Here is a 277,805-nt window from a genome sequence, read left to right as displayed (position 1 = left end):
TTAACTAAGGTGGATTAAACCACACAAGAAACTCCATGACTAGAGAGAGAGAGAGAGAGAGAGAGAGAGAGAGAGAGAGAGATTGCACACTCCAACAATAGCTCTATTGCAATATCATAAGATACAATGTGTGAGAGGCTTCTTTCTTGTAGATAGCCTCCACTCACCCAACTTTATATGTGGCACTCCGCACTCCACATGAGTGGCCACAACTCACACCACACAAATTATGCACCTTTGATGTGCATTCCCACACACATATACACCATGATTACATCTCTCAACATATAGGTTACTGCCATACCATACCACCACTAGTCACACCACCATAACCACCTAGATCTAAGCTAACACTGGTCAATTAGGTTTTGATCAGAAGAAAGTGATTATCCTCGTCGGCGAGTCAAAGTTGAACAATGACTACTATGAGGAGCTATGAGATATTGTGCCCAACTTCTACATCATGCAAGGAGCTCTCCACCGGTACTAATGTTTTGAACCAATGTTGTTAATTTTAGGAGGGCTCCATTGCAATGTTTCCATTGCTACCAAGGCCCCATAAATAGCAAAATGCCTACTTAAAGTGGTTATGCCAATCCAACTGTAAGCTCCTATGCAAGTAATAATAGTTCCAACTTATACGTGTTCTTGCATTTGATAAAATATTGTTCGTAAAAATCAAGCAGAGAGGCATGAACTTCTACCAAGCTTACCATAAACCTTGTGTACCACCTGGATGGATAGTGATCCCATTAAACATTTTAAGCATTTTAACTCATGTGAAAGCTCAACAAATATAGCAAAGATAAGGTAAATGTTCAGTTATTATCGATTTCAACCTCTAAACTAGGCTAACGAGGCGAGTTAAGAAAGTAAACAAGGGTGAAACTATGGTTTGAAATCAGCCCTGATTTAGTACTAGTAAAAATGATGGGCAAGTCATAACAAAAAGGATCAACGTGCCAATGCCATTTCTACAAACTGCTTGAGGAGTCGGCAAATACCTAAATGCCAAGAAGAATATTCAAAATCTTGAAACTACCACCACCCTAGCTAAAAAATGTCAAGAGAAACATGAGGAAGGACTAAGGGCTAACAAGGTACGGATACACTGTATAAAAGAAGTTGTGAAAATGTGAAGGGAAGGGGATTAAATTTCAAGATTCAATCCTTTACAATGCCTGCAAACAACCGTGTTAAGAGAAAACATAAGGAAAGGCCAAGGGTAATGGATACACTATATACAAGCAGAGTGAAAATGTGAAGGGAAGGGAATTGAATGTTCAAGATCCAATCCTCGACAATGACTCAAGGGATGATCTCATGCATAAATGTTTGCAAATGAAGATGAAGCCCCTTCCCCAAGTCACTTCCCCAAGATCCTTTACATTGAAAATCCTACCACCACCACATTGAATAAGAAATGACTAAGAGACAATGCGATGTTGCCAATTTTATGTCATTCCTTTAATCATAGATAGAAATGCTAATAGGGGCATTGCTATGCAAATCTCCCCTATGCTGTGGAAAGATGTTAAGGAGTGTGTAGTAGATGATGGTAGCGTCAAGAGCTAAGGGATGTTATAGCTTGTTTTTCTACCCTTTCAAGAACTCTCTCATTCAAGTAAGTATTAAAACAAATAACAACCATCATGGGATTCTTACCTTGATCCTAAGCCTAGGATCTTCTTGATTGCTAGCTCCAAATTCCAAGTCTCCCTTTTATTATCAACCAGAATTTTGTTGCACCTCCTTGATTCATCACCCCTCACTCTCTCCACTCTCTCACACCAAGCATAGAAAGGCACATGTGGAGAAGTATCTCTCTCTCTCTCTCTCTCTCTCTCTCTCTCTCTCTCTCTCTCTCTCTCTCTCTCACACACACACACACACACACACAAGAGAAAGAGCAAGGAGATAACAAGAGCTCACTTAGCACAAAGGGGGATTGTGTCATTTCATTTTATGAGAAAGTATCTTATATTTTGCAAGAGGCCATGGGAAGGATTGATAATGCCACCAAGATCTGCTCATTTAGGCTTTACCTTTAGGTATCTAAACCCACTCGAAGAGGTCTGGTACAAGGTCTTAAGACACACTTTCATAGTGGGATTCTTAAATAGTGGAGCTAGAGGAATTCCAATTACATAGATCTATAGCCTCAAGCAGGAGGAGGGAGAAACCTTGTGGGACTACATTGCTAGAACTCAAGTATCTACACATGAGATATAGCACCCACAAAAGGCTGGGTGATCCTATCACTCATTCATCGTTTTATTATTGGTCTTAAGAGCAAGAGGCTTCATGACCATCACTCAAGTCTATGCACTACATTTTTATGAGTTTTGTTTGGCAGCAAAAATTGACCTAGTAGATAACTTACAAGGATGTGGAAGTCCACCCGAACCAAGAGATAGGGGATACATCATCCAAAGCCTTGAGTTAGCCAAGAATGCCCAACCAGCACACCAGCTAGAGTCCTAGTCAAGGACATGAGCATGGGCGAGTTGGCAAAGAATCTGCTAAATCGTTCAAGCCACTAACATTAGCAAGGCCAATCCTAGCACCTCAAGCATGCCACCCACATGTATTCCCAACAACGAAGAGATATGGTTTGATGCACAATTTGCCATAGAAATCATATCAGCATGAAGTGTTCAATGCTAAGGCCTAGACAACAATAGTTTTGTGCTCACTGCCAGTGCCACAAGAACCATGACACATCTCATTGTTGGTACCAAGGAAACCCAACAGGGTGGAGTCTAGTACTAGGACAGATTCTCCTCGTGGTGCAAAGGCAACCATTGGCCCCTTACTAACCCCATCAATAACTCCTAAATAGACACAAACTCCAGTGCCTACATATCAAAACCCTTTACCCCATGAGGTATGTAAAAACCACCCTAATTGCCACCTCCAATATGCTACCACCCTAGTCGGTTCCTCCAAGAACTGCACCAGTACAACAGTATTCAATGACCCTACCCACAACAACAAAAACCCACAAAAAAGAGAGCTATGAGTTTTATGACTAACAAGACCCATAATGAGCAGCAAATAGCATGATCCCTATGGGTGTCTTACCAGACTACATCTCTATGTTTGAAGCCATGGTGCAACAAAGAGCGAGAGACCTCAACAATATGGTACATAGCCCCCAATGTAAATTCCCACACTGTATTGTGGAGTTCCCTCATAGAGACCATGCACCAAATTCCCCAAGTGCTCCAAGCACTCTGAATCCCATGCCTAACCCTAATGTAATTTTTTTTGGAGGCACATGCTATAAGTACATATTTGACCATGCTTAAGGATTATCCCAACAAAGTGACAATTGCCCCTCTGGTGGTAGAATCATCTGCTTCCACTTCAACAAGCCTTAACCCTATTAATCATACAAGGAGGACTCATTCCCTTAATGCCATCACACAACATTCCAAGCCAAGATGAGGAAAATTGCCAAATGAACATCTAAGGCTGCCAATAAGCAAAAAACCCAAAAATTGAAGCAAGTAGCTAAAGAGCCAGAGGTCCAAGCCCCAAAAGATACAATAGCCCCTTAAAAAATCCAATGATCCAAAAACAAATGTCCAAAAGAAGAAGATCTCAAAGAGCATGCACAAATGTAATACACGATCAGTTTGTCAAGGGCAATAATATTGTGACCATTAAAAGGGGTTCAGACGAGAGCTCCAAAGCTTCCTCCCTTAGAGAGACAGCCAACAATCTCCCACTTAAACTTGGCTCAAACCCACTCTTCCCAAGAAAAGAAACCCATATATGATGAGAACCTTTCAAAAAAAGTCAATGAGTATCCCAACTCCTAGATTATGAGAACCTTTCAAAGAAACTCAAGGAGTACCCCAACCCCATGTTGGAGAAAGAGAGAATAAAGCAAGCCTAAGAGCTTGTGAGGAAGGTACAGAGACTAAACTAGAGCTAGTGTTAGAGCAAGTGCTACAAACCACTAAACTCACATGAGCGTATCATCCTAGAGCTAGTTTATAGAACCATTGAGGGAACCTCGTAGTTTACCCAAGGCCTGAAACAAAGTCATGTTGGAGGTGAAAGTTAGCCTTCCACGGGTCACCATAGCCAATGCAACATTTTCTCTGAGGTGATCGACGACAATTTTATCTCATCCCCTTCAAAATAACTACCTCCTAGTAGGGAAAGATCAGTGCACATACCTTACACCTTAGCATGCCCTAGCCCACCTCAGAGAGAGTATGAGCCCAATGAGAGTGCAAATATTGCTTGAGCGACATAATAGGCCTCATAGTCTTCTTATCCTCAAATGTCTAAGTTTTAATAAGTTATCTTCTGCAAGGAAATTTAAACTTTGGAGAGACTTATTAGACTGCATGAATGGGAATTTAAGAGCCTACACAGCTAAAGCTGAATCAAAGGAGGAAGAGGAAAAACCATGCCCCATTGAGAACCCTCCCTCCATAGCCCAAACTAAAGGACACCAAAAGTTCCCATGAACAAGCTGGGACACTATTTTGAAAGCAACAAAATGAATGCATTATTACCTGTCGTGTGTATAAGGAAATTACCATCTCTGCAATCTTGGATGTTAGTGTTAGCATAATCATTAACATCCAAGGAACCATTGTGTACAAGGAACTTACAGTCTTTGCAATCTTGGATGTTAGTGCTAGATCTTCATATTAAGTTTCCACCACACATTTATGGTGATCGATTTTTAGAGACGAGGATCATACATAATGATCCTCGAAAGGCCTTACATAATAAAGGGAAGCAAGTATGGTTCATGATTGGGAAAAAAACAATCACGTCTATATACACAAAGGCAACGAGTCCGCAAAGATAAACTTAAAATAATAAGGGAGGGAAGACTCATCCCCCATGGGCTAAGGTATTCTCACCAATGCATTTGACACAAATGTTTGAGTTGCTTGACTCAACATGTGTAAATTTTGCAACAAGTTGTTGGATAGTGAAGATGAGAACCAAGATTACGACCTCTCTAAGAGCTTGACAACTTTGAGGATTGAGTCCATGCCTTGGAAACCACGGGCAGTCTTTTCCACAAAATCTTGCAACCAGGCTTGCACAATTGGATGGGACGAAAATCTCTTCCCTATTCATGCTTGGTGTAGCATTCCTCTTGGGAGAGCCAACACCAATTTTGAGCCTGGAGTAGCTAGTAACAAGGTACATAACACACATACCCAAGCTATAGAAACTCTCATCCAGAAACATTGAAACAAGGCCAAGCAAAGAATTTCCTATGAGAAGACATACAACAAATGTACTAATTAGTTATACAAAAGATCATTTACATATATGTGAGCCAAAGGTATCCCGAAAATAAGGTAAGTGTCATTCTCCTCAGTTGTAAGGAGTGGTTAACAAGGTATTATGTAACAATATACATACCAAAGCTATAACATCTCTCGTCTAGAAACACTGAGACAAGGCCAAGTAAATAATGTCCTCTAAGAATACATACAACAAATGTACTAATTAGTTATACGAAAGATCGTTCAACATTTGCTGTAAATTATAGTACGCGAGCCAAAGGTATCGTGAAAATAAGGTAAGGGTCATTCTCCTCAATTATAGGACAAGCAATAAGATTATTCCCTCAATTCAGCTAGGAATCCTCAATTCCAGCTTAAAGCTCTAGCATGAAAGAAAGGCCACCAAACTAGATATCATGGAAGAAGATAGGTTCAAAACCACTCATGAAGAGGAATAATTATTTGCTTAAGCATTTCCTCCCAAAGTTTTACCATCTAAGATCAAGGTATCCTTTTGTACCACTCTCCTCTCCCCAAGCATAACTACCTCTCATGCTCCTAGTCAAGGTTTCCTCAAGGGTACAAGAAATGTAAGGAGAAACACTATCCCACAAATCTCAGAAAAGCGTGTGCTGTTTGGCTTGTATATATACACTCAAACCCTAGCACTGGAAAAAATTCCACAATGGAAAGAGAAATCTATAGGCTAAAATCTACCCTAGTGTACGTCAAATTATCTCAAGAGACCCTTCATAGGGTCCAAAAAGGTTATGTATAATTTTTTTCCAAAACAACACAATGTAGCTTTTTAAAAATTTTATAAACCTTGGTGTGTTTTTTAAAAATACATTTTAATGCCCCCTAAAAAAAGGTTTGTACATAAGGGTTGTAAGCTTTTTTTGAAAATTTTATCTTGCATGTACTTTTTTTCTCTAACCTTACTTCTCTCTTCGCTTTGCAAAATTCAACCTACAAGGCATCTTCCGCGCTAAGGTCTACATGAAAAAAAAAAAGGATCATAGAACACGCACATTTTCTGCATACACCGTCTCTCCCCCTCTACCCTCAAACCACATATGTCAAGCATGCTTGACAAAAAATTGGAAAAAAACACCATTCCTTTTCAACCAAGATCAAAATCCTAGAAAATACCACAAGGAAAATACCACATACTTGCAACCATGCATGAGACATGCAAATCTTGCTTTCCCTGCCTCCATCTTTAGGTTCGCTTTAGTGCCAACTATAAGATGCCCCAAGATCTCCTTAAATACAAGCAACAAGATTAGTACCAAATAGAAGGGGTGCAAGCTAGCTCACGTCCCAACCTTGGGTCTAAATCCATAGACCACCCTCGAGCCCTTGGGCTAAGGCTTCTCTGGACCATGTCCCAAGCCTAGGCACAAGCCTCCCACCTCTGACCACACCAATAGGATACAAAATAGTACAGTCAGTCCACGCAATGGCTCACCTCACTTATATAGCCTCAATTAACCTATACATAGCTACTGATGATAAATGGCTATAACATTTGGGATAACACTTATAAACCTTAACCCAAGTAACCACAACCCACTATATTAATCCTCAAGATCTCCTAACCCATGTGGTTAGCATCAAGTACGTAACACAAAACCTCAGAAAACTCCAGAATGGTCGTTTTGCAAATATAGACGATCGACGTCTCAGTCCCAGTATCGAGATGGCTTCGGATGCAACTTGGATTATCCTAGCTCGGCTTTGTAAAGGGTGGTCGTCAACTATCACACCTTACTCAATCAAGCTAGTTAGTCTCTCTACCTTCCTACTCGCTCCCAAGATAGCCTCCGCAAAACAAGATAGGGACTTGGCTCAAGATCGCAAGGTAGCTTGTAGCTACCGTCTAGGTTGCCAAAGCACACTCTCACTATCTCGCTCGAAACACACAATTCATGATGGAAAGATGTTGTATTAATGTTCAAAAAGTACAATGATTACAATGACAACTCATAACATTAGACACAAGTACAAATACTTGGATACAAGATATGTTTCAATCAAAAGGAACCCCATTACAATGGATCATTTAACTATTTATAGTTGAAATCTTTCCACATGACACTCTTCCAGGGGTCATTCCAATCTTTTTGGATCACCAGTTAATGGGGTTAAAAGCACTGATTCAAGGGCTGAACTATACAAGAAAACCCTAATTTTAGATTGCAAGCCCTGAAACACAAACCCTACTTCAACATGCAAAAAGCTCTACAGAAGGGCTACCCAATGCATGCGAGAGCATCATCTTGATTAACACTAAGCAAGAGATTAACATTAATCCTACCTAACTTACAAACACATAGAAGATGATAGATGTAACCCTAACCTATTGTATATTGATGAATGCCCATTATACCATACTTCTTGGATCTAAAATTAGATCTGGTTCATACATGCTAACCTACTATGCATACAAAAGATGTCTTCCTGAATCCACAGCTTGGTCATGCTCTTCAAATGTTTGCGTTCTTGCCTAGAGTTGCCTCATGCTGCCTCTATGTGGGGTGTTCTTGCCAACACCTAAGAGATGCTTGAGTTAGGGCTGAAGCACTCTTTATATGGCGTACCTGGTTGGCTGCTGGTCATTTTCAGGTCGACTAGTAGTTTTCAAGTCCAAAAATATCATCAAAACAATGTTCATACTCTGCCCCACATTTGTCCTATCCATTGGCACATGTCCTAGGCGCATTTGAACACCATTTGGACCGCCAAAACTGATCCAATCTCCCATATCCGACCTTTTATCTTGCCAAGTTTTGGCTGCAGTGGGAAAGTATGTTCACGTGGTGCCATGCCTCAGCATGTGACATCCCCTCTTGCTATCTTACGTAACTTGCAAACACACAGAAGACAAGATATATAACCCTAATCTACTGTATAATGCTGAATGCTTATATATACAATCATTCTTGGCTCTGGACTTGCATCCAGTTCATGCATGCTAACCTACTATGCACACAAAAGATGTCTTGCTCAATCCTTACCTTGGTCATGCTCTCCAGATGCTTGCAATCTTGCCTAGAGCTGGCTTGGGCTGCCTCTATGCGAGGGTTCTCGCCAAAACCTGAGAGATGCTTGAATGAAAGATGAAGCACTCTTTATATAGGGTACTTGGTTGGTTGATTTCTTACTTTGCCAAGATATTGGCTGCAATAGGAAAGCATGTCCATGTGGTGCCAAGCTTGGGCATGCACGTGACAGAACTATAAAAACGCCATAGACTGCTACATGTCTTGAGCTGAAATGCCTTTGATTAATACTGATAAACCAAGGCTGCCTTGGGACAAAAACTTGTGCACTACCTAACCAACTAATGTTGCTCGAGGGTGATCTGAAGCTGCCAAACCTTTGTGGAAATAAGAGCAGCCTATTCCGAAAACTCCAAAATATTATCCTTGAACCTCTCTGCACACTTTACATTGAAAGATGTCATAATTCTGAACAGTCCAACAATGTGGTTGCCACCACAACTTTAACGGGCTTCCTCCTTCCTTTTTAAAAGGTGCCATGTAGTTCTCAACAAAAGCACAATAAGGCAGCAAAGAGCATGACACTACAAGACTCCTACTTGCATAAGAAACCTTGCAAAAGGAAACATGACTTTATGATGCTTCCTAAAGGAGACTCCGGAAGATCAATATAGTGAATTTGGGATCTTAGAAACATAGTGTCATCTTTTGATAGGAATTCTGCCTTTGAGAACTGCTGAGAATTTGTTCCATTCTTCTTATTTTGAACATTGTATAGCTTTTAGAGTAGAGACGCCTGCACCCACATACAAAACCATCAATGCTCTGCATTCAAACAAAGCAATCCAGCATTTAAAAGGAGTCTTCAACAATGTGAGGTAACCACAACTCTTATAAATAAAACAGCATATTTGAGCTTACTCTTGCCAGGAGGACAATATAACATCCCATGTGTCAACCAAATCTTGTAGATGTACCTTCCAACCAGCAGAGCCAATATGGTAAGTATAGGATCATGGGAGCTCTGAACCATCAAAGAAAGTATCACTTACATCTACCGGAATACGAGTAGTGCTATCGAATTCTATGTTAGGAAAGAATATACAGTAATCTATCTGGAGGATCAACAACACAAATAGCCCATTTTACGAATTGAGCTGTCCCAATGTGAACTGAGCCATCTTCTGAGAGTACCATCTTGCGCACTCCCAATATCCCAGCCATGGTCCCATGAGTGCAATACCTACAATCAGGAATACTGCTACCTAGCAGCCTGTCCCTCTATATAGTTTGGCCAATCATGCTCATTAAGACAGCTTAAGCCATAAACTAAATAGTAAAATGAGAGACACAGATAATTTTGGCAGCATTTACATATTGATCTGTGGGAGTCAATTAACGAAAACTAGGCTGCTTAACCAAAATCACAGTTAGGAATGGAGGCCCATATGCATGGTCTGATCTATGCTGTTTGAGCAAGTGTTTTGCATGGATGTTGTCAGGAGATTAACTCCGATGGCAACCAAACGCCGGTTTGTTCCTGAGAGTAAGTATGTCATAAGGATCTTCATGCCAATGGGACAAGGTCTTTGCAAGTTTCAACCTCAAGTATTGGAGCCACCGACGAGAGTTCCCATGATGTGATCTCAAGTAATAAGGAGACACTTTCCAGCTTGAAGGAAAGGACCTGCAGTGCTCGCAGCCAGACTAAACAGCCCCAAACAGAATCTGGACACCTAAGGCAATCCTGCAATGGAAAGTATTCAGAGCACCTGAGCAAGGCTCTGTGAATTTTCAATGTCCACAAAGATGCATTCAATACCTCTAACTATCCTTTAATAAGCACTTCATGTGATCATCTATTTTTCCCTCAGCATGGACCGGCAACATCTCATGGCGATACCCCTAAACATATAAAATCACAGAGTAGTTCCCCAACAGATCTACACAAAGCTGTACATGTGTTCCATTGCAAAAAATGATTTTCTCTTGTTTTTGCATAGCACACAAGCCACATCAAGCAACATGTTCTCATCCTATGAAAGAAGGCGATGGAAGGGGATTAGTATGGAGGTTGAAAGCCTACAGGGTTTTATGCTTCATTGCTTATGCCAAATTCTTTGAAAAGGGATGAAACCAACCCCATTAAGTAATACAAATTACTGTACCCATGCAAACCTGCAAAATCGCATGCTTGCACAACTACCACCACCACAAGAAAAGATGTAACATGTCGATCTGCTCCTGCGAGCTACGCCCCATCCCCCCCCTCCCGTCTACCCTCCCCCTGCTGCTCCTCGCCGTCACGCGCCCCCCTCTCCCCCCCACCCCTTGTCCCCCGCCTCTCCACCGCCTCTCTCCCCCGCCTCCTTCCTCGCTTCCTCCCCCGCCATCTCCCCCCCGCCTCCTTCCTCGCTTCCTCCCCCGCCATCTCCCCCCCCCCCCCCCCGCCTCCTTCCTCGCTTCCTCCCCCGCCATCTCTCTCCCCCCCCGCCTTCTCCTCCGCTTCGCGGCTCTTCCCCCCGCCTTCTCCCTCACCTCCCCCTCCGTCTCGCCCCTCCTCCCACCGCTAGCTCCCCCGCCTCAGCTCCCCCCCCCCCCCCCCCCCCCCCCCCCCCGCTCCGCCCCCGCTATCCTCTCACCTTCCGCCTCTCCGTTTCCTTGTAGGGCTGTGTCCCTCCCGTTGGTGACCCCGGTCTCTGGCCTTTTCCCTCTGGAGGACTCCATGGAAGCCGCTCCGACTACCCCTGCCGATTCCGGTCTCCGTCTGGAGTTCACAGCTGCAGATCAGCAGTTGTTTGTTTCCACAGTATCCGCTCTTGAGGCCTCCTCCTTGGTCTGCAAGATAGTGGGTAGCCGTCCGATGCGGAGAGAGCTTCGCGACCTTCTGCAAGGCAGCCTCGTTGGCGTGCCTGCCAAGATCGTCAGCGTCGATTTTTTGGGACGTGGCTACTACCAGGTGGATTTCGAGTCCCCCCAGGCAGCTCAGACGGTGCTGGCTCGGAGCCCCATTGCCCTCCGCTCATCCCGGGCGTTCCTGGCGCGATGGACTCACGGTTTCGACCCCGCTTCTGACCCGCTGGCAGGCGCGACAGGTTTCCCCATCACTATCTGCTTTCCTGGACTCCGCAGGGAGTACTTGCCCCTCTTGTCATCCATTGGCAAGGCATTCAGGCAGGTGGTGGAGACGCCTCAGACAACGGCCTCAGTGATAGCTCGGGCAGCAGGACTCCCGGCCATTCGTGTTGTGGTTCCGTCACCGGAGTCCCTCCCGAAGACGATCCTCCTCCCTTGTCTTTCTGGAGGACATCTGATACAGCGCGTGGAGTATTCAGGCCTCCCCGGCCAGTGCTACATCTGTCGGGAGATGGGCCACCTCGCACGCGCCTGTCCCCGCAAGGGGGTTCATCCTTCACGCTCCACCGCCTCTGGACCCCCTTCAGGAGGCCCGAGGGGTGGCCATCCACCTCAGAGACCGGACATCCCTGGCTCGTCTCAACAGGCGCCATCATCTGACGAGCAGGCCCCGGCGGAGGATGCCGCGCAGTCCCAGGAGGCTGGCGGAGGTTCGCCGGCGGAAACACCCGGCCCGCAGGGACCGTCGCAGACGCCAGCAGGCAGTACAGGCTGGCAGACAGGCGACCCCGGCTGGCGTCCAAGCACCTACCCGCACTTATGCTCCAGTCAGGGATAGGCGGCCAGCAGGTCCCACCCCGATGGACGAGGATTCAGTCTCAGTGCCCGTTGAGGCCGCCAGTGGAGCCCCCCACGTGGAGACCCTGCTCCCGCCTCCCCCCGCGGGGGGCCCCGCCCCCTCCATGGAGCAGATTCCTGAGGATCCCGGGCCGCACTCTGCGACCCCCGGCCCCTCTTCCCCTCACTCGGAGAGCACTCCTTCCTCCCCCCCTCTCCCCCCCCAGCCCCCCCCCTCCCGCCTCCCCCGGCGGCCCCCCCTGACACCTCTCCTCTGGCAGATGCCTCTCCATCCTCTCCTCGCTCTCCCCCCTCCTCTCCGCGAGCCACCATCCCTCCCTCGGCCTCTCCAGGATACTCCTCCAGACCACCCACTGCCCCGGGGCAGCGCAGCTGGGTAGGCCAGAGTTCAGTTCAGCGGCTGTTCCACCGCCACTCCGGGCCAGTGGAGATGGCGATCCTAGCTTCGCCCGCCACAGAGTTCTCTCCAGCCTCCCCTGGGGCCCCCCCGCGAGTGATGGGGCTCCCAGTGGATTACGGTTTTTTCAGGTGTCTCCAGCTGGATGCTGGCCCGTTCGAGACACTGGTCGCGCCCTTGCGAGTTTGCGTGGTGTGCCATCCCTCTCGTTCTCCTTCAGTGGTGAGCAGCATGGTGGCCTTCTCCTTTCCTCTCAGTGTTGCCCCAGACACAGCATGGGATTGCAACTCTGTAGAGGAAGTTTTGCGTGATCAGATACTGGAGTTTTCTCACCACTTCAGTGACTTGGGGCTCACGGACCTATTGCAGACCCGATTACACTCAGCCCGCATGAGCTTGTTTGGTATAGGAGATTGGCGGGCGGATCCGGTCCACACCTCAGTTGAGGCGGTGCTACTGATTCTCCTCCACGCCGCCCCGAGGGTGCAGCCGACCTTTAGATACATATATGCAGAGGATTGGTCTCACGCCTATGCCCTGGACAGGGCGAAGGTGGAGTGGGGCTGGACACAGAGACAGGTCACCCTCTTTTTGGAGAGACTCCGCACCCGGACAGACAGTGACTATTCTCCCTCCAAGCCGGCGCCCAAGACTCACAGAGTGGAGGACAGCTCATCCGGGCCGGCTGAGAGGGGTGAGCCAGTGGCGGCTGCTTCACCTGCCATAGCTCATCCATGAGGATCCTCTCATGGAACATCCAGGGTCTTGGTGGACCTCGCTGCTACATTGGTCGGGGCAGACTTCGCCAGGAGATCCAGAGGGCTCTCGTTGGAGGACCCATAGATATCCTTTTTTCATCCAGGAGCACCACCTTTCTGTCGGGCGTACCCGCACCTGCGGGAAGATCTTGCCAGGCAGGAGTCACACTTTTTGGTCACCGGCATATGGCTCCCAGGGGAACCAGGGTGGAGTATGCATCTCAGTCAGCGAGCAGCTTCTATCCGAGGTTGTGGATTCTGGCACTCTGGTCCACGGTCGAGCGCAGTGGATCATCCTTCGGGTTGGGGAAGACCGCATTGGCTTCCTCAACTTCTACGCCCCTAATGGGGCGACCGGGAGAGCTGAGTTCTGGAGCACCATTAGGCAGTCCCTCCCCATGGCAGACCATTGGTGCCTAGGGGGGGATTGCAACATGCTGGAGGATGCAGAGGACAGGATGGGGGGCAGCCAGGAGACCATTCATGGGCCGGAGCTCGCTGCCTGGGAGGAACTAGTGCTGCAGGTGAGAGGCCAGGATCCGTGGACTCTCTCGGAGTTTGGCAGGTTGCAGGGGAGTTTTATCTTTCTCGCGCTTGGATAGACGGGCCACAGGAGTTAACCTTTCCCGCATCGACAGGTTTTACATTGATGAGTGGGCTTGCGATAGAGGTGGCACTGTGGGTATACTTGCAGGCTCCTCGTTTTCAGACCACTTTCCAGTGCTTCTCGAGATCGATGACCCTACGAGAGGAGAGCGAGGCCAGAGCGTCCGGATTCCAAATTGTCTCATAGAGGAGCCCGAGATTGCGACCAGAGTTGAGCAGGTCTGGCAGGAGCTTCAGTTCAGGAGAGGAGACGGGGGTTTGCAGGAGATCAGTAGGATGCTCAGACAAGCTGCCCTGGACCGTCTGGAGGCTTTCAGAGAGCAGGAGAGGAGCCTGCGGAGGAGTCTAGCTTCCCTTCAGAGACTTCAGGAGAGGAAGCCTACGAGCCCTTGGATATCAGAGCAGATGGAGTCAGCTCGCACAGAGATCAGATCCATCGAGGAGAGGAGGGTGGAGTTCCGATTCCATGCTCGGGCTTCTTTTTGGACACAGGCTGGAGACAGAGTGACTCGAGATTTCTTTGAGGCAACAGGGCCTCGCTTCAAACGAGAGGGTCTCAGGCGTCTTCGGCAGGCTGATGGCCAGGTGGTGGTGGATCCCCCCAGGGTTCGGGCGATCGCCACAGATTTTTACAGGGATCTGCTCTCTGCTGAGCCAGCAGATGACAGGGTGAGAGAGGCTCGGGAGGCAGTCTGGAGCTTCACGAGACCGGTTGTGCCGGCCCATTTGCAGCACTCCCTTCTCTCCCCCTTCTCGGATATGGAACTGGAGGAGGCTCTTCAGGCACTTCCTCGGGGCAAATGCCCTGGAGAGGACGGTCTCTCAGTGGCTTTCTTCCAGAGGTACTGGGGTCTCTTGCATAGGGGTTTCAGATTGGCATTCCAGGAGATCATGGAGTCGGGAGACATGCCGGACAGCATGGCAGAGGGGTTGATTCACTTGATCCCCAAAGAGGGAGGAGACAGACTGGAGATTAGACAGTGGAGACCGATCACCTTGCTAGGCACGGCCTACAAGGTCCTAGCTAAGGCGATCAGCAGGCGGCTTCAGCCTCACCTTCCGGACATCATCCACTCCACGCAGACAGGCTTCATCCAGGATAGGAGCATCCTGGATAACATCTTCTCTTTCTGGGAGGCTACGGCTTTGGCTAGATTTCGGCAGGAAGATATGGCAGTGCTCCTTCTCGACTTCGAGAAGGCATATGATCGGGTGGACTGGGCATTCTTGGAAGGCGCTATGGAGAGGATGGGCTTCCCCCCTCAGTGGATCCGTGGGGTCTCTGCACTCTACACATCGGCTCATAGCCAGGTGCTGATACAGGGCGTGCGCGGAGAGAGGTTCCAGCTCTCGCGCTCGGTGCGGCAGGGGTGCCCTTTGGCGCCCTTTCTTTTTCTTTTTGTGGCGGAGGCCATGAGCACTTTCTTGACGGCACAGGATACAGGTTTGCGGGGCCTCCAGCTCCCCATCCGCACCTCGGAGAAGCTCCTAGACTCGGAGTTTGCGGATGACACTGCTGTCTATCTTCAGGGAGGGGAGGAGAACCTCCGCCGCTTCGCCTCAGCCATGGACAGGTTTTGCAGAGCTTCAGGCGCTTTGATCAACTGGCACAAGTCGTGTGGGTTGTGGGTCAGTTCTGTGCCCCCCCCCCCGACTTGGAGGCCAATTGATGGGTTTCAGCGGCTGCCCCCCGGCACTACAGTGCGCTATTTGGGATGCTATGTGGGCATTGACATATCTCCGGAGCAGCAGATAGCCCCCCTTCTTCTGAGCATTCGGAAGAAGCTTCTGTATTGGAGTACCGCTCGTTTATCTCTGGCTAGCCGAGTGGTTGTGGCCAACCAGGTTCGGCTTGCTACCATGTGGTACATCACTTCTTGCTGGGCCTTCTCTCGGGCGTGCATTGGCCAGGTGCAGAGGCTCATCAGGAACTTTCTTTGGTCCGGTGGCGACGGGCGGCCCCCCAGGGCCAAGGTGGCATGGGCTGTGATCACCCAGCCGAGGGAGAGAGGCGGACTGGGCATAGTTGATCCTATTTGTCAGAGCCGAGCTTTGCTTGGCAAGTTGGTGGTTCGTGGCCTCCTACCAGGCGCTGAGCCGTGGAAGGAGTTTCTTGTTTCCAGGATTCTCAGCCGCACTCCTTCTCTTAGCGGCCCTTGGACCCCCAGCATCAGGTGGATCTTTACAGAGCAGCGATCCAGAGGAGTGGGCCTTGGCTTCGAGGAGCGTTTTGCAGCTAGCCTTCTGAGGGCCTGGGAGCATATGAGGCCGTCACTCTTCCAGACTCCCCCGGGCACCGATGAGAGGAGCGCCTGAGGCAGCCATTGATCTGGAACCCCTTGATCCGACTTCCCAGTGGTCATATGGTTGGATCACGATCTCACGTGTCGTGGGGCCCGTTGAGTTCCGGCCCAGCCCAGTCCCTAGACGACTGGATATGTTTTCAGCAGCTGCCTCTAGAGGTTCAGGAGAGGAGACTCAGCGGGATGAGGGGCAGAGAGTTTGATGAGGCAGGACATTGAGGCAGCCATCCCCCGGGAGTGGCGGACTCCAGTCCAGGACCCTCCACCCCCACAGTGGATGGGCGTCTTTACTCGGCATGAGATCCTTCTAGCGGTCTGCGGCTCAGCAGAGAGAGTCGCCCCACTCACCTTTGAGGTGGGAGAGGGAGGCCAGCTTCAGAGGACCCGACTAGATTTGGATGAGTTCCAGGGTTGTATCTTTCAGAGGGTGCGGGTGGTCGGCTTTCATCAGAGACAGTGGCATGTAGACCCCTCACCGGCCTCGATAGGGGAGGACTATTCTTGGAGATTATGGGTTGGGACAGCAGGCCTCTTATTCGCCTTCAATGGGATCCAAGCGAGTGGCTTTGGCGAGATCCCTATTCGGCCCCTACCAGCCCAGGCACCCCCTTTTTTCAGTACACAACGAGGCTGGGGCAGCGGATGCAGAGGCACAGGATAGCGGGCACCCCGGCGGCGGCCGAGCATTGGCGGTGACAGGGGCTCTCCCATGCCTTCCTTAGGGACTTCTGGCAGCGCCTTTGGGCCAGCTTCCGGCCCCGGAAGGTGATGCTTTTTCTCTGGCTTACAGCGCATAGAGGACTGGCTGTGGGGGCTTGGCTAGCTTTTGGCAGACACCCAGCGTCCTGCCCTCGGTGCGGCCATGCACAGGAGTCGCAACGGCACTGCTTATGGGATTGTCCACAGGCACAGCAGGTCTGGCAGCGCGCTCTCAGGATGGTTTTTGCAGGCTCTCCAGGTGAGATGATGGCGACGTGGGGTGCAGTGGCTTGGGCCACGGACAGCGGCCCGGCCCTTGGATACGAGGACGTCCCTGGCAGTGTGACCATCCAGGTCTCTGACAGGGCGATGGCAGTGGTTTCGACGCCAGACTTCTCTTCGGCAGTCTCCCAGGAGGGGGACAGGCACAGATGGGAGATGATCAGCAGCATGACGGCTTGGCACATATGGAGAGCCCGATGCAGGGAGGCCATAGACCGCCAGGCGACTCCACCGGCGGAGGTCATACAGGCCCTCTGGGTGGACATCATTCACACCTTGAGAGGACACTGGGGGAAACTTCAGGGCGACTCGGATCGCATGAGAGGTCGCCGCAAGGCGTTCCTCCGCACTTGGCAGCCTGGCCCTTTCCTCATCGCGAGGGGAGAGGATGTCACTTGGCACTCCAGACCTCCAGTTTGGCTCTTCTCACCTCCCGCATGTACTACTAGGTAGCCCCCCCCAGAGAGCGGCCAGCCACGGGGGTGGAGCTCCGGTGTTCACTATGTTTATTATCCCTCCTTGTGAGGTGAGCTTTGTAGCCTTATGGCGTTTTCTCATTAACTAATAGAAGGATCGTTTTTCCCCCCAAAAAAAAAAAAAAGATGTAACACAAAAACCTTGAACATGAAATCAGGGAAGGAAAGGATCTGACCACTCAGCCATACAAGACAATGTAAGTGTACTCTTTCACCCTGTAGGAGCAATTTCAAACCCCGAGTCACAAGAAGCCAAGCATCAGAAAACATGTACTTACATGCACGCATGCATATGTAAACACATACATATAGTAGCCGAGTTTGCACACAGTCAAAGATACATGATACTTGAACTTACGCAGACAATATTGCATGTGCACATACAGACATCTGTATACACGTATATATTAACAGAAGTGCTTAATGTGAAGAAGTGTCCACCTGAAATGGAAGTACTAAAACAATCAAAAAAATGCCAAGCACCATTGCGCTGCTGTAATAGAAAGGCACCCAGCTGCTCATGGCCGAAGCTACCAGCAGCAGGATCAGACAAAATGAGTCGAAATGGCCAAAATTCTGCATCATCAAGTAGCATAAATAGCAGATGAGAAATTGTCTTTACACATCATAAACTTTACAGACAAAGCCCCTTTGAGAAAAGTTAAAGGCATACCTTCATCAACAGAGATTGTCAAGGGAAAATCTGTGATTGACACTGCTCCCCAAAAAATTCTGCCTGCATGCTGGTGCTGCTGTTGGAAAGCTTGACTGCATGTAATCTGCTCACCTTCTGTAAATATACACCACTGGGGAAGAGTAGCAGCATGACACCTCCAGCAAAATCAACGAAATGCTTGCCCTCATCCATTTTCCCAAATCGGAAGAAGCCACATTGCAATGCAAAAAGTGCTCAGCTTCCATGAATGACCGCTGGACAGGAAATAAATTCCACCTGAAAACACACTGTTCCCTGATTCTTCACAATTCCTACCCACATTCCTATGGCCTGTGCATTTAGGGCACAATGGTTCATCGCACTATCATCATGCAAGAATACCTTAGTGCATACCCAAGCTGACTGCATTATAACGGCCACCATCTTCTCTTTATTTCCAGGGCTCGTATTAGGGCCCATTGAAGCCATCCCTAGACTCAGTATGTGCACATGTATCAATGGAAAAGTGATGGATGTGACAAAAAGGATATCTCTGGTGTTGATTCCAAACAACTAGACAGGTTCCTTTTCCAGCTCTAAAGCTGGCTCCAACACTATTTCGAGTTGAGGCACATAGCCATCCTCCTTAATAAACTTATGTAACATATCCAACTTTTTATAGATGTGATCAGTTTGTGGGTTGATTTTGCCTCCCACTGAAAATTCATGTGCCTTGTTATCAATCTCAATTGAAGACCTCCCAGGCTTCCTCCATGCACCAGCCCTTTTCCTGAGCTCTTGGATCCTGTCTACGTCATCCCACATGTTGGCATCAGCATAGATGTTTGACATGAGCATGTACCCACGTGCTTCAGTGGGTTCTAACTCCATAACCTCATCAAAGCATACTCTTCCTATATACGGATTGTTGTATGTTCTACAGCTAGTAAGCAAAGACAACCATCCAACGATATTTGGTCGGACTGGCATAGTGTCAAGTATAACTTTGGCCTCCTTCAAATGCCCTGCACGGCCAAGAAGATCAATCATGCAGTTGTAATGCTCAATACTCGGTCTGATACCATAGTTCAGAGTCATAGATTGGAAGTGCCAATGGCCTTGCTGCAACAAGCCAGCATGGCTATATGAAGCAAGAATACTAGTAAATATGGCATTATCTGGCTTCACTCCCTGGTTTTTCATGTCCACAAAGCATTGTTCAAGCAAATCGGAACTCCCAAAGGCTGAGTAACCAGCCATAATGGCACCCCAAGCCTTCACATCTTTCTCCGGCAGATCATCAAACACTTTGTGTGCTTCAGCCAAACACCCACATTTAGCATACATGTCAATGAGGGAACTCCCCATCGCCATGTCAATGATTATCTCATTCTCCAAGATAAGGTCGTGCATTAGCCGGCCCTGCTTTATGGCTGCTATGCCACCACATGCTTTTAGAGCAGATAAAAACACAACTTTGTTGGGTTTCACATCATGCATGTGCATCCGCTCAAAGAGTTCCAGGACAACATAGCTATGTCCTTCCTGGGCATATCCTGTCATCAGTGCACCCCACGACACAACATCACGATGTAGCAACTCATCAAATACTTTGCGTCCCTCCTCTAGGTGTCCACATTTGGCATACATGTCAACAAGCATGTTTCCAACACCTATGAGCATCTCAGGGTCACTGGTAACTATCTGAAAATGTGTTAGCCGGCCATGATCGATAGCTCTAATGCTGCCACATGCTTTCAAGACACACAAAAAGGTGACTTTGTCTGGCTTAATGCCACTCAGCTGCATACTTTCATACAAACCAAGACCCTTCTCGGCTCTTCCAAGCTTGGCATGTGCTGAGATTATTGAATTCCAAGTGTACACGCTTGGCTTCAAGACCTTGCAAAAGGCTTGGTCTGCTTCTAGCAGACTTCCACACAAGGTGAACAGCCGAATGAGGTGATCCGCCAACACAGAGATTGTGTCAAATCCACCCTTGACCATAAGAGACTGCACTTGCCTGGCAGCAAGCAGATCTTTCTTTTTAGTGCATCCTTGCAGAAGATCGTAGATGATGTCCCTTGGTATCAAAATTTTCTGTTGGTTCAGCGACTCCGCAATCTGAAGTGCCTCATCTAAGCATTTTTCATAACATATTCTACTCAAATGCGTGATAGACTTGACTGATCGAAAACCCGCAACCCTCACACCGACCGTACAAGGATGAATACTGCCAAAGTAGAGAACATGGCTATTCCAGAAAGGCATAGAGCTATTTCAACACGAGCACAAAAGTGTCCCTAGATGGGTGTCTATCTGAACTCGAGACAAATGAATGGTCATGGACATAAAATTAAGGCTAAAAGCCCTATCAAAACATGCATCTAACAACAAAGACTAGAAGAAAGCTCCACCTGAAAACCTGCACAGTCATCAAGAGAATGCCAACCTTCCTTCGAGCATTGCCCCCTATACGGTGACCTTCATACACTGCGTCCTAGGGTTTCTCGATGGTTTCTCACAAGGGCTCCATACCAATCGCCAGCCACCCTTCCAAGACAGTTTGGATGCGTCTCACCTGTCAGGAGATGAACCGCATTATCCTCCGCCTATATCACCTGGCTTGCACCTTCATAGCTATCGCCACCAAAGATGCAATTTTACCGAGACTTCTTTTTGCGGATCACGGAGGATGATTTCCTTCAGAGAGCCGGCTAATTACTATAGCATAAGTCTCGTGCCATGCCATTGCGATTGGGTAGATCCGAGTCTCATCCCACCGCCCTTAGAGTGGAAACTCGGAAGGTTGAGGGCATTGCTAAGGATTGCAGTCAAGAGATCAAGACGGAGTAGCATTACACCTGCCCCATATACATATTATAAGCTTAGGAGCCAAAGGAGGTCAGCAACATAACAAAGAGCGGTCTTGCCTGGAAATTTTGATGCATGGATCATTGACTTGCTAGACCTAAGCCTTTTATTGATGGAGCTACAGCGACCTCCTACTCAAAGAGCGCAAAGCTTGAACCTATAACCTTCTATTGATGGAGCTACAGAGACCTCCTACTCAAAAGAGGGCAAAGCTTGAACCTATAGATGGTTAAATTTTCTTCTATATTTCTTCTCTTCCTTACAACATAAAGAGATAAGAGTATATATAACTTAAGGGAAAAGAGAAGGTGGATTAGCCTTTCATAATGCCTATTGTTTCAACACGTCATCATCTTGATAGTGACTCAGAATAGAGCTTGATACGAGTTTAGGAGCCTAATTGTTATTACACTAGATGTACAAAGAGCCAAAGCAGTGTTGAATACCTAGCAATGATCTAGGTGTGTGCATGTCTACGAGGATTATATATCCAATGGACAGATTGAGATATGATGGGTATATAACCCATCATTATGCTTACGTGATCAAAGAAATACAACAGAGTGGACTTGCTTTGAGGAGACACTTGGACATAAGCATTGGGCAGATACTATGGATGAAGAGATGGCTGCATTAGATGCAAATGAAACATGGGAGTTGGTGTCTTTGCCTAAGGAGAAGAAAGCAATTCGATGTAAGTGGGTCTATAAGGTAAAGCACAATTCAAATGTGTCTATGAGAAGGTATAAGGCAAGATTGGGGAGGAATCCACATGCTTTGAGGAGGCACTTGGACATAAGTATTGGGCAGATGCTATGGATGAAGAGATTGGGGAGAAGTCCACATGCTTTGAGGAGGCACTTGGACATAAGCATTGGGCATATGCTATAGATGAAGAGATGGCTGTATTGGATGCAAATGAGGAGCCCACATACTTTGAGAAGGCACTTGGACATAAGCATTGGGCAAATGCTATAGATAAAGAGATGACTACATTGGATGTAAATGAGACTTGGGAGTTGGTGCCTTTGCCTAAGGAGAAGAAGGAAATTGGATGCAAGTGGGTTTATAAAGTAAAGCTCAATTCAAATAGGTCAGTGTAAGCAAGTACAAGGTGAGATTGGTAGCCAAGGGGTATGCACAAACCTATGGCATTGATTATAAAGAGACCTTCGATTCGGTTTATAGGATGGCAATTGTGAGAGAAATCATTTTTATGGGTGTAAACTAAGAAATGGTCTTTACATAGGCTGAGTCCAGGAGTACTACCATGGTAGCATGTGTGGTAGCTTGGTTGTAGAAACTACTACATATATGAGTGAGCCTCTGTATAGGGTTGTTGTCATATATTATGACAACATGAGCAATATATAGTTGGCGAGCAACCCAATGTATCATGCTGGAATGAAGCACATTGAGGTGCATTATCACTTGTGAGGAAGAATGTTTTAGCAGGTGATGTGGATTTGGTGTATGTTAGCATAGAGGATTAGACTGTTGTATATCGAGCTTAACTAGAGCGAATATTAGTGACACAGTAGGATGACAACTCCGCACTTACGTCACTGGCATGGTTGGTAAGATTATGGATGATATACCGCTAGTCGTTCTTACAGGTTGTGTGACACTTCAGTGTATTTGAATTATGGCATAATTATAGCACCAGCTCAGGTAGTTAGGTTCACACTTTGGACTGACCTTTGTATGTTATAGCAGGAGAGTACTTTTTCTTATAATATGTACTCTTATCTTTTTATGTTGACATATTCACTTAAGTGACATATTCTATTAATTAGTGCCCATAAGCGGGCACTAATTAATAAAAAGATTAAAGTTGTCACTAAGGTTGTGGACCTTAGGTTTTTACAAACAAAGAAAATTTTTCATTTTTTTTTCATATTTACAACGCATGGATTGGATTTACAAAAATTTCTAATATAGCTAGGGAAGTATTTACAAGTATTTGCAAATTTATAAAACTGCATCACAAGTTGAATCTTCTCTTCCTCGTCCTCCATGTCTGTCGGATCAACAACAGCAAGAGACTAGATTTCTTCAACCTCCACATTGGGGGGATGTGTTCCATGCAAAAAGTAACGTGCATACTCTCCCTCAATGTGGTTATCGTGGAAGAAAACCTTGTGGACATCAGACAGATCAGCACTTTGAGGATCTTTCATGCACTTCCACACGGCTCTAGTCTTAGCTGAGCTCATCCCATTTCCTAGTGCGGGGAACAACCCAGGAGGTAGAGGGGAAGAACTTGCCCGTGCGTATCATCTTGAGGAGAGTGACTCCAAGGGTTGCTGACATTCGGTTTGGAATGAAGTTCTCCATGAAAACGAATGCCCTCTCAAAGATGTTCAGAGAGGTCAAGCAAACTCGATTCTTCAAATCACCCTGACCATACTGTGCATAGATAGTTCTGCCTCGGCATCATCGGCAGAAACATTGTGCACAAAAACCCTAAAATGTAATTTGTGCATATCCTTCATGAAATAGCCCAATATCCCCTCAAAGGTATGCATCTTCACTTGTCAAAGTGCACGACATGTGACAAGCCCACCATCAGGTTTGCATGTGTCCCAATGCATGTAGGACTTGAGTGTTTTCCCCATAGAAATTAGAGACGAGGCTTGCATCTTGACCACCATTTGACAGTGCAGGTGGTTCATAGTCCCGCCCTTCTCCAATGCAGTCAGGCCCTTCGTACACTCATTCTTTATAAAATTACATATGGTTTCCCTAGGTTCACTAAGAACATATGGTTGCTACTTTTCATTTGTTATAGCCACATTGTTGTTTATATCAACCTCTATGGAATCATTTTCACTCATCCAAAACAACATCCCTACTCACTCGCATCTCACGAGTAGTCGGTTATAACATCTATAACTTTTCTACTCAAGGGAGTATCCAATGAAGATACATTTTTCTACTATGGGATCCAGCTTGCTTCTCACTTCATCTGGCACATGTACATAAGCAATGTAGCCAAACACTTTCAAGTGTGCCAAATCTGATGTTTTGGCATTATCCCATGAACTGTTACAATGGGGGTCCTGTGCATGATGTAAACAATTTTCTACTGCTTCAGCTTAAAAGTAATGAGGCATTCCTTTCTCATTCATCAACATAACTTCTACAATGTGCGTGTTCTTCCTTTTTGCAGCCCCATTTTGTTATAGGGTACACCTACATATGAACTACCTCTTTATCCCATGCTCTCTTAGATGATCACTTAACCCATTGGAGAAATGTGCATGTTCTTCCTTTTTTGCAGCCCCATTTTGTTATAGGGTACACCTACATATGAACTACCTCTTTATCCCATGCTCTCTTAGATGATCACTAACTCATTGGAGAAATATTCTCGCACACCATTTGTAATATTTTCTTTATTCCATGCTCTCTTAAATAATCACTAAACTCATTGAAGAAATATTATTCCCCACTATCTGATCATTAGGCATTTTATGTGCATGCCTTTATCTTTCTCAACCATAGCCCTAAAGCTCTGAAAGTGAGAAACACTTCGCGTTTCTCTTTCATTAAGTAAACCCACACCTTCCTAGTGTGGTCATCAATGAGCAATACATAATAGTGGCATCCTTTGATTGATGTCATTTTTGTTGGACCCCAAACATCAAAATGCACCACATCCAATTATCTTTGACTCATATTCCTATCATGTGAATATGCTTACTTAGATTGTTTTCCCAATAGGCATGCTTCACATACCTTGTGCATTCCATCCACTTTAAACTTTGGCAAACCTAAGCTTGCATACTTTTGATCCACTAAATATTGGCATGACCAATAGGTTTATGCCAAATATTAATATTTACAATCATACATGTATCCATGAGCAAACCTATTGGCATGACCAGTAGGTTTATGCCAAATGTTAATATTTACAATCATACATGTATCCATGAGCAAACATTACAACCTTCACAGTGTTGCCCTTTGAAACTATGCAGCACTAGTTATTAAAATCTTCTACATAACAATAGCGAGGTTAAACCTCACTTGCATCTGCCCAATAGAAACTAAGTTTTTTGTAACATTAAGAACATGAAGTACATAAGCTAAGTACTTTATTTTGTTATCTTGCATAAACAATGGCACCCACCATGTGCAATAGAATGCACAATATCATCACCTATTTTTATATACTCTTGTTTTTTCATTTTTTGTTTATCTCCCATGACTAGTCATATGATTAGAGACACCCAAATCAACATATCATACATCTCTAGGGTTTCTTGTATCTATAGTCCCATAGAACTAAGCATATGTTGTATTATAAAAAGCTATTCATTTCTATCTTCATCTTGCTTGCTTGAAGATGCATAAATTCCCTTGTTTATAGCTTCCCACTTTTGATATCATTCTACTATTTATAGCACTCCTTTGATATATGACCTCGTTTGCCACAATAATAACACTCCATATTATTCTCACTCTTGTTTCTTTACTATTCACCTCGGCCACTCTGGCTCCCCTTATCTCTAGAGTAGCTACCTATTTGTACATGAGATTCTTGTTATTATTATTGCCCCCATGATTTCATTTTCAAATCAGATTGCATCTCAGATGATCTACCTCTACCTATGTCCATGTAGATGGTCTGATTTTACATATTTCCAAAATATGATTTAATCTCGACATTCATCTTCTTACTGAGATAAGAAGGGCTATAATATCCTTAAAGTTTGGAAAATTCCCCTAAGTTTAGATAGATGTCTAAAATTAATCATACTCTTTGCTAAGCCCATTCAATGTGAATGCCACCAAGTTGCGGTCATTGTAAGAGCTCCAAAAGACCCAAGGGCATCTACAAGCCCTTTTACTTTCAATGAGTAATCACTTATACTTATCTTATTCCTCTGCACATTATGCAGCTCTTCCTTCAATTACATCTTTCTTGCCTTGTTGATACTTGTGGAATACAAATTTACAAAGGTATCCCATGAATCATTAGGTGTTACATCCTGTATATGACCAATCATAGTATCCAACACACAAACAAATACACTTTACTGGTTCTCTCATGCCATGACTTAAAAGCATGTGCTTGGAGTGACATTTTCTTTTGAAAGCTCTAGCTACTTTTCATCACCTGGAATAAACTCTCAGTATCCTTTTCCCATGAGGAAGTTTCTCATTCTGAACTTCCATGCTTGGAAGTTGTTCTTGTCTAGTTTCTTGCTCACAATCTGGGATAGATTATCCAACATGATTACCAATAGTAACTTACACACAACAGTGCTTGCAAAAACTTATGTACTTACACTAGACCTGCAATTCTAATGCAAAGGTACTATAAACCTATTATATTGTAAACTAATCACATAAACATACATCCATCACCAATAACCTGTAAATCTCATATTCTCTACAACCAAATTTTTGCAATAACTTTTCATCAAACCATAAATTAGGCATACACAGTCAAAATTGACGCTTTTATAGAGTGCCTACGAAAAACATGCAAAGCCAAAACGAGGGTTTGAAATGCATAAAAATTCAGTCAACAATGTTAACTACACATAATAGGGTCTTCTTCCTTCACCCAGGAGGATGTCTCAACCTGAGATGTACTTCTCACAGTTACCCAAAGGTGTTGCTCCAAAATCAAAGAGGAAAAGAGATGGAATTACCCTTACCTGTGTATATCGCTTCCTTTAGTTGCCTCTTTTGCTTGTCTCTTGAGCTCTTCACATGGACCGGCACCCTAATACCATGAGAAGAATGTGGGGGAGAGGGTGAGCTTGAGCTCCTTGCAAGCAAACACACACACACAACAACAACAACAACAAGAGTAGACGAGCACATAAGAGATATGGATAAATGTTCTTCTATATGTCTTCTCTTCTCTACAACCATAACATAAAGAGATAAGAGTACCGACTATAAGGGAAAGTACTTTCCTACTTTAAATACAAAGGTTGGTCCATAGCGTGAACTCGATTACATGAGCTGGTGCTATAATTATGCCATAACTCTAATACACCAAAGTGGTTTCACATATCTCATGGCATATTACCCATAATCTTACCAACCATTCTAGTGGTGTAAGTGTGGAGCTATCATCCTAGCGTGTCACCAATGACAAACAAAAGCTATGTATAGTGCAAGAGCTAGTAGCAAGGATAAAAGCACCATATGATACGAAGCTTAATATCTCAACACAACTCCCCATCTCACAAGTTTCTTGGGCTATACTCTTACTACCGCAAGTTCAATGAACTGGTGTTGAGAGAGGTGTATTCCTTAAATTGAAATATGCAAGTACATATGGTCCAGTGTTTATCATTCCAGATTTGCAAAAGCCATTCATCAGTGTGGAATGTGATGCATTTGGAAACTACGTAGGAGTTGTCCTAAATCAAGAGGGGCATGTTGTGGGTTATGAGAGCTGTAGATTGCATAATGCAGAGCTCTCTCTTAGCATTTATGAGAAAGAGCTCTTGGCTGTATTTCATGCACTAGCCATATGGAAACATTACCTTCTTGGGGCTGATTTCACTGTGAAGACAGATCACTAGATCCCAAAATAAATTATCAGAGAAGCATATGGGGATGGCCAATTTCCTCTCTATGTTCCATTTTTAGATCTTGTACACCACATGAAAGAAGAATGTAGTAGCAAATGCATTGTCATGAAAGTTGTATGTAGTAGTAGTTATCTCAATCTCGCCACTCATGGGTACTTGTCTATCATGCATGATTTGTATCATATAGATGCTGATTTTACCACTACTTAGGTTGATTTGATGGGGCTGGTCATGCACATGCATCATATGTGATCAAAGAGGGTTATGTTATGAAAGATAATTGCCTATGGATGAGTGCCATGCTCCTTCATATGCTGGTCATAGAGGTATACTGCCTACTACAAACATAACTAAGCAATATTTCTTTTGGGCAAAGATGTGAAAGGACATAGTATCACCTATCAAAAGGTGAAATTTGCTAGCAAAAGGTACTAGGGTTGCTTCAGCCATTGCCTATTTCCATGCAACCATGGGAAAGTATTACAATGGATTTCATTATGGACTTGCCATGGACCCAACTGGGTAACAATGCTATTTGGAAAATTGTGGACAAGTTTAGCAAGCAAGCTCACTTCTTGCCGGTCAAGAAGAACATCAAATCTGAGCATATGGTTAAGATATATTTTGCACAAGTGTTCAAGCATCATGGAATGCCAAATTCCATTGTAGGATATAGAGATGATAGGACTAAAAGTCTTTTTTGTGAACCTTGTTTGATAATATGGGCACCAAATTGGACTTCTCCATTAGCTTATCACCCTCAAATGGATGGGCAAAGTGAGGCTACAAATTTAGGCATTTTGGACATCTTGAAATGTTATGTGGTGGATCAGAAGTCTTCTTGGGAGACGTACTTACCAAATTTGCATACAACAACACGGTACATGCACCTATGAGAAAGGCCTCGTTTTTTTGAGATTGTTTTTGGTAAGGTGGTTTTGCCACCCATCCTTTACATGAAGGATGAGATATTTGTAGCAGCTGATAAACATGTAAGAGACTTGGATATTGTCTTTGATCAGGTGTAGATAGTCATTTCAAGGTCATAAGACAAACATAAAAAGGCTACCGACAACGATAAGCATAGAATGTAATTTGATGTCAAAGAGAATGATTGGGTATTGTTGAAATTTAAGAAAGGAAGACTTAATAAGAGGTCTGGCAAAGAGGGTGCATACCCTAAACTTGCAACCAGGTACTATGGGCCTTTTTAAGTGATCAAGAAGATCAATGAAGTGGCTTTCAAGTTGGCATTGCCTAGTCATTGACATATACACATTTCTTTTCATGTAAGTCTCCTTTGTAAGTATGTAGGGCCCGTTGTGAGTGGATACGGCATGACATTCATGTCACTCTCAAAATAGAGTCCCAACTTATTCAAGTGCATTTTTGGGTAGTCCTTGTTTGGTCTACGGTTTTAAATGGGAGCTAATGGTGGGACATAGTCTCAGCTAGCTCCTCCACTTGGTCTCTTAGGTTCATGTTCATCCAACAAGTAACCCCATAGTTTTGAATTTCTTTGTAAGAGAGATTCTCTGACTTCAAAACAGAGGAATGTAGTTAGACTTGCAAGATACCTAGGGTGATAATTGCATTCACTTGGTTGCAAGGTTCAACCTACAATCATATATGGTATGCACATAGGTTTCTCCCTTAGGGGTTGTTCCTTTGGTAGGGAAGCAATAAATCTTTTCTTCCTAAATCCCAGGGGACAAAATACTTATTAAAGGTATGATTTGATATTTTCCAGCCTGGACCAATCTTGATTCATATGGTTTGATTCAATATGATTTCTCCAACTACTTCAGGTAACTGTAGTTATCTTAAGCTAAGCAAGGGCCATCTTACTATGGGCGTTATACCTTGCAATATCAAAGTTCTCATCCATAGAATCAATCTAATTTAAAATTACTTTGTCGAGGTTATTTCCTTCTCCTTTTTGTGACCTATAGAGCGCTTCTTTAACATCATTATACAATGTTGCGTGCAACATTCTAAGCTTGAACGACCACGTCTCATGATTTCTTTCTCTCAAAGAAAAACTATTTTTTGCATCAAAATTTTCGAACGATTAACAAAATTTCTTTGAAGATAAGAAAACACATCTTTTATTTCTTTAAAGCTTAAATATTGTGCATGCCTAGGGGAAATCCCAACCCTTTGATCTAAAAAGTTAAAAACGTCGGTAGTACTAGCTTGTGATTATAAAATTTAGATAGAGACTAAGATGGCTAAGTCTGGTTAGGTATTTGTCTAAGGTAAATAAATTTCTTCCACAAATTTTATATCCTTTTTACAAAATCTAGTTTTCCATATCTTAGCTAGACTCAAATTTAAAGCATAGTATGGAAGAAAGTTATATTTATCTCCACAATACATTTCTCTTCATCTTCATCCCATTGGTGTGTCGCCATATGTACAAGGGCTCTAAGCCTTTTTATAGCTCAATAAAACGATGAACTGGGCAGCACTAATGTATGTAGCCCATAAAATCTAGTGCAACTAGACCTTATGCATGCATGCAACCAAATTTCATGCAACCAACCACTTCCTCACACAACTAGACCTTACATGGAGATTAGAATATTCCACAAATTAAAAAATAGAAGAAATAAACCATCAACACCATAGCATAAATCAAGAGCATAAAAATTAAAGAACACAAGATTGGGTACAATCTCCGCCCAACGTGTGTGGCTCCATTCCCACACGCAGTATTTAAATCATATTATCATAAATTTAGCCCTTGGAGCCATAAATAGTATAGCTTTTCCAAAATTGAGCTTTTACAAAATTGAACCCATAGTCTAATGCTTTTAAAGTATCTCATAAAAAATAAACCTTGCTCAACATATGTACAATGGTCCAAACCATACAAAATCAAATATTTAGCACACATGCTTGGCTAGATAATCTCGTCCAATGTTCACCTTGGTTGTTCCAAACTCATGATCTAAGCTCAACATAGTCCACAATGTTAGATCAAAATTACTTTGGAATTACTCACAAAAATAATTCTAACAAATGGAAATCATTTACTACCATGCTTCACACATAAACCATGCATCACACATAATTAATTGGATTCACTCCCATGATAATTTTTTTTGAAAAATCTCACTCCCGTGATAGTCCTCTCATTTGAGAAGACAACCGTCCTTGGTTGTAACTATTAGCACACACGAGTAATCAAACACATTAATCATTCCCACATTGGATTCACTCCCAATGTCTTTACACGCATCACACGTGTCTTAGAGTTGATCGGATTCACTCACAATCAAACTCCTACATTGGATTCACTCACAATGTTTTCATACGCGTCACACATATTCATAGAGTATACCACACGTTTCACATGTGTCACAACTAGTTGGATTCACTCACAACAACTGGTTGGATTCACTCACAACTAACTAGGGTCACAAAAACATATGTGCATCATTGTTAGTTCACTCGTCCTAATAGTGAATGGTCTAATATGTATTTTCTTTCGCACGTAAAAAGTACATATCAATCATTGAACTATCTTGACCAATATATTTGAATTTAATTATAGTTTTTTTTCCTCTTGCTTGGTAAGAAAGTCACCTAAATTAAATAATGCATGAGTATGAGTTTTAGGCTTACCGTAGAAATCATGATTGGGAGTACCCTCTTGTTTAGGTTGGTCGCCTTTATCTTCGTCCTTTTTTGGACACTCGTATACATAATGTCCTTCTTTGTTGCATTTGTAGCATGTAATCACACGGGGTTTTCGATCTCCATTGTTGGTCTTCTTTGTAGTTTTAGTTTTCTTCCCATTCACTTGAGAACCATTATCCTTCCCTACGTCATCTTTGTGCTGAAACTTCTCAAAATGTTTAAATCGAGAAAACTGAGGAATATGAGAATTTGTCACTGTAGTGCCCCTTGAAAATCCAATTTTCTTCTTGTAGTTTGTTGCTAGGGAGATGGCATTGCTAAGAGAACGCAGATGAAACATGTTCACTTCTGCTCTAATTATTGACTTCAGACCTGCATGAACTTCCTCCTTTGCTCTTTTTCACACACTTTCTCTATAGCATGAAGTTTAACGTTTGCCAAAATCTATCAACATAGGCTGATATGTTCTCCTTTTTGAGCTGTCTAAAAATATCCCATTGCTGTTTGGTTTTACTCTTATTTGACAGAGGCAAGAAATCCTTCTTGATCAGCTTCTGGAATTCTTTCCATGACTTTGGTTTGTGTTTGCCTTGTCTAATAACATTCCACCAAAGAGTTGCACTACCTATAGTAGCACATTTTAACCTTATCCTTCTCAAAAAATGTCTCTCCGAAAAAATAATCGTCAAGCTGGCTTAACCATACAAGTATGACGTGTGTATCCTTTTTGCCATCATAATCCTGAAAAGTAAAAGCCTTTCTGTTGATCTTGTGTCCCTACCGAGACTCTTGAGATTTGAGAGTAGCTTGCATAGTCCTTTGGATAGGATCCTCCTCAGAATCCAGAGACTCAAATTCGAAATATGCACGTCTTCACTTCTTGCGAGTAAATTTTCCCTTAAGATCTTCTCTTTGCCTCTTCTCACTCAACAACTGAGCTTAAAGGACATCTACTTGATCTTGGATAATAGGTGGTTGTGGATAGATTGCCATTGTAGAAGAAGCAAGTAAAATATATATGGAAATGCAGAAATAAAATAGAAACGGTAGCAAGCTTATGAGACTGCCGTGTATTTCGAAAGAAGGCTTGTTGAAGTGCTTGAAGTCGATGGCGTCCAATGAAGAATAAAAATAATAATCCAATTATCACCTTGATGTCGACAACGAACTTAAAAAATAACTCGTTGGAAGAGTCTTCAAAAGAGTCGAAAGAAATGTCGAAGAAGAAAAGCTAGTTGATCACTTGCTGAATTTCTTTTGTAGAAGGAGTAATTTTGTAAGCTTCTCTCTTCTTCTTCTTTTTTGTCTCTCTGAAAGCCCTTTTTTTTAATGCCCAAACACTGAGATTTTTATTGAAATATAAAAGCATTTCTTTAAGCTTTTAAAATGATTAAAGCTTTAAGGATTTTAAAAAAAAGCTTTTTGATGAAGAGGGTAGTTTCTTGCAGATCCACTTGTGGATTTCCACCTTCTTTCCTTGCCCTTGATCTTCAAACACATCCAAGGGTGTACAAAATTCACATAACCATGTCTTTTTTTGCCCGAAGGTCTATCACACTCTCTCTTTCTTTATCTCTTGGATTTTTGAATGAATTTTATCTTTGTCCAAAGCCTTTGTACCCTTGCTGCAGTTTCTTCTTCTCATGCAAGTATTTTGAATTTGCTTCAAATTTGCTCCAAGCCTCTAACCTTTGAGAAAAAACTAATTTCTTCAGATTCACTCTTAATTCTTATACCACACTAGGTCTCTCTCATCAAGAATTAATTCAAAAGAGTGGTTTGGATTCATTCACAATCAAGCTCACACATTTCTTACATGCGTCATACATGTCACAGTTGGTTGGGTTTACTCACAACCAAATAATTCTTTAATCACACTTGGGTCATCCACACATTTCTTGCATGCGTCATACATGTCACAGTTGGTTGGGTTTACTCACAACCAAATAATTCTTTAATCACACTTGGGTCATCCAAGATATTCTTTTCACTTATTGGGTCACCCAATAATAAATTAATTATCGTAACATTACACCAAGTTAACTCCCTCTCTAATGCATGGTTTGAGTTTACAATGAGTTTCAAAGCTTATCTCATATTTTTGCATTTTTTATTTCACACCCAACTTAGGCTAATTAATATGCACTTTTCCATTTATAAGTGCCAAGGCTAATGCTTTCACACCTAAGCATATGCTTAATTTTAATTTATATGTGGATTCATTTATTTATTATTTTTCTTTGATTTACTCATTGATTTATTTCACAATATTTTCTAATGGCATTTTTCTCTTTCTAACCCTAGTATGTGTTGGGGGGTGTACATGTGCACATGGGAGGGTCCCAATAAAATTGTGCACTCATCGGCTTGGCCTAATTCACATAAAAATAATCTAAATTATTTATGTGATTTAATTTTCTTAGGACCTCAAGTTTTTCTAATTAAATATACACCTTCTCTCTTAAATTTGTATTCTCTCACTAGAGTTTTTCTCATTAAATATACACGTTCTCTCTTAAATTTGTATTCTCTCACTAGTGTGCCTTATAGACTGTGCACACTAGAAAACACCCTCTCTTTTAAATTTATATTCTCTCACTAGAGTGTGCACTATACAAAACAATACCCCATGTTAATTTATTGCATAAAAAGGGGGATCTTACATACCTTCTAATAAACGGCATTGGAACATATAAAGCATCCTTACCTTGAGTGTGCACTATACAAAACAATACCCCATGTTAATTTATTGCATAAAAAGAGGGATCTTACATATCTTCTAATAAACGGCATTGGAACATATAAAGCATCCTTATCTTGAGCTTAATGTCAAATAGGGAAAGTCTAAGGACTCAATATACATACTTGATTAAGACTTGTAATCCCCTAGTAATAATAGCTTGGTTGACCGGCCTAGTGTGAAAAGTAGTCACTTATATATAAGTCATTTTTGACACTAAGAAAGATACAATCATTAGCATACTTATGAGCTCCCCCTATTTTCTACTCTTGCTTGCTTATATGCTATTGGATTCATGCATGCTATATGGATGCTTGCTTGAATAGGATTATTTTTAGGATTCCCTTTTTCATTAGCTTCTTCTTTGTCCACACCTATTGTGAGAGATAGCCACTACGTCAATTTCTATTTAGCCTCCATATAGGCGAAGAGAGCTCTCCCTTCACGCCATTGACAATGACCATTCTGGTGACAACAGAGTGAGGACATGATGGTGGATGAGCTAGTGCAACGACATCGAGGAGTTACAATTATGGTTCTAAGGCAAGGCCCAATGACACATGATTCATCAGTAAGGCTAAGAGTAAGCTCTAAATTTGAATAAATTTAAACATATTTGGAGCCACTAGTGGGGTCTAGCCGAGGGCTTTTAGCCTTATTCATCCATCCATTCCAAGCTATGGGGCTAATATTATTTTGGATATAGACAATAATTGAGTGGCACATTATGTGTTAATCATCGGTGGAACATGTGTTAGACCACTATGTATTTTGGAAGACATGTGAAAACCTATTATGGTTTCATATTTTAGCATTAATATTTTTGTAAGGCTAAGGCCTCAAACCTTTATATATACCAATTAGTATTTTATATTTGGTAGGCCCAAGACTTTATATTTATAGCTTACTATATTTTTGTAAGAGCTTTTACGCTTGAAAGCTCAAAAGCACTTATGCTTTGTTTTAGGAGTTATCTTTTTGAAAAGAAAGCTTTTAATACATATAAATATTGGTGAGTGGTATGACGGGCCACACTCATCCAGGGGAGGTTCAACCTAATCTTGTGTTGATGGTGATTTCTTTCCTATTTTCTAGCTCTCTTGTTTATTTAATTTTATTTATTAAGGTTTATGCTTTTAATTTGTGCAAGTCTATGCTATGCTCTAATTTTGTGCTTGAGAATTAAAATTTCTTCCAAGTTTTTGGCTTTTCACATCCTTGCTAGTCGCATTCCACCATAATAATGCAGTTTCAACTAAGTGATTTGTAGTACACTTGAACTTATCTTTCATGGAAAATTATTTCCCATAAAAATAATCATCAAGTTAGCTAATCCATGATAACTCCATCTTTACACCCTTTTTGCCATCGAAATTATAAAATGTAAAAGCCTCATGACTTATTTTCTTTCCTTTTTATTACTGTTGTTGTTCACACTACGAGTGTTGTTGTTGGAAATAACACTTTTGGGATCATTGGTGTGCCTATCAAAATTTCAAAAAGTAAGAAATTTTTTAAATTTATTAGTTTGGGAATCCTGTGGTGGTTTATTGTTCCTTTAAACTCCATTCTTTCGCTCGCAATTGTAAGCTAAAGAGAGATCGATGTGGAGAGAGAATAAGGTTGGAACATATTGATCTTCATTCGAGAGTAGGCTTTAATTAATAAATTTATGTTTTTTATCCTTTGATCTCACTCATTTAATGGCTTGGAGTTGGATGAGAACTTGCAAAACTTATCCACATATACCTGTATGATCTTTTTGTCAAGTTGATGAAGCATGTCCCATTGTTGACGTGCTCTTGCTTTATATAGAGGAGTGGCAAGAAATTCTTTTTAATGAGCTTTTAAAATTTTCTTCAGAAATTCTTCTCCTTGAGTGGTCCCATACCACTGTTAGGACCTTAAAGAGATGGAGAAAAATTTTTAATTCTCAAGCATAAAAATTAGAGCATAGCATAGGCTTGCACAAATTAAAAGCACAACCCTTAATAAACAAAATTAAATAAACAAGAGAGCTAGAAAATAGGAAAGAAATCATCATCGAGATAAGATTTGGTTGAATCTCCCCCTCACCCATATTTATATGTATTAAAAGCTTGCTTTTCAAAAAGATGACTCCAAAAACAAAGCATAAGTGTTTTTGAGTTTTTGAGTATAAAATCTCTTACCAAAATATAGCAAGCTACAAATATAAAGTCTTGGGTCTACCAAAAGTATAAAATATTAATTGGTATGTATAAAGGTTTAAAGCCTTAGCTTTACAAAAATATTAATGCCAAAATATAAAACCATAATAGGTGTTCACATGTCTTCCAAAATATCTCATAGTGGTCCAACACATGTTCCACCTGTGATTAATAAATAATCTGCTATCTACATCCAAAATAATATTAGTCAGTACACATAGTCGATAAACACATCAATCTTAACTATATCATACCAGTGCACATAGTTGATTAAACACATTAATCCTAGTAAATGATATAAATTGAAGGCGCATCCAAAATAAAATATCCCAAAATAAATAATGGGCGTCCCCCATAAAGGTTATGACTAACACGCCGGTTTTGCCTTGGGCTTGATATTTGTTCTCTCCTCTTGTGGGCCCATTAGGCACGATGTAGTTGGGTTAGTTTCAATATTTAATTGGATTAGTGTTGGTATTCAATTAAAAATATTGAGGCTAAAATTGTAAGGATTCCCATGGAAAAATAAATTAATAAGGTCTATTTTGTGTAGGTGCACATTAATTTATAAGCTAAAGGATTTAATTTCCTAAGGTTCAAAAAACCATGGTTTACCTAAAACTAGGTGGATTTTGGTTGGTGGGTAATGGTAAAATTACCCTTGATGTTACTTAGTGATATATGTGGTTTAAGACTCATGCAAAACAAGAGTTGTGCACTCTATTTTAGTTCAAAAGGGATAAAGTGTATGCATGAAATTCAAAAGTGGACTTTAGCCCCAAAAATGTGGTTTGCATGAAATCCATTCATATAGACGATGCACATGTAGAGGCTCTCAATCATCCTTTTCCTTAATGTGACGACAAAGGGAAATTTCTCTTGTATTTTTAAGGAAATCCTTGTATAAATCTTTTGGGAAGAAGAGGGACCCCTCATTACAGTAGAGAGAGAAAGGGAACCTTGAGAGAGAGAGAGAGAGAGAGAGAGAGAGAGAGAGAGAGAGAGAGAGAGAGAGAGAAGAAAAAAATTCCTTTTCTTTTAATTAACTTTACCATTGTTCCCTTGACCTTGTGTGTGCACATGTTCACACATGGGTTTTTCTCATTACTTTATGTATATGAACCCTATTGATTTAGCTCAAAAGAACTTTTTCCAATTTATTTATGAGGATTTTATAAAGAATTTACACATTTATAATCTTTTACATATGTAAAGTAACTTATTGTTAGTAAGAGGGGTCTTACATTAGCTGGCTTAATCCAACCTCATCAAGGGTGCTCTAAACTTAACATCATAGTTTTAAAATATCATAGTCTTATGTGGGTATTTTCTTTTGAGTGAGTTTCTATAGCTTCACCATCTTTCTTGTGGTTAGTTTGTCCTTCCAGAATCTTGAAGATAGCACTCTTAAGCTCATAAAATGTTAGGAAGTTATCCAAACCGTGTTGCACATACCAATTAGTCACTTTACCACCCGATGTTATTGTGCAAAGAACTCTATTTTCTGGGCTCTTGGAGCTCTTATAACCAAAAATGTGGTTTTCAATAAGAAGACATGAGCATCCTACCCTTCATCACTTTCCCTTGAACTTTGGGTATTTTAGTGCCATTTCTATTGGTCAAGGTTATCTGGCTTCCCTTTGGTCTTCTTTCCCTCTATTTTGTTACTTTAGATATTCTTGACTATTTCTACCTTGTCCTTCTTGAATTTCTTGTCCATGTTACCATGTTCATAGTTGGATCAGGTCCTCCTGGAACTTCATTTCTTTGTTTTCTCATATCTTATAACTCCTACTAATGTCTATTTTATATAGGATAGTTTGCCCATCTGTGATCAAGCATGTTGCAATAATAGTATGTTAATCCTTCTCCTGTTTGGCCAAACCTTCCACCTCCTGTTCTTCCATATGGGTGATTATTTTGAGGTGTAGTGACTACATGATTGATGTCTAGCAGTTGTATGCCAAGGTTGATGCCTCTCTGACAATCTAGGATTCTTGTTGTTGCAAACGGCACATAGTTGAGCCAGTGACAGAGAGGTAGCAAGGTTAGCAACCACCATTAAAAAAAAAGAATTTTGGTAGTAATTATTAATAGTATGGTTGGTCTTGTTGGCAGATGGAACGCAGCTAAGCAGGGAAAGCTCTCCTTGTTTGTGTAACCCTAATTTTTGCACTTTGTACACCAAACATTGGTTCGAAAATGTTTTTCCCTGCATGGCCTCCAGTAAGCTTGGCTAGGGTGGCCTTCGGTTCTTCATGAACATCCACTGCCTACTTCATACCTTTCTTCTTCTAGGGATTTCACTCTTCTTCTGTATCCAAATCTAAACTGGATCTAAGTCAGAAGCATCTTCTTCAAATTCTGCCACACTGACGACTCTTCTTCTTTCTCTTTTCCTTTCTCAGACTTCTTCTTTTTAGGTTCTTTCTTGCTTTTTCTAAGGATCCTCTCTTCTCTCATTACTCTTGCTACTACTTGTTCTAATGTAAGAGTTTCCATAACAGAGATGATGCCATAACTAGAGCGTCATCTGCAATTATCCCACGAACCATTGACATGTTGAGAAATGTGGTGCCATTGAGCACATGAGTTTGTAGAGAGTGAGTTGAGTAAACCAAAGAAGACATTGTCCAGTAGCCACATGAGCAAAGCTAGATGAAACACGCCTCCTAGCTGTATATAGCATGATTGTAGAAAAGTTAAGGTGTAAACAATAGTTCCATGACCAACTAAAGGATAAGAAAATGAACGAGGGCAACATGGTCCTCCTCTTCAGCACAAAAACCTATAAAAAGAAACTTAAGCTCAGAAACTTAGGACCTTTGTCACTGAGATAATCGTGCAAGGCATTGTGTGCTTAGAGACCCTCAACGGTGTCGAAATGGCGGGATGTTTCAACAGTAGCAAATTAAAATGCTACTATGGCCCATTAACCGAAACCACCCTAAGGGCTATTTATGACAAAATAACAAAGAAAAAACGACTACGAAAAAATGAAACAAGCAGCCCAACAAGAGGCTAAATGAAGGCAAGCCAAACTTAGTCAAAAAAATATAGTGGTAAACATCGCCCAAGTTGTAGACCTGAAAGAAGAAGGTTATGGTTAGGAATGACTACCCTAACGAGCTTCGCCCAAAAATTATCTTTTGTAGATACAAGATACAAGGGCTAATTACAACTTAATGTCTTATATGAGACATGGCTTTCCCTCTGGAAAGCCCTGTCTTATGAGACATAGCTTTCCCTCTGGAAAGCCCCATTGAAAGAGACTCCTACCACGATCATAACAATGGCATGTCAAGAAGTTCACTGTTTAGGCACAGTCACAATTTTGTTCCACACAAGAAATAATCCCTTGGAAAAGAAGTTTTATGTGATGCCTATAGGAACCATATGCAAAGAGATACTTCTCAGAAGAGGTTGGATGGGACACAACCAGTGCAACATAGACTGGGATGCAAGGACAACTACCCTACAGTTGGCCTCAGGCCAAGTTACAGTCCTCATGACAGACGAAGAACCCATACCCGCTGCTCCTTCATGCCAAGGAGTCACCCCTCCACTCACCACCATCATTCCATCCTCAAATCCACAGAGATCCATACCACTCAAAAGAGGCCGCTCACCACTCCGGACACACCACTGCCTCTCCACTACCCCACTTGGCAGTAGCCCCATTCCAACTCTCAAAAGTCACCCAAGCTGCTCACCCCCCACAGAAAACTAACCACACTAACCCTCCTAACAACACTAACCAATGCACACAGGGCAAGCCTTCTGAATAGTGGGTACCTAAAAGGCTTCTAACAGTGCAAGGGTATTATGAAGGTACTTCCACTCTGTGGATCCCCCGCCGATGATCCACCTCTCATCCTCATATAATATCGGCAACCCAAACTCCTCGTCCCTCTCGCAGGCAACCAATTCAACAACCCCAAGTCCACAGGGTACAGGACAAACGTCGACCGAAATGCTCACCAAGTCCAAACTATCCTCACTCACACCCTACGCCTTGCCCAACAACAACCTTCGGATGGATCCCCAAACCTCTACTCTAGGCTCAACATTACTGTGAGGGCAATCACCACATTTGGGTCCCCAAATCACCAAGGCACCAACTCCCTACCCTTGTCACTCCGCAGTTACCAACCCTTCATTGGAAACCCAAAATGGCCTCCGCCCACAAATACTGCACAGGAGAAAGGGAAGCAAAAGCTTCACGAGATGACCCCTTGCCCTCCATCAACCAATAGTCCATACCAAAGATATACCCTCGATGTCGGCTACCTCAAAGTACTCCTAATCAGCCCTTAACCTCTCCATTCTCGAATACTCTCTCGTTTCTAACCTTTGAACCCCCCAAGGAAATCCCAACCGTGCCATCACCTAATTGGAACCGTCTCCTCCATTTGGCGAATTGGGCACGTAGTCAGTACAAAACCTACAATGGAGTGCTAACAACATAGCCCACGAGTACAAAACCTGTTTGCAAGGTGCCCACAAAAAAAAAACTATTTGCCACCACGGCCGTGCCAAACTTGCCACGGCCATACCATTCTCCTCTGATTTTGCCACAGTCGTAACAACCTCCACTTGAAATGTCATGGCCGTTCCATCTTCAACTCCAACGACCACACCCGTTCCAACCTCAAAACTCAAATGCCACGGCCATTCCAAACAAATGGCACACACATACCACAAAGCCACGCCCGTTTCCAAACTCAAATCCAGCTGGTATGCCTGTACCATTCAGAAGCATACGCCCATTTTTTGGGAATGCCATGCCTATACTATTCATTTTCCATGGTCATGGCCTTCTGAAACCTATATATATGGGCCCACCCCTCTCATTTCCTCACTTTCTATTTTCAGCCTACCCGAACTCTTGCCATTTTTTTTCTCAAGCTTTCCCTTTCTGTCCATCATCCCTCACCATGGCCGAAACATCTGATCTCTCCTTGGAAGTCCTGAAGCACCCTACTCTCAGGAAGAAGCGCCCAGCAGGCAAGGGTTACTTCGAGGAGTACGGCCGCCACACCCAACCTAATTGTCACACCTGGGGGAGCAACTTATGAAGCAAGTCAACGGACACAGTCCACTCCTTTATGAAGAACAATCATAAAGTGGAGCATAAGCTATTGTATTTTACTCGACCATGCTACAGGGCTATTTGTTGCTAATCCAACCGTTTGCATCCCGCCCAGAGCAACTTGGGCTCGACGGCCTGCCCACTATGGAGCCTTGGGGACCTGACCTATACAACTTCCTATACTTTACAAAGACATACGATGCCAACCAGGCCACAGGTCAAGTGCTGGATAATGAAGGATAGGTGCAAACAGTACATCTCAATGTCGACTTGATCTAAGAAGCCCTCCACCTCCTAAGACTAGACCAACCGTACGTGCGGCTCACCAATGCCCCACAGTTGACCAAGGGTACTTTCAGGGGCAACACCGCCAAATACTGATGAGTGGAGTGGAGAAATATCACTCAGGAGGAGCTCGTGATGCTAGCCAGGGCACCATCCTTTTTATTGACCACACGGTGGACATGCCGCTCTTTAGCAGATGTAGTCTATCGACATTGGCCCCAGAGTCCACCAGGGAACACCCGTCAACTGGGCTGAATATTTGCATAAGGAGATGCATGTAGTTTTTTCTAACCCCCAAGGCAAGCTCGCAGCCGCCGCCACCCTCCTCACAAAAGTCATCTACCATGCGGCTGAATGGGAGGAACTTCCCAAGGCAGTGCAGCACACCGGACCAGATGCAGTCCCCATCTCTTTGCCTCCCCCCCAATCCTCTCCCCATTCACCACCACCAAAGCGCCATCATGCAGACCCAAAAGGGAAAAAGCCCATCCCCCCCAATCTAGCCAGGGCCTCACCCCCGAAGAGCAAGACGCTGAAGAAGCCAAACGCAAGGCCGCTGAGAGGAGGAGGCACAACGGCATGCATTTTTGGAACAGAACCTTTTTGAAACTCTAGCCCCTGTAGGATCTTGTCCTTACCCCCCTCCTCACTTAGAAGTGGGCCCCTCATCTCCTCAATCATCCCACTTCAATACCGTGGAAACCCTCCGCTAGGCACGCACTGGTAGCTTCAAATCCAGCGAAGCTTGTGCGCAGAGAGTGTCCATGCATCACATAGGGAAGTACCATACTTCACCCAGGCCTTCTCACACATGGCCCGCGAGCTCATCACTCAGATGACAGACTACATCTATCCGCCACAACTGGAGATTGCTTCATTAGCACAGCAAAACAAATGTTGCTTGTGAAGGCTCATGAGCAGCAGAATGCAGAGGACGTTTACACATCGACCCTCAACAACATTCATCTCCAGCAAGTCATCAAAGAAAAGGAGCAGCACTTGATCAACGCCCTCTCCTCCATTTCAAAACTCCACCACCAGCTCCAAGCAGCACAGGAGGCAACACAGCGGGATATCCACAACCTATCTCTCGCCCAAGCTGCAGAGCATAGGACTTCCAGCAAAGAGCCACAACCGCGGAAGAGGCCCTCACTAGAACCTCTCTCGACTTCCAACACTATCGTGAGATTATAGAGGAGACGCTCCATCAAAAAGAGGCACAATTGGAAGCTGCGAAAGCAAGAGCTACACAGCCCCCACCAACACTCTTTGGCCCCTCCTCCAGTGCCATCGAGAAAAAGGTCGACGCCTTGATGGACACCGCAACCAAACTCCCTCTCCTTGCAATCTCTGTCCCTTGTCCCCTGGATGGGAATGTCTCATCTTCTAGCCAAAGATGAGGGAAAAGAAAAATACAAGAGGGCGGTAAATTGGAAACAGGAGGAATGGATGATGATGGAACGGTGATGTATCAGATAAGGTGGACCAACATCCCTCCCCAGAGCCCCTACCAGCTCCTCGACCTCCATTATAGGACCATCCGCCTCAACTTGCTTTAACACGACATCTCGATGAACCCCTCTCCTGTACTACATATGCATATATCCTCACCAAGCTCCCACTCCACAGCATCGCCCTTCTGGCTCAGTTCTTCTTCCAGGGCCTTATTTCCTTCACCCACCCCCACATCTTCTTCAACCTTCCTACCCACCCTCTCCAAGCAAACCTCATGATCTGGTCCCACCTCCTACGCTTGGGATGCCCAGGGACCCAAACGATGTCATTGACATCTTGCGGGCTCTGTCCTTATCCATACCCATCCTAATGGACAGTTGATGCTCTCCGCTACCTCCACCACAAAGGATGGGAAACCGTACATGCAGCTTACCACTCCCTCTGATGAGATGAGCTCCTGCCATACTCTGCAGCTAGCCTCCTCATTCTTTATTGCAAATGTCATATCCGAATGGAGGTCATGCAAGCCACGGGCATCATGCAATTTGATGACTCAAATGTGGGGTTTCTAATGGAGTTTACCCCCGAAGAAGCTACATAGGCCAAAGTCTTCTTCCAAGCCCATGGCCCTGAATACTCAGATGAAGAAGACAATGACGATGACAGTGACCATGACAAAGGAGGCAATGGAGCCCCAGAGCCCAACCCCCTCAACCACCACCAGCCTCATCTCCCCCCCATCAACCTCCGCCCCCCAGCTCCTCTCACCCCAACACTAGCACATAACCACCCCCACCTGGCAACACAACACTCCCACTCTTCCCCTCACAATCCTCTACACCCATTAATTTTCCCACTCCACCTCCCTCACCAACCCCCCCTTCATCTCCAACCTTAACACTCAACTTAGGCCTGCCCAACGCCCTTATATAATTACCCTCATTATCGGCCTCCCCCAGTCCTTACAGCCAGCCTCGCCACCGTTTCCTCTACATCACCCACCCTTATAGAATTACCCTCATTATCGGCCAGGACTCCCCCAGTCCTTACAGCCAGCCTTGCCACCGTTTCCTCTACATCACCCACCCCTCCAACCTCATCACCACCACTAAGAAACCCCTCCCCCCACCCTTAGAAGAAGGCAAGATCACCGCCGCCACCACTAAGAAACCCCTCCCCCCACCCTTAGAAGAAGGCAAGATCACCGCCGCCACCACGTGAGCGCGAACCCTCCACTCAACCCCCTTAACTGGCGTGATCCGCTCAATTGAACGGAGTTCGAGCAGTCAATTTGGATCTTGCTCGGTCGACAACTCTAGACGGAGCCGCTCACCAAGGTCACGGGTCACATGGACATTCACGTCCTACGTCCCTACATTAACACAAAGCATCGCAGCTGGAAGCACGAGCACCCCCTCGACAATGTGGTGGCTACCATTCAACCACCCGTAGCTGCTCATCCCATCACGTTCGATCTTTTGGGGAACAGCTAACTTGGCACTGACCTTTCTTGCTGAAGCCGTACATATGGGAGCAATACTACAAGGCACCGCGCCCACTCCGGATAAACCCTGAATATCTATCGATCCGACGAAGATGGGCCTAGAATCTTTTCCATGAGAAGCAAACAAAGAACCCAAAACTTAATCTTCAACTTCCCATGGTTCACTCCTCCGACACCCTAGCAGAGCCGTGCACTCAAGCAACATGTTAAAGCGCATCCATGAATTCATCAGAAGATATGATTAGGTGCCAGATCATATGCGGCGGTCTTGCCACTATCGGATTCCTCAATCAGATCATCACGCTACTAGAGACATTCCCAGAATGGAACCATTATCATGAAGGCACTCAAGGCTTGGCCTTCGACATCAATAAAGGGCCAACATTGAAGCAGATCTTTGGCTACTACGAGCGCGTCCAGTGGATGCTGCCTGGTGCCTCTAAACATTTGAGGACATGATGGAGATAACTTTCTAAACAAGCTATCGTGTCTTCCATCGTCGAGACACCCCCCCCCCCGCATCCTACCTCACGATGCAACTTTGTCCGAACCTATTAGATCTACTACCGTTAGATCCGTGCTAGCTCCGAGGACAGACCTGAATTAGGGAGGGAGGGATGTTAACCAGTCTAGTTAACATCATTTTTCAAGCGTGGTCACGCTTCTTGTAACTTATCTTTTTGTTGTAACCACGCACAAAGCGTTGAATGATAAAAGAGATATGGGATGACCAAGCTTACGGCCTGTGTAATGCCGGTCATAGGAATAAGACGTACATAGAGCTAGGAAGCTAGTTTTGGTCCCCCAATTGTAAATGGGCAGCCGGCCATTGTAAAATGAGAGCTCTTGTATATAAGAGATTTTATGGAATATGAAAAGGGACAATCCCATTAGTCTCAATTAAGTTTCTCTCTCTCTCTCTCTCTCTCTCTCTCTCTCTCTCTCTCTCTCTCTCTCTCTCTCTCTCTCGCGGATGCTCGCTTGTGTATAGATTCTTTCATGTTTGATTGTTGTTGTGTGTGCATGTTAGGGATGGTGTTGATCTAGCTTCTCCTCTCCTCTTCCCTCTCTTGTCTCTCTACCAAGATCCCTCTTGCATGCATGTTGCCATGGAGTGTGAAGGTTGAGCTTTCCATAGCTCCCTCCTTCTTTGCTCTTCACCTAGCTTGTGAGTCTCCACTTGGGTGACACAAGTGGTGGTGGAGTGAGCCCCTAGTGACCTCACAAAGGGGACTTAACCCTCATTAGGTTTGGCTAAATTCTAGTCTCTGACTCAACCCTTGCATGGTTGTTTCTCTTCTTCTTTCCCTCTCTTGTGTGCAAGGTTGTATGTTTAGCTTAACAGTTGTGCCATGTAACTCTTTTCTTTCAAACCACGTAATGCACATATAAATGTGAAAATATGCTCAAAAATATTAGTTGTGAGTTATCTTTACAAGTACATATATAAGGGGCATGATAGAGCAGCAATAACATTAAGGACTACACAACGTGGTGACGGTAACATTAATGGGGTAGTCATTGATGAAATAGAGAGGTACTTCAATGCACGGTATGTCTTTGCACCAGAGGCATGTTGGAGACTCTTTGAATATGATTTGCATAATGACAAGCCATATGTGCACAACAGTTGCAAGTATAGTTACTTGGGGGTCCAAATGTTATCTTTAGAGACGATGATGATAATATTGCAAAGGTTGTTCATAAGGAAAATGAGGGAAAGACATCCTTGACTAAATGGTTTGCATGTAATGAACAACATTCTAAAGCAAATGATATATTGTATATCGATTTTCCTCAACAATGGGTTTGGAAATCCACCTTGAAGAGATGGACCAAAAGAAAGATTGGGAACACTATAGGGTGCATGTACTTTGTAGCAACTTCTGCAGGTGAGCAATACTATGTTCGCCTACTTCTTACTATATGCAAAGGATGTAAATCGTTTGAAGATTTGCATTCCTTCAATGGTTTTCTTTCCTTCCTTCAACGCAGCTTGCATTGCAAGAGGGATATTATAAGATGATTGTGAATGGGTTGCATGTATGGAGGAAGCATCATCCATACAAGATTTCTTGCAGTGAGATGCCTTTTTGTTACTATGTTAATGTTTTGTGAGCCTTCCTTTGAACATTGTGGGAGAGATTTTGAGAGGCAATGATAGAAGATTTTCTATACAATTTATCAAGTTAGTTTCTTGGTATTGAACAGTTGGTGAGATGCCTTTTTGTTACTATGTTACTGTTTTGTGAGTCTTCCTCTGAACATTGTGGGAGAGATTTCGAGAGGCAATGATAGAAGATTTTCTATACAATTTATCAAGTTAGTTTCTTGGTATTAAACAGTTGGCTGAAACTCATGCACTCTTGCATCTGGAGGAAGAAATTCTTTATGATAAAGGACAAACATTACTGGACTTTGATGGAATGCCTCAGCTTAACAAAATTGATTTGGAGGTCTTGGGTGGAAACAGATTGCTTTTGGAAGAGAGAGATTTTGGTATGGTTGAACAATCCAACCTATATGTGCTATGGAATCGATGTTAATAGATTCCCAATGCATTGCTTTTGAAACTGTGTTGCATGCGATTGGTGACAAATGCAGGTGACAATTTTTTTCTGGATGTGGGCCAGGGGGATCAAGGAAGACGTATTTGTATAATTGCTTGCTTGCACGATTACATGCGTAAGGCATGTTACTCTAGCCACTGCATTGTCGTATTTCTTCTCTACTCTTGGCAAATACCCCTTTAGCTTCTTCAACTACATTTGGTTGTCTTGGATTCTTTCTAGTTGAAGTCTTTTGCTCTCCTCAGCTCAATAATTTCACTTTAAGAGTACTAGGTGGTGACCTCATGGTTTGGTCACTGCCCTCAATATCATCAGCACCCCTCTCCTTGCCACCATTGTCCTTTCCACCAACTAGCTTATTATTGCAGTCACCACCATCTTTGTCAAATTTCACTTCATCGCCCTCAACCTCATAGTCCTCTTTGTCTTTCTCCTTATCCTTGTCGTCTTCATCCTCTACAAGGAAGCTTGAACTTCAATAAGCAAGAGGAAGATGACCAAGAAGATGAGGATGATGATGAAGATGAAGAGGAGGAAAACAAGTGGAAATAAAGATGAAAATGCCGAGGAAACATGCAACATCTTATGATGTGCACATCAATACCTTATTTTTCTACACCTATCCTGATTTCCAAAAAAAAGGTCAAAGAGAGAGAATCATCTCACATGCAAATACATCTAATACTTTTTGCAAATCCTTGGCAACATCAAAGCAAAAAAACATGTTCAATGCTGCCTTTAATGTAAGCTATAGAGAAACCCTTAACCCTCGAACATAGAAGAACCTCCCTGTATGTATGATCATATTTTGTAAGATCAAGAAGAGCTATGCTCTTTTAGGGAGCCCTCTAGCTTCATTTATACCCCTTTCTAGCTGAAAATGAGATGTACCGTGCCCTTGACTCCATTTTTATGCAAACATAATTTTGTATGACACTGACAAGGTCTAACGGATCAAAACAACCAACTCCACAACCTTGGTTTGTGTTAAGATTGATTCAACCATGTCAACTAGGTGCTAGATCAACGTTCCTTGTTGACGGCTGGGTAGAGCTATCGACTTTAAAGCGATGATTTGGAAGAACAAGTCGTCTCCCACCTCCCTTCATCGGCACTGCCAACATCTCTTAGTGGAATCCTCTATTCTAAGAGGCTAGAACCTTACATGAAGTGCACTGGTCACGATCAGTCAATCATACAAGAAATAGATCCTGCCCTAAGACACGATCTCTACTTGAGCCACCTCCATCTGAGCCATATGCAGCCATGCTTCTATTTTTTTCCCTCATGACAAACACCAAAAACACAGGATACAAAATCAACTGCATCCCCCGCTGCCTAAATTGTCCAAGAGATAGTGATTGCCTTGGGACTAAGTCACTGAGGGGGAACTCTCTTAAACATAGATTCCATCAAGCCATAGCACATGATCAGTGTCTGGAGCCTCTCCCAACTTGAATAATTGCTTCATGAGGATAAGGACTAGGCGGGTGTGGCGAGATCTGGGTCAACAGCAGCAGAAAACACTAAAGACTTTTTGAAACAAGTAAATTGAAAACACAAGCAGCTTTGCTAGGGCACCTACACGTAGACCGAAACAAACCGCAGATGCTGCCTCAAAGAAAAAGCCACACACTGCTTCCCCCTTGGATTGGCTTATTATAGTATGTGTGAATGTGGTTTTTTTCCAAGGAGTCTCTCTCTCTCTCTCAATCTCTCGTCTTTTTCCTAAGACTCTCTCTCTCACACACACACGGGCAGTGGACGTGATGCAGCCACTGATGCCAAGGATCCACATTGATCTCATGACATTATATCACTGTATCAGTTCTAGTTGGTTTTATTATGTTTATCCATGATTTAGACACTTCATGAACATTTTTGTTCTCGTAGACCTTTGGTCTTTTGCAGACATTAATAGAACTCTCTCTCTCTCTCTCACGTGTGCAAGTAGTTTAAGCTGCCCCTTGTTCCTTTACTAACCTAGTGTACTATTGTCTGACAGGAAAATCTGAAAATGTCCTGTGACAACTAATGCAAACTGGCAACATATGCTTCCTCTCTCAGTTTACAGGAAAGAACTTCTGACTTTGCATTGATTTATTTGCTTTGAGAATGTCTGTTATCCCCAACCAAATAAGAATGTACAATTCCGGCGATGTCCTCAATCCGCCAGCAATGTCCTGGCTTCTTCCATGCTTGTTTTAACACTTCCATTGCCTCAACCTTGTTCAATTGCTCATGCGTGTAGGCACCTGCATGGATGTGAGACATTAAGACATACGCTGCAGCATCCTTTTCATCCAAACACACTGCATGATCAAAGGCCTGTTTTCCAATCTCCACATTTCCCCAATTTCTACAAGCCCCCAACACAGTATGCCACACCACAAGATTAGGGCAGACCGGCAATTTCTTGATCATTGCTACTGCCTTGTCTATTTGACCTACGCGGCCAAGGAGATCGACCATGCAAGTGTGGTGCTCAAGAGTTGGAACAATGCCATAGTCCTTGCTCATTGCCTCAAAATACGTCTGGCTCATATCAAATAGACCTGTGCGACTGCATGCATTGAGAACAATAACAAAGGTGACTGGATCTGGCTTTATACCATGTCCTAACATTCTGTCAAAAATATGGAAAACATCTTCACTTTCTCCAAACTGGGCGTATCCTGCAAGTAGTGAATTCCAGGAGACTACATCTTGAATTGGAAGATTGTCAAACACTTGCTGTGCTATGGCAAGTGAGCCACATTTGGCATACATATCAACCAAGGTGTTGCCAACAACAAGGTCTCTTCCCAATAACCCCTTTCTGGCAATGTCAGCATGTATTTCTAGACCCTTGTCTGTGGCTCCTATGCTGCCACAAGCTTTCAAACTGCAAACAAACGTGGATGCATCTGGAGAGACACCCTCGAGTTGCATCTGTTGAAAACACTTGAGTGCTTCCTCACCAGGCCCATGTTCAGCATATCCTGCAATTAGTGCATTCCACAACACTACGTCTCGAGCTGGAAGCTTGTCAAACACTTGCTGTGCTTTGGCAAGCCAGCCACATTTTGCATACATATCAACCAAGGTGCTGCCAATAACAAGGTCTCTTTCCAACAACCCCTTTCTTGCAATCTCGACATGTATTTCTTGACCCTTGTCTCTGGCTCCTATGCTGCCACAAGCTTTCAAGCTGCAAACAAACGTGACAGCATCTGGAGAGACACCCTCGAGTTGCATCTGTTCAAAACACTTAAGTGCTTCCTCGCCATCCCCATGGTTGGCGTATCCTGCTATTAATGCATTCCATGAGACTACCTTTCGAGCTGGAAGTTTGTCAAACACTTCCTGTGCTTTTGCAAGCAAGCCACATTTAGCATACATATCAACCAAGGTGCTACCAACAAAATGGTTTCTTTCCAGCAATCCCATTCTTTCAATCTCAGCATGTATTTCTTGGCCCTTGTCTGTAGCTCCTATGCTGCCACAAGCTTTCAAGCTACAAACAAATGTAACAGCATCTGGAGTGACACCCTCAAGTTGCATCTGTTCAAAATAATAGAGTGCTTCGTCACCATGGCCATGTTCAGCATATCCTGCGATTAATGCATTCCATGAGACTATGTCTCGAACTGGAAGCTTGTCAAACACTTGTTGTGCTTTGACGAGCCAGCCACATTTGGCATACATATCAACCAGGGTGTTGCCGACAACAAGATATCTTTCCAACAACCCCTTTCTTTCAATCTCAGCATGTATTTCTCGGCCCTTGTCTGTGGCTCTTATGCTGGTACACGCTTTCAAGCTGCAAACAATCGTGACAGCATTAGGGGAGACACCCTCATGTTGCATTTGTTCAAAACACTTGAGTGCCTCCTCGCCATGCCCATGTTCGGCATATCCTGCAATTAGTGCAGTCCACGAGACAACATTTCGAACTGGAAGTTTATCAAACACTTCTTGTGCTCTGGCAAGCAAGCCACATTTGGCATACATATCGACCAAGGTGTTGCCAACAACAAGGTCTCTTTCCAACAACCCCTTTCTTTCAATCTCAGCATGTATTTCTCGGCCCTTGTCTATGGCTCCTATGCTGCCACAAGCTTTCAAGCTGCAAACAAACGTGACGGCATTTGGAGAGATACCCTCGATTTGCATCTGTTCAAAACGTTTGAGTGCTTCTTTACCATGCCCATGCTCAGCATATCCTGCAATTAGTGCTGTCCAGGAGACCACGTTTCGAACTGGAAGTTTGTCAAACACTTCCTGTGCTTTTGCAAGCGAGCCACATTTAGCATACATATCAACCAAGGTACTGCCAACAAAAAGGTTACTTTCCAGAAACCCCCTTCTTTCAATCTCAGCATGTATTCTTCGGCCCTTGTCTATGGCTCCTACGCTACCACAAGCTTTCAAGCTGCAAATGAATGTGACAGCATCTGGAGAGACACCCTCAAGTTGCATCTGTTCAAAACACTTGAGTGCTTCCTCACCACGCCCATGTTTGGCATATGCTTCCATAAGTGCATTCCACGAGACGACATTTCGAACTTGAAGTTTGTCAAACACTTGCTGTGCTTTGGCAAGCGAGCCACATTTAGCATACATATCAACCAAGGTGCTGCCAACACTGTCGAGCAAACCCAATTTGGCAACCTCCGCATGTATCTCGAGGCCTCTTTCCAGATCTTTCAGCTTTGCACAAGCCTTCAGTAACACCACAAATATATGCCCACTTGGATATACAGAATCATCCTTTTGCAATTTCTGATACAGGGTGAAAGCATGTTGAGGCTTCCCACATTTAATATAACCTGTAATGAGGGAATTCCAAGACCACTCATTCCTATACACCAGCCTGTCAAAAACCTGCTGGGCATCACGCATGCTTCCAACTTCCACCAACATCGAGACCACGTAGTTCCCAAGTGACCTATGAGCTTCCAAGCCATTTTTGCGCAAGTAGGCATGCAAGCGCAGCGCTTGTGCTTGGTCTCTCTCCTTTCTGCATTTGTGCAAGATGCGTGCAAAGTCCTGGACGGTTGGCTGGTGCAGCACCTCTTTATCCAAGGAAAGCAGTGTCTCCTCTAGGCTAAGCATCCTCCAACTACCGCAAGGATTATTCTTTGCTGCTGCTGCTGCTCCTCCTCCTCCTCCTTCTTCTTCTTCTTCTTTGTGTACATTACCTCAATGTCTGTTTCCTCGAACCTTAGCCTGTCAGCCTGTCTTTAAACCACTTGGATTGTACCAGCCGTTTAACCATAGGAATTCTGAGATCTGGAGCTGAGATATGGGGGGCTTGGGTTTGCTTGTAACAAACACACAGAGGACAGAGGCTCGCTTGTGGGCGAGCCTCAAATTAACCAATCAAGAGAAAACTATCACTAAATTAAAGAAGAAAGGGAAGACAACCACTTACTTTGCTTTTTGGGAGAGATCCCTCAAGTGCTGATTCCACAAGCGCTCGATCATCTCCGCGGCATTGTTGAACATGAAAATTGTGGAACGACGGCACCCAAAATAGCACGTGCGGTTACGTTGAGCTGTTGTGCAATTCTCCTCCAGCGGTAGTTAATTTTTGTTTTAGGGTAATTATGGTTCGTTACAAGGTTTTTATGGGTGTATCTTTCATCACATGGCCCGGCCGATGACCAAGAGATTCATACTTGTGTGAACAGGACTATAAGTGGAGGCCACCTCAGATTTGCTTCAAACAGATCGTTATGAATGCATATTTGCCCGGACACTGCAAAAGAATTAAAGTGATATGATCCCGACATATCCAAGCACTTGGCCGTGGCCGTTAGGCTATCCTATTTTCTCTATAGGTACAGTTAAGTATGGTTGTGGGGGTTCCCAACATGTCCAAGCACTTGTTAGGCTATCTTATTTTCTCTGTAAGCTAAGTATGGTTGTGGGTGATAATTCGCCTTGTTTCTCCTACGACTTTTCGAATTAGAAAGTTGTGGCTCAACCTTCTCTGGAGATTGGGGTCTCTCTTGTGTCTTACCACAAGGATAGTGACTTTTTCTTGTTCCTCGCCCCCATTCTCAAGAAACTCTTTATGCACCTTGTAGCCTTGATGTATCTTAGCCTTTGGACATTTATCAGTTTACTCTATAACATGTTCATACGTCTAGCCTGATAATGCTATTCGTCCTTAACCATTTCCTAATACACTTCCCTTTTGGCGATGCTTCACTATTTGAGCTTGTTGATAGCTGTGATTCTAAAAACTAGATGCCCTACTTTGTTAAGCCAAATCATTGTACTTCATACCCTGACTAGGGAGTATATCAATTGTTGACAACGCGTGTATCCAATTTTCACTAAAATTTGGAGGAGGGAGGGGCACATATATCACATCTTCCTCTCCTCCATTGTTAGGAACAATTTCTCGTTTACACACTTGTACAGATGCGGTTGAATCAGTGGGTTACATGCCCATTTCCAAAGAGGTTACCCTTCATCGAATGAGTCTTCTAGGTTTATAGGTCCACCTTTAGAACTTGGGTGTCGTTCTTGGGTGTTTGGCTCTAGAGTTTGCATTCTTCAAGGTTTCTCTGTTCTACTAAGGCTTTCTCTCGTCCTATTCTTGTTTCCTTTAATTTAGGATTTACATTTTCCTCTGAGCTTCTATGAATTTCTACCTCCATCTCCTCACTTGTTGGGAAAATGGTCTCTCCAGTCCCTGTTGTGATGCCTTCTGCATAGCTCTTAATCCTAGGAGTGAAAAAGATTTACTCGTTAGGATGGGTCTATATAGGGTTCCCTCTGTATAAATGTCTGTAAGGGAGGTGGTGTTTCCTTGTGCAACTCCTCTTCCTGTTGGGAACCTTTGAGTATTTCTCAGTGTGTAACTTGATCCATATCCACTTGCAGTCCAAATAGCCCTTTAGCAGTGTTTAACATACCTGTGGGATATTACAACCCTCTCCTCCACTCGCTTATCCATCATTTAAGCTTATTTCATGGATTCTTCACTACTGGTTTCTCTTGAATTCAAACCTTTCCATGTAAGCACACTTTAATGTGTGCTAATTGAAGGACCACATCCAATACTTCTTTGGTGTAGTTAGATGCATAATCCTCTATAGCAATTTTGTCTCTTAAAGAATCTTTCTAGATCTCAAGTGCATGTAAGAATCTTTAGCATGCCAAACCTCAAAGTATGGACCCAATTTTTCTTTGTTTATGAGCCACTGGTCACCCAAGGGCTGAGTTATTCAAGGCATGAATAACTCTAATTTTTCACGTCAAAATATTTCACTCACCCTTCAAATTCAAGGTGATAGCATGGACTAGTATTGTTCCCACAGTTTATTAGACTAAGCAACATCCACAATTGAGTTAATCTAGAAGATAATCATGACATGAATATCTAGGATATAGTGATTCGTGAATAACTCATCCGGCGTGAATAACTCGAGATAGTTGCGCCTAAAAACTCAAGATAGTCACGCTCGTGTGAAAACTCCAGTTTTTCACACCAAAAAATTTTCAAAGATTTCAAGGATAAGAGTTTCTATTTTTGGATGGGCAATCCTTCAAATCACGACGTGATTTTTGAGACTTTTTTGCGTAAATTTCTCTTATTTTTCATAGCATGAAAAACTCAACCGTGAAAAACCAATTTTTATCTTTGATTTGATTTTAGGGGTCCAAAACTTGTTTTCACCTACTCAAAAAGTGCAGTTTTTGAGCCCATTTACCATAGCTAAAGCAACGAAAGCTTCAATAACTCTCAATGTTTTCTATAGTTTTTGTTTTTTATTAAAAAATGAAATAGCACACACCCTAGTTGTGCAATTTTTAAGCCTATTTACCATAGCTAAAGCAATGAAAACTTCAACAACACTCAATATTTTTATAGTTTTTGTAATTTTATAAAAAAAATGAAAAAATACAACACCCTAGTTTCTCACGTGGAAAAGCAAAAAACACAAAAATCAAACAACAAAAATGATTAGTTTTTACTTCCCTCTAGGCTTCCTAAGAACTACAATCCAATCCTTTAACCAAAAACAACAAAAAACCAAGCTTTTACCATACTTTTCACCATTTTGTAGCAACCTTACCCACTTAAGTCTTCACTCAAAACTTGGCCAGAACTTAAAAATGTAGAGTTTTAAGCATGCACAGAAGGAGCTGAGTGCTCTAAGAAGAAGGAAGAAGCAAGAAGCAAGATTATTTCTACAGCACAGTGATGCGAAAAATGTTATGGCCCATTTCTATCCCTTCAATAGACTACAACCATTATGGGGATACTTACCTTATTTTTGAGCCCATGACCTTCAAGCTCCTTCAGTGGTAGCTCCAAGCTTTGAAGCATCCCTCTTGATATCAACAAGAAGTTTACTATGCCTCCTTGCAAGGACACACCTCTCTCACTCTCTACACTCTCTCTCACAAAGCATAAAGAGGCACATGCACTAAGGGTAAGCAAGCACATCCTCTTAACTCTCTTCCTATATTTCTCACACACACATACACAAAGAGCAAGAGCAAGGAGGTATCAAGAACTCAATTAGCACAAAGGGGGATTGTGTCTTTGTGTTATGAGAAAATGTCTTTTATATAGCTGGCCTTTATTCACATCTGGCACAAAAGGGGATTGTGTCTTTGTGTTATGAGAAAATGTCTTTTATATAGCTGGCCTTTATTCACATCTGGCACAAAGGGGGATTTTGTTTGTCTTTTATACATCTGGCCCTTATTTACATTTGGGCACCCAAAACTTAAAAACTAACTAATAAGCTTGGTTATGGCCAGCTTTTCTCATAATATTTACAAATTTTAATGTGCCAAAGAGAGGCTCATTATAGGAGAAATTAGCCTAGCTTATGTCTCTACACCCAATAATGTGGCAGATATGTTCATGAAGGCTCTCTCATGAGAGAAGTTCAAAGCTTTGGGCTTATTACTATTTAGGGATTAATCTTAGCCACATGATCCTTGCACATGATTCTTGTACATATTCACATCATCACTATAGGGAGGATTTGTGGCCCTTTATATTGTAGTGATGTGTGGACGTAAGCTAATAAAGGGCCAGGTCACTTTTTCCCTCCTCAAGAGGCTTTCTTTCCCCTAACATTTGTACACACACTTATATGTGAGTATGTAAGTGACTTGATCCTGTCACTTCACTTGTAGTTCACTCCATTCTTATCAATCCACTTTGAGTGTTGTGCTTCTCTCTATCTTTGCTTGCTTGTTGCATCTGTGTGTGTTGCAACCTTTGCCTCTACTCCAAAAATTAATCTTTTTTGAGTGGTGTGCTTCTCTCTACCTCTACGTCTTGTTATCTGTGTGTGCTACTATCTTTGTCTCTCTCCACTCCGACATGCTTGTCACATCTATGTGTGTGTTACTATCTATGTCTCTCTCCACTCTGACATGCACATGGGGATTTTGACATTTTTAAGAGGTGTGCACATTATGCGACGATTTTATGTATGTACATGAATACATGTGTAAGGGTGTACCGTGTGGATATAGTGTGGATATAGTGTTGATGATCATAGGTACATGTGTGTGTACTAGGGGGACTAGCCTAGGGCTTATTAGCTTTGTTTTTTCATCCATTACAAGCTATTGGAATCACCCAATATTGCTCGGTGTTGATTAGGAGGTCACACTCCAAAAAAACATGCAATTTTGGAGCCTTGGATATGTTTGTTTATTGTATTTGATTTTTATTTAACTTTATTTTACAGTACGGTATTCTATGTTCATCTAGTGGTAGGAAAAAACCCTGATGTTTTGGTGATTTACATGAAATTGGAGCCCAAGAGGCTTAAATTTTATTGCTTTGAATCACAATTAGCTTAGCAATTGTGATTAAGAGTGGAATCCACTCCAAAAACATGAGCATTGAGCTCCATTAGATTGAATTAGAGTGAAGGTTTCAATTTTTATTCATGTATTTCATAAATTTTCAGAATTTATTCATGCATCGTGAAATTGGTAGAGTAGAAGCATGCTAAATCATCTAAAAATAATTTTAAAAAACTTAATTGATTTTATCACAATTTAGGATTAGAAATACTAAATACAATTTCAAAAATCACAAAACCAAGTCAAACTAGCTCTCAAGTAGAGAACATGGCCTCATAAATTTGATCAAGCTTCTCTATGTATTGAATGGGATCTCCTATTCCATCAAATTTGGTCATCATCCTTGAGATGTGGTTTGACTTGGTTTTTCCCAACTTTGAGCCTCTAGGTGTTGTGTTGGTTACAACTCGAATGCCATCCTAGGCATGTCTTCTGCGTATTCACGTAACAGTGGAACACAAGGAGGTGGTTATGAGAGACCCTCTATTTTGGGGTGCTGTATCTCTTGCCCTCCCTATATAGTTGGGTTATGTGGTTTTCCAATGGCACTTGTCCTCTGCTAGCCAACCTTAAGGCTACAAGCTCTAAGAACATGTTCTATGAGTTCCCTTGTAGATCCCTTTGTGATGGGATAGTCCCTAAATTGGCTCTTTACCATTCTAAATGGAGAAGAAATGGAACTTGGTTCCGTGGGGTAAAGGCACTTCTATAGTGGGCTCATGTGGGGAGAGTGGGGCTCCTACTTCTTGCCTTGTGTGGGCTTGTTATTGGGTGTCTTATGGAACACTTGTCCCTAGTGGTACAACAAAAGAGATATGTCTCGTCTGCCATAACTGCGGTTATTGGGCTACTTTTGCTAGTCAAAAAACCTAGCTCGGGATTAATACCAAATGTTTGAAACATTGTGGCATCGGACGTGGTTTGATTACTTCCTTCGTTGAGGTTCCAAAACATGCTCGCTCCTTCACTAGAGCTACATCCAAAAATAGGGTGGTTAAAATGTCTTCTTCATAAAATTTAAGGTGCTATTTATAGACCCAGTTGGTGAATCTAAAGTTTGGAGGACCATATAATGGATCACGTTTAAAGGTGTTCCACTATTCCTCCACTCATGTCTATGTTTCGATGGCTCATTTCTTCCTAAAGCTCCTCACTTGATGTGGATATGAAGGAGTGTTGTTTATTTGTTGGAGCACTCTGTTGAGTGTTGTTTATTTGATGGAACCGAACGCTTGGTGGGTTTGAGGAGGTCTAATTTGATGTGCTGCAATTGACTGTATTATTGTTTTTTTCAATAATTAGTTTAGATCGGGTTTATATATCAAAGGTCCTGGGTGCTTATGGATCAGGTCTGAGAATGGTTTCATACAAGTTTTCTTTTTAGTTGATTTTTTTTTTTTGGCTGGACTCACATGTCCAGGTTCATGCCTCTAGGCTTACTTCTCCCCAGCTTGCAGCTTATGGGTCACGTGCAGGTTCATGTGTCCAAGTTCATGTCTACAAGTTCACATTTGTAGGTCCATCTGTCTGGGCTAATGGCTCATGACTCACATCTCTAGCCTCATATATGAAGGCTCACAACTCACAGCTCATGTGTCCAGGTTCACGTCTATAGCCTCATGCCTTTTTTTGTATAAACTCATCTCATGTACTTCCCTAGTGTGAAATAGGCCTATCTAGGCTAACGACTCACAACTCACATGTCCAGATTCACGTTTGTAACCTCACACCTTTTTTGTATGAACTTGTCTCATGTACTTTCCTAGTGAGAAATAGGCCTATCTAGGGCACAAAAATCTAGGAACATGGCCTATCATAAGGTTGGTGTGCACTTAATAATTGTACTTAAATTCCCCAATAGTGAAGGATAAGAATTCTCCTTAGAATTTGTAGGTATAGATTGTATGAAAAGAATATCTTCCCAAGGACATGGGTAGGTGTGTCCATATAGGTTTTTGTGGCTATAATAATTGGTACGTACTATATTAGGTATACCTACCTCTAGGCTCATGGCCCATGTGTCCAAGATCATGTCTTTTTTTTTTGGCAACACATGATTGAGAAGGGTGGCAAAATCATATGCCTCCACTTCGATGAGCTTTAACTTATTAAGCATAAAAGGAGGACTAATTCACATACTCCCCCTTAATGCAATTACAAGGCTCCTAAGATCGGCATACCTCTTTGTATTTTGCCTTATTAAGGCTATATCCCCTAGGGTTCGATTATCAATGTTATGTTGAAGAAGAGGGAGTGTGTGTGAAGAAAAGAACATGGATATAGTTTGGAGGGGTCCTAGGAGTTATTGGCAATGCAACAAGTGTGGATTCTCTCTTAAAAGGAGCTTATTGATTCTTTCATTGGCATCATTACTTATGGTGGTTTTGTGTTCCTTGCTAGCTAATGCTACAACTATATAACCATTTCTTTTTTTTAATTTCATTAGACCTTAGCAACTAAGTTATAGTTACCTCCCGCACGAGTAGCCCAAGTTATAGTTACCTCTCGCGCGAGTAGCCCAAGTTGCTTGTACTTATGCATGGCTTCTATTTTTTTTATTTCATTAGACCTTAGCAACTAAGTTATAGTTACCTCTCGCGCGAGTAGCCCAAGTTGCTTGTACTTATGCATGGCTTCTATTTTTTGACTCGGCCTACTCTATCCTACAATCTTTCTTTTTCTTTGGCTAGCTCATTCTAGGCCTTAATTGCATCTACATGAGCATCTTGTAAAAGATCCTTTAATAGGTGACCACAACCTGATTGGCTCTTAAGCATTTTTTTCCTTTTCAGCATGAGCTTGTGCCATCTTGTCTTGCAAGTTTATTTAGCAACTTCCAATCTTTTTAGAGATTAGTGACCAGCTGTTTTAGAGTGGCCTCTTGTGCCTTCCATCTTTCGAAATCTTTTCTCATGGAAAGCTAGTGTTTCTTCCACTAGTGTAATCTTGTGGAAGAAAGCTCTTTTGCATGATTTGTTGATTATCTTCAAAATGGAATGCCAATGGGCATATGAAAAATTGATCTAGACATTAGTAAAAGCACACCTATCTTGAGATCCTCTAACTAGGATCTAACTTTCCATGTGTGCATTGATGCTTCATTATTCTCTATTAGATGCATGTTAGCATCGTTGGGGGACCATAACATGGACCCCATAAAGCATTGCTTTTTACTTGGTGAAACAAGCCTTGCACCACGGGTGGCACATCACTAGATGGTTGCTTATTCTTTTAGAATTTTATTTCACCATCATCGTAGACTGTCGTGCATGTCCATGATGTCGATCACCTTTCTAGAATTCTAAATGGAGAACCCCCTCTAGGAGTGAAGATGATCTTCTTGATGCTCTCTTGTTCCACATTAGCCACATACCGGAAAGGACTATAACTTTTTAGCCAATGGATTTCCATGTGGGATTTTTGGCCATAACAAAGAGAAAAATATTTTTTTCCTGGCTCAATACACTCCCACTATGTTATTATCCCATTGACTATCCCATATCAAGAAGGATAGAGCTAGACGCTTCATTAAGAAGGCAGCCCCCTATCAATTTTGAGTGGGAATTGTTCAAGACAACATTATGAGGAAATACATTCATGAAGATGACTTTATTACTATTTCTTAAGCAAGCCCATAGGTGGAGGATACTTTGCCGCCAAGGACACGACTTCCCACAATGTTCTCTAGGCTATTGGACTGTGCCTAGAAAAAAACTTCGATCTTAAAAGGTTAAGTAATCTTCTTCTATCTCATGAGCCATGGCTTGGGGATCCCCCTCTCTGGCTTCAATTGTTTTTTCTTCTCTTCAATGCACTTGGTGAGCTCCATGTATTTTTCTTTGAGAGATTCCATAAGCCTTATGATGATTTGTTGTGCAAGGTTATAGTCTGCGGTTCATAAGGATGTTGATAGGATACGATAATTTTCCACCTAGATCTCATGAGCCTACATATACTACTCATAATACTCCTAAATATCCTCATATTTAAATGAAATACATTATTCAATACCTTAGAGCACTGACGTGAGTACACCCTATGTACACCTTGTCCACTTGGTGCATTAAGAGAAGGGTCTACATCCTTAGTAGTTTTCTTCTTTTGGGTAACATCACGTGCTTAGTTACATGGCTATAGATAAACAAAATTCTAGAGATGAATGGTATGTTGATTCAAGTGCTTCCAACCATATGACCAATCATGGTGAGTGGTTTAGAGATATGTTAAAAATGAAAAAACCAAGGTATGTGAAAAAAAGATATGATATTACACATCCTATTATGCATTTTAGTAAGGTGCCATTGTCTATATAGGATGGAAAAATAAAGTACTTGGTTGATGTCCTTCATATTCTAAATATTACAATTTCTGTTGGATTACCAGTGAGCTTTAACCCTCATGAATGTTATGTAGAGGAATTCAATAACTTGCATGCTACATGGTTGCAAAGGGGAGCAAAATTGGCACAATGTTAACGTGGATGTAAACATGGAGGAATTCAATGACTAGCATGCTACAATGGTTGCAAAGGGCAAAATTGGCACAATGTTTACATTGGATATAAACATGCCTAAGTGAAGGCTAAAATGTTTACACATTGGTACATGTGTGATTGCAAACATTGATATTTGGCATAAACACATTAGTCATGTCAATATTTAGCACGATTGAAAAATATGAAGGCCCAAATCCTAAATTATTTGTTACACGTTTTCTGAAGTTCAAAGTGGATGGAATAATGTAAAAAGTACATGAAGCATGCCAATTGGGAAAACAATCTAAGCATTCACTTCCACATAGTAAAATGTAACGCAAAGGCCTTTGGATGTGGTGCATTTTGATGTTTAGGAACCAAAGATGACATCAATCAAAGGATGCCACTATTATGTATCTTTTATTGATGTTATCACATTAGGAAGGTGTGGGTATACTTAAAGTGAAGTGTTTACACACTTTTAAAGCTTCAAGGCTATGGTTGAGAAAGATAAAGGCATGCACATAAAATGCCTAAGATCAAATAGTGGGAAAGAATATCTCTTTAGTGAACTCAATGATTATCTAAGAGAGCATGGGATGACGAGGGAGTTTATGTAGGTAGTAAAATGACTTTATATAAAGGACAAATATGCATTGTAGAGGTTGCATATGCATTGATGAATGAGAAAGTAATGCCTCACTATTTTTAGGTTGAAGAGTAGTAGCAAATGTATTTTATATTATAAACTGAACCCCCACTACAAGAGTTCATGGCATGATGCTTGAAAAAACAAAATTTGGCACACTTGAAAGTGTTTGGGTGCATTTCCTATGTACATGTACCGAATGAGGTGAGAAGAAAATAAGATCTCAAGGTAGAAAAATGTATCTTTATTAGATGCCCCACTACACGTGAGATGCAAGTATGTTATATTTGATGAGATGTTGTGATTGATGAAATGAGTTCCATAAAGGAAACAATAATGTGGCTACAACGAATGGATATGTTATATTTGATGAGATGTTGTGATTGATGAAATGAGTTCCATAAAGGAAACAATAATGTGGCTACAACGAATGGATATGAGTATAGTTAGTATACGGCAGTGATGCCATGAGTAGCTGGTATACACTACTGAAGGGTTCCATAAATGAAACAATAATGTGCCTTAACAACAAATGGAGAGAGGTGTTGAGATCCTACAACAAATAAGGTATACCACTTGTACGCACAAGTGGGGTGAGCAAAAAACATGCTATAAATGTGTTATGTTGAAAATTTATGTGCATGTCGATAGTCAGTGATAGCAATAAATTTTATGACCAGTCACAAATTCTTATGATTGTCATTGTAAGTGATGACGCACTTTGATGCATGGCCATGTATCACCTTCCCAATATAGGATATACATATCCATCAATGATCGTGATTAACTCTATAATAAGTGATAGATGATTTCAAAGATAGAGTTTCAGTCACTTATCTCATAATCTAATTCAGGTTGTATCAAAGGTACTATATTCCTTGGTTAATTTTAGGTGAATGCTCATGCAACACTATAACAAAGGGAGAAAAGTAAAATAGGCCAAAGGCTTGACCATTAAAGTTACAATGAGTCATAGATACATATAATGAAATATTAAAAAATATAATAAGACAAATGTTTGAAGAAAGTAAAAGAGGATTTGAACACTTATGTGATATCTGATTCAATTTTTACCCTAAGATTTGGTTCCTCATCCTCCCATGCACAACATGACACTATTTTAACCAGCTTATGTTGATGTGAGGCTAACAAGGACATGCTTTATTGGTAATAATTGGAGTGAAATCCATTTTTTTAATAAGAATATCCCTCAAAACATTGCCTCTTTGGTCGTCCCTACATCTCTTTAAGTGCAACATGTAGATAATTTTCTTCTTGAAGCTCTCAAATTATGCCCTTAGTGCATCAATCTCTGCTACACTTGTACCCATGTTTGCAAGTGTAGGTCCTTGGGTAGGTTAATTGCACCATGGTCTCATGGGTGTTAGACATCAAAGTGCAAGAACACTTTTATCTATCTCTTTGTGCTCCCATCGCCCAAGTGTAAATTCGTGCACGTCCTTTTTGTGTGCCAGAGTTGATCGGCTTGTTATTCCAATCAAGCCTTCTTTTCAACACATCATGGCATATACATTTTGTACTAAATACATTGGAAGTTTCTTGTTATTTGACATTGACTTCTCTACTTTAATGAAGCATTGAAGCAATATTTTAGTAAGTCCAACATGTTGACTATCCATAAATTTGATAGGACGTCTCTCCTAATAAATTCCAATTCTATGAAAAAGAGTTTCATGAGTCATCCTTTTTTGGACATAGATCATGACACTCCTTTAGTGTTAAGGGAGGCAAGTCAATGCATTCAGAATTGTCAGAACCACCCAATAAATCGAGGAAACTTTGTCTCCCAAGATTTGTAACTTTCCTCAATGACTTGTTTAGCCTCATCCATAAGCATAATACAATATGTTATAATAATAATATAAACAAAATATGAATCATAATCTCATAAAAACAAGTGTGCTTGGACCTAGCATATCACTATAAATCTTGAATACACAACAAGTGCACTTGGACCTAGCATATCTTGAATGCACAACATCAAACATAATATACGACATCATTTTTAAGGAACTTAGACCTAGCATATTATTTATGAATCTTGTATACACAACACAAACATAGTATACCACATCATTTTTTAATGCGCATCACTTTGGAATAAATATCAATTTCATATAGATTCAAGTCACATGAAAACTTTTATATAAAATTTTTACTCATCATAAAAAGGATTGCCACGAGTTGTATAAATACAAATGTAATATCTAGCTACACATGTAAAAGCATGGAAATACTCATAAGAGTTGGGGCCTTGGCCATGAATAGGTTAGCTATTTTTTCAAGCAAGTTTACAAAATATGTATGTGCTTATTTTTAGATGTAGAGACAAAATGTAGAAGGCTATTGAGTTGATATAGCCAATGGAGTAGAATTTTTGGTGGTAGTGAAATGGAGGGGACATTGTGTTGAGCATTCTTGAGCGACATGTCTTATATATATATATATATATATATATATATATATATATATATATATATATATATATATATATAAGTCTTCTTTATATCCAAGCAATTATTTGTAATATTGGCGGGTATGCCTTCTGTGTCCTCCTATTTGTGCTCATGCCCCAATCAATCACACCAATGTAGACATTTTTAGATTTCCTTGAAAAATGCAATACAAGTGCATGTGGTTATGAAATACACCTTTATTATACACATCATGCATGGTATACTAAGCCATGCATAATTGGAAAATTTTGATTACAAATTTTGGAAGCCATTCGGGATCTTTGGCAAAACTGACAATGTCCATAACTAGTTGAATCCCACCAAGCCATTGTGTGCCAATACTATATATTATAGGCATCTAAATCTTGAAAGATCACCATTGGCTAATGTGCATGCCAAAGAAGTGCAAGCAGACACCCGTTGGAGATAAAAATTAAGACATGTGGACTCAAGAGCTACGATAAAATCCATTGTTTCTACCCTTGAAGATCTTTGTAGCTGTTGTGAATAATTTAAGGTTAATTATGCTATAATATCTTTAATCAAATTAAAGTAATGTAAAATATCAAAAGTAAAAATAAATCTACTTTTATATCATACATGAATAATTGATGCACACATCTTATCTGTAGCTTCAAGAAGCCGTGGATCACTAGTACATATGCATCTTTTGCTTGAACACCAGGCATCAATTTTGCATAGTACCTCAGTAGTATTAGAAGACTATTGGAAAAGCTAAGACTTTGGGTCCCCAATACAAATGCAAGTGTATGTATCTACTTCCAACAAATTTTTGCTCATTGTTATTTCTCTGTTAGTAAAGCATTTCGACTCCTCCACTTTTCAATGGCATGGTGCATCCTCCATATAAACTGCTAATTATAAAATTTTCTCTATCAACCAAGTGTAAGTACATGACAAATGGTTCAATAATAGTTAAAATCGTATCTATGTTTCTTGAAAAAATAAGACTTTGCACCAAGACAATGCATTTATAGGCTGGTCTGAGCAAACTTTCCATTTTTATCCACCCATTACTCTAAATGTCGATCATCCCCACCATCTCAATTAAATAGGCTTTGACTTTTACCAAATGCTCTAAACATAAGAAATGTCACAAGACACAAATTTGAATAGCGATAAATTAAAGAATACATAAACTGATGCTATTCAATAAATTTGACCACAAAGTTTACATTCTATGTTACAAAGTTTTCATACAACTATATCTGTTCTATGAAATTAAACTTTCCAATATCTTTCAACAACAAGTTTAATACCAAGAATTTTTTTTGGGTATTATGCCAGTTGCTACCTTCTACTTTGAAGTATTATCTTATACAATAGCTATTACATTTTTCCATCATGTTCTAGCCTATAAGCTTATAGTTTGAAGCATTACCTAATGTAATAACTATTACATTTTTTTGAAATTGAACGCTCGTATGTTTTTTCAATATATGACGTAGTCTTCTCGCATAGAGAAGTATCACTTTTTTCTACAAACACAATGCCACGAGGATAAATGTACATAAAATTAATCAATGGTTTACATTGATTATTAGTCCAATCATCAATAACGATGGTGCATCCATATGATACACATAATCAAACACTTGTAATCAACCATCAATAGTAATGGTGTATCCATATGATGGTACATAATCAAGCACTTGTAGACATTTCAAAGTTTTCTCCACCTAATCTTTGACTTGGTCTAGTTATTCAGTTTGTATTTAGCAAGGGAGTGTGAACCCTGCTTTGTCTATGGACATTACATCATCTTTGAAAGATGGGATTATGCATCACATTAAAAGGAATTCCATATGCAACAAATGCTTATGTCCACTTTAAATGTAAATATAAATTGCTTTGTTTTTGTCAAAGCCAGCATGCAAATTGCTTTTCCTATGATTCCACTTAACATGGCATGTCACCTTCTATTCACAAGTTGGAGTGAAACATGAGAGCCTGCACTTATATTACCTACATTTTCTTTAATCATAATTGATCATGTGTGATCACGTTGATGTGAGAAGATGAAAAACATAAGTTTCTTTTTTTGAGGGTCAACTTTTATGCTCCAAAAACATTTACACCAATGCCACATAATAAAATTTATAATAATGTTTTAACATCATATCGTGGTGGATGTTGACATTTACCCACATTTACACCAACATCACATAAATGCACCATGGGTTTTTATTTTTTCGTGAGCTTTTTTTTTGGGTAATTTTGTATATTTTATAACCTTTTTATGTATCATGTAGAAACTAATTCTTTCTCTCAATCATGAAGGAAAATCCATTATGCATTCATTTCTCTAAATTACCATTAAGGAATCCTTCTTTTTTTTCAATTTTACTTAGAAAACATGTAATCTACATAACACAAGTTTAATATATAATCTACATAACACAAACATGATAATATTTCCATAAATAATGTGAAAATTATTTATGGTCATTTGAAGTGAGCTATTTGGAGCATGTTTATGATCTTTACGCTACAATTTGAAGCATGTTTATGATCTATGCTCTGGTGGCAGTGTAGATCGTAAACACTCTCTTAATAGTAGAGTGTAGATCATAAACATGCTCCAATCAGCTCAAAATGCAGATTATAAACATGCTCCAATCAGCTCAAAATGTAGATTATAAATAGGCTCCAAACAGGAGAGTGTAGATCATAAACAGGAGAGTGTAGATCATAAACAAGATATACGATGTAACTTAGATTTTTTTTGTAATTCATAAGATTCCACTTGGCTGCTTAGTGAACAAACCTTAATTATTTACAATGTAAACATAAAAAACCCTCAAGAATCTAAAATTTTAATTGTAATTTATACTTCCTTTAAGCTATATCACAAATATTATAAAGATTGAAAATAATATCGAGAAATTATTCTTGTCATATTTATTTTAAGATATATCAAAGATATTATAAAGATTCAAAATAATATTAAATAAGTATTTTAGAAAATAATAATAATAGAGATATCTTTGTAGTAATTCTTTAAAAGTTTGAAGTGCATTCACACTTTATTTCAAATTTATATTTCTATAGGTGAAAAAAGTCAAAGCATACCAATTATTTTGATAATTAGACTACCTATTTTTTATTAAGATATACATTATCATCCTCGTTTTCTTTTCTTTTCTTAAATAAATATTGAGAAAATATTCTTGTCGTATTTATTTTAAGATATATCAAAGATATTATAAAGATTCAAAATAATATTAAGTAAGTATTTTAGATTAAAAAATAATAGAGATATCTTTGTAGTCATTCTTTAAAAGTTTTGAGTCCCTTCACACTTTATTTCAAATTTATATTTCTATAGGTGAAAAAAGTCAAAGCATACCAATTATTTTGATAATTAGACTATCTATTTTTTATTAAGATATACATTATCATCCTCATTTTCTTTATTTTCTTAAATAAATATACTATCATCCTAAATAGATATAGTATGTATTTATTTTAACTTAACTTTATAAGAGCAAATTTTCTTATTCACAAATCAAAGTAATAAGTTAAAAAAATAACTTAGAAAGTTAAAGTCATAGCTTAAAATAGTAAAGTAAGTTAAACATCATTTAAAAACTTAGAAATATTAAAAATAACTAAAAGTAATAAGATTTAAAAATAGTTTTAGATAATTTTAAATTAATTATTTACTTATATTATAAAAAATAGCATCTATAAAATAATATAAATTGTTAATAACTTATATTTATAATAGTAATTTATTCTCACTTAATAAATCATGTGTTGCATATTAAAAATTACTTCATCATGAGAAAAACATATTACTTAAATTAAATGCAACTTTACTTATAAATATAAAATTGCTTCAACATATATAAGAAAGTTTCTTTTTCTTCTTGGGTTTTACTTATCTTCTCAATGCACAGAAAGAAGAATGCACAAAAAAGGACTACAAAACACTACATTCAAGGGGGGGGGGGGGGGGGATTCATTCAAACACGCCATTTTTCTCCCTTCTTTGGAGTGACTACAACTAGAGAAACCCATTATGAATCCTCTACTAGAAAGATAAACCTAGCTTCAAGCAAGTTAGTTACCTCTTTCTTGAGCACCTCTACTTACACTACCCCTAACCACCTTAGCCTCTACACCACTAGCTTACTTTAGGGTTTGAGGTCAAGCTTGTGCTCCAGTAAGGTTACCTCAGAATAGTTGTTTGCAAAAAGATTTGAAAATCTATCCAACATTTGTAATAAGTATTGTTTCTTTTCATTACTTGATATGGAATCATCAAGTAGCTGTTCATTTTGTAAGTGAAGGCTAGTGCGATCCACATATCTATACTTAGAAGTCATTTTGGAGAAGCTTCTCCTTCCAAGGGTTCAACCCTCCTTCAAATCTCCCCTGATCATCCAAGGGTTCACCCCTCCTTCAAATCTCCCCTGATCATCCAAGGCCAAGAACAAATGCAACCCCCTCCACATCTCCTTCTGAGATGAAGTCCTTTAAGTTATCACTTGTTGGCTCATCATCATTGGGCTGTAATTTAAAACTATCAAAAGTTGAAGATTCATCTTGTACCACCTTCTTCCAATGGCTCTTGATGTTGTAGGGCACCTTCTTCTTGCCCCCTGGAAAGTTATAGGCACAAAAATACCACATACGTCCACATCCAAATTCTTTACCACTCCTATGGTTTTCACCCTAGGAGTGTTAGTAGCAAGTTTGATGCGATAAGGAGAGTTAGATGACAACTTCAAATCAACATCTTTCATTGTTTTTACAATTATGACATTGATTTATACACCTCCATCAATATATGCATTAGAAATTGTTTGCCCATCATCAATGATGACATCAATCATAGGTACACCATCTCCCACATCTATATCAACCTTTTGAGCCATAGGGGTCCCACTATCCTTCTCCTTTCTCTTTGATTTCCTTGTGTGATGTCTAACTTACCCCATTCCTTCTTGAGAGCTTTGGAGAGAGTGTGTGGAGCTGACCAAATGTGATTTGTGTAGTTTTCTGCCTAAGGTTTGCAAAGAGGTCATAACTAGGAGTTTCTTGTCCAGAGGAAAATCAGATTGTCTAATTTTCCTCCTAGACGATTTCATCTTCTTCATGCTTTTCCTCTTCTTCAGATTTGTGTTCTACTTCTTCTTCTTCTTCTTGGCTCCTAGTTCTACGACCCCTTTTTGTCATTACCTTAATGACATTAATGTTGTCTCTTCTTTTTCTAAACATGTTTCCTCTAGAAGTGCTAAACTTTTATCCTCTCTTTTTTTCAATTTTAGACACTCAGTGTGATAATGGCCCTTTGCTTGACATTCATAGCATGTGACATTGCTTTTAGCCCTACGTTTATCTTGGAACCCTAAGTGCCCTTGCATTGACTAAGTGTAACTTCAAGTCAGTAAATTCTACCATTAGCTATGCAATGTTGTGATCCAATGACGAAGCCGGTACTTGAGATATTTATACGAGTGGTCTATAAGGTATAATCTTACCTAATGACTTAGTATCCATAACTTTGAGAAAAGAAGAGTATTAGGGTCTTACAATTTCCATAATCCTTTAATCATGACTCTTGATGATAAGAAATTATCTAAATGCTTATTATGATAAACTTTGAAACAAAACATTATATATTGAAAGGAATCTCAAGGTCATGTCCTCTTATAAGATCAAGGTCTTCAAAGCAAGATTGTCCACTTTCTTTATTTATACATATTGTGCTTGTAAGATCAATGCATTAGTCTCTTGTACATAGTATGTTTTGTTAAGTCAATGCTTCATTCTCTAATGCACGATCAACTCTTCACTTATGCATACAAAGGTTACTTTATTTAACATCATTGTCTTAAACAAGACCAGCACCTCGTTCATTAAGCTGACAATATTTTTTTGATGCTTCCTTGGCAATCAATATACAAACATAGTCCCAACTGCTGCAAGTTCCTAGCCTTGGTTCTTGGTGATGTGAGTATGTTTATGGGCTGACAAGACTCTTATTAATAATTAATTAGACCGTAAAAATTTCTTAAAATTCTTGAGAACGTCACCAACTTGCACTCTAAAAACATCTACTTTGACCTTTGTTGTATAGCAGCTTGTCTGCATCATCAACATCTACATGATCAATGGGCTGAAATTCAAGCTGACAATTTTGGGTGTTCGTAAGTAGATTCATATGGCCAGAATCAAGTGCACCACTTTAGAACAAAGGCAACAAAGAATCAAACACATCATGTGGACCCATAATGGGCTACAAATTTGCATTCCAACAAGGGCTACATCATTGAGTATTCAAATACCACATCTCGACTAACTCTGATCTTGCCTGTCATCATAAGTATTCAAATACCACATCTCAACTAACTATGATCTTGCCCGTCATCATAGGCTGATACATCAAAACTATATCCCACAAATATGCATTTCATGGCCTTATCTTGAAGCTTTTGTCGATGTTACGATACAAGAGCATGCATAAATAACCAAACACATGTATATGATTCACCATTGGCTTGCTTCCATTCCAAGCCTCATACAGCATCATGGTGTTTAAAGCTTTGGTGGAGCATCTGTTCAGAACATAAGCTGCACATCTATCCAAAATTTATGAGGTAGGCTCCTAACTTTAACCATATAACATGCCATATCCATAAGAGACCTATTCTTGTGTTCAGCCACACCATTTTGTTGGCAGAATACATTGGTTTATAACACCTCTCTCTTTCAAGAATGCATTGAACTCATGTGACATGTACTCCCCCCACAATCTGTGTGCGAAGTGCCAGAAGCTTATTTACCACTAAAATGTTTAGTCATGGCCAAGAAAACTTTAAAGCATGCAAAAACTTCTAATTTGTTCTTCATTGGATATACCCCAGTGTGGCATGTAACATCATCAATGAAGGTAATAATATAGATAACCTTGATAGATGGGATCCACATAGGACCGCATACATCACTGTGGGCAAGCTGCAATTTGTGAGCACCTCCAACAGCCAATCCATCATTGGGAAATATGGTGCATTGCATTTTTCCAAGTATTGATCCTTCACACACATTTTTGACAAGCACTTTAAGTGATGACAATTCATGCACCATGTCATGCCTTTTGAGGCAAAGTAAACTATTGAAGATTAGATAACCAAGCCGACTCTCTATCAACCATAATTTTAGTATCAACTGCCAAAGCATCTTTCAATGCACTCCTCTCATAGACATCTAGCTTATATAAGCCATGGCATAATGTACCAGTAGTGACAATGATATCCCCTTCATGTGACGATCGTGTAGTGCGCATCTATCACCCATTAAACATCAAATCTTGCTTATGCAATCGCCCCTAAAATCAAAAAATTACCGCGCGATTGAAATTTCTGCAATCGCTGCTGCTAGTGAAAGTTATAAAACAATTCTTCTAGATAAGAGAATTTGAGAAGTGAAGTATAATATACTCTAGGGTACTCAAATACCACCACACCTAAGAGGGTCGTCACATAGGAAGGTAAAAAGTTCCTATGTGTAAGAGCCTATAGGGAAAAAAACCCTTCCCAACAAGAAGGTAAAAAGTTCCTATGTGTAAGAGCATATAGGGAAAAAAACCCTTCCCAACAAGAAGGTAAAAAGTTCCTATGTGTAAGAGCCTGTTCACACTAGAACAACCATGAGGTATACACAACATAAGTAATAAATTCAACTTGCATGGGCTTAGCATACTTTTGACTTCTCACTAGCTTACGCATACATCCTGGTGATATAAAAAATGAGTGCCACCGGGATCAACTAAAACCTTAAATTGCTTATCCTTTGGAATTCAGCCAAAGCTTGGATAACTAAGATTTGTCGATTCTACCTCTGATGATGCTCAATGGTTGTATGAATTCAACCTCTTTCTTCTTTTACTTGGCCACAATGATAGTCTTAGAGGACCTTGGTTGAGTAAAAAAACGTCCACTTGAATTGTCCCAACTTGGCAGAGTTACTTTGGATTGAGACCACTAGTCTTTGAAATCGCAAACCTTGAATATTTTGACCATGAGAAGGAACTCTTGATGGGTTCGGGCAATCTCTGAACATGTGTTGAGGTTGGTGACACTGAAAACACCTATCTTCCTTGTAGGGTCAGTTGTTATGTCCTCTTGCTTAAGGGATGAATGTAGGTATCGGGGGTGACAAGGATAAAATTCTCTCTCAGTCTTGATCCTTGATTCTTTCATCTCTTAGATTTTATTCTGACTTCTACTGCATTTTGATAGAGGAGGCCTAGAAGCATTCCCCTGGGTGAAGCTCCTCTTGGTAGATGGTGGCAAGGTCCTCTAGTGGTCACTCTTAGTGGAGAAAGCCTTGGAAAAGTCTTCACCCCCATTGCTACTGCCTTAGAAATCGCGGGTTTGGCATTCTTGACTAAGTTGTCAAGGTGTTTCTCACGCTTTCAAACAAATATACTCAAAATTCCTACCTCATCCATAGTTGGAGCAAAGAGAAGAAGCTTAGCAAAGTTTGGTGGTATTCTTCAATGGTTCTACCCAGTTGTCCCAATTCTAAGAACTCATTCATTCGATCCTCATGGAATCCATGGAGATAACCTTTGATGCAGGAATTGCTTTCCATCTCCTCTTTCTTAGCTGATTTTAGTCTCCATTGGATTTACACTGATTTCTCCATCCTTTTTAGGCTACACCGACAATCTTGAGGCATGCCAAGGCCATCTGACTTATTTCATTATAATTGACCACATTAAATACTACTCCATTGACTCGGTCTATGCTTCTATTAGTTCACTTAATATCTTTCCTTCACCCTTGAATGAACCTAGTTGAGCCTTGTGAAGACCCTCCTAGACATCATTATCAAGGGGTTCCCTCAACGGGTCTAGGGTGACATCTTGCTCGATTCATGTTTTTTGAAAATTATCCAAAATAATTTATTATTCATCTTAAATAGAAAAAATTTAGTTATCATTAAAAATATATCTTTCTTGGATTTATATTAGAGAGCCAAAAAAAGTTATCCAACTACAAAGTAAATTATACGGATATCCTCCTAGGCTTGGGATCCAAATAGTTTGAGATAGGAGGGTGGGGGGCATGGGGCAATGAGGATATACAAACTTAGTGCGGGGAAGATATGTACTAGGTTAATTTAATTTGGAGAGGAATTCCACCATGAGAATACATGTACACTATCTACTCAAGCCCTCGATGAAGCTTTGTCTCTTTACATATTTTCATTCTCTTTTTGTCAATCTTACCATCATAGAGGCAATTCATCTTTTGATAGATATGTACTAAGCTAATTTAGTTTGGAGAGGAATTCCCCCATGAGAATCCATGCACACTATCTACTCAAGCCCTCTCAGTGAGTCTCTTCAGATATTTAAATTATATTTTTTGTCAATCTTATCATAGGGGCAATTCACCTTTAAATGGAAATTGTCATCTAGGAGGGTGGGGTCATCCTTGATAAGATGGGTCATTTCAATCCCACAAGATTCAAACTTGAGACACAAACAAAGATTTGTGATCCATATATAAGAAAAGGTTTAAGAGAGACTCGAGTTGAGCAAACGCCATGATTGTCACTTTAAAATTTGGCCACATAGAGAGGATATCTCATTCTTAAAATAGCTTTGCAAATATTTGATGATTGCTTTACATCACTCTTCTTCAATGATCTCAATATCTACCTCAAAGAATATTGATTCTACGTCTTCAATGGGGTCATGTTTGTCTAGGGATGGGTGAACCATGATGCAACTAGAAACATTAAAAGAATTTTTGTCACCTTCAAATATACTTTATCTTCCTTAGCACAAAAGAAGTTTATATACAAAATGTTAGTTATTATATCCCAAGATAAGTACATTGTCCGAAAAGGATCTCTTGAGTCATACAAAACTCTACTATGCTTATGTCTTCAGAAGTTAGCAAGGTCTCGGAGAATCTTGACTACTTTAAGGATGACTATCTTGTGAGCCAGGAGTAGCATCCTTAGTTTCGAGATCTTAGCAATGACTATCTTGTGAGCTAGGAGTAGCATCCTTAGCTCCGAGATCTCACAAAAAATTCCTCGTTACCTGAGGTATTGTCAACATCTACCACATAATAATGATTTACCATTCCCAAAATTTCCAACTTATATAGATGATTATATTTTGGTTTAACATTTCAATACTCCCAATTGGGAGTATCGCATAGGCAGTGAATGGATCCTAGTTTTGGACCCTCTATGACCATTCCTAACCCGTGATGAAAAGCTCATTTGCATGCTCATACACTTCTAGAAGAGCCAAGCATTGCTCTATTTCTTTCTCAAGTTCGCATAAGGGACATCCATGGGTTCCATTACTGCTTAGTTCAACCATTATCTGAAGAAGGTGACCATCATGTTGAATGGTGGTCTTAGAGTTAGCATAATCACCAAGAGGGAATCTTGGGGACACCCCACTAGTATTTTAATAGTGAAGTTGGTTGTGGTGGTGGAACAACATGAATGTTGTGCCACCCATTCACAAAGGGAAGAGGGAAGAAGGTGACTATAATCTTGGAAGGTGGTGATAGTGTTAACATAATCACTAAGAGCTACAAGGAATCTTGGGGATCAAAACATGATCCTTGAGAGGATCCTTAAAACACCTTGCATATATAATGCAAGATTGGCAAATGGATTGATGCATAATGAGGACATCGAGCATATCTGCATCCACAAGGGCGACTGGACTTTGAAAGCTAATCTCAAAATGTAATAGAATCACCCAACCTATTCGTTGATAATTCTTTTAAAAGAATGTAAAACAACTGGTTATATAACTTATAAAACAATTGCTTCTTTTAAAACAAGTGCTTATATCACTTATAAAACAATTGCTTCTTTTAAAACAACTGCTTATATCACTTTGGTCAATATTTATCAAGGCATATAAACTTGGAACTAGATTTGCAAGCATGGATGGGACTGAGGGATAGCCTCTTTGTATATGGGACCCCTACCTCTCGATCTATGGTATCTAAATCACACTAAGGGTAGAGTGACTCACTTAGGGCCTCATATCATAATGTCCTGGCGCTTGGCTATTCCTTCAACTCCTCTCAGTCTGACTAGAACAATCCTTATGCAGAAAATGTAAATGACACCTCCAGCTATATTCAGTCACAATGTCCTGTTGCTTGGCTATTTTGTTAGTTCCTCTTAGTGTGATTAGAAAAATCCTTACACAAAAAAGGTAAACAAATCCTCCAGATGTATTCCATTTTATAATTCTCACAAGGATGTCGAGGGGCTCCTCTTTCAGGTGCCCCTTTCATGGGCAATGCACCCATGGCCATGTATCAGAGCATCTCTATCCGTCATTATCACAGGGCTATGAGATACGACCTGGCATGATATAGGTATATTTTTAAAGATCTTGATATATACGTATGAGCAGCCCAATGAACCGGTCATTGAGGATCTACCAGAAGTGGATGAGCTTGAGGAGATTTTGTGGCCATAATAGATTGTATATCACAAGGAACACAACCATGTAGGAGGAAAACTTGTCAAGCGTTACCTTGTGAAGTTCAAGAACTATCTTCCCACATTGGTGCTAAATGGATAGATGAAGAGTTCTTTAGAGATTTCTTGCACGTGTTTCAGACAGATTTGGATGCTTTTCAATTGCGAACAATTGTTAGAAGTCGAGGGGATGTCACCATTTGGCCACCCAATTGGTCCACTCTTGCTTTCTTATTATGTATATACATTGGATTGGCATCCATGCCAGTTATGGAGGGGATTGATGCCAGTTATGGAGGGGATTGATGCCATTCATGTAATAATGTGGATTTGGCTTTTTGTTGGGACTTGTACGTGTGTACATGCCCGAAAATTCTTGGAGGATTGGTGTTCCATCGAGTCTGGTACCTCATGTACTTACCTAGAATACGTCTATTTTGGTATAGTTTTCATGAACGAAAATTGTCCATACAAATGTTACATTGCATAGCATCTTTATGTGCTTGCCTACAAATTGAATTTGCATGCTACTTTCATGCTTGCTTGACCAATGTGTAGTTTCAGGTAAGGGGACGCTTGTTCGTAAACCAATTTGAGAACTTGGGTTTACTTTATAAAGACCCAGTGATTCAATCCATATATACAAATGAATCCAAGAAGAAAAGTCACATAAGCCACTCAAATTAAACGAGTGTTGCTTGAGGAAAAGTCCTAGATTTGTTTGTATATATGGATCAAATCCAGTGATTTGATCCATATATACAAACGAATCCAGGAAAAAAAGTCACATAAGCCACTCAAATTAAATGAGTGTTTTCTTGGAATTGTCTCAGAGGTAGGGAAATCTATTGAAGGGTACCATCAATTATATGCAATTCTTATTCGTTATGCCCCCGCTGGACAATAAGACAATTCTTCATTAATTCATTGGAAAGTTGGATTTGTCCACTCGATAGGCTAGTGAAGAATGTAAAACCCTCATTTATAGTAGAACTGGTAAAGATGGCTAAGGATATCTCCCAAGCCTTCTCCCAAGCCTTTCCAAGGAAACAACTCAATAGAGACCCTTGCCGGCCCCTCCCCTTGTTGAAGTCAAAGAAAACTTTGATTGCTGCAACAAAAAACTTTAGTTTACTCAAGGTAAAGTAGAATTAAGGATAGGATCAGAGTCAAGGCTCTAAGGCCAAAGGACATAGAGGACAAGATTTTTATTTTAATATGCAAGAGATCTTCAAGGAGCATCTAGATAATTTTGTTTTGGTCTTCTTTGGTGACATCCTAGTCCACTCTAAAAATGCTAAGAAGAGTAAGTGTACCTTCTTTACTGATCATTTAATTAGGGTTCACAATGTCAAGGGATGGAATTTCATCTAACCCGGCAAAGATGCAAGCTATTATTGATGAGCCAAAACCAAAGATGATAAAGGAAGTTAGGGCATTTTTAGGCTTAACATGGTGGTATTGGATTTTCATCCCCTATACCAAGATTGCTTCTCCCATATAATTATGCTTCTCAAGAAGGATACTTCATTTCAATGGACCCATATGTGCCAATGTGCCTTTGATAAGCTAAATGTTACGTTGGTAATAAATCATGGTTTGAAGCTACCAAAGTTTGGAAAGCCTTTTGAAGTCTAATGCCAGGATTCGATCATAAGAAATTATTATCTTTTGGGGGAGAAGTTCACCTTAGTAACTGATCATAAGAGCAGGACATACATAAGTAATATGCTAATATGATAAGATCTAACATTGAATTCAATGATGGTGACATGATTTTTTGTCTTGTATGACCTAGGAGAAGTTCTCTCTCCTCGGGTAAGTACAAGAAGTTAACGCCTAGGTATTGTGGACCATATGTGATTACACAAAGGATTAGAGATCAAGCTTATAAACTTTTACTTCCCCATAATTTCAGATCCACAGTCTTCCATGTTAGTCAATTGTGAAGAGGTATGTTCCAAATCCCAACTATATTTTGGATGATGAGCAAATTGCTTTTCTAGCTCAAGGGTAAGCAAAACTTGAACTAGAAGCAATTATAGATGTCCAACAAAAACCCCTTAGAAAAAACAGGATCTTAAAAGAGTATCTTGTCAAGTGGAATTTTTTCCCAAGCAAAGATACCACTTAAGAGAAAGAAGAATAATTGATGAGGAGAAGGATTATCCCATGTTTACGAGATGAGAACATCTCAGTTCTTTAATTGGGGGAGAATGTAAGATCCCCCTTCCTATGTAATATCCCTAGTTTGATCTCTATAAAAATCCTCAAAATAAAGAGCACAAAGGTCTAAATTGATTAGATAGACCCTAGTATAATGTAGGTTTATGACCATAGGACACCATGTAAATATATGCAGAAGAAGAAGCTAATGCAAGAGGGAAACCTACAAACCTATTTAGCATACATCCATTAAAGCAAGAAAGATTTAATAGCATACATGCAAGCAATAATAGAGAAGAAGGGGAGCTCACAAGTATTTTATTGTAAGGAGATGATTGTGTATTGCTTAGTGTAAAAAATGACTTATATACAAGTGACTAGTTTTCACAATATGTCGACTAAACTAAAAAATGGTCTGGTCTCTATTACTAATCTTAAAGCAAGTATGTACACAAAGTCCTTAGACTTTCCCTATTTGACATTAAGCTCAAGGTAAGGCCACTTTATATATTCCAAGTATGTACACAAAGTCCTTAAACTTTCCCTATTTGACATTAAGCTCAAGGTAAGGCCACTTTATATATTCCAATGTCGTCTTACAATACTATGTTGAGAGCACAAAGACAAAAAATCTAGTAGAGCTCTATGTATGTGCAGTTTGCTGTTAGGTATTTTTGTCTAACTGATCATTGAGCAATTAGATAAAAATTCTATTATAGCTACATGTATGTGCGCCTCACATAGTCTAGTGTTAGGAATCTAAAGTCCTCTTATTGCATTGGGTACAGATGTATGGCACAATCCTCTCATTGCATTAGGCACAGACATGTGGCCCAGCTCATATTTGGTATGGAACCACTAAAGTGCCAAGCTTGATTGAGTAGTGACACCTATTGTCGTGGGTTTTAGGAGAGTGAAATAACCTCATGTTCATGCAAGAAGCTTAGCACTCTATGTAGAAATCATCTATGTACCATCTCTAATAGAAAAGATATTATTTGGGGCCATTTTTGTGTTTTTTAGTACCTTCTCTCTCTACATGTGATAACTAAACTTTTTTCACTTATATGCCTATAGTTACAAAGAGTGTGCACTCTAACAACTCATAATTGTTCTAAGTCATTTATTTGAGTGATCAATAGCTTTAATTTCTTTACGATTAGTTACCTCCAGAGAGTACATGTTAATAGTTATAAGCAAAGCAAATTTGTAGCATAATTAAACAAGTTTATAGGGATTAAGTGGTATTAGCAAGTACCCACATGTGTACCAAATGAATGGAAAATGAACTCCATGTAAGGAAAGTGGTTGGAATTAGAGGAATACTTACACTTTAGTTTATGGGAGGCTTGTACCATGGTGGGTTCTTCTTCCACAACTTTAAGGGGAAAATGTTATCAAATTTCTTTCAAAAATTTTGTGTTCAAGCAAGCCAAAAATTGACTTTGACTTTAAGGCTTTACACTCAAGGAAGGCTTAAGCATCAAGACCACAAGGGACCCCAAGTATATAACCTAAAATTTACACAAGCCCAACATGGCACTCAAGATATGAGTGAAAAGATTAAGCAATGGAAATAATGAAAATATAGAGTGCTCAGACACTCTCATAGGCCCTTGATCATAATAGTTAGAGATAGAATTCTAGGTACTCTATGGAATTAACTAGTCAACTCATAAATAGGTATTAATCAAGAAATTAAAGCTATTAAGATCACTTAAATAAATGACTTAGAATAATTATAAGTTGTTAGAGAGCACACTCTTTGTAATTATAGGCATATAAGTGAAAAAAATTTAGAGAAAGAAACTACTACATGTAGAGAGAGAACGTACTAAAAAACACATAGAAATGGTTTTGTTATTTCCATTGCTTAATCTTTTCATTCCAATCTTGAGTGCCATGTTGGACTTGTGCAAATTTTAGGTTATGTGTCTGGGGTCCCTTGTGTTCTTGATGCTTAAGCCTTCCTTGAGTGTCAAGCCTTAAAGTCAGAGTCAATTGTTGGCTTGCTTGAACACAAACTTTTTTAAAGATATTTTTTAACAACATTTTCCCCTTAAGATTGTGGGGAAGAAGAACCCGAAGAACCCCACCATGTAAAAGCCTCCCATTAACTAAAGTGTAAGTATTCCTTTGACTCCAATCACTTTCCTTACATGGAGTTCATTTTCCATCCATTTGGCACACGTGGTTGGGTACTTTTTAATATCACCTAATCCCTATAAACTTCTTTCATTATTTAATCATCCCATGCTAGAAGTAAACTTTTCATATAGCTATTATATTTAGCTTCCAAATTTAGTTATGTTTGTCTCGATGGGAGCTACAAAAATAAGGTACTCTTCCTTTGCTAAAAATCATCTTTTGCTATGTATTCATGCACATGGTAGAAAGTAGACCTTACTTAAACAATCTTTTTGCATAAAGATTTAAGATTTAACTCTCATCTTGTGAGTTTGTAATTTGTACACATTATTCTAATACATATATACCTTTGGCATTGTAATGTCTCAATCACAGATTTAAGATTTAATTCTCATCTTGTGAGTTTGTAATTTTTATACATTAATCACACTATCTAAATTTTATTTATGTATCCTAGATATTAGTTTGTATCTTGAACTCGTAAAAACCAACTATGTAGCCAATCCAAGTAGACTAACCCAATTAGCTGTATGACATAAACTCCCTTGTTAGTAAGAGCTTAGGTCTAGCTAGCTTAAGTAATAGTTGATTGTAAGCTACCTACATTGCCCTCTACTTGATTGAGTAGAGGATGCACCACATACATAACGTGGGTGAATTTTGATAAAGTTTACCATTCTTGGAGTCTTAGAAATTACCTTCACAATTACACTTATGCACTATCCAATGTTTAGTGAATGTTTAGTAACTGTGCCAATAAGGATGAATATTTGTCAATTAACTTTTGAGATGGATTCCTACTAATCACTAAATTACGAGAACTCAAAGCTTTTCTTGCTAAGGTGTGCTACTTTGAGTGTAATATTTTAGGGAGCCAAAAGTCACAGAAATAATCCAACAAGCTATGAGAATCAACTTGATGTGGGAAAAAAGAATCCTATCAATGATAGAAGGTGTTCTAGAAACAATTCAATCAAGAAGGATCTCGAAAAAGAAAGAGCTAAGAGAAATCTCAAGATAGCTAAAGCAAGGGTAAGAGATATCCAAGAATTAAACTAGATAGGGATAGTAAATTAGATGAAGATACAAGAGAATAGTCTTAAGATAAGGAGAAAAAGAATGAGCTAAGAGAAATTAGATGAAGAGGCAAGAGAGTAGTCTCAAGACAAGAATGAGCCAAGAGAAATTAGATGAAAAGGCAAGAGAGTAGTCTCAAGACAAGGACAAAAAGAATGAGAGAAATCTCAAGATAGCTAAAGCAAGGGTAAGAAATATCCAAGAATTAAACTAGATAGGGATAGTACATCAAGATGAAGAGGCAAGAGAGTACTCTCAAGACAAGAAGGACCATTGTGAGGGTCTTTAAACCTAATGCTAAGTTAAATAACACTATAATCAAATCCTTTAAGTTAAATGTATCTCGTTACTTGAAGGGGTGTAAATGTTGAAATATACAAGTGAATAGGGTGTGTGCGGGAACAAGCCCTTAACAAGAGGCTGTAAAAGAGAATCTGTAAATGAGTGAGAAGCTGTGAAAAGATGAGAAGTATCTACTGGGAGAGAATAAAGGGTAGCATGAGAAGATTTAGGATGTGTGGAGATATTATGGGAAGAGGTGGAGAGAATCGAGCAAAAGAGGTGGAGTGAATCAAGGAGAGATCAGTGGGATTAGATGCTTGGATGTAAACTCTATAAATTGAGGCATTGGCCTAATGAGAATTTGCTGGTTTTTTATTATCCATGCCTACATTAAGCTATTAATTAATTGCTCACTAATCACATCTTAATCATCGTCTAATCTCTTTGTTAATGATGTTGATTCTAGCATTTGATCCACCATAGCTCATCATATTGCTGCAAATTTAACAGTAAAGAAAGTAAATGAAGAAGATTTTACAAATTACTTTTCACAACCATGGTACTTTGAGTATCCACATGAGAGAATGCCTGAAGACTCAGAGAAACCCAATGATACACAAATGAAGCGATGTTTCTTTATGGGATTGAAGAGAAACACTTTGCACAACTTAATCATAGTCTCAAATCTAGATTCTTTTGATCAATGTTGCAAAGAAGCAATCCTTTTAAATGACAACGTGATAATGGATGATAATTGTGAAATCGATTCTTCATGTCTAAACTGGTAGAAGCAAGGCATGTCTAAATCGGTAGAAGCAAGGGCTAAAGAGAAATTAATCTCTAAACTGTAATCACATAATTGAAAACTTTGGAAAGAAATTCAATAAGGGGATGAACTCAACCAAACACCACCACTAAAACCCTGTTAACTTCTAAGGACCAAATGTGATGCGTACATTTCCATGCCCTACTACCCAAACTCACATTGTCCATACCCCAATGTAATATTTATATAATTAATCATTGTAAAATTATGGTTCATGACACCTCATAGTGTCTCCAACCACATGCACCCAAGTGTAAGAGGACTAGCTCAAATCTAAGGGACCTCATTGGAAACCGCAATGGAAAATCAAATGCCCTTGGCACAAAAAGAAACTGAAAGGGTAAAAAATGCTAAGGAAGCTACATTATAGTGCTTTTACCATCGTGGACGACACAAGGTGGTAGACTTGCTCTACTTGGAGTACTTCAACACTTTTCATTCTTCTTCACACCTTATAACCCCTATGCGAATGAGTGTAATTGATCTCATGAGATCAATTGCACATCGTTCTCATAAGCTACCTTGAGTTAAACTCAAGCTACTTACCACTCAATATCTTAAGTATGCAAAATGGGTGGTTATCTATGGTACCACTTAATAATGTGCTCACATAGTTGCAAGCAAAGGTCAAAATGAATGCAAATAATAATACTTCACAATGGGTAGAGGAGCATGTCCTTGGAGAGAAGCCACTAAATGACCACTCCTAAACCCAAGAAACATAAAAGCACACAAGGAATTCCTTTTGGAGTTGGTGTCACTAACAAACAACTGACTGACTGGGCTATCAACAGGTTTTTGGAGAAGTTAAGGAAATGGGAGGGTGTTAGAGTTCCATTTCATAATATAATTGACATTTGTAATGCTGTGCTAAATGCCTACATAATGTTTTTATGTGCAGTGTTGGATTTTCGGAAGTGCCATTAGAAAAAAAAATAGGCCCTATTAGAGATTTCCCATTGAGAAATTGCAGAATGTCTAAAAGGGTCCCATCTTGGTTGGCTTGGGACAAATTGTCAGTTCGTAAAGAGGAGGGGGGTATTGGAATCTTACATATGCCTACACTGTTTAGCAAGGAGTGCCTTAATGCTTCCTAAATGCTTGCAATCTTGGACCATAATGGTAAGGGAGATAGTTGAATCATCTGAGGTGTATGCTAAAGGTAAATGGTTGGACTTGGGATGGAAGATGAACTGTTTTCTTATGCTCCTCTTAAAGTAACAAACTCTGCATTCTGCAAGATGCTATGTAAAAGATGGAAAGGCTGCTTGTGCTTGATGACTTGGGAGGGGGGATGCAAAGTAACTGGAAACTCTATGCTCAGCTTGGGGATAAGGTGGTCACATAAATTCAACCCCCCCTGGGGTCACTTGACATTACTTCTGCTAAGAAGCTGAACAATAAAGGGTTAAGGTGTTTGAATGATTGTTGGGACTGGTGGGTGGAAAGATTTGGATCATTTAACTTGGGAGTTCCATTTTTCTCGAAGAGAGAGAGACTTGGTGATTCAGGATTTTGAGCAAATTCAAAGGGGGTGGTGTTCTACTGCTATAAATGAGACTTGCTGGATTAAGGATTGGACTTGGATCAATGGTGTCAAGCTAGTAAATGGCAAAACCAAGGATCTCTACTCTGTGATATGAAGAGGGGAAGGCAATGTTGAATACCACAAAACAGTAAGATTTGGAGAGTGAGTTGGAGCTTCTGATGTTTGGAAGAAGAGATGGAAGCAGATGTGGGAGAGTCAAATCCCAAGAGGTTTCGTGTATTTTTGTGGAGGATAGACATGTGGGCCCTTCCTATTGGTTCTAAATTACTTCAAAAAATTCTCTAGTGGATGCTATCCCAAGTGCAGGTCTGCAATTGAGGATGGTAAGCATGCCTTTTGGGAGTGCCCAGCTATCAGAGGTGCCTGGGTCAGGATTGCCAAATGGGTTGAGCATTGTTTGGGAGTGCAGGCTTATTGGGGAGACTGGATTCTTGGCAAATGGTCTTTCATTGATGAAAATGCAAGATTATTGTTTAACATAATCAGGGCATGGTGTTTGTGGGGAATTTGGAGCACTAGGAATGCTATTGTTTTTCCAGAAGGTCTCCTTTGTTGGTATTGATGCAACAGATGTTATGCATAAATGTGTGTGCATGTGTTGGTCTATATGCAATTTGAATAGGCTGAGGGGAGATGGACTGGATCTACTCCTATTGAATCTGCAAAGGACCATTCCTTGATGTATGTCTTACTCTAGGTGGGACCTCAAGCATATTGGGGGGATTCCTAACCCTTGGTTTATCTTTTGCAAGAGAGGTGTGTGTAGATTGGAAATGCAAACTGCCCAAATTTGGGCCTAAGACTAGAAGATGGTACCTCAAGGAAAAACAGATTGATTATACCTTTGTTGCATTTATTGAGAACCCAGTGGGAACTAGACCCACAGTAAAAATTTGGTCAAAGAAAGGAAGCAATTCGAAAAGCAATCCCCAAGGGGTTGTAGCACAGAAGCAATGTTGGAGGCCTGCATCATGTTGGGCTATCAGATTTCTTGGGAAGCAGTGTAGCTTTTTGTTAGAGGAAGAAAGATGGTCTTTGCTTTGTAAACTCCTTAATGAAGTCAAGAGTGAAAATTAGTGGTCTGTAGTGAAGTTCAGATGTATTTGACTTAAAAGTGTATTGGACCTTTTTTCAGCACTTAAATATAAATATATACTATTGATCTCGGGAAAAAAAAAGCACACAAATTGAAGAGTTCAAGGCTAAACCCATGGACAAGGGTAAGTGGCATGTAGAAAGTTCACCTAAAGAGGTAAAAGTGACACATGATGCAGAAGCATCTGTTAGCTAGTTCGTGTTCTAAAGATTGTGTCTGCGTTCCTCCTGACCCCCAATCTCTTCTCCTCCCCATTGCTAACGAGATCCTTACTAACCTCAAAAACAAATAAAACATTATAACCGTGCTTGTTGTGATCGCCAAAAAAGAAATTAAATAAAAATAAACAAAATACACAAAAATGCACCCGTTTAGGTACTCCAGCCAAATTGCCAATCACTAACAAGCCTTCTCTGTTTTTTCTGGAGCAATAGCAATTCTCAGGAACAGTTCCCACCACTAATGTAGCAAAGAAGGACACACCAAATAGAGGTGTGATCAAGCTATGAAGGTAACGTACAACTTGGACGAACTCCGTAACCTGTGTGACCTGCCCGTGTTGTCCAAATGCAAAGGAAGAGCTCTGATTTATCGATGTAGTTCAATCGATGGGGAGATACACGAGAGAGAGAGAGAGAGATGGGCTGAATCAGACTGATGAGCGGATACTTGATGGATGAGCAGATTCGGGCTCTGTGCGAGCGAGGGCAGCTTGACAGGGCGCTGGATGCCCTAATCCACAAGGAGGACCAGGACCAGCTGCATGATGACGTGTACGTGTCTCTGTTGAAGGCATGCCACAGGAGGAAGGGCCTCGTGCAGGCCAAGCGCCTCCACGCGCATCTCCTACTCTACCGCAGCCTCAACCTCAGCAGCAGGTTGGGTGAGTACCTGGTGTTGACGCTAGCCAAGTGCGGGGGCATCCAAGAGGCCCGCCAGCTCTTCCAGAGACTGCCCCGTCGTACTGTCTACTCTTGGACCGCCCTCATCTCTGCCCTCACGGATTGCGGTCGAGGCCAGGAAGCGCTCAGGATGCATGGGTACATGCAAGAGGAAGGCGTGGAACCGAACAAGTACACATTTGTCAGCCTCTTCAAAGCTTGCGGTAGCCTAGCTTGTCTAGAAGAGGGCCGGAAATTACATGCTGAGGCCTGTCGGAATGGGTTAGCCTCAGATATTTTCATTAGCAGCACCCTTGTAAGCATGTACGGCAAGTGTGGGGCCATTGTGGAAGCGGAGACGGTGTTCAGGACATCACCCAAGCGCGACATTGTATTGTGGAATGCCATGCTCTCAGCTTATGTTGAACAGAAACAGGGAGAGAAGGCTCTGTTGTTGTACAGGCAGATGCAAGAGGAAGGCATGAGTCCAGACCAGCACACCATCTTGATGGCCCTTCAGCCATGTGGCACACTTGTAGAGGAGGAAGAAGCTATTGCTATGCAAGGGACGCGTTCCAAAGTGATCTCCCTTGAAATTGGGCATGCATTACATGCAGATGCTCGGAAGAATGGCTTTGTTTCAGATGTCTTTGTTGGCACCGCACTTGTGACCATGTATGCAAGGTGTGGGGCAATTCTGGAAGCAGAAAACGTCTTTGGTAGTTTATCTGTGCGTGATGTCACATCATGGAACGCAATGTTCTCGGCATATGTTGAACAAGGCCAAGGACAGAAGATTTTACAGTGTTACAAGCACATGCGAAAGCAAAGTGTGATTCTAGATGATGTTACACTCACGTGCATTCTCCAAGCTTGCAGTGACACGGGAAGCTCGGCGATAAGTAAAGAGCTCCACTTCACCATTGTCTCTGCTAGCCTTGAGCTGAATCTTCCCCTCACAGCCACTCTTATTCAAGCATATGGGAGTTGTGCAAGCATGGTGGATGCACAAGCAGTCTTTGATTGGCTGCCCCATCCTGATGTCGTGTCATGGACTGCATGCATTGCTGGTTATGCAAGAGAAGGAAAAAGTGCAGCAAGCCTGGAAATGTTTGTGATATCGCAACAGTATGGTATTAACCCAGATGGGGTAATGTTTGGCTCAGTTATTTCAACTTGCAGTCTCAGTGGCCTTGTTGATGAAGGTCTCAATCACACTAAATGTATGAGGGAGGATTATGGCATTGCTCCAAATTTAAATCATTATAACCTTATTGTTGACCTCCTTGGACGTGCAGGCGACTTCAAACGGATAGAGAACTTACTGGGGAGGATAGTGATGCAAGCTGATTTGACGATTTGGTTATCGTTACTGGGTGCATGTTGTATACATGGCAATATGGAGCTGGGGAAACTTGCATTTCATCATGCAGTAAAATTGCAGCCTGAGGAGGCTATTACATATGTTTTGATGTCAAACATCTATGCTGATGCTGGGATGCAAGAGCGTGTAGGTGGGGCTGAAGTTTGAAGCTGTATGGCGGAGCCTGGCCACACACTAAGTACATTGCAAGTGGTATAGCAGAAGATGCAAAGAATTGGTCAAAGAAGGTGGCCATAGCATTTGGCTGCTTAACATTCCCATATATAACCAGTTGCCATTCAACTCCTATGACCAATTTCAAGCAGAAATTCTCTCGGGCTGGGACATGCTTACTCTGATGGAAACTTTGCTATTTGGCAAAAAGTTGCTTGGTTTTCTCTTTCTTTCAACTCCAACTAATCACTCTGGTATGTTATTTATTTTGACAACTTTGCCTCCAATAGCTGTGTATATAAAAATATGAATGTTGGCTTTCCTTCAAACAAGCTTTCTTGCCAAGCTCCTTGATGAGCGTGAAATGCCATGATTGGTAGGTCTCTTGCCGGCTGGCAGCACATTCACCCTATTTCTGATTCTTGAAGCTATTTGCCATGAGAAAGACACTACCCTTTCATTGTAGTCCCTGCATTTCTCTGTAGTGTGTCGCATGCCCCTGTTTTCCACCTCATTACATGGTGCACTGCACCACCCTTGCAAGGCCCTACACTGATCAAATTGCCAAATAAAATTTTGAAGCAAGCGTGTGTTTGAGTTTTCTTATGCTCCCATTCATCTAAGGTTAATGACATTTTCTTATTGTTTATACAGTTATTTGATGTATGCAACTGATGAAGTTGCCGTTTTGCAGGTTATTTCGAAAACTGTAGAGAGAATATGGATGTGGCAAATTCAAATGATGATGAGTCTTTTTGGAAAAAGTGGAGCAGATGGCCAGTACCAAAGTTGTTTTTGGATAAATGGGAAATGTTGTGAACGAGAAACTCGATACATGATGGTGGAAAGCCAGTGAAGGGTAAGTAGCTTCATTGCACTATTGGCAGCATGGTAGCATGATGCTACTTCTTTTCATCTAGCTAGGGGGCGAGGGGATTATGATGACCTATCTGCCATTTGGGGGCTTGGACATGGCTCTTAACTCAGCTGAACTGGCTGCTGAATCTCAGACAAGCAGCATATAAATTTTCATCCAGCAAATCCTTCCACTCGTAATTCAGGTGCAAGAGGGTGGTCCAATCATATGGGGTCCCTTCCCGGATATCTTGGCCTTGCATGTTATTTCAGTCAGGCTGCAGCGCTGCATGGCTGGTTGTCTGTTGTGAAACCTCCTCTCTGGATGGATAGCGTCTCCTAACCTTTCTATGAAAGAGGGGCAGTGTCCGTAGGATGATTGTGCATCCACCCTAATAAGAATGCAGTCACCTCCTGATGAAATGTGATCTTTCATGGAAAACATGAGAAGAGGTTTTTTATTATCAAAATAATGTTGAAGCATTTTTGTGGAGAATGTTTCCAACTTCCAAGTTAAAGGTTGGATCCACGAGGAATGAGAAGAAAGAGTGGGTACCAAAGGACGCAGGAGTATCTATATCCAATTTCAGTTATGCTGACACAAATCATTTATATCCATGACAGTTTGGTATTTTGATCAATGTCGTAAAATGGGCTTCTAGGTGGATGTTCAGACTTCACACAAAAAGATTTGCAGCATAGTTGCAGAGCCTTTTTTTCTTTTTTTAATAAAGGAACCTACCCTTGTACTGATGTCAAAACGATACTTGTCAAAACGATACTCGTTATCATCCCATATGTCCTTTAAACACTCCATTTTGATAATTGTCAGGAGTCAATGGGCAATGATAAATGGCGATTGGTAATTGTCAATGGTTGAAGGAAGCAATGATTGATCATGTATGCTTGATTCTACACATAATCAATAATAAGCACCCAAATTCTTTTTCCCCATCATCAATTAGTTTTTACACTTAAAGGTTTTTGTCTCGGGAGAATTTTTTTAACTAGAATGCTTGGGTACCCCTATTCTCTTGATTGCTTGCACTTGTACAAGCATGAACATCAAGCCTATGATTATGTTCGACATGAGGAATAGATGGATATCAACAGAGATCAAGGGTTGCATCGCAAGGTAGATAATTTCAAATTCATTACCACATTTGAATCTAAGTTACATGTCATTCATTAAGTCATAGGATTTTCGTGCTCATTTGTGTGAGTGAAGGTTTTTAAAAAAAAAAAACCATATATAAAGTATAGCGAGGAGTTGGCACAATCCTCTCTGAAATTTAATAAACATAGGAGAAAATATTCTCTCGTTTTCTAAATAGCACTTTCGATATTGAAAGTGCACCAAAACACCTTCACTGTTGAAGGCGGCCATTAGTCTTACGTATTGATTCATGATACAAAACTCATTTTCAAATATAGTAATGAATTTGTAATTTTTTAATTTGCGAGATACTTTTGAATCCCCATCGAACATAAGAACAGGCTTCAAGCTCATTGATTACGAATGTTGGTCTAGCCTTGTGCTTTCAAATTCATGTTCATTCAAGCATTTCAAATATGTTCTACACTACACGAAGTATGCTACCCAAGCATTCACACAAAACACAGTAAAAGAATTAAAAAGAAAACAATCTTGTTTTGCAAGCTTTAAAGGAGCATGGAGTGCACTTGGTTTTGATGATGTGTGTGTGTGTGTGTGTGTGACAGAGAGAGAGAGAGAGAGAGAGAGTACTTGCTTGCGTTTATGCACCAAGACATCTTGTGCATAAACATAAGATGTCCAGCTATGGAGTCGACTTAACAACAACCTCCCATTGCAGGTCATAAAAAGCGGCGATGAATACATGTCTCCTACTAGTGTTCACCACAGCCCTGTGCTAAATGCTTTTGTAAATGCCATTACTCACAACCTACGACACACCGAGCATGCACCACTCCATGCAAGCAAAGCAGATTTTGCATTACAAGTTTGTACGAGCGTTACTTTCACTATGTCTGCTACATTGATGATGTACGCCCCAAGGAGAGGCTTCATAGGGTACCACTCTCCATCTTCGAGACTTACAAAGACAATGGCACGGAAGTCCACTATCTCGGATAAATAGGAGAAGGGCCATGATGCGTGGAACTGCACTAGCGTGTGACACGATCCCCCTTGATAGCTCAGCTCAAAAAGCTACGTCAAGCCTTTAGAGATGGTGCCTCTCTCTCCCTCGATTATATGTGTGAGCTTTTTGAGCCATTTTTAGGTAGCTAACTCTTCCGGACCGCGAAGGCGTAGAGGCTGGGAGACCCGTCTTTTACGGCTCCTGGTTTGCTGCTTGCGATTGGAAATCTTATCTTTTAATAAAATAAGATCTTTATTCAAAAGGCGAATCTACACATACATGATGAGGAGTGCCTTCTCTGTCAAGCTCTCGGTCGCACACTTCCAATGGCTCTCTGTCCTCTCTCTACCGGCAGCAGGTCTGCTACATCACCATCTCCCCCCAAACTCCCTTCACTTCCAAGCAAGGACACCCAGACCGGCTCTACAAGAGCCACACTCTACCAGGTGCTGGAGATCTCCCAAACGGCCACCGAGGCAGAAATCAAGGCCTCTTATAGACGATTGGCCCGCCTCTATCAGCGGCCATGGAAAACAAAGAGACCAACACTAAGCTTTTCTTACAGATCCACGCAACCTACACTGCCTTGTCCGACGCCCAGAGTCGGGCTACCTATGATCTCCAGCTCTCCATGCAAGCTCTTCAAGCAGCAGATTGCAGAAGGAGAGCATATTCTCAAGCGTAGGACTATAGTAGATCACCGCAAGCTTGCTCCTCTTCCAAAAGCGGTGCTAGGAGGTGGTGGCGGGCAAGCTGAGACCCTGGGACAAGCAGACTAGCAGCGGCGAGAGCTCTGTGAACGTCTATTTCTCTCTCTATATGTGTGAGCTTTTTGAGCTATTTTTAGAGAGCTATTTTGATGATTTAATTTTATTTACATGGCCGATTGAGCTATTTTTAAAGAGTTATTTTAATAATTTAATTTTATTTACATGCCAAGTGGTTTTTTCTCTTTTCATGCAAGGATGTTAGGCTACCCAAAGTTTAAAAATAATCCTTTAAAAAAAAACAATTATGCCTCCTCCTCTGGCAAGGCACTACAATCAGACTCCCGTCCAGGAGAGATGGACGGTGCTTGACCCACAAGGAAGGGGGCAAAGCAAGCAAGAGAGGACACGCAAAGGATAACTGCGTAGAGAGCAGGGAAACCATGGGTGCTTTCTCTTAGGCGTGTCCTAACTAGTCTCTCCCTCTACTTAGAGAGGAGGGCGGGAGCCCTCTCTCTCTCTCTCTCCCCCATATAGTGTGTGTAATAAAAGAGGACCCTCGCACTTATAAAGGCCGTGATCCACCCGAGTTCAAGTCCCACTGTTGGTCGTATATGCCCTCGTGTTGCATTCTACCGACGTTAATACCTCTCTCTCTCTCTCTCTCTCTCTCTCTCTCTCTCTCTCACAGCAGAGAGGTAGGTGTGTCCTAACTACCTATACTCTCTCTCTCTCTCTCTCTCTCTCACACACACACACACACAGAGCAGAGAGGTAGGGGTGTGTGCCCGGGAGGGTGCACATGCAGGGGAAGCTTGGCTTTGAGGAGGAGGGGATGTTGCAGGCGACAAATCCTTGAAGACAAGCGCAAGGGGCATTCAAAGGCGAGGTGGGTGAAGGGCAAACAATCTAGAGTGTGGAAAGGTCACATCGGCATCTCGAGACAAAAGGGGTTGGATCTATTAATGTTTCAAGTTACAACACATTAGGCTAACCTATGGTTCAAGGCATTAATTAACTAATGCCCAAGATAAAAGATGAATAAATAAATGGAAACCCAAGATTGCATGAAACTGAGTAGTCTAAGAAAAAGTTACAATGATGTGGTGGCAAGCTACCGCGCTATCTTTCCAAATAATAAAATTTTGGAACGGGTCTTTTTTTGAGGATTATTAATGGCCAATTGTAATGAATTTTGGTCAAATAGAATGGTAGATGATCGATTGTCAAGAATCAACGTTAAATGATTAATAATCATGTTTGATGGTCAATGATGCAATCGACCCTCACATGTTCATTCAATTTCAAGTTGCTTTGCTTTTGAAGTCCAAGAATTTGTTTAGAAGTTTTCAAAACCGCACATGTTAATTTGAATTTTCCTTCTTCTTTAGATCTAACAATTTCAAGCTGCTTTGCTTTTGAAGTTTGAGAATTTGTTTAGAAGTTTTCAAAACCTGTAGAAATTTCTCTCTAGATAGCACTCCAAGATCTCCATTTAAGGTTTTTAAAACCCATAGAAATTCCTTCTTGTATAGCATGAAAAGACAAAAATAGCACTAAAATGTGGCATTCTTTAGTGTTTTGAAAACTCGTAGGAACTTCGATTAAGGCTCCTTATTTGCTATTAATAATCACCCTTCCATAAAGATAAGTGGAAGGACCAAGGAGCAACTCCACAATGAAAATCACCTTGGATCTCATGCACAAGCATGAGAGAGAGGCCAAGGAGAGCCACCAAGGGGCAGTCATGGCATGCATTCAAGCCATGTGTCTCCCCACGTAAGAGTATAACTACCTCATTGTTGCCTTCATTTCATGAGGCTAGAATCAATAATCCTTACAAATGTACATCATAACAAATATGAGAATATCATTTAGTGCTTGAAGACGCATATGAGACTATGAATATGTTTATGGAAGATTTTGTGTTTGTGTGTGCACCACAGTAACTTCTTACATGGTACACAACTATGACTTCAAGAAGACTCGTTGGCTAGTAGTGTTGTGTACAAGGAAATTGAAAGGAATGGAATAATTTGCTTCTAAAGCAACATTAAGGGTTTACCCACCAGTATTTGGGTTTAAAGGAAAGTTTCACGACACCAACCACACCCTCTACAAGCTCAAAAAGATGAAGTCAAATTTGTCATCATACAGGGTATGGGACATTACCAGTAGTCAAAATGGTCCCATATGGGGTATGGGACATTACCAGTAGTACTAATAAGACATTAAAGAAGGCGACACTAGATCCAAGTGATCATGCTCTTGTTTTGGACAATGAAGAGGGGAGATCAAGTCAAATTTGTCCCATATAGGGTATGGGACATTACCAGTAGTAGTACTAATAAGACATTAAAGGTGACATTAGATCCAAGTGATCATGCTCTTGTTTTGGACCATAGAAGAAGGGGTGTAGACACACTGTGTTCCATGTCATAGCCGCGAAAAAGCTTTCTAAGGGGGAAGAAAAAGACAAGACCCCTTGTGGACCTTCTTAATTAGATGGCAATGATTAGAATTATATCATTACTAAAGATATAGCATGATGGTGCATCACCGTCCTACTGCAAAAGTACAACAATCTTTGCACTTCCTTAAATACGCGGTTAGGAATCCTCTTCTCACTTTTGAGAAGTTATGTTTAATAATTTAGGAGAACGAGTTGAGACTAAAGGCTACGATGGGGACTTAATCTCTGTGAAGAGCACAAAAGAGAAAAAAAAAATAGGTTTATGTAACCTCTTGGATTCAAAAGAAAAGAGGAGGAGTTAAGACTAAAGACTACAATGGGGACTTAATCTTCTTTGTGAGCACTCCGGAAAAAAAGAAGCATCAAACTAAACAAAAAACTAAGAGACGTCCTAGTGCTCATCTTTTATCTCACTAAGAGATGCAACTGGACAAGATTTTTGGTCATTGGATGTTGGTGGGGAGACTATGTGGTCGGCGTCTAGCATTGGAGAAGCGGATGGTTTTGGGTTTTGAAAACATTGGATGAGGGCTTTTCTATCAAGAGAAACGAGCCATTTGGCTTCTTCACATGCCTCTTGTGAAGCTCCATGGCCTAGGTTAGGGTTTTGGACAGTCCATGGCTATGGTGGTGGGTGAAACTCCATCATGGAACCCCTTGGATTCAAAGGAAAAGAGGGTTGAAATTTTTACTACAAAAAGAAGGATCAGATGCCAAGGATGACACTTTGAATACCAAAGAGAATAGCTAAGCAACATTGTTAAATAGTAGGTTGAAGCGGAGTTGTTTCTGACTATTAAAGATGTTTGTGCCAAAGTAATTCATTCAACAAGGCAATGATTATGGATCCTCAAGAGTGAAGCTCTAGACATACGATCAGCCAAAAACACAAGTATTCCTCCCTCAAGAAAGTGAGAGATAACATTTTGATGCAAAATGCGTTTTAAAGAGACATGTACTATTTCCTTTATGTTCAATATTTTACAAAAATATTTCTAATGTACTCGTCGCGATGCACAAAAAATCAAGATGAACTTTTTGTGTATTGTGTCCCATCATCAAATGCAACTTTCAAGTTCACTTTGATCATGATGTTGTAGTAATATATGTGGTACCATTGTAGAAGTCTACATTAGGGCTTCCTTATCAAGATTAAACTCCCCAAATGAGAGGCTTAACAAGATGTGTGAGAATAAAACCAACTCTAATCCATGGAAACACCCTAAGCCATGATTTATATGATACTAAACAAGATTAAAGGAAGAGACAGAGAGTTTAATCAAATGCTAACAGTGAAGAGCCAAAAGTGAGGGCCGGTCTTTCATTCCCATAATGCCTTTTTATACAAAAACCTAAGGCTAGGAATTTCCCTAACCATTATCCACCAAGGCACACACTTGGGCACCATCCATGACCCCTTTTGTCCACACACAAGGTCCCGAAAGACGATTAGCCCTTCCTAGACATCTACAAGGACTTAAAATGTTTCACCGTCCCGAGTGAAAAGAAAAGTTTCAATGAGTATTACAATAACATTCTGTCCACACACAAGGTCCCACGAGACCATAAGCCCCTCCTAGACATCTACAAGCACTCTGGGACTTAAGATGTATCACCGTCCCCAGTGAAAAGACACAAAGTGCATGTTTCAATGAGCATAACAACAACATTTAATAGTGCCAGGATAACCATCCCATGAGCATGATGAAACTAAGCAATTATGCATATGACGACGAGTATCATAATTGGATCCCCAAATCAAACCTTCTAGTTGAATGGTAGCACCCTCTACTGCACCAAACCACAAGTCTCTCACTTGGCATCTAGCTACTTCAACCAATCTCTACTTATCATCATAAACATCCCAGCTCTGGTGTTATACACACTAAAATCGGGAAAATCAAGAACAACAACAAAATGGATAAAATCATTGAACTAATATCCAATCACGCGATGGCGAAGGATGCCGAAGAAGGCAATTCTCCACCAAAAAATTCTCAAGGTTATAGAGAGGCTTAGGAAGAGGATAGTTTAAAAAATGGATTCTTTTAAATATATATATATATATATATATATATATATAGAGAGAGAGAGAGAGAGAGAGAGAGAGAGAGAGAGCACAAAAGAGGGGGAGTTTTTTTTTAAGGAGAAAGGGGGGAATTTTTCGAAAAGAAAGGGCGGGGGGACAACATTGGTAAGGTCAAGGTTAAGATTTTCTTCTTTTAAAAAAAAATTATTCCAGGTTATTTGCAAGGTTGCTACCCACATCTATGCATCCTCCTTTAGCTACTACATGCAGGGAACATGTCCATTAGAGACTCTAGGGTGGCCTCAAGGATGCTTACGTAGAACCTTCAGAACAGCATGCGGTAGGTGGGACAGCAACAGGGTGGCCTAGCTAGGGGTGGGTTCTTGTTGAAGAAGATGAACACTAGGGAGACGTGTTGACCAATGGCAAGGACTGATGGTTGGTTATGATTCTGAAAGGTTAGAATTGTTAGAAGAGTAGTGGTGCTAGTTGGGTTAGTCTTTGTAGAGGCCACTTGTGTCCAGGGGGTACTCGACCCGGCGAAGGTTGATCTTGCTTAGGTGAGGCTTTTATTTGAGCTTAGTCACACTGACTCTTGCATATAGGATAGGCATCTTTTTAAGTGGCTTGACTAGGGTGTGGGGTACCTTTGGATGTTCGATGGGTTGGAGCACTCTTTTGATAGGAGAATGGTTTTCTGGTGTTAAAGATGGGCTCCTCATCTATCATTAGGTCAGTTACCTATCCATCGATTAGTTACACGGTAGAAGTTTGCAAGTCCCAGTCTATTTGGCATCAGTTATGCCCCATCCATCCTCGTCCGAGGAGTACTTGATGCACAGTACCTATAGTAGGCATAACATAGGATTTCCCTTCCAAAGGGTTATTTCCAATGTAAAACATAGTAGTGAATGATCCTATGCATGAGGTTTGGAATGTTTCTATTCCTTCAACACATGCATTTGTGGGTGTCAACAACGGTTGTTGAGTGCACACCAAGTTGCGTGGGACATTAGGTTATGGCTAGCAATCGTGTTGACAAGTGTGAGCTTGTGTTCTAGGCCAGTCCCAACCAGAGTCTAGTGGGCTTCACCTCTCCCATTCCTCCTCTTCTAGGTCAACAACTCGTGCCATGTTAACCAAAATGTGGTAGTTGTGTAACTTTTCTTGTGTCTATCCTTACCTTATCAATGGGCCTCTCGTTTGAGTGCGGCTTCTTTTATTCTCTTCTTTTTTCTGATGAATGGCCTTAAGAAATTTGTAGTTAAAGGACCTTTAAGGCATTCGCAGTTAAAGGGCCATATCTAAGATTGCTAACATTGAAGAATCCTTGCATTTCAACATTGCTAATTGTTCTCTTACATGCAGATCCTTATGGGGTGAGTTCACACAAGGAACGGTTTCACCCCTTTATCATGTAGCTTGCGCTTATGGATTTTTGTACTGTACATGAGAACCATGTCCCTAACTTTGATATCTTTGTCCTTGAGCTTTTCATTGAACCATTCCTTATGCCTCAACTTTTCAACTATCATTCCGTAGATGGCGTGCAGTATGGCTTCTTCCAAGCATTCAAGTTCAAGCATTTGGTCGATCAGAATATTTCTTGTCAACCTTTCCTTGATGGCAATCTTTAAGCTTGGTACCAAGAATTCCATGGACATGACAACATTTATTCCATATATCAAGTTAAAAGGTGTCATGTGGATGGCTACTTTATAGGCTATTGTGTAAGACCAAAGAGCAGCTGTGGTAATTTCTATTCCCAATCAATGCATGAGGCTTCCACAGTCTTGCGATCAAGATAGCACATATAATTTTATTCGTGCTTTCTACCTGACCATTGGCTTGGGGGTAGTAGGGTGAGGATTTGCAATAATGCATGATCACATGGCAAATAATGTCTCGGTTGGGAGATCTTAGAATTGGTGCACTTGTTGCTAGGGCTTTCTTGAGAGTGTCATAGGTCTTTTGACACTCATCCATCCACTCAAAGATGACAAGGAGCCTATATAAGGATCTTTATATGTCAATGTACAGGAGGGATTATACTATAGTATCCAATGTGTCCCATGAAATGTTGGACACCCTTGAAGTTAGTGGGTGGTGGAAACTCAAGAATTATTCCCTAAGGTATTCCTTATACACATTACAAGGAATACCTAAGGTATTCCTTATACACATTACAAGGAATACCTAAGATATTCCTTGTACATTGTACACATAAGCCTTTGGAAAGTGCTTGGGGCATTGGATAGAACCAATGGCATAACTCTGTATGCATAAGTGCCCCACTTTGTGGCAAATGCTGTCTTATGTTGATCATTCAGGTCTATTTCCACTTAGTTATAACTCGAGAATCCATCAAGGAAGCCATAGGCCTCCTTGCCTGTGCTACTCATTCTAGCACATACTCGATGTGAATGGTAACAGTAAGTAATGGTCCTTTACCATGGCTGCATTAACCTTTTTGAGGTTAACACAAACTCGGATCTTCCAATTTTTCTTACACACTAACTAGTGGTGATAGCCATTTCGTCTCGTAAAAAATGAATCCAACGTTGATGAGTTTGTCAATCTCATCCTTGACCGTTCGGAGTTTTGGATTCATTTGGTAGGCCCTATGCCTTGATGGCTATGCTCCTTTGATAATGGGAATCGTGTGTTTGACCTCCTTTAGGGGTACACCCTTCATGTCAGTGTATTTCCAAGCAAAGCAGACTTGGAATTATGTGAGTAGGTCAATGGGGTCTTTTTCTTCTCCTGTAGATAGGTTTTTCTTCTCCTGTAGATAGGTCTTTTCCAATGTGTATAGGTTTAGGATCCTCATCAGGTTAGATTGACCTCCTTAACTTCAATCGGTCCATCGTAAGATGTTCCAGGCTTCGCATCAAGGGTTATCTTTGCTTTCTCAAAGTGTACAAAAGCGATCACCCACATTGTAGATTTTGAAATACTTAGGCACCTGTCTAAGGTCTTTAGCACATGTGCTCTCTTGCAAGGCGCGCTTAGCTTATTTTTTAGCCTTTGCTAAGGCTTTGTTCCTTGCCCTTCTTGCGGATCAAGAGAGTTTTATACTCATTTGATTTTGTAGATTCACCTCTCTCCGTGACCATTAACCTAATCAAAACTTCAAAAAGAGCTACTTCTACCTTCTGCCCAGTGATGTGGCAGAAGTCTATATGGGAGTCTATGGCTTCGACATATTAAAGCCAGTGGTCCTTTTTTCCTCCCTAGAAAAGATATAGGTCATCCTTTTTTTATCTTTTGTGGCCCCAAGCTATCACCTCTTGGTCGCGAGCGCACATTGTATTGCTACTACGATGCTCAACATATACGTGAAAACGATTTCCTTGCTATTTGTTGTGTCATATCTTGTGCCTATTCTTATTGGGAGAGGATTCCCATAGTTGCAAGAATATGCATCCAATTTTTACAGTCTTCTAGCTCTAGAAGTGAGACAAACTCCGAGCTTTCAACATTTTGTGTTTAGTTCAATGGTGTTTGGTGGTTATGGAGACTTCAGCAAAGTCCAGTACTCATAGGATGATTTTTCCATGTTTGTATGTTTCATTCCTTTTTCAAATGTAGATGTGGTCTGTGTCCCAAGGACCATTCGGGTCTTTCTCATAAAGAAGAGTCAACCTAGGATGTTGTCATAGAAATTAGGATGTTGTGCAAAGTTCATTACCACAAAAGAGTGGAAATCAAAAACTTAGGCTAAAAGTTTTAATTCTCAGATTTCATAATAGCCTCATGGATTTTGTTGTGGCTTCATCAAACGAGCTTGACTATTAAGCTGGTAATGTGGTTGCCCCCACTTTTCCCAACACTGCTTGGTAATGATGTTCACCCTAGCCCCTCTGTCTAAGATGGCAGTGAATTGGCTGTCCTTATATTTTATGGGGAGGACACCATTCATGTCCTTACTTTTTCAAAGTAGTGGCCTAGCTTATTCATTGGCACCTTTGGAAAGGATTGGTGAACTACCTCATCCTTGGCGAGTTCATCACTCATATAAGGATTCTTGAATCGATTGTTCTTCCATTATATCTTCCATCCAAACCTTTAAGTCCTTCCATAGGCTTAGACTTCTATCCCGTCCCGCTTTTAACTTTCCATCCATCCAATCCTTTAAATCATTCTATAGGCTTGGGCTTCCTTGGAGTAAGAAGCCAACATAAATTTTCACTTGGGAGGAAAGGAAAGTGGAGAGTCTAGCTATGTCTCTAAGTGTTTGTCCATTATCACTTACATAGCTTCCAAGGCCAGTAATGGTGTATAGAATTTATATAGGCCCCTTTAAGTGTGGTATTCTTCAATCATCACCCGAGTTTGGAGGCCATGGCCTTAAAAATTGTGTCCTCGTCCCCTAATACCTATTCTGAGTTTTCTTAGGTCATGGGATAAAACAAATCGAGATGAAAAACTCTATTCAGCATTATGGGATGTTTGGACAGCCTACAAGGTGGAAACGAGCCTCACTCCATTCAAATTAGTGTATGGGACCAAGGTGTGGTGCCGATGGAGTTTCTAGTTCTAAGATTAAAGATTATAGTGTCCGAATGGCACAGTCTCTGGAAGGGTCCCTCAAGAGTCAATTGGATCAGTTTTTATGTGGCCGGTATTATTCAGAAAATGGAGGAAGAAGTGGGTGGACCAACATTCAAAATTTTGAATCTTTGAAGAAGAAGATTGAGTCCTATTGTTCCAATCTTGGCTCATACTTCATCCAAGCAAACTTCATTCAATTGGATCACTTTGCTAAAATAGGATAAAGATCGACTCACCGGTTTCTATGTGGCCAGTGTTATTCAAAAAAATCGAGAAGAAGTGGGTGGACTAATATTCAAAATTTTGAATCTTAAGAAGGAAATGTGGTCCTACTGTTCCAATCTTGACTCAAGCTTCATCTAGGCAAACTGTAGCTAAGGGAAGGAGTGGCCCATTCTAGATTCCCCAGAAATTTTATGATGGAACTTTTTTGTTGGGCACATTAGCTAGAGGAAGATTTGCCAAGCCAGTAAATGGATATCGGCTTCAACCGTACTATGGGCCGATGTCGCCCTTTCCCTTTCATCATGAAGATGCTCCAAGTACAACGTTATTGAGGTGGAAGTATTTTTTGAGGCCACGGTTCAAGGGTATTTTTCCAGTCATCCAAATTATGAGGCAATAAATTTCCATTACTTTCTCTCTATATGGTATCATCATGATGCCTCCTTGAACGGGATTTCATGGCATGCATGAAAATCTATTTATTCTCCTTATTTTAAGAGGATTAGCATACCAGTCTCGAAGTGACTACTCTGTGTATTCCTTGTGCAAGCCTTTCACTCTCGCTCATTGAGGGGGTGACCATCATTTTCCTTTTTTTCACTTTTCATGCTTAACTATAACAAAAGACGCATTGCAAGCATGGCTCCATTTGGTAGACCTGGACAGATCTGCAGGGATCCCATGGTAAATCGACACATGTGTGCACCCCTCTATAGAGGACATAGTGGCACAATTGTACAAAGGTGATGTAGTACAACTCATAGGGAAGGAGACTTGTCTAACAATGGACTTGATTCATAACAAGTTGTTTCTTGCTTTGGAGGGTTGATCAGAGGCACCATTGGCTACAGAGACACTCATTTCTTTAGGGAGAATTGAAGGTGGAGATTAATTAGCACAACATGACAATCAAGTAAAAGTGGCATATTATAGGTTTTTCTTGGAGACAATCTAGTTATAGAATAAGACTATGAACATTTCTGTGCAGACAACGGGGTGGATAGTGCAAGCCAAACAGGGGCTCATGGTTTTTTGGTTAGATTTTGCAAGAAAATTCTTCGACTTCTGAAGTTGACTACCCATACTAGATTGGGAAAACTCTTTATTGTTCTTTTTTCCCCTAACTAAATAGCTACACCTAGAAAAATATTTCGATTGGATCTCGACATCTTCACCTTGATTGAATCTCAACATCTTGAACATAGAAGGGTCAGAGAAGCGGGCTAAAATCAAAGAAGATAGTTTCAAAGTCTTTGGCTAAGGCAGGGGAATCAAGCTCTTTGCCGATGGCCTCTCTGCTCAAAAGGAAGTCGTTTATGCTGCCAAACCCTAGGGAGAAGAGAATAAAGGTTTTGGAGAACCCCATCCAGTCAGCCGTACCTAAGTTGATTCCTACTAACTCTCCCTTGGTCACTGCAGCCCTTCCAATTATCACTAGTTCCAACAAAGTCCAGTCTTCAACAATGGTGAAGCTTAACTCTTAGTTTGTGGACCTAGTAAGAGCATGTAAATGTGTGGAATATTTGGCCATGTGCTTCCAAAATGAGGGAGCTTTCCAGGGCTGAGAGCTTGTGGATTGAGTCTCGCCAATTTACAAGTAGAGGTCAGTAGTCTTCATAGGGAGGTTTCCCTAGTGAAAGGAAGGGTGTTACTCAAAGCATAGAGTAGGCCAATGAAAGGAAGGGAGGGAGAGGAGACTCGTTTACATGGATTCTAAGACATGTAGACATCGTTTACATGGATTCTAGAGACATGTAGACATCGTTTACATGGAGTCTAAGACATGGGAGAAGGTCTCCATGAAAGCTTAAAATCTCCAAGGTGGATGTGTAATATCATTAAAACGATAAAAGGGTAAAAGATATCAAAATGTAGAATAGCCTAGACAAGGTCACTTACATAGTGCTTGGCCATTTCACACTAGCTAATAATATGCCCATGCGCCCAAGGAACCTGAGGTCCATGCCTAGGCCCAAAACCCATACATGTGCATGTGCATGTGCATATAAAATTGCTTCATTACAAAGCATCTCCTCCTACAATGATTTCATCCTTGAAATCGAAGGGTGGTAATGCAGAAAAAGAGACATATACAAAGGCTACATACAAAAGACAAAAAACACATCCATGACTAAATGTCAATGTCATCATTCACTAAGGTGTATGATCCCTCCCAAATCAAATGAAAATGAATATATAAAAACACCAATGAGGGGCTAAAAATGCATCCTCCAAGATCAAATGTGAAACCAAGGAGTCGATTGATCATATTTATAGATTTTATGCCACCCGGATCAAAAGGGTAAGTCGTATCACCCCAACTCACCAGTGTGTAGCCACCTAGATCAAATGTGAAATAGCACTACCCCACCGTCGAAAGGTAGTCACCAAGGATCCCCGGATCAAATAAAAATCTGCAAGATATGTTGCCAAGATCATGGCCTAAATATCTGTCATGGTCAAAGACAAATGTGTCATGATGGAGTGCCACGCCAATAAGCACAATGCTCACAAGATAATCTCCAGTGTGTCATGATGGAGTGCCACGCCAATAAGCACAATGCTCACAAGATAATCTCCAGTGTGCCCAAAAGTGAATACCCACTAAACTATATGTATATTAATGCATAGGCATCCATGACCATCACAAAAGAATGCCTCATGATCCAAGCTAATTCCCGAATCAAAAATCAATATATCATCATAGGTATGCTATGTCTCCATCAATGGTGCCTGCATAACCATTGGATCTATAAAAATGCCCAAGTCAAATGCAAAGCTATCAAGATTCATGTGATCCATGTGTATAATTGTGCCTCTCTTACAAGGTCTCACTTCAATGAAGTCATCACTACCCTCATGCACTATGCCGAGTTGCTCAAACACGAGAACTATATCCAAACAGACGTTGTTAGGGCTAGGAGTATGTTGAAATATACAAGTGAATAGGGTGTGTGCGGGAACAAGCCCTTGGCTAGAGGCTGTAAAAGAGAACAGGTGAGAAGAATCTACTGGGAGAGAATAAAGGGTAGCATGAGAAGATTTAGGAAGTGTGAAGATATTTCGGGAGAGGTGGAGAGAATCAAACAAAAGAGGTGGAGTGAATCAAGGAGAAATCAGTGGGATTAGATGCTTGGATGTAAACTCTATAAATTGAGGCATTAGCCTAATGAGAATTTGCTGGTTTTTGATTATCCATGCCTACATTAAGCTATTAGTTAATTACTCACTAATCACATCTTAATTATCATCTAATGACTGTTAATGATGTTGATTCTAGCATTTGATCCACCATAGCTCACCAATTGCTGTAATTTTAACATGGTATCAGAGCAAAGCCTAGAATCCATCAATTTGTGAGCCAATTATCTTTCTAATCACCTGGCTAATTAGGATTAGTAGATAATTAATATTTTTCCCTCTTTTTCAACTAACCCTCTGTACCCCCAGCTGGTGGAGGAGCTCCCTCTCCTTGTAGGCTCAACATTAGCTCAAATGCTTCTAGCCCAACATAGCTAACTCAGTTGTGCTCCAGCCCATTCAAGAAATACCTCAAACCGCCGATGCAAGCTCCCGATTTTCGTTGATTAAGAAGCGTCATTTTTCTGAAGGAGATCTCAGATCTACACTCACTCAAGGTGAATCAGCCTAATTTCTCTTAGCCCCGGGGGTTTTCAAGCATGCTCTACAAGCTAGTGAAGTCAGAATTTGATTTGATCAAGTCTACAGTGAGATCCAAGCTCTTCATCAAATCTGTAGGTGACTTTGGTAAAACAGAGATTAAGCATTCAATGTTTGGTCAAATCTTGTGTTTCTTGGCTTAATCCTCTACTAGACTAATTGCTATTGATGGCCTTGAAAGGATTTGAGCTCATTTGAACTCTAAGGCCTCAGATCTGGGCTCCCCGCATACTCTATTTTTTGCACACAAAATAGAGGATTAATTTGCTAATCAGTGATTAATCAATGCTAATCACTATATTTTGGTACAATTGAGGGTTCAAATTAACCATTAGGTATCTGATACAGATCTTTTTAACTTCAGATTGCAATTCGGAGATGGTTTGATACTCCAACCATTCCGTACAAATTGGTTACCCTTGATTTAATGTAATTTCTGGTGATTTTATGCTGATAAATCTGTTGTAATCATCTCCTAAACACGAGATTGAGTTGTAAAATGGTAGACACTACTCTTAAATCTTGAAATTGGATCAAGAGGTAAGACCCCCTTTACATCATCATGAGTACAGCACAAGAGATAGCCAAATTTAATGGGGAGCAGTTTTACACATGGCAGACAAAAACCATGTATCTGTTGATGAGGAAAAATCTGTGGGGCCTAGTTGAGGGAAGAGATGAATTCACAAAGGTGAGAGGAGAAAATGAGTGGAAGAGCAGGAATGAAAAAGCATTGGGACTTATTGCACTCAGTTTAAATGATGAAATCATTCAGGGATACAATAATGGGCAAAAGATGCATGGGATGAACTCAATAAATTATTTGGCACACAAGCTAAATTCAAAGATAAATCTGTTAATGCAATTCTACAAATTGGATATGAAGGAAAGTGAACCTTTGATCACACACTTGAACAGATATAAAAGCATTAATAAGCAACAACTGGCAGCTACTATTGGCAAAAAAGTAGAACATGATGAGGCACTAGCAGTGCTTTTGAAGAGTGTGGACAAAGGGGAATATGAAAATATTGTAGCAACAACTAAAGAATGTACCTAAATTGAAGCTACACAAGATAGAAGGAGCTCTATTAGAGCAAGAAAGCAGAGGCAAAGAGAAGAAATGGCTTGACTCAATAGAGCAGGAGAAGAAAAAGTATTCTTCACCCGAGGAGGATTCTCTCGAGGACGAGGACGAGGACGAGGACGAGGACGAGGACGAGGAAGAGGCAAAGTAGGAGGAAGGACCTTCACTTGCCACAACTGTGGAAAGCCAGGACACATGGCAAGAGACTGCTACTACAGCAAACCCAGTGGTGGAGAAGGAACGACATCGGCAAACTTCATGGAGGCTCCTAAGGAAGAGGAGTCGGATCATCTTTTCTGAGAGAGAGAGAGAGAGAGAGAGAAACCCCACAACCCAATGTAACCTACCCCAATAGAGTAAAACCACCTCTGAGACACCGATGATGTAGGCCATGTGGTAGATGTATGTGTGAGCACTTTAGTCAAGGTCACGGGCACTTGTAGTAGCCTTGGACACATAGAGAGAGAGAGTGTCAAGGACTATGAGTTTAGGGACTTGAGGCACTGGTTGCGGACTATCAAGAGGGAAACTTGGTATAGGGTCCAGGTGTGCTAGAAGTATTCACTTGAGGGGAGGTGTTGAAATATATAAGTGAATAGGGTGTGTGCGGGAACAAGCCCTTGGCTAGAGGCTGTAAAAGAGAATCTGTAAATGTGAGAGAACCTATGAAAAGGTGAGAAGAATCTACTGGGAGAGAATAAAGGGTAGCATGAGAAGATTTAGGAAGTGTAGAGATATTCTAGAGGTGGAGAGAATCAAGCAAAAGAGGTGGAGTGAATCAAGGAGAAATCAGTGGGATTAGATGCTTGGATGTAAACTCTATAAATTGAGGCATTGGCCTAATGAGAATTTGCTGGTTTTTGATTATCCATGCCTACATTAAGCTATTAGTTAATTACTCACTAATCACATCTTAATTATCATCTAATCACTTTGTTAATGATGTTGATTCTAGCATTTGATCCACCATAGCTCATCACATTGCTATAATTTTAACAGAGTAGTGGTCTAACCATAGATATCCCTATATGAGAAAATTCTATAGAAATAGCCCAACACATCTAACACAAGGACCTCATGCCTATGCTCCTCATGGGTCCATCATATGCTCATGGGAGTAACCTTGTGTACAATGGATACATCACTAATAGAATACTCAAGATCCTCCTCATGGTCCATTGTATGCTCATGGGAGTAACCTTGTGTACAATGGATACATCACTAATAGAATACTCAATATCCTCTAATCATCCCTCACGATCATCTAATACATCACTATGATCTCTAGAGAAGTAGGTAGACATACTAGGCATATCATCATCTATGATACTCGATGCTATGCATGCCCTCGAGATCATGTCCACATGATCTAATGCACACATATCAATACCACATTACATCATCATGATCATATGCATCATGTGCACATGTGTCAACATCATTACCATGTGTACGTGTGACAATATCAGCATGTAGTGTACGTGTGACAATATCAACATCATCACCATGTGTATGTGTGACATGTATCAATATCATCATGTGTGTGTATATGATACATTATCATCATCCACATCATAATATAATGAATGGGTCAATCTAGGCGACTAGAAATCAATGGGACGATGTGGCCAGTAGATGTCGTAGATGAGTCGTAGAAGCTATTGTCGAGACTCATGCAAACTCCACTGCGAGAGCGGTATATGTGTAAGCATGCTGACATGTGTCCTCAAAGGATCCAATCCTCTCGCCCCCATGACTCATGAAATGCCTCCCATCATTACCATCATCTGCCATGTATCCATGTGTATCATCAACACCAAAATCATGACCATACGTCACATCCAACCATCTCGAAACTCCTTACGGGTCATGCCCATGGTGAATGTGTATGACAACATCATCCACATCCTAAGGCAACTCAGGGATGCCTCCACGTCCACTTGTATGGATGCCATAAGGCAACTCCAGGATGCCTCCATGTCTGCACACAAGAGTACCATGTGTAAAGGCATGCAAAACTAAAGCCAAAATCACCCAAGCCACCACAAAACACAACACGTGTGAATCTCACCCAACACATTCAAAGTGTGTGAACACACCTCATTAAAAAAAACACGAGGTGTGTGAACAATCCCCAATAATCCACAAGAATGCACTCACGTGCAAACCAACTCTAAGCATGTGAACATCCTGCACTCACGTGCTTAGAGTTGGTTTACACTCACGTACAAACCAACTCTAAGCATGTGAACATCCTGCACGTGCAAACCAACTCTAAGCATGTGAATATCCTGCACGTGAACACTCGCACATGATCAACTCAAACACCCAAACTACCCATAACGTGAGATGCATGGATGTAAGGCGCATACACCAAAGTGCCCAAAATGTGAATCACAGCAATGTATGTGAACACCCCTATGTACACACAATGTAGCCCAATCATACACTAGAATTGACCAATAAAGTCTACTCACAATGGTCAGATAGTTTGGGATGGCCAAGGAGATAGATGGCTAAGGAAGGGTCAGAGGTATGAAATGGGCTTAGTGTAAAGGGTTAAAGAAAACCCTAAGTGGCAATAAGGGTCTCTTATTGTTTTTCTTCTCTCACTAGCTAGCCATCATGTTTCCTCTCCCTCACGTTGCCACTTCCTCACATTGGCGCTTGGTGATGCCAAGGGACGCTAAGGGCTGAGTGTTCAAAAGACAAGATGAAGTTAGTTTAATTACACTTGTGAGATATGAAAACTTGGTGATCCTTGCACTACTGAGATATTAAACTTTTTCTTTTAAAAAAACTCTACACTAGTGAGAACTAGGCTCGATGAAACTTATTTTTAAAAAAACTCCATGCTACAATAATGAATGTTGAAAGCTCAAGCAAAAGAGCTTAATGATGCTCACTTCTTCTCTCTTCACATTGGTAACAATGGATCTTGGGCAGTTTTTTATGTAGACCCCCTCCAACTACTCTGGCACTCGTGCTTGACATTGGGCTTCCAAGTCTCATAGGAGCATAATGTAAGAAAAGGGGGCTATTTTTGCTATGCGTGCTCTAAGCTACTTGAGTAGCAACTTGGAGTAAAGCAAATGATGTGCCTCACATCTTGGTGCTTTTTTGGGATGATAAAAATAAAGCAACCGATCCAATCATGAGACGACAGAGGGTATTGAGCTTCCCGCATCAAGGGAGCCAGTCTTTCTTGTTTTTTGGAGTAAATTACCATGCGATCTAATGTCGACAAAATGGACGATGATATACAGTAAGAAACAAATAAGCTTCAGAAGATTAATAAGTAGCATGCATCAAAAGGACAAAGAAGATGGTAGATGATAGGAAGAATTCAAAGCTTCCCCTATAAACCAAGGGTGTTGTTCCTATTGTCTAGAAGGGAGGTCTGCCTTTTAGTCTGATGCCAAAAGTAGATGATGAAGACCAAGGTGCTAACAATCTTGGGAAGTCCCTTGATCATCAGAATCTTGCCAAGAGGGCCAAGGATTCTAGTCTGCTTGTGTGCTGATCATAAACTCATATAAGCTCTCCCTCTCTCAACCTCTCCTTGTCAAATAGCCTCAATGTTCAAAAACTTAATCAAGCTGTTTGAACTGTTACAAACTATGGTATATTTGCTCAAACCATAGTGTCACTAATCATCATGATTAATCCAAAGATCATCTTAACCTTTCACAATTACACCAAACATCTTTATACCTATCCTCTACCATCCACCATCATTATCCATATTTTTTCATTTTTTTCATAATTATCATTAATTATTTAAAATGATTAAAGATAATTATTTTTCCATTGAATACTCATCAAAACATCATCCCAATGATTTTTCCATTGATCCTAAACTATTTTCAATCATTTTTCAAATTTAAGTGATTTTCATCATCGATACTAATTTTTATCGTTCTTATTGTCATCACCGCCTAGCCTGTGTCAAGCCTATTCAAATCCAAAGTTAAGTTTACACATCCCTTAACATTTCCTCACACTTGGATAAAACATTTATCCTTGACCAATGATATAAGGTTTAATGTGGTTACATTAGGGATGAGACATGAAGGGTCACTATATGTCATGGGAAGCGCTTTCACATGAAATGATGGTTATGAGTTATGCAAATCATGGTTTTACACATTTATCCTTTACCAATGATACAAGGTTTAATGTGGTGACATTAGGGATGAGACATGAAGGGCCACTATATGTCATGGAACACCCTTTCACATGAAATGATGGTTATGAGTCATGGAGTTATGGCAACACAAATTCTATTGAATCTCATTATTTATTGCATTAAAAATATGTGGGAGGGGTAAACAACAATGAAGAAGATGATGTTCTTGTTGGTAATTGTAATTCATTCTTTGAATCTATCTATCAATAAATTATTATCTTGATTGATTGTTGAATTATAAGATATACTTTCTTGCATAAGTACCCTTAATTAAAATGTTGCAGCAGAGAGTACCATTTTTGGTGCACAACACAGCAGATGGGGAAAACATGCAGTCAACAATCAAGAAGGAGTTGATAGAAAGTTTCCAAAGAAGAATTTGATGACAAGAATAAATTACAATTAGCAATTAAGAAGGGAAAAAGAAAAGAAGAAAGAGGACCCTTCTTTGGTAAGCTTCTTACCCCCTTTAAAAGAAGTCTCCTTCAAGAAAAGAAAAGAAAAGAATGCAAGGAAATGGGAATCCTATTCCTTACCTTACTAGGAACCTTTCTTGCTTGAGTGTTATCTATCTCCCCCTTTCTTGAGAGGATTAGGCTATAGATCCTAGGATAGTCACAATCACCTACGTGCACCACACTGAGCCCTCTTTCGGGTTGGGTAGTGGGAATAGGTCCCCTAGTCACTGTCACTATTCTCACAGAAAGTTTTAAAATATGTTGAATGCAAGATGGGAGATCCTTATTACCCCCATTCAAGGAAAGAATTGATTATATTCTTGAGTAAAGTTAGCTATTACAAAATTTCCATTACAAATTACCATCTCCTAGTGGCTCCCTTGTAAGAAAACTTTGAATTTACTTCATCCTGCCAAGTTGCTTAAGTTTATGTCTTATTGTGATGTTAATCTAGTGAGGCAACTTGTTCAGTGGTGGTGGTACAATAGAATATAAATTAGGTATGAGCAAAAGGTGTTAAAGTCTACTCTTGATGAATCATATGAAGGTCCAAGATATGTTGTTAATGATCACCATTTATAAATCAAGTGACAAATTTGGAGCTCAAGTAGAATCATAAAAACTCACTCTTATGAAACTTATACATCTTAAGGCAATTATATAAATTTTACACACTAGTGGTATGCTGGTAAGAAGATGATGTCCTCTTTCAGTAGCTTCTTTTTCCTTTAAGCTTGCTTGAGGATGTTGATGGCTCTTCAGCAGATGTAAACTCAATCTTGCCTCTAAATCTCAAAAAAAAAAGTTTTATACATCCTACTAGGAGATTTACATCCATCTTATTAGGGTGCTAAAGCATGTATGGTGTAATTTAAAAAATAAGATGATATCATAGCCCAAACCCCAGGTGCATACCCAAAAATCCTATTGGCTTCAAATTTCTCTACAAGTATAACTCTATCAGTATTCTAGGGGATAATAGACCAACCTACATACCTCGTAACCACCTTAAGTGCTAGTAATCCAACCTCAGGGATATCATAGTATTTATAATGAAAAATGGCAAGAACTTCTTTCTTCATTTTACCAATATAATGACCAAGCCTAAAGTCCTTACCAATTCTTCCTCCTTGGTTTGTACCAGGTCATCCAAGAAATCCATCAGCATCTTCAATCTTAGTGTAATAAAAGTAATAATCCATTAGATTGAAATTACGGTGTAAATTTATGGAGGTGACCTATGGTGCCCTAGAGCTTTCTCTTCGCACTGTAGGGAACCTTCCTTTACAAAGGGTGAAAAGACCTTATGTACGACATAAATTGATAACAAGGATAAGATTGGAAAATACCTACTGGTTTTCATCAGTAACTAGAGATGACTCATCTCATAAGTCAATCATATGTTGGCATGTCTGAGATTCTTGTTCTTCGGTAAACTCTAGTATGGTTGATCTTTCATCAAAAAAAATTAGACCAAGCCTCTCTTATATAACAAGAAATTCTTCTTTGTTGGTAATCCATTCCGAGCGTAATTTGAAGCTTCCTTAAATAAGACACCAAGGGCCTTAGATGTACCGACATAATTTTTTGTATCTTTGTCCAAATAAGAGAAGTTGGCCTGATAATCCACCCAATCCTCCTCATCTTCAGTCATATGTGCAATAGCAGCAAGACAATAACCTTCCCTTAAGGAGAACATCATTTATATATCTAATAACAATATAAAGTCCTTGTTATTGATTCTGAATGATGGTAGGCATGGCAAGTTCACTAAATCTTTCTAATTCATCTCCATTGACTTTCTCCTCATTATTGTTCTTGCTTTGAGTTTTACTATGTCAATTTCTTTACTAAACTCTGCCTTGGCTTCAAGCTCTAGAGGCTTCTCTATCTCCTCATCTTCTATTACACCTCCAATGCATACACATTAGTTTATAGCCGGTTGCATGGTGGAGTCTTTTTTATTATCATTGTTGTCATCTCTGTCAACTTTTAAGTATACATAGCACATTAGTGCCACATCCTCCAATAGAAACCTACACTTTCTACTTTTATGTACCATACATGTTTGTGTGTACTTTACATCCTCTCTGTCAGGGAAATATGTATTTTTGTGAGTCTTGACTTCTCATTGGTAGTCTTGATATAATATCACTAACATGCACATATAATCCTTTGACTCAATAATTGATAAATGACCATATGTAATCCTCTGAAACTCTAAAAAGAGGTCATCATAGTAAGTAGAAGTCCTTGTTATTAGGTCGACTAGATTAATCTTGGGATTAAATATTTCTCTGATAGCTGTAAATTTTGTGTATGCACCAACTTTGTAAAGGAAACGGAATAGCTTCTCCCCAAGACTCTCTTCTTCAATTAACTCTTCAACATCCTATGACTGCATCATGTGTGAAGCAAAAACGTAAACCTGCGTTTAAACAAATGTTATATATTTTTAATATGTCTCTATTGTTGAAGGAGGTGTCTAATCCTCCAAAAAGAAAAATACTGAAGAAAGATGATCCACAGTGCAAAGAGGACCTTCTAAGGTTCTCTTTGGCATTCTCTTTGCACGATAGGGTACCAACAAGTAAAGCACATCAAACGCAAGGATTAAATTGCAACATAGGTAAATAATACTTTAGAATTGAAAAAGAAATGATCCAACAAAAAGAATGAATATTTACAATTTTACCTCCCAGAAAGAGTTTATATGCTTGTAGTGAAAGCTATAGTGAAGTGAAATTTAGTCAAAGTAGAGCAGGAGTACTAAAATGCTAGAGCATGTAATGTAAATAAAATCAATATTCTCACAGTCATGTTTATATATTTACATTAATGCAAATCTTTAAAAACTCACACAGGTAAAAAATGTTACACATTTTGTGCCAATTGAAACTCGACTTGCAAAACAAATAAATTTTTTAAAAGTGACACATAATTTCTTGGCTCATTTTCTAAAAGTATTTATCTCAATTTAAATAGCAACGAAGCTAGAGTTTTCTCTTTCTTTTTTGAGATAGATTTTCTTTCTACGAGCAACAAAGCTCGTGAAAACACGTGGGCTCTTTTTCCAAAGTAACTGTCTTTTTTAAAAAGTAAGCATCTTTAACTGTCTTTTCCAAAAAGCACGAGGGTTCGTTTCTCAAGGACATTCATTAGCATTCAACTTTCCTGATTCCAATTATAAATGGCTATTTCCTAATTTTTTGAGACTTTTTTTTTAGCATCGAGACTTATTATGTCTTATTTTTTAGCATCGAATTATCTAACCTATTTAAACCCCACCAGATTTGGCTTTGTGCTTCTTCTTTTTTGCCTTCTCTACATTTTCAACAATATATCACAGGCAACAAACACATCATCTCCGAAATCATTGTAACAAACAAATCATCTCTAGTATCATTGGCAAAACATCTAAGAGCAACAACCTTTCGTCAAGTATTTTTTCCATTTTCTCATGAATATGTCATTAATCTTTTGTTCCTTTCAGTTTTAGAGGTCAAGGTACCCCACCATGTGATAGGAGAGGCTATAAGGGCCCCAAGTGTGTCCTCATCACATGGTGGGGTACCCACATTATAGTTTACTTAAATTTTCACAAACGCTAAAGGTACCACAGACTTATATCCTTTGTTTTGTTGGTAAGGCAAGGCCAAAAAAGCCAGAAAGAAAAGTGGGGGTAGGAAAAAGTCTTGTTGCTAAGATAGTAACTATAAAGGAAGAGCATGCAGCTACAAAGGGGAAATTAATAGGTCTTTTGAAGAAGCATGGGGGCTACATGGTTTTTACAAAAAGTGTTAGTTCTTAGAGATATCAAAAAAGCACAAAAGGCACTTACAAATGTTATCCCCAAGCTTTCTTTCTAGAGATTATGCAAGAGCATATATGAAAAACATTAGACCTTACAAGCTTTCAGGTGTGGCAGAGAGAAACCCTTGATAGTTTACAAGAGACTTTAGAAGATTTTTTGATCGAGTTTTTGTAAGACAGTTACATATTGGCTGCACATGCTCATAGGGTTATGCTCATGGATAAAGATATTATCTCTCTAAGGAGAGTGCGATATAGATTTGATAAATCAATTGAGCCCAACCCATGGATAAATTTAAAAACCTATGAAATACTAAATATCCCTCCAAGTAGGAAATCACATGATGTTGGAATAAAGATTGAAGAAGTAACTCATGATATAAATACAAGGAAGGCATCTGATTTTAAATTTGAAGAGTCTTGCAGGACATATTACTCACGAAACACAACAGACAGTTATCACATTGGATGTAAACAATGAACAATTACTCTTGGGCATGTCTCAAGGGTTTAATATGTAAATCATTTTTGCCTATGGTGAGGGAATTTTGACTGCTGCCAACAGCTAAAGGCATGGCAATTCTAAGAGACAAGAGAAGGGAGATCAATGACACGATCATTCTTCTATCTTTAAGGTATACACTAGGCCCTTCATGATAGTCCAAAATAATATTCCAAATGAATTCTTTATGAAACTAACTTTATTTTTCTTTTAAAGTCTCCTGATGTGGCAGAGAAGTCGGATGACATCCAAAGACAAGTTTTGATACTGGATCCTACGTTCTCAACTTACATTAGAGATTCAAATAGAACAAAAGATTAATTGAGACATTTGTTTGATGGTGTCCCCTTCAATATTGTCAAATTATTTTTGTTTCCTTGTCATGAAAGGTGATTCCTCTCTCTATTTTTCTATGAGAAAGTATTTATTAATGAAAATGTCTCTTATTCAACATCTTTTTTTTCAAGAGCCACTGGAGATTAATCATAATTAATATTAAACATAAAACAACATATTTCATGAACTCAATTCTTGGTCCTCATGGGATGCAAAACTATAAGTATTTGTTTCAAGGTAGCTCATGGTGCGATAATGGAAACCCCAAAGCAAGTGCACCCCCTTCTATTGCACCATGGTCATCTTGATGTCTCTTTGTATAACTTTAATGTTTTCCCTTTTTTTATTTACTATGTATAGATCTATGAAGCATGTGGTTAGAATAATAGAGTGAATGGCTTCAGTAGAAGATTTGTATGGGTTAATGAAATATTTCAACAAACATGTAAGTCTTTATATTAATATTTTTATTTAACTAACTGAGATGATTATGATACTAAATCTTTCGGCATAGAAGGTCCCTTTCTAGATTGATGCCCACACATCAACAAAATTTATTTGTTGATGCCCACACATCAACAAAATTTATTGAGCATCATTTTTTTAATGAAACAAATGATGTGAAGGTGAGCAATTAGATAATGGGAAGACTAAGAATCAAATAATAAGTAGAATATAAAATGTGCTAGTACCATGTAGGGCTATAAAGAAGATGTTGACAAATTAAGCAAATACTTAAACTTGTAGCAACAACCACACAAAGAGAAATATCATGGAAGATTATTGAAAAAGTAGAACCCATAGACCAAAAAAAAACCTAAAGACTGCTATTATCTACTCTTTAAAAAATCCTATAAACATCATGGAAGATTAACCTCTAAATCTAAAGTTTAAACTTAATTAAAAACCTAAAGAGTGATTATTAACTTTTCTTGAAAAATCCTATAAACATCATAAAAGTTTAACCTCCAATCTAAACTGTAAAATTAATTAAAAACCTAAAGAGTGATTATTACCTACTAAAAAAAATAGGAGTACCAAAACTTCAAAATAGAAAGCTTAAACATAACATGCATTATCAATAACTTGGAACCAAAAACTAATCAAATAATGACATAAACATCAATAAGATATAATTAAAAATTAGAATCATAAAGACTTGAAGGCCAGTAGAAAAGCAAAAGCTATGGTAAAGTTGAATAAGGAGTAGAAAAAGGGAGGTGGGGGGGGGAGGGGGGGAGGGGGAGGGGGAGGAGGAGGGGGAGGGGGAACTTAAAAAAAGAGCAAACGAAAGGGGAGAAACAAAAACTAGGAAGGCTCTTCCACCACAAGCACCGTGGGAGCTATCCTAATCCAAATAGCACGAGTACCATAGGAGCTAACGAAAGGGGGGAAACAAAAAGTAGGAAGGCTCTTCCACCACGAGTTGTACCAAAGGAGATATCCCAATCCAAATAGCACAAGTACCATGAGCTATCCCAATCCAAATAACAATTGGAAATGTTACTAATCATCCAATCAATGTGGTCCCCTTACCAATATTCAAAGGAAAATACAGTGAAGACCTTGATCTTCATATAGCTGAGTTCTTAGTAGTAGCAATAGCCAACAATGCTCGAACCCCTAAGCATTGGCTAGCCAGATTCCCCACCACCCTGAAAGGTGCGATGTTTCATTGGTATGAGAGGCAAAATGATGGAAGATTTAGAACTTGGGATGACCTGAAAATGGACCTTTCATGATAGTTGCAAGAGCTCTAGAGCTCAGTGGTGGTTGATGAAGGCTTTAGCCCAAATTGTCAATTGGCCATAAAGCAGCTTGGCTAGGATAGTGAGAGGGACACCGTTTTGTGGTGGTCTTGGGCCTTCTAGTGAGTGAGGAAGGTGAGCACTCAAGCCGGTGGCACCCATTCTGAGACTATGTCATCAAATTTAGCCCCACTGGAATTTAGGCCATTGTTGGGTGCCAAACCTTGATCATGGCTCCTTTCCCACTACTGTGGAATTTGGATGCATGTGCCAGGAGATGTAGGGCTTTGTGCATGAGATCCTTGTTGAATGGGATTCGGCAAAGTGATGCATCTCGCATCTTAACCTCCCCTGAATTATCCGGATTGTGGTAGGACTCAATGTAATATAGCACAAGAGGGAGATCTAAGCCCTATGGGGATTGGTTGTGAAAGGTCGTGAAGCCGACTTTGTTAATAAAAGGCTACTTCATGTAGATGGAATATGGCATGACATTCTACTGACAGGTAAGCGTCCCATAAGAGATTTATGGGGGGGAGGTTGACATGACATTCTATCAATAGGTAAGCGACCCATAAGAGATTTATGTGGAGGGGAGGTTGCCTTAGGCATAAAGTGGGCACAAAGTGGATGGGTAAGCGATTATCCACCCTCGCCCACACACGATAGGCCACACCCTCTCCCACCACTAAATGCATGCACGATAAGCCACAAACCCTAAGCCTATGTGTAAATATGTAATGTAGGCCCCTCGCTCAAGTGTAATGTAGTCACTACCTTCATTATTAGGAATGATTAAAAAAAACCTCAAAACATAACCAGAAACGTCAAAAAATAACTAATAGCACACCCGCGCATGCACCTTTGCACCTTGTGCACATATAGGAGCACACAAATTTACACATATGTACACACTCTTACTCATTGGCACGTTCACACACGTGTACACACCCCATGTGCATACATGCATATACATGTGTACATACAAGCTCCCTCAGTAAAAGCAAATCAAGATGTTGACACACCAATCATGAAGCTGGCACTACCACAAACAAGCAACCACGAGATACATTAAACTTGATGCATGGCAACACTACTGCCCCACCACTGCTGGTAAGAAGCTACCATTGATGTGAAGAAGACTTCATCCAACCACTACCTACATTTCAACAAGCAACAAACCAATGCAATGCCGATAACCATGCTCTTCCTGGCAATATGGGAGGACCAGGTTATAAAGTGGAACACTTGGTACCCTGGGTGTGGATCATGAAATGGTGGTTTTGATGAATTGTGGCAATATGGGAGATTGATATTGTGGAAAGAATACTATGAATTATAACTTGGTATGAATCACAATAAGATTTGGATTGTAAGCTCCTATACTCTACTCTCTTTACATTGCTAGCATTTTCATTGTGCAATCTCAATTCACATAATCTAGCATGTGGAGAGGGTACCCTTGGCGTAGGTGGAGATGCCAAGCGGGAGCATGGCTTAAAATCTCCTTATCGTAAGTGCTTTTGGAAAAGTGGCAAGGAGGGGGATTAAGTACATGGTGATCAAGACATGGTTCCAACCCTTGCCACTATTAGAAATTAAAATCTTGGTAAGGGGGTGGGAAGGCTTAGCCGGGAGATCGGGCAAGCCAGAGCTCTTCATCAACTTGCTACATCGAATCAAATTGGTAATGGTTCCATGCATACAAGTGGCAATGAGTTGAAATGCAATTAACAATCAATGGGATTATGCAAGAAAAATGGATATTGATGCATTGGGGTTACAAGATTTAGTAAGGATGCAAACCACTGCAAGCTTCATTTAAGCCTATGGATCCATGCTATGGGGATGCTAAGAGGGTACCATCTTATCCAAAATCAAATTAGCCTGTCATGGTAGATGAGGAGATGCATTGGGATGATGATGAGACCAATAATGATTGGGAGCACATGCCTTTTGCACAAAGACAAGTGGAAGCTCATGATATTTGGATGAAGTTACTTTCGTTCATCAAGAAGGAGTACAAAGACTTTCCTCAATCCTACATGCAATTGCAAAAGGAAAAGCCACATCATGAGAATTCCTCTTCAAACACTTCCAAGGATATCAAAGACAAGGTTTACCTCTCTAAATTCAAGGGTGATGGTTCCAATTTTTACAGGAGTTAGAGGAGTAGATTACCAAGCTAGATACTTATTTTTAGCTTTACCCCATGAGTGAGCAAGAAAAAGTGTAGTTTGCATCATTACCCATGGAGAATTATGCTCATCAATGGTGGAGACATATGGTTAAACATGGGAATGTACCACACTCATGGGAGGATTTGAAAAGAGAGATGAACTTAACCTTCATCTCGCCTTTGGTCCTTGATAGATACCATGAGCAATGGTATGAGCTTTCTCAAAAGGGCATGGTGGTAAGAGAGTACATCAAAAGTTTTATGAAGCTTTCCATGTATGTGGAAGGGCTAAATGAAGAGATGAAGATGACAAAGTTTATTCATGGGTTGGATTCTTTCATCAAGGTGGATGTGTCAGCTCAAAGGCTACACACTCTCAAAGAGCCTATGAGGTTGGTGGAACTTTATGAGCCTAAATACAAAAAACCACAACCCACTTCACTTAGGAAAGAAGCATACAAGCCACTAAATACTTCTTCTAACATGAAAAAAAAATCTCCCTGCACCGCCCACTTCCATTCCTAGATTTCCAACCATATACAAGGGCGGACATACCAAGAGTGGAGCTCACTTTGATGCAAAGAAAGGGAACAGCTTCAACAAGAAGTCTCTTCAAATGATGGATGACCCAAAGATTGATGAGTTGAGAAGAAAAGGCTTATGATTTAAGTGCAAAGAGAGATGGTCACCCAGGCATACGTGCAAAGCTAAGAAGGTTATGGCCGCTATGATCTTTATGGATGAAGGAGAGGATGCCAAGGAGTCTTATGATATTGAAGAGTTTAAAGATTGCCATGGAGCAACACTAGAGGAGGAGTCAAATGTGGAAAATTTACAAGAGGATGGAGAGTTTCCATTTGACCCCGGTGGTGGAAATAATAAGCAATTGGTGAGTGATATGACACTTCGAAATTTCAAAAATTTTAAATTTTCAGCTTGCGTATGCTCCATAACTCAAGAGCTTATGGTGTATTACAAGTGCCCAAACAACCTCAGGTTGGTAGGATCCATCAATGGGAGAGCTGCTCACATTCTAGTGGATTTGGGGAGCACCCATAGCTTTACCATTTCTAAATCCATCAACTCTCTCAAGCTTACTCCAATGGAGCTACCTATAACCTTCTAAGTACAAGTGGCCAATGGGGAAAATGAGGAGACTAAGATGGCATGCCCTTTTACTAAGGTGATTTTATGCCCTTCATACACTTGGGAAGGTGATTTGGTGGTCTCATATTGATGTAATATTGGGGTGTGATTGGTTGTTTACATTGGGTGACTTTCACATGAACCTTCAATAAGGTGTTATGAGCTTTGAACATCATGGACAGCAAGTAACCCTTGCTAGAAATCACTTAAAAGATCTCTCTTTAATCACCCCAAAGAAACTAAAAAGGGAACTCAAGACTCTTGGCACTATCTATGTATTACATCTTGCTCAAGAAGGGATGGAAAGTAGTGGACAGCACATGGACAAAGATATGGTAGCCCTTCTTAAGGAGTTTGATGATTTTTTTCAACTACCAAAGAGTTTGCCTCCTAAGAGAGAAATTGATCATGCCATTGTACTTGGACCAAATGTAAAGGCCATCAACAAGCCTCCTTATTGGTTGTCCAAGGTGGAAGAGGGAGAAAGTGGCAAAGCAAGTACAAGATTGCTTTGAATTTTTTCAACTGCCAAAGAGTTTGCCTCCTAAGAGAGAAATTGATCATGCTATTGTACTTGGACCAAATGCAAAGGCCATCAACAAGCCTCCTTATTGGTTGTCCAAGGTGGAAGCGAGAGAAAGTGGCAAAGCAAGTGCAAGATTGCTTTGCATGGGTCTTATTCAACTCTCACAATCTCCATTTTCTTCTCCCATTCTATTGATGAAGAAGAAAGATGGGTCCTTCCACATGTGCATTGATTATCATAACTTGAATAAAGTCACAATCAAGAACATGTACCCTATTCCACGCATTGACGATCTCTTGGATGAGATCAAGGGAGTAAGATTATTCACCAAGATTGATTTAAGCTCGACATACCATCAAATAAGGATGATGGAGGGTGATGAAGAGAAGACTGCATGTAGGACCAAAAGAGGGTTGTTTCACTTCATGGTCATATCCTTTGGTCTTACAAATGCATCGGCCACTCTCCAAGCACTGATGAATATGGGTATTGGCTCCCTTTTCTATTCAAGTTTGTGCTAGTGTTCTTCAATGACATATTGATATATAGCAAGAGAAAGGAAAAGCACCTATCTCATGTGAAGCAAGCATTTAAAGTGATGAGGGAGCACAAGTTATATGCAAAAGAGAGCAAATGCAAGTTCATGGTCAATGAAGTGGAATATCTTAGGCATTTGGTGGGGGAGAATGGCATAAGAGTGGATCCAAAGATAAGGTGGTCAACCCATTGGCTAAAGAAGAGTTGGACAAAATGAGGCAACTTCTTTAACTATGTAAGAAAAATATGAAGAAAACCCAAGAGGTTATGAAGGCTAATGTGGATGAGCATAGGCGCAATGCTGTGGGTCTTCTAGCTTATCGTCAAGAATGTTAAAGGAATGAACTCCAATAAAAAATCTTGTGATTCTTACCCTTTCTTACAATCGAGTGGTAGAAATTTTGATTCCATGCATAAAAATCGACTAAATTTTCCTTGGTGATCTTGAACCTGATATCTCAAAGTCCAAGTTCTATGTGAGCCCCTTGGACATTCCATGAGATGACCTTCATGATTTCATTATTTTTTGTCACTTCCTGGTAATCGGCATCCTAGTCTCTAGGACATAGATGATAATATCATCCCTCTTAGGAAATAATGTTTTTATATCTAAATCCAAGATTTGCTTCTCTTTATTTGTATTGTCTTTCACTTGAAAGTGGAGAATTTCTCTAGTGATCCTATACTCAAGAAGGAGATTATGTACTAAGAGCCGTCACAACATTCTACCAATCCTAAGTTTGCCCATAGGTACTATGGTCCATTCCTAGTACTTAAAAGGGTTGGCGATTTGGCCTACAAGCTTGAACTTCCCTCTTTTATGAGAATCCACAATGTGTTTCATGTATCCAATCTCAAGAAGTATGTGGGTTCTATACCTAATGAAGGGGAAGAGCTTCCACCTATGGATGAAGAGGGTGATATCATTTATGAACGGGAGAGGATTGTAGGAGGAAGAAAAAAAAATTGAGGACTAGAAGCAGAGGAGTTCCTCATTAAATGGAAGCATTTATCTACGGATGAGGCTACATGGCAACCACTTTCTTATGTGCAACAACAAGGGTTATCATTGGAGGATGTGGTTTGACCATATTGCATTTATGGGATTTATAACTCCTATGATGGAAGGATTTGCAAAGGTTTTCGATGACTACATGGGTTGTCATAACAATCCAGTATATATCAAGAGCACTTCTTTCATGTTTTGATGATCTAGTTCCACATCGACTATGCTATGGATTCATGAAACCTCTCTATGGTTCATATGACATGGCTACTTTTGGAGATCCTTCCATAGCATTGCGGTTACGAACCTTCACTTCTCATTGTTGTATATGTGAGATACGATGATTGTACACATTTTGAGGAAAAAATCTATGGGAAGGAATGGTTTGTAATAAAGTAGTAACTTTAATAGTTGGGCTTAGGATTATGGCCATTGGGCTCAAGTATAAAAGGGCACATGGACCCTCATTTATACCTTTTGATCACTTGACTTTTGAATGAACCATTGAGCCTTGAGCTACCACACTTTGGCTTATGAAATCGCTAAGGCATTATGTGTGTGATTCTTGCTAATTACATGCTAGTCTACATGATGATTTGTCCCATTTCTTAGCTTGATTGTGGTTGATTACATGTGATTCTCCATTTTAGCCCATAATTGAAACTTCATGATGTGGGTGCTTTGTGCTTCGTCTGTTGCGTCCTCACTCCATTGTCACACCAGAATGCTTCATTGCCAATGGGATGAAGGAATAGTTTTTTATGCTTAGATGGAGGCAAAAAGAGGTACCCTTCACGATGGTTCTCTCTCACAAAATGTGGAGGAAGAAGGAGAAGCTAATGCAAGAGGGAGTCCTACAAGCAAGTATATACATGAACAAGGGGAGCTCACAAGTATCCTATTGCAAGGAAATGATTGTGCTTAGTGTCAAAAATGAATTATATATAACTGACTAGTTTTCACACTAGGCCAACCAAACTTAAAAATGGTCAATTTCTATTACTAGTCTTAAGCAAATATATACACGAAGTCCTTAGACTTTCCTTATTTAACATTAAGCTCAAAGTAAGGCTTCTTTTTAATGTTTCAGTGCCGTCTTACAAAGTATAAGTGCTAGTTGAGAGCACCTTACAGTAGATCACAAAAGTGAAACCATGTTAACCTATGGAGTGGTTAACATCTTGCTTAATGTATCTGCCGAGAGAGAGAGAGAGAGAGAGAGAGAGAGAGAGAGAGAGAGAGAGAGAGAGAGAGAGAGAGAGTTGTTTGCTTTTCCTCTCAAGTTATACCTTTGAGACAGCTGGGCATAAGAAACAGGAGTTTGACAAGTGCATAGCTGGAACATCCTCACCGAGCCTTTTGAGAACGACACGATATTTTAGTAGTTCAGTCAATAACTCGGGCATTCAAAGAAACTTGGAGTTTTACAAGCCTGAGTTAAAAGAATATATAGATTTATTTCACGAGATTTAAGATATGTAATGATGTGAAGCATTAATAGTCTATTTGGGACCATGCAATTTATCTAGCACATAGAAGAACATGTATGAATAACTTACCTTTAAGGATTGCAAGCTCTTTAATAACTTACCTATAGAGATTACACGCCCTTGAATAACTTACCTATAGAGATTACATGCCCTTAAAAGGAAAATTACGAGTAGAACATCTTGGCAACACATCTCAAGGGATGGATCATGCACCTTTGCTAGATTCCCTTATACTTTACAAAGCAATTACTACTTATGCATATTGTTGTTTCCTAGTTTGGTCTTTGCATGTACGCTATGCATCTACATGTTGACACATCATTGTCCTATAGAATTTCCATGTTCCTTGCACATCAACTATATTAAAAAACATCACATCGTTAAAGTTTATAAGTTGATTCTTTTTTATATTGTTGTTTAAAGGCTTACATCTATTTGGTGTGTGTGATGCAAGGAGTGTGAAGTGGTATGCTATCAAGCTGTACGCTATATGATTTTAGTGAGTTGAGAGGGCAATGAAACAATAGAGAAAATGAAATTTAGTAGGGAAATCAACAAATAAAAAGACAACAAACATATACATGGCATTAGTTCAAGAGTCAAGCATTAAAGTTAGGCTTTGGATTGTTTTAACATGTTTTTTTTGTGGTTCTGTCAGATGGATCCTCCTCCTCATGGGTGAGCCCATGAGATAGATCTAGCTATACAATATAAGAAACATTTTCTCGTGTAAGAGGGGGATTTTATGCCTTTTTGTGATGTTTTGAAACTCCGAAACCCTCCCAACAACCCCGCGTCTTCCTTCTCTCTTTCGTGTCAATTTTTCTTTTGGGGTTTTTAACTTTGAGAGTTGGTATCACATTGAATCACTGAAAATAAGATACATAATGTTTTTTCATATTATTGTCACATGACAATCTACGTGCTGTTGTAGTGGTCTTTTGCACTGTCTATATGTTAATTGACTTAGCTTCTTCAATTTTTGTCTTACAAAACAAACCACTACCCAAGCACACTACACTAGATTAGTATTCTTGTTTAATAAGAATACCCTTAAAAATAAAATGAAATGCCTTGCGACTGTGTCGGGCAGGGCCTATACCCGAGGTCCACCATTTTCGCTGCCTGGCTCTCCCTGCTCTCGCTCTCTCGGGGTCCTGTAAGTCCTCTGTTTATTGTCCTTCACACCGCTCAATTACAAGGAGAAGTGGTCGCCTTCCCTCTACCCCCCCCCCCCCCCCCCCCCCCCCCCGCCCCCCCGCAACCATGTGGATGTTCTACGCGATCGGCATGCCATTCACTCTGAGCATCGTGGTGGCCACTCTGAGGTACTTTGCCGGGCCGGATGTATCGCGCTACGTTCTCACGGCCGTTGGCTACGCCTGGTTTTGTTCTCTCTCGATCATCGTTCTCGTTCCAGCGGACATCTGGACGGTATCTCTCTATCTGTGTGCGTGTGTGTGTGTTGTTGGGGCGGGTTTTTCAATTCTGGATAAATCGTATACAGTAAACGCATGTAGTTACCCATAGATCTCTCAACGATCCAATCTGAGGCCTGGGCTTTGTTTTCCACAGACTCTCTCATGTGGCCAGGCCGTCTCATGTGGCAGCAAGACAGGCATCAACCTGCTCTGGAGTTGGTCGTATTGGAGTACCTTTTGTCTTACCTGGTAAGCTTGGCATTCAAGATTTTAGGTTCCATGAGCTTTTGTTTGAACTTTCAACTCCAGTCAATCTTGCAAGAACCGATTGTGATCCAGTGTTATATTTCTTGGATTAGTTTTCTTCTTGTCAGAATGTTGGTCCATGAAAGCTGGTCGGCCTAGCCGTAACATGTACATGCCATATTGGCTTTTTTAGGGACCAAAGGAAAAGCTCCATGGCCAGAACAAGGAGATCAGTCTAGTTACAATAGTGGGCCAAACAAGTGCAATAGTAGAAAGTATTGACCTTTGGGAATTTAGCTAGTCCCGATCTGTTCAGGGCCAAGGGGATTTTGTGCTAGGGAGAGGAAGTCACGGGCACTTGACTGCATCCCATTGTTGACAAATTCTCTAGCGTAACAAGGAGCCACATCTTGGTAGTAGCCTTGATACAATAGAGGGAGGCGAACAGCATTGCCCTTCCTGACCTAAGGCATTTAGCCTTCAAGCAGGCATTGTCTTAACCATTGTCCTAAATGATTTTTTTTGTTGTAATCACCCTGTCTGAATGTTGTGTTTTCACATGCTCAAGGTGTCACGTGCACACCTTAATCTCATGTGATTCAGACATGCTTCCCACTTGCAGTTGCCTTTCAGGCAAGATCTGAGGGTGAGTATGGTCTGATTTGGCCAGGTTTGACAGTCCAATAGGGGGTTGGAGATGCCGAGGATGTGCACCAATGGATGGGACACAAGTTGGACACAATATGATCATGTTAATAACCTTTTGGATGATATTTTTGGGTTGGAAAAGGGCTGACCAACCAGCATATGACTTTCCATCAGATTCTTATTGAAAGGTAGGTCAAGGGTCATTTGAAGGCATCCATTGGCCAGAGTTTGCAGGACTAAAAGCAAGATATTCTATGGTACAAAAAGGTGTACAAGTCTTGGCTAGCATGGTTGCCCCATCAAAAGGTGTTCTTGACTCTAGAGTCCTAATCTAAGCCTAAGTCTAGTGACCAAGCCCATGGGAGGTTGAATGATCTACCCAATGAGCTATTGGTGCCTTATATGGGCCTTGGACCACCTCATGGACTGGCCAACCTGCTCTTGGCCAGGTCCATGGACAGTAAATCCTTATATGTTGCAGCCGATAGAAGTATCTCTTCCATGCATTGGCCAACAGCCTCCAGACTCCTCCACAGGGTGTTCTTGCTCATACAAGCTGCACCAACTCCTAAGTCAGGTTCAAAACTAGTTCTAATTTGGTTCTTTATCTTGTTGCCTTTCAAGGATTAGTCCTGGGATTAACATGTACATGTGCATGCACATGACATTCCCCTATGCTAAACTTGATGATGGGATTCCAACTTCTGTTCTTGGATGACTATCATCATCCCATTGTCTATTCCTAGAGTCCCAAACCTGTCATCCTTCCCTTCCTGGTAACCTTTTCACCGAAAACCCTGTATCCAATCCACTCCAAATCTGATGAAGATCCATACATCTATTCCATCTTGTCTCCTAGCCCTTTATGAAACCGGCCTTTAGAAATCTGACGGGCGGTGAAACAAACACTCGTACACAAAACACTTCATCACCCATGGGGATCTGGAAAAGGAAACAAACAGGGGGAGAATAGGACCATGGATCTCTCAAACCCTTTCCCAAATACCATATGTCCTTCCCTATAGTCACAACTTGCATGTAACCTCGAGAAAACTAGAACCTGCTCACATGAATCCAGAGACATGCTTTCCATATGAAACCAAAGACCTGTATCCGATAAACCATAGACCTGTATCCCATAACCATAGGCGTGTTTCCTCCATACCAAAGTCCTGTTTTCTCTCGAAAACCAATGTCCTGTTTCCATGACAGATAAACCCACCTATGCACCATCCAATCACGGTGCCAAAAAAAACCAGGGTTGTTTTCCATAGCACCAAGTGAAAGAAAATAGAGAACCTGAAAGCAAATCCCTGATAGAAGTTCGACACGAAGAGAAATCACACCATCTCTCCATGAACATTGTCCCGTGCATCTGTTCAAAGTCTCTCGTACTTACCATGGTACACAAAAAAGAACACACCGGGCTCTTATGATGAAAAAGAGAGGTTATACAGTGGTCAGTTGTCTCTGTCTAGCAGCGCCTCCCCCCTTGTTTCGCCTGCAATCTGCCTGACTGGCTACAACTGCTTGACGCCTGCCTGGCTGCTCGTTGCTGCCCGCCTGGTCGCCGAGAGTCTCCGGCTTGGTTGAAGCAGCAGCGCTCCTTTTCTCGCTGTAGTCCATACGCAGCAGTAGTGCCCCTTTTGCTGGCTGTAGCCCATACGCAGCAGCTGCCTGGTCTTCCACACGTGCAGCCGCCTGGCTGCTTGCAGCCCGCCTGAACCACACGTGCAGCCCAACTAACAAGTCTGCAACCTTGTGCCACATGCCAGCGTGATCGCCCAGGAGGATGCGCTGTACGCCATGCGCCACAACTCCACGCGACGACCTGTTGCTCCTTTAGGTCCGCCACCCTTCGCTTTATAAAGAGGCGATTCGCTTTTCTCAAAAACGCCAAAAGCAACATAACGAAAACGTATACTTCAAAAATAATATTTTTAAAGTCATCAAAGGTTTTAAAAACCTTATAAACTTAAAAATCCTTTTGTTCCTTTCTTTAAAACCTTTTGTCCTCTTCACACGTGGGCTGGCCACATACATGGGAGACCTTTTCAAATCCAAACTGATGCCTTTCACACTGTCCATCCCCTGCCAGTGCCCACCTGCTTGTTGTCCAGAGGGTCGTAACATACCCCTCTCTTGAAAAATAGCAAGCGTCCTCGATTGCACTCAATAACACAATAAGCATCCAATGAGGAAAGAGTCCCCATATGACAAAAGCAATGCCCCTCCAGTGCATCTGGGTGATGAAACAATCATCCTGGACAATAAGGCCACCCTGTCACATCGAAGCGACAAGCAACTCTTGCTTGTTCCTTCAGAACTTGCAGCAAAAGTCTAAAACCAAGTGGAAACACGTAACCTGTGTTAGCCAAAAACAAAACTATGCATCATTCTACATATGACAAACATATGCATGACACATGCATTCGCAAACAATATGCTCCTCATGATGCTCTACCTACTCCAAAATAACAGTCTCAGGGTTGCTTGCAAGCCTTACACCCATGGATATCCACGACTGGAGGTACAACATGAGCATATGAAAGCACTCATTGCATCCAAACAGTACATCCACTAAGTACTTTCCATATATGTTCCTCTTGATGCTTTACCCACTCTACACATGGCCATCCCGCAAGAGTCACACCTAGTGATACACCATGAACATAGTAAAGTACTTGATGTATCATACCAATATACATGCATCTCATCCTGACACATCCAGAGTATTACCCATGTATTCTCAATGGGTACCACGATCCAATGGCACTAGAATACCATAATACCTCAAAAAGTGTATAAATACATGCACAGATAGATAGAGTTCAATCCATATATCCATGAACCAAACCAACTCTAGGACTGCTCGCAAGACTTATGCCCTCCATAGAGTCTCGAAGTGTTAGCTCAGGTCTCAACCAAACCATGCCATTCCAAAGGAGACCAACTCCACAAATAGCATCATCTCAATATCCAATTGACCGATCATGTGGTCAAGAACAGCTAGAACCATATGACAAAGATCAACATCCCAATTTTCCTCAGTCATACCTTAGTTCCAAAGGCAAAAACCATCCATAGTTGCAGTTATAGTTCATGGTGCGGCCGACTGTGAACCATACCCAACTTTCCCATCGCATGTGACTAGTACACAATATCATAGAAGTCCCATAAGCAGATGTACTGTCAGCCTCAGTACCTTCAGGTGAATACAAAGATGTCACCAAGCGACTCCTAAATGAAAAACTGAGCCTGTCTGTAACAAGGGAGCGGAGGTGCTACCCCCCTCTTTAGCATCAGGCAATGCTCCAGACCCATGCTCTCTTGAACCTGAATGAGCCGTAACAAGAGTCGGCTCCAACTCAAAGGCATCATGATAAAGATGCAATACCTTAGGTGAATCTGCTAAGTCACCCTCCTCTAGACCCATGCTTTGCTGAACCTGAATGAGTCGTAACAAGAGTCGGCTCCAACTCAAAGGCATCATGATAAAGCTGCAATACCTTAGGTGAATTTGCTAAGTCACCCTCCTCCATCCACTTCGCATGTCATGTGCACAGTGGGTATCTACCGTGTGCTATACGCATGCAAGACTAGTTTCGAGGCTTGGGGAAGCTTGGAACTAGGCAGGCTGATTGACGAGCTGAGTTAGGGATATACTAACGGGCGGGCACCCAAGTATGGACGGGCGGGTGGCCAAGTGTGGACGCCCGATGACCGGCCAAGAGCCTATAAAAGGGTGGCCAAGGTTAGTTATTATAATATAGAGAGTCTCGCGAGTTTGTGAGAGCTCTATGGTCTTGGAGCCTGGATCTAGTGCAGACGTGCACCTGCTTTATGCAGCCGAGGCCGGCAGCGATCTCGAGGCCCGCGAGGGTAGCTTCGTGGCGGTATGGGACGTCACGAGGAGGAGATTGGTCGGTACGTCAACCTAGTTAGCTCAGCTCGTGGCTCGGTGGGGACAGCCAAGACTGTGGGCTCGCCCACGGCTGTCATGGTTGGGAGGTGAGTCAGGCCTGCACCCCCTTGCTTGTTCGTTGTTCGTTTGTTTGCAGGATTCGAGTTTCGAACCAAGATCGATCACGAGGGAAGATCCGTGGGGATTTGACAGTGGTATCAGAGCATACCTCGTGAACGAGCAAGTCGGTAGGTAGAGAAGAAGAGGTCGAAGTACGGTATGTGTTAAAAAAGCTTGCTGTTTTTTCTGTACATACTGCAGTTTTCAGAGTTTTGTATGTGTTTTTTCTTCATCAAAGAACCCCATGTTGATGGGAGATGGTAGGTTGAATAAGGTTGATTGCTTTTGCAAAGAAGAGCCTGTTTTGTTGTGCAGTCGCATAACTTGCAAGGAGAGAAAACAGAAAAAAAAGAGCGAAAAAGCATGTTGATTTCGTTGCTTTTTTGAGCACGTGAGCGAAGGAGAGCAGCGTTTGAGAAGGTGGCATGTTGGCGGGATTTGCACGCTGGCAGGTTGGGACAGGTGTCGCTGGCGTTGGGCCATAGGCGGCTGCAGGCACCTTAGGCCTGCGCAGCCAGGCGGCCAAGGCAGCTTGCGCAGCCAGCCCAGGCAGCGCTGGAGCGCCTACGCCAGGCAGCTAGGCTAGCGCAGCCAGCCCAGGCGGCGCCCAGCCAGGCCTTAGCGTAGGCGGCCCAGGCTAGCGCTCACGCCAGCAGGCTAGCGCCCAGGCAGGCCAGCGCCTAGACCAGCCCAGGCCGGCGCTCTAGCCATGATCCCTGGTCTATACAGGCGCAGGTGCAGGCGAAGGTTGGCGCAAGAAAGCACATGCGACGGCAGCCAGCACGCCGGCGGTCGAATCCAGGGGGGAGGAAAAAAAGAAGAAGAAAAGCTACGTTTTTTTAGCCTTCGTTTTTTTTAAGAATTTAAAACTTTCAAAGTTTTAAAAGATTCCTCCAAGGTTTCAAGGGTTCCAAAGGTTTCAAGATGTTTATTTTTTTTTAAAGAAAAGCAAATATATATATCCATATATATATATTAAAATATATATATATATATATATATATTTATTCAAAAAAAAAACACAAAAGCTAAAGCAAAAGCTAAGCCTAGCTTTTCGAGTTTTTTTTTTTGGCTTTTGGGAAACCTTTATAAACCCCCTCACGTGGGCTTCTTGCCACACATCTCTCGAGTTCTCAAGTTCTCGAGTTCTCAAGTTTTCAAGCTCTCAAGCTCTCGAGTTCGCTCGCACTTTCATTGTGCAAAGATCGACTTTTCTCTCCGCGTACCCTCTTCACGATGTCGACCCAAGAATCAGAGTTGGAGCCCCTCGTGGAACGCGAAGGCTTGCTGGCTACGGAAGGCACTGATGCCGATCTTTTTGACGAGTTTGTGTCAAAATCAGATTTCCAAGAGTTCAAAGTAGCTCTCGAAGCTTCTTCAGCGGAACGTCAGGCACAAATCGCAGCCCAGATGCAGGCTTTGCAGAACCCCATCGCTCTATTGACCACTACCCTCTCTACTTTTTCGGGAATGGATACCTTGGCTTCTGCTTTAGGTCCCAATATTACTCCGGAACCGTTCGGGGGCGAGCAAAAGCAGCGAACCAAGGAGATCGTGGACACTTGGCTACATAAGTGGCAAGTTCACTTTCAGTTTCATCCATATGATGATGGAAAGAAGATACAGTTAGCAGCAGGTTTCCTGTCCGGCAAAGCTTTGCTTTGGTGGAAGGAATTGAACCCAAAGCCAACGACTTGGGCACAATTCGAAGACATTTTCAAGAAAGAATTCCTCAAGAAAGAGGATGACTACGATGTTGTTGCCCGGTTTTCAGCTTTGACTATGACCTCGCAGCACCTCACTTATGAGGTCTATCTCCAGAAGTTTCGTGACTTGCAGATGAAGGCTACAAAGATGGATCCCACTACTCTTTTGGGATTTTTCGTAGCTGGTTTACCAGACTCGTACCGATTACAGGTTAAAAATAACAAATGTAAAACATTGGACGAGGCCATTCATTCAGCTCGTATCTATGATGATACGATGGTCTCTTCCAAGTCAAAACCCGTTACCGAGCAGGGGAACAAGCATAAAAGAAAGTTCTCCGCACCTATGGCTAACACGACTGAAGGCAAGTCTTCGGACCAACCTTCGAAGAATTCAAGTTCGACACCAGCGAAGAAGAAACGACTCCTTAGGGCTTTGAAGCTCAAGAAGGAAGGACGTTGTTTTATCTGCGAAGAAAAAGGACACATGCGTAATGAGTGCCCGAAGAAAAAGGGTACCAAGTCAAACGCAGGACCCAAACCAAAGGCAGCTAACCAGTTGTCTTTGACAGGTACGTCAATTACTGTACTTTCTCGCCCTAGTACTTGTTCTGATTGTCTGTTCAATTCTAAGGTATTTGGCATGCATGATCTTCTCCGAGTTTATGGAGAAGTGAATGGCCATAAAATTCACATTCTTTTAGACCCTGGCAGTTCGCATAACTTTGTTAACTACAAACTTGTGCAGAAATTGAGTCTTGACACGACACTCAGCGACAATACCTATGAGGTACGTCTACCTGCGGGCAGACAAGTTTGGGATCGCAAAGTGGAGATGCTTCCAATCCAGATTCAGGACTACAAAGATACTTTGGAATGCTATGTCATGTATCTGGAAAATGTAGACTTGTTATTAGGGATTGAGTGGTTTAAGACTCTTGATGTCCAGATAGATTGGTCTAGTCATATTTTTTCTTTTCAGCATAGGGACACCAAGTATAGTATTTTAGGTGATTGTATCCATCCCTCTCAGGGACCTCTTGTAAATACAATTGATTTTGGAAATATAATGAATTCTTCTTTGTACACCGCTTTCCATTGTGTATTGATTCCACTTTCTTCTTTTCTCATCCCTTCCATGGATGTGAATGAATTAAGTGTGTTTGAAAGCAAAGAATTACAGAAGATACTTGATTCATTTCAAGATGTATTTCCTAAGGAATTGCCATCGGGTTTACCACCTGAACGGGCAGTAGATCATCATATTGACTTGATCCCTGGTGCTCATCCTGTGAGTATTCCACCTTATAGGATGAGCCAAGCTGAGGAAGATGAGTTGGCTAAACAACTCGAAGATTACTTGAGGATGGGCCAGATCCGTCCAAGTAAATCACCTTGGGGTGCACCTGTGTTGCTTAGGAGAAAGAAGGACAATACTTGGAGAATGTGTATAGATTACAAAAGATTGAACAAGTTGACAATTAAGAACCGTTATCCTTTCCCTAGATCAGATGACCTAATTGACCGGTTAGCAGGAGCGAAATATTTCACGAAGATAGATTTGCGTACTGGCTATCACCAGATACGTATTCATGAAAGGCATGTCGAAAGAACCGCTTTTCGGACTAGGTATGGCCATTACGAGTTTCTCGTATTACCTTTTGGGTTAACCAATGCTCCAGCCACTTTCCAGCAAATGATGAACGATCTTTTTCGTGAACATTTGGGGAAATTTGTGGTGGTGTTCCTGGATGATATTTTGATTTATAGTCGTACTCTTGAGGATCATGTCAGACACCTCACGATTGTCTTAGCTATTTTAAGACAGAATCGACTATATGCCAAGATGAGTAAATGTGAGTTCTTTATGACCGACATCATTTACTTGGGACACAAGATCACTAGAGATGGATTGAGCATTGACTATGACCGAGTTCAGAAGGTTTTGGACTGGCCCATACCACGAACAGTGAAACAACTTCGTTCTTTTCTCGGTTTTGTTGTTTTTCTTAGGAAATCTGTACGGGAGTACTCTCAGCTCACACTACCGATGACCGACTTATTGAAAGGTCGTGGACGTAAGTCCAATCAGCCTATCACTTGGAATAACGATTTGGATATGGCCTTCAGACTTTTGAAAGATAAAGTCAAGGAAGCACCTATCTTAGCATTGCCTGATCCTAGTCGGCCTTATGTTCTTGAAACTGATGCCAGTGACTATGCTATTGGGACTGCTTTATTTCAAGATGGTAGACCGGTTGCTTTTGAAACTAAAAAGCTAGACGACACTCAATCTCGTTGGCCAACCCTTGAGAAGGAGCTTTATGCTGTGATTCATGCTCTCAAGGTTTGGAGACATTATTTATATGGCTCCAAGTTTGTGGTATTGACTGATCATCAGTCAATCAAGTATGTGTGTGATGCGGATGATTTTGAGAGGCAGGAAAGCTCGTTGGGCAGAGTTAATGCAAGATTTTGATTTTGAGATCCGTTATCGGAAAGGGTCCATGAATAATATTGCAGATGCGCTTAGTCGGATTAGAGAGGTGAATACTTTGTCGTTCACCAAGATTTCTATTGACTTATTTCAGTCATTGAGAGGGCTTTGCAGGACTGATAGTTATTTTGGTCCATTTTGGCAGAAGATCCAGGACGGGAGCTCATTGATTGACCAAGACTCGGTGACTGCGCAGTCTACCATTCAGGCTGCAGGAGGTCAGTGGATGATTCGGAATGGTTTACTATTCCGTAATGACAAAATTTGTGTACCACAGATCCCGGACATTAGGTCCAAGATTCTGAGGGAGTGTCATGACGCCCCTTCTGCTGGACACCCTGGAGTACACAGGACACTATCTTTAGTGAAACACACTTTTTATTGGCCGAAGATGAAAGGGTATGTGGAAGATTATGTTCTCAAGTGTCAGATTTGTCAGGCAAATAAAGCTGAACGCTTTAGACAGGCTGGGTTGTTGCATCCTTTGCAAATCCCAGGTAATAAATGGGAAAGTATTTCCATGGATTTTATTACCGGATTGCCAAGAACACATCAAGGCCACGATCTATTTGGGTTGTGGTAGATCGCTTGACAAAGATGGCTAGATTTTTACCGACCCGGAAGACTATTACAGCTACGCAATTAGCTCGGCAGTTTATCGAGCAATTGTTTAGACTGTACGGGTTACCGCAGGACATAGTCAGTGATAGGGACTCTAAGTTTACGAGTGACTTTTGGAAGCTTGTTTTCGAGAAGTTGGAAACAACTTTGAATTTGAGTTCCTCAGATCATCCTCAATCTGAAGGCCAGACTGAAAGAGTGAATCAGATTTTGGAGGATATGCTTCGAGCATATGTATCCAAAAGACAAAGTTCATGGGAGGATTATCTTCCTATGTTAGAATTTGCATATAACAGTACTAAGCATACGAGTACAGGGTTTAGTCCTTTCATGCTTATGTACGGTTTTCAACCAAGATCACCTGTTACAGTAGGATTCTTAGGACTTCAGCATGATGCAGCACGTAATTTTTTGCAAGATATGCAGGAAATGTTACAAGTTGCAAAGGAATCTATTAGAAGTGCTCAAGACCGAGACAGGTTTTATTCTAATAGACATCGTTCACCTAGAGAGTTCCCTGAAGGAACGATGGTGTATTTGCGAGTTCCGAAAGATTCCGAGACTTTACGGACAGGTAGATCTCCGAAATTACCCCCTAGATACTGTGGACCATTTCGTGTTACACGACGGATTGGTTCAGTTGCATATGAATTGGATTTGCCTTCTCATGTGAAAGTTCATCCTGTATTTCATGTCAGTAGACTTAAGGAAGTGCTGGGTGGAGCAGATCAGTTAGTTACTCCTCAAGAAATTATAGATGTCCAGGACATGACATTTGTTCTGCACGAACCTGAAAAGATTCTTGGATTTCGTGAACGAAGATTGCGTCATACGCTTATCACGGAATACAAGATCAAGTGGAAGGATCGTGTTGAGGAGGACGCTACATGGGAGACATTGACTTCTCTTCAGAGAGATTACCCTGGCTTTTTAGTGAGCTCAGGAGTGAGCTCTTAGAGGAAGGGGAGTATGTCATGTGCACAGTGGGTATCTACCGTGTGCTATACGCATGCAAGACTAGTTTCGAGGCTTGGGGAAGCTTGGAACTAGGCAGGCTGATTGACGAGCTGAGTTAGGGATATACTAACGGGCGGGCACCCAAGTATGGACGGGCGGGCGGCCAAGTGTGGACGCCCGATGACCGGCCAAGAGCCTATAAAAGGGTGGCCAAGGTTAGTTATTATAATATAGAGAGTCTCGCGAGTTTGTGAGAGCTCCATGGTCTTGGAGCCTGGATCTAGTGCAGACGTGCACCTGCTTTATGCAGCCGAGGCCGGCAGCGATCTCGAGGCCCGCGAGGGTAGCTTCGTGGCGGTATGGGACGTCACGAGGAGGAGATTGGTCGGTACGTCAACCTAGTTAGCTCAGCTCGTGGCTCGGTGGGGACAGCCAAGACTGTGGGCTCGCCCACGGCTGTCATGGTTGGGAGGTGAGTCAGGCCTGCACCCCCTTGCTTGTTCGTTGTTCGTTTGTTTGCAGGATTCGAGTTTCGAACCAAGATCGATCACGAGGGAAGATCCGTGGGGATTTGACATCGCATCCATCGGTGAACTTCACAAGATAGCGACGGGAAACTTTACCTTGTACCTTTCTTTCCTTGTGTGCCAGTATCTGCTCGAGAATAAGAACCTCATCAAGTTCCTTTGGCTCTAACTGAGCCTCATCTGATATATCCACAGGCACCCAAAACATGCTTGTACTCCACCCAAGTGGTAAGCACAAGTCCCCAATGAAGTATAGTAGATCACCACCGCTAAACATGGAAAGAAGCTGCCTTCCGAACCCCATGAAGCCTCCGTGAAGATACCGCTGGTGACAAAATGTCGAAAGTCATAGCCTTCAACCCATGTTTTGCACCATAACACTTCAATTGCTTCTTGTTTCTGGCTGACTACTTTCTGTCCTTGGTGTCTTTTCTCCTGAGCCTCATCTTAAGCTTTTGCTCTTCACCTCATATAGGCAAAGACACAATCCTGTACTGTCTCCTGTACTTCCTTTTCACTTTCCTCATGTAGAAGCTTTTGATGTGACAACCACGGGCTCGCCTCCTTGAGAAAGTCGACGATATCCCGGCGATGGAACCATGAAACCAACCTTCAGAAATCTGACGGGCGGTGAAACAAACACTCGCACACAAAACACTTCATCACCCATGGGGACCTGGAAAAGGAAACAAAAAGGGGGAGCTAGAGTGCTCCTGCAAATAGTACAAGGACACCGATTGGCCCCAAAATGCAGTGGCGTCCCTTGTGCTATTTCTTTACTTGATCAAAAATTTGAGTACAAAGTACAACTTGTAGAATCCTTTACCAATAGGATCCCTCGAAGCTTTCACCCAGGACTTCCAAATAAAAACTCTCGTTATTACAGCAAAGCATTCCATAGAGAAGGCACACCTGTACAACACCTCCCTGCTTGAAAAGGTCTTCTCCATCGCTACCATGGATCTCTCAAACCCTTTCCCAAATAGCAGTAGGGCTGAACCAAACCATATGTCCTTGCCTATAGTCATGGCTTGCATGTAACCTCGAGAAAACTAGAACCTGTTCACATGAATCCAGAGACATGATTTCCATATGAAACCAAAGACCTGTATCCGATAAACCATAGACCTGTCATGTGCATGTTTGCCCATGGACATATCCTGACGCTAGTCCAGAAGGGGCAGCCAGAAAAAGATGATAAGAACCAAAAGTTGGAGCATAAAGTGCTGTTTTGGCTAGTGTGGACTAGGAGAAGGGGACAGGGTTGGCCTGTCGGCTGCAAGGAGGGTACTGTCGGCTGAACCAGATGAGAGGCAGCTGCAGGCACATCAACATTTATTGAGAAATCTGCCAGTCGGCTGGCCGACCTGCAGTTGGCCAGTTCTTCTATTGTCCAAGAGCCTATATAAAGGCATGGATGCTCATTATGTTGGTCATTCACTCCACTAGGAGTGGGTCAAGTACTAGGCGTATTTTGGGTGTTTCACCTTTTATGAAAAGGCAGCCTATGGTTGGAGATTTAGGGTACCTTTTTGTACCAGATGAATATACTGAATTTCCGGCTATCTCTCTCTCTCTCTCTACTCTCCCTTCTGTCTACGTTTTTGCATCAGCATGTTCTAAGTGGTGTTTAGGGCTGAAAGAAGACTCCCAGAGCTTCTGCATGTTACATTGGTATCAGAGCATTAGGCTTAGCAAACCTAAACACTGATTCAGTCCCATATGATGGTGTACAGGTCCAAGGTACAAGAAAGTGCACGGGTACGAAGCCCAAGGCAAGGAACACAAGATCGGGAAGATGCTGGCTGTAGCCCATATGTAGCAGCCGCCTGGTCTTCCACACGTGCAGTCGTCTGAACTTCCACACGCGGAGCCCAACTAACAAGTCTGCAACCCTGCGCCACATGCCAACGTGATCGCCCAAGAGGATGCGCTATATGCCATGCGCCACACGACTCCACGCGACGACCTGCTGCTCCTTCGGGTCCGCCACCCTTCGCTTTATAGAGAGGCGATTCACTTTTCTCAAAATCGCCAAAAAGCAACATAGCAAAAACACATACTTCAAAAATAATATTTTTAAAGTCATCAAAGGTTTTAAAAACCTTATAAACCTAAAAATCCTTTTGTCCCTTTCTTTAAAACCTTTTGTCCCCTTCACACTTGGGCTGGCCACATACATGGGACACCTTTTCAAATCCAAACTGATGCCTTTCACACTGTCCATCCCGTGCCCGTGCCCGTGCCTGTGCCCACCTGCTTGTTGTCCAAAGGGAAAAACACAAGGTCGTAACACCTCATGCCCTGTCTCTGAACACTTTCTCTGGTCTTCTTTTCTTGAGTATTGAGTTTGGCACTCTCACTCCACCCCTTGGACGATCATCCTCCCTTGGAACCGTTGCCTGAAAGCCTTTCCTGGTGTGCCCCAAGTGGCACCCGACTCACAGGATTGCCATTCCCCTTGGGCCATGTGGAACACCACCAACCAACCTCCTGGGAACTTTTTCCATGTCTTGTGTTCTTTTCCTTGGACGGTGCTCCTTCATCTGGGACTGAATCAGTGTTAGCCATGCTGAACCTGATGCTCTGATACCAATGTCACATGCGGAAGCTCAGGGAGTCTTCTTTCAGTCGTAAACACCATCCTGGAACAACCTGATGCAGAACACAAGCGAGAGAGAGAGAGAGAGAGAGAGCCGAGTTTCAGGATATTCTATGGTACAAAAAGGTGTACAAGTCTTGGCTAAGCCCATGGCTGCCCCATCAAAAGGTTTCTTGACTCATAGAGTTCTAATCTAAGCCTAAGTCTAGTGACCAAGCTCAATGAGCTATTGGTGCCTTATATAGGCCTTGGACCACCTCATAGACTGGCCGACCTGCTGTCGGCTAGGTCCATTGACAATAAATCCATATATGTTGTAGCCGGTTGCGACAGAAGTATCTCTTCCATGCACTGGCTGACAGCCGTTTGACTCCTCCACAAGGTGTTCCTTGCTCATACAAGCTGCACCAGCTCCTAAGTCTAGTCCAAAGTATCTCTTCCATGCACTGGCCGACAGCCTCCCGACTCCTCCACAAGGTGTTCCTTGCTCATACAAGCTACACTAGCTCCTAAGTCTGGTCCAAAACTAGTTCTAATGTGGTTCTTTATCTTGTTGCCTTTTCAAGGATTAGTCCTGGGATTAACATGTACATGTGCATGCACATGACATTCCCCTCTGCTAAACTTGATGATGGGATTCCAACTTCTATTCTTGGATGAATATTATCATCCCATTGTCTATTCTAAACTTGTCATCCTTTCCTTTATGGCAACCTTTTCATTGAAAACCTTGCCCGGTCTCCAATCCACTCCAAATGTGACGAAGATCCATACATCTGTTCCATCTTGTCTCCTAGCCCTTCATGCCTTGTCCTTGAACACTTTCTATGGTCTTCTTTTCTTGAGTATTTTTGGAAAATGCTGAATGCTGTGGTTAAGAAGTGTGGCTTTGGAACTCCAGAGTTTCGAGGGTTCGTGGCCGACGAGGCTAGTGCTAATTGGTTAGCTGTGCGGTCTGTGTATAATGGTGGTGCTAAAAAGATCATGCATGGCAAGGAGAGATCTTGAGTTTTCCACCACTAGGAGCATAGCATGATCAATCATACAAAGAAATGTATATGTGTATCCTCTTAGGAGGACCACAAGATTTTGTGCAGAAAATGGTAAGAAGCCCCCATAGAGGTTGCTGCCGAATAGTGCAAGCAAGAATTGCAATAGTTTTGGTGAAATAATCATGTCGTGGAGGGACAGATTCCTTGGCTAGCATGGTAGGGCCTTCCATTGGGGGTCATGGTTTCTTACTCAAAATGATTATGGCTTGTTTGTGCCAACAACAAATTTGGCCGAGGCAAAGCACTCTAGCATGAGAGTAAGTGTGGGATTCAAAAATCACATTTCCTTGTATGAAGTTGTTGGTGCAGATTTTTCCTTGGCAGTTTTGCGAAGCTCAAACTACCATGCATTTCCTATAGGAAAGCACTTGGGAACTGGTCCACAGCTAGAGGACATACGAGACAAGTTCTGTAGTGGGGAGGTTGCTGCATCCTATGGTAAAAAGCTTACTGATTTGGCTAATTCAACAATGGAAGAGGCGGGCATCAACTCTCCTGAGATGCGGCGTGTTCATAGGGAACAATGTAGTGTGCAACGTAAGCGGCCAATGTTAAATACTCCACGTGTTGTTCTTGAGAATGATAGTCACAGGCTAGAGTACGTGACCGTAATAGTGAATCAGCGAGTGGGTCCACGTGTGCCACAAAGACAATTTAGTATGGTTGTTGTGGAGGTAGATGTTAAAAAGACCATGTGTGAACTGAACCGCATAGCATGGTCACTTATTGCCGGAGAGCAAAATGAGGTGTGGGAAAATGGGGAGTCTTCAAAAGAGGGTGTTTCTACACTTGGTTTTTGGGATCGCCGTCGCTCGATTACCGGGTGGTGCAGTTGAGACTTTTGTGTAGTTCTGCAACTCCACCAACACACACTCATGGGATGTGGATACGTCCAAGGTCTTGGGGCCACCTGGTTCGGCTCCTGGCGTATTTGGCCTGTTGCCACCGGGACAAGCCTCACTAAAGCCATCAAACTAAAGAATGCAAAAGATGACCACACACACACACACACACACACACACACACACACACATATATAACCAAGTCATATATTGCAGTCCTCGAGCATCATGCTCACAATAGAGATGACCTCTAGATTCTAGGCTTCTCAGCCATGCAAAGAATTTTTCCTGAAACCCATTCAAGAAAAACATACAACACTTCTCCTTGCATTTACACACAAGGGTTAGGTGTTCAAAACACATAAACCATGAAGAATCAAAAAGTGATAGCTTAACCTCAAAGAATACTTAGCTCTTCTTCGTTGCTAAAAACATCATGAAGCCATGAGACAAATAGAAGCAGCTTGCTTTGAGCTTGAGAAGCAGCTTCCATAATACAAAGATAGAAGATAGACGTCTCTACACAGACTTCAAGAAACCAAAATGTTCACTTCCAATTATGCTTGGTACTGCTATGTATAATCCTACCAATGGCCATAGTATGCACCTTAATAAGATCGTTCTCACATAAGAATGAGAGAGAGCCTTATGCTCGGATACCAATGTAACTCGCCTAAGAAGTGTGGGAGTGCGTGCATCGCTTGACCATGAGCACAATTAAACATTTCGGCATTTAATCAGAGCCATTAAACATTTCGGCATTTAATCAGAGCCATTAAACAATCCACGAAGCTGAAAATAAAAGTTGCACATATAACACCACATAGAGGCTGGAATGGGTTGACCCCCGCCCCCCCCCCCCCCCCCCCCCTTTGGAGTATTTCATTATCCAAGGAGAAATATAACCATATTCACTTGATCATCTTACCTATTTGACTGTAACATGCGGAAGCTTGGGGGGAGATCGGTAACTTCAATGCTTAGAAATCAGCACACTTGTCGCGACGAAAATAACGCACAAAACTGAATGTAGATGTGCAGAAAAATAGAGAGAGAGAGAGAGAGAGAGAGAGAGAGAGGGAGAAGAGGACACAGTATTGGGTCCTGAATACCCTCTGTAGGGCCCCCACCACGAATGGTGTATTTGCTTTTATTAGAATGATGCAAATCTGAAAATAAAAGACTGAACCTGACCTTCTTGGTTGAGGAGGATTCTCTGCCCTTGACTGTGCCCTTGACCTTCAATTCTTCACCCTTTGTGTTGTTGGGGTAAAGGCGTTATGCCCACCCTTATAGTGTGTACAAGCCCATAAGTTATAGTACATAGTACACTTAGTACTTTTAATGTACTAAGTGCACTATGTGTACTAGTGCAATATACATGTGTGATAGGGGAGTCACACACTCACTTGATGAGTTGACTTATCCCCACAACTCTCTCTCTCTCTCTCTCCCTTGCTTCTCTGTGTATGTCTCCCATGAATGAACTCTAAACCCTAATTCTGGTAACATCTCTGCATCAACCTCAACAGCACATTCATTCATAAGCCCGTGCCGTGCATCAGCTACAGCTGCAGAACAACAGCATCAATAGCAGCACTCTTTCTGCAGCAATATCAGCAAGAATTGCCCCCCTCTCCTGCAACAGAAATCAACCTGCAAATCAGAAAAATCAGAAATTTCAGAGGTATTTGCCTCTAATTTTTTGCGAATTTCTTATCAATTTAATCAATTGAGCAGGTATAGGTGCCCAATTGCTCAATTTTTGAGCAAAATTGGCAAAATTGGGTGACATTGGTCACAATCAGGATCAATTTGCAGGAAATTGGTCAAATCAGGATCAATTTGCAGGAAATTGGATGTCGAAATTTGGGGCTTTTGATGTAATTGTGCAATTAAGCACTCATACATGCTGTATGATGTGAAAAATCGCACATTTGGACAAAATTGCAGCAAATTGCAGTGCAAATCAAGGGGCTTTTGTGCCGATTTGGTTGATTTGCATGCAGGCAATCGCATTTGATGCTGTGGATAATGTGCTGATGCCTTACAAGCACTCAATGTGCCTGTAAATCAAGGGGCTTTCATGTATTTGATGTATATGTGGCCAGGGGGAAGCATCGTGAACACTCTGGATGCCTCCATGTGCGTCAATGTACCATGTATGATCAGCAATTGATCTCAAATCAAGGGGCTTTTCAAGTTTGTATGCTTGTTGAGCTTGGCAAAGCAGCAGGCAAGACATTTATGCCTTGAATCCTCAAAAATCAGCTTGCAGTCAAGGGGCTTTTGCCCAATTTCTGTTTGGGACTGTTGTATGCAGTATACAGGACTGTAAAAGTCTGATTTTCACTCATTTGGACAGCCAGGAGAGCATTTATTGCTATTGTACCTGTTGGTACAGATTTGGCACACCTTTGTGCATGTTTTGGCATGGCTGTACATTGTTTTGAGTGACCAAAAGGTTCAATTTCAGCTGCTGTACTTGCCGGGACAGGTTTGGTACATCATTGGTGAGCACTTGGTACTGCTGTACAGTACTTTGGAAGGGCAAAAGAGCACATTTAAGGTGCTGTCCAAAATCTGCAGCAACCAGATTTTGGTGTTTTCATCACATAAAGTGGGAGAAAAGTTGCATTCTTGCTTCCGCAGTGGGAGATAAAGCTTGGGAGAACATTTGTGAGCACTTTCACATCTTTTGGTGCAGTGTTTGCACATTTGCAGGGAGTCAGGCATTGACAGGTTGCATTTTGCTATGGCAACCACAGGTGAGAGCTCTTCATTGCTTCACATCAAGAAGCTTGAAGGCTCGCATAACTATGATATTTGGCAAACCCAGTGCTACAATGTGTTGCTCCAGAAAAAGCAGCACAAGCCTATCAAAGAAAGGGGTGTAATGCCCGCTTCTCTTACAGCTGAAGAGTGGGAAGATATGGATGAGCTGGCAAGATCTACTATCATGTTGTCTGTGTCAGACTCATTACTTTTCAGCATTCGTGAAGAGAAGACAGCTTGGGGAATGTGGCAGAGATTGCAGGACTTGTATGCCCAACAAAGTGCCTCAAGCAAAGTGTATTGGTTGAAGAAACTCATAGGCCTTCAGATGAAGGAAGGGGCATCTATGACAGCCCATCTCAATGAGTTTAATGGTATTGTCAGCCAAGTCATTAATCAAAAGTTGGCAATGGACGATGAGTTCAAAGCCACCTTTTTGTTATGCACTTTGCCAGAGAGTTGGGACACATTCAGGACAGCCACTAGCAATTCGAATGCTATGCTGTCATATGCAGATGTTGAGGGTGCTCTTCTTCAAGAAGAGATGAACAGGAAAAACAACTCTGTTGGAAAGTCCAATGCAATGAATGCACGTGGGAGATCCCAGCAAAGGGGAAAAAGCCAAGAAAGGGGAAGGAGCAAGTCTCGCTCCAAAAAGGATTTGGAATGCCATTATTGTGGCAAGAAGGGACACATCAAAAAGCAATGCTACAAATGGAAAAATGATCAAAAGGAAAAGGGAAAAGGCAAAGACAAAGAGAAGGATGAAGCCAAAGATGTAAAGCCAAAGGGCAAAAGTGGAGTCAAGATTGAAGAAATCAATGTGTCACATGCAGGTGGCAGTGAGGATGAGGTCCTCTTTACTTCTTCACTTGATGCCCATTCACTTCTTACGGGTGGTCATGGTATGCACTCATGGATCATTGATTCAGGTGCCTCCTTTCATGTCACAGGTTGCAGAGACTTGTTTGTCAGGTACACTGCTGGCAATGAAGGAGTGGTTTATTTGGGTGATAACCATGCATGCAAAATTCTTGGCAGAGGTGATGTGAGGCTTGTATTTTCAGATGGCTCACAGCTTATGCTCCATGATGTCAGGCATGTGCCTGAGATCAAGAAGAATCTGCTTTCTACTGGACAGCTTGATGATGCTGATTATGTTACCACATTTGGTAGTGGAAAGTGGAAAATTAGTAAGGGCTCACTGGTTGTTGCCAGAGGCTCTAAGGTGGACACTCTTTACTTTATGCATGCAGGTGTTTGTCACCATGCTAATGTAAATGCAACCGAGCTGCCGGAAATCTCTATGTGGCATAGCCGGTTGGGACACATGAGTGTCAAAGGAATGGAGCAATTGTCTCGTTTGGGTTACTTGCCTTCTCTAAAGTTTTCAAGTTTTCAATTTTGTGAGCATTGTATATATGGTAGGCAACTACAGTGCCCCCACAAGAAAGCTCTTGGACAGAAAGATGCTCAATTAGAGCTTGTGCATACAGATGTATGTGAGATGCCTCAGCTTTCTTTGGGAGGGGCAAAATATTTTGTGTCTTTTATTGATGATGCCACACGTAAGGTGTGGGTCTATCCTCTTCGTTTGAAGAGTGATACATTTTCAGTGTTTGAGAAGTTTGTTGCTCTTGTTGAGAATCAAACTGGCAAAACACTGAAGGCTTTGCGTTCCGACAATGGTGGAGAGTACATGTCCAAACAGTTTCAGGACTTTTGTGATGCTAAAGGCATCAAGAGGGAGCTCTCTACTCCTTATGATCCTCCACAAAACGGGACAGCAGAGAGGATGAACAGGACCATACAGGAGAAGGTCCGTTCTATGTTGTCACATGCTGCATTACCTCATGGTTTTTGGGCTGAAGCTGTTATGACAGCCGTTCACCTTATAAACAGGTCACCTAACACGAGGCTTGGTGGGAAAGTGCCAGAAGAAGTATGGACAGGGAAGCCTCCGTCATACAAGCACTTGAGAGTGTTTGGTTGCGTTGCGTACGTGCACATACGCAGGGAAATGCGCACCAAACTTGATCCTAAGTCTCATAAATGCATATTCCTAGGATATGGTGACAGAGGTGAAATGGGGTATAGACTTTGGGATCCCATGAATAGAAAGATCATACGCAGCAATGATGTCATTTTTGATGAAACATGCATGTATAAGGAGCCTGCAAGGCAACAGGAGCCTGGCAGAGTCATCTTTGATGATGATGGACATCATGGACAACAACAAAGGGCTGTAAATCAGCCATTACAGCAGGAAAACCAGCCCTTAAATGGTGCTGAAAATGGTCCAAATGGACAGCCAGAGATGGCAGAAGATATCCCTATGGATATACCACAGTTGGAGGAGATACCGGGCATGATTTTTCAGCCTTATGGCATGGAACAGGAGCCACCAATGGGTGATATGCAGGCTGGACAGCAACCTGCAAATGATGGTCATTGGGTACGGAGGTCCACTAGACCCTCCAGAGCCCCTGACAGGTTTGTTCCAGGGGTTGACTACTTGATGCTCACTGACTGTGGGGAGCCCTCATGTTACAAAGAGGCTTTACAGAGGGCAGACAAAGCTCTATGGGAGCGTGCCATGAAGTCAGAGATGGATTCTCTGCATAAAAATGGAACTTGGAAGTTGGTGCCTTTGCCTGCAGGCAAGAAGGTTTTGCCATGCAAGTGGGTATACAGGCTCAAAGTTGCACCAGATGCAAAGCCAAGATACAAAGCCAGGTTAGTGGCTAAGGGCTTCAAGCAGGAATATGGTGTGGACTTTGAGGAGATCTTCTCTCCAGTGGTCAAAATGACCACACTTAGAGCTGTGTTGGCTTTGGTTGCGCATGATGATCTGGACTTGATTCAGATGGATGTGAAGACTGCTTTTCTTCACGGTGATCTCCATGAGGAGATATATATGCAGCAGCCAGAGGGTTATGCAATAAGTGGGAAGGAAAAGCTTGTATGCAAGCTGAAAAAGAGTCTTTATGGGCTCAAACAGGCACCAAGAGAATGGTATCATAAATTTGATACATTCATGAAAACTCAGAAATTCAAGAGAAGTGACATAGATCACTGCTTGTACACCAAGAAAGCTTTGGATGGCAGTCTCTTGATTCTCATTTTGTATGTTGATGATATGTTGATTGCCGGGAAATCTCGTAAAGAGATGGATGCTTTGAAGAAGAGGCTGCATGAAACCTTTGATATGAAGGATTTGGGTGATGCAAATCACATTTTGGGTATGCGGATACTTCGGGACAGAAATCAGCATGTGTTGTATTTGTCTCAGAAGGAATACATTGGCAAAGTCTTGCAGAGGTTCAATATGGACGGGGGGAAGAAAGCTAGTACTCCTTTGCCTCCATATGTGAAACTCAGTGCTATGGACAGCCCACAGTCAGATAGAGACAGGGCTGATATGGCCAAGATTCCGTATGCTTCAGCTTGTGGCAGTCTCATGTATGCCATGGTTGCTACTAGGCCGGACATTGCATTTGCAGTGGGAGTGGTTTCTAGATACATGGCCAACCCTGGCAAGAAGCATTGGGAAGCAGTGAAAGGTGTCATGAGATACCTGAAGGGCACACAGGATTTGTGCATTTGCTTTGGCAAACAGGATGCATTAGTGCATGGTTACACGGATTCGGATTATGCCGGTCATCTAGATAACCGGAAGTCTACTACCGGTTATGTCTTTACATTCACAGGAGGTGCTGTGTCATGGATATCCAGGATGCAGAAGTGCACAGCCTTATCTACTACAGAGGCCGAGTATATTGCAGCCACAGAGGCTTGCAAGGAGGCATTATGGCTATCTCGGTTAGTAATTGATTTGGGCTATACAGGGGATATTCCATTGTTGCATTGTGACAGTCAGAGTGCCATTCAGTTGGCAAAGAACCCTGTTTTTCATGCAAAGACAAAGCATGTGGATGTGAAGTATCACTTCATCAGAGAGGTGATAGAGAACAAGCAAATTCAGCTTGTTAAGATTCACACGGATGACAACCCGGCTGATCTATTGACAAAGAGTTTGCCTCCGGAGCGGTTTGCTCATTGCAGACACTTGATGGGCATTGGATGAGGCCATTTTCAGCCTTGATATGGTCTTGTATATTATCATGTACATGCTGATTTTTTCTTTTCCTTTACTTAAGGGCACTTTGCCTTTAAGTGGGAGGTTGTTGGGGTAAAGGCGTTATGCCCACCCTTATAGTGTGTACAAGCCCATAAGTTATAGTACATAGTACACTTAGTACTTTTAATGTACTAAGTGCACTATGTGTACTAGTGCAATATACATGTGTGATAGGGGAGTCACACACTCACTTGATGAGTTGACTTATCCCCACAACTCTCTCTCTCTCTCTCTCCCTTGCTTCTCTGTGTATGTCTCCCATGAATGAACTCTAAACCCTAATTCTGTTTTCTTCCCATCATGTGTTAGCTTCTCCTTGGCTGTCCTGGCCCTTGAGTTAGCTCCAACACTTTGTGAATTATGAGATGAATGAACTGAAATATGCCTTGGGTATTTATACCCCTTACTGATGCTGGTCGGCTGGTTATTTTTCCCTCCACAACTTGTTCAATAGCATTAAATGTTGAAAAGTCATGCGCATTCACACCTGGCTGTCTGGCCAACATACGCATCTGTTATGGGCTGATGGGCAGCCTGTAGCATGCGGAAGCTTCGGGGGAGATCGGTAACTTCAATGCTCGGAAATCAGCACACTTTTCATGACGGAATTAACGCACAAAACTGAATGAAGATGTGTAGAAAATAGAGAGAGAGAGAGGGAGAGAGGAGAGGACACAGTATTGGGTCCCGATTACCCTCTGTAGGGCCTCCACCACGAATGGTGTATTTGCTTTATTAGAATGATGCAAATCTGAAAAGAAAATACAGAAAACTTGACCTTTCTTGGCTTAGATAACTCTGCCCTTGACCTATAGTCCTTCACCCCTTTGCGTTAGCACTCCTTGGCTGTCTTGGCCCTTGATTGCCTTAGCACTTGGTGAATTATGAGATGACACAAAAGACTTGGGCCCTTGGTATTTATACTACCCATAAAGGCAGTCGGCCAGCTCTAATTCCAGTCGGTTGCTTGCAGAAATTCAGGCCACGACTGATAAATAGCAATAATGCTAGAAAAATCCTCTTAAATGCTGCGCATGCTCTCATGGCTGGCTGGGCATTAGGCGCCTGTTTTCTAACAGGCCTGGGCACTGTATGCATCCTGTTTGGAGACTGGGCAGCCTGTATGGGCTGTCCCATACTTGCCCTTACAGCCATAAAAAGGCTGGACAACCTGTATGCTACCCCTGGCCTGCCCCTAGGGCTGTCCTACAGGCCTATCCATGGCTGGTGGGTACAGCTAGGGCCTTCCTGGCCCTCATGGGGGTGGTTTTACATTGTCCCCATGCCCCCACAAGTACTTGGGGTAGCTCTATGGGCTGGCCCCTTTCCTACATGCAAACCCTAACTATCTACACAATGATCTGGCCTCCAGTACCATACTAGATACACAGAATCACTGACATCATTCCAGAGGGAGACTCACAGCACGGACTGGCATTGTTTCATGTGCAGGACGATGCACACCTGACCTTGGATTCATGTGCAGGACAATGCACACCTGACCTCGGACGACTGGGATGGAATCCTAGTTGACTCGTCCCGGACTGGGCTGCGGGATGCACGTGACATCCCCTTCTGCTTGACTTGACGGAAGCTGCATAGCCTCCAAATAATCTGTCAATAATGCTGGATAGCCTTCAAAAAACTCTTTGTCAAGCCATACCGCTTCGTGGGTCCCTTGGTCCTGAAACTTCGTAAGGAACTGTTTGTGTCTTCGGTGTGAGCCATGCTTGAAGCGGTGCAAAAGTATCTGTTTTGGAACCATAACTTTTGCTTCATCAATAATATCTGGTTCCGCCTCGTCTTTAACTTCTGAAGGGATTGGACTTGCATATGGCTTTAACCAACTGAGGTGAAACACATCATGCATAGTCCAACTCGGAGGTAGCTTCAACTGCATGGAAGGATGGGAAAAGGTCCGAAGCTCCTGAAAGACAACTTTGGGCATCGCTTGCCCTCGTGCTTCAACCTTTGCTTCATAATCCGAAGATAAACCCAATCCCCTTCCGAAAACTTCATATCCCTTCGGTCTTTATTGGCCTGTCGACGAGTATAGGCTTCTTGCGGTTTAGCCAACCTGTCTTTTACTAACTCTAAAATCTCCTGGTAAGACTCCGTCACTCTGTTCGCTTCAGGTACTGAAGACGAGGTCCTGGTCAAAAACGACTGGAAAGGTCTTCCAAACGCTGCCTCATATGGAGTCTTGCCAATAGCTGAAGAAAAAGAATCATTCAAAATAGCTTGAACTAAAGGCAAATATGATTCCCACTTACCTTGCTGATCGTGGACATAACACTTCAGCACATCAAAGGCCAACTAGTTGTATATCTCTGTCTGGCTGTCCGTCTGTGGGTGGAATGCACTGGAAAAATTCAATTTAGTACCAAAGTTATCAAACAATGCCCTCCAAAAATGACTGGTAAACTTGGCATCTCGGTCTGACACTATGGTCCTAGGAATCTCGCCAATCGGGCACCAATGCCGAATGAACAACTGGGCAACATCCTCGGTGGTCACATTGGCCCTGCAAGGAATAAGCACAACAAATTTGCTAAATCTATCAACAATAGTTAAGCACTGTGTATTACGCTTACCCGGACTGGGAGGCAGATTTGTGACAAAGTCCATTGAAATATCTTGGAAAGGTCTCTCAGGAATTGGCAAGGACTGTAATAACCCTATCTTCTTTCAATGAGGAGCTTTCACCTTTTGACAAATATCAGAGCATTGTACATATGTAAACACATCTCCCCTAATCTTTGGCCAGTAATATTGCCGTTTCAATTTCTCTCGAGTCGAATTCATGCCCCTATGACCACTAGTAATGGCGTCATGGGCATCATGGAGAACAGTTGCCTGGAACGACTTCATGACACATAGTCGGCCTTTGTAGAAAAGCCAACCATGGTGTATCAAAAAGTGGCATGGTCCTATGGCATCCAATGCCTATTCTCACTATGTACCGAATTCCTCGGAATCCGCGTACGTGTGCTTCATGTCATCTAGTCTTGTACCAACAAGATCGAGTCTAGTGGTTTGAATCGAAGTCATTTGTCCCTCACTGGATTGGCCTTTCTTGGAAGGTACTCAATCATACCACCGAATTGGTGGAATATCTGGCTCTAGCGGTGTTGCTGGTCACTCTACTGTGCACTTGGCATTGTCTAAATCTAGCGTAATGCCTGATGGTCAGGGTGAACCTCAAAGTCGCGGCCATACAGAAAATGTTTCCAATGTTTCAAGCATAGTAGCAACGGAACGGGAACGGAACGAAAGCACCACCAGGGGAACGGGAACGAGAAAAAGGGGGAACGGGAACGAGGGGGAACGGAAATAGGGAACGACCTAGATAATTCCTAGAAATGACGATAAATCTTAACATACAATGCTCATTTATATAACCAAATCAGAGACACACTAAAGTCTAGTGCACCATAATTTGCATGGCTAGATACTAACACTGAATAGATCTCACAAGTCAAAATAAATTAGCCCACATCATACATGACATAAGTGACAAAAAGCACAAAATGTGGCCCACATGGCACAGCCTAGTTGCACAACAGTGTAAATCGGGTAAAAGAGTAAATGGGAAGAAACTCATCAATTTGGAAAAAGGTGGAGGTGTTATGTAAGAATGGGCACAAAAATGGGTGTGGGATAAGTCAAAGGAGAAAGTTTAAAACTCTAACATAGGCATTGGATAACATTTTTTTTTTTAACTATCTTGTCCTCAGGCGTCAGGCTGTGTGCTGAGAGCTCCTCCCTAAGCGCTCAATGATGCTGTTGTCTTTATCTTTTCTTTTCTTTTCTTCATGATGCACTTGATGAGAGTAGCTACTCCTGCTCTGAACAAACGCTTGAGAGAGAGAGAGAGAGAGAGAGAGAGAGAGAGAGACGAGAGTCACTGAAACGTTAGTTTGGACGTCTGATGAAGCGACGTTGGATGAAACAAAGATTTAAAATCCAAGTTGGTCTTTCACCAACCTTCGTTTATCTGCATCACGAACCTGCCTAGAAAGCACTGTCTCCCAACCATCCATCACCTCATCATCGGCCTCTTGTCCATATCCTTGGAACTCGAGATCCAAGACATACGCTGCAGCATGCATAGGAGAATGATAACCATTCCATCGTGCTTCACATAATTCTTGAACCTCTGCATATTTCTCATCAGACAAGCCCATTTCCCCTATTTTCTCGATCATTCGGTCAGCCCCCTCATAAACCTTGCCAATGCATGGCTCCCGTCCATCTGCAATCCGCATCAAGCGCATGATCGGCTTCATCATAGCATTGATAGTATCTTCATCCCAAAATGTGAAGTCTTGTATGGTTCTTGCAACCTCTATGCCGGCTCTTGAGCGAGAAAGTGCCCATCCCATCCACTCATTGCATACAACCAACTGCTTCAAAGGCAATTGCACTTTGGATAACCTCTTCATCATGAGAAAGTTATAACCAAAGCGTGTCTCTGAGTACTTCAAGAGATCCTTTTTGGCCGATCTCTTGCGGAATTCATTCAAAATAAACTGATGGTTTTGAATGAAGCTTATTATCTCCTTGCCTTTTTGAATGTGTGGATCAACCCATGGCAAGCTGCCAACATCCTTCAATAAGTTGCTCAAACAATGAGCAAAGCATGGACTGAATGTGATATGCGGATACTTGTCTTCAAGCTTAAGACCAGCTGCTCTATTTGTTGCCTCACCATCAGCTAAAAACTGAATAACATTCTCTGGTCCAACTTTCTCAATACCTTCGGTCCACTCTTCCACAAGCTGATCTGCAGTTTTTCCAGTCCCAGAAGCATCATGTGAGGAAATGAATTGCATTCTTCCTCGAGAATAAGCAACCATGCCATGAATGGACCTTTTTCGAGTGTCACTCCAACCATCTGCAATAAGTGACACACCATTCTTTGCCCAACTTTCATGCACAGACTCTAAAGCACATTCAATTGCAGCTTTCTCCTTTTGCAACAAGGTGGTGCGTATGGTCTCATATGAAGGAGGCTTGTATGTTGGGCCATACCGTGCAATCTCCTGGACCATTTCAATGAAATATGGAGACCTGGCAACATTGAATGCTACATGATCATGATAAAAGAACCTTGCAACAGCTGCATCTACCCTCTCTTTCTTGCGGGGATCCCAAGCTGCTCCCAAGGTTTGCTGCTTGCCGGAACTTGCACCCATAGACTGCGAATCTTGGGAAAATGCAAAGCTCCCAAGTCCTCCATACTGTTGTCCATCTCCCAAGTGTACATCTTCCCCTTGTCTACTGAAGTAAGATGCATCAATTGCCGGTTTCTTTCGTGCACATGCTTTCTCCTCTTCACTTGGGTACTTTGCCAAAAGCTCTCTACGCATTTCAGGTGTTGTCCCTGGGCATTTGTTCACTTGTGCTTTTTCATTGTTCACATGGCATAGATGTGCTCTCACACGGTTTGCTCCTCCTGACTTCTCTTTGTTACATTGCTTGCATTTCCATCGTGTTGCACCTCCCTTAGATGAATACCTTTCTAGCCTTTCAACCTCGTCCCACCAAGTAGCATTCGAAGCCGATCGCTTTGAACCCGAGTAAGCCATGATGTCTGCAAATTCGGGCAAAAAGTTGAATAGGCTTTCAAAGTTAACCATTACAGAGAAATGAGTCCTTTTTTTTTCTTCTGTTTAATGGGGAGAGACTGTGCACTGTGCAGTGTGCAGTCTAGATTGTGATTCACCATGGGTAATTTTTAAAACACCAAAAGTTCAAAGTTCAAACAAAAAAAGAGAGAGAGAAGAAAGAGAAAAGCTTCTTGCTGCCTTGCCTTTTAGATGAATGTAGTCACTGTGTGTACAGTGTACAGTGTACACTGGAAGTCTGCACAGTGCAAGGGCTGGGGGCCTGGCTGCCAGTGGCTGGGGCGACTGTACTGTGTAGTACAGAATGTCAGAACAGCTGCTGTACGAGCAGGACAGTACGGGCAGTGGACTCGTGGAGTCGTGGACAGCAACGGCGGGTACAGGCGTAAACTCTGAAAAGCAACGGGCGCCCAATTGACAATCTCGGCCACTTTAGCCGGATCAAGTCGAATGCCTTCTGCACTAATTATGTATCCCAAGTAATGCACCTGGAACAAATAAAATTCCGACTTCTTTTTATCGACGTAGAGCTCGTTGCTTTCTAGCATCCTAAGGACTTTCTCCACATCAATGTCATGCTGCTCAATTGTAGCTGAAAATACCAGTATGTTGTCCAAAAATATGAGCACACACTTTCCAATCAAGTCCCGGAAAACACGCATCATCATGCGGTTGAATGTAGCTGGGGCATTTGTCAAGCCAAATGGCATGACCACAAATTCATATTTGGCCCGTTTCGTACGGAAGGCTGTCTTGGGGATGTCCCCCTCCACAATCCTCACCTGGTGGTACCCACACTTTAAATCAAGTTTCGAGAACACCTTTGCTCCATTCAGTCTCTCGAGAATATAATCTATTCGAGGCATCGAGAATCTACTCTTGATAGTCAGCTTATTGAGTGTACGATAATCGACACACAAACGGGAAGACCCATCTTTCTTCTTGACAAATAAGATCGGGGCTGCAAATGGCGACACGCTGGGGCGGATGAAGCAAGATTGCAACAATTCTTGGAGTTAGCGGTCCAACTCCGATTCCATTGCATTGGAAAGGTGATACGGAAACTTGCTGGGGGGTTCCGAGCGTGAGAGGAGGTCAATCTTGTGGTCCTCCGGTCTGGACGGGGGGAGTTGGGGAGGGAGACTGTCCCGAAGAAAAATCTTCTGGAACTTTTCATGGAGAGCCGAGTACTTCTCGGAAGCACTGACCACCGTCTGGGCTGTCTGGATGTATATCATCGCACAATGTGCGCCTTTCCTGACTGCTTGCTTAGCATGCTAGTGGCTTATGAGCGGAAAGTTCGGAATTCCTGGCTCACACTTAATGGTCATTGGGGCGTTTGACACATTCCGATTGATCTGGAACGTGTGCTTGTCCCACTTACCATCGGGAAGAAACTTGTGAAACCATTGAATACCCAAAATTATGTCTGCTCCTACAAGAGGTGCAACCATAAAATTACGTACAAATTCTATGCCTTGAATAACTAACGTAGCAGCTAGAGCTTCATACTTGACGCTCGTTGTCATGCCTGTGCTAAAAAATCAACCTATTTGTCCACCGAAGTCAGGACGAAACGGGCACGCCTAGCGGCCTGTTCTGTGACCACATCCTCCGTGTTGCCGCTGTCAAACAAGACAACTCCTCTCTGGCCACCTATGTAGCCAAAGGACTTGCGCAATTCGTTGCGCTCATACTCCTGGTCATGTACGTCCTTCTGCTTATCTTCGAGTTCCCGGCTAATAATTGCTCCAACTGAAGCACTGGGATTTGAAGAACTAGGGGCAGCCACTGGGGTCTGTGTGGGAGCTGGGCTTACCCCACGGAAGCTGTGGAGGCAGCGGGCAGCGGTCTTTGGAGTCTTCTTAGGACACTCCCGAGAAGTATGTGCTTTTGTATGACAAAAGAAACATCTACCCTCCTTCTTGTACACTCAACTTGCCACCTGTCTTGCTTGCCTCCGCTTTCTGGTGTGGAGTAAGCTTAGACGCATTGTTCGAGTTCTTGGAGCCAGAGGCTGCCGTGCTCTGTCTTGGGGAAGACTCCGTTTGGTTCTGGCCTTTTCCCCTTGAGGCGGTAGCCCTGGGAGTAGCCGATTGGGAAGTCTTGGGCTTGCCACCATTATGCTTCATTTCTGCACTCTGCTCAAGCGAGAGTGCGTCTTCGAAGGTGGTTGGCCTAAACATACGCACCTCCCACTGGATTTGCATGTCAAGGCCATACAAAAATTGCCCTTTCTTGTTCGAATCAGATAAGCCTAATTGCAAACATAAAGTTGAAATTCTATTGGCAAACTGAAGGATTGGTTGCGCGTTCTGACACGCTCCCCTGAACTCGTCTTCGAGTCGCTCAAGGTAGTGGGGCGGTAGAAACCGCTCCTTAAAGTCCCGGACAAACTCGTCCTGCACATAAGCTGCCATACCTAACCTGGTGTGGGCATGAGCCCACTGAGTCCACCAAGGAATGGCCTCACCTTCCAAGTACCAACTGGCTAAAATCACTCTGTCAGTATCCGTCTTTCTAATTGCGGCAAAGTAAGCTTCAAACTGATGCAACCATGAATAAAGAGTTGTGGGGTCGAGTTTACCATTATACTTACTAAAGTTCATTATCTCGAGAAAATGATTTGAGGGGCTGGTGTCAATCTGGCGTCCAAAGCAACAAGGTAACGCTCATGTTCCACGCGTTGCATGGCTTCGTCTTCACGTTGTCGGATCTCCAATGCACGCATCTGCAACGCAAGAAAAGAGCTCGGCTGCGGTCGTGACCCCGCGAGAGGGTCCCTATGTTGAGGATCTGGAATCTGGGATACAGAAGGAGAGGGAGGAGGAGATGGAAAACGCGACGCTGGAGACCGGGTACGCTCTTCCAGAGCCAAGATCTGCGCCCGCTGCTCTTCCAACTTGGTTGTTTGGTCTACGATTGCCCGCATCATCTGCCGGAACATATCTGTAACACTCAAGTCTGGTGCCCTAGCTGGGCTGCCCGGTGCACTCTCGTCCCAAGGTTCGTGGTCTCTCTCGTCGTCGGAGACTGGGCAGCCTGTATGGGCTGTCCCATACTTGCCCTTACAGCCATAAAAAGGTTGGACAACCTGTATGCTACCCTTGGCCTGCCCTTAGGGCTGTCCTACAGCCCTCCATGGCCTATCCATGGCTGGTGGGTACAGCTAGGGCCTTCCTGGCCCTCATGGGGGTGGTTTTACATTGTCCCCATGCCCCCACAAGTACTTGGGGTAGCCCTATGGGCTGGCCCCTTTCCTATATGCAAACCCTAACTATCTACACAATGATCTGGCATCCAGTACCATACTAGATACACAGAATCACTGACATCATTCCAGAGGGAGACTCACAGCACGGACTTGGCACTATTTCATGTGCAGGACGATGCACACCTAACCTTGGACTCATGTGCAGGACAATGCACACCTAACCTCGGACAACCAGGATGGAACCCTGGCTAACTGGTCCTGGACTGGGCTCACATGGGACCAGTTTAACATCCCAAGTCCTGCACCTTCTATACAGATATGTCTACATGGCATCCAAGTGCGGGATGCACGTGACACAGCCTGTGTGGGCTGCCCCACACCTGGCCGATAGGCTTTAAAGGGCTTGATGCCTTGTTGGCTGCCTGTCCAGAGGCCCTAGGGCTGGCCGACAGCCCTTCCAGCCCATCCCATGGTTGGTGGGCAGAGCCAAGGCCCTCCTGGCCCTTTGGGGGTGGTTCTACACCTCCCCCATGCCCACATAATTGTTCTTGGGGCAGCCCTATGGGCTGGCCCCATCCCTACATGCAAATCCTACCTGTCTACACAGAGGTTTGGCATCCAGTGTCATACTAGATACACAGAACCATAGACATCATTTCAGAGGGAGACTGAGTGCAGACTGGCACTGTTTCATGTGCAAGACAATGCACACCTGACCTCGGACGACTGGAGTGGAATCCTTGCTGACTCGCCCCGGATTGGGCTCACATGGGACCAGTTTTCCACCCCAGGTCTTGCACCTTCTTGTACAGATATGTCTACGTGTCATCCAAGTTCGGGATGCACGTAACATCAACAGGCACATGTTCTACACCATTTGTTGGCTGGTATTGCCATTGTAAAAGCCTCTTGCTACATAACATGATGTTCATTGTCTGATGTCTCTCTCTCACATACCTCGGGAAACTTGATGCGGAAAATGCGAGGTCTGTGGAGGTCTTCGGCAATCTCTTGCAGTCGCGGATACATTTCTTGGTTGGTACTTGTGATTAGCTTCATGATTCATTCTCTCCAGATGTCCCACATGTTGGAGGTGGCAATTCGCGTAGCTACTATCGAGTTGTCGCATGACTGGAAATTGTGGTGGATCATCCTAGATACAAGAGCATGGGAAGTCCAAGAGCCATATGCAGGATGTGGTGGCACCTTGTCATAGATATCTCCTCCGGTTGGGTTTTTGGGGGGAGCAACGACTGGGAGATGACTGACATTGCTCAGTGCCCTGGGGTGGTGTGTGTGTTGCTGCTGCGTGATTCTGACATGGTATTAGAGCTCGGGCTTGTGTGGTCTTGGGCGGCCCTCGTCTCTGTGGTTCGAGGTGCTCAAATTGAGGGAGGGTGTTGGAGGTGGCGATTCGCGTAGCTACTCTCGGGTTGTCACATGACTAGAAGTTGTGGTGGATTATCCCATATGCAAGAGTTGTCAGAATACGCAGCGGAGATGATGACCAAATCTGGGAACACAAGAGCAAACGCAATGTAGAAAAACAGCACAAGAGAGAGAGAGAGATAGAGGCGTGTAACTCTACTCTATATACACAAAGAAGATCTCGAATACAATACAAGAATGGCAAGGGGCTCTGGGGCCATTTTATATGGCCCCCAAGTGGCAATCGGCCAGCTCCAAAGGCAACCGACTGGACCATATATCCCACGACCAGCAGAAATCACCAGTCGGCCAGATATCCCAAGTCGGCCAGCATTTGAAAAAGGTCCACGACCTGTCCAAGACAGTCGGCCAGCATCAGAGGTCCACCTGCCACCACAGGACTGCCCCCCAAGCCACATAAAAAATGGGAAAAATACGGGGAGTGAGGAAAAATAAGAACAACACCTACCAGGGCGGGCACACCCACAACAGAGGCGCTGGTGTCTTAGTAAAGACAGGAGATGACTTCTAACACCCCCTCTCAGCTCCTGGCTGTGAAACCAACCACAGGGAGGTGGGGTGCCTCCTGAGCAAATCTTGAGATAGCGACTTCATGAAGAGGTCCACCGTACTGTCCTCCGTCGAAGAGAACTCTAGCAAGATGTCATCAGCAATGAACTGTTCACGAACAAAGTGCCTCTGGATGACCGTGGGTTTCTCCAGGGGAAGCCCAATCCTGCCATGCAACCTTTGCAATCTTACCACCTCACAAGCAGCATCACAAGCAGCCTGGTACTCTGCCTTTGTCAACGACAAGGCAAAAGATGACCGCCTCTTACTGCTCCATAAAACTGCTGCTGGGCATGAAGTAGATCTCCTCGTGTCTGGATCTCCTCCCCATTCGGAGTCACTCCAACCGTGGAGTCAGACTCCATCCATCAATCCCCCTCCTGTGTAAAAGAGTCCATGTTCCTTCGCATGCGGCAGAAACCACAAGATACGCAATCTTGCCTCCTAAAGAGTCATTTGCAACCATGAGCTCAACTGCGTCATCAGGAAGCTCTCGTCCAATCTGGTATCCATCAACCAAAGCAATGAACCATTCTGCTTCCGAGTCAAAGAGGCATCACACTGCTCACAAGGATCAACACGTGTTATGGTGGAAAGCCAAGTCCTGGAAACCTGTTGAAGACCACGAAAGGCCTTCTAAAACCTGTCAACCACCCCCTCTGAATCTGGAACCACAAAGCCTGCAGAATCCACCTCCTTCTGCAAGTAATCAGCTGCCTCCTGCCTCGCTTTCCGAGAGGTCCCCGTGGAAAGAACATCCTCATCTATAGGAGTTTCTTTGTCCCGAATGCTACGAGACATCAGAGCATAAGTTACCTATTCAGTTTCCTCTGACTGACGAACACAAGAACCACCAACATCAGTACTGGAAAGTTCCTGCCAAGTGCTGCCATCAACTGGCAAGCTATCCACCATCTGGTCTCGGAAAGCCTGCACCTGTAGCGTATCCACACTTAAGTGGCCATTACCAGTCTGCCACTCATCACAAACCTGAGGACCTGGGAGAGAGAGTGCTGAAAGCTTGTAAACTCCATTCTCCACTCCGCCTTTCCACACTACCTGGCCTGTTGCCTTGTCTCGGAGAGCAACAAAATGCTCATCAAATTCCACCCGTATGTCAGTCTTGCAAACCTGATGCACTGACAACAGATGAAAACCAAGTGACGGAACATACAACACTTGGGAGGAATGCTTCCCCCCTCTGCCATCGGGAACTATCTCCAACCTGCCCTCACTGTGTGAACTGGGATAGTGGATGTATCCCCAGTAAGAATGTGACCAGAATACCTACAGAGATCTTGTAAATCTGAACGGGAAGGAGTCATGTGCCTGGAAGCACCACTGTCTAGAATCCACTCTCGAGTATCCGTTGCGAAGAAGTCCTCCAACCTCCTCCCTGCCTGAAGAAAATGAAACATCGGTGTCCATCACCTCCAAGTGCACAAAAGCCGGATTGCTGCTGAGGAATCTTCACCCTTCTCGGTCTTCCGCTTGGGACACTGCCTCCAATAGTGGCCTTTCTCGCCACAATCATTACAGGTCCTCATGGGCAATACCCTGTTGTAAAGAGAAGCCAAATGCTGCCATATACCTTTGGCCAGCGTCATATGCTTGATATGATTGATTACCTGTGGTGTGCAGTTGAGGAAGATAAATGAACGGACCCTGGCGTTGACACGATCCCACAATTGTGCCTGTGCCTCCTGGTCCTTTCGAGTTGACGGTAACTCCCCTTCCTCTACTTACGGCCGCGGAACCCCAACAACGATGAAATCAGCAAGGTTGTAAGACTCCAGAACAGATTCCATCATAACCTTCCATATGCCGTAGTTGTTCCCGTCCAACCGACGGTCCACCGGGAACGTGGACCGTCAAGTTGGATCTTCACATGCCTCTCAGCCATCTCTAACAAATCTGCCATTGCGGGGATGTAATCTGAAAAAGGGTGGGTGGGTGGGAACAAAAAAGAACTTACACCTGCAAGTGGCTGTCGAGCAAATCAGCCTGTCGTTCTCTTGCTTCTCCTCTTCCCGAACAGTCCCGTACAGTACACCAATGAGCAACACAACAGTCCCCTTCTTGCTCACAGAAATCACAAGAGCTATCAAGAGCCTAGGGCTCTGATAACATATCAGAATACGCAGCGGAGATGATGACCAAATCTAGGAACACGAGAGCAAACGCAATGCAGAAAAACAGCACGAGAGAGAGAGAGAGAGATAGAGGCGTGTAACTCTGCTCTATATACACAAAGAAGATCCCGAATACAATACAAGAATGGCAAGGGGCTGTGGGGCCATTTTATATGGCCCCCAAGTGGTAGTCGGCCAGCTCCAAAGGCAGCCGACTGGACCATATATCCCACGACCAGCAGAAATCACCAGATATCCCAAGTCAGCCAGCATCTGAAAAAGGTCGGCCACCTCTAGCATAAACAGACGCAATCGGCCAGCATCAGAGGTCCACCTGCCACCACAGGACTGCCCCCCAAGCCACAGAAAAATGGGAAAAATATGGGGAGTGAGGAAAAATGAGAACAACACCTACAAGGGCGGGCACACCCACAACAGAGGCCCTGGTGTCTCAGTAAAGATAGGCGATGACTTCTAACAGAGCATGGGAAATTGGAAAGCCATATTTAGGGTGTGGTGGCACCTTGTCATAGATATCTCCTCCCGTCGGGTTTTTCGGGGGAGCAACGGCTGGGAGATGGGAGCCCAGCCACCAACGTTGCTCAATGCCTTGGGGTGGTGTGCATGCTGCTGCTACGTGATTCTGACACCACAAGTGACCTTTATGGGGTTCCATGCTCCAGTCAGGTGGCCATCTGGCCCTACAACTCATGATCAACGAAAATCGTGCAAATACTATTATACTAATGCTTTCATTGCTGTGTTTTCCCACATGGGGCTAGGTGGCCAGCTTCTTGCCTCTCTTGGGTGCCTGCAGGTTCACACATGACTGAGTACTCGAAATTTTCCCATATGGCTGCCATAGCAAGCAGGAGGGTGAACTACCTCCTCTATCGATGCAAGTGATGGGGAATATATGGGACACTACTAGAGTTCTGAGCTAGTCAAACTGATGCCTCCTTGTGGTTATCGTTTACTTAGTAACGAGTTCCTTTACTCCACCAAAGGCTGAGAATGTGATGAACTAGGAGTGATCTTGTTGTAATTTAAAGGACAGGTGTAAATAAGATTTCCAGTGTGCGTTAAGACGTTTATTCTTGTTGGTTTTCATGTTTTTTAGTAAGAAATGTGTAATCAGTGTGATTTCGCAGAGCTTGGGAAAATGCCCTTTCTATGTGCACTTTGTTTTCATGTTTCTTATAATTCTTTTTGGTTTTTGCCAAGTGTTTACATTTGTGTGCCCTTCTCACATTCCTTATGTTAATGCAGGCTTATTGTTCCTCTTCTACAAGGATATGAAGATGCTGGGGATTTCACTTTTTCTCAGAGGCTGAAGACTAGCATACATGTCAACCTTATATTTTACTTAAGTGTTGGATCAGTAGGGTTGCTGGGAGTTGCTATTCTTTTACTATTACAGAAATTGCAGTGGTAATGTCTCTGCCCTGAGACTTGAAGCACATCTTACTCTGTTAGATATAAATGCTTGCAGGGGTAATTCAAATGAACTGCCATTTGTAGCTTTTTTTTTCCAACTTGTTTGTTTTACACATCATGGAACTTTCTTTGGCCTCTGCTTGGAAAAGGATTATAGCCAAGCTGTATATAGCAACTAGCTAGTGATGGATCAAGTCCCTGTCCCTTAGCCTAGCTTACAATGGTAGATAAATTCATAACTTAGCAAAGATGGTCAGCTGGCATGATCAGTTGCATCTTTTTTGAATGCAGTTATCACGATACTTTGAATTCTTGTAGGCTGCAATTGTGTGTAAATTAGGTTCATCCTAAGTAGAGTTTTCACATGCTGAATCAGGGTTTCTGGAATTAGGGTTTGCATTTTTAAGGTTTCAGCCTAAAATTTAGGTTTTTTGGGTATTCCCTCAAATCAGCCTCTCTATTTTCCAGTTTACAGCAACCTTAGGGTTTTGCATTTTGCATGTAGAAGAGTCTATAGGTGTCAAGTAGGCAAAATTTGCGTTTTCTTCATGGCCGAGGAGCCACCCTACGAGAAGTATTTGTGGGCAGCTCTTCTCCTTCTTTGTACTCATCATTGCGCATGTGATTAGTGTTAATCATTCTTGCGTAGTGCTAATCATCATTAATCACACTTTCGCATAGCTAGCATGCTGTTGAGAAGTTGTATGCCAAGTATACAAAGTGTGAGTTCTTCAAAAGATAACTCATATATCTTGGACATCGGATTTCTCGAGATGGGATGAGCATAGATCTTGAGCAGATACAAAAGGTTTTAGATTGGCCAGTCCTCAGACCGGAGAAAACGTCGAGCATTTTTGGGAGTCACCGTCTTTCTTAAGGAGTTTGTGAAGGATTATTCATAGTTAACCGTACCTTTCACAGACCTCCTTCGGGGAAGAGGATGTAAGTCCAACAGCCCAATCTCTTGTAATGAGAAGCTTGATGAGGCTTTTCGAGCTCTCAAGCTTAAGGTGAAGGAAGCACTTGTATTAGCCTTGCTAGATCCTAAGAGACCATTTCTGGTTGAGACAGATACTAGTGATTTTGTGATATACACGCTTTGAAAACTTGGCGACATTATCTCTATGGAACCAAGTTTGTTGTGCTGACCGACCATGAGTCCAGTAAGGACATATGTGATAGACCTGAGTTGAGGGGAAGGAAGGCACGGTGGCCCGTGGGTCAAGTTAATGACATATGGAAATAAAGTATCAAAAGGGTAGCATGAATTGAGTGGGGGATGTCTTGAGTAGAATTGGGGAGGTGAACTCTGTGAGCTTCATCGAGATTAGGATTGACCTTTACGATTGTCTGAGAGGGCTATGTGATAGCGATAGTCATTTTGGTCGGTATTGGCAGTAGGTTGAGGAAGGGAGCAATTTAGATAGAGACTCAAGAGTCATGCCACGAGTGAGTGTGACAAGTGGTCAGTTCCTTATCCAGAATGGATTGCTATTCTGGAATGAGAAGGTTTGTGTACTAGATAATGTTGAGATTAGGAAAAGAAACGTGTATGAATGTCATGACGCTTCTATGACAGGTCATCCAGAGGTACTATATGAAAGAGTGCACAGAGCGGAAGCAAATAAGCACTAGAGAGGGATTGCTGGACTGAGGATGACTTCCAGAGAAGGCCAAATTCCTTATCTTTCTCTTGGCATAACCGCAGGAACGGGGATGAGAGCATCTTTGCACGTCTGGACAAGTTTTATGTGGATGATTGGTCCTTGGACAGAGGAGGCACCATTGCTATTATGCCTGGCACCACCAAATCCGATCATTGCCCCGTCGTTTTGTGTCTCAGGGAGCTTGGGGCTCGCTCGGCCTCTCCCCGTATCCGTATCCGTGACTCTCTTTATCTAGATGCTGACATTTCCCTTGAGATCAGAGAGAGATGGAGATCTTGTGACGGTCCTGATCCTCGTCATAATATTGCGCTAGCTCTTGAGAGGACCAACCATCATTATCATAGCATTGCCTTGTCTAAGAAGTAGGAGGCTCTGGACAAGGAGAGAGCTATTAGGCGTAGGATTGCTGCTCTTCGGAGGAACATGAAAAGCATCCACATGCGACTTGGATTACAGACCTCTTGATGGACAGGAGGGCTGAGTTCGCCTTTCATGCGAACAAGGCCTTTTGGACTCAAATAAGTGGCAGATGCAACAAAGAGTTTTTTTCAGCGCAGAGGCCTTCCCATAGTAGGGATTCTGTGAGGTACTTGCAGGATTCACAGGTACACTGCTCCTCTAGAAGAAAACGACCATGTAGGTTGCGTCGTGTTGCTACAAATATTGGTGCCAAACCAAAATGTAAACACAGTGCCATAGAAATCCCTAGAAGCCTGTACCTCCAAGAAGATAATACCCTCAAAAGAAATAGAGTCCATTTGCTCCAACTCTGTACCAAGAGTAGCCAAATGCTATACAATAGCATCCTCCTCGAAGGTCGGCATCGCCAGATGTAAGAACTCAACTGTCCCCTCTGAAAACTGACGTCGGGACTCCACAAGCCCAAGCAAATCTTAATCCCAATCCTTCAAGCCCTGGAAGTACCACTGTGCCCCAGGCACGGTCACGGACACACATGACCACAATCCAGAATCCTCACACAGAGTAAGGGAGATAGGAACATTCACAGTAGTGGTAACTGTAGTGGTAGCCTCCTCAATAGCATCACACAACGTAGAAGCAGGCTCCTCCATAGAAGGCAAAGGGACCAGCAACACATCCTGGTCACTGGTTGTTTAAGAAAGAGTCGGAGGCGAAGCAATTTGGTTTAGGACTAACCTTGTTTTCAGCTATGTTTAGGGATGATTTTGGGAAGGAATTCACAGTGAGTGTATTGGTTTTGGCTGCATGAGCGGGCTAAGCTGATAACACGAAACAAACATCCATGTGTAGCAGAGTGATTGGGTAGGTAACACTACTTCTTTTATGGTAACACTTTTTTTGACTCACTTGACAAGGGGGCACATATTTATTCTAGGGCTATCTTAGTCTTGAGGTTAGGATTATAGATTTTTCTGGATAATTAGCGGTGGATGCTTGAGGCTTCAGATCATCCCTTTATTGCATTCAGGTAGCATGTGAGTGCAGATACATAACATAAGATACATCCGACTAAAGGAGTACTTAAATCTGATTTTGTGAATATAGCTTGCTCATGGGACATTGCAAAAAGCAGATTGAGGTAAGGTGTAAGCTAGTGTGTCAAGCTCTTTGTCATTCACTTCATCTACCGAATCTTTTATTATAGATGCAAAGGCCCCACTTAAGTGCATTCACTTAAATGATATAACCAGCGTATGTTTTCAAAGTCTTTTCTTAATGCTAAGTTTTTTTGATACCTTGTAGGAATCGTGTGATGGGACTTGCAATTGCATGCTCAAACACATTTGGTCTTGTTACGGGTGCCTTTCTCCTTGGATTTGGATTGTTGGAAATTCCACGCAGTATTTGGCGGAATTCGAATTGGACCTATCGTCAAAAACGGCTCTCTCATCGTGTTGCCAGGGTGGCTGTCAACCTTGATGATGCTCATCAAGAGTTGTCAACTGCAATGGTGGTATGCAAGCTGCTTTCAAATATGCTGATGTGATTGTGGGCTCCTCAATTTCGATGAACTGATGAAGCATGGTCATAGGAACCAACCTGCAAGCTTCACAGTTTTTGCATTTGTTATATTAGGCTCTATTTATTCTGCAGGTTGGTCCCTATTTGTGACAATTTATGCACCTATGCCAGATTGCTCAAGCCACTTCTAATCAAATGTCAAGGAGGGATCCATTACGGCCATACATGGATGTGATCGACAATATGCTCCTGCAAATGGTGCTTGCTTCTACTTCGTATAGAGATGGTGTCTTATTTTTCATTCAAGTTTGTTAAATGGTGGCTTATTCAAGGCAAATTTTTATTTGACTTCTCTTACTGTGTGTTGCTTTGTTTGGTGAACTCATATTTGATCTTTGGGCAGTGCCTTATATAAACATGTTGGTTGCGGAAGCCCTGCAGGAAGGATTGTAGGGATACGATGTTATCATTTCAACTTGTCAGAAATTGCTTGTCATTTTGCAGGCTGACGAAGATTCTTCTTTTAAGCCTTCTGGAGGAAGGATGGGAGAAAGCGACATGGATTATGATGCAGATGAAAAGTCAATGGCTGCTCTCCGACGCCGACTGCGAAAAGCTCGCTATTCTTATTGCCGCTTCAAGAGGTATTTTGCAATGACTTCCCTTTTTTGTTTACAAAAAGTTGGATAGCATTGAGCTTGGAAGGTTTAAGAGCACCTGGTCTTTACGTTTGTTGACATCCCATGGTGTCCCCATACTTTTTCGTCTTACTAACATCATCTGTGCTCTAAGATCCCCTTGAAGATCCAATTAAGAGTAATATGTATCCACCAATACTAGGATGGGGTTTCATAAGAACCACCCTTATGAATAGTTCTATGTTGCCTGTTTACATATAGGTGTATGGTTCATTGGCCTTCTTATGCAGTTTGAAGTGTAATCCAACAGATAACCAGCAGAGAGCAATTATGAGCAATGGAGCTAGACACTGTGCCTGTCATTCATTAAAGACATATAACATTTGTCATGCCATATATATGTGGTCTAGATAGCTTATTTAAGTACTTTGGACATGAATACCTGATTATCTGTAATGATCATTTTGGATCCATTCTTTATCTAGGATATTGATTACCAAGACCATTTTTAATCTAGGATGTTGTTTAATAAGAACTAGCATAGGTGGTGTATACAACAAAGTTTGAACCATACATACATTATATGGTTCAAGACTGAGTTTTCGGTGGCTTACGACAGCAATGTCAAAAGTTCCTCCCAAAGAAACCTGACGCTTTAAACAGTTATGATGCTGCGTACTGATGGTAGACTCAATCATGCTTTCTGTTGTTTGGTGCTTGAAGGCTTCGGTCACATGCATCACTCAAGCAAGGCCAGATACGCTGAGATCAAAAGGCCCTTCTGTGAGCCCTGTAAACAGGAGAAAAGGGTGGTTACAGAGTGAACAATAAATTGGGGTGGTTTCACACAGATTTCATGCCAAGGCACCTTGTGGTGACATGGACTGGCCTTAGGAGCAGGGGCAGGAGACATTATGGAGCAATAGAAATCGAAAGAAGTTTACAGGATGGAAAGTGCTGCAAAGGGGAAAGCAAGGTGCTAGAAACGGGCTTCCACATAAGATATGGTTGACCCAAGAAATGGGGCCTCAAATTTGAGTCTTAGAGGGATTGTATGAGTGAAAATGCAAAACAAGACCTACTCTCACCATCAGCTGACATTATATTGTCTTCTTGAATATGCTCCACAAGTAGGTAACCATAGGGAGGATTGATTCAAAGAGGCCAGCTTGGAGTTGGGGGATGTTGGTGATTGGTGTGAGCATGCGAGGCCAAGGACATGTGTTGGATATAGATTGGAATCGTCGATTTTGTAGAGTAGTAGTTACCTTAAAATACTTTTTCATCCGTCTGATTGTCTTGGATATGGCACTGTGAGTTTTGGTTATCTAGAGTAGCAAAGGGAAGTGCTGTAGACCAGCTTGGCCAAGGGGCTAAAGGTTGGGCATTTGTTATGATCCTTAGTGCTAGGCTTCATTATGGCTGAGTTTGCCCTATATATCTAGAGCTCTGACAGAAACTTAGTACACAGACCTTTGTATGAATTTATGCTCTTATGTGTGTGTGGGGAGCATATATTGATACCAAGTTCTACACCCACTATTGGGCACTGATGATGTTAGTTGGGATGTCGTAGTATCTAGTCCATACTATGCATGATGGAGTTGATGGTTTATTGTCTTGTGGATGACTAACATGAGGTTATAAATTTCTTATAAGGTGAATTTGGGCATGTTCCTGGATTCATCTAGGTATATCTTTATGCTGTATTAGCGGACATGCAAATTTCATGCTGTGAAGTTTTCGTCCAAGTTGTAGCCAGTTGATGTTGTGTTAATTCTTTCTATCTTTAGTGGTGCATGTGCCCTATCAACTTACCTTTTTGTTGTAATAATTCTTTCTATTTGTTATGAACCTTAGTGCTAGGCTTCATTATGGCTAAGACTGCCTTGCATCTCCGGAGCTACGATAGAAACTCAGTACACAGACCTTTGTATGAATGTATGCTCTTATGTGTGTGCGTGTGTTGGGGGTGTGTGTGTGGGAGCATATATTGATACCAAGTTCTACACCCACTATTGGGCACTGATGACGTTAGTGGGGATGTCGTAGTATCTAGTCCATACTATGCATGATGGAGTTGATGGTTTATTGTCTTGTGGATGACTACCATGAGGTTATAAATTGCACATTCTTATAAGGTGAATTTGGGCATGTTCCTGGATTCATCTAGGTATATAATACGGGCAGGCCGGCCTTATAAAAAGGACCCTAGTCCCTAGCATAAATCATCAAATATTTTGCACTTGTTAGCTCTTTTGCGCATCGAGGGTGCAAGCAATTGAAAGAGGAAGAGGAAGAGTGTCTTGCAACCAGTGTTTGTACCAGGACAGCCACGCCACTATAACTAGGGGTGAGATTAGCCCCTAGGGAATAGATCACCTTTTGTATTAAAAAAACATTCAATTGTATCTCGTTCATTGATGATTGTAAATTATACAGGGATTAATGTTAGGGTTCCATGCAAGTGCTTTGTCTTTGCTTGTCTTTTGTTGCAATTTATCTTTGCTAATGCAATCACAGCACTAGGAGTTTTACATGGAAATTGTATGGTAAAAAAAAATTCAAATCTAAAGGAATTGTTTTGGTGACAGTGAGTACACAACTTGTGTTCGGGAGGCTTTGGAGCTGGAGGACACTATAAAAAACTATGAGAATGGCAGGGGTCAGAACTGGTAAGTTCTCTTGTAGTGTGGCTACATGTAAGGTAGTGTTGTTGTTTGTACTTGAAGACTTGCAACTTCTAGCTGCATGCCCCTCTCTATTTGCAGATGATGTGGTCTGTTACACAGATAGCTATCCTCCGTTTGTGTAAAAACAGCGCTGACAGCAGGTGCAGAGCATGCCCAGCACAGTTCACAGCCTTTCTCTCTCTTCCATGCGTCATTCTCTCAATATATGCCACAGTATATGCATTAGGGTTACCCTTTCCACAGTCATTTTCTGGTTTTCAGATGGAGGTACTGCTGTTTGCAGCCATACACAGAAGAGTTCCAAAAAGCATAAACTCCCATGCACAACCAAAAAGCGCGTAGGTTTCAGCTTTCTGCAGAACTCGACCAGCCCTCTGTATGATGCAGCAAATCAGTCCAAAAGCCTCCTATGCCTGAAAACGTCCATGGCCCAAGATGTTTCCCTCATACACACGCATATTGGATCTGTCAGAGAACTAGCAAACACAGAAGATCCACACGATGATTTTCTCCTCTCTTTTCGGAGTGTTCCCAACTTAATTGCAGGTTTGGCTTTGATACCAATGTAAAGCCCTAAGGTTAACAGACCCTGCAATTAAGCATAAACATAAGAGGAAACACACATAGAAACTAGCATCTAGCTCACCGCCCAACCACAAAGCCGTTCAAGTTCACCCCTGAGCAGGGATAGTAGCATTTGAGACATGGCTCCACGTGCAAAGTCCCTAGCGTCCCATACCACCAGTATCAGATGTAAGTATGGAGTGCCTGGAGTCCAAGTTTGAGGACCTCTCCCTCAAACTGACTCATAAAGTCACTTATATAGGCCTCCTATAAACCATGAGTCAAAAATATAGGATATGTCTCATAAAAGCTACTAATGTAAAGCTCCCAGGCTAACAAACCTTGCGATTAAGCATAAACATAAAGAGCAAACACACAAAGACAATGGCATCTAGCTCACCACCCAACCACAAAGCCGTTCAGGCTCATACCCGAGCATAGGGAGATAGTAGCACCTGAGACATGGCTCCAAAGTCCTTGGCGTCCTATACCATTGGTACAGTCCCATTGGATGTAAGCATGGAGTAGTCTCAAGGCCTCTAGTCTAGGTTTGAGGAGCTCTCCCTCAAATTGACTCATAAAGTCACTTATATAGGCCTCCTGTCAAATATAGCACGTGTCTTGTAAAAGCTAGTAACCCCCACTTAAGAGCCTAACCCCTAGGCTATGGTTAACCTTGATTAGCCTAACGTGAAGGTCTTAACCTTGATTAGCCTTGTGACATAACAGCATGGATACCCCCTTGTCTCTAATAAGTGAAATGTAGGGTCCCTTATATAGTAATAACCCTGCTAGAACTAGCCCTGCTTTATTTATAAGCTTTTAAGGCATTATTAGCCCCAAGCTATTAATTATTAGCCCATGGCCAATTTGGACCTCATCTTGCTAACGCCCTTAACCTATTTGTGAACCCTCCTGGATCCCACGCTAGGTAGGCCCTAGACCTAACCCTAACCTTGGGTTAGTACACTCCTCTAGCTTTTTAGGCATTATTAGCTCCTAGCTATTATTTATTAGCCCATGGCCAATCCACACCTCGGCTTGCTAGTGCCCTTAGCATGTAACACTTGTTGTGCGTGTGATGAGGATTGCAGCCTTATCCTTCTCCCATATGTACAATAGGTGCTGGCTCCATTGAATGGTAGGCTGATATTGACGAGACCACCTCATGCCTAAAATTAGGTCTACACTGATTAAAGGTGTGACTATGAAATCACACAAAATCCTCCTTTTGGATCACTAACATAGCAATACGTGCTACTGACACGACTCTAAGACTCATGCATGTGCCAAACCCACTATGGCCATGTCTATTGGAGTTCACTCACCTATGAGTTTGTTGGCAACTTGCTTTGAGACCACCTCCTCTGTCCTGCCGCAATTAAACAAGCTTATGACATGTTGGTTAACGCGATGAGATCATGACACTCGAGGAGCTTGAGTGACTCCTCATGTTGGGCGCAACTTTGAGCTTTTTGATTCATGGAATCACTAACGGAGTTCCTCTTCGTCGTACGTGGGGGTACTATGGTCCTGCTTAGCTGTGAGCTCTTGAAGGATGTTGCCTACAAATGGGGCTGGTAGGGGAGACTCACCTAGAGGATCTTGAACAACCACTGAGGTATACCTCCCTACACCAAAGGTATTGCATCTATGTGGGGATGAAATGCGTGTGAGGCATAGAACGGACCCATACCTAGGCATGCCGCATGCATAGTAGCGCACTCCGGCATTGGGTAGGCATTTTAGGCCTCTCGGGTGACGATGGGGGTTACATGGTGCTAGTTCCTTCAAGGGATGCCCTCCCCACCTTGCTGGTGACATACCGAAGTGAAAAGGGGATCGACGAAGATAGAACCATGGAAACACAGAGCTGTGACATGACGGAGAGTTGCGGCGTGTTGACGAGGCTGGGACGATGGGATCATGGAACCGAGATGGATGAAATGAGCCGAGGCCATGGGTCCGGGCCAACGAGCCATAAGAAGAGTGTGACCCAATAGGGAAAGATGCATTGGAGAGGCCAAGAGAGCCAAGATTCATGGTTTGATGGGAGATTGGGTGGCCTTGTGGCTTGATGTGAGGGTACCATGTTTTGGGCCTGTGACACTTGGTATCAGAGCCAGGTGTACTTGTGGGAGGAAGTGGCCTCTTAGGGCACTCATTGTTGGGATGCTCCAAAGTATGACAGAAAAGCATTGCCACGATTGTTGGTACTGCCTAACTCAATAGGGGACATCCCTTTTAAAATGCCATGATTGGCTTTCTAATCCAGGCTCAATTGTGGTTGAAACTTGAGCCCCTCTAGGCTTGACACCATTGGTGCCAGAGGACTGGGAGGAAGTCTGTGGGCCCTGGGGACCCCTCCTCCCTGGGTTTTATCACCTTCTCCATGAAGATTACTACTCCCATTGTGAGTAGTCTTGGGTGAGAAGACTGGTCATACTTGGGCTTGTACTGTATCTCGATGTTCTGTGGGAGCTATGTGGTGGCTGCAAGTGTCATAGTGGACAAAGTCACTAGATATACCACTGGATCTTTACTGGTCTAACCCATACAAAAAGGCAGACACGTGAGTGTTGGTCTATTAAGTGTCCGGTCTAGCCTTGTACAACCCCTATATCTTGCAAAGAGGTTTTACATAACTTTGTGCGGGACTTGGACATGACATGACTAGACCCAAACCTAGATGGCGCCTGGTGATAAGTCCTTGGACTAGGGCTCACAACATGCTCTTGGCCCATCAAAAGGTGTCCTAATTATACTAATTAAGTAGAATGTCCACCCTAGGACAGCAGGTGTGCACATGACAAGTAACAACTTGCTTCCCATGGGTCATGTTGAGTTTCAGTTGTTTTGTAGGTTAGGCCTGATTGGACATTTGACCTTAGTGACCTTATGTGATGGAGTAAGTGTCCCTTTTGTTTATGTTTTTTTAAACAGGACTTTAGTCAGCTCATTTTGCCTATCTTTGACCTTACACAACTCGAATGAGCTGGAATCTACACAATCAATGGTGGAGCTTTGATTCCATACATCCCCCTTCTATGACTTCGTGTAGATGGATTGCCCTGCCTTTGAGGGGTGGAGCACATGAATTTGGAGGTATGATAGCGCTTGAACAAACTGCTCCTATGCCATGTGTGAAAATATCACCAATCATGATCTAGGCCCTGTGCAATTCACATATAAGCTTTGGGAATGGGGGATTATCCAATACAAGTTGTGATGGGTACACTACTGTGTCCAAGACTATGGACAAGTAACGAACTTTATCCGTGTGAAAACACACCTCTTGGGCCCATGTGGACATTTAAGGCATTGAGCATGTGAACAAAGGTATGGACGTATATTTATTGGGCATTCACACTTTTATAATGTGGATGGTGAGTTAATTAAAAGAGGTTGGACTTTTTATTACTTGGGTGTTCCGTGAGTAAAGCATTTCACACATATTGGGTTGTGCTTTAACAAATGGGCACCTAGGACATGTTTATTGGCAAGAAACAGTCGTGGGATTTTAGACGGCATATGTATGTCCATGTGTGGGTACCTGTTGACTCCACCCAAGGCACCCAGGTAATTGTTCTACGTGGAGGTTTATGGAGATAGTAACTGCTTGACTCTTATTTACTCTATTACGTACAAGGGATCACGAGTCTATAGAGAAGCGTGTATGTCTTTGCTACCATCCGTACAGCCTCTACATCTGCTCTGTACATTTTGTACCGATGCACTTGCATGTGTTAGTAGATTCCATACTATTGTACTCACATCTGTTTGTATTGTGGTACCTATTGCTGACCATTGGATGTGCCAGTTGTTCCATTTTGGTACTTACTACTGATTGGACCACTGTTAGTACCATGGTTGTACCATATATGTACCGGTTGTACTAGGGTGTGTATCTATTGTAGCCGCCTACTATTTCATATTGTATAAGTTGCCACTTGTACAAGGTGAACCGTACTTGCCATGGTGGATGTCTGTGCACATGGAAGCTCGCCTTTGTTTCTCTGGACGCAATCATTTGTGGCATCATATGTTCATAACTTCATTTTCAGTTTTCATGTGGATGTGGTCAATGTTTACATTTAGTACGTACATTTATATTTAGTACGTACGCATTGATGGGGTGCCAAAGGTCCTAGTTACTCTGGCTATGCCCTTGCTTCAATTTCAAAAAATAGTCTTGATGTAATTAATGTAATTACATTTGGACATTTAGGTCTCATCTGTGTTTAAGTCATGTATCCCCTCCATAGTTGTCGAGGATTTTGTAACCGCGTTCGAAAAATGCTTCAAACCTTCACGAAACATTCATAAGAGTTTCATATAGATTTGGGGGGTGGGGATAAAAAGTAACCTTGTGACATGCAAAAACATGCTTTTTTCTTACTTGAGAATAGATAGTAGATGTTGAAATAAACTTTAAATGTGCAAAAGATTCATTGATCATGCTTCATTGTAATTAACATTAGAGTTCTAAGTTCTAACTCAAAATGTGATCCCCCTCTTTATAATGAACATTGTCGATTGCCTTCGTAGTGATTTGTATCCAAATACTTAGGTCTCCTATCAGGATGCACATCCCATAATATAGGCACAAGAAACTTTTCGTTAACATCGTTGTTTCGTTTGTTTCGACTCGTTTTGTCTTCATGGATGAAACAAAGAGATTTCAAAGTTTCACTTGCCAAATCAAATTTGGAAAAAGTGAGAATTTAAGGAAAACGTAAGAAATTTCAACAACTGGATGTGAAATTAGATGCAATTTAAGGTTGAAAGTATAAAATTGGAATTTATAAATTGAGGAAAATTGAAGTAGAAAATTTCAACAATTGGTGTGAAATCAGGTGTAATTGAGGCTAAAGTATGAAATTGGAATGGAAGAAAGTGATAAATTGAAAAGCTAGTGGAAGACTTGTAGGAAATTTCAACAAATGGGTGTGAAATTAGGTGGATATGACTAAGAAGTCAAATTTGGGCAAAATGGTGTTTTGACCATTGAGGTTGAAAGTATGAAATTGGGATTTGTAAATTGGAGGAAAGTAAGAAATTGAAGAGTTAGTGGAATACTTGTAAGAAATCTCAACAATTCGGTGTGACATTAGGTGAAATTGACCAAGAAGTCAAATTTGAGGATTGGGACACATAGTCACAAGAAATTTTTCGTCTATTTCATCATTTTGTCGGTTTTTAAAGAAAACTAAGATAGAGAGGAGAAGAAAGAGAAGGGAATGAGAAAGAAGAGGAGAAGAAAAAGGTTTCTTTTTGGAATGAAATTGGGGCGAAATGGCATTTTGGTTGGAAATGCTTGGTTTCATTTCGATACAATTTGTTCATTTCATCCGTTTTGTGTTTCTCAGGGACAAAACCAGGTTTTCATGTGACTATGTGCCAAAAGCATCTAATCATAATGAGTTTTTCAATTGCCTTAGTGGTGATTTGTAGGTGGGGGTATGGATGTATGAGAAGGCACGTCATGCTCGTTTTTTGGGTAGAGAACCATTAGGAAGAAGTGCGGGTATAGCTATCTTATTGCGGATCCTAATTGATTGGAGGATGCTATGCAAGCCTTGGCATGAATCAATCATCAAAGTGCTAGGATGATAAAAAGTTTGTGGAGAAGGGTAATCCACAAACTTCGCTAAGACAATGTTTTGGAGGGTGAAGGCCTTGCGTTTTATAAATACTGCTTCTTAGGGTGCCCTTGGATATAGGGCGGAAATCACACTCCGGTGTCACTTTCTGAAGAAATGTGCGTATTTCCAACCTAACAAGTGCTTCTGAAAATCTTCTCAAGTGGTGCTCAACTGCTTCTTACTCCCAATCGCTTACATGGTTTCATCCTAGATCCTTCTTAAGTAAAAGACTACGAGCAAACATGTTTACGATGCCGAAGAGCTATGGGCTTGATTAACCAAAATTGAGCTTTATGTCACATCGGAAACTCTAGAAAGCATGTAAAACACCTTTTAGTTGCCTGGCTGTCAAGTGTTACACCCTGTGGATGGAAAAGCAATTTAGCCATCTGTGTTAAGAACCCTATTTATTGACGGTGTAAGGCTATCCGTTGTTTCAAGGATCTTGCCAATTTAAATAAATTACTTTGCAAACTAAGATGATGTACATTTGGAGGACCTATAGAGAGTTTTTATTTTATTTTATTTTTCGTGGGCGGGGAGGGAGGGGGGGGGGCTTGAAAAGATTGAACGATGCCAAAGATCTATTGGCTTGATTAACCAAAATTGAGCTTTATGTCACATTGGAAGCACCAGAAAGTATGTAAAACACCTTTTAGTTGCCTAGTTGTTGGTAAGACGGGTGTACACCTTGTGGATGGAAAAGCAATTTAGCCATTTGTGTTAAGAACCATATTTATTGAAGGTGTAAGGCTATCTTGTTATTTCAAGGATCTTGCCAATTTAAATAAATTGCTTTGCATAACTTAGATGATGTACATTTGGAGGAGCTATAGACTTTGAGTTTTATTTATTTATTTTTATTCTTTTTTTTTGGGGGGGGGGGGGGGGGGAGGGGGGGGGGTCTCGAAAAGATTGATGCTTGAAGCTAGAATATTACGATTGACCATCTAATTGTATGTCGTTGTCACAGGAGATATGTTTCTAGTATGCATAAAGTGCAGACTGGACCCTTTTTACCGTACTTGGATATGGGAGGTAGTGGAGGTATAGATGTGGGGAGGCACCCATGCTTATTTTTTGGGTATGGATTTGTAGTGGGGATATGGATGTATGAGGAGGCACGTCATGCTCGTTTTTTGGGTAGAGAACCATTAGGAAGAAATGCGGGCATAGCTATCTCATTGCGGATCCTGATTGATAGGAGGATGCCACGCAAGCCTTGGCATGGATCAATCATCAAAGTGCTAGGATGAGAAAAAGCATGTGGAGGAGGGTAACCCACAAACTTCGCTAAGACAATGTTTTGGGGGGTGAGGGCCTTGTGTTTTATAAATACTGCTCTTCTTAGGGTGCCCTTGGATATATGGCGGCAATCACACTCTGGTGCCACTTTCTGAAGAAATGTGCGTATTTCCAATCCAACAAGTGCTTCTGAAAATCTTCTCAAGTGTTGCTCAACGGCTTCTTGTACCCCCAATCACTTACATGGTTTCATCCTAGATCCTTCATAAGTAAAAGACTACGAGTGAACATGTTTACGATGCCGAAGACCTATGGGCTTGATTAACCAAAATTGAGCTTTATGTCACATTGGAGTCGCCAGAAAGCATGTAAAACACCTTTTAGTTGCCTGGCTGTCAGGTGTTACACCCTGTGGATGGAAAAGCAATTTAGCCATCTGTGTTAAGAACCCTATTTATTGAAGGTGTAAGGCTATCTTGTTGTTTCAAGGATCTTGCCAATTTTAATAAATTGTTGTGCAAACTAAGATGATGTACATTGAGAGGAGCTATAGACTTTGAGTTATTATTATTATTATTATTATTTTTTTGGGGGGGGGGACTTGGAAAGATTGAATGATGCCGAAGATCTATGGGCTTGATTAACCAAAATTGAGCTTTATGTCACATTGGAAGTGCCAGAAAGCATGTAAAACACCTTTTAGTTGCCTTGCTGTTGGTAAGACAGGTGTACACCTTGTGGATGGAAAAGAAATTTAGCCATTTGTGTTAAGAGCCGTATTTATTGAAGGTGTAAGGCTATCTTGTTGTTTCAAGGATCTTGCCAATTTAAATAAATTGCTTTGCATAACTTAGATGATGTACATTTAGTTTTATTTATTGATTTATTGATTGATTGATTGATTTTTTTTTATTTTTTATTTTTTTGGGGGGGGGGGGGTGTGGGGGTCTCGAAAAGATTGATGCTTGAAGCTAAGAATATTACGATAGACCATCTAATTGTATGTCGTTGTCACAGGAGATATGTTTCTAGTATGCATAAAGTGCGGACTGGACCCTTTTTACCATACTTGGATATGGGAGGTATAATATGACTATTTTTTTTATATTGTAGTATTTTGTTTTCTGGTGTGATGGTTACAGCTATCAGTTTATGTGCCCCACATTAATCTCATTAAAAAAATAGCTGAAATCATGAGGAATGTCACTGGAGCCTTGTGGAAATGATTCAATTAACACAATTAAATTAAAGTTTGGATCATGTAGGCAATGGAAAACTGAACAATCATCCACAATAGACACAATGTTGGGTGTCCCAATGGCCCTCTTATTCCCTTTCAAACCCAAACAGACCCCCCCCCCCCCCCCCCTCCATTAAATTTAAAAAAAAAAACCTGTGGCATAGGCTTGAAAGTACCTTACACTATGTTGGCTGAAATCTGCTGACATAGGATGACAACCTGCTTTGCTGCTGCTCCTTGCTGAACCGGGCTATTGTAGGGCTAGCTCTGGGGACTGAAGTGGAAAATGATGAGGAATGAGGTGAGTAGGGGCTAAAAGAAAAATCCTCTCCAATTAACACGAGTTCAAAACGTGCGATAAAAGTCACTTAATGTGTTTGTATTGGGTTAAAAAGGTGCCTAACCCTAGGCCTCTTGGCCAGGTTGGTTTGCACATGCCTAGGCTGCCCCAAACATACCCATATCTGCTCCATGTCAATTCACTACTGAAATTTCTCAATGCGATGCAAGGGTCCTGCATTGCCAATAATGACCAATAACGTTTAACACCGGTCCTCATTGCTCTTTGGTTCCCTGCTTGACTGGTCTCACTGGCTACATGCCTTAAGGCGGTTGTAACCCGTCATTTGGCGAGCATTGATGGGGTCATGTGTGACTAGGATGGTAACGATGGCAGCTTTGTGTAGGTTTGCCCAGCCACCAGGCCGGTAGTATATCATACATATCTATCATGTGTGCAATTCTTAACCTACACTCAATCACTCATTTAACTGTGTCCCTATGTCACAAACCCTTGACTTCTGGACATGTGGTGCATGTCTAGGCTGGGTATGTGTATGGATCATATGGGTGACTGCTCAATGACAAGCTTACTAAATTTTTTCCCTACCACTCCTACATCTATGGGGGAGGGGCAAGAGTGTACCTCTCACGTGTCGTGTCCACAGGGGTGTGGTTCACACCACGTCCACCACATCGGCACCTGCTGAGAATCTGCCACTACTGCCCATTGGGCACCTACGGGGCTTGATGGGGATCTCGTCCTGGCTGGGGCCTCTTGATGAAGAGGCTGAGGAGAAGAAAGAGGGGTGGGTGCCCGTATGATGACGGCATAAGGGCATGATAGGTGTGGGCATCTTCGCTCCCTAAAGTGTTGTACTGTGCGGAGTATTTGAGGTTGTGTCTTTGTCATGTTTATTTGCTCTTAATCCGAGAAACATGCCTTCTCGTTAGACCCTCTCTTATTCTCAAGTCCTTCGAAGTGATAAAAATAATGGACATGACGCATTTGGCCCCTCTAACACATGATTGTTCTCATGTAGATGTCCTCATGTTTGTTGTGATAGTTTAATGTGCTTGAACATAGTAGTTAACCTGTTGATTGGTGTGTCTCTCACTTTCTCAGAAGTATTTATATGAGATATTATTATGCTATCACACCCTAGTTTCTTTAGATGAGGGCTAGTAAATCCTGTACGAATTCTAAGTTTTATGGAAGTGCCTTTCTAGGGTCCTCCCTATGCACTAATAGAGTATGCTTTCCAAACTCCGTTATTTTATGTGCTTGCAAATTTTGTCGTATGTGGGGAAGGGTACATTCCTTATAACTATGTGGGCCTTGTAATCCTTAATTAATCTCCGAAGTGTGTGACACCTTCCAATTTTCTAGTTTTCAAAGACATCTTTGCGGATCATTGATCTTGTTTCCTACAACTAATCAGGGCATTGATTTACAAGTCGGTTTCCATTCTCTTTGAGTAGTTTTAGGTTTTGAAAGGTTGGTTACATTCTTCAACCTAGGGAAGTGCAACCATAGTTGCATTGAAACTAGACGATTGTATGAAACACATTTTTGGGTGCTCAAGCTTTCGGGTAGTTTTTCAAGTTTTTCCAGTTATAGAAATTAAAATTACTTTCAAGTGCCAGATAATGTAGCTATGTCTAATGTGGTCTTGCCATGGTTTCAAGAAGAACTGAGTGTCCTCATTTGATTATCTGGCCTCAAATACTGGGTACCCACACAATTGGCAAGTCGTGGCTATGCTGGGTAACCATCCGATCGTTCTGGATAACATCGGGAGTGTACAATGTTCCTGGTCACAAATAAACTTTGAATATAGCAGATCCCATGGATAGTGGATGCCTGGTGTGTGGGAAGGGAGTTTGTGCTAGAAGTCTCTCTTCTTTAGGTACAGGAAATTGAAGGCATAGCTAGCATTATTCAAGAGAAGGGGATCATTGAAAGACACTGTTATCTGCCTTCATGGGGTCGAGGTTAAGGTTGCAAAGAGATTTGGATCCAGTAAGTTCAGCTTTCGAGATAAGCAACACACAGAATGCTGACTTAAGACGTGAGATTACATCACTCATGTTTCTCAGAAGCATCAAGATTAACACTTACAACTGGGAAAATTGTTGAAACATATGGTACTAACAAGAGAGCAGGTGTTTGAGAAATAATGGGTTGATTGGTTGCCTGTTTGTAAAGATTTTCTTGGCTTTTAAGGAAAAGAAACTTCGCTTCAACATTTACATTTTCCCCTTACCTTGATGATTTTATCCTCTCTATTCGCAGAATGGATTTGGCACTGCATTCTCAAACAGTTTCTTCGACGTGCTCTTGCTATTACATTGGGTATAATGAGCTTTGCACTACTGTTTGCGGAGGCTACATTATTGCCAAATGGAGTGGATCTCTCCCTCTTCTCCTTATTCATAAAGGCAGTGGAAAAGCAGGAGATACTCGTGCAGGTGTGTGTTGTTGATGAGTTGTCATTAAGGATGTATTTGTTGCTGCAAGGGTATGTGCTTCCTGATATCAAATGACATGTCTTTTTTTTGTAAGTTGCAGACAGTGGCATTTATTCCACTGATGTATATGTGCGCGTGCACGTATTTCTCTCTCTTCAAGCTGGGAATGTTCACATTCTATTACCTGACACCAAACTACACAAGTTCTGTCAGCCTGCTGATGATATGCTCGTAAGGCCCTGATCTAAGAGGAACTAACATAGATTGGTTTGTGATGTACAGTGGCAAAGTAGGAAACTAACTAATTTTTTTTAAAGTTTTGTGTAGAATGGTTGCTCGGTATGCGCCACCTATCGCATACAACTTCCTGAACTTGATTCGCCTGGGTAAAGGCGCCGAGACCACATTTGAGAAGGTGGGAAAAGGAGTGAGATGTGAAGTTTTGTGACAAGAGTGCTAACAGCTCCTATAAGCAAAGCTAGAAGTGCTTGCACACACTACTACTAGTGTTCTTACTTTGTGCAGCATGTTGTTGCAGAGAATGGGAAAGATGGATGAAGCAGCCCCCTTCTTCAATGACAGTTTCAATAAGATATACCCCCTGTTTATGGTGGTCTACACTATCTTGATTGCGAGCAATTTCTTTGATCGAGTGATAGATTTCTTTGGCAGCTGGCGCAAGTTTTTGTTCAAAACTGACAGTGAAGCTGCAGACGGGTTTGATACATCAGGCCTGATCATTCTTCATAAAGGCACGTTAGAAGTACAGAGAGCTTCATCTCTTCCATAACCCTGTTAGTGCCATGCCTATGTTTTTCCATGTGCTAACGTAGTATATGGTAGCATGTCCTAGCTTGCCTTGTGCTAGCTCTACCATATTCACTACTGAGGTTCCAGGATCTTTTGTATTTTTGCAGAAAGGGTATGGATGGAGGAGGGGCACAGCATTGGGGAGAACGTAGTTCCTCTTGCAAGGAATTTTGCCAATTTAAGTGGAGACGTGGAGGCAGAGGCAATGCTGATGGTATGTGTCTAGTGCTTTTTCTGCAGAAATCTGTTTTTGAGCACAAGTTGGTGTACATTTTCTCTCTTGGCTGCTACTAGACTAGATTCAGAGCAAATATGCATCATGCCATAGACATGGCTCATGACCTGGATCTTGTTTCCTTCAGAAATCTGCTGAGGTGAAAGGGAAGGATGATTCACAATCTCAGTTCAACGTTACTTCATCCGACAGGAATGGGTCAAGAGCTAATGGCAACCTGAAATCAGTACAGAGAGAGGATTATCGTAACGCCTACGCCAGTAGAAGCTCTACTGCTGCAAAATACATATCAGGAAAGAACAAGGCGCTTCTGAATGCTACAGAATCAACAAGAACAACTTTTCGCAGTAACCCTGATTCCAACAGTAATCAAGGTTACCCTGTACCAACTGCCAGTGTCCAGACAGAAAGTGCAGTGAGTGCTATCACTGCTGGATCGAAGTGGGATTATTTCAAGTCAAGCTTCCAAGATCTCAAGTCCAATCTAGCAGGGAAGAGATTCGCACCCTTGAGGCAGATTGATGAGCCTCGTCCAGCAAGGCCGCAATCCTCTACATCCGACACATTGGAGAGCATTTTTGAGAATTTGAGACGGAAACCAAGCAATCGAGACTTAGATGATGGTACTATGGATTTGGGCCTTTTGAACTCTTCTCCTTCAAGATAGTACTGCATCTCTTTGTTTTTTGCAAATCTGGTGTTGATGGTAAAGCTTGGAAAGCATGGAGTGCGCTCTCTAGCACTAAAGCTTCTTCTATTGCACAAAGAGGTCTGTATAACAACATGCCTCTCTCTTCTTGTAAGGAAGAAGAGGTAATGAAAAGAATGAAGCAAGCTACTAGCTATATGGTGAGCTAAAAAGTCAATGCTAACCTTGATCAAAATTGTTAATATTTCCTTGTCGGTTACTTTGTTTTGAACAAAGCTAAATGGCATTCTAGCTTTGTTCATCCTCGTAGCTGACTTACAAAGAAAAGATATAATATTACCACCTCTTGAAATGCCAATATAGTTTTTATACCGTTCAAGGGAGTGCTAATGGTTGTCTTGTTGGTTTGAGAATATTGAAGTATGTTCAGAAGATTTATTATAAATTTTAGCGAAAGTATGGTTTTTTTCTGCCAGAAAGGCAATTAAATGTTTTGGTTTTTTTTGGGGGTGTTTTTGGTGGTTGGTTCAAACTTCAAAACCATGAAATCTCACTGACGTTTGCCTATCTTTTGTATTTATCTGGAAGAGGTATCATGTTTGGGAAGGAGTGGCATAATGGCATTTGAAAAGTCTTTATACTTTCAAAATCCTTCAGGAAGTGGAGACATGAGCCAGAGTCCTGTTGCCCTTCCCATGATTTATTGCATGTGCAAGCCCTAGATTTTGAGCTGTACTAGAACAGATTCGTTCCATTATGAACAATCAATCAACTATGTCAAAAACTTTGAGAAAGGTTCCTTCCTTTAAGTGGAAGCTCGGAGTACAAAAACCATGGATGAAGATACAACTGCAGAGGATGTTTGACGCTCAATAATTTAATGGGGGATTTCCCCCCCTTTTTTTCCCAGTCTATTAAAATAAGATTAATCATTTGAAGAGGTTTCTAATACTTGGTTGATTGATCCAAATTTGTTTTCCATCGTTCCCTCTGTAACCGTAGAATGAAAAGGGCGTCCTTTAATGTAATCCAAGAGCTTGACTGAGAAACTATGCTGAAGTTGGCAATCATTTGTTGTGTGCCTAGTAATTCTGGCTTTCTGATCTATTAACGAGTAGCATGGATCTTTAATAAGTTAATGCACACGCACAATCGAGCTAGGTGAGATGGTAGACGCGCCTGGCTGGGACGTTCTCAGCTGGGAGTTTGACTCTTGTAGGTGGGATGAGTGTTGACAAGCTTTTGCTTTTAGAGATTGAAGTTAAAATCTGATTGTGCTCGTCCTAGGCTCATAGAATTGTTCTTTCTTTAGGGCAGGGGAAGATGTGTTGGAGAAGCATCATACAACAGGAGAGAGCATTCAAGTGTAGTAGAGATAATTGAAAATCAGAGAGCTCTCATTGTCCATAGAAGAATTGTGGAATTCATTTAGGATTTTATCAAAGTGCATGATGTTTTGTCTCATTGTTTGTTGATGCAATGCATAAACTTTTGGCATTGTTTCCCAATAGAAAGAGATAATGATATCTATGCTTTATGTTGACGTGTAAAACACCCAACTATCTTGTAGGTCTAATTTGTAAAGAAATCCACATCTTATTATGCTTAAGGTGTCAAATTGTTTAGTGTAGTTATGCATAATTGGTTGAAGTTGCATGCTTGCAAATATCCTCTGTCCTATGAGATTATCAACCTAGATCTCCGTTACGTGTATCAAGATTACAGGGTATAAAGATTGATGTGGCTAGATATTTCTTAGTAGATATGCGAGAGATGCTAGTCAGTGTACACGAATCTATCAGAAGTCCTCAAAATAGAGCACGGTTTTATGTTGATAGGAAGTGTTCGTTGAGGCAATGTTTGTTTATCTACGGATTCCCAAGAGTTTTGAGATGTGGATTGTGCGAGTCATATGCACGAGAAAGTTATGACATGCACGCTTTGGGCATGTAAATTTTGGTAGTTTGAAGCTTTTGCAAAAGCATCATATGGTGTTGGATATGCATCATGTGGAGTTGCCCGGATGCATTTTATGAAAGATGCATTGAAGTGTCTTTCCTTTATTACCTTAAGTCCACAATGTTTGTTTGATATCCATGCCTTATCCCAATCCTTAAGACTCGTTTCTAGGAGGGGGAGGTCTAGCTTCAATGGTATTGTCAAAAAATCATCTTTCTTTAAATGGATGCTCCGTAGTTACTAACTTTTGTATCGCGGATACAATATTTTCTCATATTGCTTGTCATATGTGAGGGCATAGAGAATGACTCTTTATTGAGAGACTTGCAAGTAGAAATCATGCTTCCAATTAGATAATGTGCATTAGGAAAGCACATGCAAATGTCAAATAATCTTTGGTGCAATGTACCTTGTAGTATTTGAACAAAATGATAATGGGATAGTTGTAAATCATATTTATTGCTATATACACTTCAAAACCACACCATAGTTTCTGCAGTTCTTTCAACTGGTGGCACCAAATAGATGTCAATGTTCCTAGATATTTGTATATGTGTGTAGATGTGCATAGTTCAAATCTCTTGATTGTTAGCTTTATTCCAAACTACTAAGGTTGAAATCCTTGTAAAACTGTACTAAGAAATACATTGGTTCAAGTGCTTGTCTTGTTTCTCAAATTCAAATCAAAGCTCATCTCAAATTTTTGGTAATTGTTATCCTTTTCACTTTAATCATCACTTATGAAATTTGTAAAATTCGAGTTAATACAAGAATGTAATTTTTCCAAAAACAATTGTATTTATGATATTAAAAAAAAAAGTAAATGTGCTCTTTTAGGTTCTAGAGGCATGTATTTAAATAGAAAGAACTTTTTTTTTTTGGAGAATGGAATTATGTATTAATAAAATCTTTGTCTACACAGTGCAGTAAGTTGGATGCATATGCCTCATCGTTGCAAAAACATTTTCCTTCAGAGATTTTTATTGTCAAGTCTTTGTATCCTATAATGTTGGATACATGAATTGATTCAATATTTGTTGTCCCTAATATCTTAGCTTTGAGGATCATGCAATGCTCACTTCTATAAGCACACAAGTACATAATCAACTATTTTTTGGTTAATCCTTCTATTGCTTAAAATATATATTGGGAATGCTTGTAGCATTTTTTGGGTCTTTATGCATTAGTTCCCATTTGAAAATTTTGAGATAATTATGCTTCAAAAAGCTGAATAGAGCATTCTCTTTATGTACGTACTAATCAATTTTTGAACACATTGATAATGGGTTGTATGCCAAATCATTTGTCGATGCCAAGTTCTTTGATTGCACATTGCACAAATCACATTATTAGTACTATGATCCTTTTTTCTATATCCCTTTAAATACATGGGTTGAATCTTATATTTAATGGGCACAAGAACTTAGGTACAATATTTTTATCTAAAGATTTCAAAGATTTTCTACAAACAAACTCTTTCTTCATCCTTCAATTTCTTGGCTCAAGTGTGAGTTCATAACATTAACAATAGACATGGTGCTTCAACAACTTGGATCTAAAGAATAACGTATTGCAAGACATACACATATGTTGAGGAACATCCTAACAACATATGCAAGTATTTAGCAATTATTGCATTGCTGCAATAACTAAACACTAAGTTATATTATTTTTATAGCGATAGGAAATTTCATGGTGTGACTTGCTTTTTCTTTGACTTTGTTTTCTCTTTAGTCTTATATAATTTTGTTGTTTCTTATGTTATTAAAACTTGCATTTTGCATCACTTTCTACTTCATTGATTATAGCCTTAAAGGTCATTCGCTTTGGTATTGATCCCCTTATTTGTCAAAACAATTCAAGTGATTTTGCATAAGTACATTGCACTTGAATGTTATTAACACTTGCATTCTACATGTCACTTTCTACTTCATTGATTATAACTGTAAAGGTCATTCACTTTGGTGTTGATCCCCTTATTTGTCAAAAAAATTCAAGTGATTTTGCATAAGTACATTGCACTTGAATGTTCAACTCACTCAAATGGATGTTTATTGGGAATTTTTAATTGTATAAATGTCCAAATCCTATTTCATGGAGATTTTTCCCATTACAAAAGATAGTTTTCCTCTTTTCCAAATGCTTCTATAAAACAATGCAATTGAAATTACTAACAAGAAAAAGAGCATTGTGAGTGTTGTCAAGGGAATAAACAAAATCATTAAAGAAGTCTTAAGAACACAAATATCAAACCTAAATTTTGATTTTGCACATGTAAAAGCCAATGCAATGTTATCCTTTTGATATAAAGCTCACCCAACTTCATATTCTACTTTCATACACTTTTATGAGAATGCCTAAGATAAGATTTAATTTGGATTACGACATCATACAATAAGATGAAGTGAGGAATTAAATGTCTAGGATCCAGGATTCAAAGATTACATTAATGTCAACATTATAGTAGTGATTAAAGATTTCAATTTTCAACATAAGACTCTAAGTAGCCATTGTATATGTTGAGTTTTGATTTTAGCTTAAAGGAAGATAATATTTCCTTAAAGGATCCACCATGAGCAACAAAACTAGAGCTATAGGATTGTCCACCATCCTCACAACTGCCAACAACTAGGGTAACATGCATGCCACTTGTATGTAATTTAGGTTTCATGTCTATTATGCTCTTTTCTCTCTTTTTTTTAATAGAAAATTTTGATTTGGCTCTAAATTCTAAAATGGTGCTTGCATGGCAGAGGAGCAATGCAACATCAAATGTCAAATACCAAGATAGTTTTGTAGAAGATCATGTGAAAGATTCAACTATCACTTGAGAATTCTTGGTATACACACTAAGACTTTTGGTGTTTACACCAAAAAATCTTCAAGTTTGATGCATTGTTCCACTTTAATGTCATTTAAATGCATTGTTCTACTTTAATAACTCCTTAAATGATTTCTTGAATGACCAATGCTATAGAACCATCACCTAATTTATCTATTCAATTTAAAAATTATACTTTTCAATATTATCTATATCATATTAGCAGGCACTTTGCCAATGAGTAATAAACTTTGTGTATGTAAACTCACCTATGGAATAATGCATTGATTACTTAAGTAGGTTTTGGATTGCCACAATCTTCTTCGTCAAATAGTGTGCCATGTACATCAAAATCCATCAAGGTTTTACCCAACCTTTTTACAAATTCTACCCTTGTTAAGTACAAAAATATTTACTAATACTAGGAGGATATTTCACAAAGCTCTCACAAGTTCGTGAGGAGCAAGAACCAAGGATTGAAGTGTATGGCATTTGAAGTATAACAATTACTATCAAGAATTGACGAAATTTGGAAAAGGAATATTATCTAGGCAACTTAGATAATTGTTTACATCATGCATTAGAAATTAATGACACATGAACATAATCTACTATTAGCAATAGAAATGTATTCATTGATGTACAATAAAAAAATGGTAACCTTCAACAAAAAATCACAAAGAGAAATAGAATGAATAGTGCGTTACCTTTACAGAGGCCTTTCCAAATTCTTTGTGCAAACAAGTAGAGCAACTGCTCATGCCTTTTTATAACAAAATTGCATATTCCTCTATAGCAACAATAAACTACAAGTTTCAAATCTCCCAAATAGTTCATAATCAATCCACCACCTCCTAAATTACACATGCCTTTACTTAATGAAAAAAATAACAAGATTGTGGATACAATAGTAATTTCAATATTTTTAAAAATATATAATGATAATCGTAAAAAAAACATGAAATTCTCTATTCACAGTCATCAATATAAAGATATCACTTGCCACATTAAGAGATTAGAGAAATAGAAAAGAGTGAGTTACATGCAAACAATATACCACTTAAAATTGAATATCCTCACTTAAGACAAAACTAGAGTCAATAATCACATTAAAGTATACATATTGATTACACACAATTTTCTAGCATTAGTGCCATTTGATAATAATACACAAATTTAGTACTCATTGAATTATACAATTTGATTATACATAATTTTCTAGCATGAGTGCTATTTGGATAATCATATATAAATTTAGTAATTTTAGCATTGTTTGGAGTCACGATAGACAAATAATATCCTTTATAGCACTTAAGTGTAGTCAAATCTACAACATCCGCTACTAATTGTATACCATCACCTAACCAAAACAAAAGTTGCAAACAAATTGTAAGAGACAAAATAAAACTCTCGAATAGCATTTATGAATTTGAAGATCTCAATTTTAGTTATTTAAAGTACTTTGTGCAGTTAATTGCATGCCTTAACACCCCAAAAAAAGTGCATTTATAGCATCATGACATATGCTGCCACCCTCAATTGGAATATTTGTAGACAACCAATATGAAGAGAGAAAAATATGCATTAATTTCTCCCATTTGATGCTACCCACACACATTTGACTGTAAAAGTTTAGCCTTGAATGCATAGGTTCTCCTCCTCAAGGAAGACCAAAAATCTTGAAAGATTACCAGTTTAGGATGCACACAATTTTCTACAAACGATTGCACATATACAAGGCCTTATGTAGATAGACATTAATCTACCATCAAGTTGCATGAACTTGTTATAGAGGAAGGGTCATCTCATAAGAAGGTCTAATAAGGGACTCTAAGCAAAGCTAATAATTTTAGCAAAATGAATGTTATTAGCTACTACAAATAAACTCATTGTGATAACAATTTGGTACCTCTACGAGCTCTAATTGCATCATCATCAATGGACTCAAAAAGATTAACTAGACAAGTACTCATGACTTCACTTTTGGATTTTGCTTTTAGTGGTATGCAGAATTTTGCTAGCCTAAATTTACTTCTTTTCTTATCCATTGTAAACCACAGAATCCAAAAAGAATCAAATCACAAGTTGATGTGTACTCAATACCAAATTAAATGTTTCCTTTAAATATGCTTTATTACTCTCCACCAATGTAAATCTTTTGGATCAACCACATGTTAACTTATGGTGCTAACGTGTAAGCTATGATATGTAAAGATGAGTGATTGTCACATACATAAGATTGCCAACAATTTATCTGAAAAGAGTACTAGTGTGTAAATGCTAAAAGCAATCGATTTGTTTTCATTAGAAACATGCTTACTCTCCATCATATTATATCTTTCCATGAGATGCTTAATCCAGTTGTAATATGATGTTGCAATGGCAAGATTAGTTCGGATTGTGTTCATTTTATCAATTGGAATAAAAATTACTTCATAATCTCAATAACTCTTTTTTAAAGCATATCCCTTTGCTACTAACCTTTCCTTGTGCTTATCAATCCTACCATTAAAGTTCAATCTCTTGAGATCGAGCCCTAATTAGTGCTTAAGTCTAAGATTAATTTTTTAAACGTATTGAATTCTAAGGTAACCTTAGGAATTACCTAATACTTAAAAAGTCCTATTTTTAATGCTTTAAGGTCACAATGATTCTTGAAATCTATTTTAAGCTTAATTTCTCTCTTTAGAATCATTTTTCATGTGTGTTGTCATAAAAACTGATCAATTAGATCTAATTTTTTAGTTTTTAATTTTTGTAGTTTATTTATTTATTAATATGCTACAAAATCCACATTTTAATGTTTTAAACAAAAATAAGAAAAATACTTATTATAAAAAATATTTATTGAGGTTTTAGATTCACTTAGGTTTGAGATATCATAATGCTAGTTTTTCTACTTATTTTTTCTCACTTTTTAGTATTTTTCCTCTCATTTTATACTCAATCTAAACATATATTTTATAAATAATAACTCATAGTTCTTTTAGATTTACATTGTGAGTACTAAAATACGTTTTCACCTAAAGCTAATATTACATTTGATATTTTTAATTTTGATTAATCAAAATCATCTCATTTTTTTATTTTCATAAATCAAATCCGTTTATGAGTATAATAATCTAGTTTCTTTTAGTTTGTTAACACGAGTTTAAATTTAGTGATTTCTAAATATTTTTATATACTTATAACCCATTCTCATAGAGTAGTACATTTGATACTATCCACTCTTGTTAATCCCCACCACCTAAAACTTGACATTGGTATAAATGACTACACAATGCCAATACCTCAAGGTTATATATATTTCATTTTTCAGAGAAGTATAACTTTATATGTTAATAAGAGTCTCAGTATAAAACACATTTTTTAAACTAAGGATAAATGATAGATACATGGATAGCTCATGATATTTTAAAGGATAAAGTATAAATTATTAATGATATTTTAGTATATAAGGTCCATTATAATAGGCATTTCCTTGCTAAGGATAAATAATATTTTACTATAGATGTCTCATTATAGTATAAATTTTATATAGAAATCTTATTATAATAAACGATATTTTAGTATATAAATCTCAGTATAGTATACATTTCCTTGCTAAGAAAAAAAAAAGTGTTGCATGATCAAGTGTACGAAAATAAGCTAGCTATCATAGTTTTTCACGTAAAGTAAAATCAAATCTTTTACTATCATCTAAGGTTGCATATTACTAGTTGAAGGTCAGAAATTCCACAACCATGATCAAGTGTATAAATAAGCCAGGTGTCATATTTTTGTGTATAATAAAATCAAGGTACCACAGTTTTCCATGTACCATTAACTATAGTTTTTTATGTATAGTAAAATCAAGTCTCTTTTTCTCATATTAGATTTCATATTATCAATCAAATGTTAGAAACACCACAACCTTACATAGTTTTCCATGTATAGTAAAATCAAGTCTCTTAGATTGTATATTGTTGATCAAAGGTTAGAGATACCACAACCTTATCAAGAGCTTATGTTGTAGATTTTATATATTTTGCAAACTTTTGAGGTAAAAGCCTTTGCATAGCCCATTTCCTTGTTAAAATAAAGTAGTCATGAAAAAAAGGAATATATGTGCTTTAGATATAATATAATCTTTCTACTTAGATATAACCTAGTAAAATCAAGGTACCATAGTTTTGTGTATAATAAAATCAAGTCTCTCATTCTCATCTTAGATTGCTTAGAACCACTACAACCTTACATAGTTTTCCATGTAGAGTAAAATCAAGTCTCTACGATTGCATATTATTGATCAAAGGTTAAGATACCACAACCTAATCAAGAGCTCATGTTGTAGATTTCATATATTTTGTGAATTTTTGAGGTGAAAGCCTTTGCATATCCCATCTCCTTATTGAAATAAAGGAGTCATGAAAAAAAGGAATATATATACTTTAGATATAACCTTTCTACTTAGATAAAAATAAGAATATAATTATGTTGTGGAAATTATATTATACAAATAAATTTTCATTGTATTTGATTATGATTGATTTTTTTCCCAACTTAACCTAGTTATAACCGAATCTCTTGAATTTCAAAAGGAAATCTTTACTTGTCCCATGAATTTGAGAATTTATATTTAAAATTGAACTCATTGTAGAATAAATTAAATATATCATTTTGTGAATACTACCATCAATAAATGTGAGAATTAAAGAGTAATAGCTCCTTGACTAAGTCCTCATAAGGTGCACAAACTCCCTCCATGGGTCTCAGAAGACTAGCAGATTCAGCCAAAGTTGAATTGCTATATAAAAAAGGTATTTGCTAGAAGAACCATTGATGATGAAAAACGGAAAGGGAAAAGAAGTTAGTGGATGATAACTTAAAGACCATGACTTTGTTAGCCTTTTGATTATTTCAATCACCCTCAAGACGCCCTATGGTGTGGTGCCTCATGTATGGATCACCCTTATGCAAGAATAAGAACATGGATGATCGATCCCAATAGAATTGTATACTCCTAGCATCTTCAACAAGTAATTGTCAATATGAAAATTCCAAGTTAGAAAGGAGAATGGCAAAGATCTGTGCCTAGCCATGCTATGCATGCAATCTAAAAACTCTATGACCAAAATGACTCAACAATCCTTTGAAAGCAATGACAACCCAAAGGAGGACCTTCTCATTCTATACTAGAGGGTAAGCAAGACATGGATTCAATTAGCGGAACAGAAAATGATGGTGACCAATGCTGAGGATATCAATCAAGAGGAAAAAGATACCGAAACATAAGAGAAAAGAAGAGGCAAGAAGGAATTTTTGAAACAATAAAAAAGGAAATCGAAACAAAATAGAAGTGACGGAAGAAGGATCAAGTCATGATTTGAATCGAACGCACCAAAATATGGATGTTGATTAAGGTAATGCAAAGGTATCCTCTGTGTGGTTGAGGGCTACCCATCTTGTAGAGTGGAGGAGGAACTAATTTCTCTGGACTATGATATTTTTGATATCCAGAGAAAGAGTTTGAAAACCTCTCCTCAAATCTCTTACAATCTGAGTTAACGCACTCCTTGATCAGCATTCTTCCATGATCCAAGTAGCACATCATCACGTTAAACAAGCTTAAAAGACACTTAAATTAAATTGACTGCAGAGGAACGTGTTCTTTTATGCGGCTCATTATATCCCATCTGCCAAAAGGCAAAGAATCTCATGGCAAGCAAACAGGGTTATTGTAGCCTTTGCCTATTCCAAAAGACCATTCCAAGATTTATCATAGAAGTAGAAATGGGACTCATTTAACTACTGCTGATAGGTTTAACAAGTTGCTATATTAATTCCTTGCAAGGCCGATGTCCAAGCTAAGAATCAATACCCTATTTGAGGTATGCACATGGCCATAGTGTTAGATAGGGATGCTCAGTTTACTTCACATTTTTTGCATGCCTTGCTAGACAATTTTAATACTAAGTTGCAGTTCTGTAGTGCCTCACACCCACATGGGCAAAACACCAATTAATAATAAACTGACCCTTGACACCCTAAGACCATTAAGGTGGATGCAGGGCCAAATACCCAAACAAAGTAGCGAAGTCAGTCTTGTCTAGAACTGTTAAACCGGATGCAGGGCTAACTACCCAAGTTTCGGGCAGCAACGAAAGCTAAAGAACTGTGTTGGGCGACAAGCAAGGGCAAACACTAGATGGGCAGTTTGGACAGCCATAGCAGTTCATTTTACATATGGCAAGTGCCCAAACCCACCTTGGGATGGCTGGCCAGGCCTACAAGAGAAACCACTGATTTTAAAGCTATTTTCCCTGGTCGTGGAAGTGTAGATTTATTCAGCCAACTCAAGGGAGCAGCCCATCTCCTATCCAGCGGGCGCTTGGACACCTCTTTGTTCCCTAGTTGTATGATCTGGGAACAGGAATGGAACTAGTTGATGTCTATGCAACAGAAATGGCATGAAACTAGGAAATGGAAATGGCTAGTCTTTAACATTATATAGTACACATGAAAGGTAAAATTGTAAATTAAATAGAAACAAGGTAAAAAGTAGAAATAGAGGAGAAACATGGGGTGGATCATAATTTGGAGGCCACAGAAAAGGAAACTTCGCAAAAATCAAAACTTAAAATAAATTTGCAAGGGGCAATTCTGAGAGAAGATTAGGGAATGGGAAATAGAAACTACTACTTGATAGAAACCAAGTTTCCACATTTTTTGCTAGGGAACCACCGTTTCCTATTACTATGCCTTGTTCTCGTATCTCATATACTGAAGACCAAGACTTCGACACTCAGAAAGGAGTCTGCCAAGTACCAGGAGAAGGCCCCGACCAGCAAGAAACTTGCATTAAGTTCTCCATGGATCAGCAGGCCATCTGCCATGGTAAGTATGGCGGCAGCCCAGTGTGTACAATTGCCAACAGTCAACCTCAGAATCAGCAAATGCATCTTCACCAAGCTCACGCATTCCAGCCAGTCTACATATTGGTTACATCACTTTGTACTCTGCATAAGTCAGTAATATGAGCAGATAAACCGCTTGCAGTGGGGCCTCCCAAGTGGAATGGATTAGGGCCCAATCTAGTGTACTGCCTCTCTCTCTCTGCATAAGTGTGTTGCAGCCTTAATCTCTCCTTAATCTTAATACTTCTACGGTGCATGTAACAGGCAAGGTGAGCCCCCTTTGTGACAATAAAAAGGTAGAGAGAGAGCCCTTTTGGAGGGATCACTAGTCTAGTGATGATAATGCAGACATGGGATGCCAGCTGCTTGCACAATAGTTGAGGCAGCAGTCTTGACTCCTGATAGAATGCACCACCTTGCCAAAGCCCAAAAAAGATAATGGTGTTCCTTGGAGAGCCAAGGAAAAACCATACTGACTGGAAAAGTCAATTTAAGGGAGGACTTCTGTGTTATGTAAGCCATACCAACACCAGACAAACCAAAGAATATATCTGGTGGCCATAAAACTCTAGCAGAGCACATCCTCTGCAAGGTCAACGACGTCAAAATCTGCCTGGAACTAACCTCATCTGAGCAGCTGAATATTGGTGATTCACCCATGTTCAGCAATCTGGCTTGCAGGTTGCTTCAGAAGGGGTCGTGGGGTCGTGTGTCTGCTCCTTTGGATTCTTCCATCTAGCGTGACTGCCTGGAGGATGGGCATGCACTATGATAAGGACTGGAGATCCACAACCAAAAAAGATGGATTTGAATGAGGTCTTGTCATGGTAAACGGCACCCCTACCATTGCAGGAGTCCTAGAAAGAAGAAATAAAAGCCCGAACAGCAAACCCACAGAAGCCCACCAGTGAAGAGGGAGAAGTTCCAGGCAAAGAAGAATTCCTTGATCCACTAGCCACTCCTAATCGATAGTTCAAAAAGAAATACAGAGAAGACAGTACGTGAATTAACATATTAAAAATGCCTTCAAGGCAATCATGAGACGAATTTCTCAGGACTGAGGAACCTTAAAAAAAGATGGTGCATCTGCAGCCATCCAAGCAAGCTATTATATCTGCAGTAAATTTGGCTCTTACAAGCCAATAGAGTTTGTTAATCTTTCTCGACGACATATAAAACATTAAAATGAATAACTACAAAGGTGAAGAGCACTTCTAATACCTTACACAAACTTACTGCTCCCAACTTCTTTATCAAGAGACTCATTTGAACATCCGTCTTTCCTTTACCCATATAAGTAGATGTCACAAAACCTTGAGATGAAATAAGGTTGACAAGCCTTGCAACATGTACTTCCTCACTACACACCTGTAGAGCTTTATTGAGACAAGCACCATTTTTCCTTCATCCCTATAACATCAAAAATTAACGCTTGGCCCTTAAAATTTTGCAAAAGAATTGAAACGTTCTACTTTTCTTCAACATCAGAACACCTTCCTTGCAGACCTAGTCTCATCTTACAAACTCCACCTTGGGTTGAGAAAACGCAACAAGTGTGAAACCACTACCTAATCTTTTACAATTATTCATTCTAAAATAAGACATGTAAAAATCATCAAGGTTGGCCTTGGTTGCTGTTCAACTGAGTAATATCCTCTGAAGGCGTACCCTGTAATAATCGGTAGTACAGCAACAGCATTGTGGCCATACATGACCTGTTAAAAAGCACAAGAAACATCAGTTTCACAATCACGTCCATGATGACTGTTTCTTGCATTTGTAATAGAAAGTATTTGAAACAAATCTCTTGTTGGAACTTAGTAGTCCAAAAACGTTTTTGAGGAATTTTTGAGGATTTTGGTCAGCCAAAGTAAAGCCAAAAAAGTGGCAAGGACCAACCCCTTCCTACCCAAGGCGTGCAAGCTAATACTATCATAAATGCATCCACACTACAGGAGGATGGAAATCGTCATACAGTCACTCAGACCTGAAGATATTGGGACTCTAGATTAAAGACGGTTTTCTGTAAAGAAGGTTTTACCTATTACTTGTAATGTGTCTGAGAGACCTTGACCACATCCCTCTGGATTATGAATGATGTGTACCCTGTGCTTACAAAAGCAATTTTGCTCTCCTTGCTCTTGGTGGCCATTTTGTTTCTAGCCTTGGTGTTGCTGCTTGTGCAACCTGGACTACACTCATTGCCTCTTTCAAATCTGTCGTTGCATACATTTATCTTCGTATTATTGCACAACACTTTGTGTTGTTATGAGCCCTTGCTTTTCCCCATCTCTTGTGAGTTCTCTCTGCTCTTTTTTCCATTTCCTCTCTTGTTAAACTTTTCACCTCCACTTGAAACCTTTTCTTCCCTATTACCCTTCTTCAAGCATTAAGGCTGATGCCTGTATGAACCCTCTGTTCAACCACCCACAATGGCTCCAATGCCAAGTTTGATTCTATGATTAAGTCTTCAGCTCCCAAGTTTGATTTATGATCAAGTCTTAAGCTGCCAAAGCAGCTACCAGATGCTTTAGCCACTTACATCAATAGGCCTCATTTTTATGCAACAATCTTGGAAAGCCAACAATAAAATTTGCCTCTCAAATCCAACATCACTTATATTACTAGATAGGACCTCTCATGCTGTAGGAGGCTGCTTCTCCCCTTCTTTTACTTTCGGAACTTGCCTTGCCCTCCTTTAGGTACTCAATTCATCACATGGGGAGCCACAGGCTTGAGCCATTGTCGGCTGTGACATGGACGTCTCAAGACTTGATCACGTTTAATATAGCAAGGCAAGTATAGAGACAATGGATGGTGCCAACTGTGAACAGTAAATTGTTGGGTCATGTCCACCCGGCCACTCCCGGCTAGTTCAGGTGTGAACCCAGCTTACTCATGGGCACTTTTTCCATGTGGCTGGACACATGTTTTTCCCCGTGTGAACACACTCTTGTGTGTTGGGCACTTAGCCCTAGGCTTTTTAGTACTCTCAGTGTACTTTCATTTTATTCATTCAACGAGTACATCTTTCCAGCTCCCTCATGTTTCTTGGTGTGCTTGAGTTTGTGTGTGTGTGTGTGTGTGTGTGTGTGTGTGTGTGCAGGAAGTGTTTGAGAAAGTGAAAGAGGTATTGGGAGGTATTTCCAATGTAAAAGCTCTGTATTTCTCTCAGGTCTTTTATGTGTGTGTGAGTGTGTGTGCATCTGTGTGTGAGAGAGATGCTCGTTTGATCCTGCTGTTGGGAAACCGTAACAGGTTCTGCATTCTCTGGGACACTGACATACCTACCCCTCCTCCTATTGCGGTGGAAGTTGAGGGAGTGCAATTGGGCAAAAAGTATTTTGAATTGAAGTGGGGTGTGTTTGTAGGTGCTTGTTTTGCCTGTCACAAGTTTGGGCATCTAGCCTCTGAATGCCCAATGGTCCTGCATCAGCCCCCCCCCCCCCCCCAAATGCTTTGCCACCCCAGACACGGGAAAAGAATGATAATTTGCAAGTCAAGACAGCAAATACAAATGGAGTAAAGAATGCAAAATCAGTCAATCAGGTGCCCGCACGTGCAGGAAAAGGAAAAGATAAAGGGAAAGAGAAGATGAAGGAAACTGTGGGAATTGATCAAGACGGTTTTAAACAACCCAGGAAGGTGGTTGTATTGAAGCAACGCCCCCTTCAATCTCGTCAATGGGATGCTTCTTCTCCCTCACCAGGACAAACTTCTACTTCAGCCTCTGCTCCTATCCTTCAAAATTGGGTGGGCGTACTGAAAAAGGGCATCCCCATATGTGATTCAAAAGAAGAGGAAAATGCTATGTCCTTCATGGGCAATGAAGGCATGCAGCCTATGCAGGCAGAGGCCTAGACTCTCTGATGTCTGGTTCTTATCCTCACACTCTGCTGTACATACCTTTTCATGTTCCAAACACTTAAGTGCTTTACATACAATGTACAGAGCCTCTGCAATGTCTCAAAGTGGAGGCTTTTATGGATATATGTACATAAAATGAAGCCAGATATTGTTTGTTTGCAAGAGCATAATCAACACTCCATGGCTGGACAACATGGTTTTTTGCACGGCTATGATATATATTATGCTGGTACTGCTACCTATTCAGGCGTATGCATACTGGTTAGACATGAGTTGCAGCCTCAGTTGGCCTTCAATGACAATAGTGGCAGATGGATAGTAATACAATGCAATGTTAATGGTGATATTTTTGAGTTTGCATCAGTCTATGCCTCCCAGACCTCTGCCATGAGGGCTTCTTTGTGGGATTCTTTATGCAGATATCCATGGAGATCCAATGCATTCATCTGTGGGGATTTTAATAATTCCCCTCTCCCTAGAGATAATACCACTTCACGATCTCATATGCTATCATTGGAAAGGCACAAATGGGATGACATGCTTCTTTCTGTGCAGGCTGAAGATTTATGGGTACTTCTCCAAGGGTCAGTCCCTGGATATACTTTTCATCATAATGCACTTACTACGTATTGGGCAAGGCTTAACAGATGGTATTTGTTTTATCCACAACAATTTGCAGATTTTAGCCCTCATCTCTTTATAGATTTCTCATTGGGCTTGTCAGATCATGCTCTGTTGTGGATGAATTTGCAGCTTGGCATGCCTCTTGATGATTTGCCATTTCTCTCCAGTAGATTATTGCATGTTAATCGGTCTTATTTCCAACATCACAACTTTCAGCAAATGATCAGATTTGCCATTCATCCTTTGCCAGTTCATGCCCAAGAGGACATGAATTATGCTTGGGACAGCTTCGTCTCTCGTATTCAGAATGTCATTAAGGAGTATGGCAAATGGCACATGACAAAATGGAGGAATGAGGTTAAATGGGCAAAAAGGACAGCACAACATTTGATTGAATTTTCTCAGTCGAGGCCACTCTCTGATTCAGAAAAGGATTCCCTTTCACATGCACAATTTAAACTTACTGTTAATGATCAGAGGAAATTGCACAAATGGCAGATTAGGGCAAGAATGAAGCCCCTCATGGATAAGGGCTGCTCTTCAAAATCCTTTTTCCAGGGCTTGCATGCTACTCCAAATAAAAATTCATGTCTAAGGGTTAGGAAACTGGATGGCTCTTGGACTCACTCTTTCTCTGACCTCCAAGACGAATGCCACAATTATTTCCAGAAATTATTTTCTGCTCCTGGTTCCCCATCAAATCAAGTGACTGATGCCAGGACTGAATTTCTTCAATATGTTTCTGGAATAGTTGAAATGGATGATGCTCTTACCTTGGAGAGGCCTTTTATTGACACAGAACTTGATAATGCGTTGTTCCACCTCAGCAAATACAAGTCCCTTGGCTGGGATGGCCTTACAGTGGAATTTTATATTTCTTTTTGGGATGATTTGAAAGAGGTCCTTTTGCGAATGATCAATGTGGCCTGGCAAGAAAATCAGTTGCCGCACTCTTGGAAACATGGTATAGTCAAGCTTGTCCCCAAAAAACATCTATGTGATCATATATCAGATTGGAGGCCTATTACTTTGATGCCTGTACTTTACAAACTTATTGCCAAAATGATTGTACATAGGCTTCACAGGATACTGCATGCAGGACTTCATCCTCATCAGTATGGTTTTGTGCCGCGAAGACAAATCCATGACAATATATCTAATGCCTTGACTGCAATTGAATATGCTAAGTATTCGCATCAAGATGTGCTTATATTGCAGGTGGATATTGCTAAGGCATTTGACAATGTTCAATGGGATTTTATCTCTCAGATCATGACAAAGTTGGGCTTTGGTCCCAAGATGGCAAATGCTGTTTATTGGCTTTATTCCGGCTCTACTGCTCAGTGCATTCTTGGGCGCCATCTGTCTCGGTCATGGATTTTGGGTCGATCAGTTAGACAGGGCTGCCCTCTCAGTGCCCTCTTCTATGCCATTGCGACCCATCCTCTTTTGATGTATCTTGATCATCTTACAAGCACAGGACAGATGACGGGTCTCAAAATCCCAGGGGCTACATCTTTTTTGGCACAAGCATATGCTGATGATTCCTTCTTCATGCCACAGAATTCTCCTCAGGAACTTCGCATGCTTATGGCCACTCTTTCTTTATATGGGTTAGCAGCAGGATTGCATGTCAATTTTGAAAAATCTAAATTACTCCCCCTGAAACAATGTGACTGGCATTCTATTCTTTGGCCGGGTCAGGTGGTGCATTCCAGAGATATTGTCAGGCATTTGGGATATCCCATAGGATGGCATATCACCAGAAAGCAGCAGTTAAAATGGATTTTCCAGAGACTTCAACATAAACTGGAATACTGGAAGATTTCTACTTGGCCTCTTCATGTCAGGCTCAGAATAGTACAATCCATTGTGATGTCCTATGTCCAGTTCTATTTGCCCTTGCTGCATTGGTCCTCCAGGGATATTTCAGCTTTTATGTCTCAAGCTATGGAGATATTATGGAAGACAAAAACTGCTGTAAAAGCATTGAGACTGATGAAGATGGAAATGGTGTGCTTCCCAAGGATGCATGGTGGACTTAATGTCCTCAATATAAAATATCATGTACTTGCAAGGAAGGCTACAATGTTGCATACTTTCTTCCGTCAACAGCAGCCATGGACTTGTATGTTAGCATCCATGTGTGTCAACATGAGGACTTGTGCTTATGGTCATTGGATTACGGATCATTGGGAGGTTGTGATTGGGAGATTTGTAGGGAGGATACCTGGTTGTCCTTCCTCTACTGCCCTCATACTTGATTGGAAACAAGTTCTCTCTAAGGTCAAATGGGCTCCTGATAATTGCTTGGAGACAAACTCGATGAGGAAAGAAAGTATTCATTGGAGTGCCATCTTTGACACTCTACTTGCTTTACAGGAACCTGTTCGGGCATACAATCTTATGAAATTGGGAATTAGGTACATACATGATGTGGTAGATGATCGGGGATATGTCTTATCCTTTCCCCGAGCCACTGCTACCTATGCATTGGGAATGCATCATAGGTTGATATGGAAGAAAATTGCTGATTTATTGCATCCCTTTTTACCTATTCCACCCGTGGCTGACACAGACAGGCTTATGGATTGGCAATTGCAGCCATCTACTACATGCATTCATCCTATTCCCCTTCCTGCCTTAACCTCCATCAAAGCCTACAAGCTTCTTCAGCCTGCCCCATGGATTCATCAGCATGCTAATTCTCTGTGGCATAAAAGGAAGCCCCTCTCATGGTGGCGGAAGAATCTCCGGATGTTGTGGAAGTGTAAAATGCCATTGAAACAAAGACTTTTTCTTTGGAGATGTTTGACAGGCACATTGTCAGTGGGGGTCATACTTGCTAAACGTCACATTGCACCTTCCACATGTCTAAGATGTCAGGCTCCCTCAGAGACTGTTCTTCATCTGCTTTGGCACTACCCTTGTTCCAGGATCCTCCTCAGGAGAATTTCAAATTTTCTTCGGCTCCGTTTCCCTAGTCACATATTTGGGAAACATTTCTGGCTTTTTGGTAGATATATGCGGTCCTTGTCCCAATACTCACTATTTCTCTCTTGGGTGAGATATTGGGCTCTTTGGACAATTTGGAGTGAGCATAATTTGGCATACTTGGGTCGGCAGAATCACCAGTCATATGAATCCTTCAGAGCCTCATTGCGGCAATCCTTATATGATGCCTGCCATGAGGGTGATATGGATGCTTCTTGTTTAGAGCTTTTCTCCTTATGTTTCTGACATTTGGGATACTCTCCATCTTGTAAATTTATGAGCATATAAATATACTGCACTGGATATTACCAAAAAAAAAAAGTGTGTGCAGGCTAGCTGCCCTCCTACCCAACATTCGTATCAGAGCTTGGTTAGGGTTAGGGTTAGGGTTACACATCAGAGCTAGGGTTTGCCCTTCTTGCTCTAGCTTGAGCCTATTGCACTGAACATTGCTCGAGCAGTTGTTGTGCGCCTCCATCAACTCCTTGCAGCTATCATCCTGCGACCCTTTTGCAGTAGCCCGACTATACTCGGCGAACCTCTGCCGACCTGCCCCGCCATGCCCTTTGTCGCTGACTGTACCTATCCTGCACCGCCTGTACCTGTTGTTGACTTGTACCTGCTCACCCAACTTGTTGAAGCCGCCCAATGCACGCTCAATAATTTGTTATTGATTTCTTTTTCTGCATTTTTTTCAAAATTCAGAAATTGCTAAAAAATTAGCAAATTAGTTGCATTAATTTTGGGGCTTTTCACCATTGAGCTTGCAATTGCAAAATTGGCACACATTGGCATTGATTTAAGCAGATTTGGTGCGTAATTGCACTAGAGATTTGGGGATTTTGCAAAAATTGACACTATTTGTAGGTCTATTATAGACATTTGCAAGCATTTTGGGTGTTACAGGCACATTTACTTGGCAATGGGGCATTTCCCCCAATTTTTTGAGCATTACAGCATTTGACACATGTGACAATTGCACATTTGGACACTTTAGTAGCTTTACAGGTGCCGGTTCAGATTTGGTCTAATTGACTGCCTAAAAATTGGGGCTTTTCTACATTGAGCCCATTTTTGCAACATTCAACCCATTTACCTTTGATTTTGCCGGGATTTGAGCACTTGCAGCTCTTCCAGGTGTTAGCTGATCATGTTTTTCACGGCACATGTATACATTTGTGGTTTGCTTCTGCAGTATATGTATGCCATTGTGGACACTTTGACAGATTTGCATTATCGTGCAGTACACTTGCAGATTTGGGACATACATATGTATTTCTTGTGGTGAAGGAGTTCCCTTTCAGTCCATTGATTATCTTGCTATTTATCTCCCACATTCTTACAGTTTTGCTGGGCATTGCCTACTCTTGTGGTGACCTGTGGACAGATTTATTGTGTTGTCATGGCCAACAGTAACAATGATCTCTTTGGCATGCTGTCTCAAGAGGACAAACTCAATGGGGATAACTACCCTATGTGGGCTTATATGATGCGTCATGTATTGGTTGCCAAGAATGTATGGCTATATGTGGATGGCACTGAGGAGCGTCCACTCGCACCTACTCTAGCGGAAGGTGAAGTGATTCCTGCTCACCCTCCTGCAAGTCCACCTCCTACCTAGCAGCAGCGTACTTGGGATGCTAGGGATGCTCAGGCCCATGCGTTGATTGCTCTCTCGTGTCGTAGGCATATCATTCTGCGCATTCGTTCCTGCACCACCACAAAGGGTTCTTTGGATACCTTGGCGGTGGCGTATTCAGGTCGCAATGAGGCTCGTGTAGCTTACCTTCGCGGTAAGCTTGAGACTGACTGCATGCTTGAAGGTGACTCTATCGATCAATACCTTACGCATGAGAAAGACCTTCGAGAGAGCAACTCATTAACATAGATGAGGTCTTGACAGATGGCTATCTTGTTTAGAGAGTCTTGCTTAATTTGCCCGACTCTTATCAGACATTTGGCACCACTTTGCAGTTGTTGGCTGGCAATGCACCTAATGCGGTCACTTTTGACGTGACTCACTTGCTTAGTGAAGAGCAATCTTGTTCCAACACGAACACCATGATGTCTACTGAGTCAACAATGACTCCCTTTCGTGGGAATCGATTTGGGCCTTAACCTAGCCCATCGGATCCTCCTAAATCAGAGGACAAGCTTGAAAAGAAAAAGCGCTGTAATTATTGCAAGAAAACAGGGCACACCATAGAGGAATGCAGAAAGCGTATTGAGAGTGAAAAAAAGAAGAAGCTGGCATCTTCTTCCATGGGTGCAGATCAGGCCAATGTGGCTACACATGTATCAACCTTGACCATTACATCTTCATCACCTGTAGAGATGACTTCTGATGCCGTTGCTTTTTATGACTATGCTCTATAGTCAGTACTTCTTGGTATGCATTGTCTAGCAGATGCATTTCAAGGGAGGATTTTACTTGCCCCCATGCAGTTGGTGATGTCTCATGGTCACTTAGATGGACGTACCGACCAATCTCTACCTCGTGACGTCCCATACCGCCACGAAGCTACCCTCGTGGGCCAAGAGCTCACTCCTGAGCTAAGCTGAGTTAGGGATAGACTAACGGGCGGGCACCCAAGTATGGACGGACGGGCGCCCAAGTGTGGATGCCCGATGACCGGCCAAGAGCCTATAAAAGGGTGGCCGAGGTTAGTCATTAATTCATAGAGTCTCGCGTGTCTTTGTGAGAGCTCTATGGTCACGAGCCTGAATCTAGTGCACATGTACAGTCAGGCTCAGTACCTCAAGTGAATACAAAGATATCACCAAGCGACTTCTAGATGAAAAACTGAGCCTGTTTGTAACAAGGGAGCGGAGGTGCTACCCCCCTCTTGAGCATCAAGCAATACTCGAGACCCTAGCTCTGCTGAACCTAAATGAGCCATAACAAGAGTTGGCCCCAACTCAAAGGCATCAAGATAAAGCTGCAATTCTTGAGGTGAATCTGCTAAGTCACCCCCCTCCATCCACTTCGCATCCATCGGTGAATAGTTCTTGAACTTCACCCATTTCTTGCACCATAACACTTCAACTGCTTCTTGTTCCTGGCCACTATTTCTTGTCCTTGGTGTCTTTTCTCCTGAGCTTCATCTTTAACTTTTGCTCTTCACCTCGTATAGGCAAAGACTCATAATCCTGCACTTCCTTTTCACTTTCCACATGTTGAAGCTTTTGACGCGACTACCACAGGCTTGCCTCCTTGAGAAAGTCGATGTCCCGGCAATGGAACCATGAAACCGGCCTTCAAAAACTTGCAGGCGGTGAAACAAACACTCCCACATAAAAAACTTCATCACCCATGCGGACCTGGAAAAGGAAATAAACAGGGGGAGCTAGAGTGCTCTTGCAAATAGTACAAGGACACCGATTGGTCCCAAAACGCAATGGTGCCCCTTGCGGTATTTCTTTACTTGATCAAAATTTGAGTACAAAGTACAACTTGTAGAATCCTCCACCAATAGGATCATTTATAGTTTCACCCAGGACTTCCAAAAAAAGAACTCTCGTTATTATAGCACAACATACCATAGAGAAGGCAAACCTGTACAATACCTCCCTGCTTGAAAAGGTCTTCTCCATCTCTACCATGGATCCCTCAAACCCTTTCCCCAACAGCAGTAGGGTTGTACCAAACCATATGTTCTTCCCTATAGCCACAGTTTGCATGTAACCTCGAGAAAAACTATAACATGTTCACATGAATCCAAAGACGTGTTTTCCACATGAAACCAAAGACCTGTATCCCATAACCATAGGCCTATTTCCTCGATACCAAAGTCCTGTTTCCTCTCGAAAACCAATGTCCTGTTTCCATGACGGATATACCATCCAAGCACGGTTGCCAAAACCCAGAGAGAGAAAGATAGAGGATGTGTCAAGCAATCCCTGAATACACATAAGTCCAAGACGAAGAGTAACAACACATCTCTTCCAAGAACATCATCATGTGCATCTTAGCTCGATCCTCTTTATCCCAATCTCTTCAACAAAGCCTGCAATTCATGATAAAAGAGAGAGAGAGAGAGAAAAAGCCTATCTCTAGTTTCCTTCAACCAGCCCACGTGCATCCCATAGAGAGAGAGAGAGAGAGAAATCGGTGGCTGTCGGATGTCCCCACATGTATGCTTCTGTTCAGTCCTGTGGCAGTTCGCCCCTTTTTAATTGTTTTGTATTCATTGATTATATTGATCCTAGCCAGCATGCCCGTGGATTGTTCCTGAATAAATTCCTGAAAGGGGGCGGGGCCTGTTCCCTGCTCAATGTGGTGTACTGTGCAAGATCCCCATTACCTTTTCTCTCTCTTTATATTTTTTTCTCTTGGACACATGGTTGAGTCTGTTACTGCACGCCCCGCTGGGCTTATAGTACCAACTCTACCAACCCTAATAATAATGTCCCACTAAGAGTCAACACATGAATCCGACCATGTACTCAACCTCTAAGGTGGCCAATGTGTAGAAGCATGTCCATGTCACACTCAGGAGAGTGTGCACATGATATCCCCTCTTGCTTAACTTTGAGCATGAGTGTCAATGATGCTCCACTGTTCCAACCCACTAACAGAACTTTTGGCGAAGTCACTCTCTACTCCACACACTGGTCCGAACTCCATTAGCATAGCTATTGGACATGTCTCCAATGATGTTTCCACTACTACCTCAGGAACTATGGGCATTGGAACTAACCCCTATGCCTCTAGATGCTCGGCTAGCATGGTAGACACCACTGCATTGCCTAGCTCATCAGCAATCTACATCAAACTTCATAACTTTTATCATCTGCAGCGCATGAATAGGCACCCAGATGGAGGCCGCCCATAATTCTCTCTAGAGGACACTGAGACTCTCATCGGATGGAGTACATGCACGTGCCTCGTTCTAGACCCAAGTATGGGACAGAGTTAGTGGGGATTTCTTCGCCTTGACCTGGCCCACACTTCCTAGAGATGAAGTTTGCCCCCTTCACGGCCCGAACAAGGGGGGATACTCCAGGTCCATGCCATTGCCTCCGACTTCTACCGTCAGCTTCTCTCAGCGGAACCTTCATCTTCCCGAGTTGACCATTCACACAGTTGGCAGCACACGAGGGTCGCTGTCACTCTGGCCTTGCAGGATTTTTTATATTCCCCTTACTCAGAGGGCGAGGTTTGAGGGTTTGAGGGGGGAAATAACCACCCCCAAAGGGCCTAGGGAGTGCCCGCAAGAGGATGGGCTCCAGATTTCTCTGTTTCAGTGACATTCGGATCTCATGAAGGCTCGTGTTCAGACAGCCTTCAACGAGGCCATGGTAACAAGCTCCGTCCTGGAAAGGCTTGCTGAGGGCCCTATCCATTTGATTCTCCAAGAAAGAAGGTGATCGTCTCGGGGTTCGTCGCACCCCATCACCCTCCTTAGCATCACCTACAAAAATCCTTGCCAAAGCCATCAGCAGTCGGCTCCAGCCCCACCTCCTTGATTTCATCCATAGCATGCACACATGCTTTATCCGGGATAGGAGCATCTTAGATAACAGTCTGTACCTTCAGGGAGGCCACATCAGCGATTCACCTCCACCAGGAGGATTTCTTTTCCTTCATTTTGAGAGGGCTAATGACAGAGTTTGACTGGACCTTCTTGGAGGGCACCATAACATGGATGGGCTTTTCGGTAGCCTCACTCCATAAGTCTCAGCTCTCTACTCATCTGCCGATAGCAAGGTCCACATTGAGAGGGCAAGGGATGAATGCTTCCCCATCTCCCGATCCATGCATCAGGGCTGCCTTTTGGCGCTCTTCCCGTTCCTCTTTGTCACAAAGGTCATGAGCAACTTCTTGTGCTTGCTGGATACAGGTCTTCAAAGCTCTGCCTCCCTATCTATATCCAGGAGGAGCTCTTGGTTGTGGAGTTTGCGGTTAATTCATCCGCTTACCATTCCAAATTTAAAGGGAATTTCCTAAGCTTTGCTTCAGCGAGGAGTTTTGCCTTGCCTCCAGTGCATGTTTCAACTCGAACAAGTCATGTGACCTTATGGTGGGACCATCCCCCACCCCAACTTGGTGCCCAGTTCACGCTTTTCAGTGGATCCCTAGAGGCACCACTGCATGGTATCTTGGATGCCAGGTGGGCATCGACATCACCCAAGCAACAAATAGATCCCCTCCTCCCGAGCATATGGAGACTTGTCATGTGCACAGTGTGTATCTACCGTGTGCTACACGCACGCAAGACTAGTTTCGAGGCTTGGGGAAGCTTGGAACTAGGCAGGCTGATTGACGAGCTGAGTTAGGGATAAACTAACGGGTGGGCACCCAAGTATGGGCGGGCGGGCGCCCAAGTGTGGACGCCCGATGACCGGCCAAGAGCCTATAAAAGGGTGGCCAAGGTTAGTTATTGGGATAGAGAGTCTCGCGAGTTTGTGAGAGCTCTATGTGGTCTTGGAGCCTGGATCTAGTGCAGACGTGCACGTGCTTTGCGCAGCCGAGGCCGGCAGCAGTCTCGAGGCTCGCTAGGGCAGCTTCGTGGCGGTATGGGACGTCGCAAGGAGGAGATTGGTCGGTACGTCATCCTAGTTAGCTCAGCTCGTGGCTCGGTGGGGACAGCCAAGACTGTGGGCTCGCCCACGGCTGTCATGGTTGGGAGGTGAGTCAGGCCTGCACACCCTTGCTTGTTTGTTTGTTCGTTTGTTTGCAGGTTTCGAGTCTCGAACCAAGATCGATCACGAGGAGATCCGTGGGGATTTGACAGTGGTATTAGAGCATACCTCGTGAACGAGCAAGTCGGTAGGTAGAGAAGAAGAGGTCGAAGAAAGGTATGTGTTAAAAAGCTTGCTGTTTTTTCTGTGCATACTGTTGTTTTCAGATTCAGTATGTGTTTTTTCTTCATCAAAGAGACCCATGTTGATGGGAGATGGTAGTCTTAGAAGGGTCGTTTGCTTGCAAAGAAGAGAAGAGTTTGTGTGTGCAGTCATACGCATGAACTGCAGGGAGAGAGACAGAAAAAGCACGTTGCACGTTGCTTTTCGTTGAATGTTTGAGAGAGAGCGCGGTTGTGAGAAGGAGGCTCTGGCGGCTGGCGGGTGTTGCTGGCGTTGGGCTACCGTCGGCTGAAGGCGCCTAAGGCCAGCCAAGCCAGGCGGCCAGGCAGCCAAGCCCATGTAGGCGCCTAGGCCAGGCCCACGAAGGCGCCCAGGCCAGGCCGGCAGGCGCCCAGGGCCACGCTGCCATGATACCTAGGCCCACGCAGGCAGCACTGGCCGACTGCAGCACGTGTGACACACGCAGGCGCCGGCAACACACTAGGCGACGTCAGCAGGCTGGCGACGGCAGCTCCAACCGGCGGCTAATCTTGGAGGAAAAAAAAACAAGGAAAGCCACGTTTTTTAGAGCTTTCGTTTTTTTGGGAGTTTAAAATTTTTTTTAAAGGTTTAAAAACCCCTTCTCCAAGGTTTCAGAGTGTTTATTTTTTTTAAGAGTATAGAATATATATATATATATATATTTATTTATTTATTCAAGAAAAAAACACACAAAAGCAAAGCAAAAGCTAAGCCTAGCTTTTGGAGATTTTTTGGCTTTTGGGGCTATCTTTATAAACCCTTAAGTGGGCTTCTTCCCACACATCTCTCAAGTTTTCAAGCTCTCAAGCTCTCAAGTTCCAACGCACTCTTGTTGTGCAAAGATCGAATTTTCTCTTCGCGTACCCTCTTCACAATGTCGACCCAAGAATCGGAGTTGGAGCCCCTTGTGGAACGCGAAGGCTTGCCGGCTACGGAAGGTACCGATGCCAATCTTTTGGACGATTTTGTGTCAAAATCAGATTTCCAAGAGTTCAAAGTAGCTCTCGAAGCTTCTTTGACGGAACGTCAAGCACAAATCGCAGCCCAGATGCAAGCTTTGCAGAACTCCATCGCTCTATTGACCACTACCCTCTCTACTTTCTCGGGTATGGATACCTTGGCTTCAGCTTTAGGCCCCAATATTACTCCGGAACCGTTCGGGGGCGAGCAACACGTGGCTACATAAGTGGCAAGTTCACTTTCAGTTTCATCCATATGATGATGGAAAGAAGATCCAGTTAGCAGCAGGTTTCCTGTTCGGCAAAGCTTTGCTTTGGTGGAAGGAACTCAACTCTAAGCCAACGACTTGGGCACAATTCGAAGACGTCTTCAAGAAAGAATTCCTCAAGAAAGAGAATGACTATGATGTTGTTGCCCGGTTTTCAGCTTTGACCATGACCTCGCAGCACCTCACTTATGAGGTCTACCTCCAGAAGTTTAGTGACTTGCAGATGAAAGCTACAAAGATGGATCCCACTACTCTTTTGGGGTTTTCCGTAGCTGGTTTACCAGACTCGTACTGTTTACAGGTTAAAAATAACAAATGTAAAACACTGGACGAGGCCATTCATTCAGCTCGTATCTATGATGATACGATGGTCTCTTCCAAGTCGAAACCCATTACCGAACAGGGGAACAAGCATAAAAGAAAGTTCTCCGCACCTATGGCTAACACGACAGAAGGAAAGTCTTCGGACCAACCTTCGAAGAGTTCCAGTTCGACACCAGCGAAGAAGAAACGACTCCTTAGGGCTTTAAAGCTCAAGAAGGAAGGACGTTGTTTTATTTGCGAAGAAAAAGGACACATGCGTAACGAGTGCCCAAAGCAAAAGGATACCAAGACAAACGCAGGACCCAAGCCAAAGGCAACTAACCAGTTGTCTTTGACAGGTACGTCAATTACTGTACTTTCTCGCCCTAGTACTTGTTCTGGTTGTCTGTTCAATTCTAAAGTATTTGGCTTGCATGATCTTCTCCGAGTTTATGGAGGAGTGAATGGCCATAAGATTCACATTCTTTTAGAACCTGGCAGTTCACATAACTTTGTTAACTACAAACTTGTGCGGAAATTGAGTCTTGATACGACACTCAGCGACCATACCTATGAGGTACGTCTACCTGCGGGAAGGCAAGTTTGGAATCGCAAGGTGGAGATGCTTCCAATCCAGATTCAGGACTACAAAGATACTCTGGAATGCTATGTAATGCATCTGGAAAATATAGACTTGTTATTAGGGATTGAGTGGTTTAAGACTCTTGAAGACCAGATAGATTGGTCTAGTCATATTTTTTCTTTTCAGCATAGGGACACCCAGTATAGTATTTTAGGTGATTGTATTCATCCCTCTCAGGGACCTCTTGTAAATACAATTGATTTTGGAAATATAATGGATTCTTCTTTGTATACCGCTTTCCATTGTGTATTGATTCCACTTTCTTTTATTTTAATTCCTTCCATGGATGTAAATGAATTAAGTGTGTTTGAAAGCAAAGAATTGCAGAAGATACTTGATTCGTTTCAAGATGTATTTCCTAAGGAACTGCCATCGGGTTTACCACCTGAACGGGCAGTAGATCATCATATTGACTTGATCCCTGGTGCTCATCCTATGAGTATTCCACCTTATAGGATGAGCCAAGCTGAAGAAGATGAGTTGGCTAAACAACTCGAAGATTATTTGAGAATGGGCCAGATCCGTCCAAGTAAATCACCTTGGGGTGCACCTGTGTTGCTTAGGAGAAAGAAGGACAATACCTGGAGAATGTGTATAGATTACAAGAGATTGAACAAGCTGACCATTAAGAACCGTTATCCTCTCCCTAGATCAGATGACCTGATTGACCAGTTAGCAGGAGCGAAATATTTCACGAAGATAGATTTACATACTGGCTATCACCAGATACGTATTCATGAAAGGCATGTCGAAATGCGCTTAGTCGGATTAGAGAGGTGAATTCTTTATCGTTCATCGAGATTTCTACTGACTTATTTCAGTCATTGAGAGAGCTTTGCAGGACTCATAGTTATTTTGGTCCATTTTGACAGAAGATCCAGGATGGGAGCTCATTGATTGACCAAGACTCCATGACTGAGCAGTCTACTATTCAGGCTGCAGGAGACCAGTGGTGGATGATTCGGAATGGTTTACTATTCCGTAATGACAAACTTTGTGTATCACAGATCCCGGACATTAGGTCCAAGATTCTTAAGGAGTGTCACGACGCCCCTTCTGCTGGACACCCTGGGGTATACAGGACACTATCATTAGTGAACCACACTTTTTATTGACAAAGATGAAAGGGTATGTAGAAGATTATGTTCTGAAGTGTGAAATTTGTCAGGCAAATAAAGCTGAACGCTTTAGACAGGCTGGGTTGTTGCATCCTTTGCAAGTCCCAGGTAGTAATAAATGGGAAAGTATTTTCATGCATTTCATTACCGGGATTGCCAAGAACACATCACGGCCACGATTCTATTTGGGTTGTGGTAGATCGCTTGACAAAAATGGCTAGATTTTTACCGACCCAGAAGACTATTACAGCTACGCAATTAGCACGCCAGTTTATCAAGCAATTGTTTAGACTGTACGAGTTACCGCAGGACATAGTCAGTGATAGGGACTCTAAGTTTACGAGTGATTTTTGGAAACTTGTTTTTGAGAAGTTGAAATTAAACTTTGAATTTGAGTTCCTCAGATCATCCTCAATCTGATGGCCAGACTGAAAGAGTGAATCACATTTTGGAGAATATGCTTCGTGCATATGTATCCAAAAGACAGAGTTCATGGAAGAATTATCTTCCTATGTTAGAATTTGCATATAACAGTACTAAGCATACGAGTACAGGATTTAGTCCTTTCATGCTTATGTATGGTTTTCAACCCAGATCTCCTATTACAGTAGGATTCTCAGGACTTCAGCATGATGCAGCACGTGATTTTTTGCAAGATATGCAGGAAATTTTACAAGTTGCGAAGGAATCTATTAGAAGTGCTCAAGACCGGGATAGGTTTTATTCTAATAGACATCATTCAACCAGAGAGTTCTCTGAAGGAACGATGGTGTATTTGCGAGTTCCGAAAGATTCCGAGACTTTACGGACAGGTAGATTTCCGAAATTATCCCCTAGATACTGTGGACCATTTCGTATTACACGACGGATTGGTTCGGTTGCATATGAATTGGATTTGCCTTCTCATGTGAAAGTTCATCTTGTATTTCATGTCAGTAGACTTAAGGAAGTACTGGGGGGAGCAGATCAGTTAGTTACTAGATGTCGAGGACATGACATTTGTTCCGCACGAACCTGAAAAGATTCTTGGATTTCGTGAACGAAGATTGCGTAATACGCTTATCACGGAATACAAGATCAAGTGGAAGGATCGTGTTGAGGAGGACGCTACATGGGAGACATTGACTACTCTTCAGAGAGATTACCCTGGCTTTTTAGTGAGCTCAGGAGTGAGCTCTTAGAGAAAGGGGAGTATGTCATGTGCACAGTGTGTATCTACTGTGTCCTACACGCACGCAAGACTAGTTTCGAGGCTTGGGAAAGCTTAGAACTAGGCAAGCTGATTGACGAGCTGAGTTAGGGATAAACTAACGGGCGGGCACCCAAGTATGGACCGGGGGGCACCCAAGTATGGACGCGGGGTGACCGGCCAAGAGCCTATAAAAGGGTGGCCAAGGTTAGTTATTGGGATAGAGAGTCTCGCGAGTTTGTGAGAGCTCTATGGTCTTGGAGCCTGGATCTAGTGCAGACGTGCACCTGCTTTGCGCAGCCGAGGCCGGCAGCAGTCTTGAGGCCCGCGAGGGCAGCTTCGTGGCGGTATGGGAAGTCGCGAGGAGGAGATTGGTCGGTACGTCATCCTAGTTAGCTCAGCTCGTGGCTCGGTGGGGATAGCCAAGACTTTGGGCTCGCCCATGGCTGTCATGGTTGGGAGGTGAGTTAGGCCTGCACCGGGCACCCCCTTGCTTGTTTATTTGTTCGTTTGTTTGCAGGTTTCGAGTCTCGAACCAAGATCGACCACGAGGAGATCCGTGGGGATTTGACAAGACTGGAGCTCAACACGGTTATCCCTTGTAGGCATAGTGGTGATGGCTAACTAAGTTATCCTTGCCACCATGTGGTAGATCACTTCTTGTTGGGCCATTTTGAGGTCTTGCAAGTTGCATTGGACAAGTTCAGTTTATCCCTAACTTGTTCTAAACACAAAGTTATGGCAGAGCAGCGTGAGCCAAGGTGACCTGGATAGTGTTGTGATCGACACGTCTACAAAGGGGGCCTAGCCGTCAAACATCCGGTAGTCCAGAGTAGAGAGCTTTGTTGGGAAACCTTATTGTCTACTGGGGGAGAGTCGTGGAAGGATTTTCTTCTAGCCCACATCCCCTCCTCCCCTTGTGGCAGCCCCTGGACCACCGGCTCCCGATGGATCTTCACAGCCATTCCAATCCACAAACCTAGAAAACTTTATACCTCTTTTAATAATAAACTTGTGGCCAGCCAATTCGACTTTACTCCGCCCTCTTCCAGTCACCTCCCACCTATATGATGAGGAGCACCTTCATCAGCCCCCAATTAGGAACGAGCTCCCCTGCCTTCCCTTAAGACACTTCCTTGGAGCCCACTCCCATCGTCTCAGTTCAGGCCTGGCGCAGTTGGTAGGCTCCTAGCTTCGCTTTCAGAAGCTGCCCCTCCCTGCCTTGCACGAGAAGAGTTAACACCCCAGAGGTCATAATGTGGCTGGCATGTACTTTGAGGCTAGGCTTATACGCAGGGCTGTGCAAGATGGAACAGATAGGAAAGAAGTGACTTATTATGGGCATTACTGGCAAGGGTTGATGTGAGAAGCTTTTTTTCCCGAAGTAACAGATCATTTCTGGAGTCGCTAGGTAAACCCACACCAAAGCAATGTGAAAGCCCGCCCTTTTTCGTTTTTTTTTTTTTTTTGGTTGGGGGGGGTGGGGGGGTGTTCAATACATGGACAAAACAGAAACAGGTATGGCTGCCAGTACCCATGTGTGACTTGAAAGATTCATGGGCTGAAGACCCATGCTTGTCATCAACCATGGGCACATTTGTGAGTAACGCGCTAGCCATCCATTCCACAAGCTCTCCCACCACCACAGGAGAAACAAAATGTGAAGGCATTAAAACTTAATTAAGATATAAATGCGCAAGTAATATATATATATGCCTAGATGAATCTAGGAACATGCCCAAATTCACCTTTTAGGAACGTGCATGTTATATACTCATGGTAGTCAACCCACAAGACTATATAACTATCAACTCCATTATGCATAGTATGGACTAGATACTATAACATCCCCACTAACGTCATCAGTGCCCAATAGTGAGTGTAGATCTCTGTATCAAGATATGCTCTCACACACGCACTCCACACACACACATAAGAGCATATATTCACACAGCCCTTCGTATTAAGTTTCTTGTCAAACCTCCGGAGATGCAGGGCAAACTCAGCCATAATGAAGCCTAGCACTAAGGGAAGTAGCAAATAGAAAGAATTAGTACAGCAAATAATTAGTCGATAGGGCAAATGCACTAGAAAGAATAAGCACAATATCAACTCGCCGCAACTCGGACGAAAACTTCACAATGTGAAATCTGCATGTCCGCTAATACGGCTTAATTATATACCTAGATGAATCCAGGAACATGCCCAAATTCACCTTTTAGGAACGTGCATGTTATATACTCACAGTCGTGAGCGCTCTCTGAGCTCCCCCCCTTCCTTACTCATCTCCTACGCCCCCCCTCCCTTCGCGCTGCTCCGTGCGCCCCCCCACCCTCTCGCGATGTTTCGCCTTCGCCCGCCTGTACCCCCCCCCCCCCCTCGCCAACCTCTCCCGTCTCCCCCTACCCCTTTGCTGCCCTGGCTCCCTTTCATTCCCTGTGCCTGCCCCGCCCCCCCTCGCCACCCTCACCCCTCTCCTCCGCCACCCCCCTCGTCAGCCCCTCACCCGCTTCCCCCTCCCCTTCGCTGCCCCTTTGCGCACCCCCCCCCTTTTTCTTCCGGTCTCCCTGCCTTCCCACCTCAATGTCTGCCCCTTTTCCCTCTTCCTGCAAGTTGAGTTTTAGGATCTTCAGGGTGTTCTCTTTTCGGCATTTTTTGGTCTTCACCCCCAAGTCCTAGGACTCCATGGCAGCCGCTCCGTCGTCCCCAACCGAGGCCGGCGTTGCTTGCTTATCCTTTTCCGAAAAGGACCTTCAGATTCTTGCCACACGACTGTTGCAACCTTAGAGGCCTCCACCTTGGTTTGCAAAATTGTTAGTAGCCACCCCACATGTAGACAACAAAAAGGTCTTTAACAAGCAAGCCTCATTGGTAAGCCTGCAAAGATCACAGACATTCACGCTCTGAGGCGTGGCTACTACCAGGTGGAGTTCGACTCGCCAACGGCGTCAGACCGAGTCATGCAGCTGAGTCCCCTCGCACAGCGTACGGCGCAGGCCTTCTTTTCGCAGTGGCAACGCGGCTTCGACCCTGTGTCTGACCCACTTGCTAGTGTGTTGGGCTTCCCAAGCCTTAGGAAGGAATACCTTCCACTCCTCCCAATGATTGGTGGTGCCATCGCGAGAGTGATGGACCCCCCCCCAAACTGCTGCCTCGGCCCTTGCACGAGCAGCTAGGATTCCATCCCTCCGCATCTGTGTTACCTCGCCGGATTCATATGCCACATGTTATATCTATCCCATGTCTCCAGGGAGAGACCATCCTTCAGTGAGTGGAATATTCACGCCTTGCAGGCCAATGTTTCATTTGAAGGCAAATGGGCCATCTAGCGAAAGCTTGCCCTCGGCGTTTGTCCAAGAGACCCCCTTCGGTGCAGCGGAGCACAAGGTCCCGACCATGGACGACACAACTGCCGAAGAGTGACAGACGGTCGGCCTGCGCTCGGGCTGTCAGTTGACCACCATGGCTGAGTGCCGTCGTCGTGCACGCCAAGCTGGCAGAGCCCAGGAGGATTCGGTTCTGTTAGAGAACCGTTATGAGTATTTATCGTAGCACCCACCTGCCCCCCCCGAGTCATTGAGCAGGCCCCTCTGGCCCCTTGGTTGTGGCGGCCGATTCCCCGTCGAGATCCCTCCCTAGATTCTCGATGCCCAATGAGGCCGAAAGACCCCACTATGCCATTGGTGAGCCTCTCCCAGAAGCCTTCCTCCCCAATGGATCTCTCCCAGCAACACCCCTCTCCGGCCTCTTCGCCCCCCTCCGCCCCCTCCCCCTCCTCGCCCTAGTTTTTACCCACAGCAATTCCTTCAGCCCCGTCCTCCGCATTAGAGCCCGCCCTCCCCCCCCCCCTTCCGCCTCTCCAGAGCACTCAGCAACCCCCGACCCAGAGCGGAGGCAGCCGGCGAGTTCCGTCCACCGCTTGATTCACCACTTCTCTGAGCCGGTGGAGATGACCATTGCCACCTCTCCGGCAAGGGCTCTCCCGCCAGAGTCCCCAAGTGGGCCCCCTAGAATCTTGGGGCAGCTTGTGGATTATAGTTTCTTCCGATGTCTTCCAACGGAAGGGACAGATTTGTTTGAGGAGACAGTAGCACCTATTCAAGTATGTGTGGTTTTTCACCACTCCAGACCCTCTACGCCAAAGAATGGCGCGATGATCTTCTCGTTCCCTTTGAGTGCAGCCCCGGGGACGAAGTGGGATGCACAGTCGGTGACCGCCAGCATCCAAGTCTGTGGTTTTTCACCACTCCAGACCCTCTATACCAGAGAATGGCGCAATGATCTTCTCTTTCCCTTTGAGTGCAACCTGGAGGACGGAGTCGGATGCAGAGTCAGTGACTACCGCCATCTAGGATCATGCAGTTGAGCTCTCCCATCATCTTCATGACCTTCGCATCACCGACATACTCACCCATCTCTAGCCATTGGCTAGGATGGAGCTTGGAGGCTCAGGCCACAAAGACCAGGATGGAGAGATGGCAGCCTCCACCCTCGAGGTGTTGCTTTTTGTGTTCATGCATACTTCTGTCGCAATACCTCTTCCCCCTTCTTACAGGTACCTCCATTGTGATCAATGGAGTCCGGAGTACGCATACTCTCGCGCTCAGACAGAGTGGCGTTACATGGAGGAAAGGATCTACACCCACTTCGCGGGCCTTCGCCCTAGGACCGATTGTGATTATTCCCCGTCTAAACCCTCCCCAGGACTCTTCGAGTGGAGGGCAGTTCCGCGAGTTCTGCCTCACACAAAGATTGATATGTGGATAGTCTCAGGGAACATACAGGGATTGGGGGGGCTCACTGCTTTCGAAGACGACGCATCCTCACAAGAGAGCTTCAGAGAGCCATAGTGGGGGGACCCATTGACATTCTTTTCCTCTAGGAGTATCACCTCTCTGAGGGGCACACCCGCCGATGCAGGAAGATTTTACCAGGCAGGAGCCATACTTTCTGGTCTTTATCCTTCGGTCCTTCAGGGAGGCAGGGAGGAGTTTGTTTTTTTGTCAGTGAGCAGCTTTTGCCGACAGTGACAGGCTCAGGGTTTATAGTCCCAGGGCGAGCACTGTGGGTTACCATTTTGATTGGAGAGGATAGCGTTGGCTTCCTCAATGTTTATGCCCCGAACGCCGCTGCAAGTAGAGCCCTCTTTTGGAGCACAATCCGACAAGCCCTTCCCTAGGCTAACTTTTGGTGCATGGGTGGTGACTTCAACATGATAAACGCAACAGAGGACAGACTTGGAGGAGGCACGGCCACAATCTCAAGAGCAAAGTACTCTGCATGGGAGGAAATAATACTTTTGGTACTTAGGGGACAGGACCCTTGGCATCTTCCAAAGTTTGGCCGCAGCCCCAAGAGCCTTGACTTCTCGCGATCGGACAAGAGGAGCACCGGCCCCAACCTCTCTAGACTTGACAGGTTCTACGTTGATGAGTGGGCTTGCAGTCGTGGGAGCATGACTGGTATCTCGGCAGGCACTACTTTTTCAAACCACGCCCCGATTATTCCGTCACTAGAGGACCCCTCGAGGCATGACAGGCATGCAAGCTCTAGGATTCCGGACCCTGAGATCTACATAGATTTGGGCGGGATTGGACTTTACCGCAGGCTCTACTGCATGCACATTGGATGCTGTCCTAGGTGAGATCAATGGTTTCTTGCAGGAGGCAGCCCAGAGCACATTGGAGGGTTTTAGGGAGCAGGAGCGAAGTCTGAGGAGGGGTCTGGCCTCTTTACAGCGGCTTCAGGAGCGTTCCCCAGATAGCCCATGGATTGAGAGTCAGCTTTGCTGCCGCCCGCACGGAGTTTAGATCCGTTGAGGAGAGGAGGGTGGAGTACAGATACCACGCCAAAGCTTCATTCTCGACTCAGGCCGGTGATAGAGTCACAAGGGATTTCTTTGAGATAGCCGGCCCCCACAGGAGGAGAGATGGTATTCGCAGGTTGCGTGGCTAGGATGGAGCTATTGTTTCTGATCCCCCCCCTCCCCCATGTGAGAGCGATCGCCACTGATTTCTTCAGATCTCTTCTCATGCTGCCCCATTATCCCCACAGGTGATGGACACGTGCGAGAGGGTCTGGTGGCACACAAGAGAGGTGGTTCCCCCCTCTCTTCGGTCCTTCTTATTGACTCCATTCACTGTGGAGGAGTTGGAGGCGGTGACGGCACTACCCAGGCGCAAATGCCCAGGGACAGACGGGCTTCCAATATCTTTCTTTCTTCGTCACTGGGACCTCTTGGAAGGAGGCCTTCAAGCTGCCTTCAACGAGATTATGATCACAAGTGCCATGCTCCCATGCTAAAGAGGCTCTCAGAGGGTTTGATTCACTTGATTCCTAAGGAGGGTGGTGACATATTGGATCCGGCAGTGGAGACCCATCACTCTTCTAGGGACCGCCTATAAGATCCTAGCCAAGGCCATCAACAAGAGACTTTAGCCCTTTCTCCCGGACTTGATTCATGACACTCAAGCCAGCTTTGTTCAAGATCGGAGCATTTTGGACAATATTTTCACCTTCTGGGAAGCGACAGCTTCGGCCAAGATGCGGCAGCAGGACCTCATAGTGCTACTCCTAGACATTGAGAGAGCTAATGATAGGGTGGATTGGAGCTTTCAGGAGGGCACAATGCGCCGGATGGGATTCCCCGTGAAGTGGTTTCATGGAGTCTCAGGACTTTGCTCAGCTTCGCACAGTCAGGTTCTCATTCAGGGAGCCCGTGGTGACAGATTTCCCCTTTCCCGCTCAGTTCGGCAGGGTTGTCCTTGGCACCTTACCTCTTCTTATTCGTCGCCGAGGCCATGAGCAGTTTTCTTTCAGCCCAGGAGACCGGACTTCAGGGATTACGTCTTCCCCTTCACACGCAAGAGGAGCTACTTGACTTAAAGTTTGCAAATGACACATCACACAGCAGCTTTCCTTTCTGGAGATGTGGAGAATCTCCACAGATTCACGGAGGCGATCGAGGTTTTTTGCCGCGCATCAAGAGCACAGATCAACTGGCACAAGTCGTGTGGTTTTTGGGTAGGCTCTACACCCGCCCCGACTTGGCCCAGTTGAGGCTTTCCAGGGGATCCGGAGGGGCACTCCAGTTCGCTGTTCTGGTTGCCAAGTTGGCATTGACATCTCTCATGAGCAGCAGCTCGCTCCTCTTCTTCTGAGTATTCGGAAGAAACTTTTATACTAGAGTTCTATGAGGCTTTCCCTAGCAAGCATAGTGGTGGTGGCGAACCAGGTTCTTCTTGCCACCATATGGTAGATCACTTCATGCAGAGCCTTCTCTCATTGACCCCGCTATTCAAAGTCGTGCCCTGTTGGGCAAGTTGATCGTTAGATGACTCTTCCCGGTGGTGAGCCCTACAAGGATTTCCTCTTGGCCCAGATTTCAGCCCACACGCCGAGTCTAGGGAGCTCATGGCAACATGGCCGCAGAGTATCAGATGGATTTTCACATAGATGCGGGCCCGAGGTTTTAGCCTAGTTTTTGAGGACAGATTTGCAGCCAGCTTACTTCAAGCTTGGGATGACCTCAAGCTGGCCCTTAGGCAAATAGCTCCGGCAACCTCAGAGGAGCGGCTTCGACAGCCTTTGGTCTGGAACCCCCTTATTCCTTTACCCAGTGGCCACATGTTAGGGGCCCAAACTCATGTATCATGGGGGCTAGGTCCTTTGGAGATTGGATTGCACACAGGCAATTACCCCTGGTGATGCAAGAGAGAGGGCTGGCAGGGGTCCAGAGCAGAGCCAGGCTCAGCATTGACATCGACTCAACTATCCCTCAAGAGTGGCTGACCCCTATCCCAGACCCGACTCCCCCAGTGTGGCTAGGTGTGTTTACCAAACATGACATTCTCGTGGCGGTCCACGGCCCAAATGAGGACAGTGGTCTACTCACTTTTTCTATTGGATCCCATGGCAGACTAGAGAGGTCCGAGCTTCCCTTGGAGGATTTCAATGGCTGCACCTCGCAAAGGGTGAGGGTGATTGGTTTTCGGACACGGAAGTGGCACATAGACCCACCATTGGCCAAGGTGGCCAGGGAGAGATTCTGGCGGCTATGGGTATGGGGGTGCCGACCTCTCATGCACCTCCAGTGGGACCCGGGAGAGTGGACTTGGCATGACTCTGCAAATCAGAAGGAGACTCTGGATGCCCCCTTCTTTGCATATACAGTGCGGCTAGGCTACAGGATCCAAATGCCAGAGATTGATGGCACCCCGGCAGCAACAGCGCACTGGCAATCACAGGGCCTCTCATAGTGTTTCCTTTCAGATTTCTCGTAGAGGCTTTGGTACAGTTTTTCGCCTAGAAAGATCACCCTCTTTCTTTGGTTGATGACACACAAGAGCTTGGCGGTCGGTACTTGGCTGGCAGTTGGAGGTCGGCCAACAGCTTGCCCAAGGTGCAGCCACCCTCGGGAGTCTCAACGACATTGTCTTTGGGATTGCCCGAAGGCTCACAGATTTGGCAGCGGATTCTCTGCATCTTCACTATGGATAGGGCCTCGACCCGGATCATTACATGGGGCATTGTCGCTTGGGCCACAGAGGCTAAAGTGGTCAAGGCTTATGAGGAGGATAGGGGAGGGCTCACTCTTCAGGTCTCTCACCATCGTATTTCGGCAGTACCAGTCTCACAGCCCCACCTACTGACCAATGGCGACCAGGATCATGCTAGAGATGGGAGATTCGCAATAGCATCACAGCCTGGCACATTTGGCACAGTAAATGCAACGAGGCCATCAAGGGTACCCACACTCCGCATGTTGAGTCCATCAAGAGCATTTGGCTTGACATCATTCACACCCTCCGCAGTCAGTGGGGAAGTTGCAGGGACATTCTAACCGCATGCGGAAGCGGCGGGAAGCTTTCTTGAGGCTTTGGAGGCCTAGCCAATTCTCAGGTGGTGAACCCACTTGGCATTACCGGCCACTTCTGTGGTTGTTCCCCCCCCCCTCCCCCTGTATGAGATAGCCTTCTCCTCATAGAGCGGCCAGCTGGAGGAGAAGTGTCTCTTCCCCTTATGATCATATGATTCCCGGCCTTATATGAGGCGAGTTTGTATCTAGCCCTTCGTGGTTGTATCTAGCCCTTTGTGGCTGTCTTTCATTAGCTAATAGAAGGATCTTTTTTCCCGAAAAAAATAAATATGTTGACCAAAAAAAACAGCACACGTAAATTTCTTTGCTGATTAGCCAAAGCTTTATTTGTTGGAAAATATTGCAAATTGGGTGTCAGGCTGTTCTGTTTTCTGCTTTTGATTTTGGGCTAGTTGGAAAAAACATAAGATTTTCAGCATGTTATGGACTGGCAATGAGTGATTAGAGATTTTTGGGGCTGGATGCCCTGGCCACCCACCATCATACCTAGCATGTGGGCCGGCTTCCCAAGCCATACATGGGTGGAAGGTGGCTGATTTGGGACAAGATGCCTTGGCCACCCAATCCACAAGGCATGTGAGCTGGCTTCCCATGCCTCATGTGGGTGGGTTTGATCATTGTTGGACTGGATGTCCGGTCATTCCACACGGCATGTGGGTGCCACCTATGGACCAACCGCCCATTCGTATTAAATGGTCCGCCTGAATAACCTTATAATGCCAAACGCCAATTTACAATCAAACCTTTATTTTCTGGGAAAAGAAAGCAAAACTACAAAACATTGCCTAATGGAGAAAGCTAGTTTCTTTCTTCCTAGCATTTCTTTCTACTTTCTTGAGCAGCTTTCCATTCTTCCCATAATTAGGTTGCAACATTGAGACGAGAAAGTTGAGACATTGTCAAAACTCAAGGAGCGCGAACATGCAGGGATTGACAAGTGAGGTCTAAACATTTTGTTCATGTTTGGGAACTTTTCCAGGTTTCAAGGTTTCCTTGCTTAGATCAAAATATTATTTGGAAAGGGTTTTCAATTGAATTATAAAATAGCAAGACTATGACCACTGATCTAATTTTCCCTGCAAGACCACGACCCTGAACATTGGATCAAGCATTTGCATTTTCCTTTCCCGAGTTCCATGATCCATTGTTCACATGGATAAACTAAGATTAAGAAATACTCACATGATTGTAACTAAGACTGAAATAAGAATAAGAAATACTCACATGATTGCAACCACAAGTAGAATCTTTTTTGTATTGAGACCCGATGGGCGGGACCGCCTCCGATGCCGTCCTTCAATAATTTCTTCAGCATTTGAAGGAGTTTGATCATCTTTCCGTGACGGTGCAGTGACAGGAAGTGTGGGCAAGGCATTTGACGAAAAAGGCAGCAGATATTTCAAGGCTTGCTTTTGTAAGGGACCTTCCAAAGCACAGAATTTAATCAGATCCAAGAACTGAATCAAGACCAGATTTGCATTCAAGATTTAATGATGATAAACTGTTAAAGAGACAGGGACAAAAATCAATAAGAAAGAAACTAGATGACAATTTGAAATAGTAAAGCCATGCAAGCACAGGCTTGAAAAGTAACATGTAAGTAGCTCAAATATAGCTTGTCGAATTAACCTCGCCGACTGTATTTTCTTCTCACTTCATCCTCATCCTCGCCATCCAATTCAGTGTAATTCAACCCTGTCTTATCGACACGGCCTGAGTTTTTCCTTGTCATAGCTCCAGGATGCACCTATAAAAGTATCATAGAAATTTTACAACTGATTGTGAAATAACTTGGCAACAGCAATAATGAAAAGGCCAAGAAACTGTCCCTTCCAGGTACTGATGCTGCAAAGAAGAGACACTCCTAATCGGATGGTAAACACAATCGTGCCACATGGTGTCTAGTGTTGTGTACAGTGGAGAAAAAAAGAAAGAAAGATATTATTAGCATCTACAAAAGACACAATAGGTCTATGAGACCAAAATGTGTTACAAAAGTTCTGTGTAAACTGTGAACAAGGAAACAAGAAGTATTGAAAATGAAATAAGCGCGTACTACACGGGCCTCCCGTGTACATGTGGTACTGGAAATCCAAGAGCCAATGGGCCTATGAGACCAAAGTGATACAAAAATTTCCATGGCATATCTCATCATGGAACAGAAAATTAAATAAAACAAATTAAAAAAATCTCACTGGACTGATACAAAATTGTCCATGGAAATTTCATCATGGAAAACCAAGAGCGTGAAACATGAGAGGAGCATCAGCCCCCAACAAATGGTATACCACTCTCCAAAATATCAAGCATGGGGCTAATGAGTATGACCAAGAGATCTCCCTCAGCTACGTCACGTGGAAAGGTAGCTCGATGGCAATGGAGCATGTCCCAAGTTCAAGATTATGTTTAAAAGTGCCAAAAATATCAAGTGACGAAGGCAAAATGTCTAAAGATAGGCGGTGTGCTAAATCCTTTGGAAATCCCAGATGACAAATGGAGGAGCATTTCCATGGATTTTATTATAGAGAGAACTACCCAATCCACATAGCAGACAACTCCGTGCGGCTACTAGTTGATCAATCGACGAAAATGGCTCATTTTATTCCAACAAGAAGAGATGTAAAGACACTTGCATTAGCTCGTTTATTTGCAGAGTATCTATTTAGACTTTATGGGCTACTAGCCATATTGTTAGTGCTCCGGATAGAAAGTTTGACGGTCATTTTTGGAGAGCTTTCTTTCAAAGGTTGGATACGAAGCTACATATGAGCATAACCGAATATCCATTAATAGATGGTCAAACTAAGAGGGTCAATCAAATGGGGACGTATGCAAACGCGGGCCATGGTTGCGTGGTGAGCTTGCATGCATCCGTCTATGTTATTTGTACTAATCTTGTGTTTAGCCTATGTTTAGGTTATCCTGCCTGAGGTTGTTACAAAGTGATACATTTCCTATGTTGACATGATTCCCCTAGGGATGGGTGCGTAATTGAGAGGCTAGAAAGCTTGGCCAATACTTGGGTGGCCAATGTGCATTAGAAAGGCCTAAAGGGATGCCTAGGGGCATTAATTGAATGGTTAAGGTGAAATCCCTAAAGGGGTTGACACCTTAGAGATTTTAACTGGCTCCAAGGCAAGCATTGAACAAGGGGGTGTGGTTTATCACAAGATTTGAGCACGATTTGAGGAAATTCCAATGGTAGCCTCAAGAAAGGTGTTGTGCATAAACGATAAGCCATGCCATGGTTGGGACGTAAAGAACGAAGCAAGCTCTCAGATATTCCCCTATTTATGCTTAATCACTATCAACCTTCTAATTGTTATGATTAGGAGATAGTGATTGTAACACTACCTCCCTTGTCAAACATACTTCGCAAATCCGCACCTCCCATGGTGTGCCCTCTTCTCTTTTGGAATCTATCCTACGGTGGTGCCCTCAATTAACCAATAGCGATCCCCATGGCATAGAACATGTCTTCATAGATAGCCATGTTCCATCTGTCCTCTGTGACTCAAAAAGTGATCTTTGTAAAATTGAAGTTTCATGGAAAGCTCTGTATGGGACAACCATGTGTCCATGTCCGGATCAGAGCCAGGTCCACGATGCAGATGATGCGGTTGATCTCTTGCCAAGCAAGATTCAAAGAGGGGCCTCTGAACTCCACGCAAACGGGGGGGAGACAGTCCGTTTAAAGGCCATGTTAGTCGAACCATCGCGTAATGCAAGAGAGGGGCCTCTAGACTCCACTCAAACGGGGGGAGACAGCCCGATTAAAGGCCATGTTAGTCGAATCATCTCGTGATGCAAGAGTTGCATGGGTTATGTTATGATTTCCAAAACATTATTCTATGAAATTCATATTCATTCAAACGATCAAGGTGCAAATAAAGTCTTATGTCAATTTTTGAAAATGCCATGCTTCATCGCTAGCAGTGTGGCTCATTGTTTTTATCCTTGGAGTAGTTGAGAAGATGTCACAACTACTAAAAGAAAAGTTACTTCAAAAGTGTGAACCTTCCATTTAGTGAACATGAGTATACTTGATAGTGGATATGTTCCTTGATGGTGTGACACCTTTAAGTTTAACAAAGAAGAAACTATCCCTTACAAAATGTTAATTTAAATAGTGGCAACAATAGAGAGCCAAAAAAGGAGGGATCACCACAAGTACCGAGTGCTTCCTCTCGGGTAAGCTACTCTCGGGAAGGTTAGGGTTAGCACAGAACTGAACTGAAGCAACAACTATGGAGGATCACACAAATGCATGGTGTTTGGTAGTGCAGAGAGAGAGAGAGAGAGAGAGAGAGAGAGAGAGAGAGAGAGAGAGAGAGAGAGAGAGAGAGAAAAGAAAGAAAGAAAGAAAGATATATTAAGCGTCTACTAAAGACCCAATGGGCCTATGAGACCAAAGTGGTACAATAATGTCCATGGCATATCTCATCATGGAATGGAAAATAAAACAAAATGAAAACACAAATATAGCTGTCTCACTGGGGTGATACAAAACTGTCCATGGAAACTCGTCATGGAAAACTAAGAACATAAAAACATGGGAGCAACATCAGCTCCGAGTAGATGGTATACCACTCTCCAAAATGTCAAGCATGGGGTTGACGAGTATGGCCGAGAGGTCTCCCTCAGCTATGTCACATGGAAAGGTAGCTCGATGGCGGTGGAGCATGTCCTGGATCTGGAGCTGATGAGGTGATCGTGGCCGACAGGGGGCTCGAGGGCATCGGGCACGCTGGAGTGCAGAGGCTCGGTCCGAGGTAACTCCTCTTGGGCGAGGTAGGTCCAGAGCAGCTCGTGGAGGGTCCACAAGATCCACTATGTCGGTTTCCTCCACCTCCTGGGTCCGGAAGAAACTGGTGATGGTTGGCTGCCGAGGGAGGGGGCCGGGTGGCTGGGGCCTGTGTCTCAAGAAGGTGTCCCTGTGTCTGTGGAGCTCAAGTAGGAGAGAGAGAGAGAGAGAGAGAGAGAGAGAGAGAAATTAAGCGTCTACTAAAGACCCAATGGGCCTATGAGACCAAAGTGATACAATAATGTCCATGGCATATCTCATCATGGAAATAAAACAGAAAGAAAACATAAACATAGCTATCTCACTTGGGTGATACAAAACTGTCCATGGAAACTCATCATGGAAATACTAAGAACATAGAAACATGAGAGCAACATCAGCTCCGAGTAGATGGTATACCACTCTCCAAAATATCAAGCATGGGGCTAATGAGTATGGCCACGTGGAAAGGTAGCTCGATGGCAGTGGAGCATGTCCTGGATCTGGAGCTGATGAGGTGATCGTGGTCGCGGGGGGGGGGGGGGGGGGGGGCGGGGGCGGGGGCATCGGGCACGCTGGAGTGCGGAGGCTCGGTCTGAGGTAACTCCTCTCAAGCGAGGTAGATCCGGAGCAGCTCGTGGAGGGTCCACTATATCGGTGTCCTTCACCTCCTAGGTCCAGAAGAAACTGGTGATGGTTGGCTGGTGAGGGAGGGGGCGGGGTGGCTAGGGCTGAAGCTCTCTCAAGAAGGTGTCCCTGTGTTTGTGGAGCTCAAGCAGGAAGAGGCCTAGGCAACGCTGGTCCTGGAAGTCAATGGTCCTGGAGAGTGGACCAAATCCCTCACGAAATAGACACTGAAACCTCCCGCGGATCTCATAGTATATTGGGCAGCGGCATATGTAATGCTCCTCCGTCTCAACCTCTATGTGGCAATGACACATCACATTAAAGGGGGCAATGACACATGGCTAGGCCAATAGCATCATTGCTTATCACATTCACACATAGAACAGCTATAAGAGGAGGTTCACCCACAAACACACTAAGCCATCTGAGGGCTGTTTCACACATATGAGGACACACATACAAGGGCTACGAAGCTCCGAATACCCAACAAACCCCCCTTCGGAGCAAAAGTAGTGAGACCCAACATGCAAAGGAAGTAGCTACCTTCTAACTCAATCACATGCTACAAGGGCTAGAGCGATCCAGCCACGTGCAAATCATGTGCCATGTTGATCCTCCAATAACTGAAGCAGCAAAGTCAGCTCTTCGTCACACCCTTACCTGCTAGTAGGGATAAAAGATAACACGGAGCCTTTTATAAGTGAAGGCAATACAAACATATAAAGGAAAGAACGCACACAGGGATTATTTAACTTGGATTTCGGGGGACTCCCAAGGCAAAGAACACATGACTCACACATAAATAGGAAAAGGTAAATTTTTGGAAGTTTAATGACTTCCATGCCGATGATATGTCGACGTAGGCCTTTTGCGTCAACGATGCCAGGCCGATGTCACTTGCGCCAATGGGCAAAGTACTCGAAACAACATGAAGTGGAAGCTGTAATAAAGAACCCCCAGATTTTTGTTGATGTAGCATCATCATTTTGACGCAAAAGGCTTTGTTGTAATAAAGGCCCAAAAATTTGTCAGTGCAGGGTCTTCAATTTGATGATTTTCTCAACATTTGAGAAAATCCCCAAATTTCGGATGGAGTAGAAGCTGTTATCAGGCCAATTTTGCCCTAATTCTTGAAAAGCCCCAATTTCTTGTGGCTTATGGAGCTTTAATGTGCTGAATGTTTTCATATTTGGGAAAAGCCCCATTTTTTCCAAACTGCAGTAGCATCAATTTTGCATTAAAGAACACTAATCAGAAAATCACCATATGTTAAAAGGGTCCAAATCTGATGTAGCATACTGATGTTGGGACATCACAGATATGGCTGAGACACTACTTGATGGAACAGATCAGCCTTTAGCACAGCAGTGAAATTGTCGAATGCAGCCGGTACAGCAACGGTGATGAGCAACTAGCTGAGCAAAAGGCCCTTAGGGGCAGTGCTGCAGAAGAGAACTGCAGAGGCAGCAGTAGATGGAGGCAGAGCGCATGAAACTGCTAGCAGAGGCTGCCGCTCCACTGAAGCTAGAGGCGGATGTGCAGATTTAGGCGGAAAGGAGCTGGCGTAGGAGGCGCTGTCGTTGAGCTGAGCAGAGGCGACCTCAGAGGTGGGCGGAGGTGGCTGAACAGCCGGTGGCAACGGACCTCTCTGCACTAGTGCTGCCACTGCTGCGCTTGGCAGCCATGGTGCGTCCAGCACTAGTGCTGCCTGAAATTGGCGACAGACAGCTCTGGGCAAGCAGTGGCAAGCAGTTCTGGGCAGCAGCAAGTCGAGAACCTGGGTACTCTGATACCATTTGTGGGAGGTTAGGGTTAGCACAGAACTGAACTAAAGCAACAGCTACGGAGGACCAAACAGATCCATAGTGTTTGGTTGTGCAGAGATAGAGAAAAAGGCTACTCAAGAGAGAGTTATTGCACGACTAAAGAGGCTCCTATAAGTGGGCATGGAAACACTCTCTCTAGACAGGCTACAGTTGCATACCCTCTCGTGCAAGGCAGGCCTAAGCAATTGGTCTCATGGAAAAGATCGGAGCTGTACAAATCCATTAGATGAGTTGATTTCCATCTCGACTAATCTATATAAGAAAGACCGACCACCTCATGGAAAAGATCGGAGCTGTACAAATCCCTCCAAGGTAAACATTAGATGAGTTGATTTCCACCTCAGCTAATCTATATAAGAAAGATAGACCACCTCTCTCTCAGTAGGAAGTGTGAGGCCCAAGATTAAGCATGAGGTGTCTCTTGTAAAAAAACCTCTGCAATGCATCAAGATGTCTCTGTAGCCCCTCTATAGAATTAGAGATCATGACTGTCATCCACATAAAGAAAAATGGGCGCAATTGCGTGCGCCAACCATGAGCCTATCCCCCAAACCTATCCGCAAATGATGAGATCTCATCTGTAGACAAGCAAACAATATAGAAGAGAGGCAGCTGTGTTTAGACCCGATTGTACTGCTGCAATCCCTTGTCACCAGCCTAGACATCTCCTTGTTTTCACACGAGGTTTGGGCTCTACTGGATTCCACGACACCCGAAAGATTATGGGCACACAAGCTTTGGGAATGGGGGATTGTCCTATAAAAGAACTATGGCACGCAAAATATGGTTATGGTGCCCAGCACAAGACATTGGTCAAAGAGAATGGTTATGCAAGGTTTTTTTCTTCGGGTGGAAAGTCAAGCCCCAAAGGGTGGAAAAGGATTTGGGATGGAAATACGCACTTAAAGAGCTGTCCACCTTCACTTATAACTAGGTGGACAAGTTATAAGTTGGGCACCTTGTACTTTAAGGAATTCACACTCAATTGTAATAAAGGCTGGACATTTTATTGGTTAGGCACCCCATGAGTAAAGAGTTTCACACATATTGGACTGGATGTACAAGGACACTAATCTACGGATTAGGGACCTAATGCAACAGGGCTGGGGGGGGGGGGGGATTTAAGGATTAGCAAGGAGATACTTGGCTAGGATTCGTGGATTGATAAAACATTCTTAATGGCTGTTTACAGCAAGTTACCTATTTATGGCGTAGTTATCACTATATAAGTGAGGGCCTGGGTAATTATGAGAGACACTTGTGCAGATGCACCACTGAAGCTCTGGCTTGACTAAAGGTCTGGCTTGGACCAGGAGAACAGACATGGTCATGCTGTGCACATGGCAAGTACATAGGGTGGCGTGTCGAAGGCCCTCGGGCAAGCTTCGGTGGTATGGGACACCAGAGTTAAACACGCCTATGGGATTGTGCAAGAGCCCTAGCCTTGGCTCAGGGGAGATCGGTGGATGCCAATTACGGTTGGGAGGTGAGCTAGCCCGCTACCTCATGATTTGGTTTAGTACTAACCGTGTTTTCAGCTGTGTTTAGGGCGGATTTTAGGAAGGACTTTTACAACTGGTATCAGGAAAAGCCCTGATCTCATGGAAAGAGTTACGAATGAAGCCCACAATGTGGGTAGATTTTCAGAGAGTTTTCCAAGAAGAGTTCTTGCAAGCTAAGGACGAGTACGACATAATGCCCAAGTTTAAAAGCTTGGAAATGAAGAATATGCCTTTTGATACATACATACAGAAATTTAGAGAGTTGCAAGCTCAGGCAACTCACATGGACTCTATTACCATTTTGGGATTCTTTGTGGATGGATTGCCTGATGGATATTAGCTCTAGATTAGCATGAGCAAAAGTTGAAGCATGGGAAAACTTCACATACTTCTGCAAGAGACCCAGACTCAATCACAAACTCTGGGAGACCCCAATTCGAAGAAATCAAAGAAAGTAGAGCAGACAATTCAATACATTAAGAAAGGTCGGTGCTTCACTTGTGGTCAACAAGGGCATATGAAGATGAACTACCCACAGTCGAAGGGCAAGTCAAAGTCGAAGGAAGCCCATGCAACCAAGGCTAAAGGTAAAAATACATCCGCTATTGTTTTAGATCATAATTCTTGCAAGGGTTGTAGCTTTAACATAAAAGTTTTCAAACCCACGGACCTAATACCAATGTATGGGTCAGTTGTGGTGGGAAAAACTATACACGTTTTTTTTACTCTGGGAATACTCATAACTTCATAAATACCAAGCTTGTGCAAAAGTTAGGAGTGGAGACACAACCAAGTGATCACCAATATCATGTCGACATGCCGTCGGACGCACAGTTTTGGGATCAACGGGTGTCTCAAATGCCTGTAACTATACAGAGCTACTCGAAGCCATTAGATTTCATGATTATGAATTTGGATAGAGTATATGTTATTGAAGGTAAAGAGTGATTTCATAACCTTTAACTTCATTCACGTTCAATGCTTTAGCGCCACCTTTTGTCTGTGGACAAAACTTCTGAGTGTAGCCCTTCTTGCTACAAACTTAAGCATTTGTCTTCTTTAATATTGCAAAGTCTCTTCACCATATGTTTCCGCGGATTGGCATCATTTTTCTTTTGGATGGCCTTCCCAAGTTTAAAGTTTTGTTTACCCCTACCCTAAGTCCCTTCTCACTAGTGGTGTACACTCTTCCTATTGCCGGCCATAGTCTTGTTGAAGATCTTAGCGAAGTGGATAGCCTCCTCCATTGTCCTGGTGTGTTTCTTTCAAACCTCATACTAATAATCACTGGGCAATCCATGGACAAAAAATCCACACGAAGTGTATGAAAACACGGGCAGCCAAGTCACCATATTTCTACACACAGCTATCAAGAGTCATATCCCACATCTCGAGCTTCATTAGCGTGTTTTGAACCTCAAACTCTTCCTTGAGTTGAACAAATTTAGCTCGAAAACGTTGCTCAAAATCATCTCATTTCTCATGTTTTTGCTTCAGGTCTTTCCACCAAGTCAAGGCTTTCCCTTTAAGGAAAGCTCGAACAATCTGAATCTTCCGGGTATCCGAAATGGATGGAGCTCAAAGTGAGTGTTCAACAGATCCAACCAAGAGTATACATACTCCTGGGTCTTCTCCTTCTTGTCACCCCGAAATTATCGGGAGCAAAAGAAGGTGATGTCGATCCTAGGGTCTGTTTAGGATTCATAAGGACGTGGTGCACCAACTCAAGTTGTGCACGCAAAAGTTGCCTCTCCTCCTTGAACTCATCAAAATCAGCTAAGTTGCCCCTCCTCCTTGAACCGATCAAAATCAGCTTTCTCCACATACTCAATGTTAGCCTCCCGCTCCTCGACTTCCTCGTTGAACCGATCAAAATCAGCTTTCGCCACATACTCAATGTTAACCTGCCGCTCCTCAACTTCCTCGTTGTCACCATGATAGTCCTTGATGTGCTCAACGTCATCATCAAATTCAAGTTCCGCCATTGTGAAAGGAGGATAGAGAAGGAGAGTGAACAAGATAGGGTGCTCCCGCATCGAAAGAAGGGAAAACCAAGGTCAAACAAAAGTGCAACGGGCTGGTCCAAGCTCCCACACTTCGCTAGTCATGTTCTCCACAAACTTCACAAGCCTATAAAGAAAGAGAAGACCTGGGGTCCATAGGGCTGGAAAGCAACTTTTTAAAAAACAAGCTTAAAAAGTTCCAAGAGTAAAAATTTAAATTTTGATGTGTTTTTTTTTCTCAAAAAAAGCAATAAAAAATAACACTAGTCATGCTTTTCTTCGTTAAGTGTTAAAAATAACACTAATCCATGTTTTTCTTTGTTAGCAACCAGTTCATCTATGCTATTTTTTAACATAAAGCTGCTTTTTCTCATGCGCATGTGAACCGTACCTCTTCGGACTTGTGTGCCAGCCCCCCTACAGCATTGTGTGCCTGTGTGTAGCCCTCCTGCTCTCTATATGCCTGCCACATCAGCAGGACGACTATACAGACTGCTGGCAGCCAGTACGGCAAGGTTTCCCTGCATCGCCTATATGGCCAAAACCTCCTGTGCCATCAGTACGGCACGCCAACCATATCCCACCTATACGGCCAGGAGATCCCACGCCTGTATAGCCTTCATCCCAAGCTGTTGTACGGCTAACATACAACTCTGCCTACGGTTCTTGCCCAATCAGTCATCCCACATACAAACATCAGAACACAAAACACACATACAAAAGCGATAGCCTAGCAAAAAAAAACATCCACACTCGCTTCTCCTTCTCCCTTGGGACCTATCCACGCTCATGCATGCATACACGACCCTATCTCATCGAGAGCATGAATCAAAAACCCAAGAGCGATGGTAATATGAGGAATACCTGAAATTCACGCAAAACCCTAGAAAAGCAGATCGAAAAGCTTGCAAAACATCACTCCATGCATCGCCTTGTCTCTCGCACCGGTTTAGGGTAGCTCTAATACCAATTATCAGGGGTTTATCACGACCAAATCCTCTCCAAGGTCCCTTAAACACACGTAAACACACGTTAATCCAAAATAGATTTGGCGGGCTCGAGCTCACCACCCAACCATAGATCCAATACATCAGATATTCCCGAGCATAGGAGCCAAGACTCCCATCCATACAGACCATACGCGTAAGCCCTAGTGTCCCATACCAACAGGACCCACCCTAAGGGGCCATTGGCAAACCCCTTGCATCACTATGTACTAGTAGGAGTGAGTGAGTACTCATTTTTCAAGTATTGACCATCATCACTATGGACTAGTAGGAGTGAGTGACTACTCATTTTTCAAGTATTGACCATCATCATAGCACAAGGCTACAACCATATAATAACCCACTCATCACATAACCCTCACTTATATAGCTTTTACCAATAAAAGCTTTACTTATGGGATTGTTCACTTATTAGCCTCATTTATATAGCTTTTACCAATAAAAGCTATACTTATGGAATCATTCAATTATAAGTCTGAGTCTGCATAACATAGACTGGCAAGAGTGGTGGATTAGCACTCACGACCGAGATACTAACCATCATTATAGCACAAGGCTACAACAATAAAATAAGCCACTCATCACATGACCCTCACTTATATAGCTTTACCAATAAAAGTTGTACTTACGGGATTATTAACTTATAAATAGTTAACGAAACCACTGGTTGTTTGCAAGTCTCCCCCTGCTACCTAAAGCACCATACAAATAGTCCTATACATTTTGGTCTTAGGTCTGCCTATTTCAGCATTTTGTCACTTGCTTTGCTAGTTGCTTACTGTTAGGGCTGCTAGTATGCTTTGCTGTTCGACAAAACAGGGGCTAATCCTATCGGAAGCTTCAGCCCTAGGCCAATAAATTGCAAACCCAAAGCTGTCATTATGCTGAAGTTTTCTCTTTCTAAGAGACATTTGCAGCTCTATCCCTATGATTACAAGAAAAGATCAAGCATTACATAGCACTCGACCAAAGCTTGTTGGTTGTAGCATCCACCATTGTGGTTTGCTTCGATAACCGTGCTGCATATTGTACATGAACCATAATGACTGTCCTGAACTTGGTTAAGTTGGGGTAATTTGCCAGAACCAACTGCAACCAGCAAGCCAGACACCAAAATCAGAACCCCTGTCCAGGATGGGCACCAGGTTGGCCAAAAACGGGCTTCAGCAGGCAGCATGCAAGGCCAGCTCCAGGCGCAGCACAAAGCCAGCATTGCAAGAGAGGGCAGCGCAGCGAAGGAAGCAAAGGCAGAGCCAGAAGGTGGGAGCAAAAGGTAAAGAAAAGGGGGGACTAAAAGGCAGAGAAGAGCAGGGGGCAGAGGAGGGCAAAATGAATGAGCCAGAAGAAGTTGGGGGGATAATTGCTCCAGCATTCTCCACCTAAATCTAATGTAGGAATCATTTCCCAGCTCCAATCATGTAAGTCAACGCTATGCATAGCTTGGTGAGCAAACTGTACAAAGCACCCGTGTTTCTTGTGGAGCTAAGAAAACCCCTGCTTGTTCATTGTTATACATTCATTCACCGATGCATAAATGTACAGAATGACAGACACAAATTGCATGAGGTATTGTTGACAAAGCTTGAGAGATTTCTGAAATGCTTACAGTTATTGGACTGGTTATTTTTGAAAGAGCAGCCACATTCACCAAAGAATATGCCTTGTTTGCATTGTCCACTGTGTCATTGACCTCTTTCGCTGCTCCTGAATTTGAGGTGCGTACATCATATTCTTTGCTTTCTTTGGGGTCAGACTGGTGCCCGATGGCTGACGACAGCCCAATGTTGCTTTTTCCCGAGTCTGCTAGTTGCATTCCAGCTTGACTTGAGGTAGAAAAGTTGACTAGGGGAGCTGAAGCAAAGGCTGGAGGAGGTGCAGGCTGCTGCACAGCTAAAATGTCGTTTCCTAGAAGCGTTTTACTCAGCCCACTCTGCACAGGTCAGCAAACAAAGACTCCTAATAAATGAATCAACTTGATCTTTTAAAAAAACACCTAAATAAAGAGCCACAAATGCAACAGACACCAACCTGCAAAATCTTTTCCTTCAATTCCGATGATAGGGCACAGTTGTAATCCTTAATGTTTTTTGGAGGCCATACCTGCAACAAAAATTTCTCTATAACAAATGTTAGTGCATACTTTGGTGACTATCAATGCTGACCTGGGTTTTAATATCACAGATTCATTTGGAGAAAACCAATTGGAAAGGAACTGACCGGTACTAAACACACTGGACAAGTGTACCCAGCTGGTGCCGTATGAGGTGGAAAGCTTTGCAGATGCTTTGAGAAACAAGACGTATGGAGAACATCTGCATTAACAATTGAACACAAACATTAGGTGGAAAATACTCGGTGCAAATCATAACTCTGATATTTCACAGATCACAGATCACGACCCATGTGGTAACAAGATGGGCCACCACAGAGGCAAGTGGATCAAAACAACAAAAGTTTGTGAAGCACTTACGAAGACATCCAAGACGACTGACTGCAGCCTCTCCAGGTTGCAAGATTTCATGGCATATGTTGCATTTGGGGGGCCAATCGTAGTCTCCATCTATAACCCATTCTGAATAAGTCCTCACCTGCACATGCACAGTGACAAACTAATCGATGATCCCTTGGTTGAAAATGGCTCGTGCATGGCAAGAGCATATAGAAATTTTAAAAAAACAAGCCAAGCAATGCCAATGGAAAGCCCGGGTGTTTCCCAACAAGAAATGCAACTACGACATCATGAGGAGTTATTACAAAACATCAGACCAGCAACTCCATCATGTAGAGCATGGACAAGATATTATAATGTAACTCAGGCCATCAATACAGAGAAGCAGAGTTAAATGGACATGTCTATCTTGAAAATGGCATATTCAACCACGAAATAAGTAATAAATTTTGGAGGGAGGAGTCAGCCAAAACGATTTTGCCGTTGCAAACATTTCTTCCTTGTTTATACAACAACAAAAACTAGCAATAGCTAGCCGTCTGCAACTTAAGCAATGTTGCTACAACAAATTTGAATAGACGACGATGAGAGACACCCTAGGGAGGAGGAGAATTGAAAACATCAAATGACAAGAGCCATAGATGATGAAAGTACTCACAAAGATAAGATGCCTTCCAAATCTTGAATCAAAAGTCCAAGTGGGCATAGCTGGAGAGCTGGACCATAGTAGGCTGACTGTATATAAATGTGCAGGCCTCAGTTTCAAATTTTTTAATTTTGATCTTTTTATGGTCAACAGTTCCTACCATAGCTCCCCTAACTATCCACATTAAGAATCACACCTCTCCAAAAAAAAATCCACATTATCCTTCCATCACTTGGTGAGTATTCACCAAAGATATCTTGTATGCCTTAGCAAATGCATGATTGAGTGTGAGTGTTGCACGGCATGATAATAGCTTACCCAATCTATAATGAGAATTTACCTTGAATATCTACTAGAGAAAGTGTTGTTACACTAAGTATCTATACGTGAGGTAGAATCTCTAGTCAAATGGTAGAGGAGTGAATAAACAGCTCCATTGTTGCATTGATACTCACCCTATCTTCACTTTCTGATCAACTATTTATGGCATTGACCCCATCCATTGTAACCCATTTTATCAATGATAGGTGGCTTATCAGCCTGGTTCAACCACCAAACACTACTTTTTAATGCTTTTCGCATAACGTTGGGGGCCCCATAGAAAACTTGCGCCTATGTGCTAGGGTTTTCCAGAGATAGAAAGAAGAATGCAGCGGAATCAGCCATGCACCGCACACGAGTCCCAAACTATTGCTTTGTATTAATACAACTAAACTTCAAGTACAAGAAGTGGCTGAGAATGAAGATGTCAAATCACAGCCATGTGACCTATTTTTCACTCCCAGCTAGCACTTCACCTACAGAGAAACACTCGGTGAAGTACAACGGTAAGGAAAGCAGACAAATATGACAATTTGGTGACCCATGTATATATATGCACCAATGCTGCAAGTCGGCCAATAGTAGCAGTTGTCGGCCAATTGTACCCGACTGCAGGAAAAGATCCAAGCAACGCTCATCCAAGATCCCGAACACTACGAGACCACTTTGTGTCCACTACAAAGGCTCACATTCCGTCCTCGCCAAGTCAACATGAAGACCTGCAGAGAAACCTGCATGCATGACCAACTTCCACGTGGTCAAGCAATCTCCATCTGTCCAACCAACCATAAAAAAACACTGCAAACCTCTGAGTGTTCTCCGGTAGCCACGAGAAGAACACTCTAGAGAATGGACGAGAAAAACTCCACTACCCAAACTCCAACTACGAATGCATCTGCCATCACCTTGGATGGAGCACAAGAACTGCTTGCACTGTCTCCAATGCACTCGAACCAAGAACCATACTCCTTAGAAATGTTGCACCAAATCTGTATCCATCAACACTACTCAGCACACGTCTAAACCACTCATGTCCTGTAAAACATACTCCAAGCAATACATCCGTTGATACACCGAAGTCAAAACCCCTGTTGTTGTCCGTACAATTTCCAAGAAATCTATGTACTGTGAAGATACATCAACTGGCCTACCCTCCTACGACAAAGACAAATTTGATGACATGTCCTCCTATGGTGCCTCCATGACATCAGGCATAGAAGATACTCCACCCAATGCAAACGGCAGGTGAGAAGAGTCCTCCTGAATGACCCTAGAAACTGAAGTGACCGCCATTGAAGCAAAAGATTCTCCACTGAGTGCAAATGAAGACTCTCCCTCGGAGACCTGGCTAAAAGGTTCCTTTGTTCGTACATGTGGCCTCATGCAATGAAGAACCCTAGGTGTGTGCACAACCCGAGAAATGAAAAAAGCTAAGATGCACACACATGCATCTCATCCTCTGATCCTGAAGAAGCCTCCTCCTCGGACCATAGTTGCAAACATTTGCGTTTGCAGGGATTGGCAAACGTTTGCTGCATTCTTGGAGTTTGCAAAGTTTTCAAACTCGGCCTTTTTTAAATTTTTAAAAAAAAATTGGGCAGTGGACAAAATAATGGCCAAAAGGGGGGAAAAACTAGTAATCTAATCATAAGTTTCATGATTTTATGCATACATTATAAGGTCACAAATGTAACTCTTTCCATGGTTGAAGCATTCTTTAGCAAACTTTGTAAACTTGTATGCGAATGCACGAATGGGACGAATGCAAACAACTATGCCTCGGACTGCTCCTCCGGTTGTCACAGCCGGGCACATGAATACAAGAACTATTTACTAAGACACAACATACATTCAGCATCCATCACATCATAGACATGTTCCAATACATCAGTCACAAATATCAAGAATAGGATTAGCCATGGCACCAAAAGACAACCTTGCACATGACACAGCACTAGGGGCCGAAGTTGGGCCACCCCCCCCCTCCCCCCCCGAGGTATCTTTATTACCAACAGAGTATTTTCTTGTACAAGATGCGGATGCCAGGGAGTTCATACTCCACCGATAGCACCAGATTTATTCAAATCAGCGTATTATAGAAAAAGAGGACAAACCCTTGGTCACCAACCTGGGCAGAGCAGTCAACAACCACTCTCTTGATTACCTCCGGGCACCTGTGATCTCTCACACCCACCCAAGTGCTAGTACATGATCACACCCTCTAGCTTAAAGCTATCTACACAGCTGTTCGCACAACCAGCTATGTTTCAAGTTTTCAGGCCACCCATGGGTTCCACCAAGTCACACACTCCGGTTATATTCAAGTCAAGGTTGATATCTTTGTTGTTCCCATCACAGAAAACAACCTGTAAACTGTCCAAAATAGTCCCAAAACAGATTGTTTAGCAACCTGTAAGCAGTGTAGTTGCCAGGCAAATCTTGTATCTACTCCGGCCAGTGAAACTCTTGATACCCAACCGTGTACTATGCTGAAAACAGTTCAGACAACCTGAAGAGGAGGAAGAGGAAGTGTCAACCAGCCCTGTATAAGCCACCTGTGCACGCAGCACACGGCCAGCCCCAAAAAGGTAAGCAATACCTGTCGATCAGCTCTGAGAAACTCTATGAGCAAACCGATTAGCAATTAACAAGCAAGAGAGATAGTCGACCAGCCTTGTAGCACCATGTGTGCAAGTCGGCCGGCCCTGTAGCACCGTGTGTACAAGTTGACCAACCCTGTGCTTCCTCTAGGTGAAATCGTCATGCCAAAAACCTGCCCTGGAAGCCTGAGTTTGGCCAAAAGCCTGGGCAGCACTATGATCCAAAAGTTTGGCCATCCACCAATCACTAGCTCTGTCTTTTAGATGCATACCCACATGCCTGAGTTTAGACTTCTCCAAGAAGTCTTCGTTTGCAGAAGGAAATCAGCATGATGTCAATGGGCACGCTCTCGGCGTGAAACGATATGATGGGAATGAGATGTAGCCTCTTCCGAATCACTTGAATCTGCATGTGCTTCCAGGCAGGAAGCCCTTCTTCCACTAAAGTCTTCCGATGCATCCTTTCAAATAGGAAATAGCAAATTCATGAGGATCTTTGTATCCCATCTCTGTTGCCATAGCCTCAAAGAGACTTGGCTATTATCTCATCACACTTTCAAAGTCAAAAAGTCTTCAATTTATAATAAATAGAAGACTTAGCCTAAAAAAGGATAATTGATGGTGACATCTACCCTTATGTCACTGAAGGGTTGAAGATTTTTATATTGTAATTTGTAACAATGGAAGAGAGGGTAATTCTCCACCTATAAAAGGAGCCCATCATGTGCTGAAATTTTCCTCTTTGTCCTCAAAACTTCTTGCACATCAAAATCTTTTCTCAAAGGCCACCATTCAGCTGTCTCATCACAATAGCGTGTAACTTGATGCCTAAGGGCCTCCAGGCTCCAACTCAGACCTTACATCAATGGGATCTGTATGAACAATTCCAACAGTCCCTTTTGCATGTGCCCTCTCCTACGCAACAGGATTATGGGCAGTTCCAACATATTCTTCTACATGTGTCCTCTCTTGCTCAAGAGGCTAAGTGTAAGTGCTCATGTTATCTGTTCTGTATGCTTAGCCAAATTTTTCGATATACCCAAAAATCGTCCTTTCTCGGCCGGGCACGTGAATATAGAAACTATTTACCAATACACAACATACATTCAGCATCCATCACATCATAGACATGTTCCAATACATCAGTCACAAATATCAAGAACATATACATCCTGTAAACACCAAAAGTGTCACATGCACGCCCGTGCCATGGCTAATCCTGAGCATGAACTGACTAAATCCTTGATTAGTGCAACAGTAAAGATAAGCATTTAGAGCATCATCGGTATCAGTAGCATCAGAACCATCATCATCATAAGCATCAGCATCATCATCAGATCAGCCTCATCATTAGGATCAGGATCATCATCAGATCAGCCTCATCATCAGGTTCGGCATCATCATCATCCACATGGGATACATGAAGGGGCTGTTGGCTGCCAGCAGCATGGTGTCGGCTGGCAGCAGCCTTGTGCATGCAGGTGGCCAAGGTCACACCATGTCTCAGCAGGTGTGGGCAGCCCAGTCAGCAAGCGCAGCAATTAAAGCAAAATATTCATGTGTATTTGTCCAGACAAACAGGCCGACAGGCGGCAACAGCTGGCCGACTTGTACCCATCCACATACATAAGCATAAAACAGTATTCAGCAGAAATCAGTCATTAGCACATCATTCATTCATTCCATATCCAATAGAGCATATGTAGAAGGGGCCTAGGTCACCCCTATGGGGCTGACCATAGCCCTACATCATGTACAAGCATCAAGTTACCTTTTGTACCATAGTAATACAAGAAAACCGGACACCTAATCTCTCTCCTATTCTCCCTCCTCTTTGTCTTATCTCATGTTAATTACCATCAATGTTCTTAATCATGCTTAGGGTTGTGGATCAGTACAGCAAGGCTTCTGCGCACGTAACATTGGTATCAGAGCATTCACGCTCAGCCCACTAATCTATGTCCCAAGCAAGGTGCATTGTTCCAGTAGGAAGGATGTAGCAAGGTAGCAGATGGAGTCGTCTACAACACACGAAGCCAAAGGAAGCATTCCTTGAGGGTAGGTACGCATACCCACTACCTCATTAAGCTCTCAGATCATTTCCTTCATCAAGACTTGGAAGTGAAGATTAGGAGTGAAGGTGTTCAGACCAAAAATATCAGTCAGTTAAAGTCAAGGTCAATAGAAATCAAAGTCAGTAGCAGTTCAAGGTCACTAGAAGTCCAAGGAGGAAGGATGACAGAGTGTCCACCCCGTTATCAAGTTTAGTAGAAGGGAATGTCATGCGCACGCCTGTGCCATGGCTAATCCTAAGCATGAACTGACTTAATCCCGGATTAGTGCAGCAATAAAGATAAGCATTTAAAGCATCATCAGTATCAGTAGCATCAAAACCATATCTTCATCATCATCGTAAGCATCAGCATCATCATCAGATCAGCCTCATCATCAGGTTCAGCATCATCAAGATCCACATGGGATGCATGAAGGGGCTGTCGGCTGCTCACGGCAACATGGTGTTGGCTGGTAGCAACCTTGTGCATGCAAGCGGCCAGGGTCACAGCATGTCTCAACAGGTGTGGGCAGCCCCATCCACATATATAAGCATAAAACAGTATTCAGCAGAAATCAGTCATTAGCACATCATTCATTCATTCCATATCCAATAGAGCATATGTAGAAGGGGCCTAGGTCACCCCTATGGGGCTGACCATAGCCCTACATCATGCACAAGCATCAAGTTACCTTTTGTACCGTAGTATTACAAGAAAACCTGACACCTAATCTCTCTTCTTCTCTCTCCTCTATGTCTTATCTCATGTTAATTAATATCAATGTTCTTAATCATGCTTAGGGTTGTGGATCAGTACAGCAAGGCTTCCGCGCATGCAACAAAAAGACAACCTTGCACATGACACAGCACTAGGGGCTAGAGTTGGGCCAGCCCCCCTGAGGTATCTTTATTACCAACAGAGTATTTTCTTGTACAAGATGTGGGTGTCCAGGAGTTCATACTCCACCGGCAACACTACATTTATCCAAATCAATGTATTACAAAAAAAGAAGACAAACCCTTGGTCACCAACCCAAGACAGAGCAGTCAACGACCGCTCTCTTGATTACCTCGAGGCACCTGTCATGCCCACCCGAGTGCTGGTACATGATCACACCCTCTAGCTTAAAGCTGTCTACACATTTGTTCACACAACCAACTATGTTTCAAGCTTTCTGACCACCCGTTGGTTCCACAAAGTCACACACACCAGTTATATTCAAATCAAGGTTGATATCTTTGTTGTTCCCATCGTGGAAGACAACCTGTAAACTGTCCAAAACAGTCCCAAAACAACCCCTGACAGCCCACTGGCCAAATCGTTTAGCAACCTATAAGCAGTGTAGTTGCCAAGCATATGCTCTATCTACTTCGGCTAGTGAAACTCTTGATGGACAACATGCTCAATACAAGAAGCAATTTGCTGAATTGACAAGAGACACACAATGAGCCGGATGCTTTTCAGTTGTGGACAACTGTTTAGAAGCCGGGGGGGATGTCACCTTTTGGCCACCCAATTGGTCCACCCGTGCTTTCTTATTATGTATGTACATTGGATTGGCGTCCATGGCAGTTGCATATGCCAGGGATTGATGCCACTCATGTGATACTATGGACTTGGCTTTCCGCTGCTGGGACTTGTGCCCATAGTTGCATTCCATACTGGTACGGAAAGATTAAGTCCATACAATACGTACAGTACGGATCCGTATGTCGTACGAAACAGGTCAACTTGTACTTTTTTTAATTGAATCCGGTTCGCATCGCCTAGGGTTCCGTACCCTTTTTTTTAATCTCTCGTGTTTTGGGCCGCCCGTACATGCGCCGCCCATCGCGTTTCTGTACCTGTGCACCATACTTGCATCGTGACCCGCTTGACCTGTGCCCCATCCGTCTGCTGCTATACAGCTTCAAGGTGCCTGCCCATTGCCTCTCTCTCTCTCTCTCTCTCTCTCTCTCTCTCTCTCCATATAGTGTCATTAGAGAGAGATACACCACCATCTTTAGTGGACATCCCTCACTCCGCCAAATCATGGAGTCCCCAAACTAGCGCGAATTTGGCCAGTTCTTGTTAGAGGCACAGCGCCACAGAGAGACACTGATACGGACTCATACCACAGGGAGAGGTGGGCGACAACTCCAGCTCACTGATTTCTTCAAGAGATCTATCCCAGTGCCTACCCTGACACAAGAGGGGGTTACACTTCAGCACGCTGCAGACCTCCGAGCCAGACAGAGACCGAGAGCACCAGGCTACCAGACTCCCAGACTACATCAGAGGGAGATCACAAAGATACGAGCTCGACATCAGCACCATATCCAGGAGCGGCTAGCTCACTTACACTCACACCCGGAGATCATGCTCCGAGATATTTTTGCCTCGCCATCACCTATGTATCACATATTACACCCCCATTATGGTACTGGTTGGAGCTAGACAGATCTGCATTGCATTCTTGTATACCCTACGCATATAGATTGCATACTGAGCCTCTAGCAGTAGTGCTCCATCCATCACACCCCCCCACTAGCTCAGTACTTTCATAGTTTATTTCATGTTCATTTTGTCCTTTTTTTTCTGGACATCCAGAAGACATTGACAGTTGTACATTGATTTGTCTCATAGGTCGAGTTCGGCCTCTAGTAGACGTTAATACAGCTTTCTTTCTTCTTTCTTTCTTTCTCTCTACTTACTACTTAGAATTTAGTACCTGTAGACTCTCTCTCTCATGAATCATGAATGATCATTGGTGACACACAGACTCTATTTTCAGCCCTCTATTAATTTTGTATTTTTTCCAATCATTCCCTCTATTTTCAGAAATTCAGCCCCTTGAACAATCCCTTTTTAATGTATTTTTTCCAATCTTCATTCCCCAATTCCTCTATTTTCAGAAATTCAACCACTAATGTGGCTTCTAATGTTGATTTTTTTAAATTGCAGATTGTCCAAGTTGCCAAAGGCACCAAATCCTTACTGGGCTGCACATACCATCATACTTAATAGCACATCATCAGCAGGTTCAGACACTCGTCATTGGAAGTGTCGTTATTGTAACTTGCAGCAGTCTAGCTCGATCACGCAGGTCATCCGCCACATGTTGAAGTTGGGGGGCAAGGGAATTGGTGGGTGCCCAAGTATTCCACAGGAGATGGCTGATGCTATTATAAGGGAGAATCCCAAGGAGTTTCCACATGGCAGAGAGCTTCGTAGCACTATCGTTGATGACGATGTGTTGTTGGAATCTTTGCCTACAGATGCAGCACCTAGCAGAAAGAGAGCTAGGATTTCTGAGGATGAGGAAGTGCCCGCTTCTTCTGCACCTATTGGGGAAGCCTTCTACGTAACGCAACATTAATTCCTCCTTGCACTCCATGTCATGGATCAAGGAGAGGCAACGTAGGGCTGAGATTGAGATAGAGCGCACTCTCATTGAGTGTAATCTCTCTTTCAATGTGCTATGCACAAACCAATGGAAGAGGAGGATTGTCGCTCTTACAGCTGTAGGCAATGTGGATGGGTGGATAGGTTTAGAGTACAATAAGATGAGGACCACCATGTTGGAGGAAGAGAAGGAGAGGATTGAGACTTCTCTCCAACCTATCAAAGAAGGTTGGAAGAAGTTTGGTTGCACCATCATTTCAGATAGTTGGAGTGACGAGGCGGCGCCACATAATAAATATCTTGGTCTCTTCATGTCTTGGCACCTACTTTTTGCGTGCAGTTGATGCAGGCAAGGCAGGGGAGCGGATCACAACTGATTTTATCTACCACCACATTCGTCAAGCTATTGTGGAGGTGGGGGAGAGAATGTGGTGCAAGTGGTAACAGACAATACCTCTAACTGCAAGAGGATGGGAGAGCTGATTGAGAAAGAGTTTCCAAGCATTGTGTGGACTCCTTGTGCTGCACACTCCTTGGATCTTCTTATAGAGGATATTGGGAGCTTGATTTGGGTGAAGCCCATCATAGTTGTCACGGTACGAAAATACAATACCGTACGGGAATTTTCGGTATGATATGAAATTTTGGGATACCGTACAATAAAATACGGTTTTTTTTATTAAAGAACACCTACAAACATAGACATTTTCAATTTGGAAGGGTAGAGTCTAGAGAAGTTGTTTCAAACCAAAATATCATTACAAACAACTACACAAGTTTGAAGTGACAAACAAAAATACATAAAGTATAGAGGTGTGATGCGATCATGCGCGCTAGGCGCGAGTACAAAAAGAGAGGCTAGAGCCAAGGCCCAAGGAGAGACTAGACAAAGGCATCACTATCAGAGCTCTCGCTGAAATCATACTCATGAGAAGTGGACACATCAGTGGCCTCGCCAAAGTCGCCATCGCTAAGAAGGTTGCCCTCATCATCAAACTTGGGCTCTCTAAGCTCATGTGAGAAGCCAAAGGGAGCATCCTCAGCTGCAAGAGCGAGTGTGGAGCTACCCGATCCACGCCGCACATAGGTATGCACTATGTCTCTGGAAGCACCACGAACCGTGCATCCACGGCTTCCTACTTGCACTCCTCTGCCACTACCTCCACGCCCACGACGAGTGCGAGTAGGTCGTCGATCAAACGACTCGAGCTCTCGATAGATCTCTGCATATATCCTCTCCTCCTCCTCATCCTGCACTTTGTTTACACTCTCAAGAGTGCCCCCTGTGAGCTTGAATGCATCCACATTCACCTACATTATACAATGATCAAGTGACAAGCAATGTATTAGAATTTGGTTCCAAATTTCAATAAACATTGAACTTTTGAAGTTTGAAATTCGAATGCTTATAACTTATAACTTATAAGTCGTAACTTATACCTGTCTCGCCGATTCCATCTTTTGCATTGCGCGCACCATGTGCAAGTTAGCGCGGCAATACACTAGCCGCTCTAACTATTCCGTGCTCAAGCGATTACGTAACTTCGTGTGTACAAGTGAGTAGGAACTCCAGTTCCTCTCACATGCACCCGAAGAGCAATCCTGAGCTAGGATTCTCAAAGCCACCTTTTGGAGGCTTGAGAGCACATACGCAAATGTCTCCCACCAAAAGAGGGGCTTCACAAGGGATTCCCTCTTCGAACAGGTAGTAGATGCAAACGCGGCTCCTCCCCTTTGGTCATTGTAGCTTATGAGCTCCTCAAGGAACTTCCATGGCGATCCTCCGACAATGCTTTGGGCAAGTAAGCATCTCGGGCTTCAAGTAGCTCCACGTTGGTGAAGAGGGCGGGTGATTTGTAAGCCGGATGCAATAAAGCGGCAAGACCATGGATAGGTCTTCGCATCCACTTCCATCTCTTCTCCACAATGGCCAACTTACCATCGCGCTTCTCCTCGTCGATGGAAGGAGAAGCGCGCAACTCTGCTATGGCCTCTCTCATGAAGTGAACAAGAAGGCCCATGGTGACTCCCTCCATGTCGGTCATCCGCAATACCCTATAGAAGGGCGTGACCGCAATGACAATAGTGCGGACCAACTGCCAAAACTCCTCCTTTAGGCAAAGCCGTTGCATGGCTTTGGCCTCCGCCGATTCTCGCTCATCCCACTCATTCCACATTGTGGAGACCACTGTTTGGAGAAGGGAGGATTTCACATCGTGGAGGCGCTCCAAGAGAAGCCACATGTAGGCAAAGCGTGTAGATGAAGACTTCTTCAATTCCAACTTGCTATGTTCGCGGAACATGGCAAGCACCTTCACCTTCATACCCCCCTCTTGAAAAAATAGCAAGCGTCCTCAATTGCACTCAATAACACAGTACGCATCCAATGAAGAAAGAGTCCTCATATGACCAAAGCAATGCCCCTCCAATGCATCTGGGTGATGAAACAATCATCCTGGACAATATTGCCATATTGTCACGTCGAAGTGACAAACAACTCTTGCTTGTTCCTTCAAAACCTGCAGCAAAAGTCTGAAACCAAGTGGAAACATGTAACCTGTGTTAGCCAAAAACAAAACCATGCATCATTCTACATATGCATGACATATATGCATTCGCAAACAATATGCTCCTCAAGATGCTCTACCTACTCCAAAATATCAGTCTCAAGGTTGCTCGCAAGCCTTATACCCATGGATATCCACGACTAGAGGTACAACATGAGCATATGAAAGCACTCAATGCATCCAAACAGTACATCCACTAAGTACTTCCCACATATGTCTCATGGCTATCCCGTAGGAATCACACCCAATGATGAACATAATAAAGTACTTGATGTATCATACCAACATACATGCATCTCATCTTGACACATCCAGAGTATTACCCATGTATTCCCAAGGGTACCAGGATCCAATGGCACCAAAATACAATAATACCTCAGAAAGTGTATAAATACATGCACAAATAGAGTTCGATCCATATATCCATGAACCAAACCAACTCTAGGACTGCTCGCAAGACTTATGCCCTCCATAGAGTCTCGAAATGTTAACTCAGGTTGCTGCAGACTTTGAGCTAAACCAAACCATGCCATTCCAAAGGAAACCAACTCCAGAAATAGCATCATCTCATGTGACTAGTACACAATATCATAGAAGTCCCATAGGCAGATGTACTGTCAGCCTCAGTACCTCAGGTGAATACAAAGATGTCACCAAGCGACTCCTAGATGAAAGCTGAGCCTGTCAGTAACAAGGGAGCGGAGGTGCTAACCCCCCTCTTGAGCATCAGGCAATGCTCCAGGCCCATGCTCTGCTGAACCTGAATGAGCTGTCGCAAAAGTCGGTTCCAACTCAAAGGCATCAAGATAAAGCTGCAATACGTTAGGTGAATCTGCTAAGTCACCCTCCTCCATCCACTTCGCATCCATCGGTGAATAGTCCTTTAAACTTCACAAGATAGCGACGGGAAACTTTACCTTGTACCTCTCTTTCCTTATGTGCCAGTATCTGCTCGGGAATAAGAACCTCATCAAGTCCCTTTACTTCCGATTGAGCCTCATCTAATACATCCACAGGCACCCAAAACATGCTTGTACTCCACCCAAGTGGTAAGCACAAGTCCCAATGAAGCATAGTAGATCACCACTGCTAAACATAGAAAGAAGCTGCCTTCCGAACCCATGAAGCCTCCGTGAAGATACCACTGGTAACAAAGTGTCGAAAGCCATAGCCTTCTACCCATCTCTTGCACCATAACACTTCAACTGCTTCTTGTTCCTGGCTGACTACTTCCTGTCCTTGGTGTGTTTTCTCCTGAGCTTCATCTTTAGCTTTTGCTCTTCACCTCATACAGGCAAAGACACACAATCCTACACTGTCTCCTGTACTTCCCTTTCACCTTCCACATGTTGAAGCTTTTGATGTGACAACCACAGGCTCGCCTCCTTGAGAAAGTCGACGATATCCCCGCAATGGAACCATGAAACCGGCCTTCAAAAATCTGACGGGCAATGAAACAAACACTCGCACACAAAACACTTCATCACCCATGGGGACCTGGAAAAGGAAACAAACAAGGGGAGCTAAAGTGCTCCTGCAAATAGTACAAGGACACCGATTGGCCCCAAAACGCAGTGGCGCCCCTTGCGGTATTTCTTTACTTGATCAAAAATTTGAGTACAAAGTACAACTTGTAGAATCCTCTACCAATAGTATCCCTTATAGCTCTCACCTAGGACTTCCAAATAAGAACTCTCGTTGTCACAGCACAGCATACCATAGAGAAGGCACACCTGTACAACACCTCCCTGCTTGAAAAGGTCTTCTCCATCTCTACCATGGATCTCTCAAACCTTCTCCCAAACAGGAGTAGGGCTCTACCGTACCATATGTCCTTCCTTGTAGCCATAGCTTGCATGTAACCTCGAGAAACTACAACCTGTTCACATGAATCCAAAGACATGCTTTCCACATGAAACGAAAGACCTGTATCTGATAAACCAAAGACCTGTATCCCATAAACCATAGTCCTGTTTCCTCGATACCAAAGTCCTGTTTCCTCTCGAAAACCAATGTCCTGTTTCCATGACAGATATACCATCCAAGCACAGTTGCCAAAACCCAGAGAAAGAAAGATAGAGGACGTGTCAAGCAATCCCTGAATACACATAAGTCCATGATGAAGAGCAACAACACATCTCTTCCAAGAACATCATCCTGTGCATCTTAACTTGTTCCAATGTCGTAAAACAAGGCCTGCAATCCACGATGAGAGAGAGAGAGAGAGAGAGAGAGAGAGAGAGAGAGAGGGGTCTCTCGGCTGTGTATTTCCTGCGACCCCACCTGCTCGCGGAGAGAGAGAAGAAGAAGAAAGAAGAGAACTTTTTAACGTCGTAGGAAACTATCCCAAGAGAACAAATTGATCTATCCGACAAGATTTGAACTCAAGACCTTTGATGAGAGAGAGAGAGAGAGAGAGAGAGAGAGAGAGAGAGAGAGAAACCCCTTGGCTGTTAGCCCCTCGGCGCCTCCTTCAGCTCACCTCCTTCCAAGAGAGAGATAGAGTCGTGCTGTTCAGCCCAACAGTCGCCTGGATATGTCTCTGCTGGCAGCTTCCACACATGCAGCCCACCTGGCGCCCGCTGTGCTGGCTGTAGTCCATACGCACAGCCACCTAGTCGCCTGTTGCTGGCTATAGCCCATACGCACAGACACCTGGTCGCCTGTTGCTGGCTGTAGCCCATACGCACAGCCACCTGGTCGACTGTTGCTGGCTGAAGCCCATGCGCAACCCCTAAACTTCCACACGTGCAGCCCTACGCAGCCCGCCTGGCGCTTTCCATACACGCAGCGTCGGTTGCTGGCTGCAACCCGCCTAGCGCCTACACGTGGCCTACTCCAAGTGAAGCGCCCGCATGCTGCTACATGATGATGACCACCCGATGACCTGATGATGACCACATGCCACTCAACGACCACACCCTTCGCTTTTATAGCCAAAAACGCAATTCCGCCTGCTTTCCAAAAAGCCAATAGCAAAAACGCAAACTTCCAGAAAAATAATATTTTAAAGTCATCAAGGTTTAAAAACCTTATAACCTTTAAAATCCTTTTTGTCTCCTTTCACACTTGGGCTGGCCACACATATGGGTTTCCTTTTCATATCCAAACTGATGCCTATTCACACTGACCATCCCACGCCTGTGCCCGTGCCCGTGCCCACCTGCTTGTTGTCCAAAGGAAAAAACACAGGGTCGTAACACCCTTCATCCTCTTGAAGACTTTTGTTGCGAAGGATCGCGACAAATTGAAGATTACAACACTCCAAACACTTCCATCACGAAGACTTTTGCTATCATCGACTCTACTTACAATTGGTAAGCTTTGATGCTTAAATATGGAAGCAAGTAGCAAGAGGGAGGAGTAGGGCTCCATGTTCACATACCTTGTGTAGTGTTCTCTTGTCCTACGTGCTCTCTTGCAGATTGTTGCTACCATGTGTTGGTGGAACAATAGAGAGCAAATGATAGAACACATGGGCAATCGAGAGAGTAGTGTGATTTGCAAGTCTACACCGACAACTACATTGTTTGCAATACTATATTCATATGCATTGGTATGGAAATCTCATCAAAAATACCCATGACACTATGTACTTGATTCTCCGAAGATCAATATACTTTATTTGAGGGAGAGGCCGGCCATTCCGGCTCATTCTGCATCTCTTGTCAATTCAGCAAATTACTTCTTGTATTGAGTGTCCATTAAATCTTGGTGTATTTAAGTGTATTGATTAGCATTGTGTTCAACCCAAGTCATCCTATCCTAGGCTAAGCTTGACCCTATTCGTCAGGCAGTGACCGCTCGCCAAACCGAGATGACGCGATCTCCTTCGGACTCGCGAGGGACCGGGGATGTTCCCATTGACGTAGCTCCTAATGTTTCTTTGTCCGTAGATGACCCCGTAGGGTCGTCCGCAATGACGGACAGCATGGAGTTCGTAGGCGAGCAGCCCTTGTAGGCTGACGGCACTAACAAGAATTACTCCGAGAACGATCTTCTCGATGATGAGGATGCCTATGGAGATTATACTCGATCCACGGATGTGGAGTTAAGAGGCCGAGATGGATATCTCCAAGGGGTCCATAGCCCAATTGTTTGCAAGGACCAGCGCATTGGAGAGAAATCAGACCAAGATTTTGTCCGTGCTTAGGAGTATTCATGCCCATTTGGATGCTAGTCCTGCTACTCCCACCGGGAGTGTTGTTGCGTCGAGATCTGCATAGAGAAGGGTGCATTTTCCTCCTACCGAGGACGTAGTGCCTCCAGTAGGATCGTGGGCCCCGGAGTGCTTGCGAAGCAGACCGTAGCAATTGCTAATCTTCTCGAGGACCTCAAGCCGCCAAGCTTTGGGGGAGAGAAGAAAAAACAGAACAAGAACTCAGTGAACATCTTTCTACAGAAGTGGTTGGATATCCACAACCCCAAGCATGCGCCACAGGAGGTGAGGCCCGTAGAGACCAACCTTTCGTTGACAAGCAAGGCGTACAAATGGTGGATGAGTTTGACCGAGAGTGCCAGACTTCCGAGAACCTGGGTAGAGTTCAAAACGATGTTTCGAAAAGCGATTTTGCTTGTGAATGAGTTGGAGAGATCCTGGCGTGATTGGGATAAATACTCGATGCAGGACATCTCCCTCACACAATACATCTCCAACTACCACGAGATTGTGTTGAAATTAAAGAGAATCGATGAATTCCAAACTTTACGTGGATTCATGGGAGTTGGAAGTTAGTTCCAGCGATGCTTCCGTAGATGAAATAAATGTGATTGATAAAGTTTCCATAGTTGAAATTAATTTAAGTAGTGATAACTTAAATGACCTTGGTCGAGACTACTGTTTTCCAAATCTTATGGTGTCTTCTTATGAACAAAGCGTCAATACCAAGGCTAAAACCGAGACAATAAAACAAAAGTACGCAATTGCTTTGAGTGATTTATTACAAGAGTTTAGAGATGTGTTTCCCGATGATCTCCCAAATGGTGTTCCACCGTCTAGAAAGCTTAACCATGGCATTAATGTGCTACCACGGTCAAAACTATAAGCAAACGTGCTTACAGGTTAAGCCACTCCGAGGTAAAGGAAGTGGAATGGCAATTGGCCGAGTATGTGAAGAAAGGGTTTATACGCCCGAGTTCTTCGCCATGAGCTTCGCCAATTCTTTTGGTAAAAAAGAAAGACTGGTGTATGCGGATGTGTGTAGACTATCGTGCTCTTAATTAGATAACGATTAAGAATAAGTATCTGATGCCCCGCATTGACGAGTTGTTTGATCAACTCAACGGTGCGAAGTATTTTTCTAAGATTGATCTTAGATCAGGGTATCACCAGGTCAGGATTAGGGAACAAGATGTTCCCAAGACCGCATTTAGAACTCGTTTTAGACATTACGAGTTCCTAGTCATGCCGTTTGACTTGACGAATGCTATAGCGACATTTATGACCCTAATGGACAAGGTTTTATGTCCATATTTGAAAAAAATCATCATGGTTTTCCTTGACGACATACTTATATATAGTAAGTCGAAAGAAGAACACTTACAGCATTTGCACTCAGTGTCCAAACTCTTTAGGAAAAATAAGCCATTTAGGAAGGAATCCAAGTGCAAATTTTTTGCTAAGGAGATTCACTATTTAGGCTATATTGTCTCCACGGAAGGTACGCGGATGGATCCTGACAACGTGGATGCCATTGTCAAATGGCCTGAATCTAAAAATATGGAGGAATTACAGATTTTTCTAGGCAAGTCAAGGTTCTACCGACAGTATGTTAAGAACTACGCGAAGATCGCAGTCCCCTTAATCGATAAGTTGAGAACAAAGGATAAAACTATTCGTTGAGGGGATCCTCAACGAAGAAGTTTTGAGAAGCTCAAGGTGGGCATCGCAACGGCACCAATATTGAGCATTGTGGACCCCAAAATGAGCCATTTGTTTTGGAGATACATGCTAGTGGGAAGGTCATTGGGCCGGTTTTATTACAAAGGGGATGCCTTGTTGCATTTGAAAGTAAGAAGCTTGACTGTGCCCAGTATAACTACTCAACTTACGAGCGAGAGTTACTTGCTATTATTCATGCTCTAAAAAAGTAGCGACATTATTTGTATGGTGCTACGTTTGAGGTCCGAACAGATCATGAAAGTCTCAAATGGCTTTCAAGCCAAGGTGAGTTAAAGGGTAGAAAAGCTCGATGGACGGAGATCCTACAGGAGTTTGACCTTACACTCCATTACCAGAGAGGTAAATTTAACGTAGTGGCAAATGAGCTGAGCCGCATGCCGATGGTGAACGAGTTGAGTTTCACCACCTTCAAGAGTGAACTCTTGGAGTCATTACATGGTTTATGTGGGCATGATTCAACTTTTTCAGAGATATGGCGTGCTATACACGGCTGCACTTATATGTAACAACCACCACCTCCCTCGTCACAAAGGAGTACTAGTCCGCAGAGACTAGTAAAGATTTATGCAAGAAGAGAAGCGAGTGCTAGTCCGAAGCGACTAGATGAGTCTCTTGGGTTATGTACCGAGACGGAGAGCTCGGAGGTGGACCCTTCACAACCATTTGGCACTAGTTCACTTGGGGGTGATAAAGTTCGTCGGGAGGGAAAGTATAGACACTATTCCATTAACGATGAGTACCTACTCTACAAAGATAGAGTTTGGGTACCAGCTATAAGTGATTTTCCGTCCCAAATTTCATAGTTATCAAGTACGATATCGTACGATACGATACTGTATGGAAAAATAAGATATGATATTTAAAAAAATTCTTATCGTACGATAAAATACAGTGTTTAAAAAAATACTTATAAACTTAGGTATTTTCAATTTCGAGATATGGAGTATTTTAAAAAGGAGGGAAGCATCATAGTACAGAGGAAGCTCAAACAGCCATAGACAAGCAAAAACAAGACCATTACTTTCCCAAAAAGTAATATTATTATTATTTTTTGAAAAAAAAAATTGAAACAAAAATCCGTGCAAGTCCGTACAGTATTCCATACGATATGACGTCATGCAAAAACAACTATGCCAAATTCTTATAGAAAGTCACGATAGTTTGAGTGCTGGTCATCCCGGGATACAGAAGACCTATGCAGTAGTCTAAAGACAATTTTATTGGCCTAGTTTGTTTAAGGACGTCCAGGACTTCGTACTGAAATGCAGTACTGAAATGTAATAAGTGTCAGGTCAATAAACATGAGCGCCTCAAGGTTGGAGATTTACTGCATCCATTGGATATTCCCAAAGGAAAATGGGAAAGTATTTCCATGGATTTCATCACTGGTTTACGTAGAACGAATCGAGGGAATGATTCGGTTTGGGTAGGGGTTGACCGATTGACCAAGATGGTCAAGTTTATACCTATTAAAAACGATGAAAACACCTGAGTTAGCTAGGTTGTTCATTGAACATCTCTACAAACTATATGGCCTGCCCGCAGATATAATCTCTGATAGAGATAGGAAGTTCGATAGTCACTTTTGAAGGGAAGTCTTTAAAAAGTTGGACACTACTCTGAGTATGAGCAAGGTTGATCATCCACAGTCTGATGATCAGACAGAAAGAGTCACCCAAGTGTTAGAAGACATGCTTCGTGCGTATGTCAGTAAAAAGCAATCCAATTGGGAGGAGTACCTATCACATTTGGAGTTTGCTTAAACATTATGCGACTGGATTTAGTCCATTCATGTTTATGTATGGCTTCCAACCAAGATCTCCTATAACCGTAAGGCTAGAGAAGAAGAAGTTGCAGTTGGTCAAGGAGTTCCTTGAAGACATGCAAGATATGCTGCAAGCAGCAAAAGATAGCATATGTAGCGCACAAGATCGTGCGAAGACGTATGCAGACAAGGGTTGCAAAGAAGTAGTCTTTGAAGAAGGTGACTTCATATATTTAAAAGTCCCTGCAAAGTCCGAGACTTTAAAGACGGGAAAGTGTGAAAAACTTTCACCTAGATACTGCAGTCCCTTTAAAATCCTTAAGAAGGTTGGTGGATTAGCGTACAAACTTGAGTTGCCAAAGAGCTCTCAAGTTCATCCTATTTTTCATGTCAGTAGATTGCGAACAAACGTGACCATAAGGAGAACGTAGTTTCTTCAGCGTTTTGGTGGAGTTGATAGAACCACCATCTATTCCAGATGAACACGAGAGGATTCTCGGATTTAGAGATCGGAACATGAGGCACACTATGTACGAAGGGGCACTTGTTAAGTGGAAAGATCACAAGGATGAGGCGTCCTTGTGGGAACGCTTGGGTACACTAACCAAGAACTTTCTAGAGTTCATTTTCACGGACGAAAACTCTTCTTAAGGGGGGAGTAATGTTACGTAGCTCGTAGTGGCTACGGGGAGCTCCACCGGCCTCCAAGACCGTCCATTGGAGCGTGGGCGGCGAGCAAGCCAGGGTTCAAGGGAAAGGGCGCCGAGATAGTCCCGCGGTCGGCCGGACATGTGTGGGCCACTGGGTAGGCAAGCCACTATATGTATGGCGGTGAGGATCCCTATCCTCTTTCCCTCTATGGCTCGGTGGTGAACAAGAGCTCCGTCTCCTCTATGATCAACGTGTCGTTGCTACGCAAGTGTAACAGAAGACGTCAAATCACAGCCCTGTGACCTAATGTTCACTCCCAGCTAGCACTTTGCCTACAGAGACACGCTCTGTGAAGTACAACACTCAGAAAAGCTGATAAATATGACGATTTGATGACCCATGTACATCAATGCTGCAAGTCGGCCAGTAGCTATCAGCCAGTTGTAACCAACTACCACATCATCAGTGGCACATCATCACTACCACCTGGATGCCACGTGTCACTTGCGCTATCTGACTCTGCTTGTCAACTGTTATCTGATGTCTAGCTCTGCCTTGTATACTCGTAGGTGTGTCAGAGGCCCAATGCTGCCTGCTACGCTCGTGCTTTCATGCATCAATCCACGCTGCCTTGCAAACCTCTCCTGTTCGTAGCCAACCCTGTAAATGGTGACTCCAGCCTTGTGTGTCACAAAGTAGCTGTATCCATTCTCATTTGTAGACTAGTTTTGTGTGCATTCATAACTCCCATAACCAGTCATAGTCTCGAGGAATGGAAACGGCGATTTCAAGGGGCTTGAAACGAGGAAACACCACCTCAGCAAGAGAGATAAAAAAGGGGGGAGAAGGGAGAAGAAACACATGGAGGTACAAGAAATTAGGAGAGTCTATAATTGGAGATTGATGAGTTTAAGGAACAAAAGAGAAGCTAATACTACCCTGGAATTGGGGGTTTTGGAGGGGAAACACCACGTTTCCCCAATGGAAACATGTTTCAGGGTGCAAGCGAAGGGGAAACACTGTTTCAAGCATGTAGGGGTGCTGTTTCAGCCATTTAACATAACTATGTAACCAGTACATTTCCTTGTCATCTCAATATACACTGTCTTGTTCTAACTTAGTAAAGAAGTTATCTTGGTCAAGCTCGTTATAAAAACATGTGGGTGATGTAGCATTCTGCCACAAAAGAGGTGGTTGTATAGGTATGTCTAAACAAACCCGAGAGTAACTTTTATGCTTATCTACTTAGATCACACAAACCCTTCAATTGAGGTTTTTCCTAGTCGTGCATAAACCTGTAGTTCCTCTTATTTGATGTTCATGACATACCAAAGAAGTGAAGTGCATATTCGAGAATCATTTTCTCAAGTCCCTTCCAAAAACACGATGTCTATCATGTCCTGTCTCCTCAAGACCCACTCCATTATTCCAAGGGTATTAATTCATTGCAATTACAGTACGTATTACTCTGATTTTCATGAAAATTGAGGTCCATTTCTAACAGCGGTGTCTTGACCATTTAAATTGTGTGCGCGTGCGCGCGCGCGCGCGTGTGTGTGTGTGTGTGTGTGTGTGTGTGTGTGTGTGTGTGGATTGTACACAGCTGTACTGGAAAGGCATACGGTATGCACTGTAAAGTGAAGGGCTGAATCTATGCAGTTGCCATTGTTTCAAGAGTATGAGAAATTCCTATCTTCTGAGCTGCCCTGCTTTGCCATTTGCTAAGTTCTTGCTATTTTCAGGCTGTTGTATGGAAACCCTAGCCTATCCTGTGGGATCTAGAATAATCTGAAAAAAAGGCAAGGCTAACCCTAAATAACAAGGCTTACCATGCTTGATTGAAGACATGTATTTCCCCAACAAAAGTCCAGAAACCTCCACTCAGACAACCAACTCCAATTCAAGCTGTGTTGTCAAAGCTCAACACAAGGACCTGGTATTGGTGCAGAGTCCCTGCTTAGTACAGAAATAAAGATATTCCTAAAGGGGAAAGAGAGAGGGTGAGACTGTAGGTTGTAGCTCTTCCTCACCTGGTCTCAACCACCCCCATCCTTCCTGAACCAACAGCAGTGGCAGTGGACCAGCTTAAAATTTATATGTGCTTCCATGAATTTATAGTATCGCGGGAACTTTATTAGATTGATTGAATTTCTGTGACACTGCTCTAACCAGAAAGGCATAAGGGAGAGACTTAAAAACATGAAAAAAGTGCTATCTTAACCTTAAGGGCAGTGATCAAGACTAGACTACAAAAATTGTATTTGGACAGCCAGGTTTGGGGCTGATTTGGGGCCAATTTCGCAGCCCTGTAGGTGCCCAGAAGTGCCCAGGCAAGGCACCCATTGAGGGACACCCTTTGTGCACAACATAAAAGCATTTGGAGTGTTTTTTGACTTATTTTGTAGGTCAAAAAGGATTGGCCGACCTGGAGTGTTTTTGCGAGTGAGATTTGGTTCCTCATTTTATCATCTCATCTCAGGGTTTTTGGGCACATAGTCAGGAGCAACCACTCGAGGGCTGACTGGAGGTGCTGCAAATCTACAGCAAGTCATTGGGCTGAGCAACTAGCATCTAACAACAGCATTAGGGCTGTAGATCAAAGATCTACATTTTCAATATCATTTTGTACTTGGAGAGTTACGTTGTATTTCATTTCCTTGTACATAAATATGCAGTAATTTAGGTGATTGTGCATTGTGCATGTGTCTTCTTTCTATTCTGTTGTTCTCTATCTTTTCTGTTATTCACTAGCACGTTGGGCACAAGTCTACCACCACACCACAATAGAATTATTGAGCCCAAGGTATGTCAAGCTTGCACATCCAAGATCTTGCCGTTTAATTCATTGTACAAGCATTTAAATTTTAAAGACAATAAAACTCAATCTTAGCCATGATCATGAATCTCATGCATGCTCTATTTAAGAAGGTGAATGTTCAGGATAATTACCACACAAGTGTGGTGTTCGCTTGAGCAAATGCATTCTCCACACACCGGAACTTTGTGTACAAAACAATACAAATTTGTTGCCTGCAAACCATGTTTTAATAACATAACCAAATCAGACGTTTGGCCATTGCAAAATTTATAGAACAAAACAAAGGAATAAGAAAATCTTCTTAAGAACAGCCATAAGCGGTAAGACCATGTCCATTAGCATGTCCATATATATGATGGCTTTTCCATGGCTTTCCCAGGAATGTCGACAGGCAACTTTGAAACAAAAGATAAGTGCTTGGTGCAACTCTCCCTAGAAAGAAAATTGCAACAAACCAAATCACCTCTAAAATACTCAAATTTTAGACCGAGCACAATGGTTGCCAACAACATTCCCAAAGGACATTCCAGGTGGCAAGTTTCAAGTCCAAATCCTGCCTTGAGCCAATTCAAAGACTCTAAATAGATAGCAAAAAGCATGGGACAGCCCAACTGTAGCTTTCGCAGTTTATGCTTTTCACCAACTGTAGCTTTTAGATAGCAAAAAGCATGAGACAGCCCAACTGTGGCTTTCAGAGTTTTTGCTTTTCACTAAAATCAATAACAATGTTTTGTAAATTATTGCAACCTCTCTGCAGGCAAACAACAAACCTTAGATCCTACTCTGAAGAGGCCAAACTCTAGCTGGAATGATGCCCTAGTTGTCTTGAATTTGTAGCCATGGATGGGCTTCTATGGTGCTGAGTGCACAAAATGACACTGGAAAGGCCTTTGCATAGGCCCAAGATGTCCCATGCATCAGCCCTCAGATGCATGTCAGGCCTACAGAGGCACACTGTAGAGGATAGTCTAGGAGAGAGGCACCATTGTAAATCGTTTGATTAGGGGACGATGTACAGACAGGTAGAGATACACAAGGGTATAGTAGGTGCACGCCTGTGATGGCAGATTCACTGCCCAGAGGCAAGACCTTTGAGAATGACAACCTGGGAGCAGATGTGGAGCAAGGTGAGGACAACACAAAAGCAAAGATTCAAGCATGTTTAGACAACTTTGTTTAAGAACTTGGGTACGAAATTAGACCTATCATCACCTTTCCATCCATAATCTAATGGATAAACTGAGGAACTGAGGTGCCTAATAGCACTAACAAAATATCAGACTTGCACAAGAGAAATTTTCCAAGCAAGCTAATAAGAAAAGAAAAGAGATGACTTTTGCTAAAGAAGCAGGGTTTAAGGCATAAGCAGCTCCACAATATGCACCAGCTAGAGCCTGTGCTTGTGAAAAGGGCCTCTGACTGCTCAAATTGAAAAAAACCCATTGATTGGGTCCCCTACTGCTGGCCAATCCCCCATATTTGTTATTTACCCCTTCTTTCAGCCCTCAGCCACCTGTGACCAGAAATGGGCAACAATTTGGAGTCCAAACCAGCCCCCGAGACTCCAAAAAACGGAAAAGCTCTGCAGGGCTTTCAATTCAAAAGATTAACATGCTGATTGTAGTAATAGTCAGAATTGCTTCATTCCCCACCTGGTAATGCACTTGGAGCCAGTGAGCCATCTTTTGCAGTGTATTCTCCTTCTTATGAAATTAAAGCAAATACTCTGCACAGATAAATCTCTATAAGTTTAAGTGGTTATTGCTGTCGAAACTACTCAGTGCAGCCTAATTCTTGATTCAAAGTAAATGCATCTGCAACATACCTAACAGAAGATTTCCCCCCTATTGCTGTTCAGCCTGCACCCAGGCTGGGCCATTTGAAAATTCTTTATGCCCATAATGCTGGTCATGTCCAACCAGCTTGTGACCACGCCTGGGCACCTGGCATTGCTGTCAGCTTCCTTAAATGCAAGTGCAAATGATGTAATACCTATGGTTGCTTCTATAGGCAGACCGCCCTTGGCAAAGGCTGCCATCCCCACCTTAAACTTCAAGCCCGGCATTTTTTGATGGTGTGATCGTTTGTTGTTAAGTGTGCAACAATCTCCCCCACTAGAACTGCAGCGGACCTCAAGTACATGGCCTTTTGATGAAATCTGAACAATGGCACTTACTTTTTTTGTGAACAGAACTGCAGTTGGCCATTGGAACCCAATGGCAGTGTCATACGTTTATAAGCTTAAATCAATAAATCTCTATCAGTTTCAGTGGTCGATTGCTGTCTAAATAATTCAGTACATCTAATTCTTGATTATAAATAACTATATTCATGAGTACATAGCACAAAATCCCCCATTCTAGCACTCATCCAGTGTCAAGCACATACCACCCTGCCACCCTGGGCACCTGACATGCTGTTCAGCTGCCTTAACATGTATCTGCAAATGTCCTAATGCATGTGGCCCCTTCCCTTGGCAAAGGCTGCTCATTCACCTTAAGCGACAAGGCCAACATCTGAAGGTGTGATCACTTGTAGTATGTGTGTCAATATTCTACCCTTCTATAATTGCAGCTGGCCTCAACAACATGGCCTTCTGATGAGTTCTCAACAATGGCATTGACTCTTTCATGAATTGGCTCTCATCAAACAGGCAATCCTTTCAACCTGTAGAGATACTACATTACCTTCTTCATGGTTTCTCTTTTGAATTGATACAAAATGGCCTAACCTGAAACTTCATTTCCACCAACCGCAGCTCATCTTTGACTGGAGGACAAAACCAAATCTTGGCCATAATAATCTACACATTTTCTTGCATCAAAGATTGGACGCATGCACCAAAGACTCGGTAATTCTAGCTTCGAGACCACATCACAGATCTTTGTTATGCTCTTGAAACCCTTCTTGGGAGAACTTTGTCAAACTTCTTAACAAGACGTTTTTTGGATTTTCATAGAGTACCAAATCCCTTCATTGGAAAAGTCATTGTGATTCTGCTTGTCTCCCTTCACTATATCTTCCTTCATCTGCTGCACCATCCTGGACCACTTGATCTGGTCCTTAACCGCTCATCAAAGTCTCTCGTCCGCTCTAACCTCCTCCAACTACAGACTCACATCTCAAGGCTGGATCCACTGTAGCTTCCCAACTCTGTTCATGAGGTTGACCACTGACCAACCATACACACTACCTCAAACGTACTCCTCTCAGTCCACCTCTCATATGAAAAGTCGAGCCACCTCCTGAGCGTCTGCATTTCACTTGGACAAAAATAAGGTGCGGGTGCTTGCTCAACCATATCATTAACAAACAGGCCACTGTTCAGCAACCTCACCATATCATTTGAAATCCCTTAATTGTTTCTAATAAACTAACATATTTCCTTGGGATACTAGTAAGACTTCTGCTACAAAAAAAGGTTGTGATAAGAAACGTTCAATTTTTCGAGCTCTAGGAATAGCTAAAATATCTTGAGGTTTCTTGTAACGCTGCAAAGTCTGTTTAACCCCCTGTGCTGTCTCATAATGCTCCTCACCTACGATCCAAGGTTGTAGCATGGTTGAGGTCGAATCCAAGGGATCTACTGCAGGATAAATACCTTTTGCTGCTAATCCTCTCAAAAGCACAGTAGTAGCATCTAGGTGTGCAAATGAACAACCTGCCATGGCAACTCCTAGGGAACAATGGATGAAGCTTACCAGTGTTAGCATCCTTGGAATATCAAGCAGTAAAAGAGCAGAAAGCATTAGCAGATGCAGCCTCTGATAATTTCATTGCTCTCACCCTCAGATAAAGCTTTTCAAGACTTGTCAAACAGTTTTCATGCCACGTCTTTGGTTACCCATGTCCAAAGCCACAGACAATCACGCACTGAGGCAGCTCTTCTAAACTCTAGATCTACTCTCACTGGTAGCAAGAGTAATAGGTCTCAATATATAAGCAAAGATTTACAGCAAGCCCTCGTATCTAGCTAGATCAGGTGATAAATATATCTAAAGAAAAGGTTGTGATAAGAAACGTTCTATTTTTTGAGCTCTAGCTACCGCAAACGGTCTTCCTCAGATAATTCGTCCAGTCCAGTCCAGGAATAGCTAAAATATCTTGAAGTTTCTTGTAACGCTGCAAAGTCTGTTTAACCAGTTTTCATGCCACGTCTTTGGCTACCCATGTCCAAAGCCACAGACAATCACGCACTGAGGCAGCTCTTCTAAACTCTAGATCTACTCTCACTGGTAGCAAGAGTAATAGGTCTCAATATATAAGCAAAGATTTACAGCAAGCTCTCGTATCTAGCTAGATCAGGTCACAAATATATCTAAAGGTGTTATGTTTGAACTCCAAGCCTCTGCTTCTTCACCTTGCAGCAGCATTCTGCAAATTAACACCAAAACACGCAAGAGTTGCTACATTGACTCTCCACCCTGCCAAATGTTTGTTTCTCTTATAATCCCCCGACAAAGCCACCTATTACAAGGCAAAGCATGGACAGTGAGGAGATGAAACACAAATCAAGTTGAAGTAACAGCTCTCCCACTAAGATAATACACAGTTAATGGAAAGTGTAGGTTATTTCCCAAACTAAATAAGCAAGATAGTTCAATCTTGGCTTGAGGGTCAACTCAGAAAGCCTCTGGACCATGAGCATGCGTAGTGTAGAGCACATGCCATATTGCGAGATCGGCACCAAAGAACAGGTGCAAGATTTTGTACAAAGACATGTCTGCACATCTCCATATATAACCCAGCATGGCGCACAAGACTTGGGATCCGATTGTTCATCTGATCCCAAGCAAACAAAAAGGAGAGGTTGTGTGGACTTTTTTTAAACGCATCTTCGTGGTTGGATTTCACTAAACGAAGATGATGCAGCATGAATGAGAGAAACACATCATCTTAGTGCCAGATCTCAATCTCTTTCGTGCAGAAAATCCCAAATAGGCGCCTACCTTGCGGCATCTACACACCACCATGGCGATCTCGATATGTTTCCTTGCTTCTTAGCTGTTCCTTGTGTGCTGATTTGCGATACCAATCTGTTTCCTTCCTTCGTAGCTGCTGCTGCTGCCTGCGTGTTTGAGGGGAGCAAAATTCATACACTGGGTGTTACCGCAACAACGCAAATGCATGGCCTCACAAGCCCTTTTTTTTCTTGAAAAACTGCTAATAAATCTTATAACTGATATTTTTTGGGGTCCAAGGATAATTAAGTAATTCAGGGTTCTAAGGTCCCTCTAAAAAAAGTGGAGTTAATCTTACCCGATCGAATGTTCCCTCCACAACCATTCAATGTCTTGTCAATTAAAACAGCCACCAATGACCAAACATAAGGTCTTTGTGATTTTAATTTAAAAAGTCCTATTATATAATAGGACTTTGTGATGTAAAGAGTCCTCTGATTTATACATATAAATAATTATTGGTCCCAAAAAAAAAAGGAAGAGTCTTGAAGTCCACAACTTGGACAACATGCAAAATATTGGTTGAATAGTCCATTTCACACAACCAAATGAATGTACACACAACATGACAACTCAAGAATCTCTCTCTCTCTCTTTTTCTAGGCCCATATTCGGGTCTCCCTCTCTCCCAACTGGTCATAGCCCCATTGCCCAACCCAGGGGCTAGCAAGACATGGGTGCCCCTCTTAAGACCTTGCCCCCTAGCCCATGTGCTTTGCCTAGCCAATTTCACAACAACTCAGCCTGACGGTGCTAGCCAACAACACTACTTAGCCTCAAATTCGTGCCTCACTTGAGGCCTTGGGTCTCATCTCTTTCAGAGACTAATCTACAATGACGTAAACGTGACATTTGTACTACAGGAGGTTTTGTTAGATTTATGGTAGTACCACAGTGAGTCCATGTATTAATGCCATGGGCACTTTTGTCCCATCGGGTTTTTCCCCATGGCCATCCAGGTACAAATGGACACCTTAGATTTAGCTAGTATATAAGCAACCACATCCATTGTTTAGGGTTGCTACTCATTTGTACTTGCAGAGAGCTACCTTAGTTCCAATTATATACATTAGGGTAAGAGGATCAAAGGCTATTGTATATAACTTAAAGTTGGTGGTGTGGTAATTAATCATAATCACCCAAAGTTGTAAGTGTGCTTCTTCATCTAAAGTTGCGAGTGTGTTTATTCACCCAAAGTTGTGAGGGCTCTTATTCACCTAAAGTTGTGTGCAATAATTATGCTAAGGATCAAACCCACCCCCCGACCCTCTCCCTTATAGTCAAAGACAAAAGGTGACACTAAAAAGGAAGGCCCGTGCTAAGCAAGGCCTTGGCAAAGTTTAGTCACACACCACCTCGGGATCTCGCTTCCCTACAAGGAGTTTCCCTCTCTAGTTCCACCACCATTGCTACCATTATTACGATTAGCACAAAAAGCTTGGTGATTTTTTGTATTGACTTATTGGAAATGTTGGATTGGTTTGTAGAATTGAGTACTAGTTGATTTTATGAGCCTAATTTGTTAGAGTCTATTGTCCAATTAATGAATATATTTCACAAAATAGAAGGGGAGTTTATTTCTTTTGTAATATGGTTGAATAATACATTGGTCTATTTTTATCTCAAACAGCATATTAAGAAATATGGCTCCACAGAAACAAAGTGTTCACTTGGAAAACATTTGGATTTATTTTCCATAAAATCAAGTTTGATTTCCTTAGGGTATATAAAAATATGGGATTTATTTTCCATAACATCGAGTTTGATTTCCTTAGGGTGTATCCACTAGTATGGGATTTCTTGGTTATATGGACTTTGGCAAAACAAGACAAGATTGTGGAATTGAGGACATTCATCATTAATATTCATCAAAGTAATGTAACAAGTGTCTAAACAATAAAATAATGTTCATCTTTGTAAATTTTTAATCCTTTTAAAAATGGAAATTTTAAAAAAAAAGAGGTATAGGTTAATCAACATGGGGAGCAAGTAGAACTTATTGGGATCTCACATCTTTGTTGAAAATTATTTCTCACAAATTATGAAAATGCATTATCAAAAATTTGTCAATATTTAAAATCTTCCAAGGAGAGGTAAAGCACACTTCTCTCTAAGTTAGTCCCCTATGCTAGTAGCCGTGGATGAGAAGAAAATTAGGGAGGAAACGGATGGGTTGTAGATGGTCTCCTACTTTTGCCTCTTTGAGGGAGTTTGGAGCTTGGGGTTATCAAAGAGATGCTACATCATAAACTAGGAACGACTAGGTGAGGCACATTGTTAACCACTCCATTGATTAACATGGTTTCTCTTGCTTGGTCTACAATAAGGTGATTTCCCATCTTACCCTCTCAAACGGGCGCTTAACTTTTGTGAGACGACGTTGGAATATATAAAGCGACCTTACCATGTGCTGCTTAGTGTACATAGTTGGTTAAGAAGACTAGTAATAGAGGTTGGACCATTTTTAAGTTTGGCTGGCCTAATGTGAAAACTAGTTGTTTGTATATAAGTCATTTTTTACAATAAGCAAGACACAATCATTTCCTTGCACTAGTTGTCTTATGAATTATCTTTATTCCCTCTTGTTTCTTGCTTGCATACTATTGAATCTTGCTTGCTAGATAGGTTTGATTATAGGTTTCCATCTTGCATTAGCTTCCACTTCTTTCCCCACCTTTTGTGAGAGAGAACCATTGTAAAGACAGATCTCTTGTTGCCTCCATCAATGCATAGAGAGCTCTCTCTTCACCCCTTTGGCAAGGAACATTCTAGTGTGATAATAGAGTGAGGATACGATGAACAAGCTAGCGCACCTACATGGGGAGTTACAGATTGTGGCTCTAAGGTAAAACCCAATGACACATACTTCGGCAAGGCTAAGGTAAGCTCTTGACTTGAACATATTTGGCACTGTTGCCTAGGGCTTAGCTCTATTTTTCCATTCTAGGCTACTTGGATCCCCCAATATTTCTCGTTGATTACAAGGTCCAACTCCAAAAAACATACGGTTTTAAAGCCTTAGATGTGTTTGTTTATTGTGTATGATTTTATTATAGCATTCTATTTCATCTATTTAGTGGTAGGACAAAACCCGAGTTTTTTAGTGATTTACACAACATTAGAGCCCACGAGGCTTAGATTTCATTGCTTTGATCCAAGGTTTAGCTTAGCAATTATGATTAGGAGTGGAATTCACTCCAAAACATGAGCACTGAGCTCCATTAGGTTGAATAATATTGGAATTATCAAATTATGTTCATTTATTTCATAATTTATTCATGCATGTATTGAACTGGTAGAGTAGAAGCATGCAAAACTATATAAATGTTTTTAAAAAACACTTAATTAGTTGCATCATAACTATTAATTAGGATTTGAAATATTAATCACACCCTGTCAAGTCTAAAATTTCACAAAAACCACCCAAAACTAGGCCAAATCAGCTCTTGGGTAGGGGACGTGAGCCTACAATTTCGTGCAAAAAGACGTGAATTTGGACATGTAAACCTAATAAAGACCCATATGGACACACCTACCCGTGTCCTTGGAAGATTTTATTGTCATACAATCTGTACTAGCTGCAAATTCCATGTTAATAATTGGAAAATTAAGTACACTTATTACCCCCAATAAATGCACACCAATCTTGTCGTGGGCCCAGTTCCTATATTTTTGTGCTAGAGGTAGGCCTATTTCATATAAGGGAAGTACGTGAGTCGAGTTCATTAAAAAAAAGACATGAGCCTGGACACGTGAACACGAGCTTAGAAATGCAAACCTAAACATGTGAGCCTACATACATGAGCCTAGAGACATGATTCTAAAGGTGTGAACCTAGATACATGAGCCTAAATATGTCAACTTGGACACGTGAACCTACGTAGACATGAGCTTAGAGACGACGTGAGTCTAGAGGCATGAACCTAGACACATGAGCCTATCAAATTTTTAAATAGAAAAACAACCTTTAAAAAAACTTATTAGAAACCATTCTTAGACCTAAACTAGAAAACTTGTAAACTCGATCTGGACTAATTGTTGAAAATGATAATACTCAATTTGCAACGCATCAAATCACACAATGCAATTATGCACAGTCAACCGACTCCAGTTATGTCTATTGAGTATAGACTGCAGTACACAATCAAGTAAGCACACTCTACAATTGGCAATTACACAACAGTCCACTACAATGCAATCATGCCATCAGCTAGCCAATTGTAATTTCGTCAATTATAGTGTCTATTTCCGTCAATTAATTGTCAACCTCCATCAATTAATTGATGTTGACATTTTCTTTGGGGATGGCCCAGAGAGATTCATCAAGGATTTTGTTGTTTTTCACCGCTTTATTTTACAATGTAATACATGGTAGGTAAAATTTGTAATCATTTGTAATTTTTTAATTTTTCAACAGTCCAATCACTCGACTATACAATCGTAGGTTTTTCCAATCACTCGATTGAGTAATCGTCAGTCTACGCAATTGCAATATAGTGCAATCGTCTACTCCTCCAATTGCCTGACTTCTTTAATCGGCCAATCTAATCATTCGATTTAACTTTTTTATGGGCAATTCTCTTCTTTAATCAAGCAATTCTCCAATCGCCTGATTGGCAGTCTTTCAACTATATGATCAGTATCCTCCAATTGCTTAATCGATATTCTTCAATTGTCTCATTATGCCCCTCCAATTGACCAATCTTACAGTTCAATCAGCATCCCAATCATTCAATTTCACTCTCTCCAATCCTCAATTCTTTGATCCAATCATTCGATCAAAGACTCTAATCGGTGATGTGCCTAAGATTTTTTAGCAACTTTTCAGAGAGTTCATCAATCTATTAACTTTAATTCAAGTTTTATTTTTGTATTTTTCTTTCTTTAATTCTCTAGTAGATATGGCCAACAACTTTGTAAATTATTTGTTTGGTATACTTTAAAAAGATGATAAATTGGATGGGTCAAATTACTCCCTATGGAGTTTCATGGTCATAAATGTCCTTGTTGTTGCAAAGGACTTATAAGGTCATGTCAGTGGCACGACGAGGATCACTCCCATCTTGGAACCATTGCTCGTGCTACTCCTCAAAGGGGTTAAGGCTTAATAGATCTAATAACAAGTTCCTCAAATTACTATTGATCAAAGAAGAAGGGATTCTCACGATACTCAAGCTTTGGCATTGATTGTCTTATCAATTAAAAGATTATTCCATACATTCGCTCTTATAGAACATCCATGCCTTGTTAGTTAAAAGGTCTATTATTCCACATATTCGCTCTTATAAAACATCCATGCTTACTTGGAACACTTTAGAAGTTATGTATTAGGTTAAAAATGATACAAGGATTACCTATCTTAGAAGGCAACTTGATAATGAAAACCTACATAACTTGAGAACAACTTCTCAATATTGATGAAGTCATTCTTGAAAAGGATATGATTAACATCACCCTTACTTATTTGCCTGAATCTTATCTAGGTTTCAATACTTCTCTCTATCCTTTATTGAGAGGGAATGCAGCCCCTCTTACCTATCAGGAGCTTGTAAGCTTACTATTGTAGGAGGAACAGCTAGAAAGAATGTTTTTGAGAGTTTTACCAGTGCTCAAGCTTTAACAACCAAGGATATGTTACATAATGTCCACTCTTTAGCTGCGGGGATGCCGGACGCTAGTGTGCCATCCTAGTGAATTGGTATCGTGCATGACCCATCATTAAATATTAGTTACCTAGTGTTATTGGTATAGCTTGAGACCATGCTTGACAGGTGTATATTATTGAGGTGTAACAAGTAGTGCCATGTTTAACAACTCTATGAGGTCAAAGTGAAACAAGTGGACTTATGCTAGACATCTGCACACAGTCGAAGCATAACAAGTGGTTTATGCAAATGATGTGCATGCTAATTAAAGTGTAACAAGTGGTTTATGCAAATGATGTGCATGCTAATTAAAGTGTAACAAGTGGTAATACACGTCATGCTAGATGATGTGTAAAAAGATACTCTCATCATAGTGTAACAAGTGGTGAGTGTATGTTGTGTTTGTGCCTATCAACGTTTGATATTGGGATTAATTGTGGATACATCAATTAATTGGAACAACTAATGTGTTTTCATTTGTGAGATAGGTGATGTGAGTAGTGCGTATATCGCACATGGAGGATCTTGTCAATATTATCTCAGATTATTATTATCTTGTATGATTTTGTTAGCCGTGTGCCAAATGATTGTACAAATTATTTATGCACGCTTGTGCGTGGCGTTGCTGTATTACTAGCACATATGTTAGAAGAGTCTTGGTTATTTACACTTAGTGTGTAAACAAGCTCTAATGCTTGTGCTCTTTTTTTTTTTGTAAAAGTGGAAAAGTAAGCGCTATTTTATACGCACAACTATTATTAGCTCCTTAGGCTATATATATTGAATACAAATCTCAAAATACTCATGTTGTTGAAGGAGAAGCTACAGGCATGAGGGGGGAGATTGCACCCAATAGCGTGTTAATGGTGATGTCTACTTTATCTCATGTTTTATTTTATGCTTAATCTTGTCAGTTCGATTCAAGTCTATGATTTATTCCTTGACGTATTTGTGAGTTTGATGAATTTCTTCAAGAAGTACATGATGACAGTGGTATCAGAGCTATGGATACTTACACTTGAAGAAAAGGAACAAGCTCACAAAAATCCAAAGGATAAAGAAGACAAAGGCTTAATGACTCTTAGACAAAGCTTGAAAGGTTTATGGGAATTTTTTGAGTCATCTGATAAAGAACTAGATCAAAGGCTACCAATTTATGTCACAAACCACTTCTAAGAAGCTAAAAACCACCCTTCTTGATTAAAAGTGGTTTTTCCCAAGTCTTAACCTCTCCATTATCCGACCCGTATGGATGTATGGATGGAATCAACAATTGAAGGAGGTTTAAGCTCAATGTTCAGATTACTAAACCCACGGCATTGTTCGAAATGCATAATCGATGGCTATGGTGGGCTCTCAAGCCAATGTTGAGTAAAGGAAAGAAATCGCCTTTTTTTATTTCTTTGCATGAATTTTCTCCTTCTCCCTCCCTCAATCGTCAGTGCTAGGCGAATTCTAGCTATGGAGGATTTTCTTTTTCTCTCACTCATAGTCCGCCGGTTGTTTTTTTACTTTTCAAGAATTTTGTTTGGCGATATTTTATATTTTATTTTTATATTATTCTCTCTTTTCCCTTCAAGTTGTTGGCCGCCTGTCCCTATTATTTACATCACCCAGCACCGTCAGGCTGTTGTGGGAAAAAATAACCATGAAGTAGCTCATTTAAAGCTTAAGCAATTAAGCTTTATAATGTTTAAAGGCTTATTGCTATGAGCTTTTAAAAGATTATAACCTTAATAAGCATAAAAGCTTATATTTTACTAAACTTTATATTCTTTAAGCTTCACGCCCCTTAAAACCTACCCAAAAAAAGAGAGAAAAAGAGAGGAAGCTCTACAAAAGCAAAAAATTCAGCAAGTGGACAAAAACCTTGACGAAGGATTTCTCTATAAAATTTTACGAACTTTTTCAAGACTTCAGCGCACTATTATTTGGATTATTTCGGTATGAGATAGCTATTATGCCACTTATCTTCTACGTCCAATGCATTCCTTGGGCAATATTCCCAAGCTTTTGAAGACTTTCGAAACCATGGTTTTTTGTTGATTATTCAACATCAACAAAATTCATTCTACTACTTGTCTTTCAAAATCTTTACCTCGAATATTTTGCTAACTTCTCAAATTCAAGCACCTTCAGCTTCTTAGCACCATCAGCTTCTTAGCAAATCACAGACCATTTGTCATCTTCTAGTGCAAAAGAAGACTATTCCCATGAAGTCTGATAACCTATCTGAATGCAAGCTTCAACCATGGCTTTAGTGGTATATCCTTTAGGAGACTATTTCTCCAGAACTTCACCCTTCTTAGTCCAAATTTTAATTACTGATCTAGTTCCTACTGGGTTCTCTATAAAGGCCACATAAGTGTAATCAATTTGTTTCACTTTGTGGTACCATCTTCTGGTCTTTGGTCCAAACTTCACTGGCTTTGACTTCAAGTTTAGCCCTGTAATTTCCTGAAAGCATAGAGAACAACCTATTACGCTCAACCCAGTATGAATGAAAGTCTCCCTAGTAGGAATAAGAATTGAGTGATGGCTGTTTGCCTATAGAGCTTGAATCATCTCTTCCTTATTCAGCTTATTTACATAGTAAATAGACCAACACATGTATATACATTTATGCATCAACTCTATCACATCTATCCATGTATCAATTACTTTTTGAAAGACTATACAATTCATGGTATTCCATATCTCCCAAAGACAATAGAACCTGATTATATTGAAGACTTAATCAGCATGTCCATCATTAGTTAACCATCTTCCAAGATCTAGTTCCCCCATTGGCCTTGTATCCCCATGTATTACAGCAGACCCATTTCCCAATTTTGGTCCAAGTACCTATCATAGCAGGGCAGTCCCAAAAGGCATGTTTCCCATCCTCAAGGGCAGTCTTGCGCTTGGGACAACAACCACTGGTAAAGTTTATCTAAAGCAGCTTAATCCCAATGGGTAAAGCCCCCATGCATACTCTCCAAAGAAATACTTGGGATTTTGCGGGGATATCAATCTCCCATATTGCTTTCCATCTCTTTCTCCAACTGCTATTGGAGCTCCAGCTTACCCTCCAGATTTTCTTATAGTAATTTACATTTTCCTCACTTTTTATTTAATTCCTTATACAAGTCCTTTATTATCCCTTTGTCTAGTTTTACAACATTGCATGAGACCCAATCCTTTATCAACAATAGGATTCATCAAAAGCTAGAGATGTCCAACCAATTTGTACCTTCTCCATCACCTGTCTACCTAATTACCCTTTCCTAGAAGACACTCCAAATTCCTCTTCTAAATGTTCAGGTTCCTTCCACCCCACTGAGGTCACATCCTAGTAGCTAGACAGCCTCCTTAGCACTTTGTTATTCAAGTTCTTAGCTATTTTGGGATCCTAAAGAGCTAAAGGAGGGTTGAATTTGTGGGTCCACCAAATCCCCATGCTTAAGAGAGAGTTTCCTTAAGCTCTGTACCATCCCAAGCCATCAACCCCAAAGTCTCTTTCCATTTGCTACAAAGCATTCTACAAAGGGGGAAACCTATAATCTTAAGAGGAGCATAAGAAAAGAGCTTATCCTTCCATCCTAGTCCTTGCCATCTACCCTCAAAGTAAATATAAGAGTCATCCACAAGCTCCTTCAACATCTTAGTCCATACCTCCTTTTGTTGAAGACACTTGGAGAGAAGTAAAGCCATCCTTGCTACAATCTGAGAAGGAAGATGTAAAATACCAATTCCTCCTTCAGCCTTTGGTAAGATTAATCTATCCCATGCAAGCTAGGTTGAAACCTTTTTACTACTAGAACTTCCATTTCTCCATAGAAAGTCCCTTATGGGCCTCACAATTTTCTACCAACGACACTTCCCAAATTCCAACACAAGACATAAAAACACAATGTAAGCATTCACAACACAGTATTACATATGGCCACCTTGTCATGAAATGGGATTTTGATGCCTTCCCATTTTTAAGCTTCAAGCAAAATCTTTCCAAGGCCTAGTTAGTCAACTATTTGTTAGTTACTTCAACCCCAAAAGGAACCCCTAGATGTCTCCAATCATCTGATATTCTCTAATTGTCCTATTAATATGATGGGTATTTTCCAATCATCCGTTGATCAGTGATTTTTAATCAACCGATCGATCGTTCACGTCTCCAATTGATGCTTTTCAATCAACTAATTGATCATTCACATCTTCAATCAGTGATTTTCAATCAACTAATTGATTGATCACATCTTCAATTAGTGAATTTTAATCAATCGATTGATCATTTATATCTCTAATCATCTGAATCTTACAGTTCAATTGGTGATTCACCTTGTCCGATCCTTCGATTTAATCATCCGATTTCACATTCTCCAATCATCAATTATTCATCTCCAATTGTCCAATTAAAGACTCCAATCGATGATCTAATTGAGATTTTTCAGTAGCTTTACCGAGAGTTCATCGCATAGTTGTGCTGCTGATGCTCTGCTGATTTAAGTTTTGTTTCAGTTTCTTTCCTTCTTCAATTCTTCAATGAGGTATTGCCAACAAATCTACAAATGATTTGTTTGGTATCCTTTCTATTGAAGGTAAATTGGATGGATCAAATTACTCCCTATGGAGTTTAATGGTAAGAAATGTCCTTGTTATAAAGGGATTATGGGGTCACGTTAGTGGTGAAAACCTTGACCCTAGCATAATTAGCCTTGCTACTCCTTAAAGGGGCCAGGGCCAATAGATCCAACAATAAATTCTTCAAATTACTCCTTATTACTAGATAAATAATCTAGAAAGACTGTTTCTAAAAGTTCTCGTAGTGAATAAGCTTTAGCAACCAAGGACAAGGGTAAGAAATTTTAATAGAAAACCAATTCTAATAAAACTTCCAAGTGATTTTGAACATCCTTAAAGGGGCCAGGGCCAATAGATCCAACAATAAATTCCTCAAATTAGTCCTTATTACTAGATAAATAATCTAGAAAGGCTGTTTCGAAGAGTTCTAGAAGTGAATAAGCTTTAGCAACCAAGGATAAGGGTAAGAAATTTTAATAGAAAACCAATTCTAATAAAACTTCCAAGGGGCCAGAACCAATAGATCCAACAATAAATTCCTCAAATTACTCCTTATTACTAGATAAATAATCTAGAAAGACTGTTTCTAAGAGTTCTAGTAGTGAATAAGCTTTAGCAACCAAGGATAAGGGTAAGAAATTTTAATAGAAAACCAATTCTAATAAAACTTCCAAGTGATTTTGAACATCCAAAGAAGGTTACTTTTGCTGATATTGCAAAAAGCCTGGTTATGTAATTGAAAATTGTTTTAAACTTCAAAACAAAGAAAAGAAGAAGAAGGAACCTAATAAGGGTTCCAACAGTCAAGCCTCCGATGATAACAGTTTTAGAAAGAGGAATCAACTAATGTTATTATCCATCAAGACTTCTCACTTATGGCTATTTATAGTTATAATCTTAAATAGGATACATGTCTCAGTGCAACTCTTGCTAAAAGTTGGTTTTTTGATAGTGGTGCTTCTAAGCACATAACTTCTCAAAGAAGTTTGGTCAAAAATTTAGAGAATGCGCAAAGTGGCCACACTGTTACATGTGCCAATAATGCCTCTTACATTGTCAAAGATATTGTTAGTGAGATTGTTCTCACTAGTATGTGAGGATCCTTGTCTTGAAAATGTACTTTTTGTTCCAAGAATTTATAAAAATCTGCTTTATGTGCCCACTCTAGCAAGGGGGGTCTTAATGTTAAATTTGCATATGATAAATGCATTGTCCATGAATGAACAAGAAAAATAAATTGTACTCACTGGATTATTAATGTGGTTTGTACAAATTAGACATATATGATAAGTGTGATGTTACTTGTCTGATGGAGACACTTAATGTAATGGAAAGATGCCCAGTTGTGGTATGCTAGGTCTAGCCACACTTCTGTTGGTGGTTTAATGCTTTTGTAATAATATGGGACATAAAAACATCTTCCTCACCTTGATCCACCACTAAGCTATGAGTGTTGAAGGATACATCCTTGGAAAACTTACTCAACCAACCTTTCCCAAATAATGCAGTAGAAGTAGTAGATAGAGCTGATCACAAATTATAGCTCCTATACAGTGATATATGTGGTCAAATGTGCTACTTCTTTGGGAGGAAGCTTATATTTTGTTACATTCACTGATGATTACATTCATTGATGATGTTACATTCACTGATGATTACAACAAATTCGATTAGTCTTACCTCGTGAAAGAAAAATTTGACCTATTTTCTTGTTTTTAACATTTTGTTGCTATGGTTGAAAATGAAATTGGCTTAAAAATTCAAACTTTCCATTCTAATAGAGGGGGGAATATATGTTTAATGCATTCTAAGGTTTTTTAGCATGAAAGGCATTAAGAATCAATGTACAAATCCTTATACACCATAAAAAAATGGTGTTGCTAAGAGACAAAACAAGACTCTCATGGGGGAGATGGTTAGATGCATGGTTTAAAAGGTCAGCAACTTCCACACAAGTTTTGGATGGAAGCGGTTCTTTGTACTGCCCATGTGCTCCCACTAAAGCTTTGAAGACTATTGCTCCTTATAAGGCTAGGTTCAATGGAAAAACCTATGGTTGAACACATGCATATTTTTGGTTGTTTGGCATATGCAAGCACAAAGTAGAACTGAGCTCGATGACAAGGTAGTGAAATGCTATAATATTAAAAGAAAATGTTATCGTTTCTACAATCCTCTCACTAAGAAGATTATTATCAATAGAGATGCTTTTGTAGAGGATTTTATCTATCCATTAATGAAATTTAATAAGCATGCCTATTGATGGTTTCTTACTTGTGCTAGTATTTCCTCAATAGATTTTTCCCTACTGATCCTTGTTTGATGTAAGGGGGGAATGATCAAGACATTGATACACCAACTTTAGATCAACTAGAAGATGTAATAAATGTTGAAAGATCAAAAAATGAATCTAGGGTTATGCTTAGATGGGTTGGAAGCACCTTGTAGGATAGCAAATTATCTTCTCCTTTATAAGGTAGAACCAGATTCGGTGTTAGAACCACTTCTCAACAGACATTATTGTGCAAGCATTTCTTAGTTCTCTACATGATATAGATGAGCCTAAGCCTTTTGATGAGGCTTAAGAAGATGCAAATTTGGTAAGAAGGTATATAAGCTTAATAAAGCTTTATATGGTTTGAAACAAGCTCCTAGAGCTTGGTATCAAAAAAATCACGCCTATTTGACTAGATAGGGATTTCAAAATAGTCTTATGAAAATCACTTTATATGTGAAAAAGATAAGTAGGATTTACTTGTTGTCATTCTCTATGTGTAGGTGACATGTTGGTGATGGGCAGTAATGAGGAACTTAATAAAAGCCTTCAAGACTAATCTTGCCTCAAATTTTGAGATATCAGATCTTGGTCTTTTGCACTCTTATTTGGGTATGTAGTTTATATAGAAAGATGATGGTATGGTCATTGTTTGCTAGCAGTCAAAGTACATCAAGGCACTGCTCAATAGGTTCAATAACATGGAAAGTTACAAACCGATTCCTACACCAATGGAACCTAGAGTAAAACTTAGTTTACAGGATGCTGGTGAATCATTCTTTGACATAACCACTTATGATCAAGTTGTTGTGGATGCCTAATATATTTGTGCAAATCATGACCAGACATCTAGTATGGTGTGTCACAACTTTCTAAGTTCATGCATTGCCCATGCACTAAGCATCGGCAAGCAGTTAAACGTATCTTTCGATACTTACAAGGTGCTCAAGAGCTTCAATTATTCTATGCAAGGGGGTGATTTACAACTGCACGCCTTCAATGATTTCAATTAGGCAGCAAACGATTATGATGCATGATAGTCCACATATGGAAATGGTTTCTTTCTTGGTAATTTATGCATATCTTAGCTAAGTAAGAAATAACTAACTATGGTAACATGGTCTTGCGAAGCTAAATACAGAGCAATATTCATTGGTGATAATTGAATGTGTATAGTTAAGAAGATTGATGGAGGATCTTTATGTTCGTTTCGATGCCCCTACTCGTATTCTCATTGTTGACAGTTAGAGTGTAATGGCAGTTACACTGACAGTTAGAGTGCAATGGCAGTTACCAAGAATCTTATCTTTTATACCAAAGACCAAGCACATTGAAGTGTATTACCACTATCTTAGAGAGAGAGACTCCATGTAGGAGAAGTCAATCTAATCTACTCTGTAGTACACATGACAATGTGGTAGATCTTTTCACTAAAGCCTTTGTTGAAATTAGGGTTGCAAGAAAGCACACAAAGTTTAGAGAAGAAGAAGCAAGAATGCACACAACACACAGTGTATTAGATTGTGTCAATGTACAAAGATAAGTTAGCCCTAGAATGATGGGCGTATATACAAGCTGGGGAAAAAAACCTCCTAAAGAGGAAAAAAGTGCCCCGACGGTCCTAAGTGTGTTCACACACCACTGCCTATATATATGGCAACAAATCCCCCCTGGGAGTGATGGTGTGAACGAGAGCTGGCACTCATGTATAGGGAAGTGCCATGCCCGAACTAGATCAGTCCACAAAGGGAAGCAAGCCCAAAGCTTTGCGAAAAGCTTCAAACTTCTCACGAGGAAGCGCCTTTGTGAAAAGATCAGTGAGGTTGTCCTGTGTTGGTACATATGCCAAGCTGATCTCTCCTGCTGAGAGTCTCTCCCTGACATAGTGATAATGCACCTCAATGTGCTTTGTGCGAGCATGAAAAACTAGGTTTCTCATAACTGCCAATGCGCTCTGACTGTCAGTGTAGATAGAGGTGGCAGACTCCTGTCCAACACCCAAGTTAGCCACCATAAGCCATCTAAGCCACACACACTAAACCGTAGCTGTGAAAGCTGCCCTGTACTCAGCTTCAGAACTAGAAGTGGCCACAGAGGTTGCTTCTTGCTCAACCAAGATATGCATGAGCTACCGAGCATGAAACAAAAACCACTTGTGGACACTCTTGTGTCATAACAACCAGCCCAATCTGAGTCCGAAAAAGCATGTAAATCTGGCGGCAACGATTCCCCCTTGGGATAAAACAACCCAAGATGTATGGTGCCACTCAAGTAGCGAAAGATGCATTTAACTGCCTTCCAATGTTA

General features: G+C 42.1%; 5 protein-coding genes across 12 annotated transcripts; 2 read left to right on the top strand and 3 right to left on the bottom strand.

The window, feature by feature from the left end:
- Positions 1 to 7,616: 7,616 nt before the first annotated feature.
- Positions 7,617 to 21,236, bottom strand: LOC147624892 (pentatricopeptide repeat-containing protein At4g33990-like). Of its 4 annotated transcripts, XM_086818137.1 has the most exons (6): positions 21,099 to 21,236; positions 18,184 to 21,029; positions 17,952 to 18,086; positions 17,687 to 17,726; positions 9,197 to 9,252; positions 7,617 to 9,071 (listed from the first exon to the last, which is right to left on the bottom strand). In XM_086818137.1, exon 2 carries the CDS (start codon positions 20,434 to 20,436, stop codon positions 18,739 to 18,741), a length of 1,698 nt encoding a protein of 565 aa, XP_086674263.1. In that variant the 5' UTR covers positions 20,437 to 21,029; positions 21,099 to 21,236; the 3' UTR covers positions 7,617 to 9,071; positions 9,197 to 9,252; positions 17,687 to 17,726; positions 17,952 to 18,086; positions 18,184 to 18,738. The 4 variants fall into 4 exon arrangements, with proteins under 4 accessions (XP_086674263.1, XP_086674262.1, XP_086674261.1 ...); XM_086818136.1 differs by lacking the exon at positions 17,687 to 17,726 and having other exon boundaries at positions 9,197 to 10,022; XM_086818135.1 differs by lacking the exon at positions 17,687 to 17,726.
- Positions 21,237 to 49,149: 27,913 nt separating this feature from the next.
- Positions 49,150 to 52,586, bottom strand: LOC147624891 (pentatricopeptide repeat-containing protein At3g09040, mitochondrial-like). The gene is made up of 2 exons (XM_086818134.1): positions 52,499 to 52,586; positions 49,150 to 52,293 (listed from the first exon to the last, which is right to left on the bottom strand). Exon 2 carries the CDS (start codon positions 52,177 to 52,179, stop codon positions 49,183 to 49,185), a length of 2,997 nt encoding a protein of 998 aa, XP_086674260.1. The 5' UTR covers positions 52,180 to 52,293; positions 52,499 to 52,586; the 3' UTR covers positions 49,150 to 49,182.
- Positions 52,587 to 85,576: 32,990 nt separating this feature from the next.
- LOC147624890 (pentatricopeptide repeat-containing protein At1g11290, chloroplastic-like) lies at positions 85,577 to 89,563 on the top strand. 3 transcript variants are annotated; one of them, XM_086818132.1, is made up of 3 exons: positions 85,580 to 85,682; positions 85,856 to 87,843; positions 88,284 to 89,563. In XM_086818132.1, the coding sequence occupies exons 1-2, from the start codon at positions 85,677 to 85,679 to the stop codon at positions 87,581 to 87,583; spliced, it is 1,734 nt and encodes a 577-aa protein (XP_086674258.1). In that variant the 5' UTR covers positions 85,580 to 85,676; the 3' UTR covers positions 87,584 to 87,843; positions 88,284 to 89,563. The 3 variants fall into 3 exon arrangements, with proteins under 3 accessions (XP_086674257.1, XP_086674259.1, XP_086674258.1); XM_086818131.1 differs by having other exon boundaries at positions 85,577 to 87,843; XM_086818133.1 differs by lacking the exon at positions 88,284 to 89,563 and having other exon boundaries at positions 85,577 to 87,202; positions 87,351 to 87,506.
- A 34,760-nt stretch (positions 89,564 to 124,323) lies between these two features.
- Positions 124,324 to 182,183, top strand: LOC147624889 (LMBR1-like membrane protein). Its single transcript, XM_086818130.1, has 14 exons — positions 124,324 to 124,687; positions 124,829 to 124,923; positions 161,556 to 161,717; positions 165,116 to 165,326; positions 165,506 to 165,592; positions 165,839 to 165,978; positions 168,567 to 168,647; positions 177,137 to 177,201; positions 179,935 to 180,110; positions 180,211 to 180,341; positions 180,438 to 180,525; positions 180,649 to 180,862; positions 181,028 to 181,134; positions 181,283 to 182,183. Exons 1-14 carry the CDS (start codon positions 124,520 to 124,522, stop codon positions 181,820 to 181,822), a joined length of 2,265 nt encoding a protein of 754 aa, XP_086674256.1. The 5' UTR covers positions 124,324 to 124,519; the 3' UTR covers positions 181,823 to 182,183.
- A 12,562-nt stretch (positions 182,184 to 194,745) lies between these two features.
- LOC147624888 (RING/U-box superfamily protein) lies at positions 194,746 to 263,344 on the bottom strand. Of its 3 annotated transcripts, XM_086818128.1 has the most exons (10): positions 263,317 to 263,344; positions 263,007 to 263,125; positions 258,189 to 258,269; positions 235,371 to 235,488; positions 235,118 to 235,212; positions 234,929 to 235,000; positions 234,507 to 234,830; positions 222,782 to 222,899; positions 222,377 to 222,575; positions 194,746 to 195,195 (listed from the first exon to the last, which is right to left on the bottom strand). In XM_086818128.1, the coding sequence occupies exons 2-10, from the start codon at positions 263,028 to 263,030 to the stop codon at positions 195,096 to 195,098; spliced, it is 1,131 nt and encodes a 376-aa protein (XP_086674254.1). In that variant the 5' UTR covers positions 263,031 to 263,125; positions 263,317 to 263,344; the 3' UTR covers positions 194,746 to 195,095. The 3 variants fall into 3 exon arrangements, with proteins under 3 accessions (XP_086674254.1, XP_086674253.1, XP_086674255.1); XM_086818127.1 differs by lacking the exon at positions 263,317 to 263,344 and having other exon boundaries at positions 263,007 to 263,233; XM_086818129.1 differs by lacking the exons at positions 194,746 to 195,195; positions 222,377 to 222,575; positions 222,782 to 222,899; positions 263,317 to 263,344 and adding an exon at positions 232,691 to 232,903 and having other exon boundaries at positions 263,007 to 263,239.
- Between the last annotated feature and the right edge of the window lie 14,461 nt (positions 263,345 to 277,805).

This window comes from Cibotium barometz, chromosome 24 (genome assembly GCF_041138505.1).
Source record: "Cibotium barometz isolate CiBa-2024 chromosome 24, ASM4113850v1, whole genome shotgun sequence".
Taxonomy (NCBI): domain Eukaryota; kingdom Viridiplantae; phylum Streptophyta; class Polypodiopsida; order Cyatheales; family Cibotiaceae; genus Cibotium; species Cibotium barometz.
This window is presented reverse-complemented; position numbering and strand designations above follow the sequence as displayed.

Bases quoted from the DNA above. Each gene is read 5' to 3' on its own strand.
- LOC147624888 (XM_086818128.1), bottom strand. From the start codon at position 263,030: ATGGTGGTGTGTAGATGCCGCAAG. The intron at 235,001-235,117 runs GTCAGTTCCTTT...TTTTTGTTGCAG, and splicing joins GTCCAGTGTGTTTAGTACCG to GTATGGCCTCCAAAAAACAT. The intron at 195,196-222,376 runs GTGAGTATTTCT...GCTTTTTAACAG, and splicing joins CTACTTGTGGTTGCAATCAT to GTCATGTATGGCCACAATGC.
- LOC147624891 (XM_086818134.1), bottom strand. From the start codon at position 52,179: ATGCTTAGCCTAGAGGAGACACTGCTTTCCTTGGATAAAGAGGTGCTG.
- LOC147624889 (XM_086818130.1), top strand. From the start codon at position 124,520: ATGTGGATGTTCTACGCGATCGGCATGCCATTCACTCTGAGCATCGTG. The intron at 124,924-161,555 runs GTAAGCTTGGCA...ATGTTAATGCAG, and splicing joins AGTACCTTTTGTCTTACCTG to GCTTATTGTTCCTCTTCTAC. The intron at 165,327-165,505 runs GTATGCAAGCTG...CACCTATGCCAG, and splicing joins AGTTGTCAACTGCAATGGTG to ATTGCTCAAGCCACTTCTAA.
- LOC147624890 (XM_086818131.1), top strand. From the start codon at position 85,829: ATGAGCGGATACTTGATGGATGAGCAGATTCGGGCTCTGTGCGAGCGA.
- LOC147624892 (XM_086818137.1), bottom strand. From the start codon at position 20,436: ATGCCTTTCTGGAATAGCCATGTTCTCTACTTTGGCAGTATTCATCCT.